Below are 243,793 nucleotides of genomic sequence, written 5' to 3' on the forward strand. Positions count from 1 at the left end.
ACTGGGCGGTAATTGGATAGGTCTAAGGGATCTAATTAAGATTTCTTTAAGAGTGGACACACCACTGCTTCCTTCAGTTCCGCTGGGAATGTCCCCATGTCAAGGGAAAAATTGATAATTTCAACCAGGGGGGTCCGCGCGACATCTGGACACTCCCTAATCAGCCAAGACGGGCACGGATTGAGGAGGCAGGTGGTGGGCCTACCAACCTGGAGGAATCTATCCACATCAGCAGGGAGTATCCGATCGAAATGGTCCAACATAGGGATGTCTTAAGGAAAAGTGGGGCATTCCAGGATCAAATCAGGATCAAACTGGGATGTCTTCTGCAAATCCAGGACTGTCCCTGGAAAACAGGGACACTTGGAGGGTCTGTTATAAAAAATCAAGAGACATTGCCTTACCTTTCCCAGCCTTTTCTCTCCCACAGAATACAGAGGCAATTAACACCAGGCAACAACTACTTGCCATATCAATGTAAGAGGTATTGACCTCAACTGGGACTCAAGTCAAATAACATGTCTTTTATTTTGACTGTAATTCGTTCAGCTAAGCACGCTTAGAGCTTGTAAAGCCTACATTGCAACTGATTATCATTCACCCCAAAGAGAGGGATATGGATTCTTTTCCTTGCACTGCAGAGAAGATGCGCACAAACATAGTAATACCCCTGTAAAGTAATACCCCAGTAAAGGACCCCTGGACATTTAAGTCCAGTCAAAGGGGACTAGGGTTGCAGCACTCAGAAGAAGAGTTTGGATTTGATATCCCACTTTATCACTAACTGAAGGAGTTTCAAAGCGGCTAACATTCTCCTTTCCCTTCCTTCCCCACAACAAACACTCTGTGAGGTGAGTGGGGCTGAGAGACTTCAGAGAAGTGTGACTGGCCCAAGGTCACCCAGCAGCTGCATGTGGAGGAGCGGGGAAGCAAACCCGGTTCACCATATTACAAGTCTACCGCTCTTAACCACTACACCACACTGACTCTCATCTCGTTTCAGGCTGAGGAAGCCGGCGTTTGTCCACAGACAGCTTACCAGATCGTGTGGGCAGCAGGACTAAACCGCTTCTGGCACAACAGGACACCATGATGGAAACCGAAGCACACAGAAACGCCATCTACCTTCCCGCCACAGTGGTACCTATTTATCTACTTGTACTGGTGTGCTTTCGAACTGCTATGTTGGCAGGAGCTGCAATCCGAAGAGTTTGTATAATTAAACGCTCCTCATTATTCCTCACCTCAACCTCTTTGAGGGACAATTCATCCAGGAGTTGAGGATAGGTAGAATTACCTGTCCAAGGTTTACCAACACCAACACCTTCCAAGGCGCCCCTAGCGGCCCCCCCTGATCCTCTTTCATTTTCAATGAGTCTACCTTCAACATTCTTAAATGAACATGCAACAGAACCAATAAAGTTGTTTCAGAAATAAGGGTTATACAAATAAAACTTGCTCCGCCAGCCTAGATGAAACAGAAGAAGGATGGTCGGGGTGGGGGTAGTTTGACCTCTCTGTTTTTGTTTTTATATATATATAAATTTTATTAATAATTTTCCAATACATATTTTTACATTCTAGTCAATACAACGAAACAATAATCAATGACTTCCCTTTCCCGCTGCCAATACTAAGGCATATTTTTTTAAATTCAGATCCCCCCACCTTCTCATTATTTCTTCATATAAACTGCTGTATTTACTTCTGTTAACAGTTTAGTTAATTTACCATGATTCTTCAAATATTTTACAAACATTTTCCATTCTTCCTTAATATCTCCTTCTTGTTGTTCTATTATTATATTTGTTAAATTTGCTAACTCTACCTATTCCATCAATTTCATCTGCCATTCCTCCTTTGTTAGTATTGTTCTCTCTTTCCATTTCTCGGCATATAACACCTGGGCTTCTGTAATTGCATAAAGGAATAAAATCCTTTGATCAGTGGGGACAGCTAGTCCTAAAATACCTAAGAGAAAGCTTTCCGGTCTTTTTATAAAAATCTTTCTAAACGTTTTTTTCCCATTTCATTTTATGTCATCTCCTGGCCACTCTTTGACCAGTCTCTGTCTCGCATCTTCTCACTTCCTGATCTCTGAATATCACATGCAAATTACAGTGGAGAAAAGAACAATGGTAATCGTTATAAACCCACCATCATGATGGTAGACAATACCAGTGAACAAAACTCAGACTCCGGTCTTGCTCAACATGTGAAATAGATATGCTAATCTTGGTCTTACCAGAATTACTACATGCATTAAGAGGGTGATTGTGTTTTAAAAAAACTATTGGGTTTGATTGGGAAGGAGATTCTTGAAGCTTGTTGAAAGGGAGTTGTGTTGACTATATCCTGTACTCTGACACCCAAATGCCTTGCTAAGGATGGTGGTGATCACTGCTGCCTGTAATCGCCCCTCCACTTACCTGGGAGTAAGGTGTATTGAGCTACTTCCTGAACTGAACAGGGAAACAAGCCACAAAGTGTCTGACTTGGCTGAGAAAACCATTTTTTGGTTTGCTGTTTTCAGCCCCCATTCCTGCAGACTCCGGATTTTCATTCCTCCTTTTGAAAAATGAAGAGACCTCGTAACTTGGAAGCAGTGGTCTACATAAGCTCAGCAGGGTGCTCTGGACTCTGGTCTCTCTTTGCAGCCGAGTCCTTGCTGGGTCATGGAGCAATCCAAAGTGGAGCATCCTGATCTGGCTGCGGTTACAATGGGACCATTCCTTCTCCAACCCTTTGAGGAGTTTCTGTGCTCCTGCTGGCGAAGGCAGTGCTCTTCCTCTTCCTCTGCTATATTGAGTCAGCATTTCGGGAAAGAACACAGCTCAGTTGCAGAACATCTGCTTGGGATTCAGATGGCCCCAGGTTCAGTCTTCAAGGATATCTCCAGCTGGGGCTGGAAGGAGAGACCTGCTGCTTGAAACCAAAGCCATTGCTGCCAGTCAGTGTAGACAATACAGTACTGAGCTGCATGGACCAAAGTACAGACCCAGTATAAGGCAGCTTCTTATGAGCAATCCACAGCAACCCTTCCTGGTCAGTCATTGCCACATATGCCATAAATGCATGAGTGAAATTAATATTTTTTTTTACCCAACCTGCATAAGATCACAATTGTTTACAATGAAGTGCACTTGTCATTTTACTGCCCACCCACTCAATTAGGAGGGGTCCCTTGGGAGCACTTTGCACCCCTTCTTTGTTTCAGCAACCCTGTAATATTGTTTCATGCACACCCCATTCTTCAAGCAGTGCGAGATTCCAGGGGTCCAAGCACCTACCCAGGCCCTTGTTTCATTTTGTAAATGAGGCACGGCAGAGACTGTGGTCTTATATATATATATATATATATATATATATATATATATGGATTATTTACACATATGTACAACCTGATCCTATGATGAAAGAACTCACATCACTGACACCCCGAAAGGGTCTAGCTTCTTCCATAGCCACAGCCTTGGATTCCAACAGAGACCCACTACTGAGACCTACGGGTATGGAGCAGTGTTTAAATTCAATAAAACAAATAAAGGCCTGAAGCAAGGAAGACAAAGCTTCTCTGCTCAACAGTTTCTCCTCAAATTGTTTTACAAACATGTGCATATTAGGTACTAGGAGGAATGCCGACTAAATTATTGATGAATTTTCACAAGAACTTTTTTTAAATGCAAACTGTTTCAACATGGATAAGTAAGCAGACAGTACCCCCAAGTGGGACATTTAGCAAATGTCAAGACAAAGCGGTTGCAAAGTTCCCTTTCCACCATAATCGAGAGCAAGTGGGAAAGGGAGAAAATACTGTATTTTTCGCCCTATAGGGCGCACTGGCCCATAGGGCGCACCTAGTTTGGGGGGGTGAATAAAGAAAAAAAATTATCCCCCCCCCCCAGGCGCAGGGCTGGGGCAGTGGAAGTCCAAGCTTCCCCCGACCCCAGCCCCCAGAACAGGCTGCTATCCGCAAGCCTTGGGAGCCCGGTGGGAAGTCGCGTCAGGCTCCCAAGGCTTGCGAAGAGCTGTCCAAAGCCCGGGGTGTGCTCCGCTGCGCTCCCCGGGTTTCAGGCTGCAGGCTGCTGTCTGCAAGCCTTGGGAACCCAACAGGAACTCCCGTGGAGCTCCCAAGGCTTGCGGATAGCTTCCTGAAGCCTGCATTCACCCCATAGGATGCACACACATTTCCCCTTCATTTTTGGAGGGGAAAAGTGCGTATTATAGGGCAAAAAATACGGTAGACATCCCAGAGTAATCAGCCTGAAATGAAACTGTTCTTTCCAAGCAGCTTCTCTCTCCCCAGCCTTCCTTTCTGCTCTAAGAATGGCATCTCGGTGGCTGCTCCAGGCAGAGAGCAAGGAGAAGCATCCAGCTTGTTTCTGAAAGTGGAATTTTCCATGGCACCATTAGAAATTGTGATACCTAAAAGAAATAGGCACATCCCACAATTTCTGGACCCTTGGAAGTTATGTTACATCAGCAGTCCTGCCTCCGTCCTACAGCCCGCGTTGCCATGAAAAGGTAGACAAAATCAACAATCCAGAGAAATAAGAATTTTTCCCCAGATGAATCCATCCTCTCCCTCCCCCTCCCCCTCCCCCACCCCCACCCCAAAGATCTTGCGCAAAGGTCAAAAAATGCCAAACTTTGCAAAAGGTTTCTGCTAATGCACACTACTGCTGTTGCATGTGGAAAGGAGTTTTATTAAGTTGTGGGCGGACATAGCAGTCAACACAGAGATTTCTCCAAATGGTTCTTTATAGTAAGCTGGAACTGAACTGAACTGAACAGCTCAGTCGGCCTGCTTTTATAGTTAGCTGTCAACATTGTAACAACAACACCCCAGGGTTTCCCACCGAAATTAACTTATGTGGACCTGAGTGAAAACTACTGGTATATACACAATACCTCTGGTGGCCAGGGTGAGAACTTTAATACATAAGGATTGGAATTGCCCAAAAAAGATGTTAGATTGTTTTTGTATGTCACTACAGCGGCAATAATTTTATTAGCCAAAAATTGGAAATCACAAGAGATACCAACAATAGAATGGCAGATGAAGATGATGGATTTTTTGGAGCTGGCTGACCTGACTGGAAGAATCCGCGACCAGAAAGAAGAGGAGACACAAAAGGACTGGAAGAACTTTAAAGAATATTTGGCTAAATACTGTAATATAAGATAAAGAGAATTTTATTGGAAGTAAAAATTAGGCTTAGGGATAGAATAAGATTAGGTTGTTAATAAATATTAAGGATTGGAATATTAAAAATGGAGAAGAAGTTAGTAAATGAAAGAAGTTAATATTATCAGAAATTTTGAGAACTGCTAATTAGGTGTTAAAATGAAATTCAGTTAGAGGGGACTTGAAGTCAGTCATCAGTGTAATGAAATCAGGATTTGGAAGTTAAAATTTTCTTTTATGTGTTTTTATTTATTTTTGTGTATTGTAATGTTTTTCATTTTTCTTTTTTTCTTGTTTCTTTTGTATGTGATTAATGTGAAAATTAATAAAAAAAATGGGAGTGAGGGAACAGCTGCAGTCGCCTGCGGTTCCTGCGCAATGTTTGCCATCTTGCCAAAGGTTGCAGGCAGCTTTACCTGCAGCAATTGCATGTTGATTGCCCTCTTAGAAGACAAAGTCCAGCAACTGGAGGAACGTGTAGCTACGCTCCAAAGAATTAGAGAGCTGGAGCTCTTCTTGGAAGCAACAGAGCACACCGTCTCCACCAAGGAGGAGACAGGGGACACCCCTGAGAAGGAGGCTAGTTCACCAACACAGGAGCCAGATATATGGAGAAACGTGACTCAAAGAAGTAGGAGGCCCAGGGTTCGCTCTGATTGTTTAGAAATACACAATCGCTTGGAGGTCCTCTCCCCTAGCATGGAAGACGAAGAGCAGACTCCATTTGAGGATCTCTCCCTCATTACAGTCGATCAGGTATATGAAGACGAGCAGCAAAGTCAGTCCTCAGGGAATGTGCAGGCGACCTTGGAATGGACAGCTCACGGAAGAACCCCGACCAAACCTAAGAGGAGGCGTGTAGTGGTGATAGGGGATTCCCTACTGAGGGGAACAGAAGCAGTGATCTGTGGGCCTGACAAGATGTCTCGGGAAGTGTGCTGTCTCCCCTGGGCTAAGATCCAAGATGTACCTGAACGACTGCAAGGAATCAGAAAACCCACTGACAAATACCCCTTCCTCTTGGTTCACGTGGGAACCAATGACACTGCAAGCAATAGCCTCCAGAAGATCAAAAGAGACTACGAGGCTCTGGGCAGGAAATTGAAGCAATTAAATGCACAAATTGTCATCTCATCTGTCCTCCCAGTTGAACGAAGTGGCCCAGGGAGAGAGGGAAAAATAGTGGAAGTGAACAGCTGGCTTCGCAAATGGTGTAAACAGGAACGGTTTGGATTCTTAGATCACGGACTGCAGTTTCTTGAAGATGGACTTCTGGCAAGTGATGGGCTGCACCTCACAACGGTTGGGAGGAATGTTTTTGCCAAAAATCTCAGAAACCTCATCAGGAGGGCTTTACACTGACTAATGTGGGGGAGGGAGACAGTGCTCCTGAAGGTAGGAGTCTATCAATTGATGAAGATGATCATCCAAATGTCATAGACCAAATGGAGCAAACAGCACGCAGACCTAGTGGTGGGAGGAAAAAATCCTTAAATAAGAGACACGGGGGAATGATTAATGGACTTCAATGTCTGTACACTAATGCGCAAAGCATGGGAAATAAACAAGATGAGCTTGAGCTCTTGGTACAGCAAACTAAATATGACATAATAGGCATCACTGAAACCTGGTGGGATAAGTCCCACAACTGGAATGTAATAATGGAGGGATACAATCTATTTCAGAGAAACAGACTAGACAAGAAAGGAGGAGGAGTGGTGTTATATGTCAGGGATGTGTATACCTGTGAAGATATCCAAGATTTAGAGAGTGAGAGCATTTGGGTCAAAATTAAGGGAGAGAAGAATAACAGTGACCTCATTGTGGGAGTTTTCTATAGATCCCCAAGCCAAACGGAGGACATAGATGATGCCTTCCTGGAATAGATGGCCAAGCATGCAAAAGGAAGGGAGATAGTAGTAATGGGGGACTTCAATTACCCGGATATTTGTTGGATGTCAAACTCAGCCAAGAGCATAAGGTCAAACAGATTCCTCACTGGCCTTGCAGACAACTTCATTGTCCAGAAAGTGGGAGAAGCAACAAGAAGAACAGCCATTTTAGATCTGGTCCTAACCAATGTTGATGACCTGGTTAGTGGGGTAGAAATGGAAGGATCATTAGGCACGAGTGATCATGCTCTTCTGAAGTTTACTATACAGCGGAAAGGAGCAGCCAAGCATACTAGGACTCAATTTACTGACTTTAAGAAAGCCGACTTCATAAAACTTAGGGAAGTGCTGGGTGAGATCCCATGGACAGTAATACTAAAAGGAAAGGGAGTTCATGATGGTTGGGAGTTTGTTAAGAGGGAGATAGTAAAAGCACAACTTCAGGCAATACCGATGAGACGGAAATATGGAAGGTGCCTAAAGAAGCCAGGGTGGCTATCTAAAGAACTTTTAACTGAGTTAAGATTAAAAAAGGATGTGTACAAAAAAATGGAAAAGGGGGGAAACCACCAAAGAGGATTTCAAACAAATAGCCAGCACGTGTAGACACAAAGTCAGAAAAGCTAAAGCACAGAATGAACTCAGGCTTGCCAGAGAGGTTAAAAGCAACAAAAAAGGCTTTTATGGGTATGTTCGTAGCAAAAGGAAGAACAAAGAAACAGTGGGGTCACTCAGAGGAGAAGATGGTGAAATGCAAACAGGGGACACAGAAAGGGCTGAACTCCTCAATGCCTTCTTTGCCTCAGTCTTCTCCGATAAAGAAAACAATGCCCGACCTGAAGAATTTGGAGCAAATGATTCAGCAGAGGAAACACAGCCCAGAATAACTAAGGAGATAGTACTAGAAGACTTGGCTAGTTTAGATGTATTCAAGTCTCCAGGGCCAGATGAACTGCATCCAAGAGTATTAAAAGAACTGGCAGATGTGATCTCAGAACCACTGGCAGTCATCTTTGAGAATTCCTGGAGAACAGGCGAAGTCCCGGCAGACTGGAGGAGGGCAAATGTTGTCCCTATTTTCAAAAAGCGGAAAAGAGAGGACCCAAATAATTACCGCCCAGTCAGTCTGACATCAATACCAGGGAAGATTCTGGAGCAGATCATTAAGCAACCAGTCTGTGAGCACCTAGAAAGGAATGCTGTGATCACCAATAGTCAGCATGGATTTCTGAAAAATAAGTCATGTCAGACTAACCTGATCTCGTTTTTTGACAGAATTACAACCCTGGTAGATGAAGGGAATGCAGTGGATGTAGCCTACCTTGATTTCAGCAAGGCATTTGACAAGGTGGCCCATGATATTCTTGTAAAGAAGCTGGTAAAATGCGGTCTTTACTATGCTACCACTCAGTGGATTTGTAACTGGCTGACTGACCGAACCCAAAGGGTTCCTCTTCAATGGTTCCTCTTCATCCTGGAGAAGAGTGACTAGTGTGGTGCCACAGGGTTCTGTCTTGGGCCCGGTCTTATTCAACATCTTTATCAACGACTTGGATGATGGACTCAAGGGCATCCTGATCAAAACGCTTCAAAACGACCTTGACAGATTAGAGAACTGGGCCAAAACAAACAAGATGAATTTTAACAGGGAGAAATGTAAAGTATTGCAGTTGGGCAAAAAAAATGAGAGGCACAAATACAAAATGGGTGACACCTGGCTTGAGAGCAGTACATGTGAAAAGGATCTAGGAGTCTTCGTTGACCACAAACTTGACATGAGCCAACAGTGTGATGTGGCAGCTAAAAAAGCCAATGCAATTCTGGGCTGCATCAAAAGGAGTATAGCATCTAGATCAAGGGAAGTAATAGTGCCACTGTATTCTGCTCTGGTCAGACCTCACCTGGAGTACTGTGTCCAGTTCTGGGCACCACAGTTCAAGAAGGACACTGACAAACTGGAACGTGTCCAGAGGAGGGCAACCAAAATGGTCAAAGGCCTGGAAACGATGCCTTATGAGGAACAGCTAAGGGAGCTGGGCATGTTTAGCCTGGAGAAGAGGAGGTTAAGGGGTGATATGATAGCCATGTTCAAATATCTAAAAGAATGTCACATAGAGGAGGGAGAAAGGTTGTTTTCTGCTGCTCCAGAGAAGCGGACACGGAGCAATGGATCCAAACTACAAGAAAGAAGATTCCACCTAAACATTAGGAAGAACTTCCTGACAGTAAGAGCTGTTTGACAGTGGAATTTGCTGCCAAGGAGTGTGGTGGAGTCTCCTTCTTTGGAGGTCTTTAAGCAGAGGCTTGACAACCATATGTCAGGAGTGCTCTGATGGTGTTTCCTGCTTGTCAGGGGGTTGGACTCGATGGCCCTTGTGGTCTCTTCCAACTCTATGGTTCTATGATTCTCTTTACTCCAGCCACAAGTGCCAGTGTCTCCTTGTCGAGCTGGCTGTAATTCCGTTCGGCCAGAGACAGCGTCCAGGAGAAGAAGGCGAGTGGTGCTTCCCTACCATCTGGAAACTGGTGGCTGAGGACAGCCCCGATGCCAAAGGGCGAGATGTCGCAGGCGAAGACTAGCAGCCTGGCTTCACTGTACTGTACCAGCACACTGTCTGATGAGAGGAGGGCTTTGACTGCGTTGAAGGCCTCTGTTTCCTGATGACCCCAGGACCACAGTATCTTCGTGCTGAGGAGGCAGTGTAGAGGCTTGGCTAGCGTTGCTTTGTTTGGCGGGAACATGTTGTGGCAGCCCCAGGAACGCCTGCAACTCCGTCTTGCTTTTTGGAATCGGGGCCTGCTGAATGGCCTGGATCTTGGATGCAGTTGGGTGAAGACCGGAGGCATCAATAAGGTAACCCGGGAACTCCACCTGCGGAATGGCGATCTGGCACTTTTATTTTTTCACCTTGAGCCCAGCCACCTACCTGGAACCTGGTCAGCACGGTGTGGATGCGCTCAAACAGCTGCTGGTGTGAGTCTGCGGATACCAACACATCATTGAAATACGGCACCATGCCCGGTAGCCCCTGCAGGAGATGCTCCATGAGGCTTTGAAAGATGCCAGGAACCACGCTCATCCCGAACTGTAGCCAGCGGCACTGGAACGCCCCTCGGTGGGTGACGATCGTCTGAGCTTCAGTGGTGGCGTCGTCGACAGGCAGTTGTTGATAGGCTTGGGCAAGGTCCAGTTTAGCGAAGACCTTGCCATCACCCAGAGAATGCTGCAGGTGGTGGATGACAGGAACTGGATAAGCGTGCTGCTGAAGCGCCTTGTTGGTTGTGCACTTGTAGTCTGCGCATATTCTCACTGACCTGTCCAGCTTAACAGGCATGTTATGTACTGATTTGAATAGGATCCAAAATGCAGCAGTCTGATTGGTCCAAGAACAATAGGATTCAGAATGCAGCAGTCTGATTGGTTCGCAGGAGCCACCCAATCCAGCTCCAGGTGGAAGTGAATCTGCAACCTGATTGGCCTACAGGAGAATCCCGGAATTAGCCAATCACGTGCGGCCCATTGTGTAAATAATGTATATAAAGCAGACAGTTTGGGCGAACTTCCATTCCTCGCTACTATAACCTGAATAAAGACCAAGAAATCCACACTCGACTCCAAGTATATTTCACTGGCGACGAAGGTGGGATCCCGCTGAACTGACCGCCACACACAGCAGCACAGCACCGCTACCTGCCGCACCGCTGCCTTGCACCGTGTATCCAGGCTTCGGCTCCGGGACCCAAGGAACTCAGAATGGCAACCAACAGCAGCTTCTCACAGTTCAACCCAGCATCTGGAGACTGGGAAGCATACGCCTCCCGTTTCACCTTCCTCCTAGAAGCCAAAGGGGTCACCAATGACACCAAGAAGAGGGCAACACTCTTCAGCGTCTATGGAGAGGAGACGTTCGAAATCGCCCGGCCTCTCCTTGCACCTGAAGACGTCGCTACTGTTCCTTACAAAATAATAATGGAAGGGGCACTTCTCGCTGCAGCCCTCGGTGGTGGCTCGTTGAAATGCCTTCTACGCAAAGCAGCAAGCCCCTAGGGAAACCATAACTGGGTTTGTGACCTCTCTCCGCCAAGCTGCCCAGTTCTGCAACTTCTCAGAGTTGGAGAACCTGCTTTGTGACCGCCCCATCTGTGGCCTGAAGGATGAGAAGCTGCAACGACGCCTCTACGCCAAGAAGGACCTAACATTTCAGGTCGCTCTGGAGGAGGCCCTGGCAATGGAATCTGCTGAGAGGTCGACGCAAGAGGCACAGCCGAGCCCGTCGTCCCAACTGAGGGTCCACCATGAAGACCTCGCCGATGACGCAGGATCTGACAGGGAGGAGGTGCACCGAGTACAACGGTGCACTCAAGCAGTGCACAGGCCACAGCTGCCTCGACAAGAAGGAGGGAACTGCGAAAGCTGCGGGGAGAGTCACGAGAGGAGGACTGCCGTTTCTGCAATGCAGAGTGCAGGCAGTGAAGAAAATCAGGACACATCGCCCGAGTGTGTCGGGCTCAGCCCACCCGACACTAGGCATCGGATGACCGATCCAAGAGCCCTAGGTCCCGGGGCCCATCGCACCAAGGCAAATTGACGGAGAGCACGGAGTGCCAGGTATACCAGCTGCCCCACCCCAACATAGAGAAAAATTATGTAGAGGTACAGAGGGGGCCTCGTGCCGCATGGAGCTTGACACGGGTTCAACTCTATCCATAATCTCAGCAAGGACCTTAAGGAAACTGTGTCCTAGGGGGGTCCCAAACTCAGGCCGGCCCCATTTACTATTCGGGACTTCCATAAACGTAAGGTCTCCACAATGGGGGTGGGGACATTCAGGGTGCAATATCGAGGGCGGACGTGGCAAATGGACTTGCTTGTGGTCTAGGGCCCCTACGTTAGCCTACTGGGATTGGCATGGTTTGGACCACTGGAGCTAGCCATCACCAGGGTAAATCGCACTAACTTACAAGTGGACGTGGACACTACATGCAAGGAATTTCTGGGGGGGTTTGATGGGAAATTGGGACAGTATTCGCCCCCCCCATTGCCCTACAGCTTGACCCCGCAGTACAACCTGTCAGGATCAAGGCCCGCCGGCTCCCATCCACCCTGAAACCCCGTATAGGCGAGGAACTGGACCAGCTTATGGAGCAAGGAGTGCTGGAGCCTGTGCCTAATACCCCCTGGGAAATCCCGATCGTCACACCTGTCAAGCCTAATGGTTCGGTCCGCATCTGCGCAGTCTACAAATGTACCTGTGCTGTTCCCGGGGGGGGGGGTACCATGAGGCGTGGTCCGTGTCCGGTCCAAGGCTGAAGCAGAGTCCAAGGCACGGAGTCGAGCGTGGTCAGGAACTCTGGCAGAAAGCAGGACAGGGTGCCTGCAGGAACAGTTAACCAACGATGTTGCTCCCACAACCTGGGACTGGGTGGGCTGGCCTTTATCTCCTCTGAGGCATAGGGTGGCCCCGGTCCACAGGTGACTCGCCTCACCTGGCCTGGAGGCGAGCACTCCTCCTGAGAGAACTTAGTTCCCTCCGCCCAGTGGCGTAGCGTGGGTTGTTAGCACCCGGGGCAAGGCAAGTAATTTGCGCCCCCTAACCCGTGGATTTGCGCCCCCTAACCCGTGGATTTGCGCCCCCTAACCCTAACCCCCAGATGTTGCGCCCGGTGCGGCCGGCCCCCCTGCACCCCCCACACTACGCCACTGCCTCCGCCTCTCTGCCCTGAGCCTCTGCAGTAGAGGCTGGAGGATTACTGTTGGTAAAGCACTGGATGAATTTGATCCCATGGCAAGGACCCCGTAAGGAGCCTCGCTGCAGCATTCTACACCCGCTGGAGTTTCTGGGTCAGCTTCAAGGGCAGCCCCGCGTAGAGCGAGTTATAATAATCAAGCCTGGAGGTGGCCGTCGCATGGATCACTGTGGCCAAATCAGGGCGAGAATGGTAAGGGACCAACTGCTTAATATGGCGGAGATGGAAAAATGCCACTTTTGCTGTGGGTGCAACCTACGCCTCCATGGAAAGGGAGGCATCGAAGGTTACACCCAAGCTCTTGACAGAAGGCGCTGGCACTAATTGAACCCCCCACAAAAGATGGGAGTTGGCCCTTCAACCCCATGTCATCCGGACCCAGCCAGAGGATCTCTGCCTTCGAAGGATTTAACTTCAACTGGCTCCCACGCAGCCATCCAGCCACAGCTTCCAAGCATCTGGTCAGTGTGTCCGGGGCCGAGTCAGGGCAGCCGTCCATCAACAGATAAAGCTGGGTGTCATCAGCATATTGATGACAACCCAGCCCAAAGCTCTAGACAATCTGGTCAAGGGGGCGCATAAAGATATTAAAAAGTATTGGGGAAAGGATTGCACCCTGCGAGACTCCACACATCAAGGAGTGCCACGGCGACAACTCCCTCCCTAGCACCACCCTCTGTCCCTGACCTGAGATAAAGGAGCGCAGCCATTGTTGAACTGTGCCCTGAATCCCCACGTCGGCAAGGCGGTGGTCCAAAAGTTCGTGATCAACCATGTCGGAGGCTGCTGACAGATCTAAGAGAATCAGCAGTCCCGACCCGCCTCGATCCAGCTGTCTATGGAGATCATCTGTTAGGACGACCAAAGCTGTCTCAGTCCCGTAACCAGGGCAAAAGCCAGACTGAAATGGGTCATCCAGAAACCTACCAAGCTGTTCAGCAACTGCTCTCTCAATTACCTTACCCGGGTATGGAAGATTCAAAACTGGGTGGTAATTGGATAGATTTAAAGGATCTAGAGATGTTTTATTTAAGAGTGGATGCACCACTGCTTCCTTCAACTCCCCTGGGAAAGTCCCCGTGCCAAGGGACTGATTGATGATCTCACCCGGGGGGGGGGGCACCTCATCTGTACACGCTCTAATCAGCCGGGACGGGCACAGGTCAAGTGATGGGCCTTCCAGCTCGGAGGATCTGTCTACTTCGGCAGGGAGTATCTGATTGAAGTGGTCCAATACCAGATCCAAGGACAGTCTGTAAAGGATGACTGTAAAATCATTTTGATTTTGAGGTGTGCCTTAATCTTCATAAAGGTAAAGGGACTCCTGACAGTTAAATCCAGTCGCGAACGACTCTGGAGTTGCGGTGCTCATCTCACTTTACAGGCCGAGGGAGACGGAGTCTGTCTGTTCTGCAAATGGTTTTCCCAGGTCATGTGGCCAGCATGACTAAGCTGCTTCTGGCGCAACGGAACACTGACACCAGAGCAGCGCACGGAAACGCCGTTTACCTTCCCCCCGGAGCAGTACCTATTTATCTACTTGCACTTTTTGTCGTGCTTTCGAACTGCTAGGTTGGCAGGAGCAGGGACCGAGCAACGGGAGCTCACTGATATTGATGTTACCCTTACTCGGTCACTTTTTGCTCCAAAGTGCTTTGTGTTATCTGCAAATAAGAAAACTTTATTGCCGATAATGGCCCTGGCATCCATTTTATTGTTGTTATTCAGCGTGTACATGATTACATAGCATGAACACCTAAATGAATGAGGGGCTCTGGTGGGGACTGTAGTCCTAAGCATCTGGAGGGCATCAGCTGGTGCATCAGAACATCACTCCAAGCACTGAAGACCAGGGAGCCTCAGGACTTCACAAGTGATGGCCTTGGTTGTGCCACTGGCTCACTGTCCCACTAGGGGGTACTTTCTGCTCACTCACCTCTTTCCATGTGAAAACGTATAGAACAGTTTGCATTTTGTTAAAAATATGATAAAGGCCTTGTGAAAATTCATCAGTATTTTAGTCAGCATTCCTCCTAGTACCTAATATGCACATGTTTGCAAAGCAATTTGAGGAGCAAGGAGCAGAGAAGCTTTGTCTTCCTTACTTCAGGCCTTGTACATAGCAGGGAGAAAGTCAGTCAAACCTAGGGATGAATGGTCTTCAGAACTACACAGCCAATCAAAGCACATTCTTCCTCAATGGACATCATACCCAGCCTCCACACCTCCCAGTTGCCCTACACCCTGATAGGATTTGAACTGGAAGATCCTTCTGAGCAGTTGCTGGAGTTTGTTTCTGTGGGCCTGGAGACATTGGGTCCCCTCTGAAGTGGTGATCCATGGTTCAAGCTGCCACTCTGTTGGGTGTGGGGCCAGCTCCCTCGTGAGGTGTAAGGAAACCAAAGGAAGGGCTCTGTGTACAGTGAGGGGGGAAAGTATTTGATCCCCTGCTAAATTTTCCCGTTTGCCGCCTGAGTACCATCCCCAGACTAGATTTGGGTTACTTTTCCCCGTCCGTATATTTGAGGGCTTTGTTTGAAGGAAACTCGGAGCGTTGTAATTAGCCTCAAATAGTTTTAGATAACCTCGAGGAGTTTTGGATGGCTTCAGCGGGATTTCAAAGAGCCTCAAAGGAAGGGAGGATGTTTAAAATGCTGTCCGGCAACTCCCAGAGTCCTTATCTGGCTGCGATATAAGCTTATTTTCCGGGAGTGTGTCTTTTTTCCTTATTATTTTTTTAAAAGCTCCTACTCACTCTGCTGAGGCTCACAGGAGACTTGCTTCAGGTGCCATCTTCGACAGAGTCCTGGTAGGTTTATTGTAGCTGTGAGAGACAGAATAACAACAGGAAAACCCCCAGAAATCCAGAAGACAAAAGTCAGAGATTGATGTGCATTATAATGAGTGAAATAAGCATTTGATCCCTTTGCAAAAGATGACTTAGTACTTGGTGGCAAAACCCCTGTTGGCAATTACAGAGGTTAGACTTTTCTTGTAGGTGGCCACCAGGTTTGCACACATCTCAGGAGGTATTTTGTCCACTCCTCTTTGCAGATCCTCTCCCAGTCAGTAAGATTTTGAGGCTGATGTGTAGCTACTCGAACATTCAGCTCCCTCCACAGATTTTCAATGGGTTTACAGTCTGGAGACTGGCTAGGCCACTCCAGGACCTTAATGTGCTTCTTCCTGAGCCACTCCTTTGTTGCCTTGGCCTTGTGTTTTGGGTCATTGTCATGCTGGAATGCCCATCCTCGACCCATTTTCAATGCCCTGGCTGAGGGAAGGAGGTGCTCACCCAAGATTTGACGATACATGGTCCCGTCCATCATCCCTCCGATGCGGTGAAGGTGTCCTGTCCCCTTAGCAGAAAAACACCCCCAAAGCATAATATGTCCCCCTCCATGTTCCTTCAGATATTCTCTCCCTGCTCTCTTGCTCCTAATTTTTGATTGGATGGCACAAGCACCTTTGTTTATTACGATGCAGCTGAGAAGCGCATTTTAACTTCCAGGGAGTGATGTGAAATTCTCAGATGATGGGCAACATGTTCCTCTCCTATTCATGGTGTGGGGCTTGTTCCACACAGTACTGCATGCTCTGGCATCTTTCAGAGTGATTCCATGATCTGATAGTTATGCTGACGACTATTCTGTTTACTGCAGTTATTTAAAATAAAACTCTGTGCTTTTGTTCTAGGAAAAAAGATGCCGGAACTCACTATGAAGTTGTTAGAGTTAGTGCCACATTTTTAACCAGTGCTTTTCTTTCTAGAAAAGATAGGTGCTGCATAACCTTCAGTACCCTCAGAAAAAAAATAAATCACTGCTTACACTTTGCCTTGGGGAGCTGACAGCAATATGTGGGGGATGGATTAACAGTTAATGTTAATACTGTACATACAAACGAGCAATCCCCTCCTGCCTTGTCTCCCAGAGCCAGAAGAGGCATGAAGAGAAGTTAGAGCTTCATGCAGGCACAGTCTCAGATTGCTGGGGGGAAACCCTGGCGGAGTGGAACCCAGAAGTGTCTCTGCGGCTACCCCTCCAACTCTTCGCTTCCCTCTTCGTAGCTCTGCAGCTTCCCTCCCCTTCTCCCTCCCCCCCCAGCCCTCTCTCGCGAGACTTCGCGCGCGAGGCCCGGCCCGGTTGCTGCCGCTGCCGCCGCCGCCGCCGCCACTTCTGCTCCGGTTTCCCTTGTGGGTCTGTCCGCCGCTTCGTGTCCGCATGGCGTCTGACTCCGACACCGAGGAGCTCTTCTACGACGCGCCCGAGGATGTCGCCCAGCACGGAGGGAGCCCCTCGGCGTGAGTTAGGGAGGGAGGGAGGGAGGCGCCGCCTCGGGAGTACGCACGATCCGGATCGACTCCGGATCAGAGCCTCGATTAAGATGAAGCGCGCTGAAGAAGCTGCCTGCCCCGCCAGAGACCCCCCAGCTCCTTTCTGTCCCTGCTTAATGGGGTTGCGTGGCGGGCGGGTAGCGGAGCAGAAGGGCGCACCTTTAATTCGGATTACGGCGAAGCGTTGCCTCTTCGCCCAGGCAGCTCTCCCATTCTACTGTTCCTGCCTCTCCCGCCCACCTCCCTTTTCCTCCCCCTTGCAGCAGGGAAGGGGGCTGGTGATACTGCGCGCCCCGAAGCAAGCCTAATCCGAATCGAAGCCTTAATTCGGATTGCACCGAGCTGCTGCCCGTGGCCAGCCTGCTCTCCTCTCTTCTCTCACCATCCCCTTCTTTATAGTCTGGCTCTCAAAGGGAGACCAAGGCGTGAACCCCGCAAGCCTAATTCGGATTTAAACTTCAGTGCAGATTGCACTAAACTGCTGCCATTGAGCAGCCAGCTCTCGCCCCCCCCCCCCGCCATTAGGTATTTGCTGCGTTGCTCTCCCTTTTCCTTTTGCAGCCTTCCAGCACCGTGCCTGCCACCTCTCTCCCCTGGTTCTCCTGTTTGCACCTGTCCCTGCAACTGCAGCCCACCAGCACCCGAAAACCCAAATGTAAATAGAAGTGAACTGCAGAGTTGATTTAGGCAGGCAAAAACTTAAGACCAATAGCCCCCCCCCCCAAAAAACTCCCAGCAGCTGGTTCAGCCAGCTCTTCCTCCTGGCTCTCCTCCTTTTTATTTATTTACTGCATCCCACCTTTCCCTCCCAGGAGCTCGATGTAGTGTACATGGTTGTCCTCCTCATTTGATCCCCACAACAGCCCTGCTAGGTAGGCTAGGCGGAGAGGCAGCGACAGCAACAAGGCCACCCAGTGAGCTTCAACGCGACGTTTAAACACTGGTCTCCCACCACTGTCTCTTGGCTTCTTCAAACCTCTTCCTTACCTGCCCCCCAATTCATTGTCCTGCCTCCCTGTCCTTGCTCAATGCAACCTCATGTCACCCCCTTGGCCAGGTGGATCCATGTTCTCTTAGCATCATATTCTGTCCCAGGCATCCTGGGTCCATGGCAACCCCATCTCCCTCCCTTCTGAGCTGCTTTTTTCCTGATTTGTGCCTTTGTGGACATGGCAGTCTAGCTCATGCCCCAGAGCTGGTGCTCCTTTTTCTGCCTTGTCCTTTTTATGAAGCTGCCTCCCTCCTTTTTCAAGCTTCCCTCTGTGTGTTTGGTGTTCTGCTGCACTCTTTGCTGATTTGAGTTCCCAGTTTTTCTATCAAGGGGATGGCTGTGAGCTGGTCCAAGCAAGAAGGTTGCTATCCTTGCTGCATGCTGCCCTTCTGGCACCCAGCTGTCAGGAAAAACAAAACACACAAATCGCTGTCATTCTTCCTCTTCCGTTTTCTTAGCAGCAAGCCAATTGCAAGAGAAGGGTTGGGTCAGAAATCCCCTGTTCCTGAAAGGGGGTGTGATACTTTGGTAGGCAACATGTTAGAGCTGGGTGCTCAGCAGTCTGGCAGGTGGATTGTTTTGTGGGCCTGGTGGTGCTGCTTTTTGCCAGCACCTTCTCTGCCTGCAGATGGTGCAGATTGGGCTGGGTGAGTTTGGTCTCTAGTTGCGGGATGGGTGTTGACACAAATGCAGGTCACGCACACCAGGACTGTCGTGTTGGCAAAGTTTGAAATGTTCCAGGCAGTGTAAACACCACACTTAACTTGGGACTGCTGTTGTCACTGTCATGCTCTCCCTTCTGGTTCCATTTCTGAGGAGGGAGTGTTCACTTCCATGAATCAGATCTCCCTTCTGGGGAAAATCCTGAAGTCAGCAGATTTGTTTGCCAATGAAGGAGTTGTTCTTTAAAAAATAAAAACACAACAACGAATTGCATTTTTCAGTGCAGAACACACCCCTTCCTGCATTCTTTACAAGCCTACTTTTCCTGCAACATTTACTCTGACTATGGGCTCTCTTCCTCTACCCCTCCTCCATCCCAGGCTAGTAACAACCACCAAGATTCAGCTCTGTGAGTTGCAGGTGCTCTGCAACAGGTTGTCTCCTCTGTCCTGCAGAGGTGCAGTTCTGTGGCTCACAGAGTCTGTAACCTGAAGCCTATGTAACCTGAAGCGTATGTAATCCGAGGTACCACCGTATAGGTCTATCTTCAGCTCTTCCCATCTGGAGTTCAAAACATCTAGAGGGCTCCAGGTTGCTGAAGGCTCTGCTTAGGTCTTAGAAGCATCAGTGCAGGAAGTAACAGGTGGACTTAGAATTTCCATTGCTTAAGATTAAAGGAGGGAGCAAACTTTAAAGTGGGCAGTTTCTTGGTGGGTTCAAGGATTTGGAAGTGACCAGTTCCCTCCCCACAATAACATCAGCCTGTTCTACTGCAGCGTGTGAGTGTGTGTCTAAAACGAGTGCAGAATAAAACTTCATAGGTATCAGAAAACTGTCTGTTTTCTGATAAAACACTTGGATGCTTTCATGCTCTGGTGGAGTTTATAATTCTGGGTTTTGAGGAGCAGCCCCCCCCCCCGTAACATAGCATAACATAGCATAGCAGCTATTCTGTGGCTGCTTGTAGTATTCTATCGTTCTGTTTTTCACCAGCTGCAGACCTTAACCTTTCTTCACGTTATATTTCTGCCTCACTTTTCAGCCAAGACTGGTGCTCAAAGCTGCTGACAATTTAAACGTGTGCCCAACACAAAGTATAAGTGAAGATGTTTACAGAAGCCTCTTCTGCTTCCTGGTAGCTGGTGTTATGGTACAATTCTCAGACACTTCTCTCTTGATCAGCTTTCCCTGGCCCATATGTTTTGAACTACAGATCCTATCAGCTGTGTTGGCTGGGGCTGATGGAGTTTGCAAAATTTCTGGAAAGCACCAGGCTGGGAAGTCTGATCCAGAGGAGCGTAAGTTGCTGCAGGAGCTGGTTGATGAAAAAGATACCAGCCGTGGAATCAGCCTTTCCATGGACCCGTGGATCTGCCTTGTACTGAGTCAGGTCATTAATACATCTAGCTCAATATTGTGTTTGCTAACTGGATGTAGTTTTCTAGAGAGGCTGTGAAATGAACACTGCTGCTGTACCACTGATTTGGGGCCTCTTCCTCATGGGCGAGTTCCAAGCTATTCCTCCAGAGGCAGAAGGAACTGTTGATGGACTTTAGTGATTGGTTGGTGACCAGTATGCCAACCCAGATGAGTAGATCTTGTGAGTGATCCACAAAGTCTTCTAGCGGTTGGTGGCATTGTACAAGTTCCAGGAGGTGGAGAATGGCTCAAGGCGAAAGTCCCAGTCCACAGAAACAGTCTTCTTTCTGGTTGTCTTTGGAGTAGACTGTGCTTGTAAAAAGCCATGAACTCTGGGTGATCACGTAAAAAGATTTTGGGTTTGTCTGGTGTGTGTTTCTAAGCAGAAGAAAGTTGGGTGTTCTGCTTTCAGGTTGTCAAATAATCTACAGTAGGTACACATAGACAAATATTCAAATAACAGGTTTTTTTCTGGGATAAAAGTGATTTATGGACCTGTTTGGAGTGCTGGAGTAGTCACGCAGAAATAGTCCATTTGGTGACAAGAGAAAGGCTGCAGGCTTAATTGCCCTCCTTCATCAGTTGATATTTTTTAAGTCAGCCAGTTGCCTAGAAAAAGAGAGAGGGTGGAGGGGCTGTTTCGCTCTTAAATTTCACATTTCATGCTGTGTGTTTAGCAAAGTGCATTAAGGTTTGTTTGTATTGCTGATTAAACACTGCTGTCGCTGCAGTCTTTTTGGAAGGCTCAGGTCTCCCAACTCTTTATTTCAGATTTAAAAAACAAAACAAAACACTGGCAAGCTGTTAATAAGTTCAGGGCAGGGCGAGAGAGGCTGCTTCAGGTCTCTCTCTCCCCCCCCCCCTTTCATGTTGATTATGAATATTGATTAATTTACCATTCCTGTTCTTGATTGCATGACATCAAACAGATACATCAAATACCGCATTTTTCGCTCTATAAGATGCACCAGATCATAAGACGCACCTAGTTTTTGGAGGAGGAAAACAAGAAAAAAAATATTCTGAATCACAGAAGCCAGAACAGCAAGAGGGATCTGGCTTCGGGGATAGCCTCTTGCTGTTTTGGCTTATGGGATAGCCGCCAAAGCCTCCCCCCCCCCCGGGCAGCAGGATGAAGGCTCCCCCTGCCCGGAAAAGGCTGCGCACGGCTATCCCACAAACCAGGACAGCAAGCGCTGTCCCACTTTCTGTCCTGGCTTGTGGGATAGCCGCGCACAGCCTCTCCTGGGCAGCAGGAGGAAAAGCTCCCACAAGAGCCGCACTCCCTTTAAAGAGCGTGCGGAGCGCGTGTGCGGCTCTTTAAAGAGAGCACTGAGCAGAGCCTCCCGCCTGCATTTGCTCCATAAGACGCACACACATTTCCCCTTACTTTTTAGGAGGGGAAAAGTGTGTCTTATAGAGCGAAAAATATGGTAGTTACTGTGGATCCTGAATGGCATTTTGAGAAGGCCTTGAGGTTTTGCATTGTGCATGAGATTTGCTGGTTTTAAGAAAGGAGGGAGCTCCCCCACTATTTGCTCCCCTTAATAATATGTGACAGGAGCAGAGGGTGGAGGAAGATGGAAAGGTAGAGCCCACTGGGCTTACTGGCATAAGAGGTGCGAGAGGTTCATGTCCCTACTCAGTGTGGCCGGGGGACTGTTTCAGCATTAGCTTCCTTGGATTAATGGTTCCATTTATTTGCAGGTTGCCTTTCTATAGTGAACAGTATTCAAGGTGGCTAACAAATGAAGCAGTAGCTTGGAAACGTGTTGGCCTACAAATAGAGTGGCAGTAAGATGGTTTGTAGGAGCACCTGCTCTGCTGCAGGTTCCTCAAAGGCCCCAAGTTTCAATGCTTTTCATCTCCAGTCAAAACATCTTGGTGGCTGGGATGGGCCTCTGTGGAAGAGCTGCTGCCAGTCAGAGTAGTCTTATACTAGGCTAGAGGCACCTGTGGTTTAGATCAGCAGAACAGAACAAAGTACTCGTGGCAAGCCTGCCCAAAGGCCCAGGATCTCTATTTCTAGCCAGCAGCCTATGGGCTGCTGCAGCATTGAGGGCCGTGAACCAGGAAGTCTTCTGCAAAGGAAAGGTTGCAGCATTTAAGGAGTTTTTAGTTTAGAGAGAAGGTGAGTAGGAGGTGACATGATAGAAGCTTACAGAATTATGCATGGCATGGAGAGAATGGATAAAGAATTTTTTTCCTCCCTCTCCCATAGCACTGGAATTCGTGGACATCCAGTGAGGTAGAAAGTTGGAAGATTCAGGACAGATTTTTTTAAAAAATGACTTATTCATGCAGCACATAGTTCAGCCATGGAAGTCTCACAGAAGGCAGTGAGGGCCACCAACCTGGATGGCTTTAAAAGAGGATTGGACAAATTCATGGAGCATGAGGCTGGATCAGTGAGTATGCCTCCACTCCCACAGGAAGGGAGACTTGCTGTCATGGTCAGCCACTGTGAGAACAGGAGGCTGGACTAGATGGGGCATCCATCAGGGCTCCTCTTACACTCTTAGGAGCACGTTTGGCTCTTCAGCCTCAATAGCAGTGCACCACTGAGTGTGGGGTCTTTAGCAAAGCAAGCTGTCCACTTTGGGGGACTTGCATTTTGTCTCTCTCTTTTCCCAGCCTTCCAAGGATGAGTCCCCTTTCCCTTAATTCTTTTAGTTCCAAAAAGCACTCTGCAAAGAACCAGCTATTTAAGCAACTCCTATTCCACCCCCTGTCGAGGTTTGCTGTGCACTACAAACGTCAGAGGCAGTTTTAATTTGGCTATTATGTGTAACATTCCAGACATCAAACAAGGCTTCTGATCAAAAGTTTGCTGTCTAGCTTTGTATCTAAGTCTGGAGAGTGCCTCTGTGTTTGTGTGTGTATGTATGTGGTGCGTCAGCCTCAGTTGCTGAAAGGTGGTCACTGTCTCTAACAAGGCCCCGGGGCTGCCACGTACTGGCTAGAGAGGCACTGTCTGATTAAATTGTTACGTATTTTATAATGTTGCTCACCCTAACAATAATCTCTAAGTAGTTTACCCATGCGGTATTGCAAAATCTTTATTTGTCAATTTACCTTGAAATTAAGATGGGGGGGGCGTGCGTTGCAATGTATAACAACAACAACAACAACAACAACAACAACAACAACAACAGTAATAATTTATTTATAGCCCGCCCATCTGGCTGAGTTTCCCCAGCTACTCTGGGCAGCTCCCAATCGAGTGTTAAAAACAGCACAGCATTAAATATTAAAAACTTCCCTAAACAGGGCTGCCTTCAGATGTCTTTTAAAGATAGGATAGCTGCTTATTTCCTTGACATCTGAAGGGAGGCTGTTCCACAGGATGGCTGCCACTACCGATAAGGCCGTTTGCCTGGTTCCCTGTAACTTGGCTTCTCTCAGGGAGGGAACCACCAGAAGGCCCTTGGTGCTGGACCTCAGTGTCCGGGCAGAACGATGGAGTTGGAGACGCTCCTTCAGGTATACAGGACCGAGGCTGTTTAGGGTTTTAAAGGTCAGCACCAACACTTTGATTTGTGCTTGGAAACGTACTGGGAGCCAATGCAAATCTCTCAGGACTGGTGCTGTGTGGTCCCGGCGGCCACTCCCAGTCACCAGTCTAGCTGCCACATTCTGGATTAATTGCAGTTTCCGGGTCACCTTCAAAGGTAGCCCCACATAGAGTGCATTGCTGTAGTCCAAGCAAGAGATAACTAGAGCATGCACCACTCTGGCGAGACAATCTACAGGCAGGTAGGGTCTTAGCCTATGTACCAGATGGAGCTGGTAGACAGCCGCCCTGAACACAGAATTAACCTGCGCCTCCATGGACAGCTGTGAGTCCAAAATGACTCCCAGGCTGCACACCTGGTCCTTCAGGGGCACAGTTACCCCATTCAGGACCAGGGAATCCCCCACACCCGCCCTCCCCCTGTCCCATATAATACTGTGTTCCATTCCACACATTTTTTTCAAAGTACTCTTTTTAAATGTTCTCAACTTGTGCTCCAGATAAAATTAGATTAAGTAAAGGGGGACATGGTCAGAGAGCAAGGTAGCTATGGATGATAAGCCTTTGCAATTCACTTGCGTAATAAAAAATATTGTTCTTTGGATGATCTGAGTGCTTTCTTCTGAGCATTTTGGGGGGGGGTGCAAAATCTGTCTGCCAGACAAATCAGTTGCTTGAACATTTACCCATGTGCTGTGCTGCTAAGAACACTATTTAGTGTTTGCTGGGCTGTTGCATGTGGTCATTGCTTAAAGCATGATTTGTAAAATTTAAAAATAAGTTAAAGATGGGTGAAAGGAGCCCTACTTCTATGTAGAATGTTCAGGCCTTTGTGGCAAGGGAGAGGGGTGTCTCCACAGCCTCCCTGTGCTCTGTCTTTCCCTCGTGCAAGCATTCTCTCTGCTTCTGCTTGCCAGATCGCTTCAGAGCTGTTCCTTCCTGAATCCTGTCTGACCACCTTGCTGGCTTGCAAACAACCAGTGGGATCTTTGGCTTTCAAGAGGTTGCTGAACTACAGCTCCCATCAGCCAATGGGTGGGAGTTGTAGTTCAGCAACAACTGGAGGGCCAAAGCTTTCCCACACCTGGGCCATAAGCCTGAGAAGAGGCCACCCCGTGAGCACACCCAGTCATGCCTCCCCAGCTTAGGCCATCTCTCTCTCCCCCTCTTTTTGCTTTCTCTTTCTCTCTCAGCTGAGGCAGCCTTGGGAAGTGTTTGTGCATTTGAGGGGGTTGTGAGGGTGGCCTTTGGATTGCTTGTTGGCCCCGATTGGGGCGCTCTCCTTAGACTCCTTAGCTTTTGCTCCGTTTATGCAAACAGGAGATGTAGCTCCTGGTGGTGCCTTCCCATTTTGACCTCAAAACGTTTGCTGATCTTGGTGGAATCAGTGATGCTGGTTGCAAACTGTACCTTTGACAACAGAAGATGGAGAAGGAAGAATGGCAGTGAGTGAGGTCTGCTCTAGAGTGCAACAATAGGTGATCAGCACTACTTCACCCTGCAGGTGGAGAGGCACAGTTTTTGAATGCTCACCCACTGTATGCATGGCGGTGGGGCGGGGAGAGAACGCATCAGGGAGAGAGAGGTTCTAGCTCACCCTGTTTCCTGATGTGTTTTCTACTTGCCGAGAGTGTTTTACATAAGAGAGAATTCAAAAATGTGATTATGTGTACCTGCATTCTGAAGAGGTCTATTCTACTGTATGTGTGGAGCAGACGCAGACTCCTTCCTTCCTTCCTTTCTTTCTCTGTCTTTGGTGTAGCCAATGTGATTCCCTCCAGGTGTTCCTGTCATCCATGCTAGCTGGGACTGGTGGGAACACAGAAAGCTACCTTCTGCTGAGCCGGACCATTGGGGCATCTAGCTCAGCATTGTTGACTCTCAGCAGCTCTCCAGGGTTTCAGGCAGGGCAACTCTCCCAACCCTACTTGGAGATGCTGGGGATTGAACCCACAACCTTCTGCATGCCAAGCAGGTGCTCTACCACTGAACTGTGGCCCTTCCTCTGAACTCCCTATGGGAATTGGAGTCCAACATCTGGAGGGCAACACATTAGCTACCTCTTCTACCTAGGACCCTCGTACCTACGGGACTGCCTCTCCTGGTCTGCCCCACGGAGGACCTTAATGCCCACAAATAACAACACTTTGGAGGTCCCAAGCCACAAGGTGATTAGATTGGTCTCAACTAGGGCCAGGGCCTTTTCAGCACTGGCCCCGACTTGGTGGAACGCTCTGTCACAAGAGACCAGGACCCTGCGGCACTTGACATCTTTCCACAGGGCCTGCAAGACAGAGCTGTTCTGCCTGGCCTTTGGTTTGGACTCAGTCTGACCCTTATGTTTCCCTCCCCTTATGGTTTTGATCTATGGGCTATTATTAAAATGAGGCTGCATTTTAAATTGTATTTTAACCCATATTTTAATAAATTGACCCCCCCCATTATGTTTTATGGTAATTTTATTGGTGTTATCTGCCCTGAGCCCAGGGAGGATGGGGTATAAATAAAAATTATTATTATTCAGCCAATTACCACCATTTAAAATATAATAATAAATAGATGAATATTAGAATAAATAGTGCATAATATTCTCAGGCCAGCTTGAGGAGGTGGTGGCAGGAGCTCCCTGGTCTGCTCAGCTTTGTGACAGCCCCTGTCCAAAGCCAGTTTTCAGTTTCAGTTCTGTGTGATGGTTGTTTTACTTCCACCTTCTCAATTAACATAGAATCATAGAATTGCAGAGTTGGAAGGCAATGCAGGAATCTCAACTAGATCAGACATGCCAAATGCTTAGAGGCTAGGAGAGTCCACTAAGAGTCCATCACCTTTCCATTGTTCAACAACTCTTACTGACAGAAAGGTCTTCCTGATACTCAGTCAGAATCTCCTTCCTTTTAACTTGGTTCGAGTCCAGCCCTCTGGAGCAGGAGAAAACAGGCTTGCTCCATCCTCCGCGTGACAGCCCTTGAGATATTTGAAAATGGCTTGAACTTGATTCCCTCCAGATGTTGTTGGACTCCAGCTGCCATCAGCCCCAGCCAGCATGGTCAAGTGGTCAAGATGATGGGAGAGACTGCAGTCCAGCAAGATCTGCAGGAAACCATCAGCTTTTTTAAAGATTCTCATCTTTCACATCCACCTTGCTGTTCAGAACTGGAATCTCTGCTAATTTTAGCTGCAGTATTGGAGTGCGGTAAACAAAATTGCTGCCCCAAAGCTCTTTAGGGACCCCCCCCCCCTATTTCTTCTTCCCTTCAACTGCTGGCTTTGTGGTGCTGCATAGTCGAACCCTCTTATTACAAGGTTTTTGTGGTGAGTGAGCAGTTCCTTCAGGCCCTCAAATGCAGCCATCTGCTGTTCAAGTCAACCTGCCGGTTCCTAGGACTGCTCAGGAACATCTGCCCCATAGCAGTCTCACTGAGGGTGCCGAGTGTGTGTTTTGTTGTCTTAAATCTGTGTTTTAGACAGAGATACATTATGTAAGATTTTAAACACCTTTGACAAAGCACTTTGACAAAGATAATTTCTTGCCAAATGTAAGGGTTGCCCTTAATACAGTATCGGTGTCGTGGTTAGAGTGTCTGGCTAGGAGCTGGGAGACCAAAGTTCAAACCCCCACTCTGGCACGGAACTCACTGGGTGGCCTTGGGCCAGGCACTGCCTCTCAGTTACTAGCCCACCTCACAAGCTTGTTGTGGGGATTAAATAAGAAAGCAGGAGAGGCATGTACACCACCTCCTCTTTGAAGAAAATTGTATGATATGATTTTCTGTTCCTCTCCAAATGTATTGCTTGCCCATCTTCACATGCACACGCGATTCTATTCATGATAGCCAGGTCCCATAAATTTGATAAACTGTTTTTTTAAATATAAATATTTTCAATATCTTTTTGCAAATTAACATTTTTGCTGCTACACAATAACTACGCCTTTTTCCTTTGAAGCTTGTTGCCTCCAAATATGTTAATAGCCTGTCCTTAGATTGCAAATATGTTGGAAAAGCCTCTCTAAGTTTCAGTGTATTTCTTAATTGTGCACAAGATCTATAACCAGGACTTTCCCCCTCCCTCCAGCCTTCTAATGTAAGTCCACCAGCTGGGAATAAAGCTGCCTGTCTCCTAACTGCACTTCCAACATACTTCAGTGATACTGCTATAAATTAGGCAGAGAGTCTGCTTCCTGTATTTAGACAGAGAAGCAGCAACATAGAGGTGGATGGGGGGAACGCTTTCAAGAAATGACCCTGATGCAGCCTTCCTCAACCTAGTGCCCCCCAGATGTTTGGAGCCTTCAACTCCCCATCAGTCTCACTCAGCACAACCATGGGGAAGACAAGAAAGTGAAACTTTCTTAGGGGATCATTCTGAAGAACAGTCACTCTGCATCATCCACCTTGCCCAGTATTCTATTTCCGTTAGTGCCCATCTCCAAATGCTTTAGAGCAGCCTTCACCAACCCGCGTCCCCTCCAGAGGTTTTGGACTGCAGTGCCCATCAGCCCCTCCCAGCAGTGGCAGTTGTAGTCTGGAGGGTGCTAGATCAGCGAAGGCTGGATCTTCTGCTGTTGGATTCCTGTTGAAAAGGAGCTTGCAGCAGGAGAGATGGGGAGTGGGTTCTAAAGGTTCTCTTAGCTGTTTTCCAGTGAGCTTCCTGCCTCATGTTTTCCAAACATACACAGCATAGGAACATGTCACGTCAGAAGTGACACGTGTGTGCATTTACGCACGCACGCACGCGCGCACACACACACACACACATAGAGAAGGGAGTTGGTCTTTCAAAACTTAGAACATGAGAACATAACCCTTCTTATCAAACAGGTTCCCCTGCCCATCCCCTTCACCCAAACCACAGATTCCTAAGGGAAGACATGGTTCCAGAGTTTCAGATGTGAATCTGGTGGAGGCCAATGTAATTGCAGAAGTGGCCTTTGACAGCCAGGACCACTGACCCTGTGCAAGGTTTGAGTGCCTTGCTGCAGCTTCAGGACTGTGAACTTACCAAGAATTGTCAAATTGTGTGTTCCCACTAATCCCCAAGTCCCCCCAGAACTGAGGGAGGGAGGAAAGTATGGCTGGCTGCAGAAAAAGAAGGAGCTGCAAGGGATTTGGCATATCTGGCATGGGCGGTGACTGCTGCCCTCGATGTTTGTCCAGGGAAGGGCCTTAGCTCTGTGGTAGAGCCCAGGCTTTGCATGCATAAGTCCCCAGATCCGACCCTTGGCATCACCTGCAGCTTAAGAAAAGGAAAGGGTGATGCGCGAGGCTCTGTCTGAAATGAGAGAGGAGCAGATGAGTCTTCTTTCCCATCCAAGTCACTCATGCACATGTTCATTCATCACTCTGTCTCGTCCCACTTCTGTTTCTATTTGAGATTAAAAACAACAACCCCACACCAAAATGGAGAAATGTATGTATGCAGCATACCGTGGTTGCAAGGCATTCCAAGGGCTGCCTTTGAAGTTTCCCAGTCTCTTGCACCCCTCGCCCAAAGGGAATAATTGATCCAAGTGGCTAGAAACCTCCTGCTACACAGGTGTGGGTTCACACAGGTGTGCCCCTACTGGTGATGCAACATGATGACATCACATCCCTTCCTGTGGTACAAGAAGAGGGAAAGATGGGACCAAGGGGGCAGCCATCCTTTCCCTCCCCAATACTGTATTCCTGGAAGGGGCAGTAGACAGGCATTTCTCATCACCCCCCCCCCCAAGGAATTTGTGGCCCAGTTTCGAGCATCTGTGGTGATTGGTGGCAGCAGCAGGGCTCTAGCTGCTTGGACTGTTACCTTTGGTGCAGAGAAAGACTGGAAAACACTGGGCACCTCTCGCTTCACCTCATACTGAAAACATTTTTGCAGACATTTGGAGGAGTGCAAAATCCAGACCATAACTGTTACAACCTGTGCATTATCCCAGGAGGTATAGGTCAGTTAGCTTTATATGATTCCTCAAGAGAAGCCCTGCCAGCCTGAATGCAACAGCACTATGCCACTTGAGCCCGTGTGTGCTGGCTAAAGTCTGCGTATTAGATTATCATGGCCCATTTCTGAGCAGGGGCTCTGGACACCTGCTTCTCTGACCACGCCCTCAGCATGGAGCATAGAACCATTCAGTTTGAGCAGGCCTCTGAGAATAGCTGCTGTGCCTCACTAAAAATAGCATTTTTTCACTCTTGCTGCCACAAAGGAAAACCTGAAATAGTTTGTGTTGTGGGAGACAAAGGAGGGCTGGATGAGAGGGCATGAGCACAATGGCCACCTCATCCTCCCTGGGATCCCCCTGTCTCCTCCATGCACCCCTCTTCCTCTGTGGGCCTCCTTTTGCTCCCATTTTCTTAAGCTACAGAAATCTGTGGTCCCCCAAAGTGTTGCCTTTGTCCAGTAGTCTGGTTTCTAAGCACACCCTACCCCTCCCTCTTGCCTTTCTTTGCAGGCAAGCCTTGTCAAGAGTTCAATATATGTTTCAATCGGCGGGGGGGGGGGGATTCAAGGAGGGTGTGAAGCTGTGGTGGTGAAGGGTGGACCTGGGGGAGGGTCCCATGGGTGAAAGAGAGGGTTTTCTACCGCCAAACCTGAGGTTCCCGCTATCAGGGTGATCGCTTTCCTTGAAGGAGAAACTTATAAAAATATCACCCCAGAGAATGGGGAGAAACCTGCTAGTTAATTTTTAAACTCTGTTAAAAGGTGTTTAAATCCCCCCCCCCCATCTTATCTAAGCTTGTCTCTGGGTGTGTTTCTTTTCTTCTCCCTGACAGGTCGCCAACCAAAGTCGTGCAGCCGGTACCGAAGGTGCGTCTCTTTGTGTAAATGTTTGTCAGATGTGAGCAGCGTCCCTGATCTTAGCAGAGAGCAGCCAGGGTCATCTCATTCTAAAGACGTCAGATCTGCAGTGCCTAGGTAGACGGTGGAAAATGGAGATGGGGGACCATTTTCCCCCCTCCAGAGTTTATCTTCACCTGCAGGACTTTGCTCAAAAGCTTTTGCTCCGGGGAGATTGGATCTCAAAGTGATAAAAGCACAGCAAATTGTTCTGGGTCGCGCTCTGCATTCTCATCCAAGAGCCAGGGAAGCATGGTGTTTTTCTAAATAGGCAGCACCCCATGGTGCTTTTCAATTTCTTTGTTAAACAAGAAGGATATAAACAGTGAATTTATGGGTTTGATTTTTGGGGTGGTGACTGGAATCTCATTCTGCACAATGTGTCCCAGAGGCACAGGTGGCTTTTTGAATGAGGATCTGAATTGGTGGGTGGCACTTGCAACCCACCCACCCTACTCCAGAGACACACCACTGCTGGTACTTAGGTTATCAAAGTGTGGACAACAGGCTAGGGGGCAGGTTTTAGCCCCGCTGCCCTGCCCAATTTGCCACATATTTTGGTCCTTCGGCAGCATAACCAAAGATCACCCAGGATTTAAAAGAGAAAGAGAGAGAAGTTTTTAAAATACAGCTGGGACAGTAGGCTGCAATCCACTACTGGCTAGTTTCCCAAGAGCCACTTAGCCCCTGCTAGTGACTATAAATTTTGGACAGAAGGCTAGACCAGGTAGACCCATGTCTCATCTGTCAAGGAACTTTTTATGTTGTTAAGTAAGAGTGCAGAGCAGACGCACGAGTACAGTGGTGCCTCGCAAGACGAAAAGAATCCGTTCTGCGAGTCTTTTCGTCTTGCGGTTTTTTCGTCTTGCGAAGCAAGCCCATTAGCGGATTAGCGCTATTAGCGCTATTGGCAGTTTAAGGGCTAAAAACTGCTTTTTATGGCTTAAGGGATTAGCGGTTTTGCTGCTAAAAGGCTTTTAGCAGCTTAGCGCTTCAGAAAAAGGGGTTTTGGAGCGGAAAACCCCCCGAAAATTTTCGTCAATTTTCGTCTTGCGAAGCAAGCCCATAGGGAAATTCATCTTGCGAAGCGCCTCTGCAGACGGAAAACCCTTTCGTCTTGCGGGTTTTCCGTCTTGCGAGGCATTCGTCTTGCAGGGCACCACTGTACTTAACACAGACAGCATCAGCTTTCACTAGCCACATTGCTCCAGGTGTTCAGAACTACAACTGTTGCGAGCCCCCGAACAGCATGGCAAGTGGTCAGGGATAATGGGAGTTGTAGCTCAACAACGTTTGGCGGGCACCAAGGTTGGGGGAAGTTGACCTAAATGCACTTTAGTTTTTAAGAGGTCCCAGGTTTTTAAGAGGTCCCTTGTGTTGCATATTTTAGAATGTATGAGTGGAGTTCAGGAATTCTGTTTCAGCAAAAAGAATGCAGGAAAAGCCTGGATCAAACCCAGTCCAGTATTCTCTTTTCTTAGTTGCTAGCTAGATGCCTCTGGGAAGCCCACAACCCACAGCAGCTCTCCCCTCTTGTGATTCCAAGCAACTGGCATGCAGAGGCGTTCTGTCTTCGGCAGTGGAGGTGGAACATAAGCCACTGGTTAGCAGCCTTGTTCTCCTTCAATTTGAGAGTACACCACATAAAGGTTGGGCTTGGTGCATCCATTATAGTGTGGTTGTAATTAAAATTCTGCACCCCTCACAACTGAAGCAGATGACACAAACCAAGCGCACACTAAAAGTGGTGAGAGCCCACGGATGAATGGGCCCAGTTCTTGCATAATGTTCAACCATGGCTCGGGATCCTTTGGACCTCCAGATGTTGGGCTCTGATCAGCAAGCGCTGGTACCACCAAGGGTTCCAGTCCCCAGAGGCCACTTGGGCAGGGTGTCGGGAGATTCAACTTGGAAGGAAAGAATCAGGAACTAATTCTTAAGTGCTCTCTTGATGCTTTTCTTCCTTCCTTTGTTAACGTTGCCTGCAAAGGAACACACACACACACACCCCGTTGGCAGCTGCTATTCAGTCTGTGCCTGTTATAAACATAGAGCTTAGAAATATGTGCTAGAAAACTGGAACTTTGCTGTGCTTTGCTTCCCAAGGTAGCCAGAAGCCAGAGGCTTAACTAAGCTTCTGCAGCCTCGTTAGCTGGGTTCCTTCTCTCTGTTCCTCATCTCCCTTTCTGCTCCCCAACTGCCAGTGTGGTGACAGAAGGGAGTTGAGTGTTCCGGTTTGAAAAGCCTGAGATTATGTGAAAGCAGAACTCTAAACTTAGCGCATGGAGGCAGCACCACTGCTTCCCACACAGGTAATTAGTATGCTGCCTCCAAGTACAGTGACAGCACAGCTGAATCTCTGGCATTTATTAAGCAGCAGTAGTAGTAGTAGAAGTAGAAGAGTTTGGATTTGATATCCCGCTTTATCAGTACCCTAAGGAGTCTCAAAGCAGCTAACAATCTCCTTTCCCTTCCTCCCCCACAACAAACACTCTTCAACAAACTTCAGACTAGCCCAAGGTCACCCAGCAGCTGCAGGTGGAGGAGCAGGGAAGTGAACCCAGTTCACCAGATTACAAGTCTACCACTCCTAACCACTACACCACACCAGCTCTCACAGTAGGCCAGGAGTTAGTACACATTTGGAGTGGGGAGGGGGGAGAGGAGAGAAGAGAGAAAATCCTAAAGTGTCTCTGGTTAGATGGGCTGAAGGTGATGCTGTGCAGTTTTCTGGGGAATAAGGACAGTGTTGTCCCAAACTAGCCTTATGCTGCTGCTGTGCAGGGCCAGCAATGGAAGGTACATCTTGGTGTATACTGGGGTGTTTTATGCTCACCCCTCAGGTGCTGCTTGTAAAATAAATGTTGAAGCATAAAGTACTTCCTGAAATAACTTCCATTGATGCCAGAGTGTTGCAGGAGCAGAAATAAAAATCCAGACGACCTCTCTACCCCTTGAAACCTGGATAGTAAAAGACAGGAGCCTTGAAATACCATAAAATGGCTGAGCTGGAAAAACAAAAGGCATTTTAAACTGGCCCTGAAAGGAGACAAGGACATAGGTAGCTACATAGAGCAGCAGAGCAGCTCCCCTAATGATAGAGGCCATGTCATTGGTCCTCTGTGAAGAGTGACCAGGTTAATTATGCCCTTATCAGGGTTTATTCGTGCTCTGTTTGCCTTGGGACTGCCTTTGGATTATAGGGCGCCCATTTGCAAAGTGCCCTGTGGTGTGTTCCACCCCTTAGCTTGCCTCGCTGCTTGCTTCCTTGGCTATGGCAGCATATGGTCCTGCGAAACTGCCAGCTGCTCCAATCTTTCTACCCAGCTCTGGAACGACACTGTTTGGCAGTCTGAGGCATTGTGGGAACATAAAAATAGTGGGCAGCTTAACGGCTACTTGCAACAGAAACCTCCATAGCCAAGGGACTGGGCATATTGGTGGGCCCCATGGCAGGGCTGATGGGTCTTGCTGGGATAGCGCCTGGCTGCTGAGGATGCTGACTACCGTTTCCACAAGGCTGTTAGAGCCACCTGTTTTTTGAAATGGACAGTGGATGCAATACAACTCTTTCATCAGCATTTGCACAGGGAAAATAGGGCTTTTTAAAACAAGGTTAGACAAATTCACGAAGCAGGTATATCCACACTTGATTGTTAACTAGAGCCTCCATTAGCAGAAGTAGTCTACCTGGGAATGTCGGCCTCTGGGAACAAGCTATGACAGAGTTGTTGCTTTCATGTCCTCCTTGTAGACTCGGTGGCCAGTCGCACATGGGAAAAGGCTGGCAGATTACATACATACATACATACCGTGTTTTTCCGTGTATTGGACGAGGTTTTTTGACTCAAAAATCATGTCAAAAAACTGGGGTCATCCAATACACAGATGGTGGCATGGCGGGGAGTGGCGCGGTGCCAGCCATTTGATTGGCGGGAGTGTGGCTTCCCCCAATGCCGCAGGGGGCAACCTGGGGGGTGTTTCCTGCCCGCAGCTGCGTGGTGGGGAGAAGCTGCACGCCGCCAGCCAGCTCTTTGGAATGCAAATTCACCTGATGCCGCTGCGCATGGGAAGCACTCCCTGGATCGTTTCCCGTGTGCGGCGGCATCGGGGGAGGTTGCGTTCCTGCAAACCGGATGGCTGGAGGGAGCGCAAATTCACCCGCTGCTGCTGCACATGGGAAACGATCTAGGGAGTGTTTTCTGCCCGCAGCTGCATGGGGGGAGAGGCTCAACAACGTTTGGCCATCTCCCTTCATTTTCTTAAAATTTAGTGCCCCAAAATTGGGGGGGGGGTGTTCCTTATACAAGGGGGCATCTTATAGACAGAAAAGTATGGTACATACATGCATACATAATTTTATTTGGATGCTGCCTTTCCATATTTCAAACCATGCTCAGGGTGTTACGTAAAAAATGCATAATTACAAACATAACATACAAACTCCTCTTCTGCTCCTGCAGTGCTGCTCTTAGCTTGCATAAAATAATCATTGTTTGCTCATGTGAATGTATCCTGAGCTAATACGAAGCATCCCTTTGCCCTGTACATTCTGTGGCCAGTCTGTTTCTGCATCACCATGATGTGCAGTTTCTTGCTGCCTTCTGGATTATTTGGGATTTGACCCTTTTTATAACAAGTCCTTTCTTACGCTTTATTTTTCAGGAGCTGACCAGTGGTCAACAGAAAGCAGAATGTGAAGCAGGAGCTTTGGAAGTCAAGCAAGAGGACCCTAAAGAGGTGTGTTAGGTTGTTGATGGAAATCCTGAAGTACAGATTTTTAAAGAGTCACATAACAAATCTTTTGAGCAGTGCACTGAAAGGCCATTTAATTTAATTTTGGGAGCCTATTAATCCTCACAGTTCTCAGCTGTGGGAATTCGTGGGGAAAGTTAGAGGCAGCAAGTATTCCAAAGCGGCAGAGTTTGTAAAAACTAAATTACTTCTTAGTTTGGGGTGTCTTAATTTGGTAGTAAAGAGGAAATCATTAAGCAGTTAACTGTTATGTGTTCAATATGTGCAGATTTTTAATAAAAGTTTAAAAGTAAAGTCACCAGTTCACTGTGATTTGTCTAATAGATGTTGTAGATAAATGTTATTTATTGTCATTTGGATTGCATATTGTCGTTTGAAGCTTGAAAGACAATGATCCTGCCTCCGCAACTGTCTGTGTTTGCCAAGTTCTTCCTTCCTTCTTTTTTTTAAAAGTTGTTTTGAATCATTATTCTCTGCAAAGACCAGTGTCTCCCAAAATTTTGATACTTGGGATTCCGGGATCCCCTCCCCCCATTAAAATAAGGATGCTGTGAATCAGGGATAGGGAGCCTGTGGCATTCCAGGTGCTAGACTCCATCTCCCATCAGCCCCACCTAATGCGGCCAGCGGACAAGGATGATGGGAGTTGTAGTCCAACAACATATGGAGGGCATAGACACAACATCCCTGCTGTGTTCCCCTCTGAAAACAGGGTGGGCATTCTGGACCCTGGGTGGGTTTAGAATATGGTTCTGTCAGTAGGCTGAGTGGGGAATCTTTGTTTGCCCACACAAGGGATGATCTCACTGTCTATATATTCACAGGGATTGAGAGCAGGGGCACAATTATAGGATTCTGTTGCCCAGAACAGCCAGCGTGGTGTAGTGGTTGGTGGACTCATAATCTGGTGAACCGGGTTCGCTTCCCTGCTCCTCCACATGCAGCTGCTGGGTGACCTTGGGCCAGTCACACTTCTCTGAAGTCTCTCAGCCTCACTCACCTCACAGAGTGTTTGTTGTGGGAGAGGAAGGGAAAGGTGATTGTTAGCCACTTTGAGACTCCTTAAGGGGAGTGAAGGGCGGGATATCAAGTCCAAACTCCTCCTCCTCCTCCTCCTCCTCCAGAAAAACACCCCTGCTGTGGACACACAGGAGTGAGTGCATTCAGTGCGGTGGCTTAGCTAGCTCAGTTCCTTTCGCAGCATTGCAAGACATGCCACTGCCACAACCAGGCCACAGTCTCTATAGGTTACAGCGACAACTGCCTGCCAGCTCCTGCATGTGACACTTTTGTTTGTTTAGATAATTGACAATATAATTGAAGAAAGCCAGAAGGTACATCAACTTGACTATGATCCATTGGGCTCATCAGAAAAGGAGCTGTCCGATTCCCCGTCACATGCGAACACTTGGATTTCTGGAGCTGATGTTCTCCAGCACATTCCCGAACTCTTGTTTGCAGAAGCAGGGTTGCTACAAGGCCACGATGAAGAGCCCCCCTGCCAGGGCCCCCAGGCTGTGGCAAATGGAATGGAGCCCAGGCAGGCTTTGCAGACCCATGAGGGGGCATTGGAGCATCGGCAGGGGGAAGGTGATGCTCGATCAGTGGAAACCGCAAGCGAGATCCCACTGTGGCAAGCAGGAGAAGGCGACAAGGAATTGAAAAGTGAGGAGGCAGCTGACTCAAGGCCGGCGGATGGCTTGGAGGCACCTGTGGATTTCCTTCCTGCCAGAGATTCATCCGTGGCTGATGAGATGCCTCCTGTGAAACCACCGCGGCAGCTCAACATAGAGCCAGACATTGTGGCCAGCACAAAGAAGTCTGGCCCTGCCCGGCCTCCCCCGCCAGCAGGCCTCCCTCCCCCAAGGCCCCCACCCCCTGCTCGGCCTGCCCCACCGCCAAGGAAGAAGAAGAGCGACTTGGAAATCGAGACACACAAAACACCTGGTCTGGAAGGTAAGTTTTAGTTTTGTACCAGACTAAGGGTGGGCTACTTGTTTCCCTAGACATTGCTGGTTTCCAGCTCTCTCCAACTCTGAGTATTTGCCATCCTGGCTTTCGGGATGGGTGAGAACTGGAGTCACATGATGGAGGAGTAAATCTGATTTAATTGGTAGAAACTCCTCACCTCTTTAATGTCTTGCTGTAGTTCCCAGGGAGACTTTTTCATCTGGTGGCCTCTTACCTCCCAATGTGTTGATGGAGTCCATAGCCAAAGATTCTCAGCCTTCCTTGGATCTGGCCAGCGCAACAAGCGGGGACAAAATCGTCACTGCACAGGTAAAATGGAACTTGAAATGTCCAATTTCCCACTGGAAGTAATGATTGATGCCCAGGGCGACGTGGGAGGGAAAAGGACCCCAAAGCATGGATGCATGATTGATCCACATGCTCCGGAAGAGGATGGTGGAGTGTATCTGTTTGGGGGACTGTGGCAATTCTGAATGTGAGTGCTGGGTTGTTTCTGGGAATGCTCCCTGCAAACTAAAAAAATCCAGTATGCAAAAACCCAGCGAGTTGTGGGGGGTGGGGTCTAGGCTTGATTTTTTCCCTGTCTAATAATCTACGTATTTTTCGCTCTATAAGACGCACCAGACCACAAGACGCACCTAGTTTTTGGAGGAGGAAAAAAAGGAAAAAAATATTCTGAATCTCAGAAGCCAGGACAGCAAAAGGGATCACTGCACAGTGAAAGCAGCTATCCCTCTTGCTCTTCTGGCTTCTGGGATAGCTGCGCAGCCTGCATTCGCTCCATAAGACGCACACACATTTCCCCTTACTTTTTAGAGGGGAAAAGTGAGTCTTATAGAGCAAAAAAATACGGTACTTTTCACTGAGCATGGTATGAGGGAGCATTCCGAGGCATGATTCCCCATCTGCATTTGGATGTGGTGCTGGGTGCTGTTTCTGAATGGGTCCTTAAATATCCATCTATGTGAGACACAAGGTGGTTTTTTTGTGAGCTTTTTAGCCAGCTGCTGATCTTTCAAACTAGTTCTTACCCTCACCATACATTTAAACCACAGGGCTCCTCCAAAGAATCCTGGGAACTCTAGTTTTTCCCTTATAAACCTACAATTCCCAGCACTATTAGCAAACCACAGTTCTCCGGATTCTCCAAGGGAAACTATGTGCCGTAAATAAGTTGTCGTCAACATTTTTAGACCCAGGACCCACTTTTAACCCAAGCATGCGTTTGGGGACCGATTTCTTAATCTTTTCCATACATTTGAATGATGGTTATGACCCATCTTGGATCAGGCCACAACCTATGAATTGGTCCTGGCCCACCAGTTGAAGACCAAGGCTTTAAATGAATGGTACAAATGTGACCCCAGTTCACATAATGGCAGGAGAGAGGGAGTCTGTGGGGATTCACAGCAAGAATCACACTTTGCTCCTCCTCTGGTCCTGTGTCTGCGAATGCTAAGCCCAGGGTTGACAGTGCCGTGTGCAAACCTAGGCTCATGGTTTGTTTCTGCTGGATAAGCTGTGAGTTATGAGCCAAGAACAACCTGAGGCTGGTGGCTTGTCTGGACTGAAGCAAACAATGAGCCTCGGGTTCAGATGTAACAGGAAGACAAATCATGGCTTAGCTCTAGGCAGCACTATGGCAGCAGCAGGACCAGCAGAGAAGCGGAGAAACTGCCGATTTCGCAGAGAGTATTTGCATGCTTGCTCATTCACACTTAGCCATTTTTTTAGCTTAGCGTTACGTGCAAATGAGTCAAATATTCTCTGTAGAACAGTGTTCTTCAGCCTTTATCCCCAGCCAGTTTAGCCAGTGGTCAGGGACGATGGGAACTCAACAACATCTGGGGACCTAAGGTTGAGCAACATTGTGTAACAGATACCAGGGAGCTACCATTGGCACCACCAGGGTTTGTTCTTTGCAGGCTGTGCTGAGTCTAGAGTTGAAGCCCACTTGCAAATCCTACCTTATGGCTTGGGGACCTTTACTTCTAATGAATGATTGCAGTTAGGAACTAAAGAGGTGACCAGTTCTCCCCACCCCCATTTGTATATGTGGGAAGAAAGTGCACCTGCTTCCTGCCCTCTGTCCATTTGCCAGGCTCATTTGTGTGTGCGCGCGTGTGCACACGTGTTACTAGCAACTAGTGGTAAAGTTTAGAAAAAGATTTGCCACCTTACAATGCATTGTGTGTTTACTCAGAAGTAAATTCCATTGTGTTCAGTGGTGCATCCTGTCTAGTGTGTGAGTTTAGAATCACAGCATCTGCATATAGATTGGCTGCAGTTCTTAAAAGCAGGCTACATGTTTTACTGATCTTGCTTACGATGTTGCTCTGCAGAAAGCCTGTTATAGTCTGGGATGTGCTTTGGCCCATTTTCCTGCCCTGAAATGCTCATGAAACAGTATGTGTTCTTTCGTTTTTTGCATGTAAGCAAATGCCCTTGTGTAATTGCAGGAAAATGGAAAGTCGGCGGATGGACAAACGATCTCGAGTGAAGTGATTGGGCCTCAGAGACCCAGGTCTAATTCCGGCAGGGAGCTCACAGATGAGGTATCCAGGAGGGGGTCTGGTGTCAAAACTGTTACTGTCTGCCTATTTAAACGACTTTCAGGAACTGTGTATTAAAATAAATACATACGTGCACAGATCCAAGAGGCCAAAAAGCCATGAGAAGATGCTGTCTACCAAGTCCATTGCGGCAACTAGTTTGGTGTTGCCTGGTGCTCTCCAGATGTTTTGGACTCCCATCTTGGACAGGGAGTACTCAAGACACCCTAGGAGGGAAAATACGGAGCTACAGAGCACCTGGGAGAAGAGAGGAAGGGAGGAAGGAAGGAAGGAGAGTGCCCCCAAATGGCTTGCAGTTCAATTTTCTGTTGGCAAAGCACATGCTTAATGTTGGCTCCTAAGGAGCAGAGCACGTACTCACTTCTGGTGACTGAGTAGCTAGCATCCCCTCCCCAGGCTAGTGCTCCATGCACAGTTGGAGCAGCAGCATGACCTCGCCTCCACCCAAACTTAAGTACCTTTGTCTGACAATGCACATGCAGGCAATCTGCGACTTCTCCCACAGAGAGATTGCCTCTGTGCCTGTTTCTTCAAGCCTGGTCCTGGGGGACAGTGGAGGAGGGGGCAGAGGGGATTCTTCTGGGCCCCCTCTGCTCCTGGCACATCCAGCCCAGGCTCTTCCTCCTCAGGCTCTTCCGCTGCCTTGTGGGTGGCACATAAATCAGCGCCTACTTTCCCTGGCTCAGCCTCTGGCCCCATAGCCCCCCCCCCCCAGCTCCTCAGTCCCTGCCAGTCCCTGACATAGTGGAAGGATCCCTTTATACTAAAAACATAAAAAAAAAAAAAATGCTTCCAGGATCTCTTCCCTCCCGTTCCGCTCTCCACATCCCTCTGCTGTCTCAGTCTTCACTGGGTCTTCCCTCCAGGTCTACAGGCCTAGACTGTCAGTGGGGCATGTGGGGAGCTGAATCTTGATTCTTCTTACTCCGCCTGAGGAGGGATGGCAGAGAGGGGAGGGAGTGATGTGGAAGAAGCCTTCAGGCGCATGCAGCGCCATCAGAATGCTACCAAAACATCCTGGTAGCTTGGTATAAGTATTCTGTGTGCCTGTTTTGTGTTTTTTATGCTGTGAACTGCCCCAAGACCTTTGGATGAAGGGCAGCACACACATTTAATTGATGATGATAAAATGATAGGCATAGGCATGAGGTTGTTTCATCTCCAGTGCTGGTATCCAGCTATCAACTAAGATCCTTCATTGAAGGGGTGTTCATGTGTGTTACATTGGGGTCCAACGTGCTTAACAGCAATTTCTAAGAACTCCAGAGTCTGCTGCTGACGCCAACCTCGTAAAGGGATTTTACCTCAGGTCACGTTCCCTAAGCCCTCCACTTCAGCCAGATTCACTCCAGTTACTGGGGGCAATTGGTCTCTGGTCCCAAAACTTTTCTGGCTGCTTGTACATTTTAACTAATTTTCCTTTTGTTAAAAAACCAAAACAACAACAACGCAAAACCACCCTTGTGTGGCCTTCTTCTTGGGAGACTTCTGTATAGGCCAGTCCCGTAGCCTAACCCAGCCATCTGCTCTCTTCTCCCGAGCCTCCCTGTTTTGCACTGGGGAAGAGACATCTCGCTATCTGGGCCTCAAGCTCTCCACTTTCCTCTCAGCCTCCCTCACCAACTGTCTTTCCCAGCGGACAGTTATTTTTCGCAACGGACAGTTAACTGCTCCTTCTCCACTGACAAGAACCTGTAGCCAATGAGGGGCCTGCTGTTTCACAGACCAATCGGAGTGAACCCGCCTGATCCAGGCCCCACCTATAAGTATTAAAAGCGACTGTTGCCCTTTTGGCGCTCTCTCCCTTTTCAGAGACCATCAACAAGGAGCTGCTGCTAAGCAGGCCCTGAAGCACAGACGCCGTTTTCCAAAGCACGTACACAGACTGCCTTATGCACAGCATTTCTCCTCACAAGGTCACACCAGAGGTCTGTCCAGGGCAGCCTTTGGCCCCAGCCAGCAGGGCCAGTGGTCAGGGATGGTGGGTGCTCAAGGCCAAAGCTGGAGGACAATCCTAATGCCCAGGTGTCTGGATTTCAAGTGCTGCTTGGGTGCATTGATAGCAGACCATATATCGCAATCAACCCCAGATTTTTTTTGTAGCTGTCTTATTTGTCTTGATGAGTACAACGCCAGCACTGGGTTCAGTCAACTGTTTTTGCTGCTACCTTCTGTGGTTCCTCTCATCACGTGCACAAGCCTTGTCCATTGACCCTTGCTTCTGTCCTGTCTTCCTTTGCAGGAAATCCTGGCAAGCGTCATGATCAAGAATCTTGACACAGGAGAGGAGATACCCCTGAGTTTGGCTGAGGAGAAGCTGCCCACGGGCATCAACCCCCTGACGCTGCACATCATGAGGCGGACCAAGGAATATGTCAGGTAGGAGGAATTGAGGGCGGCACCTGGATGGTGGTGCCTCTTCTGCCTGCCTGCATTTCTTTATCAATGTCTCTTCTACGTATGGGCACAAGTGTTGTTGGAGCCAGTATCACTAGCAGTCAAGGATGATAGGGGTTGTAGTCCAGCAACATCCGCAGGCCCCCGAGGTTCTCTCTCATGCTTTCTGTTGGGTTTGCCTTTGGGGGGAAAACAGTCCAGAAACTTTAGCTGGTCCAGAACTCAGCTTCAAAACGATTAACTGTCACACACAGATATAAATGTATCGTTCCAGTCCTTCTCAAGAGCTTCACTGGTTTGTTTCCAGGCACAATTCACACAGTGGACTACTAAATGTACCTTAATGCATTAAGTGGCCTGGAACCCCTTTGTTTCTGAAGAACTACCAGCTCCCATGTGATCCTGCCTAGTTAACGTATTGTTTGCTCTATAAGACACACTTTTCCCTTCCTAAAAAGTAAGGGGAAATGTGTGTGTGTCTTATGGAGCAAATGCAGGTGGGAGGCTCTGCTCAGCGTTCCCTTTAAAGAGTCGCGTGGAGTGTGTGTGTGGCTCTTTGAGGCTTTTCCCTGAGGACGGAGAAGAGCTGCCCTTCTCCCTCCTTGGGGAAAAGCCCCCACACACTCTACGCCCTCTTTAAAGGGAGTGCGGCTCTTGGGGGAGCCTTAACTGCGCGCAGCCTCTCCTGGGCAAGGGGGTGAAGGCTCCCCTTGCTCGGGAGAGGCTGCGCATGGCCAAGCAAGAAGCCAGGACAGCCAGCAGGATCGCTGCGCTGTGATCCAGCTGGCTGTTCTACCTTCTGTCTTCATCACGCTGCCCTGCGAAGGCTACACGCGGCTATCCCTGGCTTTTGCGGGAGGTGGGGGAAGGGACAGAGTGCACAGCTCTGTCCCTTCCCCCGCCTCCCATAAAAGCCCCCAAGAGCCGCTCTCCCTTTAAAGAGCGCACGGCTCTTGCGGAAGGTGGGGGAAGCCACTAGGCTTGCTTTCGCTGGTCAGGAGGGCAAGAGGAATCGGTGCACACCGATCCCGCTTGCTCTCCTGGCTTCAGGGATAGCCTCGCAAAGCCTCCTGAGCGAAGATGGAGGCGCGCTCCCTCTTAGCTCAGGATGCTTTGCGTTGCTTTCTTATTTCTTGTTTTCCTCCCCTAAAAACTAGGCGCGTCTTATGGTCTGGTGCGTCTAATAGAGCGAAAAATACGTAAGTTTGGCACTGGAGGATCAAAACTGGCTTGCCCCACTTTCTGAGAGGGTAGGGGGTAGCTGCCAGGAATCGGTCCTAGTTCAGGGGTGGTCCTGTAGCTAGCCATGGAACTCCTCCCTCCTTTTGTCATTTCACTTTCTTCTCCTTTTTTTATTTCACTTTTAATTTGTATACCACCTTTCTATATTACTATACCCAAGGCGGTTTACAAGCTGAAGAAGCAGCAAAATAGACAGCAAAGGCCACACAGGGAGTATCAATCCGATCCAATACATAAATGTCACAATAGCTTTCAAATAAACAGCTTATATCAAATAAAGCAATATTAAATAATCCATTAGAATGTAATAGCAAACAGTACAATGAAATATCAGCAAATAATAATTGAAGTTTACACTAAACAAGTAAAGAATTTCTAAACTATAATTGATAAAAATAACGGCAAGTCACAATACATAAAATACCACATAACATTCATAACCATGTAAAAGGGTCAAAATGAGAAACAAAGACATACAACTTTTTAAATGGTTTCTTAAAAAATATCCCCAAACTCCTATCTTCCCAGTTGCTCATCAAAGTCATGGTCTGGGAAAGGCTCCTCGGGTTGGAGTGTGGTCCATTGCCTGATGGACAGCAGAAAGTCTCTCTCTCTCCTCACAGCTCTCCCACAGTTCTTTATCATTACAGAAGGTGCCAAATTCAGTGGTCTATAGGTGGGGGGGTGGGGAAGCCGGTGCCCTTCAGATAAGTAGCATAGCACATAGGATAAAGCTGCAGTTACTTCATTTTGGGGTTCGATTCCATTGAGAAATGTGGATACTTGGCATGTAAGATTCAAACCCATTTTGCTTCTCCACAGTAACGATGGGGCACAGTCAGACGATGAGGACAAAATGCAGCCACAGCAAAGTGATACAGATGGAGGACGCTTGAAGCAGAAGACGTAAGGCCACAACTAACTTCTTATGGGGTTTGGTGGGTTTTAAAATTTTTGTTTTTATTATACAGTCCCATTGCATTTTCCTACTTTACTTTTATTTGTTTTTATGGAACAGCAGGGTCTAAATATTAAACTAAAAGTAGCAAAAAAGCAAATGGATGTTTGTATTTCAAATCGTGGCCCTATTACAAATTGTGTGTGCCATCTCCTAAATGGATTTGCTATCTGACATGTTTGCTCATGGCAACTTTCTTTTCTCTCTCTCCCTCCGCCCCCAGGACTCAGCTGAAGAAGTTCTTGGGCAAATCAGTCAAGAGGGCAAGGCACCTGGCTGAGGAATATGGAGAGCGGGCCGTCAACAAAGTCAAGAGTGTTCGAGATGAAGGTTGGAGAAAGACGGATCTTTTGGGGTTGGGAAGCATCAAATGGGCAATATACCCAGAAAGAAGGGGGGACATTTCATTCATTACCCTTATTGTGATTGGGGTTTGTGATTCAGATCTTGCCTTCCACTTTCTGACCAAGACTAGGTTCACATCATACATTTAAAGCAGTTTGATATCACTTAAAACAGTCATGGATTCCTCCAAAGAATCCTGGGAGCTGTAGTTCGTTAAGCACAGTGGGACCTTTTAGGAGACCCCCCCCCCATTCCTTTCACAGAGCTCTGATTCTCAGAGTAGCCTAACAATCTATCCCTCTTCCCAGGGAACCTGTGAGAATTGTCGCTCTGGGAGAGGGAATAGAGGTCTCTAAAAAACCATTCTTCCCAGGATTCTCTGGGGGAAGTAATGATTGTTTAAAGTGGTATCATGGTGCTTTAAATGTTTGGTGTGACTGTGGCCCAGGTTGCTGGTTCCCAGGATCAGTCCCTCCCCTCCGCTGCAATATAAAGCAGACACTAAATGCGGGGCAGGTGCTGTTGCTCAGAGATGGAACACCTGCTTCACATGCAGAAGGCTCCGGGTTCAGTTCCCAGTGGCATCTCCAGCTTTGTTTTTGGTTTTTTTAAGGATCACGTTTCAGCTGATGGGAAGGAGGCCAGCCCATCAGAGGAGACAGCCCTGAGCTAAATGAGTCAGTCACCTGACTCTGCATGGGGCAGCTGTCTGTATATCTGCAATCTCAGTTAGTGGAGCTGGGAAAAAGACTCCTGCCTGAAGCCCCAGAGAGCTGCTGCTGGTCAATGCAGACAATACTAGGCAAGAAGGACCACTGGCCTGACTTGGCATAAGTCAGCTTTGTTTGTCCATATGTAAATTTCTACGTCCATTTGACATAGTTCTACATTTAAAATCATACAACACATGCACAGGGTTCAAGGTTCTCCAGGTAGGGCTGGGAGTGACTCCTGTCTTAAGACTCGGGAGAGCTGCTGCCAGGAAGTGTAGACAAAACTAAGCTAGATAGACCAATAATGACCTGATTCCATATAGCGGAGTTTCCTATGTTCCAAACACACCATCTATCTGTCTCTCTGTCTATATCCACTGCTGTTGCCTCATTTGCTTTGAGCCAGTTGGAGTTTTGCAGAAGGTAATAGGCTTTCATTCCAGGCACTCGTTTTCTTCCTAGTATTCCACACTGATCAAGATGACCCATCCTCAAGCGATGATGAAGGCATGCCGTATACCAGGCCAGTGAAATTCAAGGCGGCGCATGGCTTCAAGGGGCCGTTTGATTTTGAGCAAATTAAAGTTGTCCAGGATCTCAGTGGAGAGCATATGGTAGGTTGCGGTTTTCGCTTCCACTCACAAACCATTCCGCTCCCACCTGGCGGTATCAATCTGCCATTGGGATCCCACAGAAGCCATTACATTCCTCATTAGGCTTTCAGGAATCTCTGGAAGAGAAAATGGCAGAGAAACAGTGAATGACTCGTACCAGAAGGAAAGAAACAGGTTGGAATATGCCTAGGCAAAATACCGGGAATATAGTAGGCACCCCTCCCCCCGAAGAACATTATAAATACCGTATTTTTCGCCCCATAGGACGCACTGGCCCATAGGACGCACCTAGATTTGGGGGGGGGGGGGAATAAAGAAAAAAAATTATTTCCCCCCCAGGCCCGAGCTTCCCCCGACCCCAGAACAGGCTGCCGCCCCAAGCCTTGCACGCCCAGCAGAACCTCCCGCCGGGGGCGCGAGGCTTGCGGATGGCTTCCTGAAGCCTGGAGAGCGAGAGGGGTCAGTGCGCACCGACGCCTCTCGCTCTCCAGGCTTCAGCGAAAGCCTGCATTCGCCCCATAGGACGCACACACATTTCCCCTTCATTTTTGGAGGGGAAAAAGTGCGTCCTATAGGGCGAAAAATACGGTAAGCAATAAGTACTACAATCTTGCAGTAGAAGAGCGTTAACTCCTGTATCAAGATAAGACTAACATGGAGCAGAATGAACACCTAGGACAAAATTTACTCTTGAGGAGGTCTAGCAGGCCCTTGCTCTTGTAATGGGCATTTTTGTACTAGTGGATGGCTAGGGAAGGGGGGCCACAAGGGGGGGGGGAATACCACCTCAAGAGCACTGGGTTACAGCATCTTATTGTAAGTTAAATAAACTTATAATGGGTTAAAGCATCTTATTATAAGTTGTATAAAAATAAAAAATTGAACTGTGTTGTGTTTTTTTAAGCAGCCACTAAAATTCATTCACAAGAGACACTCCTCTCACTTATTTTACTCCCTAATGTCCTGCTTTGTACACCTGTGGGAGTGGGGTCTGTGTTGTATGCTAATCTCTGCACCTCTCCGTGTGTCAGGCCAGGATTGAGAAAGCCCTGGTAGATATCCTCACTGAGCCATGCAGCTTGTTAGATGATGTTAGCTGGTCACACAGATGCACACTCAGCTCAGCATACTTCATAGGGCTGTTGGGGGGGGGCGGAGAACCCATATGCCTCACAGGGGAGCTTTTGGATGAAAGGCAGGTTAACAATTAAATAATGGGCATTTTAACACTGTTTGTATGTGACCAGTCTCTGGTTTGAAGCATGGGCTTGATGGTAGAAGTGCCAGGGTTCCTAGCCTGACAGGTGTTGCTTTTCTCAACAGGGCGCCGTTTGGACAATGAAGTTCTCACACTGTGGCCGTTTGCTTGCGTCAGCGGGTCAGGACAATGTGGTGAGGATCTGGGTGCTGAAGAATGCTTTCGACTACTTCAATAACATGCGGATGAAGTACAACACAGAAGGTACAGCCTGCTCCTTCCTTGGAAGGTAGAAAGCCAAGTAAACAATTGCTTGTTTGAAAGGAAGCTGTAATCCCCCCCCCCCCCGTTGTGTTTCAGGTCGCGTGTCTCCCTCCCCATCTCAAGAGAGTTTGAATTCTTCAAAGTCAGATAACGATATGGGGGTAAGTTGGACCTTGGTTTTTTTGTTTGTTTTTTACCATTAAATAATTGATATTTTTATTTAAGGGGAAGAACCAAGAAAAACGATGGGAAAAACATTTTCCTGCCACACACAAATAATGCAAACAGACATGTTAAACAGCTCATCATCTCAAAAGAGAATACAGTTATTCTCTAGAATGCATGATCACTCTTATGTTCAGGGCAAGTTTCTATTTTGGAAGTTCTAAAGTAATAAAGAAGATTGGCAATATGAGCTGTGGTCCATGTTATCTTCTATAAGATAAGTATACTGAAATATGTCCTCAGGGGGTCTGACACAATAGTCCAGTAGCTTCCCATGACTTACGGACCCTTCCCCTTCCACTCCATCACCCTGTGGTTTGCTCTTTGGAGACCTTCACTGTAAGGGGCACAGGTCTCCTGGTTTAAATCTCATTCAGGCACAAATGACCAGAGGTAGAAATCATTCAACATGGGAGGGAGGGGCTGTAGAATACCCAGAGCTAACTTGATAGTAGGTTATTAAGGACATCACATCTTTCTCCTGACATCTGCATAATTAAGGCTGCTTTCTTAGCATGACTTTGGATTTGAATGCTGGAGGTAATTAAGTGCTCCACTTGCTGTCTGAGTTTCCTAACCTAACAATTACCTTCCACAAGCTTATTTAAAGGTGAGGCTGATAGTGCACATTATCTCACTGAAGAGATACAGCAGGCAAGGAGGAAAAGCAGGGATGCAAAAGCTTGCAGCAAGAGTGTAGAGAGAGCTCCATTCTGCATGCAGAGTCACTGGGCTTGCTTTCTTGATAAGTACATATCTACATCTGGGCAACCTGTCTCCAGTGTTGTCAGAGTTTTCACAAGCATTTTTCATGTTGTGGCAGAGGACAGTGACTAGTCCAAAATCATCACTCCACCTGCCTTTTATTTAAAGCAAGTTCCTAGTCCTCACGGTTTGCAGGGATAGAGGTTTTAAAAACATGCTGGCATTCACTTCCCCAATTCAGGAACAGGAGCTGTAGTGTGCTAATGGAGCTCCAGAACACCTTTCCTTTCAGTGGGAATGTAACTCCTGCTATTAACAGGATCCCTAATTGCGGATTCTCAATGCACTTGGGACTCTCTGTTCCTCCTGCTTCTCACAGTTCTTGTATATCTGTTTGTTAGGTTTGCAGTGGGGCCGACGAGGACCCTGATGATAAAAACACACCATTTCGCCAGCGGCCATTCTGCAAATACAAAGGTCACACGGCAGATCTCCTGGACTTGTCCTGGTCTAAAGTAAGACATATTGGACTTCTCATAAATAGGAGCAGCAATATATTGCTTGTTTTCAAGTTGTGTTTAGGTTTTCCCGGGGTTTCAAAGAGGAGGCGTTTCCAGGGCTCCCTGGAAATGCTGGAGGTTGAACCTGGCACCTTCTGAATTCAGATCACGTGCTCTGCCACGTGGCAGCTGTGGTCCACCTGGGATCATTCCACAATGGGACAGTACAGTGGATAAGGCACCTAACTCTATAGGACAGGAGGGTGCAGCCAGAGAAGCAGACCTTACATCGGCCTTCGCCAACCTGGTGCCCTCCAGGTGCTTTGGCCTGCAGCTCCCTTAGCCCCCCAACCAGTGTGGCCAGTAATCAAAGCTGATGGGGGTTGTAGTTGAGTATGCCTGGAGGGCTCCAGGTTGGGGGAAGCAGCCTTAAGGAGAAGAAATACCAGCCCATCACTTTATTGTACTGTAAGCCCACAACTTACACATGTGGCAGAAATGGAGGGGTTCTGGGGAAAATGACATTGGCATTGGCTTTTGATGGTAGGCAATTTTGGCTTCAGTTGTGATCCACAGAACATAAGTTGCAGGCTTATTGTAGTGATAACAATTTCCCATCCACATCGTGAGAAACAGTGAAATCAGTTTTTCATGTCCTTGTTTTTTTCTTAATTTTTCATAGACATCTGAAGGCAGCCCTGTTTCGGCAAGCTTTTAATGTTTGATGTTTTGTTGTGTTCCTTTATATTTCGTTGGAAGATGCCCAGAGTGGCTGGGGCAACCCACTCAAATGGGTGGGGTACAAGAAATAAATCATCGTCATCATTATCAACCTATAGTTTATCTGCCCAGATAGGGGTACATTGCTGTTCTCTCCATGGGCCAGTAACACACCCACTCCGCAGCTGTCGGCCATGATGAAAGATCAGGAAAGGCAGACAAACTCTTTCCACCATTCCTGATCTCCTGGAGGAACCTCTCTGGTCCTGTAACCAGAGTTTGTTTGCCGCTGCTGCACTTACTAGTTGAAGTGAACTCGCATCATTAGCACGCATGAAGGCTTGATCTTTTCCCCAATCCTTTTTTGCTGAACTGCAAGCAATGAGAGAGATCTCTTCCATGCTGAATAGATGAAACTTAACAGTAGATTGCATCAGGGCTCTGCACTCTCTTTATATTTTATACGTCTCAGAAATAATTCATGCCATTTTGATCCCCCCCAGAATTACTTTCTACTCTCTTCTTCTATGGATAAGACCGTCAGGCTCTGGCACATATCCAGGCGGGAGTGCCTCTGCTGTTTCCAGCACATTGACTTCGTCACTGCTATAGCCTTCCATCCACGGGTAAGGGAGATGGCCTCGTTTCTAACCCAGTTTTGAATTTTAAATATGAATAGAGGATTGAGTTTGTGTGTCAAGCTGGAAGTTGTGGAGAGGAGAGGGGGCCAGGATGATAAGGTGTTTGCAATAGGCTTTATTAAGCACCAAAACTAGCACCATAGACGATAAAACACACTTCAGAAATACATTCCAAACCACACTGTGCCACCAGGATAAACATGGACATCCCTGCACACCCCACCCTCTCTCTCCATGCTCTGTACAATCCTACCCCCTCTCCACAGCCTTACCATAACTGTCTCAAGGATGGGCCCTCCCTCTCCCCACCCACCCCTGTGTCCCTGCAGGTCAGTCCACTAAAACCATGCACTAAAACCAGGCCCATCTCCACCCTACCCCCCAAAGTCCATGGTGGACACTGGTGCTGCTGTTGCCTCCTCTCCCTCCTCTGTGGGCTTGCACAAAACCTCCAGCGTCTCCCCAGTCGTCTCCACCACCTCCTCTTTCCTGTGAAGCAGCACCTCCTGATTGCCAGCTCAACCTCTCCCATGTGTCCGAGGAAATGAAAGAAGAAAGAAACAGATCAGAGGCTGGGGGTCATCAGGTATCCCCTCCTGCTCCCCTCTTTTCCCCAGGCTCCATGGAAATCTAAAACCCACCGGAACCACGCGGCGCCCAGTCACCCCACACCAAGGCAGCCTCAGAGCTTCAACCAGGGTCTCTCCCCCCTGCCACCTCTGGTTGGACACCTTTTGCCTTGAGGCCTGGCAGCACTGTTGCTCCTTCTGTGCTACCTGGACCCGAGCACTGGCGCCTCTGCTTCCCATTTCTTCTGCCGCTCCTCTTGACCCATAACTTGCTCTGGTTGCAGCCGCTGTTGCTGCTTCTCTGCATTCCTCCTCCTCTTAGTGACCCCCCCCCCCAACTTACCAGCTGCAGGGTGCTCCTGGAGCATCCCACTCCCCCTTCAGCTCCACTTTCCTCCTCACAGGCGAACCTACACACCAACTGCAGCACCAGCTGAGGCTTCTGGACCACCCTTGTCCGCACTTCTTGGGTGAGCTGCAGGTGTGCAGGAAGTACCGCAGTATTTAGGCCCTGCGCTGTGCTGCAGTTTCTGGCAAGAGGCATCCTCCTCGGTCTGCCTCTTGTCACTCCTAGCTCGCCCTTTCTTCATTGGAACGGTGTTCTCCTTCCCTCTCTTACTGCACTTTCAATGGACAACCTGGAAGCTATCCTCTTCTCCATGCTTCCTGCTCTTTGTTTAGCCTGGAGAAGAGAACACAGAGAGGTGATAAGATAGCCATCCTCAAATACCATAAGGGCTGTCTCATGGAAGATGGAGCAAGCTTGTTTTCTGCTGCTCCAGAGGGCGGGACCCAAACCAATGGATTCAAATGCCAAGGAAGGAGATTCCTGCTGGAACATCAGGAGGAACTTTCTGATGGTAAGATGTATTCAACAGTGGAACGGACTACCTCACAAGGCGGTGGGCTGTCCTTCATTGGAGGTTTGTAAGCAGAGGTTGGATGGGCATCTGTCAGAGATCATTTATCTGTCATTCCTGAATTGCAGGGGGTTGGACTGGATGACCCTTGGTGTTCCTTCCAACTCTACAATTCTGTGCTTCTATGAGTAAGGGTACATGAAAGAGTTAGAATCATAGAATCATAGAATCATAGAGTTGGAAGAGACCACAAGGGCCATCGATTCCAACCCCCTGCCAAGCAGGAAACACCATCAGAGCACTCCTGACATATGGTTGTCAAGCCTCTGCTTAAAGACCTCCAAAGAAGGAGACTCCACCACACTCCTTGGCAGCAAATTCCACTGTCGAACAGCTCTTACTGTCAGGAAGTTCTTCCTCATGTTTAGGTGGAATCTTCTTTCTTGTAGTTTGGATCCATTGCTCCGTGTCCGCTTCTCTGGAGCAGCAGAAAACAACCTTTCTCCCTCCTCGATGTGACATCCTTTTATATATTTGAACATGGCTATCATATCCCCCCTTAACCTCCTCTTCTCCAGGCTAAACATGCCCAGCTCCCTTAGCCGTTCCTCATAAGGCATCGTTTCCAGGCCTTTGACCATTTTGGTTGCCCTCCTCTGGACACGTTCCAGTTTGTCAGTGTCCTTCTTGAACTGTGGTGCCCAGAACTGGACACAGTACTCCAGGTGAGGTCTGACCAGAGCAGAATACAGTGGCACTATTAAGATACACATTGTACCTATCTTAAGATGATGCCTGTGGGACCCCTACCAACCTCAGTTTGCATGTTTGAGAACGTGTGATGTACAACAAGCCCATGAATTTGCACTCATGCAGACACCACAGTTTACCTGAATGTCAGGAATGGTGAGATTCTAATAGAGCAAAGTTGGCCCTGTACCTGTGTGTCCATTTTCAGTGGGGTGAAGACAACATATTAGAAGGCCTCAAAGAAGTTGCCACCAGTAACACATTTCTTGTGGCATCTATCCTCTTTTAGGATGACAGATACTTCTTAAGTGGCTCGCTGGATGGAAAGCTGCGACTTTGGAACATTCCTGACAAAAAAGTGGCCCTCTGGAATGAAGTAGATGGGCAGACCAAGCTGATCACAGCAGCCAACTTTTGCCAGAATGGCAAATACGCTGTTATTGGCACCTATGATGGCCGGTGTATCTTCTACGACACAGAGGTAAGCCCTGCTACCACAATTGATGCCACCTGGTTCATTCAAGGGAGACAACCAGTAAGTAGGATTGTTGCTGTGGTTCAAAACATTCAGAAAGAAGCCCCATTTTATGGAACTAATAGTGTCTCAAGTACCCACTGCCAACACCAACTGTTTTCCCTTGAGCTGCTTCCGGGTTCCAATCCAGTTTTGGCCACTTCAGGATGCAGAGCAGAGCTCAGTGAACCCTGTGTATGTTCCAATGAATTTATTCTTGTTTTATTTATCTTTAGCACTTAAAGTATCATACACAGATCCACGTGCGGTCAACTAGAGGGCGGAATCGAGTTGGGAGGAAAATCACTGGAATTGAGCCACTGCCAGGAGAAAACAAGGTAGCTCCTCTTACTTTGAAGACACTCGCACTCTTTGATCATTGTGTACAATTCCACAAGTCCATTTAATGTTACCTACATTGCATAGTTTCACAAACCTGGAGTGATGGTGTGGAAGCCGCAGCTAGTCCAGAGTGCAGCCTCCAGAGATGCACCTGGTGCTTCTGTTTGAACCCGTGTAACACAGCCCTGCACAAACAATGCTGACTGCTGTTTTGCTTCTGGGCCCAATGCATGGTTTTGTTGCAAACTTAGAAAGCCCTGAATGACTGCCAGTTCCCATGCCTTGAGATCTGCTGGGCTGGCCCTCCGTTGTGATCCTACTGCCAAGCCGTGTGTGCAGTGGCGCATGGAAGTGCCTGCTCAGGTTGGTGTGCCCATCTGTGTAGATGTATAGCTGGCAACTTTGTTTTCTGAATTTTTGTGGATGAGCTTTCAGAAGGTGCACATATTTAACCAGGTCTATGGTGCACAATGATGCTGTCTGTCCTATGATCTTTGTTTTTGAAAATGTGTTTTTAATGTTTGCATTGATAATGTTGTTACAGTATTACAGTAACAAATGAAATAAAAAATATAATACAGCATGCACAAACCAACAATTAACAATTAATTTGCCATATGTCAACATTACAGTGAGCATGAACTCAGAATACCCTGAAAAGTAGTGCCAAAGCTGATGGTAGTATGTAGCAACCCCCACCCCCCACTCTTTGTGCCTCAACTCAAAAGGCTGGAAGGAGATTCAGAGGCCGGCTAATGCTCAGGGTGTCAACCCACGGAAGAAGCCCTTCTGTTTCTCCAATGAGAAGATTTAGAAACTGTCTCAACTTTGGTTCTGCTCAGCAAGCTAGATCAGTAATGGAGAGCATTTAAGCATGTACAGAGTGCTCTTCCCTCACTGCCAGCAGATCCCACACATTTTCCACTTGGTGGAGAAATGCTTCTGTGGGAACAGAGTTTGACATCTGGATAGGTCTGAGCTCTGGTCATTTCTGAAGCTCAGTGCAGAAATGGCAGGCCAGTCTAGCTTCTACTTCTCAACTCATTCCGCTGATGGATTTTTTTTTATTATATTTTTTACTTTTCTTGCCAGATCCTGGTGACGTCAAACGACTCCCGAATCCGACTCTATGACCTGAGAGATTTGTCTCTGTCTATGAAATACAAGGGCTATGTCAACAGCAGCAGCCAGATCAAAGCCAGCTTCAGGTAAAGAAAGAAATGGCTCATAGCCAGGACTTCCTAGACTCCCTCCGCCCTGCAACCCTTTCTGGGAAGAAGAATGCAATGCACGCCTTGACTTCATCATGCAGATTTAAGTTGCTCTTTGCATATTTGTAGAGATGGATGAACATACATGAACAGACCATGTTTTCTGCTTCTGAAATTAAGCGTTTCAGAATTTTTGTTTTTTGTGTGCTTTTCGTGGTCTCTTCTGTAGTGTAGCAGATGGAATCTCAAGCTAGCACTGGGGAGATCTGGGTTGAAATATCCACTAGTCAATCCACTATCCAAACATCCACTAGATGGTGAACCAGTCACCATCTTCCAACTCATCAAACCCAAAGAGTAGCTAAGGTCATTATGGGATATGGGAGGAGAGAACCCTGTGCACCCCCCTGAGCTCTTGGCAGAATAAGAAAGTAATAAACAAAGTAACATTGACACACAGCGTACCCTTTGACTTTGTTTTAAGCCATGAATTTCCTGTCTTATGGGAGGAAGCAATGGGAACAAGAAAAGATGAACTGAAAGTAATTGGGAATTGTTTTTCTTCTCTCATTCCTCAGCCACGACTTCACATACATCGTGAGTGGTTCTGAAGATAAATACGTTTACATCTGGAGCACCTACCATGATTTAAGCAAGTTTACTTCCGTCAGGAGGGACCGCAACGACTTCTGGGAGGGTGTCAAAGGTGAAGCCCCACTGCCACCTCAGTGTTTGAGCTGAAGCTGCTGCCTTTCAGTTGCAAGAACTTTAATTTAAGCCATGCATGTGGCGGGGACTTGTGTATCCCAAGGGAAAAGCGGGCCCCCTGTGAGTGACCGAGTGCTTGTGTCCCAAGAATGGCCAGCCTCTTGGTGATGGGTTCTGACCTCAGTGCTAGTCAGGTGGCCTCCCAGAATGCTTTGGGCCTCTGCGCAGATCCAGCCTCCTCCCTTTCCCTCTCCAGCAGTGTAACCAGTAAACCCCACTGGAACAATCCAGTTAAGGATGGAGCTGTTTGGGATAAATGAAAATGGGGCAACAGAGTCGCTGAACAGGAAGAGCAGAGCCAAAAGGGGGTGCCCCTGCAGTACATCTGCAAAAACCTCTTGCTTGCTGCCCAGCCGTACAAACGTACTTATGTAAAAAGCGATCTGATCCGCATGTCTCAGAAAGAGCAGACTGCAACAGGTATGGAGGTTGACATTTCAGAAGCTCCCCACCCTTCTGCATTTTAAAACAAAACAAAATTCCCCCCGTTTAGAAATGTAGCGCAGTCCTCTTCCCTGCTGCTCTTCACAAATATTGTATAAACCTGAGCTGGGGAACTTTGCGCCCTCCAGATGCTGCTGGGGTAGCACTTGCATCCTCTGACTGGGGCTGATGGGAGCTGGAGTCCAACAGCATTTCGAGGGCGACTGGTGCCCCCCCCCCCCCGCCCTTATAAGAAAACACTGCCTGCCTGGGAGTGTTACAGCTCCTGAAGTGGCTAGAAGAAGTCTTCTCCAAATATGAATGGCTGATGACAAAACCACACCACTTATTCTTCCCCTGTGAAGCACTTAGCTTGATTAGGGCTTCTTGTGCTATTCAAAGGAGTGGGTTTAAGTCTTGGCACAGTTGTTTTCTATCAAATCCAATTTTGGTAACAGCATATTCTACATGATCAGGAAGGCTACGTGCATGGTACAGTCCTCTGTAGGACTAGACTAGGATGGGGTGGTGGTGCTTGTGAAGGCATCCAGGCAGTAGGTGAAAAGGTTAAGGGTGACCAGGAGCTTATGAGGCATGAACCGTGTTCCCTTCTGGCATCTTTGAATTGGCTCTTATGTGGTCTCTGAGTTGGGCAGATGGTTAGCTGTCCTGGGTGAATTGAGTAGCGCCTGGCAGACCTGTGAATTGCGACTGAACACATTCCATGTCAGTAACAAAAAAGGTCGCAAGAGTGTGTTCGAGGATCAGAAGCAAACCAGGTTTTTGTGTGGGTATTCATGTAGTGTATTCCCCCTGTTCTGACCAATTCCTTGTGAGTGAATTGGAGCTTTAATACTTCCTATCAGAGCCATCCCTAAAAATCACCATTGCATCTGCCAGTTACCTACAATTAACCTCCGTACTCCAAGGAACTCCTTGTTTTCCCTGCGTTTTTTTCCAAAGGGTGGGTCCTGATTGCTTTTCTTCTCTTTGTAGCACATAACGCAGTGGTCACATCTGCCATTTTTGCCCCAAATCCCAGCTTGATGGTATCATTGGATACACCTGAAAAGCAGGAGCCCGAAAACAAAAATGAAGATTCTGAATCAACTGATCCCATTCCTTCTGGTAGGTGCCCTATCACCTCAGGGTGAGGTTTTGAGAAGTAATGCACTCTGTGGCAGGCCCTGGGTCACCCTTAACCTTGAGCAGGGAAATGCTCTTGAAGTAGCGCATCCATTAGGTAGGTAATCCCAACTGATTTCACCTATAAGCTACTTCAGAGAGCTCAGTGTTGTGTGAATACTAGGACTGAATAAGATGAGAAGGGAGAACAGGAGTCAATGGGAAATGAAGGATTCTAAATTGAACTTAGTGGATTTCTCTTGCTGCTGGGGATTTCAAGCAGCTCCTTTTGAGTCCTGAGAGGGCTGCTCTCAGGCCTGGCCCTTCATCTCTCTCTCTCCCTGCCTCCCCTGTTCTGTTATCCTGAGTGATTTCTCCTCTCCCACACTCCCACACTGCACAAGTAACTTCTCCATCTGTTAAACAATGGGAAGGTGAATGATTGAGTGAAGGACTAGAAGACCCTTGAAAAGATGTCAGTGGAGGGCTGTAAATGATGCTTCTGTGCTATTGAGCAGATGACACAAGTCATGCTTATTTCTAGGGAATTGCTTTCAACTCTGCTTTCAACCATCAAGGAAGGGACACAGTGCTTGGGCTTTTTCCACAATTACCTCTTGAGTATGAAGGCCAGGTGCTGGGCTGCCTAATACTGGAGAAGACAGTCTTCCAATCTGTCCATCAGTTTTGGGAGGCTGCCCTTGGGGCTTAGGCAGATGACTGTTGGAGTGGTGACATCTGGACGCTGGATTGCCCACTCTCAGCCTGATGACCTTCGTTGTTCTGTTTCAGACACAGGAGTAGTCCATTGTCTTCTCTTGGAGCCTTAACTGGATTTGGCCTTCCAGGCTGCTTCCAGTTGCCCCCTTTTAATTGGAGTTTAGATTTCTTCTTATTGTGTGCTTTTATTTTACCAGCTGCCTTGAGGCATATGCAGAAAGCAGGGTTAAGTGAACGACTAGTGTTTTCCTAGTCTCTGATGAATGTGGCCTATCTTGTGCAGTGCTGTCTACTCTGGCTGGCAGTAGCTCTCCAGGGTCTTTCCCATCACCCATTGCAGATGCCAGGGATGGGATGTTGGACCCCTGTGCATGCAGAGCTGAGCTTCCCTCCCCTAACCTGTGTGCTGCGTGCTACCTCATGCCTGGTGCCATTTCCTAAACCAGCTTCTTCTGCCCTTTTAAGGAGCTTTGAAGACAGATCACACAGAAGTGCTTCTGTCGGCTGACTTTACCGGAGCCATCAAAGTCTTCATCAACAAGAAGAAAAACACATCTTGAAATCATTGGTAACTCGACAGCATCATGATGGATGGTACCTGGGTATGAATCATGTGATCAGAGAAGCAAAGTATAATATAGAGTTCGAGGGTTGGCTTATCTGTTGAACTCTCACTTAAAGCTGCTCCATCAGACCTCCTGGGGAAGCAGCATCCCAACTATTAACTCCCCCCGGCTTTTAGAATAGAAAGAGAGGCCCATAAATGACGTGGTCAAAACAGCAACTCAGCGTTGCATTTCTCTGAAAAATTATTTTGCTAAGCAACTGTTTGCCATGCACAGGATTCTGCATGAAAAGGGCAATGAGATATTCACTTGCCCTTTGGGGGGTGACACATACCAAACCGAGCTTAACTGAATATTTAATTTAATTTATTGGTTCCCAGGGTGGGGTGGGGTGGGGATTTTTATTTTTATTATTTGCAAAGATGTCATGCAGTCTCTCTCTCCAGATTCCTGTTTCCAGCAAAGCTGATCTATTTCTAAATCTGTGTTAACAAAGCTGAATTTGTGGCCGGATCCTGTAATGTTCTGTGAGGTCTTTTCTGCCCTTCCTCCATCCCTTGGCCTGGGTGGGTTAGCAGCAACCATGTATCAATGTTTTCTAAAGTGGATTTCTCTTGTCTTCTAATTGTTGTGCACTCTAGATTCCTTTCTTAATATATACCTTTTCCTTTCTCTTTCCGTTGCACACTGGAGCACAATATTTCTATGAAAGAGTCTCTCATTCCTTATTCATGGGCACTGGGCTATGCTCACCTTAAACAAAAAAATTAAGCTGCATTAGGAACAATTCTTGTATTTTACAACAGTGTAAAATAAAATTGTTTACATATTTTTTAAAGCATTGTAGTTTAAAAAAAATGTTGGTTTTTTGTTTGTTTAGAGCTAACTGAATTTAAAGGTATTTGTAAATATTCATAAGATATACCAATGAAATAACATTTTGGGGCCTTGCAACCCATAAAATGTTGTTGATGGTTCCTGTTTCAGAGGAGAAAGAAAAGATGTATCATTAAAACTGCACATGTTGAAAGAGAAGTTGCTTTTTGTCCTTTTATTGCATCATCATTTTTTGCATGGCTCAGAGATGGTGGTTGCATCTGATTTCAACTGGTGAAGTGTCACCAATATGCAGATGACACTTAGCTCTGTGCCTCTGTTCCATCTGAATCTAGAGATTCAGCTGAGGTGTTACACAGGTGTTCCCAGGTAGTGATGGACTGGTTATGGGCCCAAAAAGGTAAACTCAGTCCTAAAAGCACAGAGGTGGTTTGTGTTCCAAGTTCTTGAGTCCAGAAGGAGCCTGTCCTAGATGGGGCTGCAGAGTAGGTTTGTACCCTGGGCAGACTCTGGACCCAGCATTGTCACTTCGAGCCTCAGGTGGCTAGGAGGAATGCCTGTTTCTAGCCACAGCCATGTTTAGACAGAGATGACTTGGCCACAGGACTGGTAAGTGGATTATTACACTGCCCTCTATGTGAGGCTGCACTTGAAAGTGACTTGGAAACTTAAGTTGCCAAATTACTGACTGGAGTTGCTTTTAGAACTCATATAACTCCTGTTCTGAGAGCCAGTGGTTAAGAGCGGTGGACTCGTAATCTGGGGAACCGGGTTTGATTCCCCGCTCCTCCACCTGCAGCTGCTGGGTGACCTTGGGCTAGTCACACTTCTTTGAAGTCTCTCAGCCCCACTCACCTCACAGAGTGTTTGTTGTGGGGAAGGGAGGGAAAGGAGAATGTGAGCCGCTTTGAGACTCCTTCGGGTAGTGATAAAGCGGGATATCAAATCCAAACTCTTCTTCTTCTTGTTCTAAAAAACAGCTACATTGGTTCCCAATTCATTTTGGGGCCCAACTCAAGGTGATCACGCTAGTGATATAAGTGGTAAACAATTTAGACACCAAATATCTGAGAGACTGTCTCCTTCCCTACAGACCCCCACAGGTGTTAGGATTGGCAGAGGGGGCCTTCTTTGGTGGCCCCTTGCCCTCAAAATTCTCTGTGGCAGCCCCTACGTTGTGGAACTCCCTCCCCTCAGAGATCAATGTCACACTTTAACGATATGACTTTTGGCGAATACTGAAGACACATCTCTTTACCTTGGCCTGTAATACTTGAGATGATTCAGTGTCTGTTGTGGGGAAAAGGCAGAAAGGGATGGGGTTTCCTGAAAGACAGTACAGCTTGCTGGCTGAAACCCTGAACCCTCTTAAGCTGCAACATTTTGTTACGGATCTCACATGTTCTTCATAAACTCTAAACACAGAGGGCCATCTAGTGGAGACAGGCACTGGTTCTAGAACTGAGAGGCGTAAAATACAAACGAGATAATCTGTACCATGCTGGTTTAAGTTCAAACTTCTTTGAGTTCACAGAAAATATCAGACAGGAACCAAAAAGGGTCTGAAATTCAGAATGGTCTGAAGGAGGGCTGGGGAACCTGGTTGTCCATGGCGGGTGGGAGGTGAGTCCAGCAACATCTGGAAGGCGAAAGGTTTTCCAGCCCTCGTCTAAATTAGGTACAGTGGTACTTCAGGTTACAGACTCTGCTAACCCAGAAATAGTACCTTGGGTTAAGAACTTTGCTTCAGGATGAGAACAGAAATTGTGCAGCGGCGGCGGCAGGAGGCCCTGTTAGCTAAAGTGGTGCTTCAGGTTAAGAACAGTTTCAGGTTAAGAACGGACCTCCGGAACGAATTAAGTACTTAACCTGAGGTGCCACTGTATTCCAATTTGGTGCCCTGCAGATACTTGCACTGCATTCCCCATCAACCTCAGCCAGCACAGCTGTTGGGGCGCCAGTTGGGGGAAGCCTGTTGTAAAGCAATTAGAAGACCATTTGCATTGCTGGACTATTTATAAAGCCTGGGGTGGGGAGTGCCATTTCTGTTTGTGGAAGGATAGTATGGGGACTATTTAGTTATTTGTTTGCTTGTTTATTAAATCCAATACTCTCCTTTCACCATGTCACAGAGCATCTTGCAACAATTTAAAATTCAGAAATCAAAAACAGGTCAAACAAATTACAGTGGGTGGATACCGAGAACACACCAAAGCAGCGCACGGAAACACCGTTTACCTTCCCGCTACTTATCTACTTGCACTTTTGTGCTTTCGAACTGCTAGGTGGGCAGGAGCAGGGACTGAGCAATGGGAGCTCACCCCGTCGCGGGGATTCGAACTGCCGACCTTCTGATCGGCAAGCCCTAGGCTCTGTGGTTTAGACCACAGCACCACCCGTGTCCCTCCTTGTTCTTAGGGACCTGCTTTTGAGGGCTTCACCCCCCCCCTTTAAGATATTTTTGTACTTCACCCCCCCCCCAAGCTTTCCAATAACCTCTCTGGTCTGTGGATGGTTCACAAGAGCCATCAGTTGGATCATGAGTTTGCTAGTGTGGAAGACATATGGGGGATTTCATGGGTGATTCCCTTCCTTGAAATCCTTTTCACTTTCAATAGAACACTAATTATCCAAACACTTTTGGAGCTGTTTAAATGCGGTGGTGCTAATTACAAAGCCCCCGTACGTGGAATATTCAGCAGTGGAGGTAGAGACCTTTGACAACACTTTTCAACACATAGCTAAAAGTCCCGGGAATTCCCTGAAGAAAGCCTTTTAACAGCTTAAGCTTCTCAATATTTCTACCATAGACATGCTGTAAAGATGTGCCCGTGTGCAGCAATTTGAATATACCACTGGTTTCATTAAGTATATTTGAATACTGCTTTCTTCATCTTGCTTAAACTTAACTACTTAGGCTAATGAAGAAAAGCTGCACAATTTTGGGAATTTTTAGTTTAGAGAAAAGATGAGTAAGAGGGGACACGATAGAAACTTATAAAATTATTCATGATTTGGAGAAAGTGAATAGTTTTTCTCTCACATGACACCAGAACTCCTGGACATCAATGGAGCTGAACATTGGAAGATCTAGTAAAGATAAAAGACTTCATGTGGTGCATAAACTATGAAACACACTCTCTTGGGAGGCCAGCAACCTACAGGGCTTTAAAAGAGGATTGGACAAATTCATGGAGAAGGAAGCAATCAATGGCTGCCAGCCAGAATGGCTCCGCTCTGCCTTCACAGTTGGAAACAGCAATGCTCCTCAGTCCCAGTTGCTGGAAGCCCCACAAGGGGAGAGGCTGCTCTGCTTCCATGTTTCCCACAATGTGCACCTGGTTGGCCCCTGTGAGAACAGGATGCTGGACTTGTTGGGCCATTGGCCTCATCCAGCAGGCTCTTCTTAGGTTCTTATGCTATGTTCTTTACTGAAGTGGTTTACAAGCAGTAAGTTGTACATGTGAGCAGAAATGAAGTCATCAAAGTGGGAAATGAATAAAACTAGTAATGAAGGTGCTGTTCTGGTCAATGCACTCGCCTACTCATTTCACTCAGTCAAGTTTATTGCTTATAGCCAAAGGCTGCTGCAATGTATACAGTGTCATTCAATAAAAAATATACTAATTTGATACAAAAACTTAAAACATTTGTATTGTCAAAGCATGACCTAATCTGCACAACACTACAAAAAGGTAAAGGTAAAGGACCCCTGACAGTTAAGTCCAGTCATGGACAACTGTGGGATTGCGGTGCTCATCTCACTTTACTGGCCGAGGGAGCCAACATTTGTCCGTAGACAGGTTTTCCGGGTCATGTGGCTAGCATGACTAAGCCACTTTTGATGAACCAGAGCAGCGCACGGAAACGCTGTTTATCTTCCTGCTGGAGCAGTACCTATTTATCTACTTGCACTTTGACGTGCTTTCGAACTGCTAGGTTGTCAGGAACAGAGACCAAGCAATGGGAGCTCACCCCGTCCCGGGGATTCGAACCGCCCACCTTCAGATTGGCAAGTCCTAGGCTCTGTGGTTTAGACCACAGTGCCACTCGCATCCCTGCCAGCACAAAGCTATAGAAACTCCTTAATATACAAATTGAAACATTAGACAATAAAATTTATAAGCTAAAATTACCGCGGGTCCACTAATATATTAAAAGTAATATTAAATAATACAATAGACAATTATGTACAAAGTTTAGTGAGAAAGATACAGCTTGGTGTAGATGAGGTCAAATAAATTTGTCTCCTTTACAGTTGATAGCTATCTCGGCTATATATTTTTTTCTATGTTTCCTGGCAGCAGTTGCAAAAAGGGCTATATATTCTTGTAAAATATGTCACCCAATCCTTTCCTTGGACAGATGCTTCTAACGAGTAGCCCAGCCCATTTGTGCCTTGGGCAACCAGATGCCAAAATTTCTGTGAGTCTTTTTGAAGTTCTACATCTCCCAGTGCTTTCCACTGTTGCTCATAATATACGGTATTTGTTTCTTACTTTTAATAAATAGTTTATAATTGTATCGTAATTGAGCTACCTCAGCTTGCAGAGCAAGATTGTGCTTATCATGTTTTAACTTTGATTTTCTAAGTTCCCTAGACAGACTTTTTTACTATTCTGACTTACCTTATCGAACCATGTCTGTCTTTTGAACTTTTTATTTTTGATCACACTGGTTGTGGTCATCAGTGGGCGCATTCGGTTAATTATATTCTCACAGAGTCAGATTACATTTCCTGTTTCTAACAACATTTCCCCCTTTAATAAAGCAAACTCATGAGAATCCAGGATCTGGATCATTTTTTCCTGGAACTGTGCATTCCATTTTAACCTTCTATCTCCAAGTATCAGATATTCCGTTTCATCCAATATTTTAGGGAAAGAGGGAGAAACAAATGATGCAAGAGATAACTCAAGTGGAAAGTGGTCACTTTCAGCTCTGGGGATTATCCTAGGGGTGTCTCGAATAACTGGCACATTATTAGATGTTAGGATATAATGTATGGTGCTAGTAAATCCACTGGGGGAAATAAAAGTAAAATACTCCTCCTGATCCCCTTGTCTGTGCCCATTACATAACAAAAGATTGTGCTTAATTATAAGTTCACAGAGTTATTTCCCAGCGCGGTTAGAGGTGGTGTCCATTGCTGCCCTCTGGCAGATTTCGGGTTCGTCCTCCAAGTTTAGTCCAAATAATATTATATTTTGTGGGGAGACAAGGCCAATCCGGGCATTGAAGTCGTCCCCCGATAAAATATTTGGGAATTACTATGACTGCTAAAAATGGGAACTTATATAAAGATAACTATGATAAATGTTGGTCGGAGATAAAGAAAGATCTAGAAATATGGTCTAATTTGAAACTCTCGCTAATGGGTCGCATTGCTGTGATAAAGATGAATGTATTGCCAAGAATGTTGTTTTTATTTCAGACGTTGCAGATTATAGACAAAACTGACTGTTTCAAGAAGTGGCAAAAAGGCATATCTAGATTCGTCTGGCAGGGCAAAAGGCCAAGGATAAAATTTAAAATATTAACTGATGTTAAAGAAAGAGGGGGCTTTGCCCTGCCAGACCTGAAACTTTACTATGAAGCAGCAGCTTTTTGCTGGTTAAAAGAATGGCTACTTCTGGAAAACACTGACATACTGGATTTAGAAGGATTTAATAATGCTTTTGGTTGGCATGCATATCTATGGTATGACAAGGTCAAAGTGCATAAAATGTTTAAAATTCACATTGTTAGAAATGCATTGTTTAAAGTTTGGATGAGGTATAAAGATTTGCTTGAAAACAAGACTCCAAGGTGGGTGTCTCCAATGGAAGCAAAAGCACTAAAAAAAACTCAATATGGAGGCCAACTGGCCAAAATATTGGGAGATTTTAGAGCAAGACGGTGATAAATTGAAACTACAGAGTTTTGATAAATTAAAAAGCAAGATCCGAGATTGGCTTCATTATCATCAAATAATGGAGGCTTTTAAAATGGATAGAAAAATTGGCTTCCATATGGAAAAATCAAAATTGGAAACAGAACTGTTAGAACCCAAAACTAAGATTTTGTCAAGAATGTATAACTTGCTGTTAAAATGGAATACACAAGATGAGGAAGTGAAATCAGTGATGGTTAAGTGGGCCCAAGACTTGGGTCATAACATAATGTTCGCTGACTGGGAAAGGTTATGGACCACTGGTATGAAATTTACGGCATCTAATGCTTTAAGAGAGAATATTATGAAAATGATATACAGGTGGTACATGACACCAGTCAAGCTTGCAAAAATCTATCACTTACCTGATAATAAATGCTGGAAATGTCAAGAGGTTGAAGGTACATTCTTTCACCTTTGGTGGACATGCCCAAGGATAAAGGCATTCTGGGAGATGATTTATAATGAGCTGAAAAAAGTGTTCAAATACACATTCCCGAAGAAACCAGAAGCCTTTCTCCTGGGTATGGTTAGCCAACAGGTGCACAAGAAGGACAGGATATTTTTCATGTATGCTACAGCAGCAGCAAGGATACTCATCGCACAGTATTGGAAAACTCAACAGCTACCCACACTGGAAGAATGGCAGATGAAAGTTATTGACTATATGGAGTTGGCAGAAATGACCGGCAGAATCAGAGACCAGGGAGAAGAGACGGTGAAGGAAGACTGGAGAAAATTTAAGGACTATTTACAGAAACATTATAAGATAATGAATGTTTGATGACATCGGATTGAGGGTGAATGGGTATTTGGGAAAAAGTGATTAGAGAAAGATTCAATATTTTGTCAGACTTAAGGAAATGCAACTATCTACTAGACTTTAAGAGTATCAGAAAATCAAAATATGATAGAGGGAAAGAATTTGCAGACAGAATATTTGATTTGGAATACAGAGAAGGAAGGTCTGGGGAAGTCGGAGAAACAAGTTAATGTAAAGAATACAAGGAGACAAAAATTGTTTTTAAAATGTTTATTTTCTTTGTTGTATTTTGCTGTTTTGTGTTTGTGTGTTGTAGTATCTATTTTTCTGTTGTATTTTCTTTTTTGTTGTGAGGTGTTTGTTTATTGTTGTTTTATGCTTATTTGTAAAACTTAATAAAATATTATTATTATAAAAAAAAAGAAGTCGTCCCCCGAGACAAACCGAGGGTTGGGCGACAAAGAGTCTATACTTTTGAGTAGTTGGTCAAGTCTTTCCCAATATGAACTCAGTTTCCCACAGGACTTTACTGGTGGAAAGGTAAAGGTAAAGGTACCCCTGCCCGTACGGGCCAGTCTTGACAGACTAGGGTTGTGCGCCCATCTCACTTAAGAGGCCGGGGACCAGCGCTGTCCGGAGACACTTCCGGGTCACGTGGCCAGCATGACATCGCTGCTCTGGTGAGCCAGAGCCGCACACGGAAACGCCGTTTACCTTCCCGCTAGTAAGCGGTCCCTATTTATCTACTTGCACCCAAGAGTGCTTTCGAACTTCTAGGTTGGCAGGCGCTGGGACCGAACAGCGGGAGCACACCCCGCCGCGGGGATTCGAACCGCCGACCTTTCGATCGGCAAGCCCTAGGCGCTGAGGCTTTAACCCACAGCGCCACCCGCTGGTGGAATATACACGCAAATACATTAAGTATTTCTCAGAAGACTATTGGAGAGGGACAATGCTAAAAAATTAGGGGTGGTCAGTGAGGGGTACAGTTGAATTGTTACATTAAGAGATGTTGACACCAGCCCCCCCCCCAGACCCCCGCTAGGCCTTCCGTACTTTGCAGTTTTAAGTGCTGGTTGGGTTTAACTTGTAAAACCCTGTAATTCAACCATAGTACCGTCTTTTGCCCAGGTTTCTTCCAGGAAAATGATATCATGTGTTTGTAAATAGGAACAGAAATTGCTGTCTTGAATCTTGTTCAGCCACCCTGTTACATTCCATGATAGAAGTTTGATTGTTTTATAGTGATTTCCTCTCAGTAAATTGCTGGTCATTGTGCTTTTAGAGTTCGCCAATTTTTGAGGCAACAGGGTATCATTTATACTAGAAGTGTGATCCAGATGTTCAATAATTTCAGTTGTTGGGCATAAAGTGCTCACATTTGTGTTCACTGGACCTTTACTTTGCAAATTACTCACCAGCGGAGATTCCTTAAGTGTAGTTCCTAACTCCTCCTCATCTAAATGTCTCATCTTTGTCCAGAACTCCGGTGGTTCCGTAGATATCAAGCAGTTATGGACACTGGGTCTGTTGTCAGTCTCTACCTCCGATTCTTTGTTCTCTTTCAATGTCTGGCTCATAAGGCCAAGCCTCTTGATAACTGTTTGTTGCTTTTCCTGAGAGAGGTTCCTAAAGGAGCTGAGGAAATCATTTCCCAAGGGATAGTACTGATGCTGAGCATGATTCTGTGGATTCAACTCGGGCATGTCTGTTTCCTCCCGGTTTATCAAGTTTGTTTGCGATGTCATTACTACCATTGGAGATCCAGGCTTTGGTTTTGTGGGTCGCTCTGTAGCCCTAGTCCTCATCTTACATAAGGGCACGACAATAGAATTGTGAAATACCCTGGTTGGAAAAACTCCTCTGCTTGACAATCTGGGTTTCAATTTGTGGATCAGTAAAGGCAGTCTTTATATAATCATAACATGATTTTTGGGAATTGGTTTGTGATATTTAAGCAGTGGTGTGTCCACTCTTAAAGAAAACTTCATTAGATCCCTTAGACCTATCCAATTACCGCCCAGTTTCAAATCTTCCATACCTGGGTAAGGTAATTGAGAGAGCGGTTGCTGAACAGCTTGGTAGGTTTCTGGAGGAAACATCGACATTAGATCCATTTCAGTCCGGTTTTCGTCCTGGTTTTGGGACGGAGACGGCTCTGGTTGCCCTAACAGATGATCTCCATAGACAACTAGATCGAGGCAGGTCAGGACTGCTGATCCTTTTAGATTTGTCAGCAGCCTTTGACATGGTCGATCATGATCTTCTGGACCACCGCCTCGCAGACGTGGGGATACAGGGCATAGCCCGTAACTGGTTGTGCTCTTTTATCTCTGGTCGGGGACAGAGGGTGGCACTAGGGAGGGAAATGTCGTCGCGCCACTCCTTGGTGTGTGGAGTGCCGCAGGGCGCAATTCTCTCCCCGATGCTTTTTAACATCTTTATGCGCCACCTTGCCCAGATTATCCGGAGCTTTGGGCTGGGCTGTCACCAATATGCTGATGATACTCAGCTCTATCTGTTGATGGATGGCCACACCGACTCGGCCCCGAACACACTGACCAAATGCTTGGAAGCTGTAGCTGGATGGTTTCGTGGGAGCCGATTGAAACTAAATCCTTCGAAGACAGAGGTCCTATGGCTGGGTCGGGATGGCATGGGGATGAGGGACCAACTCCCTTCTCTTGCGGGGGCCCAATTAGTGCCATTGCCTTCCGTTAAGAGTTTGGGTGTAATCCTTGACGCCTCCCTTTCCATGGAGGCGCAAGTTACAGCAACAGCCAAGGCGACATTTTTCCACCTTCGCTGCATCAGGCAGTTGGTCCCTTACCTTTCCTGCCCCGATCTGGCCACAGTGATCCATGCGACAGTCACCTCCAGGCTTGACTATTGTAATTTGTTCTACGCGGGGCTGCCCTTGATGCTGTCCCAGAAACTCCAGCGGGTGCAGAATGCTGCAGCGAGGCTCCTCACGGGGTCTCTGCCATGGGAGCATATTCACCCAGTGCTTTTCAAGCTGCACTGGCTCCCGGTGGAGTACAGGGTCAGGTTTAAGGTGCTGCTTTTGACCTTTAAAGCCCTTCACGGCCTAGGACCCTCGTACCTACGGGACCGCCTCTCTCGGTATGCCCCGTGGAGAGCCTCAAGGTCCATAAATAGCAAGACCCTAGAGGTCCCGGGCCCTAAGGAAGTTAGATTGGCTTCAACCAGAGCCAGGGCCTTTTCAACTCTGGCCCCGGCCTGGTGGAACGCTCTGCCTCATGAGACCAGGGCCCTGCAGGATCTGATTTCTTTTCGCAAGGCCTGTAAGACAGAGTTGTTCCGCCTGGCCTTTGGCTTGGAGCCAATCTGATTCCCTCCCTCCCTCTCTTTCTTTTTTCTTTTCCTTCTCCTCCTGCGATGAGGCTACATTTTAATATTTTAATGTTCCATTATTTTAATGTTGTATTTTACTTTTGTTTTTAAGTTGTAATCATTCATCTTGTTTTTATTATTGCTTGTAAGCCGCTCTGAGCCCGGCCTTGGCTTGGCTGGGGAGGGCGGGGTATAAATAAATTATTATTATTATTATTATTATTATTATTATTATTATTATTATTATTATTATTTTCAGGGATTCAGTCCCAACTAGATCGATCTCTGTAAGTCCAATTCCAAGTAAGTCTGATAGATGTCGTTTGGCATGCTGGGCGCCTTTCCAGTTAGGAGTTTGATCTGAACTTCCACAGATTGTCATGCAGATCTTTTTTGGTTGAAAGATTAGATGAATTGGTTTTAAGTACCTCTACACATTCTGTGTTGAGCTTAGGGTTCTGCTCTTGTTGACGCCATTTCACTTTGGTGCTTTGGTGGTCTAGTGGTACCTGCTTATTATTAACAGATAATCTATGGACCTCTTTGGATAATTGAGCTATTTGGGAGGTGATACCTCAAATTTGTTGGAAGATGTGTTCAACTGTTCTTGCAATTAAAGTTAATTGGGTGCTCTCCCTACTTGTTACTTCTTCCTCTATTTGAATAGAGTTAGCTTGCCCCATCGCTGAATCTAGTTCTGCACCCCCACTCCGAGCATTCTCCTCACATTCACAATCAACTTCAAGAGGGGAAAACTGGCTTTTTGTTGAAACTGTAAAAACAGATTTGTTAAAGAAGTCCTCCATTTTTGATTGTTTGGGAGCTGGTGAAAGGACTGCCTCTTCTGTATCCCTGTAGCGTTTACAAGCAGGCATAATAATGCGGTGAGGAGTAAACAAGGAGAGGATTCCTTAGCAGGAAAGGAAAGGAAGAAAGTGTGCAGTTTATTCTGTTGAAGAGCTTCTCTGTGTAATGACTGCCAGGAAGTCAAAAAACAAGGGGAGCTGGCAATTAACAGCTAGCAGCTAACGGCCTGCCCAGGATGCTTCTCATAGTGCTTGCCCAGAGTGTTTCGTATAACATAGATAAGAAAGTGCTGATAACTTCTCAGTGAATTGGTAAGTTTAAAAGTGGAGAAAGGAAAATCACTTTCCTGAGCAGCAATTAAAGTCAATTAGAGTGCTGCGGTGCTCATATTCTGCTTTTGGGCTTCCTGTGGATATAAGGTTGGCTGCTATGGCAGGATGCTGGCCTGGTTTGGCTTCTGATCCAGCAGCTCTTAGATATTTAGGACATTGGAAAACCATCTTCCAGGGTAGTTCAGTGAAAGAGCATCTGCTTTGCATGCAAAGGTTCCAGGTCCAATCACTGGTGTTTCCTTGGGAAAGTCTCCTGTCCAAATCCTGGAAAACAAATCAGTAATGAACCAATCATGTGACTTGGTATATGGCACCATGCTATGGGAAATGATGCTTCAAAAGAAAGAGTGAAACAGCAAAGGACCTGGGCAGAACATTTGGTGCTGGGGCTACCACAAAGAGAGCCCTGCACTTGAGAGGTGGCAGCCAAGCTTCCATTAGGTGCTGCCACTAACATTTCCTTTTTTGCCACTCCCTACCATGAAGACTTTGGCCACCTCATGAGAAGAGAAGACTCTCTGGAAAAGACCCTGATGTTGGGAAAGATGGAGGGCACAAGGAGAAGGGGACAACAGAGGACGAGATGGTTGGACAACGTTCTCGAAGCTACCAACATGAGTTTGACCAAACTGCGCGAGGCAGTGGAAGACAGGAGTGCCTGGCATGCTCTGGTCCATGGGGTCACGAAGAGTTGGACATGACTAAACGACTAAACAACAACAACAAGTATGAGGAAATAGCAAGGCTAACTGGGAAGAATCCAACAGCAGGACGATGAGAAATTCCAAAGAGAATGGTCCAAATTTATGGTATACTTAAAGAAAACTGTACATAAATAAAGACACTCACAGGACTGAAATAAAACTCATAATGTTTATTGTAAACATTTGGTTAGGCCACAAGATGTAATGCTGTAATAAGGAATGTATGTGTAAAGTGTAATACAAAAATTTATTAAGGAATTATAGACATTTATAGAATGTTTATATAGTAATCATGCTTAAGTAAGAGCAATGTAGAAAAGCCAGAAGAGGGAAGTTAATTCGGATAAGATATAGATTGAAAGGAGAATAATATTGTTAAGCTGTACAGTGGTACCTCGGGTTACATACGCTTCAGGTTACAGACTCCGCTAACCCAGAAATAGTACCTCGGGTTAAGAACTTTGCTTCAGGATGAGAACAGAAATTGTGTTCCAGCAGCGCGGCAGCAGCAGGAGGCCCCATTAGCTAAAGTGGTGCTTCGGGTTAAGAACAGTTTCAGGTTAAGTACAGACCTCCGGAATGAATTAAGTACTTAACCCGAGGTACCACTGTATTGTGTTTAAGACATTGGGGGAAAAATAATAAAAAATTATTGGGGGAAAAAACAACAACAACAAAGCGTGAAGACAAATAGGGAAGTGAACTGAAATCTGAACTGGTACGTAAATGTGAGCAGGAAATTCAGTCTGTACCACATCACTTCCTTGTCATATAAGCACTGATGATGGGTAGTGGTTTATTAGTGGGTGGGGGAAGAGAAGCTGCACGGTCCAAAATCTGGGGGAAATGAAACAGAGCTTTTGGAACAATGTACAGTCTCTTATGCTCAAATCACAGGGTGCTTCTGCCATAGCTACAACTTTAGGAGAGTTTGGTGGAAAGTCATGATTTGGTTAATGTTTGGAGGAAGCTTTGTTTTTTAAGGCGCCCTGAAGAGCACAGGAAGAGTCACACTCACCATTAGTCCATATAGCCCAGCATTATCCACACTGGCAGGCAGAGGCTCATTAAAGTTTCAGGCGGGTCTACCCCAGTCCCACTGGGAGATGCCAGGAATTGAACCTGGGGCAATTAAGCTGCAGCCCTTTCCCTCTTGCGTTCCATAACCCAAGCACTGGTACAAAGTGAATTTGCTGCCATGGAGTGTGGTGGAGTCTCCTTCTTTGGAGGTCTTTAAGCAGAGGCTTGACAGCCATATGTCAGGAGTGCTCTGATGGTGTTTCCTGCTTGGCAGGGGGTTGGACTCGATGGCCCTTGTGGTCTCTTCCAACTCTAGGATTCTATGATTCTATTCTAAGTACATACTGTATTACACTTCTGGAGGCCAGTTTCTCACTCGGACTGCTGGGGGGAGGGAGGGAGGCCCTCTTGTACAGCCTTACCTGGATCCAGCCCTCTGCTTTCTGTTGCAGCTCAACAGCGTCAGGTTGGTCCTTGTATTAGCATTAACACGATACATTATTATCATATTATTAAGAATTAAATTTCTATACTGCCCTTTTACAAAGTGCTGTGATAGGAAAGAGGCTTGCTGTGACAGGCAGAAGTCACTTCCTTCCAGGGGTGCATTTTGGGGGCAAGTCTCTTGCAGGGGCAGGAAACTGAACCCTCCCCTTCTGGAGGGAAGGGCTGTGGCTTAGGTAAAGGTAAAGGGACTCCTGATCGTTAGGTCCAGTCGTGGCCAACTCTGGGGTTGTGGCGCTCATCTTGCTTTATTGGCCAAGGGAGCTGGTGGACAGTTTTTCTGGTTTTCCGGGTCATATGGCCAGCATGACTAAGCCGCTTCTGGTGAACCAGAGCAGCGCACGGAAACACCGTTTACCTTCCCGCCAGAGTGGTACCTATTTATCTACTTGCACTTTGACATGCTTTTGAACTGCTAGGTGGGCAGGAGCATTGACCGAGCAATGGGAGCTCACCCCGTCGCGGGGATTCGAACCGCCGACCTTCTGATTGGCAAGCCCTAGGCTCTGTGGTTTAGACCACAGCAGCATCCGCGTCCATCCCTTTTGCTGAAGAAGCCCCATCTTCCGCCCACAGCAGGGCCGCTAAAGACTCCCTGCCTGAAATCCTAGAGAATCTTGGTGGCTGGTCATTGTAGAGTAGGGTTTCCCAGACTTGAGTCTCCAACTTGTTTTGGACTACAACTTCCATCATGCTTAGCTACCAGGATCAGTGGCAAGGGATGATGGGGGTTGTAGTCGAAAAACAGCGGGAGATCCAAGTTTGGGAAACCCTGGCATAAATAATACTGAACAAGATGCATTCCCGTTCTGACTCAAGTCTGAGACAGCTCCCGTGTGTTCTTAAAGGATCCCAGCTCAGCGGAAGATGTTCAGTTCCCCAGCGACATGCTGGGAATGCCTGAAAGCCCCGGAGAACGACTGCCAGCCAGGGTCTGCGATACTGTGCTGACCCGGTCTAAGAGGAGGAAAAGCCGGTCCTGTGGAAGATGCGAGGAAGACCCGGAACTGGGCTTCGCCAGACCCTCTGTGCTGCTCCCTGCCGGCCCCGGCTCGCGTCTGCCACGCTCTCCTCCTCGCCCCCCGCCTTCCTTCCTTTGTCTCCAGCCGGGGAGGGCTGCTCTGGTCCAGCCCCTCGCTCCTCCTTCGCCTGGGCGGGAGGGAGGCGAGCCGGACCCTCTGGCGGGTTCGGACTCAGGGCTATCCTTGCAACTGTTTCTGCTGCTCCGGCTGTCGGGAGCGATGGCCGAGGTGCGCAAATTCACGAAGCGGCTGAGCAAGCCGGGCACGGCAGCAGAGCTGCGGCAGAGCGTCTCGGAGGCGGTGCGCGCCTCGCCGGGGCTGGTAAGGAGCCGGGCTTTAATTCCGGGGCGCGCCGGGCAACGCGGGGGCGCGTGGCGGCGGCGGTGCCGGGTAGCTTCCAGCCTGCGGCGTGCGCTCACACCTCTTTCCTGCGAGCCGCCGGCTCGCTCTCTGTGCATGCTCAGAGGCGGCCTTCTTCTTCTGCTGCTGCTGGGCCTCGGGAGGTAGCTGGTGGGGAAAGGAGGAACGGGGTGTGAAGCGCGCGGCGGGAAGGGGTCTGGGTGCTTTGGGGTGAAGCGAGGATGGAGAGCTGGTGTCAGCGAGGGGGCGTGGCTGCGCGCAGCTGGGCAGGACGGAGGGACCAGCTGCGTCTGTGGTGGGCTCCCGCGGTGGGCTGGGAGAGAGGCCCCCTCTCTCGGAACAGCTCTAAGCCGCTCCTCCGCCTCAGAAGGGGAAGGAAGGCTCCACCCAGCACCCAGAAGAGGAGCGGGAGGAGGTTTCCTGGGGCGGGGAAGAGAAGGAGGCTTAGCGTGTTAGTTGCCCGTCCAGCCCTAAGGACCAAATACTTGCGGCATAGGAACCCAGAGCCCAGCTGCGCCCCATAGGGAGATGCCAGCTTGTTCCCTTTGCAGGCTGTGTCGGCCAGAGAGAAGGAAGCCAAGCTAGAGTTTGGATGGTTTGAAGTGGTGGTTTGAGGGTGATGAGGCCTTCAGCAGCTCCTAGGACTAGCCCCTATCTCTGTGTTATTCCCCCTCCGCTGTCCAGGCAGAGTGTCTGGGCTGCGTTCACACACACTGTACATTTAGAGCACATTTCTCTGCTCCAACCAAAAACAGAATCCTGGTGTGTTAAGGGTGTTGGGAATTGTAGCTCTGTGGGCAAGCTACAGTTCCCGGGATTCTTTCGGAGATGTCTTGCGTGCGCGGGTGGGAAGAGCGGTTTTGCACTCAGGTCCTGCATTGGGCTTCTTGTCATTGGGCCAGCTGGTTGTCCACGGTGAGAACAGGATGCTGGGCTAGATGGGGCCCCCTGGGCCTGATCCTGTAGTGAGGCTTTCCTTAGGTTGTGTTCCTATAGTGCAAACAGACCCTTGCCATGTTGGCTTCCTAAAACAGCACACCTGCCAACCATCCTGAGGGCTTATGCCAACATCCAGGAGCAACAGAGATGGTTTGAGCTGTGCCTAGGAAGTGCAGTAGGAGCCAGCCAGGGTTGTCTGGAGATTTGCTTTGATTTGAGGAAAGCACCCAAACAGATCCTCTTAGAGTTATGATTGAGCTGCCCCAGTGTCTAGTGGCCACAGCTGGCAAGATCAGTGTAGCCTATGCAGTCCGTGTCTCCTGTGCTCACCATGTGGATGCACTATGGTCAAAATTGCCACCCTCTCCTCCCATGATGCACCAGTCCAAGTCACGTCATTCAACTGCCGGTTCTTCTAACTATCTGACGCTTCCTGCCCCTTTTCAAGCAGGAGGGCTAGAAGAGTACTTTTTGAAAAGAGCAAGCTGCAGCTTTTAAAAGAGCGCTTTTTAAAAAGAAAAAAACACGAGGGCTAGAAGCTTTATATACCTGCTTAGGGAAGTTTTTAATGTTTGAAGTTCTATTTTGTTTTAATGTTCTGTTGAAAGCTGCCCGGAGTGTCTGGGGAAACCCAGCCAGATGGGCGGGGTAGAAATAATAAATTATTATTATTATATTATTGAAAATTATTGGCTCTCTTTGCAAAGTCCAGACCTGCACATACTGCACATATTTCCGTGACAGTATGTTCCTGGCTAGTTTTGGCCAGGAACAAAGTGGCAAAGAAATGTTTGGGTCTTACATATTACAGCCTCAAGCTTTAGCTGGGAGAGATTTTTTTTTTAATGGCATTGTAAATAAAAGGTGTATTGTGACATGCCTTGGTGGCACAGGGCCTCAGAGTTATGAGGTTTTTAGTTAATGCTGAGTCTACCTCACAGGGCTAGATTGGTTTTTGCCTTTGTGGAAGCTGAACACCCTTTTTCTCTCTCTGCTATGGAACTGAGTTTTGTTCCGCTGGCAGACGCAGGACGTTTTCAGAAGCAGCCAGGGGCAGCTTGTGAGTCTTTGGTAGAGCTGGATGCTCCGAGGTCTGCCTTCTGAAGTGTGTGCAAAGTATCACTGAGATTTGTTTTCCAAGCTGTTCCCTCGCCATATGGATTTGTGCTCTATGGGAAGAAATATTCTCAGAAAGCAGAAATATGAGGAGCTGAAGAGGCGGCAAATGGTTTCCTAGGGGCCTGCCAGGAGGCGGGGAGGGCTGGTGCTTTAGGTGTGGCTTCAGCTACAGAAACCTTTCTCCACAAAAAAGGAGCTCAAGCAGCCTATTTTACTATATCAATGTTGTTATAATTTATTTCCCACCTTTATCCCAGAGTCCCAGGGTGGAACACAGTGTTTAAAGTGGGGGGTGGGGGGACACTTGCAATCACAAAAATTAAGTGAGTCCTAAAAATAAACGGTAAAGAGATGCGTCTTCATAATTCACCAGGAGCTGTCTAATGAAGGTGCCAGGCACATCTCTGAGGGGAGAAACTCAGGAGCTGCCACCATGTTCAAAATTAGCCAGGTGTGTTTTGCAACTGGCGCGGGTCCAACTGTAATCCCATGGAGACCTCTGGATGCCAGGTTGATGACTGACATCTCCATCTGGCTGGCCCCTCCGGCTTTCTTAAGCAGATAAGCAGAAGAGCTTATTTATTAAATACATAACCCACTTTTTTATTCAAGGAGTCCATGGTTCACCCTCTCCCCAGTTGATCCCTATGGTGACTGTGAGGCAGGTGAAGAGGCTGTGCCTGACTGCAAAGTCACCCAGTGAGCTTCATGACTATGTGGGGATTTGAACCCTGATCTCCCAGGTCCTGGTCTGACACTCTTACCGCCATGCCACACTTACATGAGCACCTTGAATTGGACCTGGAAACAAAATGGCAAAACAGTGCAGCTGTTTCAAAATGGGGGTCGCTTGATATCTAACTGGAACCCAGCCACTGCATTGTGAGCCCAACTGAAGTTTCTTTAGCAAATGAAAATGTAATCCGACTCAAGTTTCTGAGCCATCTTCAAGCACAGCCCCACAAAGAGTGCATTCCAGCACTCTTGCAGCCTGGAGGTTACCAGAGCATGGAGTCCAGTGGCCAAGCCATCTCTGCCCAAGAGGAGCAATGTCATTAACAGTTGTAACAATTAGGCCCATTTGGAGAAATTTCCCAGAAGACAGGCTGAAGTATTTTTAGATCTATGGTCTTGTAGTGACCCCAGGGGTTAGGGTTGTTTAAACGCATAACCAACCACACACAAAAATCCAGTAACTGAAAACAGCTGAAATCAAGTGATTAAATTGTTTACAAAAGAGCATAAACCCTGATCTGGTGTCTTGGCTTATTTATTTATCTCCTGCCTTTTTTGCAGCCGTATAACAAGATTGCTTACATAAAATCAAAGCTCGAGCAAACTTCAGCCTAAAATATAACGTGTGTGCCAAAAACCACCAGCAGATCCATGATAAATCAAGTTCCTTGGTAGGCAGACCAAAATAAAATGGTCTTCACAGCCCACAGGGCGTAGTGCAGCAGAGTACATTTTTCAGGAGTCGGTTACAAATCCTTGGTGCTACGAATGAACAGGCCAGCAGCAAGACCTGCAGATGGGCACATGTAGTGGGACGGAGGTCAAACCTTAAATTGAACCCAGAATCAAACCGGCAACCAGTGAAGCAGATGGTGTATTGGTGTAGCTTGATCAGGCAGCTCCTTGTCAGAGCCCTTGTCACCCTTCAAGCGTTTCCCCATGAAAAGAGCACTGCAGTCTTCAAACCTGGAAGTGGCAAGTACACAAATATAATGGAAGCCAGGCCTACTTACCTCAGAGACCCATGTCAGAATGTAACCCTGCACATCCAATACTGGAAATCTTTGGGTTGTGTAGGGTGACTCGATCGGGGTGGGGTATCAGCTGCTGCAATGCTCAGCCTAGATTTTGGGAGCAACCATTGTTTATAGCATTATACTTTCTTGGCTGATCTCTCTGCTCATTATCCATAAACAATCCAGTTGGTTTGCAAAGGAAGTGACCTCTAATCAGCAAAGGGCATTAGAAATAAGGGGACTTGCTGCTGCTGATACAGTGTGCGAACTAGGAAGCTGGCTGAGGCCGTCAAAACCCAAACAGTTATCTGCCTGTCCATCAAAACCACATAGCAGAGTCTTCTGGGGATGTACCACTCCAGGCTGCAACTTGGAGGGAGGGGGCTGGACTGTTGAATCAACCCCCATGTAACCAAGGCTCCTTATACGTTGACCCCCCAGGCACATACGGGATGGAGTTTAGCCAGGAACACCTCCGTGTAATGTACTAGAGCTCTACATTCAAAAGAGTTCTGTATATTTATTTCTGCATAGAATGGCTTTTTAAAAAGTGATTCCCACCCTCCCCCATGCACTACCCCCAGTCCCAAACAGCACAGTTCAGGAAGGATTCTTTCAGTAAATCATTTCATTATGTGTGTTGCTGTTGCTTAATGCAAGAAATCCAGAATATCACCCAACTGCCATTTGCCTCCTATGCTGCAGACAGCATGCCTCTGGGTACCAGGGAATCACAAATGAGAAGAGATCTGCTGCACTCAGGCCTGGTTTGCAGGCTTCCCACTGGGGCATCTGGTTGGCCAGGGTGCAAACAGGGTGCTTGACTTCGAAGGCCTGATCCAGCAGGCTGACTCCTCTGCTCTAATTCCCTAAAGGTCTGGATCACCCCCAGCACCTGTGTCCCATTGAGTCAGACCTCACAAACATCCCATGGTGAAGGCAACACAGAAAGTGAGCTGTTTTGTCAGCTGGGTGGGCAGGTGGAGGCATGATCCTAGGTCATTTAGGGATTTCAGGCTGGCTTGCTTCTTTCCTCCCTGCTGTGCAACTTGTGTTTCCAGCAAAGCAGATGAGAACAACCGGAACAGATTCCCCGTTTCGTCTTGGGGAGGGTCATGCACTCTGTATCGCTCAGCAGCAACCAAAACAAGAGTGTGGCTTCCTTTTCAGCCTGGTGGTGCTGCCTGGAAACAGAGAGGCGGCAACGGTGGGTGCAGAGTCAGCAGCCAAAGCAGCCTTCGGTAGCAGAGTCAAGGAGCTTTGCAGTTCTTGTGGTCAGAAAGAACAAATCCAGAATAGCGGCAGTTGGATGGAGGAGGAATGCCTGGCTTGGCTGTTGGAGCGCTGCTCAGCAAGCTTTCGCGTCTTACTTTTCATGAGCCTTATTATCGTTCATCTTCGTTAGAGTGACTCGGCAAGGTTCCCCGTCTCTGGCTTCCTTCCTGCTCACTGTGGCTCCGGAACAGCCTCCCTTAAAATGGTTCCCTCCAGCGAGAGGGGCAGTGGTGGTGTAATGGTTAGAGTGTCAGACTAGGACTGGGAGACCAGGGTTCAAATCTGCACTCAGCCATGAAGCTCACTGCCAGAGGGCTGATCACTGCCTCACAGGGCTGTTGTGAGGATTAAATTGTGCTGAGTGGGGAAGAATCACGTTTTTCACTTTGAGCTCCTTGGAGGAAAAGTTGGGCTATGAATACATGCAATCATAGAATCTTAGATTTGTAGAGTTGGAAGGGTCCCCAAGGGTCATCTAGTCCAACCCCATGCAATGCAGGGATAAAAAAATGAGGTAAAATAAAAGTTTTGGACTACAACTCCCATCATCCCTGAATGTTAGCCACAACAGGCTGGGGCAGATGAGAGTCGCCATCCAAAATATCTGGAGGGCACCAGGAGAGCAAAGACTGTTCTGGAGGCTGGAGAGGAGGATCAGTTGGGTTTTGCTCAGCGTTGAAAGTGTTATAGTGCAGGTACCGTTGCCTCTGTTGCCCACACGGGTTTCCCTTGTCATCTCTGATCCAACAAGTGTGGCAGGCTTTTTTTTTCTATTACAGCAACCTCAAAGCCTGCACAACCTGTGTGACCAGAAGCAGGAGAGGGATATCTGCAGGCCTTGACACCTTCTTTCAAAGTGCCTTGATCCCTGGAGGAGGAAAAAGCAAACCGCTGTAGCCATGCAGCCAGTCTGTTGCTGGACTACAACTCCCATCAGCCCTGAGCAGCAGGGGCCAATGGGAATTGGAGTCCCTGGAGAGGCAACACATTGGCTAGTCCTGCACGCTCGTCTCTGAAATGCCACACAAATCCCTGCGTGCCCCCCTATGCCGTTTTCCTAATGGGGGCTGCCCTACATTCCCCCCTTCTCTTCGGCTTGGTTGCTTCTCTGCCTTGGGGTGCAATGCAGGAGACAGCTGCAATGATTTCTCTGGGGATTCAAATCCAGAGAGAGGCAAAAGCTGCATTCTTCCTGATGTGGGGCAGCTGAGGCTAATTCGCCATCCTCCTCTGAAAACAACTGACTAGCACGAGCCTTTCCAGATACCAAAAGGGCTCAGATCCAGCTGGTTCTGGCGTGGTTTTCTGTAAACAGACTTCCCGGAGCCACTCCTGATCCATCGCTTGTTGGCTGCAGCCCAGAATGTTGCACTCCAGAGAGCAGGGCAAAGAAGTTCATGCTGTATTCGCAACAGAGCTTTAGTAGCAGGAGAAGGAGCTGTGCAGAGGCTGTTAAAAGGTGCCTCTGTCCTCGCATCAGGTAGCTGTGAAACTGCCTTGGAGTGTTGTCATCACCATTGCCATCATGATTATGTGATGCAGGAATCTGCTTATAGGATGGAATACAACAGATAAAAATAAACAAAACTAGAAAATTTAAAACAATGTGCAGTACAAAATCCCTGCAGTGCCCAGCCAATAAAATATTAATAAGGCAACCACAACACCCCGCCCAGTGTGGTGTAGTGGTTAGAGCAGTCTTTCTCAACCTTTCGTCCCTAGCTGTGGTTGGCCAACAACTCCCACCATCCCTAGTAGGCAAGACCAGTGATCCAGGATGCTGGGAATTGGAGTCCAACAACAGCGGGGGACTCAAGTTTGAAAAATGACCTGGAAGCTCAGGGTTCAAATCCCCACTCTGCTGTCAAGTTCACGGGGTCACTTTGGGCCATTTGCCGCATCCCTGCCTTGCCTACCTCACAGGGTTGTTGTTGGGGTTAAGTGAGGAGGGGGGGAGCATGTATGCTGCCTTGCGCTCCTTGTAGGAATGTTGGGATATAAATGCTAATAATTGTAATTAATAATTAATTAATAGTAATAGATGGGCACCACAGGCACCAGCTCAATTACAAACTGCCTGAGTGAACAAGAAGACCTCAGATCCAGCACCTAAACAGGGGGATGCAGAGTGGCCATTGCTAGTTATTGTGATATTCAAAAGCAGATATTGTGCACTGTGCAAGAATGAACACATGGGGAAAGCTAGTTTTGATGGCAAAACACACAGCTTTCATGCTCTGGAAGACCCAAAGAGCCATTGTTCTTGCGATGGGAAACACACCTGGTAGCATTGCAGGTGGCGGGTGGTGGAAGACTTCTGGCTGCACTGGGAAGTCGTTGGATCAAGGTGGTGATTGAGGCACAGGGCCAAGTGTGGCCCTCCAAGCCTTTCTCTCTGGCCCTTGGAGCTCTCCCCGAGCCACAACCTTCACCAACTCTACTTTGCATCCTCCCTGAGCACCTTCACCTGGCTGGAATGTGCCCATAAACTCTGGTTGGATGGGGGGGGGGGAGGGTTGAGTGTGTGCATAGCAATTGCTGCCCTGCCCACTGTTGCTTCTGGCCTCACCCACCACTGACACACAGGCCACAAAAAGCTGCCTAGAAGCAAATGCAACCATTGAACTGAAAAGAGTTCCCCATCCTTGAGCTTGGGTGCTGGGCTTTGTCTAGGCTGGCCAGCTGCCCCATTGCTCTCCTTTGAGCAGCTGACTTTGCTGGTTGCTTTGAGAATGACACAGGTTGCTTCTGTCCTGAGAGTCTTGCATTGGCCTGAAATTAATGGCAGCAGTCAGTTTCATTGGCACATCACTGGTTTCCCCTGTGGCAACAGGCTATGTTTGGAGGGCTTAGATGCCCCTGGGCTGTGTGTGGAGTGAAACCCATTGTCGGCTAATAACTTAATTGCCTTAGTCCAATTCCTTCTTCACTTTCAGTTAAATCTCTTGGTGCCATCTGGTAAGGTGGCAGCAAAAATAGAGATAACCAGGGACAGAGCACATTTAAAGTTGAGTTTGATGTGCCCTTTGCACAGCACAGGAGGCTAAGACATCAGAATCTTGTTTCAGAGTCTTAACCTTGAGGCCCTTTCAGTTGCGATAGTGTTCAGGTGCAGAGCAAGCATTAGAGGGGAAAACCTCATGAGAGCTTAATTTTCAATGAAGCTCTTCTAATCAGCCAGTGTGTTTGTTTCTCTTGGGGAAAATGCTTTCACTGGGATTCCCTGGAGAAGTGCTTCCCTTTGGCTCCCCGCTCCTGTTTGTTTACAGCAGCTTGACCTTTCAGTTTCCTTTTCAGGCTGTGGCCTGGGAGTCACCTGGTGGCAGCTCCTCATAGGGACAGCCTTGCCATGTGGTGGTGGATTTTTAATAAAAAACTGGGGTGATTTGGCTTCTTTTCTGCCTGGAGAACAGAGTAAGCAATGAATTCCACGTAAAGGAGTAAATGCTTGCCCATCTCTTGGTAGCAATTTTTTTTGCCAGGGGGAGGAGGGTTGTTGAGCTTCTCCTTTCATAGAATTGTAGAGTTGAAGGGATCACAAGGGTCTTCTAGTTCAACCCCCTGCAATGCAGGAATCTTTTGCCCAGTGTGGGGCTCGTACCCACAACCCTGAGCTTAGGAGTCTCATGCTCTACCGACTGAGCTATCCAGTTGTGCATTCACGATTTCGAACAGCTTCAAGTGTTGATTGAACCTTAATTTATTTTTTAACAACTTTCTAGCTCTTCTGAACTGTCAAAAGGAGGGGAAACCATCTGAGTCCAGGCTGGGGAACTTGTGGCCTTTCAGCTGTTGTTGGACTACAGCTCCCATCATCCCTGACCACTGACCATACTGGAGGGGGCTAATGGGAATTGTAGTCCCAATGACACCTAGAGGTGTGCAGGTTCCATACACGTGCTTGGAGAGGTTGCCTCTGGGGATTTCGTTGTATCTTATAAACTCAGGGCAGCTTGCTTGGGTCTGGTGGCACCACTGTGGCCTGGGTTTTGTGCTTCTGATATGGGGCAGAGAATGCTTCTTGGGGCCTAGCCCTCCCCTAGACACAGCAAATCCCTGCAAGGCGTTTTGAAGGAGTGCTACAGATCCAGAACTGGCAAGCGTCGGCTGAGGCCCTTGGAAAAGTTCTCTCTTTTGTCACAGAAAGCAACCTCTTAGCTCTGTGCTTTTTTTCTTTTCCACATTCACTAGATGGAAAGCTATGAGCTCTGGGAAAACTGCCTGCTGGGATGCTTCTGCTAGTCATTAGTGAGAGTCTGGTAGGTTTTTTTCGGCATTGGCTGTGTTTGCTCCAAACGATGGAGCTAGTCCTGAGGCAGAAAACATTAACCAGAAGGCCAAAATCAAGGGGCTAAAGAGAAAGGGGTCATCTCTCCCTGCTTTCTATGGGTCTGGACAGTGCTAGCCATCCTTGGATGTTGGCAAGATTCGTCTTCAGCCATAAGTGGGCATAGGGGAAGAAATTTGGTTCGGTTTGCATTTTAATGTGGCTCTCCTTAATTTGCACTTCCTGAAAGAATATGCAAACTGAATAGACCAGGGCTAGGCAACCTTTTTCAGACATGGGCCAGTCCACCATCCCTCAGACCATGTGGTGGGCCGGACTATACTTTTGGGGGGGAAATGAATAAATTCCTATGCCCCACAAGTAACCCAGAGATGCATTTTAAATAAAAACACACATTCTACTCATGTAAAAACACACTGATTTCCGGACTGTCTGTGGGCCAGATTGAGAAAGCAATTTGGCTGCATCCGTCCCCCGGGCCTTAGGTTGCCTATCCTGGAATAGACCCTATCACCTGGGATTCTTCGGATTTTGCAGCAAAGTTCTGTTAAAAAATGCATCTATTAGGTAGAAAGTATGCTTAAAAAGGCATAGTTAAAATAATATGCAAAAGTGTATTATCATATCTTCACTTATACATAAAAATGTAGTGTGTTGTCACGCTGCTCGCCTGGCTGCCTCTCGCTGCAGTGTGAGGAAAGGCCTGCTGGCCTAAGTGAGCTGTTTGACGCAGAGGGGATGGGGAAATTAAAAGAAGCAGGCTTGGAGCAAACTGTAGGGGAGAAGTGGGGCAAGCTGTGGGGGGGGGGGATAGGTGACGGGTAGTGTGAGGTGTAAAGGGAGGGGGCGCATAAGGTTTGGGGGAGGGCAAAGGGGTAGACTGGTGGATGAGCACAGCCTGCAGGGGTGCCAGTCTCTACTTAATTATACAGTGGTACCTCGGGTTACATACGCTTCAGGTTACAGACTCCGCTAACCCAGAAATTGTACCTCAGGTTAAGAACTTTGCTTCAGGATGAGAACAGAAATCGTACTCTGGCGGTGGGGCAGCAGCAGGACGCCCCATTAGCTAAAGTGGTGCTTCAGGTTAAGAACAGTTTCAGGTTAAGAACGGACCTCCGGAATGAATTAAGTACTTAACCTGAGGTACCACTGTATTACAGAAACTGTATCCCTGTCTATACATGGATAAGCCACAGTTTTCGGGTTTCAGGCAGGAAAATTCCTAGCCCTACTTGGAGAGGGTGGGGATTCAACCAGGGACCTTCTGCATGCAAAACAGCTGCTCTAGCGCTGAGCTACTGGCTAGTCCATGTTCAGTAGCTCTTCTTTAAGAGACCAGTAAGGGCCTGTCACCCTTGCAGCCCTTTCAGCTGCCTGGTCATAGAATGATGGAAGGAATCCTGAGGATCTTGTCCAGCTCTCCCTGCAGTGCAGGAATGTGCAGCTGGCCCATATGGGGGTTGAACCTGCAACCTTGGCCTTAATCAGCACCACGCTCTAAGCAGCTGGTCCTTGGCCACTTAGCCCCTCCTTCACCATTGGAGCACCCAAAGTAGTCCACGGGCCCATAATGGCTTCAGGACAGTTCAGCAAAAGGCGTCCAGAGATGGGAGTCAGGCTGAGAGCTCAGAGTCTGAGAAAGAGATTTTGCAGCAGAATGAGGCACTGTCACAACTTCTGCCCGTTGCTGTGTAAGGAGTCATCTGCAGTGCATATCTGGCTTTGGAGAAGCACCTGAGAGAAGCACCAGAAGTTCAGGAACGTTTGATCTTCCATCCTGCCTCTTTCCTGAAGGTGACCACTAACAGCGCCTTACCTGAGAGCTACAAATTTGGTTCTTGGACCTCTCCACTCTTCTACCCAGTGCTGCAAACTCACTCTCCAAGAATCGAGTTCCCACAGGTGTCCTATTCTCTCTGGTGACGGAGGTCTGGGAGCCTCGCCATGCCAGGCCTGACCCCTTTATTGCTGCCCACCCATGTGCACAACTTGAAGCTTTCTCCAAATTCTTTGCTCACAAAGGGGTTGCCCGGAGATGTGGTGGCAGATGCGTTTCCCAGGCTGCCTGTGCGATGGAAGCCTTCCAGCTGTTCCAGTGAATCCATTGAGTGGGGAGTGAGTGGGGGCTGGTATTTTGTCTCCTAGTGCATTGAGAGCCAGGAATAAATTGCTTTTCAGTTAGAACTAAAAGCTTGCAATTGAGATGACTGCTCTGTCTGAGAGCAGGGTTCTGTACCCTTTTGCCAGAGAAGGACCAGCTTTTACAATGAGGGTTGCAACCTGTGTGTCTTTTGGAGGCAGGGTCCACAGGGAAGCTGTTAATTGCCTGCCTCTGTAGCAAAGCTTTTTGTGGGGCAGCAGTATACCTGAAGTTCCACTTAAGATGTGCCGTGTTTGATGGTTGTTCTATTTGGTTTGCGTTCATTTGCCTCATCCCCATAACTATATGTGGACTGAATCATAGAGTTGGAAGAGACCACAAGGGCCATCGAGTCCAACCCCCTGCCAAGCAGGAAACACCATCAGAGCACTCCTGACATATGGTTGTCAAGCCTCTGCTTAAAGACCTCCAAAGAAGGAGACTCCACCACACTCCTTGGCAGCAAATTCCACTGTCGAACAGCTCTTACTGTCAGGAAGTTCTTCCTGATGTTTAGGTGGAATCTTCTTTCTTGTAGTTTGGATCCATTGCTCCATGTCCGCTTCTCTGGAGCAGCAGAAAACAACCTTTCTCCCTCCTCTATGTGACATCCTTTTATATATTTGAACATGGCTATCATATCACCCCTTAACCTCCTCTTCTCCAGGCTAAATATGCCCAGCTCCCTTAGCCGTTCCTCATAAGGCATCGTTTCCAGGCCTTTGACCATTTTGGTTGCCCTCCTCTGGACACGTTCCAGTTTGTCAGTGTCCTTCTTGAACTGTGGTGCCCAGAACTGGACACAGTACTCCAGGTGAGGTCTGACCAGAGCAGAATACAGTGGCACTATTACTTCCCTTGATCTAGATGCTATACTCCTATTGATGCAGCCCAGAATTGCATTGGCTTTTTTAGCTGCCGCGTCACACTGTTGGCTCATGTCAAGTTTGTGGTCAACCAAGACTCCTAGATCCTTTTCACATGTACTGCTCTCAAGCCAGGTGTCACCCATCTTGTATTTGTACCTCTCATTTTTTTTTTTTTTGCCCAAGTGCAATACTTTACATTTCTCCCTGTTAAAATTCATCTTGTTTGTTTTGGCCCAGTTCTCTAATCTGTCAAGGTCGTTTTGAAGTGTGATCCTGTCCTCTGGGGTGTTAGCCACCCCTCCCAGTTTGGTGTCATCTGCAAATTTGATCAGGATGCCCTTGAGTCCATCATCCAAGTCGTTGATAAAGATGTTGAATAAGACCGGGCCCAAGACAGAACCCTGTGGCACCCCACTAGTCACTCTTCTCCAGGTTGAAGAGGAACCATTGATGAGCACCCTTTGGGTTCTTTACAAGAATATCATGGGGCACCTTGTCAAATGCCTTGCTGAAATCATGGTAGGCTACATCCACTGCGTTCCCTTCATCTACCAGGCTTGTAATTCTGTCAAAAAACGAGATCAGGTTAGTCTTACATGACTTATTTTTCAGAAATCCATGCTGACTATTGGTGATCACAGCATTCCTTTCTAGGTGCTCACAGACTGCTTAATGATCTGCTCCAGAATCTTCCATGCTATTGATGTCAGACTGACTGATTTGGGTCCTCTCTTTCCCCCTTTTTGAAAATAGGGACAACATTTGCCCTCCTCCAGTCTGCCGGGACTTCACCTGTTCTGCAGGAATTCTCAAAGATGACTGCCAGTGGTTCTGAGATCACATCTGCCAGTTCTTTTAATACTCTTGGATGCAGTTCATCTGGCGCTGGAGACTTGAATACATCTAAACTAGCCAAGTCTTGTACTATCTCCTTAGTTATTCTGGGCTGTGTTTCCTCTGCTGAATCATTTGCTCCAAATTCTTCAGGTCGGGCATTGTTTTCTTTATCGGAGAAGACTGAGGCAAAGAAGGCATTGAGTAGTTCAGCGCTTTCTGTGTCCCCTGTTTGCATTTCACCATCTTCTCCTCTGAGTGACCCCACTGTTTCTTTGTTCTTCCTTTTGCTACAAACATACCCATAAAAGCCTTTTTTGTTGCTTTTAACCTCTCTAGCAAGCCTGAGTTCATTCTGTGCTTTAGCTTTTCTGACTTTGTGTCTACATGTGCTGGCTATTTGTTTGAATTCCTCTTTGGTGGTTTCCCCCCTTTTCCATTTTTTGTACACATCCTTTTTTAATCTTAACTCAGTTAAAAGTTCTTTAGATAGCCACCCTGGCTTCTTTAGGCACCTTCTATGTTTCCGTCTCATTGGTATTGCCTGAAGTTGTGCTTTTACTATCTCCCTCTTAACAAACTCCCAGCCATCATGAACTCCCTTTCCTTTTAGTATTACTATCCATGGGATCTCCCCTAGCACTTCCCTAAGTTTTATGAAGTCGGCTTTCTTAAAGTCAAGAAATTGAGTCCTAGTATGCTTGGCTGCTCCTTTCCGCTGCATAGTAAACTTCAGAAGAGCATGATCACTCACGCCTAATGATCCTTCCACTTCTACCCCACTAACCAGGTCATCAACATTGGTTAGGACCAGATCTAAAATGGCTGTTCCTCTTGTTGCTTCTCCCACTTTCTGGACAATGAAGTTGTCTGCAAGGCCAGTGAGGAATCTGTTTGACCTTATGCTCTTGACTGAGTTTGACATCCAACAAATATCCGGGTAATTGAAGTCCCCCATTACTACTATCTCCCTTCCTTTTGCATGCTTGGCCATCTGTTCCAGGAAGGCATCATCTATGTCCTCCGTTTGGCTTGGGGATCTATAGTAAACTCCCACAATGAGGTCACTGTTATTCTTCTCTCCCTTAATTTTGACCCAAATGCTCTCACTTTGGCTTTGAGGTTCTAAATCTTGGATCTATTCACAGGTATACACATCCCTGACATATAACGCCACTCCTCCTCCTTTCTTGTCTGGTCTGTTTCTCTGAAATAGATTGTATCCCTCCATTATTACATTCCAATCGTGGGACTTATCCCACCAGGTTTCAGTGATGCTTATTATGTCATATTTAGTTTGCTGTACCAAGAGCTCAAGCTCATCTTGTTTATTTCCCATGCTTTGCGCATTAGTGTACAGACATTGAAGTCCATTAATCATTCCCCCGTGTCTCTTATTTAAGGGTTTTTTCCTCCCACCACTAGGTCTGCGTGCTGTTTGCTCCATTTGGTCTATGACATTTGGATGATCATCTTCATCAATTGATAGACTCCTACCTTCAGGAGCACTGTCTCCCTCCCCCACATTAGTCAGTTTAAAGCCCTCCTGATGAGGATTCTGAGATTTTTGGCAAAAACATTCCTCCCAATCGTTGTGAGGTGCAGCCCATCACTTGCCAGAAGTCCATCTTCAAGAAACTGCAGTCCGTGATCTAAGAATCCAAACCGTTCCTGTTTACACCATTTGCAAAGCCAGCTGTTCACTTCCACTATTTCCCCCTCTCTCCCTGGGCCACGTCGTTCAACTGGGAGGACAGATGAGATGACAATTTGTGCATTTATTTGCTTCAATTTCCTGCCCAGAGCCTCGTAGTCTCTTTTGATCTTCTGGAGGCTATTGCTTGCAGTGTCATTGGTTCCCACATGAACCAAGAGGAAGGGGTATTTGTCAGTGGGTTTTATGATTCCTTGCAGTTGTTCAGTTACATCTTGGATCTTAGCCCCGGGGAGACAGCACACTTCCCGAGACATCTTGTCAGGCCCACAGATCACTGCTTCTGTTCCCCTCAGTAGGGAATCCCCTATCACCACTACACACCTCCTCTTAGGTTTGGTCGGGGTTCTTCCATGAGCTGTCCGTTCCAAGGTCGCCTGCACATTCCCTGAGGACTGACTTTGCTGCTCGTCTTCATATACCTGATCGACTGTAATGAGGGAGAGATCCTCAAATGGAGTCTGCTCTTCGTCTTCCATGCTAGGGGAGATGACCTCAAAGTGATTGTGTATTTCTAAACAATCAGAGCGAACCCTGGGCCTCCTACTTCATTGAGTCATGTTTCTCCATATATCTGGCTCCTGTGTTGGTGAACTAGCCTCCTTCTCAGGGGAGTCCCCTGTCTCCTCCTTGGTGGAGACAGTGTGCTCTGTTGCTTCCAAGAAGAGCTCCAGCTCTCTAATTCTTTGGAGTGTAAGGAGCGTAAACTGATTAAGGAGATCAGTTTCCATGCCTGAGCCTTCTAGTAACAGAGAGATAAAATCACCTTTATTTAAGGGGGGGGGGGACAAACTCTGTTTCACCCATGTGTTCAGGGTGGTGATGTTCTTCCCCTTGATTTTTTTGCAATCCATGAAAGCCACAGTTATGTTCGAAGCCTGCTATTTGATCTTCCATTAGCATCCTAATAAGGAATCCAATTCGCTAGAAAGCTTTTGTGAAGAGCTAAAAGATTGGGTGGAGTTTTTTGGGTTCTTTTAAGCACACTCTCCAAGGCTTGAATTAGAGTGGCTCTGGTATGGAAATACTTGGCACATGGTTTTGAAATCCGTCCACAAACCGAACATTGCAGGGTCCATCACTTCTTCTTTCCTATGTTAATGTGGAGGCTTGCACCTCCTGCTTCACCCATATGGTGTAGTCTAGGAATATCCAAAGTCTGTTTTGGGGGCCGAATTCGGCCTGCTGGTCAGTTTAATCCGGCCCCTGTGGCAGTTTATTTCTTGGGGTAAAAATCCTTAAAAAAAAGCTCAACAGCTTCAATCCTAAACAAAGGTCAGTAACTTTGGTCGGACCTTTGGTTCACTTCATCAAACCTGGCCCTCTTTGGAAAATAGACACCCCTGGTGTAGTCCATGGGTAGGCAAACTAAGGCCTGGGGGCCAAAGCCAGCCCAATCGCCTTCTCAATCCGGCCCACGAACAGTCTGAAAATCAGCGTGTTTTTACATGAGTAGAATCTGTCCTTTTATTTAAAATGCATCTCTGGGTTACTTGTGGGGCATAGGAATTCGTTCATTCCCCCCCCCCCCAAATATATAGTCTGGCCCCCCACAAGGTCTGAGGGACAGTGGACTGGCTCCCTGCTGAAAAAAATTGCTGACCCCGGTGTAGTCTTCTCTCTCTCTCCCTCCCTCCCTCCCTTTGTGTTAGGTTTTTTTGAGCTTCTTTTTAGGTGCCATAATGAGCTTGATTGGCTGTGCCCGGATGACACGGCTGCAAAAGATGTGCTGTCAGTCCCCCAGATGGCACGGGGAGCACCTGCAGCTGCGAATGAGCAGAAGCTGCAGGAATTTGCCCTTTTCTAAGCTGCCTTAGGAATGGCTTAGAACAAGGCTAGGTCAACGGGGGGGGGGGGCTTCAAATGCCTTTGGACTGCTGACCTATTTGAAGTTTGGTTTGCATATGTTCAGGACTTAATCCTGGTGGAGAAATGGACCAGCAAAATCCGAGAAAGAAGATAACATAATAAATCCAATTATTTTTTACCATGGCTGGTTCTACTTCAGTTCATATGCCTCAAATAAGGAGCATAAGTACAGGCCACCCAAATGGGGATGTTTGGAAGGATGTTTTCGTATAATTGAAATGTGTCATTTAACAATATATATATGCACCTATTGTGACAAGTTCTGTTAAGTTTGTGTGGGAGTGGGAAGAAGGAGTGGAGAGGAGGAGAAAACCTAAGTTTTGTTGAAATATGATGTGTTAATGTTTTCTTGAAAAATCATTAAAATTATAATACCTTTGGACTGCAACTCCCATCATCTCTGGCTGTTGGCTGCATTGGGTAGTGGGGCTGCTAGAAGTTGGTGTCTGAAATATCTGGAAAGCACCACATTGACTTTTACTGCATTAGAAAGTGGATGTACATCTTTAAATAAATGCATTTTTAGTTCAAGAGAAAGGCAGGTAAGAGGTGACATGTTTATCAGATTATGCCTGGCATGGAGAAAGTGGATAGAGGGAAGTTTCTCTCTGTTTTAACCCTAGAACTGTTGCAGGAACCACTCAGGGGCATTCAATGAAGCTGAATGTTGGCAGATTCAAGAGAGAAGAAAATCCTTCCTCATGCAGTGCATAGTTAACCTGTGGAACTCACTTCCACAGGAGGCAGGCATGGCCACACCCTTGGGTGGCTTTAAAAGAGGATTGGGCAAATTCACGGAGGAGGTGAGGGGCTATTGATGGCTGCCAGCCAGGGTGACTCTGCTCAGCCTCCACAGTCAACGGCAGCAATGCTGCTGAATAGCAGTTGCTGGAAAACACAGGAGGGGAAGTGGCTATTGTGCCCCAAACCTACTTGCAGGCATCCAGCAAGCATCTGGTTGACCATTGTGAGAACAGGATGCCGGACTAGACAGGCCATTGGCCTGATCCAACAGGCTCTTGCTGTGTTTAGACTCTGCCAGGAGTAAATCTCCAGCATTTTAGCGATAATGTACTATCCTTCTTGGCTATTTCATTTTACTCTTTAGAAACCTTGCTTAACATTTCTCTGCCCTAACCCAGATATAAATGCATCTGGCTAAAGGAGAATCAGGAGCTGAAAGGGCCAGGAGGTGAACCCAGCCAGTCCTTCTGTAGTTCTCCTTTTGCAGAAGGATCAAAAAAACCGGGTCAGAGTCGCTGCCTCAGCTCAGGAGGGTGTTGAAAACGCAATCGTGGCAGAGCTTTTAACTGGACTCATAAATCTGTTCCTTTTTGCAGATTAACCACCCCTAAGAATTCTAAGAATGCCCAAGGAAGGGAGAGAGCAGCTACGGTTTAAATGCATCGCCTTGGCTTCTGCTGCAGTTGAATCAAAGCTCCCTCTGATATCAGAGTCAGAACCACTCAAAGGACACACAAGAGTTATTAATAACTTTATTTTATAGCAAAAGAATCCAAGCACATTTGCAGAGTGCAGGAGCGATTTGCACTGCTTTTAATGTATGTGCACGTAGTGGCTATTTATGTCGTGTCATCAGTGTACGCTGGTGTTTCACAAAGCATAGGTGAGGTCTCTGCCCCAAGTGGCTTCCAGTATTAAGAGTCAAGATGATGCCCAAGTGATCACTGTGCTCTGCAGATGAGAGCATCCCCCAGATGCCATCTTATCAAGAGCTCTCTTCCTCAAATGTAGGAACTGGGCCTTCAATCTTGTGGCATCTGTTGACAACCTTTCCCCCTTTGCAAGGCTGACCTTGATTGCGATAAACAAATCTGTATTAGAACTGCTTTTAGATGTTTTCAGTTGTTTCATCTCTCTCCGAGGGATAGCTCAGTTGGTAGAGCAGGAGACCTGCTCTAATCTCAGGACGGTGGGTTTGAGCCCCACTTTGGGCAAAGGATTCCTGCATTTCAGGGGATTTGGACTAGATGATCATTGTGGTCCCTTCCAGCTCTAGGATTCAAGTGTTTGCTGCCCTGGGCTCCTCTGGGAGGAAGGAGCAGGGTGTGAATTAATTAAATAAATAAAAACGGAGGCAGGGTGTATATGGTAGAGAGTGTTTCATTTTTGCACACTTAACTGAAAACGGGGGGAACTCGCCAGTTTCTGTGCGTGTACTTGTTTTGTTAAGCATTTTTGTTGCAAAGTTGCAGGTGAGCTGCTGTTCATTCAGCAGAAGAGCTCTGCCCATCACAGGGCACTGGCTGGAGACCAAGTCATAGGACCCTTTTTTGGCCAAACCCCCATAAGGCTGCTCATGAACATCTTTCCCACAGCTTAAGCTTTATTCTTACACACACACACACACACACACACACACACACAGCCCCCAGGGAGAGCTTGCCACTTCCCAGCCCAGAAATGTGCAGATTTCTTCAAATGATCTGATGCACAAATATATTTTGGGGCAGTTGTATAACTGGATGGATATACTGATTGACGCTGCTCACACTTTTGCTTCCTCACTTTAGTTCTTTTGTATGGCGCTTCCCACAGTGAGCTGTGCCCAAAGTGGTTTTACAACAACTTTTGGAATATCAAAATACAAAAGCATTTGGGAGTGGAGAGAAGAAGCCAGCGTGCAAAACATACCAGTTACCGAGGTGTACAGTAAGGGGGTTGTTCCAGGATATGGCATAGCCTGGCTTGCATAATTCCATCCCAAAAACACCTTAGTTCTCCCTCTAGAAGGTGCAGAGAAGTTATAATGTTTTCAGTCATAGTTTAACAATGCAGGGCCTGGGAAGTTGTAAACCTTGGTTTGTTGGAAGATATGCCATGGTCTCATCACTCAGTTTGCTGCTGCTGCTGCTGCTGCTGCTAGTACCCTAACTCACCCTGCCACACCAAAAGATTGAATACTTATAAATGCAGAACGAGTACTAGATGGCACTTGTAGCAGTGCTGGTTCTGTGAGTCAAAGTGCTGTCGTGGATGCCTATGGAGTGAGGCAATCACGGTTAATGGGGCGTTATGCAGAACCTGACTGTGTGTTGTCTTGTCTCCTGCCAGGAAAAGACGAAGGTGATTGAGCCCTTGGACTACGAGAATGTCGTCTCCCAAAAGAAAGCGCAGATCTACAGCGACCCTCTCCGGGACTTGCTTATGTTCCCCATGGAAGACGCCTCTGTGAGTTGCTGCTGCTGCTGCTGCTCCTCCTTGGCATTTGGGTCTCAGCTGCAAGCTGGTCACCTCATTTCGTTTTTGCTTGTTCGAATAATTATAAATACCTTTTCATACTGCCACTTCTGAGCAGCACACAATAGGAACACAGCCTTGGAAACTGATGAATGCACCTGCCTGCATCTTTATTGTTGAAAGAGGGTTGGACAAATTCATAGACTTAATAGAATCCTAGAATTGTAGAGCTGGAAGGGATCATCTAGTCCAACCCCCTGCAGTGCAGGAATATGAAGCTGTCCCATACGGGGATTGAACCTGCAGCCTTAGTGCTATCAGCACTCCACCGCTCCAAACAGCTGGAGGAGAAAGCTATCAGTGACTGCTAGTTGAGGCAGCAGCAATGCTTCTGAATACCAGTTGCTGAGAATTGCAGGACAGGAGAGGGCTCTTGGGCTCCTGCAAACTCCTTTTGTATTCACACCGGATATGCTGCCCTTTTGCCATGCAGAATTGTTACTTTGGAACTTTGACCCTCTAGATGTATATACAGTGGTGCCCCGCAAGACGAATGCCTCGCAAGATGGAAAACCCGCTAGACGAAAGGGTTTTCCGTTTTTCGATGCGCTTCGCAGGACGAATTTCTCTATGGGCTTGCTTCGCAAGACGAAAATGTCTTGCGATTCTTGCGATTTTTTCCCGCTCCCCACCCCCTTTTTCTAAGGCACTAAGCTGCTAATAGCCTTTTAGCAGCTAATCCGCTAATCCCTTAAGCCTTTAATAGCCGCTAATAGCCGCTAAACCGCTAATAGCGCTAATCCGCTAATAGGGTTGCTTTGCAAGACGAAAAAACTGCTAGACGAAGAGACTCGCGGAACGGATTATTTTCGTCTTGCGAGGCAACACTGTATATTGATTGATTGATTGCACTTATATACCACTTTGCAGGCAGATCTTGCAGTGTGGATTTGCATAAGATTATTGCAGCAATAAGCACAATTTTTTTAAAAATGTTACAAAAGAATAAGAAAAACAACTTGTTTGTATAGGGGGTGAAAACTGTTTCTTCTTTGCCTTCCCTCCCTTCAGGGCAGGGTGGTCCTTCAGATGCCCATGTTGTGGCCAAACTTGCTGGAGTTGTGGATGAGCAGCATCTGGGATGAACAAAAGTTCCCATGCCTGCTGTAGACACTTCTGCAATGTAGCTCATAAGAACCTACAAGCGCTAGGAATCAGGCCATTGGTCTGCCTGGTCCAGCATCCTGTTCTCACAGGGGCCAACCAGGGGTCTCAGTGGGAAGCCTGGAGGCAGGACCAGGACACAAGAGCAGTGCTCCTCCCTCTTCCATCCATCTGCAAAGCCCCCTTACAACTCTAGTCATTCTGCAGCCTCTGACTGCTTTTACTCCCCTTCCAGGTCTCTGTTGTCGGGCGCCAGAGGAGGACTGTTCAGTCTACAGTGCCAGAAGATGCTCTGAAGAAGGCTCAGAGTCTCTTTGTCCAGGAGGTAAGGGTCCTGAAGGCTGTGATACTGACGGGGTGCGCGTCCATAATAGGTCTTGCTCCTTTCCCCCTTTAGGTAAAGGAAAAGAGAGAGACCTGGGTGAATAGTCCTTTCTGCATGCTCCAAAAGCACATAGAAAGCCTGCAGTGACGCCAGAGAGTTCTAGGGCACAGTCCCAGTTTTTGGAGGCAGGATGGGGCAGCTGGGCAGCTGCACACGCACACACACACACACACGCACACACACACACACACACACTTTGCTATAGTCAATTTATCTATGTACCACATTTTCCACAACTCCCAGGTGAACTGTAGTTTCATTAGGAGAACCGTAAACTGCTGCTTCAGATTTAGGTGCAAATCCAGCAGGCTTGGGAAGATTTGGGCCCTTTTTGAAAGAGTTGGTGCATTTGGAACTTAAGCTTCCTGTGTTGTGTTGCTCAAAAATGAAGGGTATTTCTTCTTTGTTGAACTCTGCATTACAAAAAAGTAACTGAGGAAATTGATGTTTGTTTATTTATTTTTTGAAAACCAAACGTGTGACTTGCTTCCTCTTTTTAATTATGAAAGCATGACAATAACTGCTGAGGACAGACAAGCATAGAACTGAAAAGACACTCATGAGGTTGCCTGTGAAGGGCTTTCTTTAAATTATTTCTTTAAAATAATTTTCTTTAATAATTATTTCTTTAAAATTATTTCTTTAAAATAATTTTGCAAATTAAGACAGGGAAACAAGATAAGAGTCAGACCTCTGGCCGATGTATCTCAGAAGTGCAGAACAATTTTAAGTGCAAAGCAATTGATAATATTTAGCTCAGTACTATCTGTAGAAGTGGTGCGGAACCCTTAACTTCCAGCATCTGCATGGCTTTTGGTCAGAGGTGGTGGGAGTTGTAGCTCAACACTATCTTGAGGGCCACTGATTCCCCATTCCTGATCTACCCTGACTCTCCAGAGTTTCAGACAAGGAGTCACCCCTGGCCCTACCAAGGAGCATGCAAGGCAGAAGCTCTGCCACCAAGTGTGAGTCTATGTAGTAGCTCTGTATACAGGAACATAGAAGCTGTTTTACACCAGGCCAGGACTTTAGTTCCTCTTCCCCAGTATTGTCTACCCTGGAAGCTGCTATCCAGAGTTTCAGCCAAGTGTATCCCAGGCCTTCCTGGGAAGGATGCATGCTGTTCCACTGAGCTAAACTGAAAGAATGGGTGAAGATTAAATTGTGCAAAACATGAGTTTGAGGCAGTTGAGTTCTGCAGGAAGCAAAGCACCCACGTGAATCTTTCCTGTATCTAATTTTGTAGTTCCTCATATATGAATTAGCAACCCTGGAGTACCGAAGTTTATAATCCTGGTTTTTGTTGCAGTCTTTAGCAGCAAAGGCAGCTATGAACTTTAACCGCCTTGCATTCAATTTCCTTCACAGTGCATTAAAACCTACAGCTCAGACTGGCACACAGTGAACTACAAATATGAGGACTACTCGGGGGATTTCCGAATGCTGCCATGGTAAGCATTTCCCCAGGGGAAATCAGCCTCTTCACAGCCTTTCCTTTCAGTAGGATGTCGAAACCCAGATGTTCAGAAGTTCCTTAAACATCCTTCTAGCCGCCTCCCCTTCACACAGGCAACCCAGGTCACGGTAGTGTTTCTGTTTCATTGATTTCATTTCAGAGGTGTCTCTGCTGCCTTTCGGCTAACACTAATGATATATATATATATTTTTTGGCAAGTTTTATATACCTCTTAATCAGCAAAATCCTTGAAGCCTAAAACCTAAAACAGTATTTACTATTTATTCCATAAGATTTGATTGTAAAAAGAATCCCTTGAATACAGAAATAAAAGAATGAAATTATCAGTTTAAAAAAAACAGATACAAGAAATAATTAACATCACTGTTCAGCTAAACATCTGATTCAAACACATGTAAGCTTGGTACGCATCCGGATTCAGCTTGCATACGCAAAAATGTTTCCAGCAGGTGCTGTGAAGAGTGCAGTGAAGGTGCCTGCCTCACATCAAGTGGCAAGGAGTTCCAAAGTGCAGATGCTGCACAATATAAAATACTCCTTTAAAAATACTGATCAGACATGAAAAACAAGTTGGCATACAATTTATCAAAATCCAACTAAAAGCAGCAGTTTAAAAACAATTACCCACACTAAAATTACTTGTCTGGGTAGAGCTGCCTAAACAAAAAGTTTTGCTTATCTCACCTTCCTTGGAAGTTGCTCCATCCCCCGAGAGAGCAGGTCCTCTCTGCCCATATGCCTTTCTGGAAGCTCCATCTATGGATTCATTTGTTATTCAGCCATGTTGGGCAAAACATTAATGAATGCTTCTTTTAAAAATAAAATAAATGTGTGTTTGTGTGTGTTTTCTCTTAGCAAATCCTTCAGCCCCGACAAGATTCCAAACCACGTGTTTGAAATTGATGAAGACTTTGAAAAAGATGAGGTGAGGAGAAAAGGGTCAGCCCTTTGTCTGGTAGCCGATGAAGTGCTCTGTGTAACTCAAAAGCTTTCCTAATCACATACCAAGGGAAGCTTGTTTGCTAAAAGTTCCAATTGTTACAGAACAACAATGGCAACTTTTAGTATTTGTGTGGTGTTTCCAACTGCTCAAAGCCATTGTCCAGCAACAAAGAACATAATTTTAAGAAGGGCTTTGCAGCCAGTTCAGGCCAATTCAGCATCCTGCTTTCCAAGTTACCAACCAGACGCCTGTATACACTCCCAGAAGTAAATAAGCAAAGGAACCATCCTTTATACAGGGCCCAGGAGTGGATGCTTAGCTAATCAACCTACCAGTTCTTTCCTGGAAAACACCAGTTCTCTCCCTAGCCAGGCTCTAAACCTGGACATCTTTATTTTTATTATATTTGCATCCCCGCTTTGCCTCCAAGTTGCTAAAGGTGGTGTACATGGCTCTCCTTCTCCCCCACTGTATCCTCACGTCAGCCCTGTGAGAGGCAGGTTAGGCAGGCAGTGATTGACTGGCCCCCAAGGTCACCCACCTAAGTGGGGAACGGAACCTGTGTCTCTGTCATCTTAAGTCCAGCATTCTCACTTCTGCACCACGCTGGCTGCAATTGGAAGTAGCCCCATTTGGGGAAACAGCTGCATCTGTGGGTGTAGGAGGGACTGAGCCTGGTGGTTTATCTCCTGGGAAGGGTTTCCTACGTCCTTGCCTCCACATCACAGAAGCAAATTGTTTTGGGGAAACAATTGTTTGCCGAATTAACGTCTAGCTCCTGCCAGATTGCAGAGGTGGTGTGAAAGAGAGAGAGAATGAGAAGCAGCTTGCCACATCTGAGAATAGTTCTATTACCTTATTTTAGAAGCTGTAACAGGCATCCCGGATAGATTAATCTAAAGCTAATCTGGAATCTCCCCCTTTGCAGTGGGACACTTATTCCCAAGCAGTTCCTCCTGTAGCCGCTGCTCCTAATTCTAGCCCAACGGTTGCCATGAATTTGATTTCAACTGATTTTATAATGAATTGATTTTAGAATGCTGTATTATTTTATTGTTGTCAGCCGCTCTGAGCCCATCTCCAGCTGGGGAGGGCGGGATATAAATAAAAAATTGTTATTATTTTTATTAGCCTTCATGCTGTCCCACGTCTGCTCATCTCAGACAGAGGTGTGCAAACAGCCCAGTGTAAAAGCAAACAGGGCATTCCCCTCCCAACCTCTTTTCATTTTCATTTTTAAATTAAAATTTTCCCAGAGAGCCTCCAAAATGCATACCTGTATTCCCATGCATACAACACAATTTGTGGCACTTTGCACCTGTAAAACACACCCTTATAAAGTGATCCACAAGTTAGTATAAACCTTTGGAACTGGCTTTTGGTTTCCTGGAGAATTTGTAAATGAAATTAAGCTCCGCCATTCTCCCACAAAGGTATATTTGCACCTTGTTCCTCTTGCCAATCTTAATTGGTATTAATTGGTGAGCCTTAATTGGTCAATCAATTTTTCTGTAAGGGGGAATACGTTCTATTCCCATACATTCTTTAAACTGTTCTGGAATGTTACACTAAGAAAAATTCAATTAGGGTTTATCCAGCAAGTCCTGATTCCCATTTAAATGCAGACTCATCCCCCCCCCCCACTTTTTACCATGGAGTTGTTGAAAGTATTATTGTTGTTGTTGTTGTTGTTGTTATACCCTGCCCATCTGGCTGGGTTTTTCCCAGCCACTCTGGACGGCTTCCAACAAAATACACTAAAACATCCGACATAAAGAACTTCCCGATGCAGGGCTGCCTTCAGGCATCTTCTAAAAGTCAGATAGTTGTTTATTTCCTTGACATCTGACAGGAGGGTGTTCCACAGGGCAGGCGCCACCGCCAAGAAGACCCTTTGCCTGGTTCCCTGTAATTTTGCTTCTCGCAGTGAGGGAACCACCAGAAGGCCCTTGGAGCTGGACCTCAGTTTGGCTCCTTTTCCTTGTGTAACTGTAAATTCAGAAGGCATTCAGAGAGCGGCTTCCTTTGTAGGCTTTTGATTCCACATACCTCCTTTCACATGTGTGACCAAATGCTGATTTGTACACTTTGAAACTCCCTTGGTGGAGCAGCAGAACAAGGTCATACAATGCACACACACACACAGAAATGAACCACCGGGTGGGTGTTTGTGTGGAGACATGCAACTCAAAGGTATCTGAGGTGGCTAGATTTTAAACACTAGTTCCTAATACAAGAGCAACCTCTATTATTATTTTTACTGCCATCATTGTTTATTAAATTTCTTACCTGCCCTTCACCAGCAGGTCACAGGGCAGACGACAGCAATTTAAAATTCAGAATTGAAAGCAGTTAAAACATTTTACATTTGCCATAATAGGGTGGGTCCTGAAAAAAACAACTCCGAGGTGTTGCAGACCAGGGTAAAGAAGCAAGTCTTCAGCATTTGCTGAGAGCTTTATAGCGAAGGAACCAGGTGCCCCCTGTGAGAAGGGAATCCCATAACATAGGGGCTGCCGCAGAGAATGTGGGGTATGCCACACCCACACCCACCCACACGCCCAAACTTCTCAGGGAGGTGGAACTACTAAGAGGCAGCTCTTTCCCGTTGCACCTCTTCCGTTGCTTGCCAGACCCTTTTCTCATGGTCCAAAACGTCTGGAGGGCACCAGCTCAAGGAAGGCAAGGGTGGAAAAGCAGTGCCTGGTCTGATTTAGTGCAGCTCCTTCTTTGAATTGCAGTAACTCTTTTGTTTTTGCTCTTCCAGGATTCCTCGTCACTATGCTCGCAAAAGGGTGGCGTGATAAAACAAGGCTGGTTGTACAAGGCCAATGTCAACAGCACTATTACGGTCACCATGAAGGTGAGAGGTGTTGTATGTGCTTGCACCTTGCACAAGAGTCTGATTTTCATTTTCCTGGGGAAACAGTTTCAAAGGACCCAGGCCTGTAAGTCTGGGGGTTCTATCAGTGGTTTAGTGGCACGGGGTCAAGGGGTGCGTGGGTGTGAAAGACTTGCTACTGTTTCTGCAGCAGATACCCCTTCCACAGCACCCAGCACCCTAGAGCTGCTCAACCAACAGGAAGGTGGAGCTTTTAAACCCCCAAGGAAAAGGTCTTCTTGCCCTTTGGAGCCAGTCAAGAGTGAGAGGAAGTGAACCAACCCTCTGAGGACTGGCTCCTAGGGTCACTCTGGAAAAGGGGCATGGGAGGAAGAACACTGGTGGGGGAGTTTTTCACTTATTCGTTTGCAATATTTATATCTCGCTCTTCATTGAACGAAGTAATAAAAGCAGAAAGAGGAACGCGCACACACACACGCATTATGAAATTGTATAAACAGGAGGACCAATAAACAGCAATTCCGTCAGCAGGTATACAAGCATAATTATGAAACAAAAACCAGTATTTCCTGGATATGAAATACCTGGATAAAAACAGTCAAAACATTCAAGCAAATTGAACAACTAATGATTTTTTCAGCAGCCCAGCCCCTCCCCCCTCTCTCTCACTCACACAAAGAGTGTGCCAACAGATGCTCACTCTGTGACTCTTGAGTAACTTAACACCTTTCAGCCCCACACTCCCCAGACCATCCATGTGCTCACCTTGAGTGGTATTAATTGTTGTCGTCAAGCACCTGCAGCAAAAATCCCTCCCATGCCTTATCCACAGTAGCATCAGGACAAAACACACAATGGAGAAAAGGGGGTGGCAGTAGAGCACAGCAGACTCTCCTTTTCCCAGTTCTGAGGAAACTTGTAGGCACCAAGATCAGTGGGGTTGCCAGGCAGTGGGGAACATGTGGGATTTGCTGGCCTCCCCCATCTCTCACCCACTGCTCTGCATCCTGGAAACCGTATTTCCATAGGTATGCGTCAGAGGTTACCAGCATGACATCCTTGAGGTTTTCTTCTGGCGCCCATGAACCCCCGAAACCCTCTACCATCCACCACCCCTTTGATCAGGAGGTGGTGAGGTATGCGTACTTTCCCTCCCCCCAAAATAGGTGCCAGAAGTCACCATGAAGTTGTTACATTAAGTCACCAGGCTAATCGGGGCAGCCCTGAACAGATGCCGCTTTGACAACACCCACATGTTAAAACCTACATCAGGCTTCCTCCCCACCTTGTTTGGGGGGTCACTCCTAGTCCTGGTGGAGGTCAGGTAAATGCACCCCCATCTCCCTTGTTCCTTAGATCCTGGTGATGGTGGCCAGCGCAGCTCAGAAAGGCCCTTGCTCAAACATGCCTGTTCAACGGAAGGCCTGGTTAGAAAGCTTAAAGCCCGCCACTGCTAAACAGGAGATGGATTGGAGAAAGGGGAATACGAATTGGCCCCGTTCCCGTAGCTTGACCAACTATGGCTAGGAGCAAGGCAGAGTCGTGGATCTTTATAAAGGGGTAGACTCACGCACACTGGCCAGCTTCTGTTTTGACTTGAAATGTTCATTTGGGCTTTTCAGAAGTACACAAAGGCAAGACGCAGGTACGGGAGCATTTGCCTGTAATGGCACCAACCTGAGGGGTGCTGGAACTGTGCTTTGGTGCTCCCCAGCTGAAAAACAGCACGGGTGCTTGTGATGAGGGCATACCTTTTTCTCCCTATAGCTGAAGTTGGAAGGGTGAAGCTCTTTCCTGCTTCCTCTTTCAGCTCTATGTATTTTTTGAGGCACAGATTGATTCTCCTGGCTCTGACCAAATTGCTTGAAAAAGTGTTCTCATGCTCTTTCTGTGTCTCAGTGGAGCAGGGTAGTTGGTCTGGCAGGGGCAGAGCGTGTGTTGCACCCACAGTACGAGCTCAAGAACCGAACTGTGCACACAGGCCTGGAAGGCAGGAGATCTGTGACTAACATCGGGCTCGGCTCTTGAATCTTTGGACTGCAGGCACAATGGTCCTGTCATGTGGCAGGTGTTCCATTCAACCTCCCTAGCTAGTAGCACACATTTTGCTGCAGAGCTGCTGAGGTTGCTAATTTAAAAAATAAAATAAAACCAATGTAGTCACTTCCAGCCATCAGCAAATGAAGCTGCAGGTTTGGCTAGCAAGCAATTCCCTTCTAGGAGAACTGCACAACCTCCTCCAGTTTTAGCACTCCTCTCCAAAGTCCTGAGCCATCCAGCACAGTATTTTTCCATTTAGGAAGTGGATGGCGCTCACCCCCCACCTTGCAGCTCTTGTAAAGAGACACCCGCCTGATCCTGAAGGGGGTGTCTTGCTTCCACGGGTGGCATGGAACTCCAGTGGCCCCACGGCAGTGGTGGATGGGACCAGAATCAAAAGCGGAATGCGTAATACATATATTTTACTTCTGTACATTATGCTAGTTTCTACACGCTCAACAAGCCTCTGCCCTCCATCCAAGCAAGTGGAAGGAATTGTGAGAGTTCAAGGCTGGATAGGTCTGAAGGGCTGCATTAGACCCCCCCCCCCAGCTCTAAGGTGTGTCCCATCCAACTATAGAGAGACATGGCACCCAAGCTCTCCTTCTGGTGCTGAGGCCTGTGATGCCACAGGAAAGTTGCAGATTGTCAGTGCTGGAGAGCAAATTTCAGCATGCAGGCTGCAGGCCAGTGCAAAGCTGTTGCCCAGTTGCAGGAAATGCAAGAGCTGGTTTAAGTGTCAGGACTGGCCCTGCCTTCCAAAGCTAAGCAGCAGATCAAAGCTCTCAAGTCTGTGTTGTTCATTAAAACAAGGGGTGCTGGTAGGGAAACAACAGCTCAGCTTTACAGAATCTGTTGTGATTGCGACAATAGTGCTAAAGAAATTGATCTTGCACTGTGCCAGTGAAGCAGAAATATAATTTCTTGGTTCTTCTCCCCTCCCCTTCTTTTGCAACGGTGAGCAGGTGTTCAAGAGAAGGTACTTCTACCTGACACAACTTTCTGATGGCTCCTACATCCTAAACTCCTACAAGGATGAAAAGGTCTCCAAGGAATCCAAAGGCTGCATCTTTCTGGATTCATGCATTGATGTCGTGCAGGTAAACGCTTGCAAAGCATGGGGAAATGTTCCAACCTGTGAATCCTCCCCACACACAGTTTTGAGTGGTACAGGCCAAATAAAGGTTGACCACCTCAGTGGAAACCACAGTCCAGAAAAGGGGAGTCTGTTGCCCTCCGGCTGCCAGTCAGCATGGCCAGTGGTCAGGGCAAGGGATGGAAGGAACTGTCAGTGGCTGTTCTCTCCATTCCTCATTTTTTTCAATCTTAAGTTGCCCAGGTTTCTGTAGCAAATTGCATTTAAAAGAAGCACCTCATGAATGTTTTTCAGCATTTCTCCAGATCAACACATTTTTGTCAGCAGTTTTGTCAGCAGTACCCATTTATGCAAGCGGTTTCTACAATGTATTTTTGTATGCTATTTTCACTGCTATATTCATTTTTTATACACATCTTCCCCACCAATATATGGGCATTTTTGTAAATGTTGTTTGGTTCGAAAACTGCAAGATTCAGATAAGTGTGAACTGCAAAGGTAGGCTGTGCTTCCGTTCCCATACAGTTCCTGAAAGTGCAGTTTTGATAAATTCGACTTCAAATGCAAACTGAATTGAACTTGTACCCGCCTCCGTAGTCGAGACTGACAGGAGCTTGTAACCCGACTCCCAATCTGGGCTCTGGAAGGTGCTTCTAATTAAACAGCCACCTACCTATAGACAGTCTCTATCCCTCCCATAGACAGCAAAAGGAGTTCAGCACCTCCTACTGACTTAAAAGCACACTAAGTTCTGCCCATCTTCCGGCAGTGCCCCAAAATGCGGCGCCACGCGTTTGAGCTCAAGATGCTGGACAAGTACAGCCACTACTTGGCAGCTGAAAGCGAGCCGGAGATGGAGGAGTGGCTGGTCACCTTGAGGAAGATCATCCAAGTCAACGCGGAGAGCCTGGTGCAAGAGAAGAAGGAGGCTGTGGAATCCATTCCAGGTTTGTTGGTGATAGAGATGGCGCCTACGTGCAGTGGGGTGGGGGAGAGCCTCGGATCTGGTGGGCAAATGTGGCCCTTGGGGCCTCCCTGCCTGGCGCTTGTGACCACTCAGAGGTTGCACCCTTCACTGGCCCTGTAGCTCCATCTGTAGAGCATGAGACTCGTAACCTCAGGGTCATGAGTTTGAATCCCACGTCCGGCAAAATATTCCTGCATTTGCAAGGATTGGACTAGATGGCTGTCATGGTCCCTTCCAATTCTATGATTCTTTCCCGTTTGGCTGGGTGCAGGACAGAGGGGTGTGTAGAATCATAGAACTGTAGAGTTGTGAGGAACCCCAAGGGCCATCTAGTTTTGCAAAGCAGGAAACTAGCCTACTGTGCAAATGTAAAAATTACATTTGTTGCCCCGCCCACCTTTGCTTCTGGCCATGGCCACCACCAGCTAGTTGCCCCCTGGAAAGTTAGTTACTCTTCTTATTCTGAAGAAACCTCTCCCTCCCTTCTTTGAGGTATTTTCCCAGAGTTGTTTTTTTTTTAATGGGATTCTGATACATAGCTGATTTCTCTATAGTTTGCAAAAGCTGTGACTTTAGTCTGTGCCAGGCTCCCAGCTGTTTCCTCTGCAGAGTGCCATTTGGCCTTTAAGTCAATGGTTATTGGGAGGTATTTTACTTTCTGAAGATAGATGGAGGCATGCTTTAGGAAGAGAAAGCTTTGCTTTCACTTTCGTCTCTTGGAGAGAGCTCACTGCCTTCTCTCTACCCACCCATCCCTTCCGCAGCAGCTATCCTTATCAACAAATCTTGGGGGAGAACATCTGCCCTACATGCAGAAGGTCTAAAGTTAAATTCCCAGCATCTCCAGGCATGGTTGGGAGAGGCTTCCTGCCAGAAACCCTGAAGAGCTTCTGCCAGTCAGTGCAGACTGAGCTAGGTAGACTCCATGTCTGCCTTGCTCCCTCCCCACAATAAATCCAAGTGCCCTATATACATTAAGGCCATCAACTCTTCATTCATGCCTCGCGCCGAGGAAGTAGAGGACTCCCATTTTAAAATGGTGACTGTTTCATTGTAAGCAGCTTCATGATGGCACAGGTACAAGCCCATAAGGGCTGTGCGTAATCAACTTTTGCTGCACATGAGCAGAACAAGTTCCCCTGCCATCCCTCATTTCAGCCCAGGAGACAAGTCAACTGCCTGTGATGAGAATGTGCTGGGAACATCTCAAGAGCACAGGAAATAATATTTTGATGTATGACTCTGCTCACCCAGTGTTGAACGATTTGTTGTATCCTGGCAGGGCAGGGGTTTCCATAGCTTCTAATTAGAGAAAATATGCTTAATGTGGCTCTGCTTCCTTCTGCGAGACTAGATGTGCCTCTGAGCTACTCCTGCAGCCCATGTCATCGGGGCCATTTCTCCCATTTCCCCTTTGTCAAGTGTTCCTCTGCTTGCCAAACCAGCTTCCATCAATTGTGTCAATTACCAAGGTATAATACAAGCAATCAAGATAGGTATGCCATGTAATTATAGACTCGGCCAAAGAGCCTTGGATCTAAAGACACACACACACACACGGCCCTTAGAAGTCTGCCCTTGTAAAACAAAATTTAAAAGCTCCTTGTGTCGTGCAAAGATTGTAAAATGCATGCCCTCCCCTCTTCCTGCCTGGTTCTGCATTGCACAACCAGCTGTGCACTCTTTTCTGCACTCAAAACAACTCCTTGAGCAGAGATGAGCACCGCTGACAGATGAGCGGAGGTGGTGTCTCCATAACCTGAGCATTTTGTGTACAAGAGAGATTTCCTGGAACATGACCTCTTTTCTTGGATCAGAATCCCCTGGCTGGGTTCCAATCGCCCCCGTCCAATTTCCCAGCATTGTAATTGTGGCGGAGCCCCCATGGGAATGGCTGCACATGAGTGGGCTGGCCGGGCGCCTTTGCTGTCACTTGCAACATCTGCTTTTCGTGACTTTACAGATGATGAGTTGAGCAGCCAAGGAAAGTCAGAGAACATCCTGGAGAGCTTGGAGAGGAGCATGCACCCAGAGCTGATGAAGGTAGTCTTGGCATCTGCATTATCTGCAAATCACGGGGAAAGGGAGAAAGCAACGGCAGGCAAGCTTTGCAGCACCCCTGGCCCATAGCAGGAAAAAGCATATGGAAATACACTATATATATATATATATATATATATATATATGCTTTCGTAGATTTTCACGGGTACAGGAATGCAGGTTTTGGTGTCCTCGGGTGTCTTCCCGTGTAAAAGTTGGGGTGTCTAGGCGACGTTTCGACGAGGTCTCACTCGTCATCTTCAGGCTGGTGCTTTCGGCTTCTTGTTACTGGAACAGAGCAGGATCTCAGTGTTTGAGTTCCTATAAATACTGTTGAGGAGGTGTGGTGTATAGCCTCCAATGTTCTGGGCAGAGAGGAGGTTCTCTGCCCAGAACATTGGAGGCTATACACCACACCTCCTCAACAGTATTTATAGGAACTCAAACACTGAGATCCTGCTCTGTTCCAGTAACAAGAAGCCGAAAGCACCAGCCTGAAGATGACGAGTGAGACCTCGTCGAAACGTCGCCTAGACACCCCAACTTTTACACGGGAAGACACCCGAGGACACCAAAACCTGCATATATATATATATATATATATATATTATACACACACACACACACACACATATATATATATAAATTATATAATATATATATAATTTATTTATAACCCCCCCCCCAGCCAAGACTGGGCTCAAGGCAGCTAACACCAGGTATAAAAACAATTGATTAAAATACAACTTAAAAACAAGATTAAAATATAACATTAAAATGCAGCCTCGTTTCAGTAGAAGCTCAAATAAAAAACTTTTTGGGGGATGAAAACGTCAAGTCCTCATCAAGGCCAACTATCCAAACTGGTCCTACATGGGCCAGAAAAAAACCAGGGAAGTCCCCAAATAGGAGTTCCATCACAGAAGGAGAAAGGAAATAGGAAAGAGGGGAAGGGGATCAAATTGATTCCAAGACAGAGGCCAGGCGGAACAACTGTGTTTTACAGGCCCTGCGGAAAGAAATCAGATCCCGCAGGGCCCTGGTCTCATGAGACAGAGCGATCCACCAGGCCGGAGCCAGTGTTGAAAAGGCCCTGGCTCTGGTTGAGGCTAATCTAACTTCCTTAGGGCCTGGGACCACTAGGGTGTTGCTATATATGGACTTTAAGGTCCTCTGTGGGGCATACCTGGAGAGGCGGTCCCGTAGGTACGAGGGTCCTAGGCCGTGAAGGGCTTTAAAGGTCAAAAGCAGCACCTTAAATCTGACCCTGTACTCCACCGGGAGCCAGTGCAGCTTCAAAAGCACTGGGTGAATATGCTCCCATGGCAGAGACCCCGTAAGGAGCCTCGCCACGGCATTCTGCACCTGCTGGAGTTTCTGGGACAGCTTCAAGGGCAGCCCCACGTAGAGCAAATTACAGTAGTCAAGCCTGGAGGTGACCATTGCATGGATCACTGTGGCCAAGTTGGGGTGGGAAAGGTACACAAGGGTAGCAAAATGCCTCAACAGCCAGCAGACAAATCATTCATAAAAAGTATTGTGGAATTACGGTAAATACAATATGTTGCTCTGAATTTCTCAGACCCAGGCAACTCCAATCACCTGCATGTTTTTCCCACCCAGAAAATGAGAAGCAACTCTGTTCTGTCCCTGTACTGTTCACCAAAAGCCACCTCTGAATGGTGACACTTTCTCTCCTGATGGAGACCCTGTCCTTCCTCTGACCTTTCTGCTGATGCATGTCTTTTCTGTTTCAGTATGGCAGGGAAACTGAGCAGCTGAACAAGCTCAGCCGGCATGATGGGAGACAGAACCTCTTCTCCTTTGATCCAGAAGTTCAGGTAACCCCTTCAGCAGCTGTGACAGCACCTTGCAGGAGGCCCTGAGGTGTTTCGCTCAGTGGAAAACTGCACCTCCTGTCTGTCGTGTGTCTTGAAAAGCCTTTGGTTCTTCTCCAGTGGGAGGAATTAAAATGTACTCCCAGGGATAGCTACCTTCCACCCGGCTCTCACATTCACAGAATTGCTGCCTTCATTTGTTTTAATTAAATCAATTTACAGTGCAATCCATTGCATGTTTACTCTGAGGGAAGTCATGCTGCTTCCTGAGGAACCTGCTCCCTAGTGAGTTTGTGTGTAATAGTCGTGATTAGGGATACTGGAGAAATTCACTCCTCATTTTGAGACAGACATGGGTAACTTCTCAAAATGCAGCCATCTTTCAGGAATCGACCTTCTCCTAAATGGTTTGAGAAAGTTGTGAGCAAAATGCAAATACGATATTCTTCTTTCCTTAGAGGTTAGATTTCTCTGGAATTGAACCGGACGTGAAACCTTTCGAGGAGAAATGCAGCCGCCGTTTCCTGGTGACTTGCCACGCCCTGACCTTCAACCTTCTTGCCCACCTGAGCGACCAGTCCGAGGGCCCGCCCACAAATGTACGCATAGGCTGTCATCCTCCAGGGATCAAGTTCTTTTATACATTGTCGGAGAACCTCCAGAAATTATCTGCTGAAGTCTTCCATGTAGTCAGCTATATTAATTTCAACCAGGGGTTGTTAAACTGTGGCCCTTACACATCTCCATCTCCCTCCAGACCCAGGCAGCATGGCCGACAGTCAGGAATGATGGGTGTTGTAGTCCGACAGCATGAGGAGGGCACCCGCCGGGTCACTCAGTTAAGACAGGTAGTCCCTGATCTTCAATGTTGCAGCGCACAGAACAGGCTGCGAAAATAGCTAGAATGTGTGTAACAATAGAAACAACCTACTAAACAATTCAAGAGATAGCTAAAGCAAGCAATCAAATTAATTTTGTTAAGCTGGTGTGAAAATAATCAGCATTCACCAAAAAGATACGATTGGGCAGCAAGCAAGAAGCATTTCAAAGCCAGAAGGTCCCAATTGTGGGCTTCTCATAATGAGCATGTGGTTGGCCCCTGAGAAAAAAGGACGCTGGATGAATAATGGGTCCTTGGCCTGATCCAGCAGCCAGGCTCTTCTTGTAGTCATATGGGAGGGGTCTTTTTCTGCTTTTTAAAAACAGGCAGGGAGGGATGTGGGGAGGCAATGTCTTCCTTGCCACCACTAATGCTATCCATTATCCCCACCTGCCATATTTGTACAATTCCCCCTGTTCAGCGAATTGGTATTTATTGGTGATGGGGAGGGGTAGTACCTCTGCTGGGGGCCACATCCTTTTCCTTCTGGGGTAGTTTGGCCATCTTTGGTCCCCACCCTGCATGTGACAATGGTCACAACCGGGGAACAACTTCAACTAGCTGGCTAAATCAGGTGAGGGGAGCCTATTGGTCTCCAACCCTCAATGAGTTAGGGACTTCCTTGCATGCGAAGGCAGGCTCTGGAAGATTGAATGGACAAGTGGGTCCAACAGTCAAGAAGGTGGTTTGTGCATGTGCTGTAGAGGGAAGTGAGAGGCAGATGGGGCTCATCCACCTGGGAAGGGAGCCCATCTAGGAGACGGGAAACTCTGGTCCAACATAAATGTCTGCTGCCTTGTGGGATATCTTTGGGAAAAGAAAAGGCTAAGGAGAGAACAAATCCAGAGTGGCGTCCCAGCAACGGTTGGGTGGTACCTGGTACACCTCCTTCCGGCTACTCCAGAGCCAAAGGTATTGCTCTTCTTCCTTTTGGACCACATCAGTGAGACTGTGAGGGGGGTCTTGTCGTCTGGGCAACCCAGGACCTCTATACACACTTCCCAGGCTTGCACCCTAGGGAGGTCACTTTGGTGCTGCTCACACAGTGGTTTGACTTCAGCCCCAGAGGTGCACTCCATTGTCTTTCAACACAGACAGATGCCAACAAAAATTATTGTGATGCTGTAGGGGAGTTTCAGTGAGAGTTTAGCACCACCTTGTGATCAAAGGCAAGAATTGGGGGAGCTCTTCACTTGAGGAAAGCGAAGAGCTCCCCCAATTCAGCTTTCTTCTCTCTCTTCGTCAAAGTGCTTGTTTGTCCTCAAGTTCCTTTCTCACTTTCATAGGAATCTATGGCCACCAACTTGGATGGCTTTAAAAGAGGGCTGGACAAATTCACAGAGGCTAAGGCTGTGAATGGTTTCTTACACGGAGGGCTCTGCTCTGCTTTTGGGGTCTTCTGAATCCTGAAAATTGCAGGAGAGGGGAGTGGGTGCTCTGGCATTTAGTTTCTGCTTGCTGGTTTCCTACAGGCATCCTATGTCGCCACAGTGGGAGCAGGATGTTGGATGAGATGAGCCTTTTCCCCTTCTTATGCTCTTTCTTCCATTGCTAACCCCCAACCTCCAAAGGCACCCAGAAAATAGCCTTAGTCCCTCAATTTAATCAACAACTTTGTATAGGAGATTGCAGTTCTTTAGAAGTTGTAGATGCATAAATAACGTAAATAAATGTAAATAAATGTGGCTGTTTCCTTTCCAATATCCAGGTGGAGCCATTCTTTCTCAGCCTTGCCCTGTTTGATTTGAAAAGCTGTTGCAAGATTTCAGCTGATTTCCATGTGGACCTGAACCCCTTGCCTGTACGGGAGATGCTGCCCAATGCTTCTGCCCAGGACTCCAAGAACAACAGTGCTAGCAGCCACTTTCTTCATGGAATACCTGAATCCTGCTTGCGCTATGTAAAGCAAGTAAGGAACTCACTGTTTTATGCATGTCAGAGGATGGATAAAAACAATATGGCTATGAACAAATGCACATTGGAGCTTCAGGATGGTGATGCTGAACTTTTTAGGGCTGGGCTGGTTTCAGCAAGGGGGGTGGGCACCTCCCGACACCAGATTGGCCTCCAGGAAGGTGGATGTGTGTTCATTCCTGGCTACTTTATGGAAGAAACGTTTGGTGTAATGCACAACCTGAGTTGTTGTTGTTGTTGTTGTTGTTGTTAATATGCTGTCTGTCTGACTGGGTTGCCCCAGCCACTCTGGGCGGCTTCCAACAAATTAAATCATAGTAAAAACTTCCCCAAAGAGGGCTGCCTGCCTTCAGATGTCTTCTAAAAGTCAGATAGTTGATTATTTCCTTGACGTTTGACCGGAGGGCCTTGCACATTGCAGGCACCACCACTGAGAACTGAATACCACCATTGGCCACAATTCCCTGGTCAAATAGAGAAGTGTTGCTGTGTCTTTTCAGGCAATCATAGAACCAGCCTCCTTTTTTTCTGGTGGGCTTAAGCACTCCAGCCTAGTCATCCCACTTCCTTTCTCCTTCCTCTTTGGGCACTGGGCTGCACCTCCCTGAAATATCTCACTCTACCGCCCAGCATATGTAGCTGTGCTCTGTTGAGTTGCCAGGTGGCTCCTCCCCAACGGAGCAGATCTGCGCAGCCTGTTTTGTGCCTTTGTCCACAGAACTGTGTTGCTTCTAGGACCTCACACTCTGCTCCTTTTTTGTATGTCAAGGGGATCTTCTCTGTGACAAACCCACACCCAGAGATTTTCCTTGTTGCTCGGGTGGAGAAGGTGCTCCAGGGAAGCATCACACACTCTGTGGACCCCTACATCAAGACCTCCGATCCCACAAAGGTACGTTGAGCCACAACTAGGTGAAATCGTAATGCTGTAGGACTCAAAAGAGCTTCAATCTTTTATTACTTTGGGGTTTTCAAGACTTTGTTTTTGTTTTGACTTAAATCCACACCTCTGCCTTGTTCCTTGCCTTACAGACTGCTCAGAAGGTCCACAAGGTGGCAAAACTGGTGTGCAGCCGCCTTGGCCAATACAGGATGCCCTTTGCTTGGGCTGCCAGGTCAGTCTGTGTGTTTGCTTGACTTTGCTGCCTCTGGTTTCTGCATTTTAGGGTTGGGAAACCCCAGGCCTGCAGAACAAATGCAGCCCTTGAGCCCTTCCAGTCTGGCTGTCGAAACACTCTCCCTAGTCTCACTTCACATCCTTCTTGCTGGCTGGAATATCTCACTGGACTCTGATAATGCATCCTGCTTGCCTGGATAAGAATAAAGAGGGGTGCTTGAGTGAATGTAGAAACTAGACAAGGGTAAAATGCATATCCATTGCTCTGACCACTTTAAACTCTAGCCCTGCCAAACCCGGACAGTTGCCCCAAGGGGAATGTGGGCTATGAAAGATTGCACGCCCCAGTGCATATCCTAGCAAGTGGAAAGCGTAGGGTTCAAGCAATGTTGTTGTGCCACAGAGAGGGTTTGCTGCAGAGGATTTGAAGGGCTTGGGCAGGGTTGGCTGAAACTGCAGCTGGGATTGCACCCATACTTCAGATTGGGGTGGGGAACCTCTGGCCTGCAAGCCAGACTTGGCCCACCAGGGGGTCCAACTTGGTTCAGGAGGCCTTTTCCCTGGGACCACACTCCCCTGCCCACCAGCTGACAGGATGCAGAATGTCATGGGATGGGTGGGGTTGGTTATTGCGTTGGCAGTACCTGCATCTCTTCCCTTCAGGGAACAGGGGCACACCTAGCTGAAGCAGCAGAATCCTTTTCTTCAGGAAGGGGTTTGCATCAGAATCCCCTGCTGGAATGAAGGGGCGCGAGAAAGCGTTGTTTCAGTAGCATCTTGCAATGTGCTTTGAAGCCCTGACTTCAGACCTTCTTCGAAGCACCTTGTGCCTGATGTTATGTGACACCGAGTTATTGACAGGCGGGCGGCTCCACCCACCTGTCAAATTTGGCCCATGAGGCCGATCCTGACAAGAATCTGGCTCATGGAGCCAAAATGGTTCTCCACCTCTTCCTCAAACTGTGTTGCACCAGATGTTTGGTTCTGGGAGCATCTCTTCTCCCTACCCAAGAATTCTCCTGATAACGTTCTTTCTCTCAGAAGTCTGCTTCCTCAGGCAGCACCCAGTATTACCTGCTGAGTCTGGAATAAGGCCAAAGGAATATCTTTCCATATCCTCATTTGTTCAGTGTTTTAAAGGAGTCTTCTAGAAGACTCCCAAGCAGAATGCTGCCTGCTCAAGTCCCAATCAGTTGAACTTCCTCCTGAAAGACTCTGCCTGGTGCTTCCTTGACCTTCTTCTTCACGGCCACACGCCCAGCTTCATCTGTGCCACAGTTCTCACAGCAGCTGTTTGTAAAATATGCTGAATATTGAATGCCTGCAAGTCTTATAATTTAATTGCAATTTGATCTTTTGGCCTGAAAAAAGAAAAGAATTGGGGGCAGGCAGGGAGCACACCTGACCAATTAATAGTGAAGTCTGGAAAAATGCCAGGCTCAGAGCTGTAATGACAAACTGACATCCTGAATATACTTGGACGCATGGATTTCCATGGGGCATTTAAATTTCTGTGGCCAAACAAGGTGCCTCTCTTCCCAGAGGGCAGGGTGTTGTCGTTGCTACCTTTTCCCAGACTGGGACTCAAGGCAGCTTACACAAATTAAAAAAAACACTAATAAAACACTAAAAGCATATAAAATATAATAATTAAAAAGTAATTAAATCCTAATAGAATTAAGACAGTATTAAAAACATCTATTTAAAAACTGATAGTAAAAACAGCACAGCACTCTTAAAAGCCCTTTCCTCAAAACTCCCCCCAAAAACCACCAAATGCAGTCAGTTCCCAAGAGCCTGACAGAATGAAACAGGCTTTACCTGTCAGCAGAAGGACAAGAAGGAGGGAGCCAGTCTAAGCTTCTCCAGGAATGGAGCTGAGAAGTCTGGGAGCAGCCACCAAGAAGGCCCTCCGTCACGTCCTTACCAAGCGTTCATGGGAGAGGGTGGAACCGTAAGATGGGCCTCCCCTGAAGATCTCAGAGCATGGACAGTTTTACATGGGAGAATACGGTCTTTCAGATAGCCTGGGCCTAAGCTGCATGGGGCTTTACTGTTTTAATTGTTCTAGAGTTTGAGCTCATTGCAGGTCTCAGAGTGGGGAATAGGGAGGTTCCTGCCTTTATAGTGCTGGAGGTGTAGAAATTCAGAAAATGATCTTGGGGGCTGCTCTTACAAGGTGGCCCTTACACATCAGCTTTCCCCAACCTGGTCTAGTCTACATGTTTTGGACTCCCAGCTCCCATCAGCTGTCCTGGATGGGGGAAGATGGAGCCCTCAAGGTAGAGGGCACCAGGTTGATGAAAGTGTGAGGAGGTCATGGAATGGAAATCCAGCTGAGAGGCACGTTGGCTGCAGGAAAGGTGAATGAACACAGGAACATAGGGAGCTTACACTGAGTGGGACCCTTGACCCATCAAGCTCGTTTGCCTGCACTGACCAACAGCAGCTCTCCAGATTTTCCAGTTATGCTGTGGATTTTATCTGGGCCCTTCTACATGCAAAGCAGCTGCTCCACTATTGAACTTCGGCCCTAGAGGAGCGGCTTGAACATACGCTTAAATTTTCAGTGTTTCTTCCCGATCTCTGTATTTCCTTAGTAAAAACCCATTTCTAAGTTTGTGCCCCTTAATCATGAGGACTGGCACCTTCTACCTTTAGTGGCCCTGACGATTAAGCCCAGATGTGGGGAACTTCTGGCTGCCCAGGTATTTCTGGGCTACAGCTGGGCTATCTGGGACTGCCGTGAAATGCAGCCCATAACATCTGGCAGCTACCAGCTCAGCTCCAGCTGAGCAGAATTGCTCTAGGCATCTTCAGAGGTGGATATTTTTGCTTTCTTTGAGCACAAAGAACTATCAGGACTTTCCAGCCGATGATAGCGGTTTCTTTGGGGGCACATTCGCCAAGACACAGCAGAGCATGAACAAGGTATTTAGGTAGTGCAGCCCTGTATGCAAAGCCCTTTAGGTCTCGAAAGACCTACAGTGGCTCCCAGTACATTTCTGAGCACAATTTAAAGTGTTGGTGCTGACCTTTAAAGCCCTAAACGGCCTCGGTCCAGTATACCTGAAGGAGCGTTTCCACCCCCATCGTTCTGCCTGGACACTGAGGTCCAGCACCAAGGGCCTTCTGGCAGTTCCCTCCCTGCAAGAAGCCAAGTTACAGGGAGCCAGGCAAAGGGCCTTCTTGGTAGTGGCACCCGCCCTGAGGAACACCCTCCCACCAGATGTCAAAGATAAAAACAACTAGCAGACTTTTAGAAGACATCTGAAGGCAGCCCTGTTTAGGGAAGCTTTTAATATTTGAAGTTTTATTTTGTTTTTAATGTTCTGTTGAAAGCTGCCCAGAGTGGCTGGGGAAACCCAGCCAGATGGGCAGGGTAGAAATAATAATAATAATAATAATAATAATAATTTAGTTTATTAGTAAACCAAGTGTAGCCTAGCCGAGGGTACTTTTAGGAAGAGCCTGACCCCTAGTGGCTTGAAAGCAAAAATTTCACCCAAAGCAACAGGACTCTAGTTGGTATCCATCTGTCTCAAAAAAAGAACAGAGTTCAGCTCCAGTGGCAAAGTTAAACCAGTGGAGAATTGGAACACCAGCTGTGGCTGCAGAGATTGGTAACTCATAATGCCTCCCCCCCCCCCGCCCCCTGCCCTGAGTTGTTTTTGCTGTGTTAGCAGCACCAAAGTGACCTCCCTGGGCTCAAGCCTAGGCTGAGTGTATGGAGGTCTCTGGCAGAGCCAGATACACTCTGCCTGAAAAGTACAGTCGAATGATCACAAAAGGATGGGGAACCTGGGCCCCCCTAGATGTTTCTGGGCTTTGCCAATGGCTCTGCAGTCTGCGACTCATGGGAGTTGGAGTCCAGCAAGATCTGAAGGGGTTTTTTGCAAGTTCCCCATGTCTGTTCTATTATTATTACTATTATTGAGACTTTTAAATAGCTTCTCAACCTAAAGGTCTTCAAGCAACTTGCATGTTTTAAAGCATCAACATAAACACATCATGTCATTAAAACAACCCCTCTAAAAGCCACAGGAGGCTTTGGCAGCACACTAGTAACAAAACAACATCATCTCTGTCTGCCAAAAGCCTGATAGGAAAAGGTAATTCTTTTCCTGGTGCTGAAAATATGTCCACAAAAAGGCACCCGGTGGACCTCGCTAGGGAGAAGATCCACAGATGGGGAGCCACCCTTCAAAGGCCCTGCGCCATTGTCTCCTCCCTCTGATCTCCCAGCATGTTCTCTTTTAAGCCGTATTTTCCCAGAAACGGGAAGCCTCAAAAGCATTGCTCAGATCTCACAGGAAAGGCATTGTTGGGAATATTAAGGGAGGGCAAAATATCAATGCGTTGTGAGCCTCACACGCCTCCTGCTTTCCTTTTGCCATTCCCCAGACCTGTCTTCAAAGACTCCCAGGGCACCTTGGACCTTGAAGGGAAGTTCTCCCCCATCTATAAGCAAGACAGCAGCAAACTCTCTGCTGAAGATCTCATGAAGTTGTTGGCAGAGTACAAGAAGTAAGTGTCAGCTGCCAGATGGGCAAGGATCTGTAAACCCTTGTAAAGGGGAGCTGGGTCTGGAGAGGATGTTCATATCTTTGAATCTAGGCATTGCCAGATTTGGTTGTGTTGTCTAATGGAAGAGGGAGGAGTGCAGAATTTCAGAATCGGGTTGGAACACTTTATTTATTTAATAAATAAATTTATCTCTCCCTCCATCCTAAAGGAACCCAGGGTGGCAAACATATCAGCATTAAAGCAGTACAGGGTAAAGGTAAAGGGAGCAGGTGGCACTGTGGCCTAAACCACTGAGCCTCTTGGGCTTGCTGATCAGAAGGTTGGCAGTTCAAATCCGCACGACGGGGTGAGCTCCTGCTGCTTTGTACCAGCTCCTGCCATCCTGGAAGTTCAATAGCATACCAATGTGAGTAGATAAATAGGTACTGCTGTGGCAGAAGGGTAAATTTATGGAAACGAGTGCCAGAGGGCACAGTGTTTTACATGCACTACCACTCATCGCAGTGTCCCGTTGCACCAGAAATGGTTTAGTCCTGCTGGCCACATGACACGGAAAGCTGTCTGTGGACAAACGGCGGCTCCCTTGGCCTGAACGTGGAGATGAGCACTGCACCCCATAGTCGAATTTGACTAGACTTCGCTGCCCAGGGGTCCTTTAGTTTACAGTTAAAAATAAAATATCAACATATTTAAAGCAGCTGAAAATGTTCACATACTCTCAAAGTTGTGAATTTCCTGGCTGCTAGGAAGCAGTGTCTTCCAGCCACCAAATGCCTGGATTTGGGACGTTTTTAAATTCCTCCTGAAAGTTAATAAAGAGGGACAGGTTCACTTTGCTGGGCAGGGCAAAGTGGGGAACCATCACCAGGCAGAACCCACTTGGCCATGGACTCAGTGCCAATTGGGCATCACCCAGCAACAGGCTCACCTTCAGAAATCCAAAGCTGATCCCCACACCATTCACAGGTCACACATCCAATGCTGGCCTAGCCCTCCCTGGGATACAGTGGTACCTTGGGTTACAGACGCTTCAGGTTACAGACGCTTCAAGTTACAGACTCCGCTAACCCAGAAATAGTACCTCGGGTTAAGAACTTTGCTTCAGGATGAGAACAGAAATCTTGCAGCGGTGGCACAGCGGCGGCAGGAGGCACCGTTAGCTAAAGTGGTGCTTCAGGTTAAGAACAGTTTCAGGTTAAGAATGGGTCTCCGGAACGAATTAAGTACGTAACCAGAGGTACCACTGTACTCATGTGACAGGATACTCCTCCTCCCTACCAGAAAAAGCCCTGCACATAGAAAGCCAGAGTGCCAGGGAAATAAGGTGTGAGTAAAGCCATGACCCCTTCATGGATCACTGCCTTGCCGTGGCGAAGGGGCTTGAAGAACTCAGAGAAGCTATGAACTATGCCGAGCAGGGCACCCAAGATGAACAGGTCATAGTGGAGAGTTTTGACCAAACGTGATCCACCTGGAGTAGGAATCGGCAAGCCACTCCAGTATCCCTGCCAAGAAAACTCCATGGACAAAGACAACAGGTATATAAAAGTTATGACGCTGGAAGATGAGCCCCTCAGGTCGGAAGGCGTCCAACATGCTACTGGGGAAGAGCGGAGGACAAGTACAAGTAGATCCAGAGCTGATGAAGCGGCTGGGCCAAAGCCGAAAGGACGCTCAGTTGCGGATATGCATGGAAGCGAAAGGAAAGTCCAATGCTGTAAAGAAAAATATTGCATAGGAACCTGGAATGTAAGAACCATGAACCTGGGTAAGTTGGATGTGGTCAAAAATGAGATGGCAAGAATAAACATTGACATCTTGGGCATCAGTGAACTAAAATGGACGGGAATGGGCAAATTCAGTTCGGATGACTATCATATCTACTACTGTGGGCAAGAAACCCGTAAAAGAAATGGAGTGGCCCTCATAGTCAACAAAAGAGTGGCAAAAGCTGTACTGGGATGCAATCTCAAAAATGATAGAATGATCTCGATACGAATCCAAGGCAGACCTTTTAACATCACAGTAATCCAAGTTTATGCACCAACTACTGGTGCTGAAGAAACTGAAATTGACCAATTCTATGAAGACTTACAACAGTTTATAGAAGTGACACCAAAGAAGGATGTTCTTCTCATTATAGGGGATTGGAATGCTAAAGTAGGGAATCAAGAGATAAAAGGAACAACTGGCAAATTTGGTCTTGGAATTCAAAACGAAGCAGGGCAAAGGCTAATAGAGTTCTGTCAAGAGAACAAGCTGGTCATCACAAACACTCTTTTCCAACAACACAAGAGACGACTCTACACATGGACATCACCAGATGGGCAGCATCGAAATCAGATTGATTATATTCTCTGCAGCCAAAGATGGAGAAGCTCTATACAGTCAGCAAAAACAAGACCTGGAGCTGACTGTGGCTCAGATCATCAGCTTCTTATAGCAAAATTCAAGCTCAAACTGAAGAAAGTAGGAAAAACCACTGGGCCGGTAAGATACAATCTAAACCAAATCCCTTATGAATACACAGTGGAAGTGAGGAACAGGTTTAAGGATTTAGAATTGCTGGACAGAGTGCCTGAAGAACTATGGATGGAGGCTCGAAACATTATACAGGAGGCAGCAACGAAAACCATCCCAGTGAAAAGGAAATGCAAGAAAGCAAAGTGGCTGTCCAATGAGGCCTTACAAATAGCGGAGGAGAGAAGGCAAGCAAAATGCGAGGGAGATAGAGAAAGATACAGGAAATTGAATGCAGAATTCCAAAAAATAGCAAGGAGAGACAAGAAGGCCTTCTTAAATGAGCAATGCAAAGAAATAGAGGAAAACAACAGAATGGGAAGAACCAGAGATCTGTTCAAGAAAATTGGAGATATGAAAGGAACATTTCGTTCAAAGATTACCATAATAAAGGACAAAAGTGGTAAGGACCTAACAGAAGCAGAAGACATCAAGAAGAGGTGGCAAGAATACACAGAAGAATTATACCAGAAAGATATGGATGTCTCGTACACCCCAGGTAGTGTGGTTGCTGACCTTGAGCCAGACATCCTGGAGAGTGAAGTCAAATGGGCCTTAGAAAGCATTGCAAATAACAAGGCCAGTGGAAGTGATGGTATTCCAGCTGAACTATTTAAAATGTTAAAAGATGATGCTGTTAAGGTGCTACACTCAATATGCCAGCAAGTTTGGAAAACTCAGCAGTGGCCAGAAGATTGGAGAAGGTCAGTCTACATCCCAATCCCAAAGAAGGGCAGTGCTAAAGAATGCTCCAACTACCGCACAATTGCACTCATTTCACACGCTAGCAAGGTTATGCTTAAAATTCTTCAAGGAAGGCTCAAGCAGTATGTGGACCGAGAACTCCCAGAAGTGCAAGCTGGATTTAGAAGAGGCAGGGGAACCAGAGACCAAATTGCAAACATGCGCTGGATTATGGAGAAAGCTAGAGAGTTCCAGAAAGACATCTACTTCTGCTTCATTGACTATGCAAAAGCCTTTGACTGTGTCGATCACAGCAAACTATGGCAAGTTCTTAAAGAAATGGGAGTGCCTGATCACCTCATCTGTCTCCTGAGAAATCTCTATGTGGGACAAGAAGCTACAGTTAGAACTGGATATGGAACAACTGATTGGTTCAAAATTGGGAAAGGAGTACGACAAGGCTGTATTTTGTCTCCCTCCTTATTTAACTTATATGCAGAATTCATCATGCGAAAGGCTGGGCTGGATGAATCCCTAGCCGGAATTAAGATTGCTGGAAGAAATATCAACAACCTCAGATATGCAGATGACACAACCTTGATGGCAGAAAGTGAGGAGGAATTAAAAAACCTTTTATTGAGGGTGAAAGAGGAGAGCACAAAATATGGTCTGAAGCTCAACATCAAAAAAACGAAGATCATGGCCACTGGTCCCATCACCTCCTGGCAAATAGAAGGGGAGGAAATGGAGGCAGTGAGAGATTTTACTTTCTTGGGTTCCATGATCACTGCAGATGGTGACAGCAGCCACGAAATTAAGAGACGCCTGCTTCTAGGGAGGAAAGCAATGGCAAACCTAGATAGCATTCTAAAAAGTAGAGACATCACCTTGCCAACAAAGGTCCGTATAGTAAAAGCTATGGTTTTCCCAGTAGTGATGTATGGAAGTGAGAGCTGGACCATAAAGAAGGCTGATCGCCGAAGAATTGACGCTTTTGAATTATGGTGCTGGAGGAGACTCTTGAGAGTCCCATGGACTGCAAGAAGATCAAACGCATCCATTCTTAAGGAAATCAGCCCTGAGTGCTCACTGGAAGGACAGATCGTGAAGCTGAGGCTCCAATACTTTGGCCACCTCATGAGAAGAGAAGACTCACTGGAAAAGACCTTGATGTTGGGAAAGATGGAGGGCACAAGGAGAAGGGGACGACAGAGGACGAGATGGTTAGACAGTGTTCTCGAAGCTACAAACATGAATCTGACCAAACTGCGGGTGGCAGTGGAAGACAGAAGTGCCTGGCGTGCTCTGGTCCATGGGGTCACGAAGAGTCGGACACGACTGAACGACTAAACAACAACAACAACAAAGCCTGACAAGCTCCTGCGATAAGGCAGTGACAGTTTCATCACAGGATCCTCAGCCTGCAGTGACCCAGCCCAGGCACAGCTTGACCCCCTCAGCCAGAAATGGGTCTTCTTTACTACAGATTCATTAGGCAGGAGGCCAGGGTATTCCCCCCCCCAGTTGTTTTTGTTTTCATCCACCTGACCCAAGAGCTGGACTCTTAGAAAAGTCAGTTTGAACATTTCCCCCTCCAGATGCACTACAACTGTTGGACTACAACTCCCATCAGCGCGAGCCAACATAACCAGTGGTCAGGGATGATGGGAGGGATACATATTTGCTACTTCTAATTGAGAACAAACTATTGGTGCCATTATAGGCACAAAATAGGAAGCAACTAATTGAACCAGAGTTCTCAAAGGGAGGGGTGAGGGAGCACGTCAGCCGCAGGCTCATTCATAAAATGCCAAAACATGATTTGGAAGATGGGGAGCATTGGGGTCTGAACCCGCTCTTTTGGGATTCTGCTTGTGCGATTAGAGGGATCACTGTACTCTGGGCTCGTCGATGTAAGACAACGTTTTTGAATGTTCTTTTTGGGGGACTCGGTTAATTTGGTCCTCTGGCTAAAGAATCACCTGAATTATTTCCAGCTGTCTTGTGCTGTTTCTGTCCTGACTTTTTGATTTCCTTGCCTCTTTATCATGCAGACCAGAAAAGACAAAACTCCAAGTGATACCCGGCCAATTGAATATTACACTAGAGTGCATTCCACTGGAATTTGCAAGTAAGGAACTAATTTTTAATAATAATTGCCTTAAGGCCTTAGTACACACAGTCCCAGTCCACTAGGCTGGGTCCCATTCTCAGGCATGATATTTCTAGTCCAAGTCTCAGAATCCCTGACACACCACAGGTTCCTGCAGGTTCTCCCAAAATTCTCACAGTTTCATCACAAATATTACTAGGGGTTCCAGGTGAAGATGGCAACAAGTAAGTCTGCTTGTCTTTGAGCTCTGCGGTCTGTTCTAGTTTTAATTTGTTTTTATTTTGAATAATTTTAAAGTCATTTGGCTCAGCAGTGTTAATTGCAATATACAGGCAAGGAGGATATTTGTTTTTATCTCTTTTACATTTATGTGGGCTTAAAAGCCGTACAATTTAACTGGGCAGGCACTGAGATATCAGCTGTTTTGGCTTAGCATTTAGCTGATAAGGAATGGTTGGTCACTTCATCTAGCCCAAGGGGAAGTCTGCAGTTTTAACAATTTTAGCATAATTACCACATGATGTTGTTGTTGTTGTTGTTGTTGTTGATGATGATGATGATAATGATAATAATAATCATGATGGTGATGGTGATGATTAATAATAATAATAATACCCTGCCCTTGAGGCTGGGTTTCCCCAGCCACTCTGGGTGGCTTCCAGCAAAATATTAAAATACAATAATTCATCAAATATTAAAAGCTTAACTAAGCAGGGCTGCCTTCAGATGTCTTCTAAAAGTCAGATAGTTGTTTATTTCTTTGACATCTGGTGGGAGGGTGTTCCACAGGGTGGGTGCCACTACTGAGAAGGCCCTTTGCCTGGTTCCCTGTAACTTTGCTTCTCACAGTGAGGGAACTGCCAGAAGGCCCTCTGAGCTGGACCTCGGTGTCCAGGCTGAACGATGGGGGTGGAGATGCTGCTTCAGGTATACTGGGCCAAGGCATAGACCTGCAGTTCTTCAGATAAATGGTCCAGAACTCCATTGCCAAATTTAGCCCAAATTTGCTGGACTATTGTGACTCAGCAACTGGAGAAGGGAACTTCCACACGACCAAGGTCTCTTGTCTAAACAAACAGTGGAGGGAATCTTTCACAGAATGAACACATTGGAAGAGGAAGTTTCTGGCTGTGAATACAATAATCAGCACACTAGTCAAGTTAATGGAGAGAGGAATTCTGATTGTAGCCCCACAGATACGAACCACCAGCAAAGAAACTGAAGCTAGTGGTGGTTTGAAGGTACATCAGGACTAGAATAGTTCTGAGCTTGATAAGTCCCTATTGGATTCAGCAACTACACAATTAAGGAGCAGCTATCAAGGTTGGAACTTGAGTTTGGAAACTTGCTTTTACAGCAATACGAATGCTAAAGAAATGGGCTTGGAAGAGTAGTTTTCTTTTCTTAGACAAACCCCTTCAGGACCAAGACCATAGCTAGTGGGAGACACTAGCTCACTGCCTTCCAAGGGAATGATTTTTGTGGGGATGATTAGGGAGGGATGAGAGGCTATATTATTTAATGATATCCTTCCTAACTTGCACTAGCAAGTTCCGTATTCTAGCAAGTTCCAAACATTCCCCTTTTAATATTACGCAGCGATCAGCTTGTTGCTGACTCATCTGAGTCTTACTATTTCAGATTCCTTCCTGGTAAAATCCCTTCTAATCCCTCTTAAAAAGAAGAAACACTAGACTCTGATTCACGTTAATATAAAGGTAGTTTACTCACAGATTCATTCAGGTTCACAGACCTATCCCTGAAGGCAGGCCTGGGTTACATAACAACTAGAACTATTCCATAAAGAAGTGAGTCCCAAGCAACTGCGACTAAGCAGTCACCTCTTCAAACACACACTGATTCGAACATGGAGGCCGTGGGCTCCTCCATGCCAGTACAACAGACCGCACCTTCTTCAAGTCTGTCCAGCTCAGGAGTAAACAGGAAGTCTTCTCCTGAGTGGGACAAAACATCCCCTAGCATGTCCACTGTAGGAATCTTGTACTTGACAGAAGTTTTACATCCCACAATTTTGGCCCTTCACCTAATCTATTTTGTTCAAGTGTCTTTTCTTTTGTATTTTATTTTATTTTGCTTCAGTGTTGGCACTTCACATTTCCTTCCCTACAGCACAGATAAGGGGAAAAGGCAGTGAATGGTGGAAAGGGGAACAAGGGGGAAAGTCCAAATTCCAATGATGATTCTTCTAGGAAGAGGTGCCCAGATGATCTGTGGCTGGTCACTCGTAACTGGCCAGCCGAATAATGTAAATAGCACTTGAGTTTCAGGCAGGAATTCCAGCCATTGTAGGGGCTTCCCCGGATCTAGGAAATGCCAGTCTAGTTGTGACCAGAGCTACCGTATTGAACTAACATCAGGATCCTGATGCATGGGATAAATTTTAGTCTTTATCATAGAGTCATAGAATTGTAGAGTTGGAAGGGACCCCAAGTGTAATATACTCCAACCCCCTGCAATACATATTAATACATATGTTTGCTGACAGAGAGCTGCTATTTGAATTAAAATGTTGTCTAAATACCTCCCTCCCCCACACCCAAATGGCAAGTTTGATATCCATTCCTCATACTTGCTTATAGGGTTATAACTCTTTTCATCCAGGCCTCGTCTTCCTGGGCCAGATAGAAGCGCCTGCCTGCCAGGCAAGGGGCAAGTCCAATAATAATCACAGCCGCTGGTCTCAGGTTCTGAGCAGCCTTGGATTATAAATACATTTATAATAAGCAGTGAGTCTCCTGCTTTGATTTTGTTTTTACCAGCACAAATAGGATTGCCTTGGGTTACCTTTCCTTCCTTTTCTTCTGAGCCTCCAGAGGGCATATATATATTCAGTTAATAATAATAATAATAATAATAATAATAATAATAATAATAATATAGAGACACACCAGCTAGTCCCCACAAGTTATTCTGTAAGCAGAGAGGGAATCTGCTTTAACCATTGTTTGCTAGTATGGTGACTTCAGCCATGAAAGGGAAATTAAGCTACCAGACAGCTGTGATAACTTTTATTGCTGTGGCTGTCTGATGCAGAGCTAGCAGGGGAAGAAATCCACAGAAATATGGTGTCCCTGATGTCCTCCTGTGCTTTGCTCTCCAGAGGGCTGAGCACAGTTCAGCAACATAAGCTGTGGTTTTGCTCTTGGTTTGGGCTATGAACATAATTAGGGTTAAGGCAGCAACTATGCTTGTTGCTGATTCTGGTTAAGCATCATATACATGCTAAGTAAACTGTGGTTAGAGCTATCTCCCTGCTTTCAGGGTGACAAGTAGTTATTGTGAATGTCTCCTTATACAAGTCCTAAGAAGTGGGGAGGCTGAGATGCTGAGTCACCATAGGTTTGCAATCTTAATCAGGGTTAAGGTAACAAACCATGCCTGGAGCTAACCATGGTTAAATGTTGCATCTTCACAAGGCCTATATGACCCAAGTTAAAGGTACCTTTTCTTTTGCTGTTGCATTATATGAAAACAAGATACCAACCTGCGGCCTTTGCTTCCCCTCTAGACTGTGTCACGGCCTCTTACATTCCCATCAAGCCCTTTGAGATGCAGGGTCAGGATGACAGCATTACGGTCGAAGTGGAAGAGTTTATCCCTGAGATCGCCAAGTACTGCTACCCTTTCACCATCTACAAAAACCAGCTCTACGTCTATCCATTGCATTTGAAGTATGACAGCCAGAAAACATTTGCCAAGGTAAGCTTGAAAACAACAGAGCCAGGCCCACAGATTTATTTATTTATTTATATTTGCAAGTTTGAAATGTAGCTGAAGAACAATTCAGTAGCATTGAGCAGGGAGTGGAACCGCATTGTGGAATGGATGGTCGTATTGGACCGTGCTGTTCTGGTGCCATAGCAAGGCAGGTCAGGACTTGCAGCACCATGGATAGCTCCAAGTGAGCGACTTGTTTTGAAAGAGGCCCAAAGCAACATTTCTAGCCTTTGCTGCCAGATTACCTCTCCCAGGCAAAGTCCCTTACGGGAAAACTTGATTTCTTCAAGGGACAACCCTCTGACCTGAAGATGAGACTTTTTCCAAAGCTCTGTGTGGGACATCCGCCACATGTGATCCAGAAGCTGCAGTTAGTGCAGAATGCTGTGCCACAATTAGTGACAGGAGTGAGACTGTCAGCATATGAAACCTTTGCTGGGAGATCTCCACTGGTTGCTGATTTGCTGCCAAACCTAGTTCAGGGTGAATCTGTTAGAATATAAGGCCCTTGACAACCTGAGATATTGCCACGGACTGGTTGCAGAAGAATGTTGGGAACCCTCAAGGGAAGAAACCTCAGAGCTTGTGGAGTGGTAGTGGGAGAACAATGAGTGGTCACAGGGAGAAGAAGCAGAAGATGGGGAAGAGAAGGTGTCAGAAGCTGAAGAGGTAACAGGGTTTAGTGAGCAGTGAGAATCTGTGGCAGATAGAAGTCCAGAATCAGAGGCAGAAGCTGAAGCAGGAGAGGAGGGAGGCCAAGAGGCAGAGAGGAGTCTGGCTGGTGAAGAGTCATGAGTATCTCCCCCTCCTGCTGAAACAAGCTCCCCTCTTCCCTGGTCTCCCAGAACCAGGAGAGGCATGAAGAGGGCAGAAGAGAAGCTAGCTTCACGCAGGTGCAATCTCAGATTGAATGGAGAAAACCCTGGAGAGAAAGGGACTTAAACATCTGTTGGAAGGTGGGGACCTTCAGTCTCAGCAACTGCTGCATGGGGTCAAGACCAGCAGATATGGGTTGCTGGGCTCAGACCTGACACTCCTTTGCAGATCATGTTTTTGCTAAGAAACAGTTAACTCCAGCTTGCTCTGTGTAGTTTCCTTCTGGCTTGCTCCTGTAAGATAATCACCCTACTCCAAATATGCTCACTCAACCAATCAATCTGCAAAACTGGCACTGTTACAAGTGCCACACTTCAATATTTTTGAATGGCAGCATCCACACTTTGGAACTCCCTGCTTATTGACATCATAAAGGCACCAAAAACAATCATTAAAAAAATTCAAAAAACCACCAGCCCCAGATGGCATGACCAATGGTCAGGGTTGATGGGAACTGTAGTCTAGCAACACCAGGAGGGTACCAGGTTTGGGGGTGGTTGTCATATACCCTTGGAAGCAGAGACAGGATTAGCAGATTTTACAAAATCTATTATTAAACAAATAATTTAAAAATGGGTTCAGCCTGTTAAATTTGCAATAGTGGAGCTAGAATCTTGTGGAGCAGAAATGTATATGTATGTGTTTGAGTGTGTGCACACAATCCCAAAATCAGTTTTGGTTTGGGGGAAGGGTAGGGAAAGATGGATCTGTGCAAGAAAACATTTTCTCTGAATCCAACCATTCTCCCAACTACATGTAGGCAAGGAACATTGCTGTCCGCATGGAATTCAAAGACTCTGATGAAGGGGACGCCAGAGCTTTAAAGGTAAATTTCCAGTTGCTCTTCACTCAGGTCCTGCTTGTGGTCTTCCCATTGGTGCCCCTGGTTGGCCCCTGTGAGAACAGGATGCTGGACTAGATGGGGCTCCTTTGGCCTGACCCACCAGCCAGGCTCTTTTTACATGCTTATGCTCAGAGCATGTGAGGGGCAGTGAGGTTGGCAAACCTAGATTGCAACCTTTGGCCATGCCGTTACATCACTGCTAAGCATGTATGAAGTTACCTTTGTGGCCAATTCATTGCATGACCAAACAATGCCCTTTTAGGTGGGTTCCTCTTACCACCCCTATATTTCTGTCATCTCTTGCAGTGCTTCTATGGCAAGCCTGGGGGCCCCCTCCTGACATCAAGCACCTACACTTGTGTGTTGCATCATAACCAGAATCCAGAGTTCTATGATGAGGTAAGAGAAAAACCCAACGCATCTTCTCTGAGGCATTTAAGCATGAGAAAAGGGGCTTGAGTGACTTGGCAGAGTTTTCTGGAAGCGCAGGGAAGTCATAACAAAATGTGGTATTCGCTAGGGAGTCGACATTCACGGTTTGCATTCTAAGTTGGGTCAACTTTCAAATGCTTATATGTGAATTCTTTATTTGTTAGATAAATGTGCTGTAATGGTTCTAGGGGTTGCTCTTGCGTAAGCCGGTGCCGACACCTGGCTGGGTTGCCTGAGTGAACCTTTTCTGTCCGGACAGCCACTCACCCGTGGCTGTCTCAATCGCTGGCAGAATCCGTCAGTGGGCGTTTCTTAAACTTCTTCCAGCAAAGAAGCTCTTTGACGCCTAGTCTCCTCCTACTCTCTCTGCGCGGAAGCCTTCTGCGCAAGGAGGGCGTAGGCAGAGGAGGACCCTTACTCTCCCCGCTGGTCCCCGGCAAGGAGTCATGGGACCGCCTTGCCGCTTCCCCCATCTGCCCCCCCTCTTTTCCACTGGTGCTACGCTGATTCTCTTCCCCAGAAGATGGGCTGCCTCTCCCAATCCCGGGACGCTCTCTGGAATCCCTCTGACATGTATAACCTGCTCTTTGTTTAAAAACAAACCCCAGATCAGGTTACAGTTCAAGAAGGACACTGACAAACTGGAACGTGTCCAGAGGAGGGCAACCAAAATGGTCAAAGGCCTGGAAACGATGCCTTATGAGGAACGGCTAAGGGAGCTGGGCATGTTTAGCCTGGAGAAGAGGAGGTTAAGGGGGGATATGATAGCCATGTTCAAATATATAAAAGGATGTCACATAGAGGAGGGAGAAAGGTTGTTTTCTGCTGCTCCAGAGAAGCGGACACGGAGCAATGGATCCAAACTACAAGAAAGAAGATTCCACCTAAACATTAGGAAGAACTTCCTGACAGTAAGAGCTGTTCGACAGTGGAATTTGCTGCCAAGGAGTGTGGTGGAGTCTCCTTCTTTGGAGGTCTTTAAGCAGAGGCTTGACAACCATATGTCAGGAGTGCTCTGATGGTGTTTCCTGCTTGGCAGGGGGTTGGACTCGATGGCCCTTGTGATCTCTTCCAACTCTATGATTCTATGATACAGTAGAGACAGTATAATAGCATATTGCATCTAAAGTGTGTTCAGAGGTGACCCATTAAAATCACTGGGTCTAGGTTAATGGCATTAGGATCATTGGGTCTGTTCCAGAAGATAAATTCGATTCAGTTAGCTGCTGAAATTTGGCTTACTGAAGTTGCTCTTTCCACGAGAATACGAGGGCTGAAATGCAGCCACTGTCCTAGCTCCCCACTGCTCTGAATTTTGCAGTGCACACCTGCAGCCAAGCGGTGTGTCTGGAAATGCAAAATGTGCTGTAATGGTTCTAGGTGTTGCTTGTGCGTAAGCCGGTGCCGACACCTGGCTGGGTTGCCTGAGTGAACCTTTTCTGTCCAGACAGCCACTCACCTTGTGTGAAGGGTGCATATGGATTGTTGGGTCAGATTAGCCATATTGATTTGTATGCTGTTGGGGGGATAGATCACTGTATTGTGCCGTATGTATGATAAAAGGGAGACACACCTGGGTGAAGGTGTCCTCCTTTGCTTGTCCCTGTGCTGGTTTAAGTGTGTTGGTTAACTTTTCTAATAGGGCAGTTTCCCATACGTTTTGGTACCAGCGTCCAGTGTCTAGTTATGATGTTTCTAGCTGCTGAGAGTAAGTGACTTGTTATGTGAATGTGCATTGTTGTCTTGGAATATATTTAACAGGGAAAATTCTGGAGTTGCTTCTATTACTTGTTTTGTTATTTTGCAGATTTCCTGCACCAATGATATAAAAAAGGATTGAATTTTGTGGCATTCCCACCACATGTGGAAGCATGTGCGTGTGGAGGTGCAGCCTCTGTAGCATTCAGATGAGGTTCCCGAGTGTGTTGGCACCAGCGTCTGTTGTGTTAGCTATCGTCTGCACAGCAAGTTCTCTTCTTTTGCCTGAGATGGATTTAAATGGTGGTTTAGACCACATTTTTGACCATTGGCTGGAGTTTATTTCATATCCTATGTCATGCTGCCATTGATCTTTTATTGTGGTGAAGGGGTTTGTAGTGTCTTGGAGTAGTATTTTATATATTGTAGATGCCACCCTTTTGCTGCGACCTTCTGTTCTTAGGAAGAGTTTGTCAAAGTTAGTCAGCTTCCTGGTGGCTGCTGCTTCCATTGCTGGGTTGTTCAAGAAGGTGTGTAGTTGGTGATGGGTCAACCAGAGTATTAAAGTATCCCTTAGTTTGCCTTGTATTCCCCGTGTTGATATGGGGTTGTCATTTTTGTAAAAATTGGTTAGGCAGTATAAGCCTCTAGCTTGCCAGGTCTTTATTTGGATGCTTTGGGACGCCTGGTGCAAGAGTGGGCAATGGGCCTGGGGAATTAGTGGGGGGTGGGAATGGGGCCAGTTTTCCTGCTTTCTCCTTGCATGCTTTAAACATAGACAGTGTGAACCTGTTTAGTGTTGTGGGAATTTTCCTTCATTTGTTTTGCAGGAATGAATACTCTGCAGTGGAGGCCATTTTTTGTTGTTTCTATCTCCATGTGCACCCATTGTTTTGTTTCACCCTCTAGGAAGTATGGGGTTATATGTTGCACTTGGTAAGTGATGTGGTATAATTCTGTGTTGGGGATTCGCCATCCTCCTTCTGAGAAGGGGAGGTGCAGAGATTTGGAGTTTGTTCATGGCTTCTTGTGTGAGAAGATAAATGGGTGTAGTTTTTCTGCTACTTACAGACTTGGGTTGGAGGAATCCAGATTGGAAGGGTTTGCAAAATTAATGAATGTTAGAAGAATGCTGGAATGAAGTTACATGGTTTTAGCAGAAATGTTATAAAGAATTAAGCAAAAACTGATTGTTAATGGGCTAAAGTGGAAAACGTAAAGTTAGATTGTGTTAAGATAAATTATAGAACAAAAAAAGATTGAGAAAGATGGAAAGGATTTGCTGAAATAGCTAAATTGAACTAGAATACAAAAAAGGGAGGTGTGAGGAGGTCGATGAAACAAGTAAATGAAAGGTAAAGATATGGAAATTGGATGTGTTTTTAAATATTTTTGTTTTTCTTGTTGTTTTGATGTATTGTTTTTCATGTTTTTCTTTTTATTTTTGATGTATTGTTTGTTACTTTTTATTTTTTTTGTTCCTTTTTTCTTTCTGTAACTACTAAACTTTTAATAAATATTATTTTTTAAAAAATGGAAGGGTTTGGAAAAGGTAGCTTAGCTTCAGGAGGGTTTTCATTTTAATCATGCCTATTTTGTCTGGGAGGGTAAAGTTGGTTTTACTCCATCTCTTCAGGCCTTTGTTGATTTTCTTTCAGAGATTGATTGTTTTGAGGGTATAGTTTGTTGAAGTTTCTAGTTATTTGTACCCTACGGTATCTAAATTTGGTGTGGCAGAGTGTTATTTTTGTGATGTCAGGCTATGTTGAAGTGCATAGCCTCAGATTTTGTGAAGTTCTCCTGTAGACCTGATATCATTGCGGAGGTGTCAATATCTTTGGTTAATGTGGTTGGTGTGTTTATGGGGTCTGGGGTTGTGACCAACAAGTCATCTGCAAAGAGCCCGAATTTGTAGGTTTTGCCTTTTGTTTCCACCCCCTTGATATCAGGGGTTGTTCAGATTTGGATTGCTTAGGGTTCAAGGGTCAAGATGAATAAAAAGAGGGACAATGAACATCTTTGTTTTGTGCCTCTTCGCATTTCTACGTTGTTGGTATCCAGATTGTTGATTCTGATTTTCACTGAAGCCTTAGAGTAAATTAAAGGATTTGTAGGAAGTTATGGCTGAATTTCAAGCTGGTTAATACTTCTATTAATTATTTCCATTCAAGACAATCAAAGACTTTAAGGATGTCTAGAGACATGACCATCAGTTGGAGTTTGGTTGTTTTGCTGTGTTCTGTCAAGTTTAGTGGCCTAAGACCATCAGCTATGAGTCTTGCTGGACCTGTACTCTGCCTGGTAGGCTGGCCACTTCTACCTGGCCCAGGCGGGCAGGGACCAAAGACTGTGTCCAAGGCTGCTCAGTGCCTGAGGCCATCGGCTCCTGGGTGCCACCTACTTTCTGCCTCTCTCATGTCCTCGGGTGCCTCCACTGTTGCTTTTGGAGACTAAAGCTATTGTTGACAAATGTGACACCTAGGGCCATGCAATGTATTGCTCATCCAAAACTGGGTTGAAGTCCACGTCGTGGCAACAGTTTCATATTTGATGTTGCGATATATCGTGAATCATGATATGTATGCTCGATGTGGGGAAAACCATGAGGCTGGTTCTCACTTCTCTCGTGATTCCTGCCGCCCCTGTGGCTCTCAGCCTTTCCCTCACTTCTGCAGGGGGTAGCGAAACACAAGAGCTAGAGCTGACGGAAACAGCCTATCCAAGAATTTTCCTCAGCAAAATAGATACCATGGGCTTCTTGTTTTAAGCGTAGACTCCAGGCTGGTATGTGGTTGAGGGAGGCACCGGTCTGAACCAGTTATTTACTTCTGAGTTAACAACAACAATAACAATAACAACAACAACCATGCCCTGTTGTTTAAGCCTTTTTCCTCCCTTCTCCCCTTCTTTCTCTCCGTGTCTGTTTCCCCCATGTGTCTATTAGGGAACATTCTCTCACCTTGCCTCTGATACCTATGCTACTAATTACTTCTACAGGTCTAATTTTAGAGAACGCACGCTAATTTTAAATTTATCTGTATCTAAAGTAACAGTTGTAACCAGTGATGCAGCCTGGGTTTCTGGCATCTGGGGTGGACCAAGTGTTGTGCCCTCTTTGTGGACGGGGAACTTGGAGTGGAGACGCACGCTGGGAGGGCGCGCATGGAGCCCTCACGGAGGGTGAACAGAGCCTACGGGGATCTGGCCATAAGCTTTTCTCGGAGACCGCCCCTTGCAGCACAGACAGGAGCATTAAAATAAGCTGCTTTCAAAAGTTTGGGGTGGAAGAGGGTTGCTGGTGGCCTCTAGCTTGTCTGCCTTCTCTTCCTTCCCTATCCAGAGACATTATGGGAAAACTCATTGGGTGTCTGCATGTCCTTTCCAGTTACTCAGCAATTATTAAAAAAAAACACATTAAAAATGGGAGGGCAAATGGTCTGGGCATGCACCTAGGAGTTGCATGAGGTTGCCATGGTGTCCAGAATATACACATAGCCAAGTGTTGGCTGTGTCCCTAATATGGTTCTCTTGCATTTGCAGGCGGAATGCAGATAAACAATGAGAGAAATGTCCTTGTATAAGAATGCTGTTTGAATGTGCACAACACAGTGTGACTTAAAATGGCACAATGGGTGAAGCATCAGGGCTTAGATTGAAATATTTTGAAAGTAGGCCATGCTGGAAATAGATGCCCATTGGTACTGAGTAAATGCCAATATTCCCCCAGGTTGCAGAATAGAAAGAGAGAGAAAGGAAGCAGGGTTATTCTATCACTGCTCCTCAGAGCTGCTTTTGGGTTTCCCGCATCTGTCACCTAGCGGCAGTCGTTCCATCAAGCTCCCTGCACTTTTTTCACTCCAACTGGTCATTATAACCTTAAGAACTAGTGCCTGAGCCTATTGCTTTCCTCCTTCCTCCTCATTCCCTTTTCCTTTTATGTCCTGTCTTTCAGATTTTTTTTCATTGATCTGTAAAACTGTTTTGGAAGCCCTTTGGCTCCCATACGTCCATGCTGGAAGTGTATATTTTGCCGAATTTCCTTTAAAATAGCTCAAAAACTTTATTTATTTAGCCCAAAACCAAAAAAAGTTAAATAACTTTGCCAAAAAAACTCAACTTTTGTGTCCAGACTTCCACTTTTTGAAATATGGCAACCCAACTAAAGGCTGGGATAAAACAATTCATAAATAAATAAGTCAATGTACTGCACATATCCCTAATATATTCTGGCCAAGTCTTCACCTCCACTTTTAGAAACGTCACCAGCTGAAAGTGGAAACACCCAAAGAATTAAATAAAGGTAAAGGTACCCCTGCCCGTACGGGCCAGTCTTGCCAGACTCTAGGGTTGTGCGCTCATCTCACTCTATAGGCCGGGGCCAGCGCTGTCTGCAGACACTTCCCGGTCACGTGGCCAGCGTGACAAGCTGCATCTGGCGAGCCAGCGCAGCACACAGAACGCTGTTTACCTTCCTGCTGGTAAGTGGTCCCTATTTATCTACTTGCACCCGGAGGTGCTTTCGAACTGCTAGGTGGGCAGGCACTGGGTCCGAACGATTGGAGCGCACGGGGTCGAACCGCTGACCATGCAATCGGCAAGTCCTAGGCGCTGAGGTTTTACCCACAGTGCCACCCGCGTCCCTCAAAAATTAAATAGACAATAAATAAACTTCCCCCCATTTATTTCAGTTGCCTATTTCCTCGTAAATAAAATTCAGCAAATAAAATTCAACACCAGTCCATAACAATGTGGATATATACATGTGCAAAACATTTCGTACACAACAGTGTATATTTAAATGATTTATTACACAGAATGTCCCAATGAACTCAGGCAAAGAGACAATCCTACCACCCATAGCTAGGAATTGGGAATTTGCCAGGATTGGCAGCCCACGGCCAACAGTTCTTTTCTAAATCATTTTTAGTGGAGACAGTTGTGGAGGAGCAGTTTTGTGCTCTATTAAAAATCTTAATCTCTGATTGAGATACGTGGTGAAAGTATTGCCTTCATTATAAAAAGAGGCAGTGTGAATTAACTGAGGAAGATCCTCGCCTGCATCGGAGTCTCAGTTCCTTCCTGCTTTGCCCTGGCTGGAGGCAGTCCTATCCTAATACATCTACCTTCATTATCTGGAGATCGGACTATACCAAATAAGTTTAACTAGGAGGGGTGGGGGTGGCCCAAATTGGGGGGGGGGGAGCATTGCATTACACCCTGGAGCAGACAATACTAGGACAGATGCAGAAATAACCTGACTTGGTACAAGGCAGTTTTGCACATTAACAACAACAACCAAAACATCTGTTCCCCTCACCCCCTGCCCTCACACAGGGCAAGATCTGCTCAGGAAAGGAAGTCACTCATCCACAGAAACAAAACCTGGGGGACAATAGCCTGTACCTGCAATCTGCTTACCTTTCCTTCCCTCACTCTTCTTGGCTCAAGGAGGGACCTATATACCCTCCAACATTTCTTTGATGAAAATAGGGACGTCCCATTCTATAATGATAATTTTACCATTTATACCCCACACATCTTCCTTCCTGCCCCAGCAACTCTGGGCGGCTTCCAACATAAATAAAAACATAAGAAAACATTAAGAAAACTTCCCTATGCAGGATTGCCTTCACACAGCTTTGGAGTTGGATAACTCCATATCCTCTAACATTTCTCCAATGAGAACAGGGCCGTCCTAAGGAAAAGCAGGACATTCCGGGATCAAATCAGAAACCAGAACGGCTTCTCTAAATCAGGGTCATCCTTGGAAAATGGGGGCACTTGGAGGGTCTGGACCTACTGTGTGTGCAGGTCACTCCACATAGCCCAGGGCCAGCTAATGGCACCAGGAGGGACTTGGAGGGCTGAGCATGGAAGGGGCATGCAGAGGCTAACACCCTTCCCCTCTGCCTTGGACCATGCCATTCTATGCACTATGGTGGGGATGAGGAAGGGAAGCAGCAAAGTTTTGACTGCTAGCCATGCAACATTTTCTTTCTTTCCATAGATTTATGCTTAAGTAGGGTTGCCAACCCAAAAGGTGTGGAGCCTTCCCCCCCCAAAAAATAATTTTTTTATTGACTTGCCTAGGATCCAGGACAAAGCGCCGCCTTTTGGAAATTCCCCCCCTGAAATCCAACAGCCCTACTCTATTCCCCTCCTCCTTGTCTCTTGTGTTTGTGTGTGTGTGTGCGTGTGTGTGCTTGTCTTTGGGAGTGAGAATGAGGGCTCTGGGATGGAGCCAGAGCCCTGGCACCACCTTCCCAAAATCAGGTCTGCCTTAAGTGACTGTATATTTGTGAAAGGGTGTAGCCTCTCCCTCATGTCTACTAGGGAACCTTCTCTCACCATATCTATGCTTCTAATTACTTCTATGGGTTTGATTTCAGAGAAAGTGTGCTAATTAAAAAACGATCTGTATTCAACAGTTGTAGCAATATGTCAACAAAGCACCGGCAGAATTCAGGCGTATAGCAGCCCTAAGGATTTGCTACGGTTAGGTTTCTTTAAAACAAACAGCAAAAGCAAATGTGCTTGCTGTTTCAGAAATGGATTTCAACTGAAGACAGGCAGGACTGTCCCATGAGTTTCATTAGGTTAGTGAATGGCTTCTCATTCATTCATTCAAGCTGCTGCGGAAATGGGAGTGTGAACAGAAGACCTTGAGAAGAGCCTGTAGGATCAGGGGGGAGATCGTTCAGTGCAGGACGCCAGCGTCTCCTGCCTGCCACCTACTTCCCCTCCCAGGAGCAGAAAACATTTCTTCCCATGCTTTTTATTTGCCCAGCCAGCGCCTTAGCTCTTTTACTGCAGGAACTCCAGGCAGAAAGCGAGGAGAGGCACAAGGGACACTTGTGGGGTGTGCATTCGATGAGGGAGTCTGTGGTCTTCTCCTCCTGTGCTGTCCTGCACCACCAGCCCCTACCTCGTTCTGCAGAGCCCCGGCACCACCTTCCCCAAACAAAAATAAACCTTATGTATTGACCTTGGCACAGGTGGTAGCGGGAAATAAATAAATGGAGAATGAAGTGTATGGAGGTTCAATCATGACTGAGGCAGAGATTCAGGGCATGTATACAGCATGGGCCTGGCCCACAGTTTCTGCACACCTAACAGAGAATGAGTTTCCTCTGCTCTCCATTAATAGATTTCCTTCCTCAGGAAACCCTTTTCCACCCAGCCTCCCCACGTTGCTGCCCAATCCTTTCCTTTTGAATGGTTGTTGCTCTCACCCAAGTCTTGCTGCTATTGACTTATGAGTTTAAAAGATTAAAATGAATGTTGCCCTGTTGTTTAAGTCCTGTAATAAACAAAAATCTGCCCTTATTCCCTTATGGGGAACACAAGAGCCCTTATAGAGTCCTTTGTAGGTTCTCCATCGGTCGGAGAAAATAACAGGTCAACCAGAGAATATTGAGAAACAAAGCAGCTCGTAAGCCTGAACTGTCGCAACAGGGTGCTCCCCTCACACACAGGAAAGGAGGAGGACCCAGAACCAAAGTGTACCTGCCCTTATATAGACATTTTAAATTGCTCGCCCTGCAGTCCAAGACCACTCCCAGAAATATCATACATACATCACAGAGAAGGCTGGGTGGAAATCTGAGTGCCTTCTTTATCTCCTGTCTGGCAGGTTACCTATTAATGTTCACTTGATTGGATACCCTGGAGAGCCCGGCCAGTCTTTTGTAATGATATATACTTAGTTCCTGAGCCAGGTCACAGGCTCACCCTATTCATACACAGACATACCCTTAAGACAGGATTTGTGAACAAAAAGACAATGGGGAGGCTTTTCCATTTTCCTTCGACCTTGCAGAGAAATACTTGAGGTCAATTTGGGAGGGACAAAATGGTCTCAGGACTTTTCTGTGGGGTTTCAGACATGTGGTTTATATATGCAGTTATGAACATTTATCTTTTATATAAACATATAAGACCTTAAATTTTTTATTTCAGTCCCTTTCCTCCTTTCTTCTGTTCTGTGAGTGTGTGTCTCAGTTTCTCCCCCAAAGGTTTGATTTCAGAGAAAGGGTGCTGATTTATAAATGATCTGTATATAAAGTAACAGTTGTAACAAGATCAAGAAAATCATAGAAATCATAGATATGTTAAAGATACATTTAAAAAGTATATGTTGCACACCCCTTAGTAGCAGCAGTTGCCTGGACTTCCTCTCTATAAACTTCCATCCTTATTTCAGACATTGCCTTATATCTTCCTTATATCTTATTCACATGTTCATCTCCATGCCTGTTTGAGTAGCAGAACCTCATATGTGATAGAATACATCACCTGTAGGACATACTTTTCTTGTAGGGAATATTCCTCCTGCAATACTTAATGCTATTCACAATCCATTATTTCTACTCTCATTGCTACATAGTGCAATGATATTTCACACATCCTAGAATATCAGGTGTTGCAAAATTCAGAAGCTCCACCTGAGGGCACCAAACATTGGACTTGCAAGGCACAATTTTATGAAAGTTTACAAAGCCGTCCATTTTGTGTGGCTTTTGGAGGGCGGGCTCTGGGATGCCCAGGCACCGCCTTCCCAAATCCGGAGGCCTCGTAAGCACTTGCCCAACTTTACCACAGCAGCTATGGCTCCTATTCATACAGGATTGCAACTTTGTGCAGGTGTACTGGGTGAAATAAATAAATGGAAAATGAGTTTCCTCTGCTCTCCATTTATTTATTTATTTACTTCCTATGTATGTCCTAACACCCAGGAGCAAGAAGACCTTTCTGTCTAGCCTCCTAAAGCCCCCCGTGTTTCCACCCATCCCACCCTTTCAGATGGCTGTTTCTCACAGCTGAGGGTATTTATTGCTGAGTTGAAGAAATAAAAACAGAGGTTGCCCTATTCTTTAAGCCTCCTTTCTTCATTCACCTGGGGCATCTGTCTGTTTTGCGTTTGTCTGTGCAGATTTTGGAGGGTTTCCCACAGCCAAAGTGGTGCCAGCAATAGGCACACAACCAAAGTGGTGCAAAATTGAGAACATGATTTTGAAGATTCATTGGGGTCCCAGAATATTGGCCTCTTTAAGATTAGCAAAGGCCAAAAATTGTCCATTTTATCCATTTTTGGGAGGGCAACCTGAGGGCTTCCAGAACCCTGGCATCACCATCCCGAAGATGTCACCCTCGTGAAACCACAAGAGCAGGAAGCCCCTTTCAACTCCCCCCATGTTGCTGCCCAGCATAGGCATTGAGTGGAGGGGGGACACAGCCCCCAATATTTCTGATGAATGGACCCCACCCCGGAAAAAGATTAGCACACCCCAGGACAAGTGAGGCAAGACGACAGCCCTGCTGTCCATCCCTTGCTTTGGAATGCTTGCTGTCCCCAGCTGGATCTTGCTTGGACAATATAGTGGGATTATTGCTAGTTTTAAAATAAAAATGAACATTGCCCTGTTGTTTAACCCTCTTTCCTCCCTTGTCTTCTGTATGTTCGCCTTGCATCCATTAGGGAACAATCTCTCATGTTACATTTGATTTCTAAGCTAATAATCATCTCTACAGGTTAGATTTTTGGGGAAATGTGCTAATTTAAAATAGATCTGCATTTAAAATAGCAGTTGTAACAATACGTTAAAGATAAGAAGACATTAATATGTTTTGGATGCCTGGGTAGTAGTAGTTGCGCAGATGTTATTCCGTTCGCCTCTACATAGTTCCGTCATTATTTCCAACCTTGTTTCATCTCCGTGTATTGCGATGTTTAGCAGCTGACATATCACGATGTCAGACATCGTCCAGCAAAACTGGACCTGCACAGGCGCCATTTTGTGAAAGATTACAAACAGCATCCATTTTGTGTGGCTTTTGGAAAGCGGGCGCTGGAATGCTGCCAAAACCTGGCACCGCCTTCCCAAAGCCGGAAGCCTGGAAAGCGGTTGCCTTGGCAGCAGTTTTGCTACATGGGGCGCTGAGCCGAGAGGTGGTACAAAAATGAGACAAGCCGTCATCTGAAATATCCATTTGAGTGCCCCAAATATTGAGATTTCCGAACTCAGTTCGTTTTATGCATCATTTGCAGGGCAGCATGAAAGCACCGCCTTCCCCGAAGCCGCAAGCTTAGGGCTCTAGGACCCCGCCAGAGCCTGGGAGCTTGACTTTGTCCAGCTTTGGGAGGGCGGCATGAGAACTCCGGCATGATGCCAGACTCCGGGCCCTGCTTTCCCACTTTCCTTTATGCAATTGCTTCTTTGAACAGGGGGGAGGGAATATTGCCATGGTGGAGGAGAGTGTGTTTGCTCTCCTTTCATTTATTTGCTCCCCACTTTTTGTCTCCTAAAGCCCCCCTCCTCATGATGCTGCCCAGCTCTTCCTTTGGAGCAGCTGCTGCCCCCACCTGGGATGTGCTTGGAAGCGCAGTTAGTAGAAAAAGAAAGGGGGTTATTTACTTCTGAATTAAAAACAAAAACAAAATTAACGTTGCTCTGTTGTGTAAGCATCTCTCCTCCCTTGTCTCCTCTGTGCGCGTTTGTGTGTTGGTTTCTCCCTCGTGTCTATACGCAAACACTCACTTTTCGTTTAATATAGATGCTACTGATTACTTCTATAAGTTTAATTTCAGAGGAAGCATGGGAATTTGAACATTATCTGTACAAAAAATTGCACTTGTAACAAAATGTTAAATATATATTTAAAAATTACGCATTTTACAGCCCTAAGTAGAAGCAGTTGCCAGGACATCACCCTGTTCGCCTCTGCAGAGTTCCATCCTTATTGCAAGGTTCAGCTAGTGACATATAGCCTGATGCTGGAAACCAGACATTGCCCAGTTGTAGTTGCAGCCCTTTTCGTTTCTGACCTATGTATATGCAGGATACTCATTTCGGTCTGTTCATCTCCATTTCTTTGAAGTAGAAAAATATCAAATATGATATTATACAGGGTCAGTAGCACCTGCTTTTCTTGTAGGGAATATTCCTTCTGATGTACTTATAGGTGTTTCTAGACCATTATTCCTGTTCCCGTTGTTACATAGTTTGATACATTAAAATATCAGAGCTGGTGCAAAACAGAGAAGATCCACTTGAGGGCACCAAACATTAGACTCGCGCAGGGCGCCATATTGTGAAAGATTACAAAAGCCCTTCATTTTGTGTGGCTTTTGAAGGGTAGGCTCTAGGACGTCAGAGCCCTGGCACTGCCTCCCCCCCCCCCAAGCCGGAAGCCAAGTAAAGGCTTGCCCAACTTTGGGAAGAATGGTGAGCTCTTGGACCCTGCGAGTCTGGTGCAGACAATTTTTGCTGCTGAGGCACTGAGCCCAGCTTGTAGTTTTCCTGCACAGGGCACTGAGCTCATGCATTTGGGGATGCCAAATATCGGTTGGTTTAAGTTTACAACAGTCTTTCCGTTTTATCCCTATTCAGCTTTGGGAGGCTGGTGCAAGGCAGAGCCATAGTTGGGTGGGAAGGGGGGCTAGCCAAGTCTATCCTGGGTGAATTTTCTGGAGCAGCACCATTGAGGTTCCCAGCCTTTGTGTGTTTATGCCTTCTGGAAGCCAGGTAAACCTTACAGGACTACAGCTTTGTGTAGGTGTGTGGAGAATGGAGGGGAATAAATAAATGGGGGTGGGTGGGTTTCCTTTGCTCTCCATTTATTTATCTGCTTCCTCTGTACCTCCTAGTACCACAAGAGCAAGTCTGTTTTTCTGTTCCCATTCTTACATATCATTATGCTATTTCAGACATCTAAAAATTTGAGTTGGTGCAAAACAACTTGGGGGTGGCAGACATTGGACTCGCACAGGGTGCCATTTCATGAAAGATTAAAAAACGGCGTCCATTTTGTGTGGCTTTTGGATAGTGGGCTCCGTGAAGCCAGAATCCTAGTAAATGCTTGCCCAACTTTGGGAAGGAGAGAAGGGCTCTAGGACCCAGGAGCTTCCTTCCCATAGCTAGAATGGTGCTGTCAGTTTTCCAGCACAGGGCACTGAGCAGATGTGGCACAGAACTGAGAAGATCCATAATTGAAAGGATTCATTTCAGGGAGACAAAACATTTTGTCTGGTTTGGGGAGGGCAGCACAGGGGCTGTGAGATTCCATCAGAGTCCTCACACTACCTTCCTAAAGCTGGAAGCCTAATAAGTGTTTGCTAGCGCCACAGTTCCAAGGGACACGGGTGGCGCTGTGGGTAAAACCTCAGCCCCTAGGACTTGCCGATTGTCAGGTTTGAATCCCCGCGGTGGGGTGCGCTCCCGTCGTTCGGTCCCAGCGCCTGCCAACCTAGCAGTTCGAAAGCACCTCCGGGTGCAAGTAGATAAATAGGGACCACTTTATAGCGGGAAGGTTATCGGCGTTTCCGAGTGCTGCGCTGGCTCGCCAGATGCAGCTTGTCACGCTGGCCACATGACCCGGAAGTGTCTGCGGACAGCGCTGGCCCCGGCCTCTTAAGCGAGATGGGTGCGCAACCCCAGAGTCGGACACGACTGGCCCGTACGGGCAGGGGTACCTTTACCTTTAGTGCCACAGTTTTCATGCAGTTTTTATGCACTGGGTGTTGAGCTGCGGTGGTGCCAAATTGAGAAGATTCACAGTTAAGAAGATTCATTTGGGGGTGCCAAATATTAGGACCCTGCCAGAGCCCTGATACTGCCTTTCCAAAGCCTAGCAAACCTTATGGGATTGCAGATTTGCCCAGCTGTGGGAGAGGGGAATAAATAAATGGAAAGTGGGGTCTCCTCTGCTCTCCATTTATTTACTTCCTCTGTACCTCCTAATGAGCAGGAAGCACTTTCCATCTCGCCTCCCAACCCCCCCCCCCCCAAGTTGGTCTCCAGCCCTTCCTTTTGAGCCGCTACTGCCCCCAGCTGGGCCTTGCTTGGAAGTGCCGCTAGTGGAAAAAATATACTGGGATTTTTTTTTATTTCTGAGTTTAAAAAATTGCTCTGTTTAAACCTCTTTCCTCCCTTCTCCCATTTTGTTTGTTGGTGTGCTCTCTTTCTCCCTCATGTCTATAAGGGAACATTCTCTCATCTAACTTTTAATTCCTATGCTACTAACAACATCTAAAAGTTTAGTTTTAGTTGAAAATGTGCTAATATAAAAATTATCTGTATTTAATATACCAGTTGTAACAATATTTAAAAGACACATAAAAAATTATACTTTTTAAATCCCAAAGTTGTAGCCGTTGTGCAGACATTATTCCATTCACCTCTAAATAGTTCCATCCTTATTTCAGGCATTTTCTTATATTGGAATACAGTGGTACCTCGGGTTACATACGCTTCAGGTTACATACACTTCAAGTTACAGACTCCACTAATCCAGAAATATTAGCTCAGGTTAAGAACTTTGCTTCAGGATAAGAACAGAAATCGTGCTCCGGCAGCGCAGCAGCAGCAGGAGGCCCCATTAGCTAAAGTGGTGCTTCAGGTTAAGAACAGTTTCAGGCTAAGAATGGACCTCCGGAATGAATTAAGTACATAAGCAGAGGTACCACTGTATACTGTGATGCTTTGCTGGTGTCAGGCATAAGTTGGAAGCCAGACATCACCCTGCCCTGGTTGGAAGCCTTTTCTTTTTTGACCTATGTTTATGCAGGTTGAACATTTCAGCCTGTCAACTCCATGCCTTTTGAAGTAGCAGAACCTCATATATGATATAATACATGGCCTGTAGGACTTGCTTTTCCTGTAAGATATATTCCTCCTGAGATACTTAATGCTGTTCCATTATTCCTGTTCTCATTATTACATAGCGCAATGATATTTCACACATCTAAAATCTGAGGGGGTGTAAGATCCAGAAGATCCACTTGGGGGCACCAAACATGGGACTTACACAGGGCGCCATTTTGTAAAAGATTACAGATGGGGTCCATTTTGTGTGGCTTTTGGAAGGGTGGTGCCAGGGCTCTGGGATGTCAGAGCCCTGGTACCACCTTCCTGAAGCCAGAAACCGAGCAGGTGCTTGCCAGTGCCAGCAGTTCTCCTCAGCGCCTTTGTGAAGCCTTGCAAGTGCTTGCCCAACTTTGCGAAGAGCTCTAGGACCCTGGGCATGAGATCTTTGTGCAGGTGGGTGGGGAGAGGGAAGTAAATAAATGAAGAGTGGGTGTTCTCTGCTCGTCATTTTCTTATTTAACCCCCCCCACCTGACACCACAAGAACAAGAAGCCCTTTTCGCCTTGCCTCCAAAAACATGTCTTATTAGGGAATATTCTCTCATATTACCTTTGGTATATACGCTACTAATTAGTTCTAAAAGCTTAATTTTATAGAAAGCATGCTAATTTAAAAATGATCTGTATATAAAATAGCAATATGTTAAAGGTAAGGAGAAATTAATATATTTTAGATGCCTAAGTAGTAGCGGTTATGCAGATGTTATTCTGTTTGCCTCTACATAGTTCAATCATTATTTCAGACTTTGTTTTATCTTGGTGCATCGCGATGTTCAGCAGGTGACATCACGATGTCAGACATCGCCCAGCAAAATTGAGAAGATCCACTTGGGGGCGCCAAACACTGGACTCACACGGGCGCCATTTTGTGAAAGATTTCAAAAGACATCCATTTTGTATGGCTTTTGGAGAGAAGGGCTCTAGGACCCGCCAGAGCCTTGCAGCTTTCCTCCCACAGCCAGAGTGGTGCAGGAAAATCCTTCTTTGGTAGGGGGCGCAAGGGCAGAGCCCTAGCTAAGCCTTTCCGAAATCAGGTAAACCTTATGGGATTACAACTTTGTGCAGGTGTGTGTGTGTGTGTGTGTGTAGGTGGGAATAAATCAATGGGGTTTCCTCTGATCTCCATTTATTTATTTACTCCCCCTCCCTTTTGAACGGCTGCTGTTCCCAACTGGGGGCACCAGCTTAGCTGGTGGAAAAATAAACTGGGGTTATTTACTTCCTAGTTGTTTAAGTTGTTATTTACTTCCTTGTTGTTTAAGTCTCTTTACTCTATTCTTGCCTTCTCTATGTGCTGTGCTCCTCTGTCTGTGTCTCCCACCTTGTGTCTATTTGATTTTCTCTCGGGGAGGGTGGTGTGAGTGCTCTGGGATCCTGCCAGAGTCCTGCCTCCACCTTCCTGAAATTGGAAGCCTAGTAAGTGATTGCAGTTTTCCTGCACTGGGTGCTGAGACGAGTTGACATAAAATTGAGAAGATCCATAATTGAAAAGATCCACTTTGGGGGCCACAAAAATTAAGATTACTGAAAAGGACAAAAACTTGGGGTACACTTCTTGAAGCATTTCTCAACTTGAGTCTAGCCCTGCAGATAGGTCAGGAAATGAGAGACTCAAGCCTAGCATTGAAGAAGCAAATTAACAGCCGACAGACCTGATCTTTATTTGTTGCAACAAAGGTTCCAACCTCTAAGAAAGCAAAGAAGAAGCTCGGAACAAAGGTTATCTGAGTTTACAAAATTCTCACATTTCCCCATAATACGTTTCCCACATTATGGGATCCAAAACATCACAGATTTGTCACAGAAAAGGAGGTGTGTCAGGCTTAAGTCTAAGATCCATTCTCTTGTCAATCACATCTTATCTTCCCACCTCTCTCACACAGAATAAAGGAAGTACAGTGGTACCTTGGGTTACATACGCTTCAGGTTACAGACTCCCCTAACCCAGAAATAGTACCTCAGGTTAAGAACTTTGCTTCAGGATGAGAACAGAAATCATGCTCCGGTGGCGCAGCAGCAGCAGGAGGCCCCATTAGCTAAAGTGGTACTTCAGGTTAAGAACAGTTTCAGATTAAGTACGGACCTCCGGAACAAATTAAGTACTTAATCCAAGGTACCACTGTATATATCCCATTGTCATGAAAACATGGCTTTGTTGAGGTTTGGCTGCATTCCACTTAGGAGATGGGTTTTCCCTTCTGGAGTTTTGCGATCCTCATAACAACCTCTCCACCCTACCTGGCCCCTTTGTTAGGACTGGTAACACCTGGTTTGACAGCTAGGAGGGGTACCTTGAATACACAATGACTGGTCTGAAGGATTATGACAGACTGAGGGTTGCCTGCATTGTGGTTCCTCTCTCCTCCCCTCCCCTTCTCCAAGAGGAGCAAAACCCCATTGAACAAAGATAATAGGTTAAATGGCTGATTTTGTTGAGTTTTCCCATAGGCCAGTGGTTTTCAAGCAGGGTGCTGTGGCCCCCTGGGGTGCCCCCTGGGGTTGTCAGGAGTCAGGACAACCCTGGCCTCTGCCTCTCTTCCCTCCCTCCTCTGATGCCCTCTCTCATGCTCTCTGCCTCCCAAAGGCTTGCCCAGCTGTTTGTTGCAGCAGCCCTGGCTAGAAGCTCCGCAGGCCAATGGTGCCTCTGGGAGGCGCAGTTCAGTGACCAGGGGCTGCTGCTAGAGGACTCCCAAGGAGAGCGGAAAGGAGAGGCGGCTGACGGAACACTCCGCAAGGGAGGGTTTTCAAAAAGGGACGAGGGGCTGCTGGCTCTGCAGGCAAGGGGGGGGGGGACATTACTGAGCTCCTGAGCCCCACAGGGGTGCTGTAGCTCTGCCGGCCTGCTTTGATAGGAGCCGGCTGTCAACACTGTAGCAACAACAACCGAGGGTTTCCCGCCTAAAATAACTGACCTGAGTGAAAACTGAGTGAAAACTATCTACAGTATCCCCCTGCTGGCCCAGGGTGAGAACATCAGCCGTCAAGGTAGTCCGTCAAGGAAGCCATGGACTCAAAATACAGGTTAAATATACAGGTTAAATTGCCGTGTTGGCACTTTGCGATAAGTAAGTGGGTTTTGGGTTGCAGTTTAGGCACTTGGTTTCTAAAAGGTTCACCATCACCTCTAAAAGGTTCACCTAGGCAGAGGTTTTCAACCTTTTTGAGTCCATGGCTTCCTTGACGGACTACCTTGACGGCTGATGTTCTCACCCTGGGCCAGCAGGGGGATACTGTAGATAGTTTTCACTCAGTTTTCACTCAGGTCAGTTATTTTAGGTGGGAAACCCTCGGTTGTTGTTGCTACAGTGTTGACAGCCGGCTCCTATCAAAGCAGGCCGGCTGAGCTGTTTGCTGTTCAGTCTGTCCATCTTACAATAAAGAGCTGCTCTGGAGAAATCACTGTGTCGTCTACTATGTTCACCCACAACTTAACAATCAGCTCAGCAGGGAGTCAATTAGCTGAGGTTTGCTAGATGCAATGGTTGCAGAGGCTGCTAATGTTATTTTTCTTCAGCAGGGGTCACTGTTTTCCAGTGTAGATCTTGAATGTGATTGGCTAGCTGTCAAAAAGAGCAGCCTCTGATTGGTCAGCTGTTGTTTAGTAGGAGAGAATGGGGCCGGCTGAAGTCTCTTTCCCTTGTAATGGCTCTGGAGCCCTGCTTCTGGCCATTTCTTATGGTGGGAAAATGTGGACAATGCATGGTGTACCTGTCTTCTTTTACCTGTGCAGCAAAGCCTTTGCTGAGAACCACCGCTGAGCGCAGCACTCAGGCTCAGCTGCTGTCACTTTGATAGTGGAAGAAAGGCACCTCGGGCATCCCTTTTCCATAACAATTATCAGTGCTTTTTTTCTTTAAAAATATTTATGGGTACTCTCATTTTGGCTGCTCCCCCTTCATCCTCTTCCTCCCCCCCAACCCCCGGATGAGGGACTCAAGGTGGAGGTGGCAGCGCTGAGTGGACAGGAAGATCCCTGGCAGACTCCCCTCACTGGGCACCAGCGGGGAGAACAACCGAGCTCCAGTCTGCGCTGCTACTGCAGAGGCAGTTGGCATGTCGGTTGGTTGGGGCAACACAAAATGTTTAGGGGTATGCGTACCCCTGCGTCCCCCCATAAAAAAGCACCGACAATTACCAAAGTATGTCCATTTTCTCTGGCTTTGCGAGGGTGGTGTAAGGGCTCTGGGTGCTTCCTTCCCCAAACCGGGTAAACCTCAGTGGATTGCAATTTTGTGCAGGTGAGTGGGGGAATAAATCAATGGAGAGTTGGCTCTGTGTGGATTTATTTACTTCCCCACCCCCTGACACCTCAAGAGCTGGAAGCTATTTCCACCTCACCTCCAAAAGCCCTTCATTTTGAAAGGCTGCTCTACCGAGCTGGGTCTTGCTTGAAAGCGCAGCTAGTGGAATATAAACTGGGCTTATTCTTACTTTAAAAAATAGAAATGAATGTCCTGTTGTTTAAGCCTCTTTCCCCCCTTGCCACTTTTGTGTGTGCATGTGTGTATGTCTGAGTCTCCCTGCTACTACAGTAAATACTTCTACAGGTTTATTTTTGGAGAAAGCATGCTAGTCTAAAATTTATTTTACACAAAATTATAGTTGTAACAATATGTTAAAGATAAGTAACTAGTAGATGCCTAACTAGTAGAAGTTGTGCAGACATCATTCTGTTTGCCTCTACATAGTTCGATCCTTATTCCAGACATTGTGTTATATTGGTATATCACAATGTTTAGCTGATGACATAAGTTGTTGTCAAAAACCAGACATTGTCAACCCAATTTTGGACCTATGTTTATGGAAGATGCTCATTTTGGTCTGTCCATCTCCATACCTTTTCAAGTAGCAAAACTTCATATACAACAACAACAACAACAACAGCAACAACAACAACAACAACAACAATAATAATACAACAACAATAACAATAATTTATTATTTGTACCCTGCCCATAGAATATATGACTTGTTGAATTTCTCCAAATCCCCAGATGGGGTGAGCTCCCGTGAGCGCCACACCCCTATATAGCCTCGGACTGGACTTAACTGTCCGGGGATCCTGTACCTTTTACTGTACTGTATCCTGAGGTACTTAAAGCTCTTACCACCCCATTATTCCTGCTTTCATTCTTACACAGTGCAATGCTATTTCACACACCCAAAACGTTTTACATGCTTTTAGACCCATCAGTACTAAAAAATTGTGCAGACATAATTCAGTTCACCTCTGCATAGTTCCAGTGCTTTTTTCTATTTAAAAAAAAATGTTTAGGGGTTCCGTTAATTTGGACTCAAGAAAATCACCGTTTTATAGTTCAGATTGGGGAAAATAAATACAGTAAATGGACAAAAGTACAAAGAACATGCAAATTGTTTAGGGGTAGGCATACCCCTGCATCCCCCCCCCCCCGAAAAAAGGACTGCAGAGTTCCAACCTTATTTCAGACATGGAGCCACAACAGTATATCACGATGTTGGGCTGGTGACATATCACAATGTTGGAAGCCGGACATCACCCAGCCCTCTTGGTTGCAGCTCTAATCATTTCAGACCTTTGTTTATGTAGGTTGTCCTTTCTGTCTGTCCATCTCCACGCCTTTTCAAGTAGCAGAACCTCACATATGAAATAACACATGGCCAGTAGAAAGTGTTATTTCTTGTAAGGTAAAAATCCCAGGTGCTGTAAAACGGAGAAGATCCACGTGGGGGCATCTAACATTGACTTGCACAGGCACCATTTTGTGAAAGATTACAAATGGGCATCCATTTTGTATGGCTTTTGGAGGGCGGGTTCTGGAACGCTGCCAAAGCCCCGATATTGCCCCCCTCAATGTGGAAACCTAGTCAGTGCTTGCTGCTCCATGCAGTTTTCCTGCACTAGCGGCATGAAATTGAGACTATTCATAACTGATAAAACAATTTGGGGACTCAGACATGGTATTATATCAGTATATTGCAATGTTTAGTTGGTGACATAGCACAATGTTGGAAACCAGACCTCACCAGCCCTCCTAGTTCCAGCCCTTTACATTTCTGATCTGTTTATGTAGGATGCACATTTCAGTCTGACCTTCTCCATGCCTGTTCCCTCCTGTTCTCATTGTTACTTAGTGTGAGGCTATTTCACACATCCCAAAATCTGAGGAAAGCCACTTGGGCGGCGCCAAACATTGACTCACACCAGCACCAATTTATGAAGAACTACAAACACCCTCCATCTTGTGTGGCTTTTGGAGGGTGGGCTCTGGGATGCAGGCGCAGCCCAGGCACCGCCTTCCTGAAGCCAGAATACCAGTATGCAAATGTTTGCCCAAATTTGGGAAGGTGGGAAGGGCTCTAGGACCCTGCCAAAGCCCGGGAGATTCCTTCCTGCCGTCAGAGTGGTGCATGCAGTTTTCCAGCACGGCACTGAACAGAGGTGACACAAAATTGAAAAGATGAATTTTTTTTCAATTATGGAACTTGGGGGGTGCAAACCAAAGTCCTTCCATTTTGTCTGGTTTGGGGAGGGCAGCAAAAGGGTTGGGAGATGCTACCAGAACCCTGGCACATCTTTCTGAAGCCTAGTAAGTGCTTGCCCAGCTTTGAGAAGGTAGGAAGGGCTCTAGGACCCTGGGCACAGGGGCTCTGGGGTGCCGCAATAGCCCTAGCACCTTTGTGCTTCTTGGTGCAGGCACTTTTCCTGCACAGGGTGCTGAATGGAGGTGGCTTGGGCCAGTGCCATAGCTAAGAGGGGGTGAGGAAGGCCCCCACCAGGGTCACAGATGGGGGGGCGCAAAATCGTCTGCCCCTTCCACTGCCCCCTCTGCCCTCTCACTCACTCGCTTCCACTGCCGCAGCAACCACATCCTAACCCCACTGCCTCTCATTCACTCACTCACATACACACACACACACACACAATGATAAGGCAAACACATGTACTCCCCTCCCCCCCCCACTTCTCATGGGAGTGGTGGCCCCTAAGAGTCCTCAAGGGGTAGGAAAGCAACCTTGACTGAGCAGCGAGGGGGGAGACCTTGCATGTTGGTGGCTGGCATGGGCAACTCTCAGCTAAGGAGGGAGGGCCAAAGCCTTGGCACCGCCTTCCCAAATCTAGAAGCATTGTAAAGGCTTGCCCAGCAAGAAAGGCTGCTCAGGGATTCTGCCAAGTCATGATGACGTAATGTAAAACTGAGAAGATCCACTTGGGGGCGCCAAACATTGATTTGCATGGGCGCCATTTTGTGAAAGATTAAAACGGCCTCCATTTTGTGTGGCTTTTGGAGGGCAAAGCCATGCTAGGGTGAAAGCTAGGCTTCCGGCTTCAGGAAGGCAGTGCCAGGGCTTTGACAAAAAACCCAGTGTCCGTCCTCCAAAAGCCACACAAAATGGACGCCATTTATAATTTTTCATAAAATGGCGCCCGGGCCAATGGCACCCCCAAGTGGATCTTCTCAGTTTTACATCATGGTCCAGTGTTTGGCGCCCCCAAGTGGATCTTCTCAGTTTTACATCACGGTTCAGTGTTTGGCGCCCCCAAGTGGATCTTCTCAGTTTTACATCACGGTTCAGTGTTTGGCGCCCCCAAGTGGATCTTCTCAGTTTTAGATTACAGTTCAGTGTTTGGCACCCCCAAGTGGATCTTCTCAGTTTTTTACATCACGGTTCATTGTTTGGCGCTCCCAAGTGGATCTTGTCAGTTTTACAGCACCTCAGATTTTTGGATGTGTGAAATCCTATCATACCATGTAAAAATAAAAGCAAAGTAAATTAGTCATGCCGGCCACATGACCAGGAAAAACTGAGGGCAAACACAGGCTCCTACAGCCTGTAAAGCAAGATGAACGCCGCAACCCCAGAGTCGTCTGTGACTGGACTTAACTATCAGGGGTCCTTTACCTTTACCTTTTACCTGATATTTGGAGTTCTGAAATGGCCTCGAACTATGTAACAGCAAGAACAGGAATAATGGTCTAGAAACACCTATAAGTACATCAGAAGGAATATTCTCTACAAGAAAAGCAGGTGCTACTGACCCTGTATAATATCATATTTGATATTTTTATAGTTCAAAGAAATGGAGATGAACAGACCGAAATGAGTATCCTGCATATACATAGGTCAGAAACGAAAAGGGCTGCAACTACAACTGGGCAATGTCTGGTTTCCAGCATCAGGCTATATGTCACTAGCTGAACCTTGCAATAAGGATGGAACTCTGCAGAGGTGAACAGGGTGATGTCCTGGCAACTGCTTCTACTTAGGGCTGTAAAATACGTAATTTTTAAATATATATTTAACATTTTGTTACAAGTGCAATTTTTTGTACAGATAATGTTCAAATTCCCATGCTTCCTCTGAAATTAAACTTATAGAAGTAATCAGTAGCATCTATATTAAACGAAAAGTGAGTGTTTGCGTATAGACACGAGGGAGAAACCAACACACAAACGCGCACAGAGGAGACAAGGGAGGAGAGATGCTTACACAACAGAGCAACGTTAATTTTGTTTTTGTTTTTAATTCAGAAGTAAATAACCCCCTTTCTTTTTCTACTAACTGCGCTTCCAAGCACATCCCAGGTGGGGGCAGCAGCTGCTCCAAAGGAAGAGCTGGGCAGCATCATGAGGAGGGGGGCTTTAGGAGACAAAAAGTGGGGAGCAAATAAATGAAAGGAGAGCAAACACACTCTCCTCCACCATGGCAATATTCCCTCCCCCCTGTTCAAAGAAGCAATTGCATAAAGGAAAGTGGGAAAGCAGGGCCCGGAGTCTGGCATCATGCCGGAGTTCTCATGCCGCCCTCCCAAAGCTGGACAAAGTCAAGCTCCCAGGCTCTGGCGGGGTCCTAGAGCCCTAAGCTTGCGGCTTCGGGGAAGGCGGTGCTTTCATGCTGCCCTGCAAATGATGCATAAAACGAACTGAGTTCGGAAATCTCAATATTTGGGGCACTCAAATGGATATTTCAGATGACGGCTTGTCTCATTTTTGTACCACCTCTCGGCTCAGCGCCCCATGTAGCAAAACTGCTGCCAAGGCAACCGCTTTCCAGGCTTCCGGCTTTGGGAAGGCGGTGCCAGGTTTTGGCAGCATTCCAGCGCCCGCTTTCCAAAAGCCACACAAAATGGATGCTGTTTGTAATCTTTCACAAAATGGCGCCTGTGCAGGTCCAGTTTTGCTGGACGATGTCTGACATCGTGATATGTCAGCTGCTAAACATCGCAATGCACGGAGATGAAACAAGGTTGGAAATAATGACGGAACTATGTAGAGGCGAACGGAATAACATCTGCGCAACTACTACTACCCAGGCATCCAAAACATATTAATGTCTTCTTATCTTTAACGTATTGTTACAACTGCTATTTTAAATGCAGATCTATTTTAAATTAGCACATTTCCCCAAAAATCTAACCTGTAGAGATGATTATTAGCTTAGAAATCAAATGTAACATGAGAGATTGTTCCCTAATGGATGCAAGGCGAACATACAGAAGGCAAGGGAGGAAAGAGGGTTAAACAACAGGGCAATGTTCATTTTTATTTTAAAACTAGCAATAATCCCACTATATTGTCCAAGCAAGATCCAGCTGGGGACAGCAAGCATTCCAAAGCAAGGGATGGACAGCAGGGCTGTCGTCTTGCCTCACTTGTCCTGGGGTGTGCTAATCTTTTTCCGGGGTGGGGTCCATTCATCAGAAATATTGGGGGCTGTGTCCCCCCTCCACTCAATGCCTATGCTGGGCAGCAACATGGGGGGAGTTGAAAGGGGCTTCCTGCTCTTGTGGTTTCACGAGGGTGACATCTTCGGGATGGTGATGCCAGGGTTCTGGAAGCCCTCAGGTTGCCCTCCCAAAAATGGATAAAATGGACAATTTTTGGCCTTTGCTAATCTTAAAGAGGCCAATATTATGGGACCCCAATGAATCTTCAAAATCATGTTCTCAATTTTGCACCCTGTGCAGGAAAAGTGCCTGCACCAAGAAGCACAAAGGTGCTAGGGCTATTGCGGCACCCCAGAGCCCCTGTGCCCAGGGTCCTAGAGCCCTTCCTACCTTCTCAAAGCTGGGCAAGCACTTACTAGGCTTCAGAAAGATGTGCCAGGGTTCTGGTAGCATCTCCCAACCCTTTTGCTGCCCTCCCCAAACCAGACAAAATGGAAGGACTTTGGTTTGCACCCCCCAAGTTCCATAATTGAAAAAAAATTCATCTTTTCAATTTTGTGTCACCTCTGTTCAGTGCCGTGCTGGAAAACTGCATGCACCACTCTGACGGCAGGAAGGAATCTCCCGGGCTTTGGCAGGGTCCTAGAGCCCTTCCCACCTTCCCAAATTTGGGCAAACATTTGCATACTGGTATTCTGGCTTCAGGAAGGCGGTGCCTGGGCTGCGCCTGCATCCCAGAGCCCACCCTCCAAAAGCCACACAAGATGGAGGGTGTTTGTAGTTCTTCATAAATTGGTGCTGGTGTGAGTCAATGTTTGGCGCCGCCCAAGTGGCTTTCCTCAGATTTTGGGATGTGTGAAATAGCCTCACACTAAGTAACAATGAGAACAGGAGGGAACAGGCATGGAGAAGGTCAGACTGAAACGTGCAACCTACATAAACAGATCAGAAATGTAAAGGGCTGGAACTAGGAGGGCTGGTGAGGTCTGGTTTCCAACATTGTGCTATGTCACCAACTAAACATTGCAATATACTGATATAATACCATGTCTGAGTCCCCAAATTGTTTTATCAGTTATGAATAGTCTCAATTTCATGCCGCTAGTGCAGGAAAACTGCATGGAGCAGCAAGCACTGACTAGGTTTCCACATTGAGGGGGGCAATATCGGGGCTTTGGCAGCGTTCCAGAACCCGCCCTCCAAAAGCCATACAAAATGGATGCCCATTTGTAATCTTTCACAAAATGGTGCCTGTGCAAGTCAATGTTAGATGCCCCCACGTGGATCTTCTCCGTTTTACAGCACCTGGGATTTTTACCTTACAAGAAATAACACTTTCTACTGGCCATGTGTTATTTCATATGTGAGGTTCTGCTACTTGAAAAGGCGTGGAGATGGACAGACAGAAAGGACAACCTACATAAACAAAGGTCTGAAATGATTAGAGCTGCAACCAAGAGGGCTGGGTGATGTCCGGCTTCCAACATTGTGATATGTCACCAGCCCAACATCGTGATATACTGTTGTGGCTCCATGTCTGAAATAAGGTTGGAACTCTGCAGTCCTTTTTTCGGGGGGGGGGGGGATGCAGGGGTATGCCTACCCCTAAACAATTTGCATGTTCTTTGTACTTTTGTCCATTTACTGTATTTATTTTCCCCAATCTGAACTATAAAACGGTGATTTTCTTGAGTCCAAATTAACGGAACCCCTAAACATTTTTTTTTAAAATAGAAAAAAGCACTGGAACTATGCAGAGGTGAACTGAATTATGTCTGCACAATTTTTTAGTACTGATGGGTCTAAAAGCATGTAAAACGTTTTGGGTGTGTGAAATAGCATTGCACTGTGTAAGAATGAAAGCAGGAATAATGGGGTGGTAAGAGCTTTAAGTACCTCAGGATACAGTACAGTAAAAGGTACAAGATCCCCGGACAGTTAAGTCCAGTCCGAGGCTATATAGGGGTGTGGCGCTCACGGGAGCTCACCCCATCTGGGGATTTGAAGAAATTCAACAAGTCATATATTCTATGGGCAGGGTACAAATAATAAATTATTGTTATTGTTGTTGTATTATTATTATTATTATTGTTGTTGTTGTTGTTGCTGTTGTTGTTGTTGTTGTATATGAAGTTTTGCTACTTGAAAAGGTATGGAGATGGACAGACCAAAATGAGCATCTTCCATAAACATAGGTCCAAAATTGGGTTGACAATGTCTGGTTTTTGACAACAACTTATGTCATCAGCTAAACATTGTGATATACCAATATAACACAATGTCTGGAATAAGGATCGAACTATGTAGAGGCAAACAGAATGATGTCTGCACAACTTCTACTAGTTAGGCATCTACTAGTTACTTATCTTTAACATATTGTTACAACTATAATTTTGTGTAAAATAAATTTTAGACTAGCATGCTTTCTCCAAAAATAAACCTGTAGAAGTATTTACTGTAGTAGCAGGGAGACTCAGACATACACACATGCACACACAAAAGTGGCAAGGGGGGAAAGAGGCTTAAACAACAGGACATTCATTTCTATTTTTTAAAGTAAGAATAAGCCCAGTTTATTTTCCACTAGCTGCGCTTTCAAGCAAGACAGCAGCTGAGCCTGAGTGCTGCGCTCAGCGGTGGTTCTCAGCCAAGGCTGAAAGCAGGAATAATGGGGTGGTAAGAGCTTTAAGTACCTCCGGAGGAATACAGTAAAAGGTATAGGATCCCTGGACAGTTAAGTCCAGTCCAAGGTGACTGGAACTATGCAGAAGTGAACTGAATAATGTCTGCACAATTTTTTAATACTGATGGGTCTAAAAGCATGTAAAACTTTACTTATCTTTTAACATATTGTCACAACTCTTATTTTATATATAGATTTTTTTTTATTAACATGCTTTTTCTAAAATCAAATCTGGAGAAGTAATTAGTAGTATAGATAAAACTACTAGCTGTGCGGGAAAATTGTTCACAGCACTCTGGCTGCGGTAGGGAACCTATATGGCTCTGGTAGGGTCCTAGAGCCCTTCCCACCTCCCCAAAATTGGGCAAGCACATACAAGGCTTTAGGCTTCAAGGTGCCAGGGCTCTGACCGCATCTTACAGCCTTTGCACCACCCTCCAAAAGCCACACAAAATGGACACCCGGTTGTAATCTTTCATAAAATGGTGCCTGTGCGAGTCCAATGTTTGTCGCCCCTAGGTGGAGCTTTTCAGTTTTGCAGGGGGGGCTGAGGGACGTGAGTTGAGAAGCACTCCCTGCTCTTATGGGGTGACGCCCACGCGTTAACTTGAGCTCTGAGTCAGTGCATAAACAAAAACCCGGCTGTGCTCAAAGCTCTCTCCCTTATCAGTCCGTGGCGGCAATGAGTGACCTTGCTAAGTTCAAGTAGAGTTGGGATGATGCGTGTGTGCCTTATCTTATGTGCTGACCACAAAGACGCGCAGACCCACGTCTGGGAATAACGCCAGAGTGTGTTCTCGGAAATGGTGACCTCTGCCTCCCAGATAAGAGTAGGAAGAGGAAGATACTTTTATGGTCAGAAGTACAGGAAGGAAGATCGTTTTATGGTTGAGAGTGCCGGAGCAGGAACATATGTGATGTCAACCTGCGCACATAGGCTAACGTGGTTGGATTTATATGGGAAGGAGGGAGAGGGTGCCTGGAGGATATATATACTGCATGAAACTTGTCATTTCTTTGGAATTGCTGTGCACTTGATCACGCAAGTGCCTTCTGGTATCCGGAGAGCAGAATAAACTCTTTCTTTTAACCAAGTCGGTGTCATTTGACTTCCTTCCTCCTGTCCCGGAGCAATGCAGACCCAATCGGTGAACTCCAATAAGGCTACATTAGGATTCTGGCTTCAGGTAGGTGGTGCCAGGGCTCTGGCAGCATCCCGGAGCCTTTACACTGCCCTCCCAAAGGTGGAGAAATGGGATGGAATTTTTATATTTGGGCCCCAAATAGATTTTGTCAATTGTGTACCTTCTCAATTTTGTGCCACCTCAGCTCAACACCCAGTTTAGGAAAACTGCTAGCAAGCACTTTCTTGGATTCTGGCTTTAGGGAAGGAGGTGCCCTCCAAAAGCCACACAAAATGGGCGCCGTTTTCTAATCTTTCATAAAATGGTGCCCTGTGTGAGTCCAATGTTTGGCGCCCCCACGTGGATCACTTTCCCACCATTTCAATATTGTGATAAGTCACCAGCTAAACATTGTGATATACCGATATAATACAATGTCTGAAATAATTTTGAAAAGACGTATAGACAAACAGAATAACGTTTGCAGAACTATTACTACTTGCAGGTCTAAAACATATTAAATTGCATATCTTTAACATATCATTGCCATATAAATTTAAAATTGCATCTGGGGGCAGCATCCGTTCAAAGGGAAGAGCTGGCGAGCCTGCGACTGGGGGAGCCTTTACACACTCTCCATCCCCCCCCTTACACTTGCTCGAAAGTGGGAAAGCAGTTCAAGGACCCTGGCAAGCCAATATTTTGGGCCCCCAAATTAATATTCTCAGAGAACAACGTTTCCAAATAGACAGGAGCGATACACAGGTGGACATACAAACACTCCACAGAGGAAACAAGGAGGCTTACAATCCAGCTTTGGGAAGATGGTGCCAGGGCTCTGGCTCCATCCCAGAGCCCTCCCTCTGCCCAGCAAAAGCCACACAAAATGGATTTTGTCTTTAGGACTTTTGCACAAAATGGCGCCTTGTTCAAGTCCAGTGTTTGGCACCCTCATGCGGATCTTCTCAGGTTTGCACCCCCTCAGATTTTTGATGTCTGAAATAGTATTGCAGTATGTTACCATCAGAACTGGAATAATGAACTGGAAGTACCTCAGGACAAATATCTTTAACTTATTGTTACAAGTGTTGTTTTCTATATGGATGATTTTTAAATTAGCATGCTTTCTTTGAAATTAAATCTGTAGTAATAATTAGCAACATAGGTATCAAAGAAAAGGCAAGGATGTTCCCTCATAGACACAAGAGAGAGGAAGCGGACAAGGAAGGAAAGATACTTACACAACATTCATTTTTTTTCTTACCCAGAAGTAAATAACCAGTTTATTTTTCCACTAGCTGCACTTCCAAGCAAACTCCACCTGGGGGTAGCAGCCATTCAAAAAGAAGGACTAAGCAGAAACTTGGTGGTTTTTTTATGCAAGTGGAAATGGACTTCCTTTCTTGGTATAGTGTTTACCTGACTTAGGGAAGGTGTTCGTGAGGGCTCCAGTAGCATCCAGAGCCTTCACACTGGCCTCCCAAAAATGGAGAACATAGACGACTTTGGTCTTTGCTAATCTTAACACCTCCAATATTTGAGGTGCCCAAAAGAATCTTCTTAGTTATGGACCTTCTGAAGTTTTCACCGAATTGGCTCAGGGCCCCATGCAGAAAAAGTGCCAGTGGCTTCGGGCTTCAGCCTGGGCTCTGGCAGCATCCCAGAGATCCAAAAGCATCCAAAAGCCACAGAAAATGGAGGGCATTTGTAGTATTTCACAACATGGCGCCGGGGTACTAGTGCAATGTTTATTATTTAGGGCTCCTAAATGAATCTTCTCAATTGTGGATTTGCTCGGTGCCCTGTGGAGGAAAACTAGACTCTGGTGTCATGGCTCTGGCAGCATCCTAGAGCCCGTCCTCCAAAAGCCACACAAAATGTAGGGCATTTGGAGTATTTCACAACATGGCGCCTGGGTACTAGTGCAAAGTTTGGCGCCCTCAGGTGGATCTTCTGAATCTTGCAGCAACTCAGATTTTTTGATAGCATTGCACTAAGTAACAATGAGAGCAGGAATAATGGACTGGAAATGGCATTGAGTACCTCAGGAGAAATATACCCTACAAGAAACATAGGTCTTATATTCTCCGGGCGGGAGAACGTGGATTCCCAGCCAATACACCAAGAAATGTAGCCTTATTGGAGTTCACTGATTGGGTCTGCGTTGCTCCGGGACAGGAGGAAGGAAGCCAAATGACACTGAGGTTGATTCAAAGATTCAAAGAATAAAGAGTTTATTCTGCTCTCCGGATAGCAGAAGGCACTTGCATGATCAAGTCCACAGCAAGTCCAAAGAAATGACGAAGTTTCATGCAGTATATATATCCTCCAGGCACCCTCTCCCTCCTTCCCATGTAAACCCAACCACATCAGCCTATGTATGCAGGTTGACATCACATATCTTCTTGCTCTGCTATTCTTAACCATAAAAGGGAATTCCTTCCTGTACGTCTGACCATAAAAGGATCTTGCTCTTCCTACTCTTATCTTGGGGGGGAGAGGTTATGCGGCAGGGTTGTGGTAAGATAAGACCTAGAGTGTCATCTCTGTTCCACTTTAGAGTGAACAAGGCCACTCTTATCGTCACAAGCTGATAAAGGAGAGAGCCTTGTTTATGCAGCTGTGTTCTTGCTATGTCTTTGTTCAGCAGCTCAAGTTTTACACATTTTAGAGTGCTCTCTTGGAGAAAGAAAGAAATGGGGGGCTTGAGTCAGTTTTAAAATTACTGCACAGAAACCCGTTCCTTCACTGCAGGCCATGTATTATATCATGTATGAGGTTCTGCTACTTGAACAGGCGTGGAAAGGGACAGACTGAAATGAGCATCCTCCATAAACACAGGTCAGAAATGAAAAGAGCACACAAAAGGGGAGAAGGGAGGAAAGTGGCTTACACAATTTTTATGGGCTGGGCAGCAACATGGGAAGTTTTGGGAGGTGAGACGAAAAGAGCTTCCTGCTCTTGCAGTGTTAGGTGGGATATGAAGTAAATAAATAAATTTTAGAAAAAGCACCCTTTTTCTAAAATTAAACCAGTTTAAGTAATTAATAGCATAGACATCAAAGGTTAGGTGAGATAATGTTCTCTTATAGACATGAGTGAGACACAGAGGGAGGAAATAAGCTTAAACTGCAGGGCAACGTTTATTTTTATTAACTCAGAAGTACCTGGGGGCAGCGTTAAGGATGATGGTATGATGATCTGACATGGGAATGTTTGTTTATGTTGAATGGCTGTGTATTTTTAGCATGGGGTTTTTCCTTTGGCAATAGCACGTATATGGGTGGCTGACTGTGAGCCACATGAGAGAGGTATTGCAGATCCTGTTGTGACTGTGATTCAATTTAACTGGTGTTTTTAGCTGCTGCAAAGAGAGACTCCTCAGTGTGATCTGTCTGAAGTGTGATCCGCCTGAAGTGAGACCCCTAAAGATTAATAGGGAGAAACTGGAGGATGAGATTGTAAATATATTCTTCTGAATTACATGTTTATGAAAGTAAAGTTGGGGGGTTAACAAAAAGATTTTGGACGTTGTGTATCATCAAAAATTATTCTTTATATATATACACAACAGGCAGCAGCCCTTCAGAAGGAGGGGTTGGGGTCTTCAGGATGCAAGTTGAAATGGATATCCTGCTCTTGCAGTGCTTGGAGGTGTGAAATAAATAAATAAGTGGAGAGCAGAGGAAACCCATCCTCTGTTCATTTATCCCATGCACAAACACACCTGCTCCCAGAGCCCTCATGCTGCCCTCCCATGAAATCAAGGGACTGTGGTGATCTTAATATACCCTGGCTCTAGGGAAGCTACAGGGCTCTGGCAGGGGCCTTGAGCCCTCCTGCCCAGCGTCCTGTAGCCTTCTGTCTTTGGGCAGGTGTGCCACAGCTCCAGCTGCTCCCAGAGCTCTTCAACCACCCAAAAAATGGAGAAATGGGGAAGCACTTTTGTCTTTGTAATCTTAACAAGATTAATATTTGGGAATCCTAAACAAATCTCAATTGTGGATTTGCTCGATGCCCTGCGGAGGAAAACTAGACTCTGGTGCCAGGGCTCTGGTAGCATCCTAGAGCCCGCCCTCCAAAAGCCACACAAAATGTAGGGCATTTGTAATATTTCACAACATGGCGCCAGGTACTAGTGCAATGTTTGGTGCCCTCAGGTGGACCTTCTTAGTTTTGCAACACCTCAGATTTTTGGATGTGTGAAATGGCATTGCCTATATAACCATGAGAACTGCAATAATGGACTGGGAACAGTGTTAAGTACCTCAGGAGGAATACACCCTACAAGAAATGCAGGCCCTTCTGACCATGTATTATATAATGAGGTTCTTCTAATTGAACAGGCATGGAGATGAGCATCCTACATGAACAAAGGTCCAAAACTCATCAAGCTGCAACTAGGGCTGGGCGATGTCTGGCTTCCGACATCGTGATATGTTTCCAGCTAAACATTGCGATATACTGATATAACACCATGTCTGAAATAAGGATGGAACAATGTAGAGGCGAATGGAATAATGTCTGCAACTATTACGGCTTAGGGGTTGAAAACATATACATTATTATATATATTGAACGTATTATTACGCTGTTATTTTATATACAGATAATTTTAAAATTAGCATGCTTTCTCTAGAATTCAGCCTGCAGAAGTAATTAGTAGCATAGATGCCAAAGGTAAGGTGAGAGATGGCTCCCTTAATAACAGGACACAGGCAGACAGAAGGGGAGAAGGGAGGAAAGAGGCTTAAACAGCAGGGCAAATTTTTAATTATTATTATTATTTAACTCAGAAGCAAATAACCCCACTTCATTTTTCCAGTAGCTGTTCTTTCAAGCAAGTCCCAGCATAGTCGGCTTGGCATGTGATGCAGAGGAGGACATGGGTGTAGCCAGGAATTATTTTATAGTGGTCAAGTTTTATGTTGGAAGGGCAACCGAGTTATCTGCGATGCAATTGGTCAGTTAGTTAAGTATTTGTATTTATTTACTTGATTTAGAGGGGGAGGCTTCCCTTCGCCCATGGAGGAGTGTGTGTAAATAAATAAATGGAGAGCAAAGGAAACAAAGTCTCCATTTATTTATCCCCCCCCAAACATAAATACAGACACCTGCACAAAGATGCAATGACATAAGGTTAACCTGGCTTTAGGATGGCAGACAAAATGGACAGACTTTGGTTTGCGTCCACCAAATGAATCTTCTCATTCATGGACCTTCTCAATTTTTTGCCGCTGCAGTGCCCAGTGCCCTGAGTAGGAAAACTGCGCAACACCACTTTGGCTGTGGGAAGGAAGCTCCCTGGCTCTGGCAGGGTCCTAGAGCCCTTCCCGCCTTCCCAAAGCTGGACAAGCTTGCTAGACTTCCAGCTTAAGGAAGGCGGGGCCTGGGCACTGGCATCATTCCAGAGCCCGCCCTCCAAAAGCCACACAAAATGGACACAGTTTGTAATCTTTCACAAAATGGCACCAGGTGCTAGTTCAGTGTTTGGTGCCCCCATGTGGATCATCTCAGTTTTGCAGCACTTCAGATTTTTGTATATGTGAAATAGCATTGCACTATTACAATGAGAATAGGAAAAATGGATTGGGAACAACATTAGGTACCTCAGGAGGAATGTACCTTAGAAGAAAAACATGTCCTACAGGCCATGTATTCTATCATATATGAGGTTCTGCTGTTTCAAAAGACATGGAGATGGACCAACTGCAATGAGCATCCTACATAAACCCTTGTGCCCAGAGTCCTAGAGCCCTTTCCTCCTCCTGGCTTTGTGAGGGCGCGCTATGTGAGGCTGTCAGAGCCTTAGCACTGCCTTCCCCACACCAGGTAAAGGTATGCTGAAGGAATGGGTTTCCCAAAACCCAAAAACTGACTGTGCAGGTAGTTTTAAACTGCACCAAAATCCCTATTTTTCCTTAGCTAAAATGCATAAACTTTTTTAAAAATATATTTATTTCATTTTTCACAAATACAAAAAATTAAAAAAGACAAAATACAATGGAATAGAAGAAAAAAAGAAAAAAAACAAGAATAAAAAAATACATAGAAAACCTCCCCACCACCCCACCAACAAGAAAAAAGCAAAAAACAAAGACATTTAAAAAAGAAAACACTTCCATTTTTCAAAATTCCATCGTTCTGTACCTTATTTCCTCGACCTCCTCCCACCTCCCTTTTTGTATTCCAATTATTAATTAGATCAGCAAATTCTTTCCATCTTTCACTGTTTACTCACTTATTTATCTTAATCCATTTGAACCTTATCCTCCCATCAACCATCTAGAAAATTATCTATACTCCAATCTAATAAAGAGAGAAAAGAAAAAACCTGTCAGGGAACTGCCATCGGCAGGACAGGAGGTGCAAAGGCTCTCTGAGGTGGAGAGAGACGTAACAGCTGAAGAGGGAACCAGTAGGGGGCGAACAGGAACGTCAAGGGAAGGAGAGTCGGAGGAATGGCTCAGAGACGCTTCCAGCGAAAACAGTGGGGAGGTCTCAGGACCTCCTATAGGGACACCCGTTCCTCGCCGGAAACTGTCACGCCGAGAGTCCAGAAGACGTGTTTCCGTTAAGGAGCTTTTATGTTGGAAACGTTTCCGAAAGCAGCCACTTTCGGATTCTGCTAGCGATTGACGCAGCCATGCTGGAGGGGCTCCGTCACAGGCAGAGGTTTGAGAACTTGTTCAAACTCTGAGGGACTTGCAGTTTACGCACAAGCAGCTCTTCATCCCATCACAGCAATCCGAAAGTCACCGAAAGCTAGCTTGTGCCAGGGAGAGGCATCATGAGCGAACCAGCAGGAACCGGAGGAGCAGGAGCAGCTGGAGGAGGTCCAAGCCTGGAGGAAAGGTACAGGACGTTGGAGATCCAGCTTGCCTTGCAAACGGCGAGGCTGGAGGAGAGGAGGGCTCAGGATGCAGAAAGGGGGAAGGAGAAAACCACCCCGCTCACCAGAAAGATGCCAGCATTGGTGCAGAAATTTGGGGGGGACCCCAGAAACTATCATGCCTTTAGGACAGAGATGCAATACGCTCTCAATCTGCAATTTGATGACTTCCCTGATGAGGAATCGCGAGTGGCTTTTGTAATTAGCCATCTCGAATCAGGGGCGAAGGACTGGGTTAGACCCTTGATGGCAGCAAATAATGAGATCCTGAAGGACACGATGAAGTTTTTTCGTGCCATGGACCTGATGTTTTCCAGCGATATTGAGCAGGGAGGGGTGCGAAGGCAGTTAATGGCTTGCAAACAGGGGAACCGGTCTGTCCGTGAGTACTGGACTGAGTTCACTATGTTGATTCATAGATTGGGGTGGGACTTATCGTCGGAGCCCATCCAGATGCTTTTCGAAGAAGGGCTTTCTTCGTCCTTAAAAGATGAACTTTCCCGGGCCCCCAGAGCGGAGTCTATGGACCAGCTGACTAAATCCGCACTGGCCATAGGAGCGCGCCAGGAAGCGAGGGCTTTGGAGAAGCGGGAGGGGAAAGGAGAACGTTGGAGGGAGCTCCGCATTCCAGACATTCCAGAGCAGCCTTTCCCGCCGGCAGAGCCGATGGAAGTTGGAACAGCGCGGGCGCGCGCAGTTTCAAACCTCGGTGAAGGGCGGAAGAAGGAGGGAAAGAGCGCCAAGAAATGTTATCTATGCCAACAGCCAGGACACTTTGCCAGAGTCTGTCCACGAAGAAAGGAATGGCAAGGCATGGCAGGAGCTGTTGGGGGAGAGGAGGAGGAAAGCAAGGAGCAAGTAAAAGCCAACGCCTGGCTGCCACCGTCGGGGCACAGCAGCCAGGCCCAAAAGCAGTGAAAGTGCCCTCACCAGAACCTCCCAGACCTGCTCTAGTGATAGAGGTGTTGCTAGAGCTGCCAAACGGACACCCCCTACAGATCAAGGCCCTTCTGGATTCAGGCAGCTCCTGTAATTTCATGAGTAAGGAGTTCGCAGCTGAGCACCAGATACAAACCCTCCCCTTAAGTAAACCCCTGCAGGTGACCACAATTGACGGCAGAGAGCTGTTGGGAGGAGAAGTGAACCAACAGACAGTCCCTATGATAATGAGGGTGGCAAGGCACACCGAGAGGATAGCGTTTAATGTGGCCACCTTGGGAGGAGCTCCCATCATTTTGGGGATGAGCTGGCCGGCACTACACGATCCTCTAGTGGGCTGGCATCAGAGGGTGGTCTCCTTTGGGTCAGCGCATTGCCTAGAACACTGCAAGCAGGGGAAGGATCCAGGGGGAGCCAGGCTCACCCTAGCTGGGATGGAGGTAATGAATAAAGGGGAGGTGCCTCCGCAATATGCAGATCTGAGCAACGTATTTAGTGAAAGGGAAGCGGACAAACTGCCGCCGCATAGACCCTTTGACTGTCAAATCAACCTACTCCCTGGGGCTCAACTCCCAGTGGGCAAGCTGTACGCCATGTCAGACAGGGAGATGCAGGAGCTGAGGGAGTTCATTGACAAAAACCTGAAGCGAGGTTTCATCAGAGAGTCCCGAGCGGTGGGGGGCAGCCCAGTGTTTTTTGTGGACAAAAAAACCACAGATAAGCCGAGACTTGTAGTGGACTTCAGGGCCCTAAATGCCGTGTCGGAACCCCTGGCTTTTCCTATGCCCCGAATTGATGACATTCTGACCAGGGTGAGGAAGGGGAAGATTTTTACAAAACTGGACCTGCGGGGGGCGTACAATCTGATACGCATAAGGAAGGGGGATGAATGGAAGACCACCATGTTCACCCCTTTGGGAGCATTTGAATACCTCGTAATGCCCTTCGGTCTCCAAGCCGGCTCCGCATGTTTTCAAAGTTTTATCAACCACGTCTTGGGACCTTTGCTCTACAAGAATTGTGTGGCCTTTTTAGATGACGTGTTGGTGTATTCGGAAGATGAAGAGCAGCATGTGAGGGATGTGAGAGAAGTGTTGGGCCGGCTGCAAGCCAATCAGCTGTGGGTGAAACTGGAGAAGTGCCAGTTTCATGCCAAGGAGGTGGAATTCCTGGGGTACCGCTTATCAGACAAAAGATTGGCCATGGATCCAGGCAAGGTCCAGGCGGTGCTGGAATGGAAGACACCGAAGACCAAGAAGGATGTGCAGATTCCTGGGGTTTGGGAACTTTTATCGGAAGTTCATCAAGAACTTTGCACACTTGACGGCGCCCATCACCGACTGCCTCTGTAGCAAGAAGAAATTTGTTTGGACGGCGGAGGCGGAGCGAGCTTTTGAAGAACTGAAAAGGGCTTTCGCCTCGGAAGAACAACTTCTGCATGTGGACCTACAGAAGCCCATGAGAGTGGAAACAGACGCGTCAGACCGAGCGGTAGGGGCGGTACTTCTTCAGCCGGGAAGGAATACGTCGGAGTGGAGACCGTGTGCCTTCTTCTCGAGGAAGCTGAATAAGTCCGAGCGGAACTACACGGTGTATGACAGGGAACTACTCGCCATTCACGAAGCGTTCCGGAGGTGGAGACATTTATTGATTGGGGCACAACACAAGGTGCAAGTGTGCACCGACCACAAGAATTTGGAGTATTGGAGAACAGCTCGAGTACTCAACCAACGACAAGTGAGATGGGCACAGGAATTTTCCAAATTCCACTTTGAGATTTGTTATGTACCAGGCCCAGAGAACGTCAGGGCGGACGCTCTCTCATGCAAACCAGAGTATTTGGAGGGGGAGGGGGCAATCGAAGAAAGACATGTCATTCCTGAGGACCGCTGGGTGTGTGGGGCGGCGCTGGTGGGGAGACGAGAACTGGTAGAGGAAACGGAAAATGACGAATATGCCCAAAATAAGCTCAGAGGTCTCAGGGGAGAGGGTGAGAGCCCGGAGGGTTTTGAGGAAAGAAACGGGGCATTGTATTACAAAGGGGCACTGTATATACCAGAAGGTGAATTGAGAGGGAGGGTACTCAAGCAGTTGCACGATAGTCCCACGGCGGGACATTTTGGACAACACAAGACCATGTGGATGGTCACCAGGGAATTTTGGTGGCCCAAGGTGAGGGAAGATGTAAAGGAGTATGTAAGAGGGTGTGACCAATGCCAGAGGGCCAAGGGGGAAAGAAGGGCGCCGGCAGGGTTATTAGAACCATTACCCACGCCAGAACGGCCTTGGGAGGCGGTATCAATAGATTTTATGACGGATCTGCCCAAATCCAAGGGGAAAACGGCCATCATGGTAGTAGTGGACCTGTTAACTAAGATGTGCCACTTTGTAGCATGTTCACATGCAGTCACAGCGGAAGAAACGGCGAAGTTGTTTGTAGAACACATCTTCAGGCTGCACGGCGCCCCCTTGAGGGTGATCTCAGACCGCGGCAAACAATTTACTTCCAGGTTCTGGAGGAAGCTCATGAGCTTGCTGCACGTGGAAGTCAATTTTTCGACTGCCCGGCACCCTGAAACCAACGGGCAGGCGGAAAGAGCAAATGGCATCCTCCAACAATATCTGAGGTGTTATGTCAATGACAGAGAGAATGATTGGGTCGAAAAGCTGGCGCTGGCAGAATTTGCCTACAACAATGCGGAGAATGTGTCCACAGGGATGAGCCCCTTTTTGGCTAATTACGGGTGTCACCCCAGGGCATTCCCAGGGGAGGGAGGCGAGAGATGGAGCGTCCCAGCGGCCGAACATTTTGTAGAAGAGATGGAAGCGATCCATCGTCAGCTTCAGCTCAACTTAGAAAGGGCCAAGGCACAATATAAGAAGCAGGCAGACAAGAACAGAAGGGAAGGTGAAACAATAAGGGTGGGGGATCAGGTGTGGCTGTCTACCCAAGGGTTGCCGTTCAAAGGGGGTTGTAAAAAATTAAGACCCAAGAGATTGGGACCCTTTGAGGTCATTCAGCAGGTCAACCCAGTGGCTTTCAAACTCCGGTTACCCAGCCATATGAAATTGCACCCAGTGTTCCACAGGTCGTTACTGTCACCGTACAAGGGGGGAGGTGAAGGGGAGTACACCAGGGGACCAGTCTTGGAAGAGAGGGAAAGCAGTAACCATGTAGCGGAAATCCTCGATTCCAGGTGGAAGGGCAATCAGGTGGAGTATTTGGTGGCGTGGGAAGGGGAACCGGAGTCAGAAAACACCTGGGTGACTGCAGAGGAGGTCAATGACGGGGTTTTAACAGAAACGTTCCACCAAAGATTCCCGAGGAAACCACAGCCGGTAGCAAGGTTTAGGAGGGAGTATTTCGGCACCACAGACGAGGAAGAGGAACTGGAAGGATTCGCAGAGTCGGAGTTGGAAGAAGGAACGGACTCAGATGACGAGGAGTACCGAGAGACTAGGAACAACAACAAGTGGAGAAAGGTGTTCGAAACTTCAGACGATGAGGAAGGTTCTTTCCGGGGTTTTACCTCCTCCCAACCCGTAGGGGAGGAGACGGGAGGGGGTGAAGGGGGCCCTGGAGGGGAGGTGGATGTCAGGGAACTGCCATCGGCAGGACAGGAGGTGCAAAGGCTCTCTGAGGTGGAGAGAGACGTAACAGCTGAAGAGGGAACCAGTAGGGGGCGAACAGGAACGTCAAGGGAAGGAGAGTCGGAGGAATGGCTCAGAGACGCTTCCAGCGAAAACAGTGGGGAGGTCTCAGGACCTCCTATAGGGACACCCGTTCCTCGCCGGAAACTGTCACGCCGAGAGTCCAGAAGACGTGTTTCCGTTAAGGAGCTTTTATGTTGGAAACGTTTCCGAAAGCAGCCACTTTCGGATTCTGCTAGCGATTGACGCAGCCATGCTGGAGGGGCTCCGTCACAGGCAGAGGTTTGAGAACTTGTTCAAACTCTGAGGGACTTGCAGTTTACGCACAAGCAGCTCTTCATCCCATCACAAAACCCTTAAGTCTTATACCCTTAAATCCTAATGTCACAAATCCTTATCATATTTCCACTAAAGTCCAATAAATTCATTCCACCATCTCCCAACATTCCTTAATTATGCAATTTTATACTAAATGCTGTTTTAGAAAATTCCCAATTTTCCCCCACCATCTCTTCCCCCTGGTTTCGGATTTTATCAGTCTTTTCTACTAATTATTAGTCTTTTCTGTCATTTCCATTAATTCCCTCAACCCGGTGCTCTTATGTCCGAGGCTCTTAACTCTTCTCCCTGGTCTGCCTGGAAGTTTCTTTTAAAACCTAAAATTAAATCCCAAAGGGCTTTTTTCTCAGTGGCTCCTTTATTCAATTTCAACATGCTTGCCCAAACTCCATGTTCAAATTTATAATCCAGAAGGTATTCCAAGGCATACTCCACAGTCTCTTTGAGGTTACGGAAATCCATTTTTCCAAGCTTTCCCGCAGTGCCACCCTCCAACAAAAAAAACATCCATCTTGCCTTACTCAGTCCAAGTGGGGCACTGCCTCTCCAGATCTGACTTTCAACGTTCATAACCTCGAACTTCTATTTATGTCCATCAATTTGAAACACTGATGTTAAGGCTTCCACATGAATTTCGTCTTGCAAAGACAAAACAGGTTGTTTTGGTTGTCCCATCCTCTTCTCCAATACTTGCCCTTTCGAAGTTAGTTCCACATCCCGAGCAGCACCTGTTGAATTGTTCACTTTCTGTTCCAAAGCAGAAACATTTTGTTCCATGCCAGAGACACTTTTTTCAAGAGTGCCCACTGTCTTTATCACTTGTTCCAACAGAGCAGTTATTTTATCAGCCATGTTCCCAGGAGCTTCTTGTTTTTCCAGTGTTATCTTAAAGTTCTTCAAGGCCACTTATTTCACAGCCTCCATGTAATGGAATTTTCCGCCTCAGAAATGTAACAGTTGCAACAGTTTCTGAAGCTTCCTCTATCGGCAACAGTTTCTATTTTTTGTTATTTTCAGGTCAGAATTCAGTTACAAGATTACAAATCAGTTCCTCTTCCTTCCAAATCAATACGAAAAAATATATATCTCTGTTCAACCCTCCTTCAAGATGTGCTTCATTCCCCGTAATTTTTTTTTTTTAAATCATAAAGCCTTTTGACCGCCCGATCCCAGGCTCGAGACAGTGGTAAATTAGGTAGTCTTCTTTACTGTCCTGCAGGTTTCAATCGTCCACAAAAGAATTCCCCCCTCTTCCCCTGCTTCCGAGGGGGTGTTCAATATCTTAAATGGTGAAAATTAATACTTTACAGAGTACTTTTCGTAGGCTTCAGCTTACAGCGGCTTTGCTTTAATCTTTTTACAAAATGGAAGGTGGACTTTCTGTTTAGACCTTCACGTTCAAGTGCCAAATCCAAATATTTGGTAATCCAATTCAATTTACTTACGAAAATTTACTTAAAGTCCAAATGTCCGCAGGAAAAGTCGGCGCTTTCTGGCACAGCTGTGCGGCTTCACTCCCTGAAAGTAGCGGTCAATTCTATGTACCACGCCACTCACCCCACGTCGCTCCGGAGCCCCGAAACTGGGTCTCCCCGCGAGTAGGGGAGGCACAAAAGGTACGTGCCGAATCCCAAGCCCACGGTCTTCTTCCGCCCGTGGTTTTTCATGGGTCTCCGCCTCGCCGTGGCGGTCAGACCCTTGTTTCCAGGGAGCGGATTCCTCCGAGACGGAGGAAATCCACCATTATCCAGAAGCGCCAACCGGGAAGTCGCTAAAATGCATAAACTTGAGCCTTGAGCAAATCCATAACAAGAACAAAGCTCTCTCCCTTATCAGTCCGTGGCGGCAATGAGTGATGAGTGACCTTGCCAAGTTCCAGTACAGCAGGGATGATACGTGTGTGCCTTATCTTATGTGCTGACCACAAAGATGTGCAGACCCACGTCTGGGAATAATGCCAGAGTGTGTTCTCGGAAATGGTGACCTCTGCCTCCAAGATAAGTGTAAGAACAGGAATATCCTTTTATGGTCAGGAGTGCAGGAAGGAAATCCATTTTATGGTTAAGAGTGCCGGAGCAGGAACATCTGTGATGTCAACCTGCGTGTACAAGCTGACGTGCCTGGGGAAGGGGGAGAGGTGCCTGGAGGATATATATACTGCATGAAACTTGTCATTTCTTTGGACTTGCTGTGGACTTGATCTGCTATCCGGAGAGCAGAATAAACTCTTTCTTTGAACCAACTCGGTGTCATTTGACTTCCTTCCTCCTGTCCCAGAGCAACGCAGACCCAATCGGTGAACTCCAATAAGGCTACAATGCTTATACTACATTTTTTCAATTTGCCTTGAGAAAGTCTTTAAACCTCTTTTGTTGACCACCAGCATTACGCTTTCCATGTTCAAGTTCAGAATATAGTAGTCACTTTGGAAGACAATAATCAGGCATCCGAACAACATGACCAGTCCAATGAAGCTGATGTTGAAGAATCATTGCTTCTTGTGGATCCAGAATTGGCCTCCACAGTCACCTATTACTGTGGATCATGTTCATGGAAGACAATTTTACTAAGAGTGATCATCAAAGAAGAGGAAGAAACCTTATGCAATTGCATGTTTGCACACGTGTGGGAAAGTGGGTTTCCTCTGCTCTCCATTTATTTATTTACTCCCCTCCCTCCTGGCAACACAAAAGCAGGAAGTCCTTTCTGCACTGCCTCCAAAAACCCAAGTTGCTCTCCAGCCCTGGCTTTTGAACGGCTGCTGCCCCCAGCTGAAACTTGCTTGGAAGTGCAGCTGGTGGAAAAAATATACTGGGATTTATTTTTTTAATCTCTGAGTTAAAAAATTAAAAAACCCTGTTGCCTACACTGCATCCCCCTCATGTCTATTTATTCCCTGACCTTTGATATCTATTCAACCAATTACTTCTACAGGTTTTGTTTTAGAGAAAGCATGCTAATTTAAAAATCATCTGTATATAATAAAACTCTGAACAATATTTTGTAGATAAGTAAGAATTTATATGACTTAGGCCTCTAAGTTATAGCAGTTGCCCGGACATTACCCAAGGTGACATAAAATTGAGAAGATCCATAACTGAGAAAATGAAAGGGGGGCGCAAGGGGTCTGGGATGACGCCGGAGCCCTGGCACTGTCCAGCTTTGGGAAGGAGTGAAGGGCTCTAGGACCCTGCCAGAGCCAGGGAGCTTCCGTCCCACAGCCAGTGTGTTAACAGCTTTCCTTCACAGGGTGCTGAGCCGAGGTAGAGCAAAACTGAGAAGAATTGAAAATATTCATTTGAGAGTGCCAAACAGTGGCCTTGTTAAAATTACCAAAGTTTGGACTTCCGGGTTGGCGCTTCTGGTTAATGGCGGATTTCCTCCATCTCGGAGGAATCCGCTCCTTGGAAACTAGGGTCTGACCTCCATGGCGAGGCGGAGACCCGCTAGAAACCACGGGCGGAAGAAGCCCGTAGACTTGGGATTCGGCAGGTACCTTTTGCGCCTCCCCTACTCACGGGGAGACCCGGTTCGGGGCTCCGGAGCGACGTGGGGTGAGTGGTGCGGTACATCGAATCAACCGCTACTTTCAAGGAGTGAAGCCGCATTGCTGTTGCCAGAAAGCACCGACTTCTCCTGTGGACATTTGGACTCTAAGTAAATATTCATAAGTAAACAGAAAATTGGACTACCAAATATTTGAATTTGGCATTTGAACGTGAAGGCCTAAACAGGAAGTCCGCCTTCCGTTTTGTAAAAAGATCAAAGCAAAGACGTCGCAAGCTAAAGCCTGGGAAAAGTACTTTGTAAAGTACTAAACTTTCACCATTTAAGATACTGAATACCCCCTTGGAAGCAGGGGAAGAGGGGGGAATCTTTTGTGAATGATTCAAACCTGCAGGAGAGTGAGGGAGACGAGTTAATTTAACACTGTCTCGAGCTTGGGATCGGGCTGTCAAAAAGTTTTACGATCGAAAAAAAACTAATAACGGGGAATGGAATACATCTGGACGGCTGAATAGAGATATATACTTTTTTGCATTGTTCTTGTGGTACTTAAAAAGAAAAAAAGCTGAATAGTAATTTTGTTATTGGATCTTGATTTGGAATAACAAAAAATTGAAACTGTTGCCTGTAGAGGGAGCTTCTGAAACTGTTGCAACTGTTATAACTGAGAGGTGGAATTTTCTACTGAAAAGACAAAGGCTGAGAAATAAGCGACCTTGAAAAGTCTTGGGATAAGAATGGAAAAACAAGAAGCTCTAGGAAACATATTGGACAAAATAAATGCTTGGTTGGAGCAATTACAGGAAAAGATGGACTTGACGATAAAGAAATTGGACACCTGCGGACAAAGTGTTGCTGACTTGGAACAAAGTGTATCTGACTTGGATCAAAAAGTGAGTAATTTGACAGGAACTGTTCGGGATGTGAAGGAACCAACTTTGAAATGGCAAGTTTGGGAGAAGAAGATGGAACAAACTGTTTCTGCTCCTCAAGAAGAAATTCAAGTGGAGGCCCTGGCCCCATTGAATCAAATTGATGGACATAAGTTGAATGCTGAGGTGATGGAGTTTGAGAGCCAGAATTGGAGAGACAGTGCCCCGCTTGGACTGAATAAGGCAAGATGGGTAGATTTTCTGTTGGAGGGAGGCACTGTGGGAAAGATTGGAAAAGTGGAGTTCTTTAACCTCAAAGGGCCTGTGGAGTATGCCTTGGAACATCTCTTGGATTACAACTTTGAATATGGAGCATGGGCAAACATGCTGAGATGGGATAAAGGAGCTGTTGAGAAGAAAGCCTTTTGGGACTTAATCCTTGGCATTAAAAGAAACTTGCAGGCAGGGCAGGGAGAAGAGTTAAGAGCCTTGGACACAAGAACACCAGGTTGATGAACTATATTGAATTGACAGAAAAGACTGACAAAATCCGACACCAGGGAGAGGAGACGGTGGAAGAAGATTGGAAATTTTTAAAACATTATTTAGTATAATATTGTATAATTAAGGAATGTTGGGAGATGGTGGAATGAATTCATATGATTTTAGTTGAAATATGATAAGGATTTAAGATTTTAAGATTTAAGGGTTTAAGATTTAAGGGTCTTTTTTCCTTTTTTTCCTTATTAGATTGAAGTGTAGATAATCTTTAAGATGTTGATGGGAAGATAAGGTTAAAACGAAGTAGTGAAAGATGGAAAGAATTTGCTGACTTAATTATTAACTGGAATACAAAAAAGGGAGGTTGGAGGAAGTCGAGGGAATAAGTCATTGAAGGATAGAATTGTGAAAAAATGGAAGGGTTTTAAAATGTTTCTGTTCTTTTTTTTTCTAGTGGGGTGGAGCTGTTGTTTTATGTATTTTTTAATTTTTTAATTTTTTTCTATTTTTCTATTTTTATTTTTTATTGTACCTTTTTTCTTCTTTCTTTCTTCTGTAATTATTAAACTTATAATAAATATTATTTTAAAAAAAATTACCAAAGTCCGGTCATTTTATCCATATCCGTCTTTGGGAGCAAGGAGCAAGGGTTCTGGGATGCTGCTTTTGAGTTAAAAGAATTAAACTGTTGTCCTGTTATTTAAGTCTCTTTCCTCCCTTCTCCCCTGCATCTGTCTGTTTCTCCTTCATGTCTGTTAGGAGACTTTCTCTCATCTTTGCCTTCGATATCTGTGCTACAGGTTTTAGAGTTTTAGGAAAGCTGTGATACTTTAAACAATATCTGAATATAGCTGAAGAATCTTGTTAAACAGGTTAAAACGTTAGCAGGGTTGGAGTAAATTCAGCAGTTTAAAGTATATAAAGATATGATGAGGAGGGAGGAGAACAAAACCTATAGAGTAATCACAATATGCAGCCATAGTGGGTAAATATAGAGAACCACGGAAGTGGGGGGGGGGGGGAGGAAGTCAATGATCATGATTGCATGGGCAAAAATGTTCCTCTTTAACCAGATCTTTGGCTGATTGATATCCAATGCCCTTTTAAAATGTGTTTGGGGAGGGTGGGTTTATTGGGTTGCTTTATTTTGTGCTTTTATATTTTGGGTTTGTGTTGTAACTACCCTGAGACCTTGCAGGTATAGGGCAGTAAACAGATTTTAACAACAACAACAATGGCAGCCTGGTTCATCACTGTGAGAACAGGATGCTGGACAAGATCGGTCCTTTGACCTTGTCCAGCATGACACTTCTAATGATGGGAAGACCATTGAAGGCTTTGCAGGATAAGAAATTTGGGCGGGAAGTCAGTTTAGGAGGGATTTCCAGATTAACAAGAGAGATGATGAATGCAATGCCATGTTGGTCCTTCCCCCTCCCCCCATTTTTTCTGGTTTCTTAAAGAGTAGTTTAAACTGCATCTCAGCACTCACGAATGCAGCATCACTCTCATTGTGTCATTTTAGATTAAAATTGAACTCCCAATCCACCTCCATCAAAAGCATCACCTGCTTTTCACCTTCTATCATGTCAGCTGCGAAATTAACACAAAGGGGACAGCAAAAAAGCAGGATGCCGTGGAGACAACAGGTAGGCTCACAACCTGAACCCACGCCTTTGTTCTCCCCACCTCCCACACAAGCAGTCTGTGTTTGGTAGATCCAGGAAGCATGAGGTGTGTCAGAAAGGAGTTGTCCTATCCATTCCATGGACCACCACCCCCATTGTCAAGTGCCCGTCTCTTTGTTTCAGTTTCACATACTACAAGACTGGATACCTGCCCTCCTGTTCCTCACCTGTCTTTCTAGTGTGCAGGTGGTTAGCTTAAAACTGGGCCATGTATTTTAGGCATTGGGAAAAGTAAAATGTGAAATGATTCTTAGAAATAGCTGTGTCTTGCCAAGCAAAAATGTGTTAGTTACCCTATTATTGCCTCCCCTCACCTTACAAGATGACATTTTTTGACAGAGTATCTCACCAAAGACTGTGTAAGCATAGCAGTCATGGGATAAGAGGAGAGGTCGTCCTGTGTATCAGGAACCGATCACGAAACAGCAAGCTGAGAGGGGGAATGAGTGAATAGTTCATGTAGAAAGTGGAGCCCCCCCACAGACAGATACTTTCCAAGCATTCATAAATGATCCAGTTAGAGGTGAACAGTGAGGTAGCCAAGTTTGCTGATGACACCCAGTTGTTGAGGGTGGTTAAAACAAACAGAGATCTCTAGGAGCTCAAAAAGGACCCTCTCCAAGCTAAGTGAATGGGTGATGAAAGGGCAAATGCAATTCCATTTTAGCAAATTAAGAGAAGGGGAAAAATGGGTTTGTTTCCAGTAACATATAAGTGATTCCCAAAGCAAGTTCATGATCATGATTCTACCTACATGCTAAAAAGGATGCTTACACAGCTGTGTGCATTGCTGTCTCTGCAGTTGGGTTTACTTGGCTGCCTTTGCTGAAGGATGGCCGGATCATCACCTCTGAGCAGCACTTGCCTGTTTCAGCCAATCTGCCAGCAGGCTACCTGAGTGTCGGGGATTCTGAGGCTCGAAAGGTAGGGAGACCTAATAAGTGAATCTGAGGGCGTGGACTGTATTTTACCTGTGCTGATACGCTGTGTGTCTTCCATGCACCTAAGAAGGTACACCAAATGAGCTTGCAAATGATGCGGTGTGCAATTCATCATCTGAGGACATCACCATTCCTTTTTAAAGCAAGATTCAAACACTCTGTGTCCTGCTCATTAGGATCCCATCCCCTCAGACACTCCCCCCCACAGTCAACTGACAATTTGCGCAAGCAGAATGCATTAGGTAAAGCCAAGGCAAAAACTTAATTTGCATAATTATTCTGACCAGAAATCATTCAGACTTCTTAACTGCAGGATTAAGGGTGCTGGGTTTTTGTTGTTGTTCAAAACACACGTTATAACATGATGGTCCAAGTCAGCGGCACCTCAATCATTAATACAATTTGATGTCTGCCTTTGTGAATGGATCTGCAGTGGAGGAGCTCACTGGGAGGTTCAGTCATTGCAACAACCGGGACCCTAAACTTATAGTAGTATTAGTAGTATGAATAATATTGTAATGCCAAGTTACCGTATTTTTCGCCCTATAGGACACACTTTTCCCCCTCCAAAAATGAAGGGGAAATGTGTGTGCGTCCTATGGGGTGAATGCAGGCTTTCGCTGAAGCCTGGAGAGCGAGAGGGGTCGGGACGCACCGACCCCTTTTGCTCTCCAGGCTTCGCGCACCTCTACGCAAGCCGTGGGAGCCCGGCTCCCGACTCCCACGGCTTGCGGAGAGTTGCCTGCATGCTGAAGCCTGGGCACACTGAGCTCAGCGTGTCCAGGTTTCGCACAGCTCTCCGCAAGCCGCAGGAGCCCGGTGCCAGGCTCCCACGGCTTACGGAGAGCTGCCTGTTCTGGGTGCTGGGGTCGGGGGAAGCTCGGGCTTCCCCAGCCCTGTGCCTGGGGGGGAAATAATTCCCCCCCCCTTTATTTCCCCCCCAAAAAACTAGGTGTGCCTTATGGGACGGTGCGTCCTATAGGGCGAAAAATACGGTACTCACTTAGCAGTATACTCAATCCACTGGCAAAATGCTTTGCGCCAGCCAGGAGAAGTGGCTTGCCCCCACTATTGAGGGGGCTGACATCTGATGTCACACATCATGTCACAGAATGCACTGATGTAGCACACATCATGTTGTGCAACACACTGATGTGGTATGCCACATCGCCGCTCAATATTGACGGGGCCTGGCGCCCTCCTAGGAACCTCGGGTGGCGGGGGGGTGCTTCAGCCCTCCCTAGCTGGCACAGCTGGTGCCCGCTGACAATAATTTCGCAAGAGAATGCATGAGCAAGTTGCTAATAACTTCGTGGTGCAATAGACAGCAGAATCTCTCATGCAACAAGTGCAGCAGCTGCATTGGAGCCCACTGTTGCATAGTATTAAAACTTGCCCATCTGCTAGCACTAACAGGCAGAGATGGATGGATACAAGCAAACAGGAGGCTCGTCTCAGCTCCCCTATGTCCTACCCCTTTTGTGGGAAACTGCAATCTCTGAAGAGGCCAGCCCTCCGGCCTGAAGAGTGAAGGCAGTAATTCTGTACCCCATGGACTACCCACAGATTTTTGGATCCAAAATCTACTGAAAAAGATTGAGATACCAAACTACAGTTTGAGGATTGCGTCAAATTATCCCCACCACCAACACTTTCTTTCAATCTTCTTTCTGAATTTTGTGCATGAAGATTACTTTTTTATACTTTTTCATGCCGGGCTGAGCAAAGCTGCCTTGCGAGGTGAACTGAACCTCTTTAGCCAAATTCAAACGTGACACTTTCTCCTCTTCTCTCTCCTGCCCTCACTTTTGTTGCAGCCAAGTATTGATGTTAAATGGGTTGATGGGGCAAAGGCTCTCTTCAAGATCAAGCTCCATTTGGAGTCAACCATTTACACCCAAGTAAGTGCAACTCAGCCTTTGCTTGATGGGTTCTTTAAAAAAAAATAAAAAATGAAGGATCCATAACCATTCTAAGGGTAACTATTGAAAATGAAGTGGCATTTTTTCCATCTTATAAGGCTTGGGTGGGAAAATTCCACATTTGGCCCTTGGGGTGCTCTGGAGGCCACAGCTCCACAAGCCACCTCTCCTCCACAGGCCATGCCCCTTCCCTCAGCCTTGGCAGGAACGACAACAATAGTTCCTCTTGCCTGCCTGCCTAGAGAGATGTATGCCATCTTGTGTGCTTAGGAGCCTCCAAACCTTTGTGAGGCTGGACTGCATTCCATCTGAATAGCCTTCTCTGCATTCCTTCAGGGTGGTTTAATCATATTAGTCCATTTCTGTAGACCAATAAAATGCCAAGTACACTGTAGTTGGTTGGAGGCAGTCATGCTTCTGTGCACCAGTTGCTGGGAATCACAGGTGGGCAGGGTACGTTTGGGTTTCCCATAGTCATCTTGGCTGTCCAAGATGTTCTGAGATGTTTCCTTCAAAGCATAGGAACATAGGAAGCTGAGTCACTGGTCTATCTAGCTCAATGCTGTCTACTCTGACTGGCAGTGGCTTCCTAGGGTTTCAGGCAGGGGACATTCCCAGTCCTCCCTGGAGATGCCACTGGGGATTAAACCCAGAGGCCTTCTACAGGCAAAGCACATGCTCTACCATTGAACTATGGCCCTTCCTCTGCAGAGGAACACAGGAAGCTCCCTTATACTGAGTCACAAGATTCACCCATCTAGATCTGTGCCATCCACACTGGCTGGCAGTGGCTTTTCAGAGTTTCAGGCAGGGGACATTCTCAGCCCTACCTAGAGATGTCACTGGGGATTGAACCCGGTACCTTTGGCATGCAAGGCGGATGCTCTACTACTGAGCCACGGCCCTTCCCTTGGGCAATTGCCACTTTGAGGTGGCATGGGAGATGCCACTGTGTGCCCTGTAGGCTCCGTCAAGAACCATCTGCCATGTCTGAAGGCTGCTGGTCTTGGGTGAAAATCAGTGGGATGAATAAGGCACAAGAGAAGGCTGTGAACTGAGCTTCTCTGTTCCTTTCAGGATCTCCACCTCCATAAATTCTTCCAGTATTGCCAGATGATTCAAGCAGGTGCCAAAGAAGTCCCAGGAGAACTTGTTAAATATCTCAAGGTGAGCTGGAACGGTTCCTCTGGCCCGTCCATGAGCACCCAACACTAATGGGGTCCCCCTCCTGCAGAATGTGGATGTGCGCTTCAATCTGGGTTCTAGTTGATTTTAATTATTTTTGAATTTTTTTAATAGTCCAGCTCTTTTTTCCTGGCAATTTCATTTTTTCCCCATATACCGCTTTGTGGTTTGTTTGTTTGTTTGTTTGTTTGTTTGCTTGCTTGCTTGCTTGTTCACTGTCAAGTGGTACATAACTTTTGTGAAATAAAAATAAAGTATCTATTTTATTATATTCATTTGCCCAGGCTTTCCCTGGCCCCTTATTACTGTACTCTGCCGCTGCTGAATTTCTGTTTTTATCTGTTTTCATAATACTAGTTTTACTGGTTTATTAATGTTGTGAACCTGTGTGTATGACACTGGCTTTCATGTTGTGTCTTTGTATACTGCCTAGAGGATTTAAAATACAAATTTTACACTTTACAAATGCTTTAAAAATAAACACGTGTGTTTCAGTGCCTACATGCCATGGATATCCAAGTGATGATACAGTTTCTGCCTGTGGTCCTTACGCAACTCTTTAGAGTCCTCACCACCCGGACACAAGAGGAAGAAATTGCTGTCAACTGTACCATGTAAGTTTTTTGTGATAGTATACTGTTTGTCATAGATCAGTGAAGCCACAATCCCAAGCTTTGAGAAACCCACATTGTTAGAGTCGGCAGCAGAGTCAGTGGGTGGGGCTTGCTGCCTTTCACGTCTCCCTCGAATTGCAACCCCATGGATTGGCAACTGATGGGGACATTTTTGTGGTGGGGGTGGGAGGAGGCGTCTTGGCTGATGGAGGTGGTCTTGCTGCCTCACCTCCCCCCAGGAGAGTGTACTTACCCAATAAGTAGGTGAAGCTGCTTTTCCACAAGGAACATGCAGAAGCGGCCCTCCTTCGCAGATCCTGCCTCACATTCAAACTTGCTGTTCTTCCTCAGGGTTCTCCTCCATATTGTGTCCAGATGCCATGAGGAAGGCCTTGACCATTACTTGAGGGCTTTCATAAAGGTAAGTGCTGGCTGCGGTTCTTAGCTTCTTATAAGAGGATTAAACAAATTTGTGGAGGACAGCACCATCAATGACTGCTCTCTGCCTCCACAGTTGGGAGCAGTAGTGCTTCTGAATGGCAGTTTCTGGAAGACACAGGAGCAGAGAGGGCTCTTGTGCTCAAGTTCTGCTTTTGGGTTTCCCATTGGGGCTTCTGGGTGGCCACTGTGAGAATAGGATGCTGGACTGGTTGGAATGCAGTCCATTCTTAGGTCCGTGTGTTCTGCCCCATCACCCTCTCCTTTGTGACTGGGGAGCCCTCTTTGATGATGTGTGACACACACTCTTTTTCAGTATTGCTTTCGGCCCGAGAAGCCTGTTGTGCCTCACTCAAAGACTACACACGAAATCTTGGCTGTCGCGATGGCAACAATTTTGAAGCAGTCGGCAGATTTCTTGGCCATCAATAAGATGCTGAAGGTGAGACAAGACAAGGCAGGATTTTATTTGCACCCACTCAGTGGAAGCTGGTTCATTAGTGTGAATGGGGCATTGCCCCACTAACCTCAGCCTGAGGGGGCACTGACTGTTAGCTCCCTCTCCCTTAGTGTTGCCACTGTAGAACTCTGCAGAGCAGAGGCAGTTTTACGGTGGCACAACTGGTGTGGTCACACTGCAGGCACACCAAAACATTGCTATAGAAGGGAGCATGAGAGGTGGGGGAGCACTGAATTTTAGCATTGCACAGGGCTCTGCTGAGATTTGAGAGCTCAAAGGCCGCCATGGTGCAGAGAGGAAGTGGAGGAGGAGAATGGCAAAATCAGAATGGGTTAGCTCTGCTTTTCACTGGATTTGGCGCCACCTACTGTTGGCCTCCCTGTCTTCCACCCTACCAGCTCCAATGGGCACATCCTGCCAGCGTAACAGCCTAAGGCCAGTCTGGCCAAGGGTGCTGGGCTTGATCATGAAAGATGCATCCCAGCACTCATTGTGTGGCCATTGCCAATCCAGATTCTTCCAGGCTGAGAATCACTGTGATTTGCTCTTGCTTAGTGAATGTATCTCTGTGTTTCTCCTGGTTTATTCCAGTATTCGTGGTTTTTCTTTGAAGCTCTGGCCAAGTCAATGGCTATGTACCTCCTGGATGAGAACAAGATTAAGGTAAAGACAAAAGCAGCCGCTTCAGGGCTAGCAGGAGGTGCTCAGCAAACGTAGTGCAAGTATGCTTCCTCTGGCTCCACATCACAAATCTTCCTCCCAACATAAATGACAACTAGAAATATTGGGGAGAGGTGGAGAGCTGTGTATGCTGCCTTGAGCTCTTTCGAGGAAAGGGGGGGGGATAAATGCAGTAAGTAATGCATCTTATCCTGCAAATGATAAAATGGCGCTCCCAGCCTTTTCCCAATCTTTTTCTTGTTCTCATTCACATTGTGCCGCTTCAGCTCCCCAGGGTCCAGCGGTTCCCAGAGTCCTACAACCACGCCTTGCACTCTCTGCTCCTCGCCATCATCCCTCATGTGAACATTCGCTACAGTGAGATTACAGAGGAGTCCAGAAATGTCAATTTCAGCTTGGCCAACTTCCTGAAGGTTGGTAGTTTCTTTTGCTCTTTCCGTCCCCCTCAAATCCATACACACACACACACACACACACACACTATGAAAACAAGAACTAAGAATAACATCTTTGACCATGTCTGAGGTGCAATCAAATCTGGAATACTGTGTTCAGCTTTTGGGCATCCCTGCTCATAAAAAAGAAAATGGTTGTAGCAGACTAAATTCTACTCAAGTGAAGACTCATTGAAATTAATCAGCCTAGGTTAGTTATGGTCATTAGTTTCAATGGGTCTGCACTAATTATTGTTGGATACGAACCAGAAATTTTTGAATTGGAAAAGGTGCAGAAAAAGGGCAACCCAAACTGATGAAAGGGTTCAAACAAGTTCCTTATGGAGAGAAGCTCTAAGCCTTGGGGGTTTTAGTTTGTGGGGAACAATTCATGAAGGAGTCAGGGATCAGCTTTGCCCAGGCTTGGAATCGGGTCTCTTTAGAGGAGGAGCAAAGGGAGCAGGATCATGTAACAGAGGCCCACAACACCAGTAACCCCTGAGTAGTTGTCAGAAGGACCCCCCCCCCCATTCCAGCAACTGGTCTCTGCACCAGTTCCCTGGGTCCTTGGCTTGCTGTTGAGCACCACACCCACCCACCCACCCACCCACCCACCCACCCACTCACTCCAGGGACTCGAGAGAGACTGTGTGCCAAGCAGGATCTTCAGGGCATGCAAAACTAGCCTCACATGAGTCTAGTTGGAAGGAGAGGAAGCACATGTGATAACCTCCTGGGCCCAGCTGAAGGGCCGGGAAGAGGTGGATCCTCTAGATCTCACATATCTGAATGGAATAACTGCTGAAGCAATAGCTTGTTTAGAGTTCCACAGTGTAGCCTTTCCTTAATAGCCAGGGTATGTGTGGCAGATGTGTATTAAATTATGGCCAGGGCTGTAGCAAGGGGGTGGTGAGGTGGGCCCCCGCCAGGGGTTCAGGCAATGCAGGGGGGGGGGCGGCCAAAATTGGCTAAAAATATCTCCATATCGATTATTGCCTCATAAGGAAGTTTTTAAATGAGGGTGAATTGAGTGGGTGCGGGGGTGGAGGAGAGGCAGAAAGAAGAGCCAATTTGTCTGTGGCTAGGGGGCGCAATCTGGACGGTTCTGCCAGGGGCATAAGATCGCCCAGCTATGGCTCTGATTGTGGACATTGTTGGACCTGCAGATAGGGTGAAAATTTCCTCTCTCATTATACTAGAACTCGAGTCATGCAGCAACACTTAATGTTGAGTGTGAGGGCGGTCATGGCAGGCAGAAGAAAGCAACTGTGTGTTGCTTTGCAAAACATTTGCAAAGGATACTGAGAAGCTGCATAGGACGACAATATGATAAAGGGTCTGGAAGCCAAGCCTTATGAAGAATTTTTAAGGGAGTTGGGGGTGTTTAGCTTGGTGAAGAAAGGACAGAGAGGCAATAGGATAGCCATCTTCCCAACCACTTCCAAAGGTGGTCCTGTGACAGAGCACATTCTTTTCTTTTCTTTTTATCTTCTGCAGCGATGCTTGACATTCATGGACCGGGGATTTATTTTCAACTTGATCAATGACTACATTTCTGGATTCAGCCCCAAAGACCCAAAGGTAACATGGCCAGACTTGTGGAGGCAAGAAGATGATTAGTGTCACAGATTAGTGTGCATTAATACTATGTTTGTGGTTTTTGTTTTTTTCCTCCTCCGCATCTAGCTGTTGCTGGAATACAAGTTTGAATTCCTGCAGACAATCTGTAACCATGAGCACTACATTCCATTAAATTTGCCAATGACCTTTGCCAAACCAAAACTTCAGAGAGGCCAAGGTAAGTCTTCAGCTGAGTGGCTTAAAAGGCTGATATTTAGTTATTATTGATCCATCATAACTTTTGTGCATTCTGCAACTCCTAAGCACTCAGGGAGGGGGCAGACATCATTTTAACACTTCCATCAGAGGAAGGCTTCAAACACCAAAAATAATATTGTGGTTCTTTAAAAGACTAACACAATTATTACAGCATGAGCATCTGTGGGCTACAGTCCTCTTCGTCAAAAGCAAAGCATGGAATTAACTCCAAAACACAGTTTTACTAACCCTAATACCAACTAACCTTTTGAAACCCACTAAAACCCTTTGCCGCACCTCACATTCCTAAAGAGTTTAGAATGCATAGACACTTGCACACTCAACTCATTTGCAAAAGTTTCCTTCATTGCGTTGTACAGAAACATGGTCCTTGGTGCATCAGAAGCGGTTCAGTCATGCTGGCCACATGACCCGGAAAGCTGTCTGGAGAAATGCCAGGTCCTTCGGCCTGAAAAGCGAGATGAGTGCCACAACCCCATAGCCACCTTTGACGGGCTTAACCATCCAGGGGTCCTTTACCTTTACAGAAACACAAGGCATTGCCTGCCTGTTTTTCACCAGAAAGCTCTGAGGCACCTGAGCTGACCCACAGGCCTGTAGGTCTCATTTTGAGGTTGCTTCTTCAAGGTCCTTTGGGATTCAGCTTACTTCAAAAACCTCCTGTGTCCGTTTGTGTTGCACGGTATATGTACCGTGTTAATTGAAAACTGACTATATATATTATTGATTCCTTTTTGTTTCCCTTTTACACATTAATTAGATTTCTTTTCCATGGTTCTGGAACGGTTCACTTCAGTAGGTACGTCTGGGGTAGGGCTGGGTTTGGGAAATCCCTGCTGGGAAGCTTCATGACAAATCAACTGCAACTTCAAATCAGCTGGTACATTCTGTACCCGGTAAATTTTTTGACAAACACTGCCATGCAGCCAATGCTTCTTAAACTGATCAGCTTGTTTTTCGCACCCAATGCATTTCAGTTAAAAGCATGCAGGATTGATTCTTAAGCCAACTAACTCAGTTTCTGACAACTGCTTTCTGCTTTTGCTGAATCCAAGATAATGCTGAGCTGGCCCATCTGGGGCAGCAAGTTTCCCCTCTCTGTAAACGGCACCCTGTAGAGCTTCAGGATTTCAGGGTTATGAGGGTGCACATCTAGGTCACAAAAGCACAGAACGGATAGCAACATTAACTTTTCGTGGACTAACTTCTGTGTTCCAAAAGAGTTGCCATAAACATCCAAACTGCTCATGGATCACCATGCAACTTTTATGCTTGGCCTCAGGCCTTGGCCATAGAGGTTGGATTAGACACAGGGTTGTATGCTCCAGTTCGCTCTTGCTCAGGAGATAATGATAAATAATAATAATAATAATAATAATAATAATAATAATAATAATAATAATAATATATTTAGTAAATTATTTATTTAATAAATTAATAAATTATTTATTTAATAAATTAATAAATTATTTATTTAATAAATTAATAAATTATTTATTTAATAAATTAATAAATTATTTAATTTATTATTTATACCCTGCCCATTCTGGGTGGCTTCCAACAAAAGATTAAAAATACATTAAAACATCAGTCATTAAAAACTTCCCTGAACAGGGCTGCCTTCAGATGACTTCTAAATGTCATATAGTTGTTTATTTCTTTGACATCTGATGGGACGGCATTCCACAGGGCGGGCGCCACTACCGGGAAGTATTCAGGAAGAAGGAATGGACTGAACTGCAGTTCACGTAGGCCAAGCCATCAAATAGAGTGACCATTTTTCAACCCATTAAGGACAATATAATTGCTGCTGGTTCTTGTGGGAGGGTTTGTACCCCACTACTAGAGCATGTGCTTTGCATCTAGAACAGGGGTCAGCAACCTTTTCCAGCTGTGGGCTGGTCCATCGTCCCTCAGACCATGTGGTGGGCCACACTATATTTGGGGGGGCGCAGATGAATGAATTCCTATGCCCCACAAATAACCCAGAGATGCATTTTAAATAAAAGCACACATTCTACTCATGTAAAAACACGTGGATTCCTGGACCATCCGTGGGCCGGACTGAGAAGGCGATTGGGCCGCATCCGGCCCACGGACCTTAGGTTGCCTACCCCTAATGTAGAAGGTCCCAGGTTCAGTCCCCAGCATTAAAGGGAGCAACTTGCAGAGGCTTGAGGGAAACGCTGCACCAAACCCTAGAGAGAAAATAATGAGCTAGGTGCACTTAGCATAAGGCAGATTCAACATGACGGGAAGGACATTGTCTCAGTAGTGTTTCTGGTACTGGAAGTCAGGTTCCGAGGTCTTGCGAGGCACCAGAAGTTGCACTGGGGGCCCTGCAGTGTGGGTGCTGAGCACCTACAAGAAAAATTTGGCAGGTGCTTGGACCCCCAGGGCCCACTATAGTTTGGCACACGTGCACACGCACATAATGATTCACAGTATATTGCCATGTCAAGTACTGTGAAACCAATATTGTAATATGGACTTCAAACTGGTTTTGGACAGTATATCGTCCAGCCCTAATCATTGCCACCAGGCACAAATAAACCTGAGCAGTAGAGAAATAAAACTAAAAGAGGAAAGCTAGGATAAACATATGTTCTTAAGAGGCTCTTAATGGTTATTAATGTTGCTGCCTTGCTAATGGCCCAAGGGAGGGCATTCCTGATGCGGCTGCTCTCTCCAAGAAGGCCGGCTTCCAGATAATTCACTGAAATCCACTTGTCATGAAACAACTAGCAGGATCTCCTCAGATGATCTTCAAGACCTCCCACAGGAGGCAGGGATGTCATTAAAAGGGGATTAGACAATTCATGGAAGACAAGGCTATTGATGGTTAATAGCCATGATGCCTATGCTCTGCCTCCACACTGGGAGGCAGTGATGCTTCTGAAGACCGGTTGCTGGAAACCACAGAAGCTGCTCTTGTGCTCGAATCCTTTTTGCAGGTTTTCCCACTGGGGCACCTGGTTGGCCACTATGAGAACACGGTTGTTGTTAATTACTATTTATGTACTTACTTACTTACTGCCCTTCAACTCAAGATCCCAGGGCAGATTACAACATTTGACCACTGTGAGAATAGGATGCTGGACTTGATGGGTTATTATCCTGATTGAGCAATTCTGGGCTGCATCAATAGGAGTATAGCATCTAGATCAAGGGAAGTTATAGTGCCACTGTATTCTGCTCTGGTCAGACCTCACCTGGAGTACTGTGTCCAGTTCTGGGCACCACAGTTCAAGAAGGACACTGACAAACTAGAACGTGTACAGAGGAGGGCAACCAAAATGGTCAAAGGCCTGGAAACAATGCCTTATGAGGATCGGCTAAGGGAGCTGGGCATGTTTAGCCTGGAGAAGAGGAGGTTAAGGGGTGATATGATAGCCATGTTCAAATATATAAAAGGATGTCACATAGAGGAGGGAGAAAGGTTGTTTTCTGCTGCTCCAGAGAAGCGGACACGGAGCAATGGATACAAACTACAAGAAAGAAGATTCCACCTAAACATTAGGAAGAACTTCCTGACAGTAAGAGCTGTTCGACAGTGGAATTTGCTGCCAAGGAGTGTGGTGGAGTCTCCTTCTTTGGAGGTCTTTAAGCAGAGGCTTGACAACCATATGTCAGGAGTGCTCTGATGGTGTTTCCTGCTTGGCAGGGGGTTGGACTCGATGACCCTTGTGGTCTCTTCCAACTCTATGATTCTATGATTCTATGATTCTATGATTGAGCAGGCTCTTCTTAATTTTTTAAGTTCTCATGTTCCTACCATGCCAACTCATGGTGCTGTCTCCATCACCCACTCACCTTCACTTGACTTGCTAACTTCCTAGGCCCCTTCATCTTTCCTTGGGCCTTTCTGCCTGTCATAACGAGATCCGCACAAACTAGCCAACAACAGCCAGAGTCCCTCCTGCTTGCCTTATTCCCCTGTGTGACCCACATGGCAGCTCAGCCCATTGCTTTGAGAGGCTGCATTGCCATCGCTGCCACCCAAGCCCTTAACGCACTGCAGTCACAGAAAGTGAAACATGGCCCTTGTTTTTCATTTCCACGGCAGATGCAAACCTTGAATACAGCTTGTCTGATGAATATTGCCGCCACCACTACTTAGTGGGCTTGCTCCTGAGAGAGACATCTATGGCTCTGCATGACAACTACGACATCAGATCCATGGCCATCAGCATCTTGAAGAGCCTTCTGATAAAACATGCTTTTGACAACAGATACCAGCATAAGGTATAGTGATATTGAGTGATGGTGTATTCCAGTGGTGGGAAAACTCGGGCCCTCAAGGCTTCTCTCTCCAGCCCTCAAAACTCTCTCCAGCCCTCAAAACTCTCATGCTCCTTGAGTGTTTTTGCCAGGCTGGGAAGGGTCCTTGGGCTACAATTATGTCTCTTGCTTGCCTGAATGAAGGGGTGTGTGAGCGTGTGTGTTTAGAAACTAGCCACTGGCACAAAGGAAACATTTGCCTCTGTGGCTGTGCCCACTTTGGCTTTTGGTTTCTGCCCACTCCTACCATGTGGCCCTTGGAAGGTTTCCAGGAAGGGAATGTGATCCTAGGGCCAAAAAAGGATCCCCATGCCTAGTGAAGCCAGCTCTATTTGTCCACTGCAGAAGCTGCCTCTGAACCCATTTTAGTGCATAACCAGGTTCTTGGTCGCATTTGCGAGAAGGGAAGAGGAAAGGAAGAGTTTTCTTGGAAGGCAGAGACCTGGCCTGGCTTCCACTATCAGGCATCATATCCACTTTCCCTGCCTCTAGGTCAGCAAGGTTTACCTTGCCTGGGCCAGTTCATTGCAGCAGAGATCCCTCTGTGGGCCAGATCACACACATGCGTGATTTCTGACATCTGCATCCACGCAGATGTGATTTCCGATGCCGCGGAAGTGAGTCCCTGCACCGCACTTCGCCAGTTTAGCACAGCGCACGGGGACTTGCTGAGTGGGCAACTCGGTTCAGGGGCGGCTCATGGGCCAGTTAAATGACCCCCGGCCAATGGGCCTTAGGTTGCCGACCCCTGCTCTAGGTGTCCCAGGTTCCATCGCTGGGGGAAAACAAGGTCTGATGGAGGCCGCCTGTCACCAGAGCATAACTCCTGTACTCAAAAGTTACCACTAGCTACCAGGCCAGGCTTAAGGTTCTTTTATTAATTTACAAGGCCTTGACAGTCTGGGTCCAGGATGCTTCAAGGACTGCTTGATTCATAATATCCCTGCCTGAGGCTTTTGGGGGAGTCACTGTTAATGGTCCCCCATGGCTCAGATACCCAGTTGAGCAGTCAGTCCCTGGTGAAAATGGACTTGGGGTCAGCACTGAATTAAAGTTTGTCCCCAACTGCAACCCTGACGGAAAATCAGCTCTACTCAGGAACTCCCAGGCAGTTTTGGGGTAGCACAACCAGTGTGGTTGGGCTGGGTGCCCCCCTGCAGGGGTGTAGGAGACTGGTGGGCCCTGAATTTTAGCATCACACAGAGTGCCACTGAAATTTGAGAGCCCAAAGTCAAACCCTGCTTATTTCTTTAAAAAGTGGGGCATGTGGTCAGCCCTGAATTTAAATTCAGCACCAAGTGGGGTCCTACTTTTGGCAGGAATTTTCAGTTCAACCACAACTGCAGAAAATCCTTCCTTTGCAGTCCCAGCTTAAATTCAGGCCAGGTCTGCAAAGGAAAAACAGGTTTATCTTTTGAAGTTTGAATCACCTGATGTTATGCAGTATGAGGTGATCAGTGCCGCCCCCCTGCCCGCTTGATGGTGCTAAGCCAGGAGAAGCCTCTTTACAATCCTTGTGGAAATGACTAGAGTTGTCAAGCGTGCTCAAATTGCCCACTTGATTGCACTCCCAGATATGGACTTCTTATTGTTTCATAAGGCTCTTGGGCTTATGTTTTCTCTCTAGACAGGACCCAGCAGCTTTCATTGCAAGTGCTGACAGTGTCACTTTCAGCTTTTCCAGTCCTCACCAGCTGGGAGCCCATGTTGCTGGCAAATGTGGGACCAGGCATAGGACTGGCTTCCCACACCGAGTCCCAGGAAGGCATGGTGGTGGTAGGAAATTTCCAGGGAATGGGGGAGACCTTGGGGGTGGGGAATCACACTTCCCATGCTAGCAATGTGTTAGGGTTGAAAATCTTTCAGGCGCTGCTGTCTGTTCTGTAGAGAAAGCCCACCATGGCAAACTACCCAAGATGGTCTTTGCAAGAAGATTTGCAGCCTTGAGTATCTGGGGAGCTTAACCCCTTCCTACTCTGGAGTCCAGGGGTATCTAGAGCTGCTTCTTGACCACTTGGAGCACGTTTATCTTCTCCCCGGTTCCAGCTTCAGAAGTAATTGCTACCAGGACTGTCCATCATCAAACCCTCAGTCGCTGCTGTCATGATCTCCCTTGAGGGCTGTCTGGCTTCCTCCAGTTCTGCACGTACCAAATTCAGTGTCCTGCATAGAAATTGGACTCGTGGGAAACCTTTTTCTGGTTTCTTTTTAGAAGTTGGGCTCATGGGAACCTGCTTTTATTTTCCTTCAAGAAAAAAGCTTATTCCCAGGTCTTGCAGTTGCAGAGTTAGTATTGGAAAATGCAAACACCCCCAAAGTGGTTTTTTCTTTCTCTTTCTTTCTTTCTTTCTTTACATACATTTTTGTATTGAGTTTCCACTTAAGAACACAGTTTCCCTAATAAAAGGCAATTCAGTGTTCTCACTAATATATTCATCTTTATACACAATTTCCCCTAATTTATGCATTTTTGTAAACACTGCTTGTTTGGAGAACCACATTGAGAAATTCAAATAAGTGCAAATTCTGAAGGACAGCCATACCTCAATTTGCATATTGTTTTGAGAAGTGCAGCTTTAGCAGATCTGCCTTTGGATGGGAGCTGAATTGGACGGCTCCCACATTTCAATTCCCCACCCTACCTTGCCAATACATTTTTTAAAACCTGCATGTCAGATGACAAGACCCATTGAAACACCAGGCAAAAACAGTCCTGTACAAGCAGCCCTTTGGCTCTCAACTATCTGCGCCTTTTAGAAGTGTGTGTGTGATGTTTATGATGTATTTCTTCCTCCCCCACCCCTTGGTTTTAATGTCTCTGTGGTGGGGAGGGGTGTTTTCTGCCTGGTTGTAAGTCGCTTTGGGTTTCGCTGGGCAAGATAATAGAATCAAAGGAATGTGGACCTGGAAAGTACCCCCAAGGGCCATCTGGTCCAACCCCCTTGCAATGCAAGAATCACAGCTAATGATGGTGAAGGGATAAAATAAATAAATGAATACAACTACAGGTGGAGACACTTCTCCCCAAACCTCCCGCCAGCCGGGTAGCTTAGTCAGTAGAGCATGAGACTCTGAATCCATGGATCCAGGATCCATGGTCCTGGATCCATGCCCCATATTGGACAAAGATATTATTGCATTTGCAAGGATTGGATTAGATGACCCTTGCCGTCCCTTCCAGCTCTCTTATTCTATGATTCTGTGGTCCCACTCCTGTATCTTTAACAGCAACAATGACATGCAGAAGTTAAACAGGTGAAGCTGCTCATGGCTTGGCTCCATCAATAAAGTGACTAACAAATGTTATAAATAAATAAAACAAGGAAATATACGTCACAGCTAGCTTGGCCCTTAGTTATCGTTTCTCTCTTGCAGAACCAGCAGGCCAAAATAGCTCTGCTGTACTTGCCCTTGGCTGGACTTCTTCTGGAGAACATCCAGCGGCTGGCCGGCCGGGACACCCTGTACTCTGGCAGCACCATGTCAAATTCTGTGAGTAATTTTGTAGTAAAAATGACTTGCATTTCCCTCAAGCTAATGGAGAATGTCTGTTTTTAGCTCTGTTTACAAACAGTACAGTTGCTTTGTAAGGGTGCATGAGAAGGCCAGTGGTGAACATGCTTTCCTGCAAGAACCTCCTTGAATGACCTTCCCCTCTAGAGGTTGCACATCCATTGTGGGAGTGCTCGTTGGCCTGGCAGGGCTGCAGCCACCCTTCATGCTCCTGCTGAGTGCAAAGTTCTGCAAGTTATTTCTAAGTGCATCTGGGGGTCTCTTTGAGACCAGGAACCCTTCATTACAGAAGGGCTAGGGTTCAGTGGCCTTGCCTGCAGAAGGTCCCAGGCTGGCATTTCCCAAGCAGGGCTGGTGTTTGTCCCCTGCCTGAAACCCAGGAGAGCCACTGCCAGTCAGCATAGACCAATGGTCTGACTCAGTGCTAGGCTGTGTTATCAGGGTTCCCACTGGCAAGGAGGTGTCTAGAAACCCTGTTCAGACCTTTCCTATTCAACATGGAAGGTCAGAGGGTGGAGCGGTTGTAGCCGACGTTCCTGGGGATAGTGGAGGAGTGGCATTTGCATGTGACTCTGGCCCCTGGACTCATGTGGCCCTTCTGTCTTCAGGCACAACTTCTGAACAGGGCTTGAGAGCCAAGCAAATGTCACCCAGAGCAGCATGAGCAAGAAACTGGGCTCAGAGTGGAGCTATTACACCAACAACAGCTGTGTTATTCAGAATTGCCTGGGGCTATGCACTCCAGCTCTGCCAATTTACAAGAGAAATAGAAGCAGCCCAAAAAGCTCCTGGGTTAAAAGTTGTCGTTGTTGTCAAAACAACGTAGGAAGAGTTCACTTTATCATCTTCCAGCACCAGCAATGTGGGAAGTGTGCACATTAATTGGAAGGGAGGCAGAACATCAGAAGAGCTTTGCTGGCCATCTGGCCCATCATGCTGCAGTGACCTAGTTCCCTTTGGGAAGGTTAAAGGCAGAGGCAAAAGCCTTCTTCTGCTCTTATCACTCAGCAATCCAGTCAGTCTGTGTGGTTTCCATTTCTCTGTCATGACTAATAACCCAAGATTGATGGGGTGGCGGGTTTTCTTTTGACTCTCTTCATGCTTTGGACTTGAACATGAGCCAACATCTCCTCCTCCTCCTCCTCCTCCTCCAAAACCTTTCCATCTTTTCATTTCCCCTCCAGGCATCCAGAGATGAGTTTATGTGCAATTTCACATTGCCTTCCAACAGGTCAAGCCTAATCGTCGACAAAGATTCACGTAAGCAAGAGAGTACCGGTCTGTGGCAGTCATCCTGGGGATATAGAATTACATTTTTGTCCACCAGAGGTGGCTCCTGAGTTTGGGAAAAGGGACTGGTGTACATTGCTGTAGATACGAGCATTGGCTTCCAGATGTCAAATCCCACTTATGCTGTACATCCAGTGAATGGTCTTGAACAGCTTAAGTACTTGGCCATGCTTGGTCAGTGGCCACAGAATACTGAGTGCTTGCAAGGGGACTGACCATGTGCCCAGAGAATGGGCCACTTCACAGATGTGTAAATGTGGACTTTTTCCAACTCAGAAAGAATCTTGTTTCATTTCTGGACTGAGCTGGGACGAGGCACTGCCCTGCAAACTGACTTGCAACCACCTTCTCCTCTCTTTACAGTTTATGGCACGGCTCTCCAGAATGGGCTTGCCCTGAAGAGGGAAGACTCCAAAGAATCCCTCAGCAGTGAAGGGGCAGCTGGCTCTCCGGAGCAATGCAGCACCAGTGAAAATGTAATGCCAATATTCCAGAACTATTTTAAGTAAACACACAGGAGCTCAGGCTGCAGGCTTTCCCCAGCATTGATAGAGCTATGCTGTGAATAGCTTTACCTGCTTAATTTCTGCATGCTGTTAAAGGTGCAGGAGGGGGACCAGTAGAAAATGTGGGAGTGGGGATACAGGGAGAAGTGTCTCCATCTAGAGCTGGCTCCTATTATTGTTGTTATTATTATTACTACTTATTACTACTTCCAACTCTATAATTCTATGATTCATCACCATCTATTTATTTATTAATTAATCACCTTCTAAACCACCATTATCAAGATGATTTACACATGATGATTAGAAACAGATAAAAACACAAAATCAGCAAGGACATTTAAAACAAGGCTAAAACCCTAACAAGTGGATACTCGTGGCAACAACTCCGTTATCCATCTCGGAAAGCCTGTCAGAACACAGAACCAACTTCAGTTGCTCCCATAAAGTACAGGTAGTCTGTTGCATCTCAGGAAGAATGCTATTCTGCAGAACAGGGCCAGCCACACTCCCCCTGCTCCGAGTCTGTTGTGAACCTTGGTTCCACCTACTGTTCTCTGCTCTGCCCTTCACCCCTCCAGGCCCAATTGGGGACCAGCCACCAAAGCTGTAGAGAATGCAGACAGTGGCTGCTGCTTCTTCTGCAGTGGCTCTTGAAATTTGTAAACAACACTGCTTCCTAGTCTCCAGATGTTGCTCTGGAGCAGAGCTCCATGTTGAGCTGCAATTCTTCTGTTTTCCTTTTGTGCAACGCAGCTGCTGAGTCTGAAGCTTGAAGGGGAAGCATGTCATGAGGGGATGAGAGGGGCTTATCCCTCCTTTCCCCCTCAGCTAGGCATCACCAGAGCAGTGTCGGGGTCAGCCCTTATCAGGACTGGCTGGGGCCTGAATTGAGAGCTGGAGGGAATGTTCTCCATGGGAGTATCTCTGAGGCCACTTGGTGGAGCTTGAGCCAAAGATGAAAGGCCCCAGGTGGGAGCCTGAGGGGAGCCTAGGCACACCAAAGGGCCCTCTCTGTAGAAGGACAGGCCCCTTGTATTTATACCAAGCCTGGCCAGTCCACTGGCTCCATATTGTCCTCTAAACAATAACAGGGGCCCATGTTGCCATGCTTACCCCCTTCAAAGGGGTTTGGGCCTTGAATGCACACCACCCCAAGTAGCTCACTAGACTAGGACTCTGCCTCAGCCCTTGAGTCCATTTCAAGCCCTAAGATCTAAACAATGTGACAGATCCGTGTGGCTAGTCTTCTGAGACTTCATTACTAACAACCTTTTTTCTTTTCTTTCTGTCTTTCTTGTTCCAATTTTGGCATGTGATGATTAAAACAGATGCGGAGAAGTTCTACACGCAGCAGCATCTCCCAGTTCGGGCGGCTGGACCAGTACGAGATCCGGAGCCTCCTGATCTGCTACCTTTACATCATTAAAATGGTTTCTGAAGGTCAGTTGCTCTGCTGTGTCCAAGAAGGGTATCTTGGCCTTTCCCACTGTCACTGCAACACGGGTGGGCCACTTAGTGATTTTTCTGCCTATTGCAGCAAATGTAATATGTTGTGCTGGGAGGTTTTTAATTATATTCAATTGCTTCTTTTATTTATTACATTGTATTTTATTGCATTTCAGTTTGAATTCCATAAAATTCAAGCGATGATGCGATCAAACACAGTGAAATTTAAAAAGCACTTAAAATGCAATTTAAAAATCAGTAAGAATATTTAATGCAGAGACACTGCAGACTACATGAATGAATCTCATTGATCACTGGTAGTCCATGGATCACGGTTTGGGAACCCCTCCTCTAAGCCAAACCATGAGTTAACTCAGCGCACCAGCAGCATGACAGGAAGTAGACCAAAGTGACCATGATCTACTTTCCTGGGATCCATACATTTGCTCATTTGCGTTTAGAGTCATTACAGGGCTCTGATATGTGAGTTGGCTGGAAAATAACATTGAAGGTGACTCCTGGTTGTCGCTAGGCAAAGAACTTCAACTCAGATTGCAGTTTTGGCCAGAAAATTTAATAAAGCTCAAAGCAGTTAAAGTCACAACAAGCTAAGCAGGCTAAGATGCTCCTCCAACAGTTGACCTCCCCCCAGAATTCCTGTCGTAAAGGAGCAGGGCAAGCACAGCATTGGTGTAGCAAGCAAGAAGCGCCTTTGCACTAGCCAAGCAGATCAGATTGCCTTCTAGTGTGTTGGGCCTGGGACATCTCTCTGCACTGGTGTCTCCACATCCTGGACAGTGGGAAGGGAAACAGCACCTGCTCAAAGTCTGTCTTGTCTTCTGACTTGCCCTCTGCAGATGGAGAATCACTGAGAGGAGCACCCAGCAGGGGAGGGAGTTATAGAGGCAAGAAAGGAACATGAGGCAACATTGGACCAGGCTTCTCTTCAGACACCTCTCTGGGTCCCTCTCTGGGGTCCAAGTCAATGCTTGTGGCATCCTTTCAAGGAAGCTCAGAGGAAGCTCAGAGGTCCAACGGACCAGACGCATTCTGTCCCCACCCTGCTCGTTGCCTCCCCTAGATCATTCGGTTTGAGCTCCTCCTCGTCCTAATCCAACTAGCCTCCCTAAGATGTCCCCATGGGGCTCATGAGTATTTCCATGTTTGAAGGCCTTACTCCTCTGGCTTATGCAGGGGTGGTCACACCCCTCCACCACTCATGATAATTTCCGTTTCATGGAGGGCTCCCAGTAATTGGTACTCTGGGCTTGAAGGAGGGCACCAGACGCCTTGAGCTGTGTTTCCTTTCTATTTCAGATACCTTGTTATCTTACTGGAACAAAATATCCCCCCAGGAACTGATGAACGTCCTCGTTCTTCTTGAGTAAGTTTTTATTTATTCATTGTTTGAGAGTCTTCATCTTAAAAAGGGAAAGGAAAAGTCGTTGGGTGCGAGAAAGTTGATATTTCCAAGTGGAAGAATTCCACCCAGACTACAAATCTCGGGGATTCCACTGGGAAATCAATGACTTGTGTCATTCCCAGTCTGGAAATCAGAGGTCTAAGTTCAACAGTACACATGGGAGGAGGCATCAACCGATAACAGGAATAACGATGGATCAGACTCTAATACCACCTTATTGGGAAAGGAGGAGGGGGAGGGCTGTGGTGGGGCAGCTGCAGGCATATTTAGATGACACAAACTATTGAGATCTGCTCCCATCTGAGCTCAGGCCTGTGCCCAGGACTGAGTTGACCTTGGATAGATGTCCTTTACAGGGTGAGAGGGACTTTGCTCCTGCTTCTCTGTTGCTTTTGATACCATTGGCCATTGTATCCTCCTGGAGAGCTCCATTGAATGAAAGCTGGTGCAATTGTGATACAGTGGTTCAAGCCCTTCCTACAGGACCAAGTCCACGGAGTAGCGGGACTTTTCGCCCCATGACGGTTTTGTTGTGGGGTGCCTCAGGGCGCTATTTTATCCTCAGTGCTATTTAATATCTACATGAAGCACTGGGAGAGGCTATTATAAGTGTTGGGGGCAAGGAGACACTCAGTTCTATTTCTCCATAACGTTTGAATCAGGAGAGGCTGTGCAGGGCCTGGACTGAGTAGTGGGATGGATGAGAGAAAGTAATCTGAGCTTGAATCCTGGCAATCCAGTGGTACTGTGGGTGAGTGGTTTCTGTGTCCAGGAAGTTGGTCAGTTGCCTGCCCTGGACAGGATTGCACTCTTCCTGAGGGAAAGCCACACAGATTGGGGGTGTTCCTGGATTCAGTAATGTGCTGGAGACGCTTGTAGCCTCAGTGACCAGAAGCGTGGTAGAGCTTAACCACAGTTTGTTCTGGCACCGGTGGCTCTTCCCTTGCAATTCGTGCAGAATTCTGCAGCAGGGTTGCCAGCAGGACCTGCCAATACATAACACCTCTGCTCAGAGCTCTGCACTGGCTGCTAATTGGTACCAGGCCAAGTTCAACATGTCACTACTAGTATGTAAAGCCCTTAATGGCTTTGGATTAGTTTACCAGTAGGGTTGCTTTACCCACACATGTGCCCACTCAACTGCTTCAATCTGCAGAAATCAATCTTTCAGAGTGGCAGCACCCACTGTTGACATCAGGCAGCTGCCTTCGCCCTACACCTCATGAAACACTTGTTTAAGCAAGGCTGTCCAGACATCTAGTAGTTACACCTGCCTTATTTCTTTTTAGCTACCATTGATTCTAATAATCTTTTGAATATTTTTCATACTTGTTTTTCAACAGCTTTTTATTGATAATTTCAACGTTTTATTTTATACTATTGTAAACCATGTCAAGGTGGTTGTTTTTACAGTCAAGTGGTTTATAAATTTTGTTAAATATTTTTTTCCTTTTTTAAAAATAGCAGCACTGTAAAGCAGTTGTGGGAGGCTACCAATTTAGCAGAGGCACAGCAAGGGGGAAGGGAGGGAGGAACTGCTGACAACCTCTCCCTGCTCTTTGCCTGCTCAAAACCCACCTGCCAGCTTCTTCTTTTCTTGCCCTTAGGGGAAGTGATGCCGGGCCTATGTGTTGTTTGCAACTTCATTTAGGCAAGCTTCATTCCTGGATGCATCCATGTAAACCTGGTCCCTTTCTGTGGCCTTCAGAGGTCAATGTAAATTGGGCTGTGGAAACGTGCTGCAATCTGGCTCTGTGTGTGTTTAGTTTCTCCTGTTCTTGTGCTGTGTTTCTTTTTTTAAAAAGCAACAACAGTAGTATGGAATTGATATTTTAAATGGTTTAAAGCTATATTTCCTTGTTGTGTTTTGCTACGCATTTTTATAAGCAGTGTTGTAAAAATACCTTTCTTAAAAAGCAGGTTGTAAGTATGTTACATACAACAATAAATTAATAGGCAGGTAGAAGGGGGGGGAGCGCTAAGCACCCTCCCCTGCTGAGGTTTCAGCTTTCCATCACCTGGGAAACTGCTCAGGTAGCCTCCTGGATATCCTTTAGTGGTGCCTAATGGGTGCGGAAAGAAGGAAAGTGTCCTAGTTAGGGAAGTGGGAGAAATTTGATTCAGTTCACATTTAAAAGCAAATTTACTTAATTTCTGCTTTCTGAAACAATACATGCAAACAGAAATGCAGCTGTCTTTTGAAATCTGCACTTCTCCAATGTTTGCAATGTAGTTCTCCAGCCAAATAATGTGTACAAGAATGCACCTACTGGGGTAAAATGTGCATAAAACTGCATATATTAAATTGCATTATATTAGGGGAAATTGCATTAAATGCATATGTTAAGAGCGATCAGCACTAAAATGATGGTGAATTTTTATGTGGGCCTTTTTAAAAAAATCATAAACTCTTGTGAAAATATGGGGAACTGAACTTAAGACTGGGAAAAATGGGTACTGAGAAAACAAAGATTGACAGAATTGTCCATTCCTAATCCTAATAAATGAAAATTAAAAGAGAACAAATGGGGGAAATAGAAGAGTGTCCTCATCAATCAGCATAAAGTGCTTTAACCTCTTTACAAAAGAGCTCATATATATAATTAATTTGTATAGCTCAATGGTAGACCCACCTGCTTTGCATGTACAATTTTCCTGTTTCAATTCCCTCCAGACAGGGCTGGGGAAATCCTGGAGTGCTGCTGCAGTAGGTGATACCAAGGCAAATAGATCAATGATCTGACTCAGAGCGGATGGGGAGCAAGCAGATCATCCTTCCTTTATGTTTGCTTCTTGCACATGACATTTACATGGATTTTTTTCTCCTCTCTTTAGAGTGTGTTTATTTCACTTCAGATATGTGGGGAAAAGAAACATTGCAAGGTATGATTTGCGTGATGATCTGCAGAGTTGGGGAAGTGAACCATTTCTCTTCTTCCTTCCTTTGTAATGGATAAAGCAAACTGGAAAAGCAACATTAAAATACTAAAATCCTAGAATTGTCTCAGCAAAAGACTTGCCCCATAGAGCAGGATGCAAGATGTGGCATGGTCTCAACAAGCCAAGGTCCTTCTCAAGGAACTGGACTGGGTCCAAAATGTGACCCGGAGGCTGGGTCAAGCAACAGCTCAAGGCCGAAAGCACAGGCAAGGCACAAACACGGCACAGAGGGGGAACCAGAACCAGATGCAAGGAACAAGGAGCCGGTGGCTATTGAGCAACTGGAAGGCTCAAGAGGGAGACCTCATATACTGCAGCCCCTTAGAGCACCCCCTATGACTAGCCCCAAATGCTAGTCATAAAGGAGCTCCACTGATTGCTTACACAGAAGCTACACATTGACTCCGGGTCCATAAGCAAATGCTGCTCCATTGCATTTCGGCCAGGACCTTTTGGTACTGGCAGGCACCACCTGCTCCTCTGACAGCTCCAGGGGTTGTCCAGCAGGTCTCTCCCCATGTGCTTGCCTCCCAGGGTTCCTCAGCACTGGTTCAATCACTGCCTGCTACTCAAGGGCATGCCTGGTTTGTCCTCTGGGGACTCTGTGTTTGGCACCAGGTAGGCATGACACGACGCAGCAAAAATCCCTCTCTCCTTTTTCAGGGTCAACGATGCTTGGCTGTCAAAGCACATGGGCACTGACCGGAAATCCCAGACGATGCCAGCCCTCCGCAGCAGAGCTGGGGCCATGCAAACCCGGCTCCAGCACTTGAGCAGCCTGGACAGCTCCTTCACCCTTAACCACAGTAGGTGTTGAGAAGATGCTGAGGGGCAAGCAGTGTGGCCACTAGCTGGACTGCAGCATCATCCTGGGAGCTTCTGTGGCTGCTTTGTGAATCACAGGAAAGAGGGGGCCCTGAATTCCCACCACATGTTTGGCAGCATCTTAGCTGAGCTACAGTTCCCAAAACCCTTAACAAAGACCCCTGCCTTAGACTATTTGTGTGTTTGAGAAACAACAACAGGGCAAATGCACCTAGGAGACTCCGCCTCCAGGCTCTGACTTCCATGTTACAGTTGGGAGCCCAAGTCAGGACCTTGATTCATCTGTGGATGTGCTGGGACTTGAACCCAGTTCCCACATATAGTAGCTTCAAGACATTCTCCTTTCAAACCACCAATAGCCCTTACTAAAGCTCTCCAGAAAGCCTGGATTTAAACCCTGCCTGCAAATCCATTTCTGCTGTCTTCTACAATGAAAAAAGGCTGGAGAGCAACACCTGTCAATGCCACTTGCAGCATCCCGTTTTTCCTTCTTTGCAGGTGCTGGCACATCAGAGGCGGACATTGTGCACCAGGCTTTGCTGGAGGGCAACACAGCGACAGAGGTTGCTCTCACTGTCCTGGACACCATTTCATTCTTCTCCCATTGCTTCAAGGTAAGCGTTGGGCTCTGTGCAAAGAGTTCCCTTTGCTGGCCACCCCTACTCTTGCTGCTGGGCAGGCTTCTGGTGATGTTTTAGGAAGAGCCTGTCTCTTGGATGAGGCCAAAGAGGAGCACATCTTGCCATCACTTTGTTAGCACAGGGATGTCTTGTCTTCCATCCTCCTGTGTTACTATCTTTTAGCATGATGCACAGGGACCATGCTGTCAGAAAGACTTCCTGCCCTCACTGAGGCTTCCTGTGGTGATAGAACGGTGCCTGATTGCCTTCTGTAGCAGAGAAAGTGGCTTGCCAGCCAACGGTGCCCTGTGCAACTGGAGCATCCCCTCCCACCCGGGGTGTTTAATATTTCCCTTTGTGTTTTTGTTTTTAATGTGCTTTTTATTGAGGAGAAGAACAGGCGGTGCTTGCCTGGCATTCCTTTGCAGTTAGCCAAGGAGTCTAATGCCCTTATAAAAATGGATAAAACAAGAGAGGAAGATTTAATTTGTGCACTAGAGGTGACTTACTGGAGGGCAAGTGGCAAGGGTCTTGTGCTCCTTGTTCAGGGCACCGTTTGCTCAAGGCAGGTCAAGAGCGCCAAAGGGGCTCTGTCCAGCCCAGCCTCCTGTTCTCAAAGTGGCCACAAAGGCCCCCCAGCAGGACCTGAGAGCAAGAGCAGGACTCTCCCCTCTTGCAGCTTCTGGCGACTGCTGCTCAGTAAGCACTACTGCCACCAACCGTGGAGGCAGAGCATGGCCATCAGGACTAATAGCTACTGATAGCCTTATCTTCCATGGATTTGTGCAACCCTCTTTTAAAGCCATTCAAGTTGGTGGCTATCATTGTCTTGGTTGACCACAAACTTGACATGAGCCAACAGTGTGAGGCGGCAGCTAAAAAAGCCAATGCAATGCTGGGCTGCATCAATAGGAGTATAACATCTAGATCAAGGGAAGTAATAGTGCCACTGTATTCTGCTCTGGTCAGACCTCACCTGGAGTACTGTGTCCAGTTCTGGGCACCACAGTTCAAGAAGGACACTGACAAACTGGAACGTGTCCAGAGGAGGGCAACCAAAATGGTCAAAGGCCTGGAAACGATGCCTTATGAGGAACGGCTAAGGGAGCTGGGCATGTTTAGCCTGGAGAAGAGGAGGTTAAGGGGGGATATGATAGCCATGTTCAAATATATAAAAGGATGTCACATAGAGGAGGGAGAAAGGTTGTTTTCTGCTGCTCCAGAGAAGCGGACACGGAGCAATGGATCCAAACTACAAGAAAGAAGATTCCACCTAAACATTAGGAAGAACTTCCTGACAGTAAGAGCTGTTTGACAGTGGAATTTGCTGCCAAGGAGTGTGGTGGAGTCTCCTTCTTTGGAGGTCTTTAAGCAGAGGCTTGACAACCATATGTCAGGAGTGCTCTGATGGTGTTTCCTGCTTGTCAGGGGGTTGGACTCGATGACCCTTGTGGTCTCTTCCAACTCTATGATTCTATGATTCTATGATTACATTTGGTGAGAATGAATTCTATACACGCAAAGAAGGTATTTCTTTCATCTATCCCAAATCTTCCAGCGTTCAGCTTATTTGGATGTCCATGAGTTCTGCGTAACGAGAGGGGAGAAAAAACCTCTCTCTATCCACTTTCCCCATTTTATGCACCTGGATCATGTCCCCCACCCACCAGTCTTACTAGCCATTCCTCCAGACAACAAAGCCACTCCTTAATCATTTTGGTTGCCCATTTTCTCAGCCTTCTCTAGTTCTCCAGTATCTTTTTTGAGGTCCAGCGACTTTCTTTCCAAATTGTTACAAGTGGCATCTTCACAGCTTTCTTCTGACCTATTAGAAACCCATGGAGTCCACTGCTCTGGGTCCTCTAACCAAACCCGTGCCAGCCTTCTAAAAGTGAGCATTGGTGGCTGGTCTAGTATTCTTTTGCTGCTGTTCAGATTTTAAGTTACATTTTTGTGATGTAGCAGTACCACCTTGGTTCCAGAAAATGCTGCGCCCCCCCTCAAAAAAACAGATTATATTTTCTGTTACCATTTGTGGCCCCTACTCTTGTGTACTCGTTCAGCACTAATTTGGTGCAGGGGTGTGTTATTTGCCAGGGTCAAGTGCCAATAAGCTGTTTTCTGGAAACATGTGCTTGCTGTGCCAGCCCACCAAAATGAACCCTCACCCATTTTTTCCAGAACCAGCTCTTAAACAACGATGGGCACAACCCACTGATGAAAAAGGTGTTCGATATTCATATTGCCTTCCTCAAAAACGGGCAGTCAGAAGCAGCCCTTAAGCATGTCTTTGCCTCTCTGAGAGCTTTCATCAACAAGGTAGGTGAAGGAGAGTGATTCTTGATTATTGTTATTTATTTTATTTATGGACTGCTTCCCAAGAGATATCCTGAAGCAATTCACTAGATAGATGCGGACTAGCCTCTATTTACCACAGCTGATTCACCAGCTTTGTGGAGGGGTTCCTATTTTACTCCCACATTGAGAAGTTTTGACCTATAAAGCCTTAAACAGCTCAGGACTGAAATACCTCAAGGACCGCCTCTCCCCATCTGAGCCTCCCCGGACCCTGTGATCATCCTCTGAGGCCCTTCTTTGTGTGCCTCCTCCACAAGAGGCTCAGAGGGTGGCAACAGGGCCTTTTCTGCAGGGACTTCCCATTTCTGGAATGCTCTCCCCAAGGAGGCTTACCTGGCAACATCCTTGCATATATTTAGGCGCCAGGCAAAAAACCCCGTTTATTTTCCACCCGGCCATTGGCTTTTAGCTGCCTGTGGCTTCCATCAGTGAGTGGGATATTTTAGTCCTGCCCTTTAAAACTATGAACAAGTTTGGGGTATTTCTTTATGATGGTTTTAGTGCTGTTCATTTACTGTTGTTAAGCTGCTTTGAGCTACTTTTGTCTAAAAATAAAAAGTGATTGATCAGACTAATTCATTAACAATATCTTATAACCACTTCCACCATGATGGGCACATGATCGGCTGAAACTTGTCATGCTTTTTAAGGAGGGAACGTTGTTCTTCTTGCTGCCCCACCTTTGCCCTGCCTTTAACCTCTGCCTGACCTTCCATCCCATCCAGTTCCCCTCGGCCTTCTTCAAGGGGAGAGTCAACATGTGTGCTGCCTTCTGCTACGAGGTCCTCAAGTGCTGCACATCCAAGCTCAGCTCAACCCGTAATGAGGCCTCTGCCCTCCTCTACCTCCTCATGAGAAATAACTTTGAGTTCACTAAGCGGAAAACTTTTCTAAGAACCCACCTCCAGGTTAGTGAAAGGGGAAGTCTTGGCAGGGCGTGGGTGGAGGGGGTGTTGAGGGGGCGAAGGCAGGCGAGCTGAGCTGAATGCAGGATCTGGCACACGGGGCCAGCATTGCATGCAAAGAGCTCAGCTCCCTTCCAGGTTTGCTTACGCGACTTTTATGTTAACTGTTTCGCTCCCACAGAGGCACATGGAGGTTTCATATATATTTCCCCTGTGTGTGGTGAGTTCTTCAAAAAACGAAAAGGCAGGGTATGGAATAGGTTCATGTGAAATATTTTAATGCAGTTCAAACACATGAATCATTCTGCTGTTCTTGTAAATTAAATCTCCAGAGTAAAAAGTTGTGAATGTGCTAGAAGGGTGTTCTGGGAGTGGGCACATTTGTTTATTATTCCATCCCCTCCGAGGAATTCTGAGCAATGTAGATCATTTGACAGGCCCCTCCCACCTTTGCTGCTCAACACTGCCAGGAAGGCTGAGAGAGAGTGATGGCACAAGCCCACCCACAACCTTCATGCCTGAGTGGGGATTTGAGGCCAGGTCTTCTCCCCGCTAATCCAGAACTCTAGCCAGTAAATCACACTGGCTCCCAGCTGCACAAGGCACCATTTTTGCAATGTCCCTTGATCAGAAGGAGGCCAATCTAAAATGATGATACACCAGAGGTAGTAACAAGCAGCCTTCTCCAAGAGCAGATGTGCCCCCTCCCCCGCATCTGGAATTATTCATGCCTGAAACAGAAACCCAGTGGAACCATCTGCCCCTACCAGGCACAAATTGGAAGGAGCTTGTCTCAGAGCATCATCCTGTGCAGAGCTCCAGCGGGCACCCTCCCCTATGTGAGCAGCCAGTTTGCTCACAGGAGGTTCTCATTTAAGTGGTCATTTTCTTGCAATGTTCGGTTTAGGGACTACCATCCTGGGGGAAACCTGGTTGTGTGTGCGCAAAATTGGCATTCCTTTGATTTCCGGTTGACTGATGTGGGTTTTCCAGCCTGTATAAATTTGAAAACAAAGCCTTCTGCTTCTTCAATAGATCATTATTGCGGTAAGCCAGCTGATAGCTGATGTGGCACTTAGCGGAGGGTCGAGGTTCCAAGAATCGCTCTCAATTATCAATAACTTTGCCAACAGTGACCGGCCAGTGAAGGTAAGTTTGATTCAACGAATCAAAAAGAAGAGAGAGGCCAGGCCAATAGGAACATAAAAAGCTATATGCCAAGTCAGACAAGTGGCCTATCAAGTTCCATACCCTGACTGGCAGCCGCTCTCCAGGGTTTCAGGCAGGGGACATTCCCAACCCTACCTTAGAATGCATTGGGGACCTTCGGCATGCAAAGCAGAAGCATATTTATCCTGCTTATGAATGGTTGGAAAGAACCTCAGCTGAAGTCCACGGCGTGAAGGAACAGATCCAGGAGTACAAGTCCAGCAAAGGATGGGACAGGGTTGTAATAGGTGAGGGGGTAACAGTGGCACAGGAAACTCAACCCCCTGACTGACAGCTTTCCATGCATTTGCCTCTGCAACCAAACATACTGCGGATACTTTGTCAAGTTCTCCTTTCTCTGGACTTTTTTAAATGGCACTGCAAAATATCACATCTGGATCTCATCTAAAACAGAGCCATAATTTTTTATTTTTTTATTTTTTGAAAGTTGTGGCTCAGGGTTGGGGGTATGGACAGATTCATGAAACCTACAACCACACCTCACCTTCTTCATCCCCACACCAATTGATGACATCAGTCATCTTATTTTGTTGGGGAGGGGAGGTGTCCCTAGTTGCTGACAGACATCATTTTCTTCATTGCCACCAACACCACACAAAACTCTAGAGTGGGGGTGGGAAGCACTGCCTTCACTCTGAGTTGGCTTTGTGACAATTCTGTTTAGTCATGAAGCCAAATCAGAGTGAGGGCCAAGGTTTTCAGTCTGGGGTGGTGGGCAAGAATGACACTGATTACCAACCACCAGCAGCATATCAACTGCAAGTAAGTTCACCCCACAATTCACCCCTGTTTATGCCTCCCCAGGTTGCCAAAACAGCCTCCTAGCTTTGCACCCTGCACACAGGTAGTGAAACTGGCAGGGTGGTGAGGTGCTTTTGGCTCATCCCTGAAAACGTGTATAATTTAAAACATCCAAAAGCAGTTACCTTTAAAAGCATGCTAAAAGCAATTACAATTAAAAGCATTCTTCCATCCAGTGATTTTGAGGTTGCTAGGAAAAGTGTTCTTCAGCCACGAAGTGCTTTGAAGTTTGTTAACAGTGGAGGCAGGCTCACCTCACTAGGGTGGCATTTCACAACCGGGGAGCCATCACCTTTTGAAGAACAGGTGTGGGGGCTTCCCATTTTGATGGGTCTGGTTAATTTTCCTCAGCCCTGCGGTCACCTCTCCCTCCCCTGCAAAAAACTCTGCTGTTAGTTCCACATAATGGGGGGTGGGGGTGCAAGTAGGTAGACTAATACCAGCTTGGGAGGAGGGGTGCAGTTTAGATGAGGAAACTGCAAAGAGGGGTAAACATCTCCCTGTTGTGCAGATCTGGCATGAGGCGGCGGGGGGGGGGGGAGATGGCACTGCTGCTTTTACATTGAGATAAACTCTTCTGGAAGTTGGGAGATCTCTTGTTTGGGGCAGCAGTGCTTCCAAATACCAGCCGCTGAAAACAGCAGAAGGGGAGAAGGCACTTGTGCTTGAATCCTGCGACTGGCCTGATCCAGCAGGCTCTTCTTATGTTCTTATCTGACCCTAGAGGCTTCTCCAGACACCCTATTTAGAGTTCAATTACCCTGATTCGCTTGTGCAGCTGATTAGGGAGGGGAGCCGTACCTCTGTGCTAGAGCATCTGCTTTGCATGCAGAAGATTCCAGGTTCAATCCTTGATGACATCTCCAGGTAGGGATGTGAGAGACTTCTGCCTGAAACCCTGGACTGCTGCTGCCAGTCTGTGCAGACGATACTGAGCTAGCTGGATCCAGGGTCTGATTCAGCATGAAGCAGCTTCCTGTATTCTTAAACCATGCACTTTATTGAGCACTAATTCTTAATGGTTTATGAGGCGATTATGACCACAAGTATTCATTGTGCATTCATCCTGATCTGCTTGTGAGGAGTTTACACATCTTCCTGTTAGGAATTAATTTAGCTCAAGCTTTTATATCATAGAATTGTAGGGTTGGAAGGGACTCCAAAGGTCTTCTAGTCCACCCCCTGCAATTGAGGAATCTCAGCTCAAGCATCCATGCCAGATGGCCATCCAGTCTCTGCTTAGAAACCTCCAGGGAAGGAGAACCCACAGCTGCACAAAGGAGACTGTTCTTTGTATTTCCCCATCACTTTCCAAACTGCAAAATGTCTCTGTGTTTTGGGTTTTTTTAAGTGAGAGTGTTGTGCTCAGGAGCCATTCATCCATTTCAAATGCACAAACAAAAGTTAATAAGAGCCTCTGCTGTGCCTGGCCATTGGCCAATCTAGTCCAGCACCTGATTTTCACAGTGGCCAACAAGAAGTTCCAGAATGTGCTTGAATCCCACAAACACGGTAAAGAGGCACCCCCAGCCCCCCGCTTCACATCTGCCTTCACCCTGACTCTTGGCTTTTTCATGTCAGTCGACGTCTTTTCCGTCTGAAGTGAAAGACCTGACCAAGAGGATCCGGACAGTGCTGATGGCCACAGCTCAGATGAAGGAGCATGAGAAGGACCCTGAGATGCTGGTTGACCTGCAATACAGTTTGGCCAAGTCCTACGCCAGCACACCAGAGCTGAGGAAGACCTGGCTGGACAGCATGGCCAAGATCCACTTCAAGAACGGAGATTTCTCCGAGGTAATTCATTGCTTTGCCTGGCCCTGGGCTGCCTGGATGAGACACGTGGGGCTGGGGGTTATTCATGGCACTAAACTCTGCCCTTGTTTTGCAGGCAGCCATGTGTTACATTCACATTGCAGCTTTGGTGGCAGAGTTCCTTCATCGAAAAAGTAAGTGATTTTGAAGAAGTTTCAAGTGTGCAGAACTTCGGAAGGTTTGTTTCGTGCTGCAGGGCAATTGCAGTTGCGCTGTGGAGTGTGGGCTCGTTTCTGCAGTTCTTGCATCATCTTGAAGCTGGCACACCATCCCGTGTTTTCTTTGCTTTGTAATGGATTGCTTTTGGATTCTCCTGGCTTCGAGCCAGAGTCATTCCCACAATGGAGGAAGTTAGAGCCCAGGGGGATCTGGACCTGCCTGAGGGACGGAGCAAAGTGGCAGCAGAGGCTGAGCTGAACCTTGGGTGGGTGAGGTTATGACACTGTAGCTGCATAGTCTTATAGCCTGGGTAGCCATCCATCAGGGATTGTTTGATTCCTGCATGGCAGGGGGTTGGACTAGGTGTGTCCCTTCCAACTCTACAATTATATTCTTCTATCCTCCACCCCTAACCTTATAGGGCTGCAGCACCAGCCCCTTGGCAGTAGAAATTCAGCAATTTAGCAACTGCTAAATTGTAACGTCACTTCTTGCAGGGAGGGAACCAGGCAGAGGGCCTTCTTGGTAGTGCCGCCTGCCCTGTGGAACACCCTCCCATCAGATGTCAAAGAGATGAACAACTACCTGACATTTAGAAGACATCTGAAGGCAGCCCTCTTTAGGGAAGCTTTTAATGTTTAATAGGTTATTGTATTTTAGTGTTCTGTTGGAAGCCGCCCAGAGGGGCTGGGGAAACCCAGCCAGATGGGCGGGGTACAAATTATTATTATTATTATTATTATTATTATTATTATTATTATTATTTCAGTCCCATGATGTGGCCTGAATCCTGATTGGAAGGTATCCAAATGGTTCGCATTCTCCAGGCATGCTTGGAGTTGTTCAGCAACGTAGTGGGTGGTACTGAGTTAGGTTTTCCTCAGAATAGACCCACTGAAATTAATGAAGTTAGGTTCATTAATTTCAATGGGTCTACAATGAAGCAAAGTGAGTTGACTAAGACCCAGTATTTTTTGGAAAATGTACATGACATTTCTGTCATCACCTGATGCCTTCACTTTGTGAATACAGGTCTCTGTCCTCACACAAACTTGTATTGGAGAAATGCATAAGTATGTGCCATTTATTTATTGTTAAAAAGAGAAGTGGGAGCCTTGCCAACCTTGTTGTGGATTTGGACTAGAATCAGGAACAAGCGCATGTGGTTTGCGGTTCATTGCTGCACTGGATTAAAATGGACTTTCCAGGGACCATTCCACCTCGCAATGTCAGAAATTAAATTCATGACTGTAGTACTTCATAGAAGGCAAACAATGGTTTCTGCAAAACTGAACCTGACTCTTTAGTCCAGGGCGTGAGGAGGGAGAAAGGGGCTTGTACAGGCATAATAATAATAATAATAGTAAACAACTTTTATTTATATCCCACCCTCCCCGGCCGAAGTCAGGCTCAGGGCAGTTAACATCAAATATATAACATCAGTATAAAATCAAACAATATTTAAATGACAGGTCAAAATCAAATCAAAGTGTAATTAGATGGCTTTCCGCAGGGTTAGGGTTGGGAACAGTAAGTGCTCATTGGCCCAACTGTTTACGCTGGTCTTATATGGGCCTGTGAGAATGCTGGGAGGCCCCTTTCATATTAGTTCTTACAAAAAAAGGAAAGGGGAGTCAGGCTGAGCCCTGACCAAAGGCCAGGCGGAACAACCCCATCTTGCAGGCCCTGCGGAAAGATGTCAAATCCCACAGGGCCCTGATCTCTTGTGGCAGAGCGTTCCACCAGGCCAGGGCCAAGGCCGAAAAGCCCTTGGCCCTGGTTGAGGCCAGCCTAATCTCTCTGAGCCCTGGGATCTTCAAGGTGTTATTATTTGTAGACCGTAAGGTCCTCCATGGGACATACCAGGAGAGGTGGTCCCGTAGGTACGAGGGTCCTAGGCCGTGAAGGGCTTTAAAGGTCAAAACCAGCACCTTAAACCTGACCCTGTACTCCACCGGGAGCCAGCGCAGCTTGAAAAGCACTGGATGAATGTGAGCCCACGGCGAGGACCCCGAAAGGAGTCTCGCCGTGGCATTCTGCACCTGCCGGAGTTTCTGGGTCAGCTTCAAGGCAGCTCCACATAGAGTGAGTTACAGTAATCAAGCCTGGAGGTGACCATCGCATGGATCACAGTGGTGAGATCAGGGCAAAAGAGGTAAGGGACCAACTGCTTAGCATGGCGGAGATGGAAAAATGCCGCCTTTGTTGTGGCTGCAACCTGCACCTCCATGGAAAGGGAGGCGTCGAGGATTACACCCAAACTCTTGACAAAAGACGCTAGCACTAATTGTGTCCCCGCAAGAGATGGGAGTTGGCCCCATCGTCCCGTCCCAGCCAGAGGACCTCTGTCTTCGAAGGATTTAGTTTCAACCAGCTTCCACGTAACCATCCAGCCGCAGCTTCCAGACATCTGACCAGTGTGTCTGGGGCCGAGTCAGGTCAGCCGTCCAGGTCAGATAGAGTTGGGTGCCATCAGCATACTGATGGCAGCCCAGACCAAAGCTCCGGACAAGCTGGGTGAGGAGGTTCATAAAGATATTAAAAAGCATCAGGGAGAGAATTGCACCCTGCGGGACTCCACACACCAAGGAGTGGTGCAACAACAGCTCCTCCCCTAACACCACCCTCTGTCCCCGACCAGAAAGGAAAGAGCGCAGCCATTGTAAGACTGTGCCCTGAATCCCCATGTTGGCAAGGCGGTGGTCCAGGAGTTTGTGGTCGACCATGTCGAAGGCTGATGACAAGTCTAAAAGGATCAGCAGCCCTGACTCGCCTCAAACCAACTGCCTACGGAGATCATCTGTTAGGACGACCAAAGCTGTCTTGGTCCCATGACCAGCACGGAAGCCGGACTGGAATGGATCCAAGGCTGATTTTTCATCCAGAAATCCACCAAGCTGTTCAGCATCCACTCTCTCAATCACCTTACCCAGATATGGAAGATTCGAAACTGGGCGGTAATAGGATAGATCTAAAGGATCTAATGATGTTTTCTTTAAGAGCGGACGCACCACTGCCTCCTTCAGCTCCCCTGGGAATGTCCCCATGCCAAGGGACAAATTAATGATGTCACCCAGGGGGGCCTGCACCTCATCTGGACACGCTCTAATCAGCCAGGATGGGCACAGGTCAAGAGGACAGGTGGTGGGCTTTCCAGCTCGGAGGAGTCTGTCCACATTGGCTGGGAGTATTCGATATGGACGTGGTCCAATACTGGCTCCGAAACAGTCGAGGGGCCTCCAGTTCTGTTATTGTATCCAAATTGGCAGGGAGGTCATGGAGGAGCAACAAAACTTTCTCCGCGAAAAAGCTCGCAAATGCCTCACAGCTGTGTGTCAAATTCATATTTAAATCTGGCCTTCCAGATACCCAATTATACTAGAGACCCAATTATACTAAAAGGTTGTGCCGGGCGAGAGCTAGCGGATGCAATGGAAGCTGCGACGTAAGATTTCTTAGCAGCTTTCATAGCCATCTCATAGGCTTTCAAGGGACGTGGGTGGCGCTGTGGGTTAAACCACAGAGCCTAGGACCTTGCTGATCAGAAGGTCAGTGGTTTGAATCCCTGCAACGGGGTGAGCTCCGGTTGCTTGGTCCCAGCTCCTGCCCACCTAGCAGTTCGAAAGCACATCAAACTGCAAGTAGATAAATAGGAACCGCTCCAGCGGGAAGGTTTCCGTGCGCTGCTCTGGTTCGCCAGAAGCGGCTTAGTCCTGCTGGCCACATGACCCGGAAGCTGTACGCCGGCTCCCTCAGCCAATAAAGCGAGATGAGCGCCGCAACCCCAGAGTCGGTCACGACTGGACCTAATGGTCAGGCCTCCCTTTACCTTTACCATAGGCTTTCATAAGCGTCCTATATGATGTTCTTGACACTCTGTCGCAGGCTCCCTGTCGTACTCACTCTAGCCGTCTGAGGTCCTGCTTCATTTTCCGGAGCTCCTCGGTGAACCAGGGGGCCCAGTTTCTGCAGGGTCGCAGAGGGCGTCTAGGTGCGATCTCATTGATGGCTGCCAAGAGCCGGGTATTCCAACCCTCAACAAGCTCACCCAATGAGCCGCCAGGGGGAGCAGGGTCCCACAAGGCCTGATGGAATCCATCAGGGTCCCTCAGCCTCTGTGGGCAAGCCCAATAGGCTCACCACCTAAGCAGGGTGGGGGTGGAAAGTCAATCCTGGCTTTCAGAGCATAGTGATCAGACAATGGCACCTCCACGAAGGGGGCCACGATCACTTCTACACCCGCTCCAAGCACCAAATCCAGCATGTGGCCTGCTTGATGTGTGGGGCCCGAAACAAACTGGGAGAGCCCTAGTGTCGCCATGGAAGACACCAGGTCCAGAGCCAGTGAGGAGGGGGCGGCATCAGCATGGACGTTGAAGTCTCCCAATACCAGCAGGTTAGGGAACTCCAAGGCCCAGCCGGCAATCACCTCCAGCAGGCCTGACAGGGTGGCTGCCAGTGCACTAGGTGGCCGGTACACCAGCCAGACAGCCAAGCTCACCTCGGAGCCCCACACCAGGCCAACACATTCAATGCCAGGGATTGATGGTGCTGGCAGAGCCCTGAAAGAGCAATCTTCCTGGATTAACAATGCCACCCCTCCCCCCCGGCCCACAGTCCGCAACTGGTGGAGGACGGAGAAACACTAGGGGTAGGGATGAGGCCTGGGTTCCAAATGCACCCCTCTAGTCTTGCCCTCCTCAGCCTTCACCAGCCTTACTTCATATGCAGTCCCATGCAAAATTGGGTGTATTTGCCAGGCTGAGATGTGCCCTTGGGTAAGGTGATTGAGAGAGTGGTTGCTGAACAGCTTGGTGGATTTCTGGATGAAAAATCGGCCTTGGTCATGGGAACAAGACAGCTTTGGTCGCCCTAACAAATGATCTCCGTACGCAGTTGGACTGAGGCGGGTCGGGGCTGCTGATCCTTTTAGACTTGCCAGGAGCCTTCGACATGGTCAGTCACGAACTTTTGGACCTCCACCTTGCCAACATGGGGATTCAGGACACTGTCTTACAATGCCTGCGCCCTTTCCTTTCTGGTTGGGGACAGAGGGTGGTGTTAGGGGAGGAGCTGCTGTTGCGCCACTCCTTGGTGGGAAAAAATGTTTAAATTTACCTCCCCCCCCCCAAAAAAAACCCCAGAGTCCTTTTTGTTGGGAATAACCCAGAGAGAATCCCCAGGTGCCAGAAAAGTTTATTTATGTATGCAACAACAACAGCCCATGTTCCAAAATGGAAAGTGAGCAAGGTCCCTTGTCAAGAGGACTGGCAATTTAAGATGTTAGAATATTCAGAACTTGCAGGCTTAACACACAGAATAAGGGAGCAAGAAGAACCTATATTTAAAGGAGAGAGGTAAATATTTATTGAATATATGGAAAATTATTGTACACTGCTGAAAACTCTGGCACCATTGAGATAAATTCAACAGAGTAAACAATATTGGATTGATGTAAAAGTGGGGAATTGATTTGAATGGCTATACAGTAGTAAAATATGCAGGGATGTACTATATGTAATATGAATCATGGAAGCAGAAGAAGGGAAGTCATTGTATATTTTAAAGTTTGTAAAATGTTTATTTTGAAATGTAGAAAAGAGATTTTTGCAGGATTTCATATGGTTGTAAATTGTACTTCATTGTTCCTGGCTTGTATGCTGCTTTAAGAGGCATTTTTTCTTGAAAAGCGGTGGGCATATTTATGAAAGTAAATAAATGAAACAATGAGCAAATCATGCACGAGACAGCTAGATTCCATGCCCTGCAATGCAAACACACAGACAGCAGTCAATGCTAGTGACGCCAGGGGCAGGTAAAATGTGAGATGCATAATCTCCATGTGGTTTGTTCCCTTCCCACTGATCTTTCTCCTTCTGACTGTAGAACTATTTCCAGCTGGATGCTCAGCTTTCAAGAAAATTACACCCAATATTGATGAAGAGGGGGCGATGAAAGAAGACGCGGGGATGATGGACGTTCATTACAGTGAGGTAAGGCAGGCTATTGTACACTGGCAGCAGAGTGTGTGTGCAGTTTTCATGAAGACTCCAGCATGCAGGGTGAGAGGTTTATATTTGTCCTAGTGAGAGACCCCCCGACCTGCCCCCACCTCCGATGATAATTGTAAGATTGGAGGGAGGCTGTTATTGGGTTAAGGTTAAGGTTTACAAACACACCACACATTTACTGTGGTCTCAGTGAAAATTGTCATTATCTGCCTGCTATTTTTTTAATAGTAAAAAACAACAACTGGATGTGCTGGGTGGTGATCGCACTATCCGAATAACATCTGGTTGTGCTCTTAGGATGGAACCGTTCCAAACAGTCATCTGATCTTGTTCTGCATTTTCTGCTGTGTTGATTTCTGTCCCTTCAGAAAAAGCACGATGATCCCAGCAACTTTCCCCTTGTTTAATCTTTTTTTTTTAAAAAAAAAAAATTCTTCCTTCAGGAGGTCCTGGTAGAGCTATTGGAGCAGTGCGTTGATGGCTTGTGGAAAGCAGAGCGTTATGAAACCATCTCGGAGATTTCGAAGCTGATCATTCCAATCTATGAGAAACGACGCGAGTTTGAGGTACTGGCTCACAACACAATCCTATATGCACATCTGTTGAGAAGTAAGCTCCATTAAGTTCAGCAGAAATTTGCCTCAGGTCAGTGGACAGCCTTCACCAATCAGGTGCCCACCAGATGTTTGATGGGCTGCAGTTCCCATTCGCTCTGGCCACTGGCCACAGAGGTTGTTGGCTGGGGTTGGAGGGAGTTGTCCCCTTGGAACATCTGGACAGCATCAGGAGGGAAGGCATGGAATCCAAATCAGCCTTTCATTATAGCAGCCCTCCATACAGGGGATGGCCACCAAAACTGTGACTTAAGGCTCATAGCTAACTTCATGGGGACTGATAAGCTTAACATGTGACAGCATCCCTGCTGCACCCTGGAACCTGTGCCATGTGGGGAGGAGAGTTCCTGGCCAAGCAGAGTGTACCCCATGCCCATGTTTAGACCCTGCTGCAGTCACCAGGTGAAATAGATATTTTATCCCAGCTGCCTTTCATCAAATAGCCTAAAAAGTCCCTTAGTGCCTCCTGACATCTCTCAAGGAAGTACAGAACTTGGCACTAGACATAGCATGGTATGTTAAAGGAGACTCCAAGGTTTTAAATTAAGATTTAAAAGTTCATTAAAAAGATAAAAAGTGGTTCTTAGGAAAAATGTTTAGATGCAAGAAACCTTACGGGCACGCTAAAACATCCTCTCCACTTGAAGCAGAAGCAGAAATAAGGAAATAGTTAAATTCCGTCCACTCTGCTTGAAAATAAAAAGGTCCCTTACCTTTTATACTAAGCTTGTACTGAGCAAGCTTTCAGGTCTTCAAGACCTGATCTTCAGGCTCAGTAATAACAACACTTAACATTTGTGTTGTGCTTCCAACTGCAAAAAGCACATCAAATGCAATATCTTGTAATCCTCACAACAACCCTGTGTCAGGCTTCCTCAACCTCGGCCCTCCAGATGTTTTGAAACTACAATTCCTATCATCCCTGACCACTGGTCCTGCTAGCTTGGGATCATGGGAGTTGTAGGCCAAAAACATCTGGAGGGCCGAGGTTGAGGAAGCCTGCTGTAAGTGGTACTATCCCCTCTATTGCAAAGCAAAGTTGTGGGAGATTGAGGGTAAGGAAGGGCAGCATGCCCAAGGCTACCTGATGAGTTCATGGCAGAGGTGAAATCTGAGCTAAGAAGGGAGGAACAAAGAAGTTCAAAATTTTGGCAGCTTTTAGGCTTGCCTTTACATTGAAGAGTGCAGGAGAAGAGCCCTTCTGGATCAGACCATGGCATATCTAGTCCAGCATCCTGTTCTCACAGTGGCCAGCCAGATCCCTGTGGGAAACCAGCAAGCCGGACCCGAGTGCAGGAGCATCTGATACTCAGAGGCACAAAGGCCTCTGACAGTGAAGGGAGAGCTTAGCCACCAAGGCTAGTAGCTGCTAATAGCCTATTCCTCCATGAATCTGTCTGGTCCTCTTTTATAGCCATCCCAATGGGTAGCCATCCCTGCCTCCTGTGGCAGCTGTGTGAAGGCTTGCCTTTGCAATATTCAACTGCTTAGTAATATTCAACTGCTTGCTACCTTTATTTGGGTGGTTTTTTTAAATGAACCTCTTTGTGTTTTTAATATCAATTCAGAGACAAAAACGAGAAGCTATAGCAACAACACGAAAAGAATCAGCAGTGAAAGATGGTTCTTTTCCTTAAAAAAATAAAAATAAATAAATGACTTTTCTTGATATATATTTTAGCTTAACAACAACAACAACAAACAAGACACATATAACATAACTCGACTATAAATTTAATTCCAGTGCTGCTTGGGGATGCACAAAAAAAGGAAAGTCCCAAACAATCATGGAGAAGATGCAGAAACAGCAATATGGAAGGCCCGCAGAGATAATTTATGAAATTTAATTTATAGGTCAAAATGTTTAAGCATAATACCTGTCCATAAAGGGCAATGAAAATCTGGGGGAAGGGCTATTGCCTGTTGTCACAAAACAAATTCAGCAAACAAATCCAGACATTCTAAAAACAATAATAATTAAACCATCTCAAACAAATTCAAGCTTAAAAGATCCTAGAAGCTGTTGAAGTTAAAAACATTCTTCCATCCCATGATCTTGGGGTTGCCATGTATGTTATTATTCAGCCTCCACAATATCTAAGTAAACAGGGATGTAGTCAAAATCCTCATGAAAGTTACTAATGATGGTGACAGGTGCACCTCACTACGGAGGGCATTCCACAACTGTGGAACCACCACAGAAAAGGCCCTGTCATGGATCAGTGCCAACCGGGCAGTCCCCCGTGTCCAAGAATGATAAAATCAATGCTGGAGACCAAACGCTGAAGACCAGGAGTGGGTGAGGGTGTTCAGGGGTAAACAGCCAAGCAATTGCTTCAGGGTTTGTGCAGTGTGTGTGTGTGCACACTTACTCATTCTTCCCCATTTGTCAAACAACTGGGAGAAAGGTCAAATCCTGAGCTCTGCTCATGATGCAGAAACAGCCCCAACTCTGAGCCAGTGGTGCACAGCCATCCTCAACTCTCCAGTGAGAGTATCACAAGTAAATCTTTGGCGGCAAAGCACAGCTCCTTGGGTTGGTTCTCAGCCCCACAACAAAGTTTGCAGATGGTGATAAGCAGGCTTTGAGCTTCAGCAGGGCTTGAACCATTTGGCCAATTCTGTTTTTGCTTCGTCTCCAGAAACTTACGCAAGTGTACAGAACACTTCACAGCGCTTACACTAAAATCCTGGAAGTGATGCAGACTAAAAAAAGGCTGTTGGGCACTTATTTCCGAGTTGCTTTTTATGGACAGGTAAGTGTCTCAGTCGCTTGGGGAGTCGCTCAGTGGCAGAGCATCTGCTTTGGTAGCAGAAGGTCCCAGGTCCAGTCCCCAACCACATCTCCACAGAGGGCTTGCTGCTGGAGAGCTGCTGCCTGTCAATGCAGAGATGGACCCTTGGTCTGACTGGTATAAAGCAGCTGCCTCCTATGTTCCCCAGACTGACAGCTGACGTGAACAGCACCAAAAGCCTTGATCTTGAGTGGCCTTTGCAAACTAGTCTTTTTTCCCTCTGCATTAGAAATCGCAAAAATTATTTTTAGAAATTACCTTGCTGTCCACAGGCACAAGTGAGTGATGTAGCTATGCTTGGCAAAGGAAATTAAAACCTGTGTTCAGAATGCAACATTTACATATGGACAAGCTGCTTTCTATAACCTTTATAAATCATGTGGATTGGGGAAATTTGCACCACTTTTGCACTCTTTTGCTTGCTGCTTTGCATAATTTATTCTGGTTTTGTCTAGTGATAAGATGGGAAAGGGAGCTAAATCCTCTCTTATTTTCCCACTCACTCTTACTAATCTACTCCTTTAACATCTGTTATTCCAGTAGGCATTGGCCGTGCACTTGCAAGCATGCATCTTTACAGCCATGAGGACTAGGAACTTATTTTAGGAAAGGAGAATCTAGGAAAGCTAAATTCTGCACCCAGCACTACATTCATCACTTGCTATGCACTCCCATGGAATGCAATTCTGAGCACAGGGTAGATGTTTGATTTGTAGTCACTGCAACCATTTTTAAATTCCTTCCAATCATGTTGTTTGTTGTGCATTTCTGATCAACAAAGGCTTTCTTTGAAGAAGAGGATGGCAAAGAATACATCTACAAAGAGCCTAAGCTAACAGGTCTATCAGAGATCTCCTTCCGCCTGCTGAAACTTTATGGGGACAAATTTGGAGCAGAGAATGTCAAAATCATCCAGGACTCAAATAAGGTGACACAGAAATGCTTGCACTCCTCCCTTCTCTTGGCAGCGCCCACCCTCAGACAATGTAAAAATAAAGGTACCCCTGACCATTAAGTCCAGTCGCAGATGACTCTGGGATTGCGGTGCTCATCTCGCTTTATTGGCTGAGGGAGCTGGTGTACAGCTTCTGGGTCATGTGGCCAGCAGGACTAAGCCGCTTCTGGAGAACCAGAGCAGCGCACGGAAACACTGTTTACCTTCCCGCTGGAGCGGTACCTATTTATCTACTTGCACTTTGACGTGCTTTCGAACTTCTATGCTGGCAGGAGCAGGGACCGAGCAACGGGAGCTCACCCCATCGTGGGCATTCGAACCGCCGACCTTCTGATCAGCAAGCCCTAGGCTCTGTGGTATAGACCACAGCGCCACCCGCCACCAATGTAGGAGCAGGCATTGCAGGAAGGAATAGAGATGTTGTTCTGAGATCTGCCTCTCACTTGTGATCATGGGAGATCACAAACCGTGATCCATTTTTGTCAGGGAAAGGGTCTGCCCGTGGAAAATTAATCAGAGAGGTTGAGGTAGGCAGCTCTTGCCATGCTGGCTGCCTTGGAAGCATTTCTATACAGCTCTTGGCCGACTGGAAGGCTGGGCTAGGAAAAGCCAATTTTAGCCAGGGATGTCATCCAATAGTGGTGCAAGAATAAACCTCCTAAGATTGGGTACAATTTATTCTGTTTGCACATTTCCCCAACAGTTGACTTCTGTCAGCATTATAATTCAGATTTCACATGACATAAAAGCCACTTCCAGAAATATACTGGAAGGCAGCATTCACAAGAGAGTTTATTCCCTTTCCATGACATTTCCCAAATGGTTAAGTTCCACATGTTTGAGCTTTCACATGACATAAGTCACTTCTAGAAAAAAAGTGGGATATAGTGCAAATTTAGTACTCATTTTCTGCCACTGGAAGAAAAGCAGCAGGAGAGCAGCAGGTCATGTGGTTCTTAGATTCTTGGTCCACGATCCCTGATTGTGGTGCAGAGCTAGGCTGGGCCTCTTTCCTTACTCGTTTTCTCGCTTTCTTCAGGTGAATGCCAAAGACCTGGACTCCAAGTATGCGCACATTCAAGTGACTTACCTGAAGCCCTACTTTGATGAGAAGGAGCTCTCAGAGAGGAAGACAGATTTTGAAAGGAACCACAACATCAACCGATTTGTGTTCGAGACACCATATACTTTGTCTGGGAAAAAACATGGGAGTGTGGAAGAGCAGTGCAAGAGGCGGACGATCCTTACCAGTGAGATTCGTCTTCTAAGATGCTGGGAAAGGGTACAGGCAGCAGGGAGAGAGGGCCATGCTATGTATGTCAACAAAATGTGTTTTGATGGTGATTTATGCAGTCAGCTGCTTTTAATTCCCCATCATGAGAAGGAATGTGGGATCAAAAGTTAACGCCCATCTGAGTTTGCTTTTTTTCCTCCTCCTTCTTAATCCATTTTCCTTTCATGCCATGTGTTTGTAGATCACAAGCATGAGGCAGGGACTGCCTTACCAGTGCACTTGTGAGTTGCCCTGGGAGGGAGCCTGGGGGGGGGTTGTTTGTTTTTTTGCACAAGAGCAGGAAAAAAAATGTTTTAGATAGATAAAAGAGGTTTTGAAAAGAATCTAATTAATTAGAACCTTGTGGGGCCATTCATGCAAGGAGTGTTTATCTAAAGTTAATGTCACAAGTGGCTCTACCCACACAGGACTCCTTGTGCACATGCCACCATTTTTGTTTACTCTCCCCTTCCAGCATCCAACTCCTTCCCCTATGTAAAAAAGAGGATTCCCGTCAGTCACGAGCACCAAGTCAATCTGAAGCCTATCGATGTGGCAACTGATGAAATCAAGGCAAAGACGGCCGAGCTGCAGCAACTGTGTACTTCAGCAGATGCTGACATGATCCAACTGCAGCTGAAGCTTCAAGGCTCCGTTTCAGTGCAGGTTGGTGGCTGGGCACACTATAAATCACCCCCACCACCATCATCATCAATTTATTCATCACCTTCAAACAACTTTCACATCAGGGGTTGCTTTGCCACATGACTGTTGTAAGTCATTCTGAATTGCTTTTTGCTGGGGGGAGGGGGGAGTGACTGATAAATTTAATAATAAAATAGTTAAACACACACATAAAAGAAACCCCAGCAAATTCATTTAAAATGAGACTGGAACCCTCATGCCCTTGATAGAAACAGTGTGCTGGCTAGAGGCCAGTTTGCTTTTTCAGAAACCGTCAACTGACATCAGTTCCCAGCAACCTCGAGATCATTGGATGGAAGGTTTTTGAATTGCAATTGTTTTTAGAATGTTTTTAACTGTGATGGCATTTACAGATTTGTAAATTGCAATTGTTTTAAGAATGTCTTGATCTGTTTCAGAATGCTTTTGCTTTTCCGTTTGTTTCAACTTAGGTATCTGTTTGCAGCCCTGGGCCTTCTGTGCCAGTTGTAGGACCGGAGAAGGTTGATACTGTGGGAGGCAATCTTTTGGGTATTTGGGTGCTAGGCTGCTTAGGGCTTTGTACTAACATGGTGGATTGATCCCAGTAGCTCACTGGCAGCCAGTGCCGTGCTCTCAAGATTCATGACATGTGGTCCTCTCTCCAGCCTAGCTGCCACATTCTGCACTAGCTGCAGCCTCTGAAGTTTCCTTAGTGCACTATGTTCCTACAACAAACAGGCCTTTCCTGCTGTGAGAGGCGCACCTGTCACTGACAGCTTGTTGCTGCCAAAGAGCACCTGGTCTGCCCAGGCATTTTAGACTTTATGATTATTTATATTTTTCTAGTTTGCTGCTCCATTGTTTTCAGTTTTAATTTGTTTTGTCTGCTTTCTCATTATAATCATTTATCATAATCATCATCATTATTGCATATTTATTTATACCCTACCTTTTTCCCTGACAGGGACTCAAGGCAGCTTACAGATAAAATAAGAACAGCTAAAAACATATTGGGGAGGGGAATCATTAAAAAACAATTAAACATTAATAGAGTTAAAACTATATAAAAAGATCTATATATAAAAAGAAAAGAGCCATTAAAAACATCCAGATAATTGCAATAAAAACAGCATGGCACCAACCCTTTCATTAAAACCAGACAGTTCCCAAAAGCCAGCGGAAGGACAACAAGGAGGGAGCCAGTCTAACTTCTCTAGGGAGGACTTACCAAAGTCTGGGAGCAGCCACCGAGAAGGCCCTCTCCCGCGTTCTTACCAAAGGGTCCCTTTTTACTGTTTTTAAATTACAGTTATCATGGTGCGAATTAAGCATTATTCACACCTTTGTATGTCGCCCTGGACTCTAGCGACAAAGAGTGGCTAACAAACATTTAAAATAAATAAATGGCGCTTCCCTTGTTTTCCTGGGTTCTTCTTTCCCACTATTGCAATTTTCTTTCTAAACTGCATGAGACAACAACCAGTTTTCCTGGCAAATGTTGCTCGATAAGCTGCTGTGTACCATAATAGCACCACATAAATAATGGTTTTCCTGGTAATAGACAAGGCACCCAGCCACTTTGGCATGATTGGGGCTGTGAGTATTTATGCACTGTTTGTGTTTGACTACCATTAGTGGCTTGGAAACATGGACATTTAAGTTAAGAGGTATAAAAGGAGTGAAGCTGTTATGTATGTTCTTTAGGAATGGTAAGGATGGACACTGCAATGGGAGTGACAGAAATACTGAGCAACAAGATTCCACTAGCACAACAGTTGTGTAATATTAAAACTCAATCGTCCACTAGCTCAAGAGCCCTTGCACTAGTAGACAATGTTGGATCCCACCCAGCCGCAATAAAAATGGGCCTCTATCCAGTGTATAAAATTTCTTTAGTCCAAGTGTCGCTTATTATTGTAAACAGCCTGGCAGAAAAGATAGGTTCTCAGTTGATTCTATGTTGATTCCAACCAAAGCTTCAAGGGGAGCGTCCCTTCCTCCACTATGAGTCTATGACTCCAAGCCATACCTGAACAGTGGAATTCCAAGGCTCAGCTGGCTAGACCTGACAATCTTGTGCTCCACATCTTTGTTGTTGGCATCCGTCTGTCTCAAGAGACAATGGAGGGCACCTCCAGGGGTGAAGTCAAACCACTGTATTAGCAACACCAAAGTGACCTCCCCAGGATGCAAGCTTGGGCTGTGTGTCTGGAGGTCCTAGTCTGCCCAGATGGCAAGACCCCTCCCTCTCAGCCTCACTGATATGGTCCAAAGGGAAGCAGAGCAATACTTTTGGCACCAGCTTGGCTGCAGGAGTTGCCGGAAGGAGGTATACAAGGCTCCATCCGACCCTCTTAGGGACTCCACTCTGGGTTTGTGTAGGCTATTAGCTATTTATTCTCCTGAAGATATCCTGCAGGGCAATAGAGGTTTAGGATCAGAGTTTTCCTTCTCCTAGATGGGATACTTCCCTGTCTTCACATGCATGGGAAGTTACTAATTCACTGGGGGTTTGAGACCCCTTGCTACCCTCACCTGGTTTAGCCAGCCAGTCAAAGCCATTTCCCAGGGTGTGGTCGCTGTCTCATGCTGACAGCTTCTATGAGCCACAGGTGAGAGCTGAGTGCAGGGTGGGGACCAAAGGTGGCAAACCTCCCAAGGAGTATGACATGTCCTCCACCAGAGGTACTACCCCATCCCTTAATACCCCATACACCCCACAAAAAATCTTTGTACCTTGTAGATTTTGCATTTATTATACAGCACTCACCTCTTATTTTCATCTGTCAAACTGGTCTGGTTTTCATCACTTGATCTAAGAGAGGGGCTGACAATAAGCAGGTGTCCATGCCTCAGAGCAAGAGGGTTAGGCTCTGTGATCTCCTTACTCCCATCCAGACTTGAGTCTCTGTAGTTTGGAATTCTTGCATTTCTTGTCTTCCTCTGCTAGGGGTGCCTTCACACAAGTTCGTGTTCCCAAATTACTTTTTGATGATGCCAGTTCATGTATTCAGCTGCTAGCTGGGATGCATTGTTTTCCATTCCACCCTGGATTTGTCATATGCAGCCCTTTTTCCGTTCCACTGCAATTCATTTTCCACCCAAAACTACAATCTTGCCGTCTGCTGCAGGGAAATTGTGCACTCTGCCCCGTTCACTTGAATGCAGAGGAGAAGCAAGGCAAAGAGCATTGGCAATATAATCAATTGCATATCATTTCTGAGCTAAAAGCAACAACAGCAGTGAATACTAATCATATTCACTGGATTAAGTTCTGTCCCAGACATGCAACATATGAGCAAACATTGGCAATTTCTGCTCCCTTTTCTGCCTTCCAACATCCCTAGGTGCCAGGCACCAATGGCTGGTTGATACAGGCACAGCCCCCAAGAATCATCAAGGTCAACCCCCTGCAGTGCAAGAATCTCAACCAAAGCATCCATGACAGATGGCCATCTAACCTCTGCTGAAAAACCTCCAAGGAAGGAGAGTCCACAAGGGAGTCTGTTCCACTGCCAAGAAGCTCTTATTGTCAGAAAGTTCTTTCTGATGTTTAACCAGAATCTCCTTTCTTGTAACTTGAAGCCATTGGTTCAAGTCCCACTTTCTGGAGCAGGAGAAAAGCTTGCTCCATCTTGCATAGGACAATCCTTGAGATCACTGGAGATGGCTCTCATGTCTCCTCTTAGTCTTCTCTTTTCCAGGCTAAATAGACCCAGCTCCCTCAATCGTTCTCCATAAGTCTTGGTTTCCTGACCCTTGATCATCTTTGTCGCCCTCCTCTGCACACGTTCCAGCTTGTCAATATCCTTCTTAAATTGTGGTGCACAGAACTGGACATAATAGCATCCAGGGATGATGTTCCCTTCTGTGGGTGAATAACCTGTTGCAGATCTAGTAGCGTGGATAGAACTTCCCTGTTACCTTGCATTGCCTTACAGTAAGTACAAATGCTTTTCTGGATGGAATCAGTTTCCACATTCAGTGCCCAGGCACCAAGGATACATGCATGAGTGATTGTACTTGGCATATGTGAATCAGAACAAGAGGCCATGAAAGTTTGGGAATCAATTTGTGAAGCATTCCATGCTTTTAACATGCATGGGGTGGAGGGCATTTCTCTCATACCCTCCCACAATCATCACTGGAATTCTTAAGTATTCTGATTGACAGGTGGAGGAGGATAGATAAAAGACGGTACTTGTTTACACAATGTGTAATAATTTATGGAAAGCAGTGTTACAAGATGTGTTGATGACCTCTCTTAGATTACATTAAAGGGGGAAGTAGACAAATATGGAGGAAGACGAGGGGGTTTTATTTATTAGTGGTGATGGCAAAATGGAACCTCTGAATAACAGTGACAGAAGGAGGAAATGGCTGTTGCTGGCCACTGTGGGAGGAAGGAAGGCTGGACCAGAAGAACTTTTCAACGCAGAAGGGGTCCTCCTAGAATCTTCTCTGCTTTTTCTCTGAAATTTCTGATTTTTGTTTGAAATCTGTAGGAATTTAATTCTGTGTTTTAACTTTCCTTAGGTCAATGCTGGCCCTCTAGCCTATGCACGGGCTTTCCTAGATGACAAGCACTCCAGCAAATATCCCAGCAAGAAGGTGAACGAACTGAAAGAAATGTTCAGGTAGTTATGTTTTATTTTAATTTATTATGTTTATTTCTCATCTGCGATGGGACCCAAGGCAGTGTGTAGGAGGGACCTCAAGCGCACTCCCATCCAAGCACTGTCCAGACCCACATAGCTGGAGTGAGGTGACTGTCCCCTGTGCCTTCAAATGATACTTTGGGTGCCCACCTAACAGACTTCCTATGAAACTGCAGGGGACAGAGTCCTTCCCACTACGCTGCTGGGAAGGGGGCATAATTCCAACATGCCAAGGGCCTTCTGCACTCTTTACACACAAAACAGAACCAAATCAAATGCAGGAACATGTACTTGCCTCTTCTGTTTTTGTGTGGAGAAGGGTGTAGAGGAAAGTGGTGTTCCAAATCCCCCCCCCCCCCGGAACATCCCCATAACCTCCTGGGCTTCCTAGGATCCGAGGCTAATCTTTACACATTATGGAATGTGTAATTAGTTTTGTAAAATATAACAACAATGCAAAGATTCTCAGGATGTGGAATTTGTCCAAATGTCAGCACCATTGAGACACATTGTCCTGCATATCAATGCTTATTTCACTGCTTATTTGTCAACCTGGTGCCCTCCATATGTTTTGGAGTATAATCCCCATCAGCCCCAGCCAATGCATCCATAGTAAAAAAACCAACAACATCCGGAGCGCACCAGGTTTGGAGAGGCTGACTTTGAACAGTATAACAGGCTACAGTATAAGAGGCTAGATCTGGGGTCAGCAAACATTTTCATCAGGGGGGTTGGTCCACTGTCCCTCAGACCTTGTGGGGGGCTGGACTATATTTTGAAAAATATAAATACCTTGCAAGCCAGTCCCACAGCTGCCACTGGACCTGGAGGAGGAACACACTCTGCACACACTCAGGAGCGCATCTCAGCACTGCCCGCTCACCAGCGTTGATGACGAGAAGCAGCCAATCCATCAGCCCATCCCTGCAGAGCTCCCAGGCGGCGTGCACCACACACTGTGGCCCATTGCCCAAGGCCAGGTTGGCAGGCAGGCCGCACATGCGGAGTGCCGGGCAGGTGGAGCACAACTCACCCTCCAGCTGCCCCAGTGCGGCTGCCGAGTGCGCCACCAGCAGCAGCGACAAGCCGGGCGCCAGGCGCGACAAGCTCCAGCTGAAGCCCCGCGACGCACCTCTCACAATGCCGCCCGCCTGCCGGCCTCTCTGTCCTCGCACAGTCAGTGAGGCTTCGGATTGCCAATCGGAAGCCTTGCCAGCATCGCCGCCTGAGGAGTCTGCGGCTTCGGATTGACTGCAGGAGCTTCCTACAGCCAATCCCAAGCTGTGCCATCATCACGGAAGTCAGTCCCCAGGTGGTGAGGCGTCTGTGGCTTCTTTTCACGGAAATGATGCGCTGCGCCGCTTTAGCTCAGTCCGGGCACTGACTGAGTGGGCGGCAGGGTCCGCGGGCCAGATTTACGAGCCTGGTGGGCCTCATCCAGCCCACTGCCCTTAGTTTGCCGACCCCTGGGCTAGATTTACATAATTGACTCCAATGCAGTTTTCCTGAGAGCTGTGGGGAAGCAGTCTTTCTCCCTGAATTAAAGTGGTGAGACATTTCAGTCACACAACTCAGAATTATTATCATTATATTTAATAATAATAATAGTTACATTTTTAAGTCGCTCTATATGAAAGAAAAAGTCTCAAAGCCACCTAACAAAATAAAATACAATAAATAGTAGCAATTTAAAAACAGAAAAAAATTAAGCAGTGGACAATACAAAATACATAAAATGCTCATCCAAAACCATATTAAGAGCTGATTACATATTTTAACTTTTTACATGGTTTTTATTGTGTGGTTTTATATTATAATTGTGGCAAACCACTTTTTATATATAATTAGCAATATATAAATATTTTAATAAAATAATAAGGGCAAATCCTACCCACTTAAAGACTGACAACAATGGTGCCAGGTTTATCATGTATGCTATTTTATTTTAGCATTAGATGTCTCTGTTATGTACTGATGTTCTCACCCTGGGCCAGCAGGGGGATACTGTAGATAGTTTCCACTCAGTTTTCACTAAGGTCCACAACAGTTATTTTAGGCGGGAAACCCTGGGTTGTTGTTGATACATTGTTGACAGCCGGCTCCTATAAAAACAGGCCGGCTGAGCTGTTTGCTGATCAGTTCTGTCCAGCTACAATAAAGAGCTGCTCTGGAGAAATCACTGTGTCATCTACTATGTTCGCCCACAACTTAACACTGGCGACGACGGTGGGATCGGTGGACATCAGAGCACAGCCAGATGCAGCCACCCTCTGAGCAGAGCTGAATCACTGAGCTGAATCACTGAGCGAAATCACTGAACAGAACCAATTCAGAGCTGACTGTTCTGGCTAGAGCTCGGTGTTCCATCCATCGCCCTTCACGCCAGCATCGGAACCATGGCTTCACTTGTGCCTCTACCGCCATTTGCGCCAGCCTCTGAATCATGGGACTCCTACCTCGCTCGGTTCGACTGCTACCTCCAAGCCAACGAGCTGACGCAAGTATCACAGGAGCATAAGCGGGGCCTATTCCTCAGCCTCTGTGGGCCTGAGGTGTTTGAGACGGCCCGAGCATTGGTTGCGCCTGAAGCAGTCCAGGCAACACCGTGGGACACGATCCAAGAGAAGCTCCGCAACCACTATGCACCAAAGCCATCCAAGATTGCTGCCCGCCATGCGTTCTACCACCGGAACCAGGCAGAGGGGGAGTCAATCAACAACTACACCACCGCCCTGCGACAGGCTGCAATGCACTGCAAGTTCCGAGACTTAGACGATGCCCTGATGGATCGAATCGTCTGCGGGTTCCGGGACATCCATCTGCAACGGCGTCTCCTCGCCAAGCCAGACCTCACGCTACAGAAAGCCATTGAGGAGGCTGTGGCCTCAGAAGCTGCTGAACGCTCCGCCCAGGAGATCCGTAAGTCCAGCAGCCCGCGTCTTGCTAGGAAGCCAGTTCCAGTGCATCACTAAGAGGCCTCCAGTGAAGACGATGACGTGCACCAGACAAAGCGGGAGCGCAGGAAGTTCCAACAGAAGTCCAAGGGCCAACCGGAATGTGCTGGCTGCGGAGGCAACCATTCCCGTGCCAAGTGTCGATTCAGAGACGCCATCTGTAGGAAGTGTTCCAGAAGGGGCCACATCGCTAAGGTCTGCCGATCGGCTCCGTCTGACACCCCCCCTTCACCAACTCGCAAGTCCAAGTCTTCACTCCAGTCTGCCAAGGAAAGCTGTTTCGCTCTCACCAACTGCCGCTGCCCGTCTGGAACCACGATTGGCCAAACCTACTCGCCTACGCGACGCAAGCTGAACGTCACGGTGCTCATTGAAGGAGCTCCATGTGACATGGAGATCGACACCGGGTCTGCCCTGTCCATCGTGTCTTGGAGCACCATCAAAAGACTGGTACCCAGAGTGTCCAAAAGGCAACTTGACTCTCACCGCGTACACCTGAGAGACTACCAGGGAAACGACATTCCTGTGGTAGGCGTTGGCCGGTTCCGGATCGCATTCAAGGATTTTTCGGGCCTGCTCCGGTTGGTGGTGGTCGAAGGCCAGCGGCCAAGCCTCCTAGGGCTAGACTGGTTTGATGCCCTCGGCCTGGAAGTCACCGGCATCAACTGCATCTCTAACGCAGAGACTGAGGGTCTGATCAAAGACTTTGCCGAGGTTTTTGACGGCACTTTGGGGCAATATACTGGTACGCCCATCTCCTTTAGCCTTGATCCACAAGTCGCCCCCATCAAGCTAAAGCCACGCCGGGTTCCCTTTGCTCTCAAGGCTAAGGTGGACGAAAAACTGGACAAGCTGATCGCCCAAGGAGTTTTGGAGCCGGTTGACCACGCCAAGTGGGAAACCCCCATCGTCACGCCTGTCAAGCCAGACGGGTCGGTGAGAATCTGCGCTGACTACAAGTGCACGATCAACAAGGCACTTCAGCAGCACGCTTATCCGGTTCCTGTTGTCCAACACCTGCTGCATTCCCTGGGTGAAGGTAAGGTCTTCGCTAAGCTGGACCTTGCCCAAGCCTATCAACAACTGCCCGTCGATGATGCCACTGCTGAAGCCCAGACGATCGTCACCCACCGAGGGGCATTCCGTTGCCGCCGGTTGCAGTTCGGGATGAGTGTGGCTCCTGGCATCTTCCAAAGCCTTATGGAGCGTCTCCTGCAAGGGCTTCCGGGCGTGGTACCATATTTTGATGACGTCTTGGTGTCCGCAGACTCACACCAGCAGCTGTTCGAGCGCCTCCGTGCCGTGCTGACCAGGTTCCAAGAGGCTGGGCTCAAGGTAAAGAGGGAGAAGTGCCAGATCGCCGTTCCACAGGTGGAGTTCCTGGGCTATCTTATCGACGCTTCCGGACTTCACACGACCACATCCAAGATCCGCGCTATCCAGCAGGCCCCCATCCCAAAGAACAAGACGGAGTTGCAGGCGTTCCTGGGGCTGCTGAACTTTTATAACATGTTCCTGCCCCACAAAGCCACGGTGGCTGAGCCTCTTCACCGACTCCTCAGCACAAAGACGCCTTGGTCCTGGGGTCATCGGGAGATGGCGGCCTTCAACGCGGTCAAGGCTCTCCTTTCATCGGACAGTGTGCTGGTACAGCACAGTGAATCCAGGCCGCTGGTCCTTGCCTGCGATGCCTCACCTTTTGGCATCGGCGCTGTCCTTAGTCACCGTTTTCCAGACGGAAGAGAAGCACCGCTCGCCTACTTTTCCAGGACACTATCTCAGACGGAACGGAATTACAGCCAGCTCGACAAGGAGGCACTGGCACTTGTGGCTGGAGTGAAGAGGTTCCATGAATACCTCTATGGCAGGACTTTTGACCTCATCACTGACCACAAGCCGCTCCTGGGCCTCCTCGCCGGTGATCGTCCAACTCCACCGGTCCTCTCGCCGCGCATGCTGCGATGGACTGTTTTCCTGGCTGCCTACCACTACCGGCTCGTCCATCGCCCGGGGAAATCGATGGGCCATGCTGATGCCCTCAGCCGTTGCCCTCTTCCAGCAATTGTGGAAGACCCGGCTCCAGCTTCATCACTCCTCCTGATTGAGGATCTTCCGGAAGCGCCTGTATCGGCTGCCACTGTGGCCTCCGCATCTGCCCAGGATCGCACCATCAGCCGTGTGCTCAACTGGGTGTGGAGGGGGTGGCCACAAGGGCCTTTTGCATCGGAGTTCCAGCCCTTCACAACCAGACAACATGAACTCTCGGCTCATCGCGGCTGTCTGCTGTGGGGAGACCGCGTCGTAATTCCCCAAAGACTCCGTCAACGCGTCCTGGAGGCTCTGCACGTTGGCCACCCGGGAATTGTCAAAATGAAGGCGTTGGCTCGGTGTTACGTCTGGTGGCCTAACATGGACGATGCCATCACTGCCTGGGTGTCCGCCTGTCAAGCGTGCCAAGAATCAAGGCCTGCACCACCGGCAGCTAAGGGACACACCTGGGAGACGCCAAAGACACCCTGGTCGAGGGTGCACATCGATCTGGCTGGCCCCTTTCACGGCCGGACCTTTATGGTAGTGGTAGACGCCTATTCCAAATGGCTGGAGGTGGCCCTGATGCCCTCCACCACTACTGAGGCCGTCATCCGGGTGCTGCGAGGACTCTTTGCGACGCATGGGTGTCCTGATGTCCTTGTCTCCGACAACGGACCGCAGTTCACGTCAGGCACTTTTGAGCGGTATCTTTTGGGACTGGGCATCCGCCATGCCCTAACGGCACCATTTCATCCATCCAGCAACGGGCAAGCAGAGAGAATGGTGCGCTCGGCAAAAGAGGCACTGGCGCGCCTGGACCGGGGAGACTGGCACGAGCGGGTCGCCGAATACTTGTTCGTGCAACACATCACCCCTCATGCGGCCACAGGGCGGAGTCCTGCTGAACTGCTTATGGGCAGCCGCCTCAGGTCACCGCTCGACCGGCTGCACCCGGACTTTGCCGTGGCTGAACCCCCAGGCTGTGCCAACGCGCCACGGTCTTTTGTTCCAGGAAACCAGGTCTTTGCCCGGAACTATGTGGGGGACATTCCTTGGGTGCCAGCCACAGTAGTGGGAGTCACTGGACCTCGCTCGTACCAGGTGGCACTCGAAGACGGATGCTTGTGGCGCCGACACATAGACCAGCTTAGGCGCAGGGTTGGGGACTTGGACACTACCGTGGTGCCCCCAACTGCGCTCGTGGCTCCAGAAGAGAAACTTACAGATGGCGAGACTCCACCTACACCTCCCTCGCAAACTGCCAGCGTGGAGCCGAACCAAGCCGCTTCAGAGGGTCTGCCAGACTTACCACAGACTCAGACCACTCCACTTGCGGAGGCTCCATCCACAGCAGTGGATCCAGGGGATTTGGGTTCAACGCCACCTAGGGTCGCACCACAGCCTCAGCAAGAATTGGGTGGCCCTCCGGACTTGGCTACCAGTCCCCGGCGGTCTGGCAGAGTTTCCAAGCGCCCAACTTATTTAAAGGACTATGTTGTTGGACATGTATCACTGTTGGTTTAAGTATGGGAAATGTAACCGATATGCTTTTTGTGCCTAATTGAACCACGTGTAGTGCTGTATATAAGGAAACCATTACGATTGTAACTAACGCCTTATCTCGGTGGGGAGGGGTGTTATGTACTGATGTTCTCCCCCTGGGCCAACAGGGGGATACTGTAGATAGTTTTCACTCAGGTCCACGTCAGTTATTTTAGGCGGGAAACCCTGGGTTGTTGTTGATACATTGTTGACAGCCGGCTCCTATAAAAGCAGGCCGGCTGAGCTGTTTGCTGTTCAGTTCTGTCCAGCTACAATAAAGAGCTGCTCTGGAGAAATCACTGTGTCATCTACTATGTTCGCCCACAACTTAACAGTCTCCTTGTGGGGCATTACAAAAGACAGGATATAAATGTTTTAAGAATATGACGCATATTCCTTTGCCTAGACAAAGATACAGTACTAGAAAAGGTTGTTAGCTGCCAGAATCCAGGTCTTCATCAGTCACCGTGCACTAGGCCGTCTCAGTATCGCAAGTGCCAAAGTCAATGCACACGCCTATTTGTTTTGCAGCTTCACTGCCTACATGAGTCAGCCGGGGTCCCATAAATTCTGTTTTCTCTCAACAGGAAGTTTATTCAGGCCTGTGGAATTGCCCTTGAGCTCAACGAGCGCCTAATCAAGGAGGACCAGGCAGAATACCATGAAGAGCTGAAGTCCAACTTCAGGGACATGGTGAAAGAGCTTTCAGACATCATCCATGAACAGGTAGAGAGTCCAGGCGGGCTGCTCTGAAAGTAAATGTACACAGAGCCTCTCCCAGCCAAGACATCAAGATATGTGGCTATTGATTTTCATTATTATGATTATTATTACGCTGATGATTAACAAGAATCCTTATACTTATATCAGTCTCCTTGGCACCTTGGCAACATTAACAAGTCCCTGTTCCACAAAATTAATATATGAAATATACAGTTGGGAAACAACAGAAGGAGAAAAAAGAGGAGCAAGGATATGAGCAAATGCCATTTACACAAGTTTATTAAGCTTGGTTAAAGCTGTAATCTAGGGAAAGGGTCAAAGGTTCCTTGGATTGTCATTGTGTAGCAAAAGTCAATACCAGGTTTGAGCGGGTCCTGGGCACCCTAATCTCTGTTGCTGCTCCTCCTTATGTCAGTGGGCCCTGGTCAGTGGGCAGGAGTCCAGCCGATGGCTCTAGCCATCATTTTAAATTACCATAATCCCCTAGAATGTTGATGCCATATCAGTGTTGTGGGAAACTTAAAATGACAGCTTGATCCAGCTACCTGGCACTGCTCATAGTGCAGGACCAGGCCTTTGAAAAGAAAAGAAACCACAGGAGAGTCCTAAGCCATGGACCCTGGCAAAGTGTGATGTTCCTGACAGCTGGCAACACTGAGCAGCTGTGATGCCAACACTAGGCCAAGTTTTTAATGGGGTGTGCTTGTGTAAATTGGATATCCTTTCAGGATCAGAGCAGCACAGCAATCATCATCACCCTCCATACTCTGCAATGTGGTAATCCAGAATCTGCAGTTAGAATAAAACAGTGCACACAAACAGTGACTGAAGGTTATGATGATGTGACCTCCTACATGCCCTGTTGAGGCAGTTGTTAGGCTGGGCTGAAATGTCTCCCCCTGACTTTGGCCTCTCCAGTTTCACTCCCCACATTCACAGGAGGCATTATGCTGCGGGGATGAAATATGGGGGTCTAGGAACAGCACCTCATCATCATGCAGTGCCTTTATTGGGGGGGGGGTTACAGACATCACCAGTCAAGTGAAATGCAAAATGACAATGAGAAAAAGGTATGTTCAGAGGGTGATTTTAGGACAACTGCGCACTTACTGTACCTCCTTGCTGAATTTTGGCTCAACTTTGGATCTGACATACTTGGTTCCTCTGCTGTTTGAAAGCTGAGAGTTCTTCAGAGAAAGCAAACCATGATAGGAATAACAGCAAAACAAAATGCAAAACGGGCACCCACATTCAATAAATAGCTGGAGGCTGGACAGGAGTGCAGAACTGGGGCACATGTTTGGCATGTGAACACCAGCCACTGTCAGTTTGGGGCCCTGGCCTTTCTTCTGGCCTGCTTGACTGACAGTCAGCTTTCACTTTCCCCCCTCCCCTGAAATCCCTGAAGAGGGCCTGCCTGCCTGCCTGGGAATCTATAACCCTGCCCTTCTGTACATAGCCTCCAGGGCACATTATAAACAAAATTGAAACAATGCAAATTGGCTTCTCAGTACTGAAAGTGTTTAGAGGTTGAACATATCCCCAGAGACACACTGTGATAACGCACCCACAATTCCCTCCCAGTTTTCTGCTGTTTTATTTGCATGTGGATGACGGAACAGCTTCTGCATTCCGTTAATATTCAAATAGGGAAAACAAACTTCTAAGAAAGCTCTCTCAAGTAATGGGGTCATTAGGAGTCAGTTTGGAGCAGGCTGTCATTTTTGATGCACTCCAGATTGTTATTCAAAAAAGCTTCCCATAGTTTGCCTGTCTTGGGTGTTTGGAGGAAACTGCAGATGATCTGATTCAGCCTATCCTAGTAGTTACAGACTTAAAGAGGATGCTCAAGAAGCTTCAAAGATCCACAGAGTTCTTTTGAACACTAAGGAACAACATTAGAGAAAATGAAAAAGCTAACAGCATTTGGGCAAATAGCCAATTGCAGTTTTAAGTCTTAAAAATGAAGGTGGTTGTGATGGGTGCTGTACAGGGCATATCCCCTGTACAGATCCAACGCAAGATACCAAAGGAACTTTAAAAAAGCAAGTATATTTCTATTCCTCCTCCTGGATTTGAAAAGTTTGGAAATCGTGTGAGCAGTGTCTGCTTCAAGCTCCAAACCAAAAGTGCTGGATTTTCTTGCTTCCAGCATTCACAGACTGTGTAACATTCAGCATGGAAGATCGCCTACCCTCCTAGAGTTGATGGGGAGTTGGTGTCCCTCCAGATATTGTAGGGTTCATGAGAGTTGAAAGACCCACCATCTCTGAAGGCCACAGTCTTCTCATTTATACCCTATAAGCCTCTCTCGTTCTGTTCCCCTAATACAAATCATCCACTCAGGTATTTCCCAAACCCCACTCAGGTCTTACTTTGATTTAAAACAAAAAACCCAAATCCTGCAAAGCCCAGATTTGAGCATCTGTTGTCATTTAGGAGAACTCTTGAACCACACTTGCAAAACAGGAAGTGGGGCTGCAAGTTCTTGGAGCAGGCTGTGACTCCAAGACAGGGTTATAGAAAAAGCCACACAAGGACTTACCAGAAATAAAGGTTTGGGGCTTTAAAAATTCAGTCAGTTGGCTGGCTGTTAGTTACCCCGAAGTTTCTTAAAACTATACTTGGTTTTAAAAATTATTAGTAGGGTGGGGAAAACCCCTCAAGAGGTCACCTACTGGCAAAAACACAATGACTAGGTCTGGGGTACAAGTCTTGCACCGTTTTGGACAGGTTCCTTGATTTGGCAATCAAGCCCAGCAGATGGGTGACCACACTGTGTCTCAACTTGAAAGATGTGGCATTCTGAAGAAAAGCAGGGAGTCCACCATTTGCCTTCACCACTCCTGGTGTGGTGTGGGGCCGGTTGCTCTTTTACTGCTCTGAACTTTGGACTGGTGTTCCTTTGTACAACACCTCTCAGCATATCTGGAACATTGTCACCAGAAGCCAGCAGGAGTGCGGCAGATAGAGCAGCTTTCCCCAACCTGGTGTCCTCCTGATGCTTTAGACTACAATGCCCGTCTGCCCCAGCCAGCATGGCCCACAGGATTATGATGATTAGAGTTGCAGTTCAAAGCATTTGAAAGGCACCAGGATGGAGGGAGATGGGTGAGCATGTTGGACTAGGACGAGGGAGACCCAGGGTGAGCCTGGGCCAGTCATAATCTTCCAGCCCAGCCCACCATGCAGGGTTGCTGTGAGGCCAAAACTGGGCAGAGGGGGAGCCATGTACTTTGCTCTGTCCTTTGAGGAAAGAAGAGGGAGAACCATAAAGAAATGATAAATATCACAACAACAGCAGCACTGGTAGCATCTCCAGTGGAAATATAACTCTCTAGCAGAAAGTCTAGCTTCCTTAATCTCTGGTTGCACTGCTTCTGTACTCTGTAAAGAAATGCCAGACTGTTCTTTTCCTCAACTACAGCAAATCTTGACATGAACCAGAGCACTAAAGAATCTTTCTGGTGTTTTTGATTAATGGAAGTGTGTTGAACAGGAAAGTTAATGGCTCACAATATTAACACCCAGGTAACTTAAAGAGTAAGCTCCACTTATCCCAGTTGACCTGTTTATTAAGCATTTGTCCTGATTTGTTTGAAGGGACAACGTTGATTATTTATTGAGCATTCATTCTGTGTTTGCAGAGAAGTTAGGTGACATTTATGTCCAGTGCATTTCCCCTGCTCCCCACTTTCCTTATTGCAGAAAGTCTGCAAGACCTCTCAATCTACTATAACTGTGTGATTAGAATTTGCCACGTATTATTCATTTCCACCTGAAAACAGCTGGATATGCCCCACTTTTAAAAAGGTATCCCAGTTTTTAATTAGTTAATTCAAGATGTGAATAATTTGTTACACCCACTACAGAGGGGGAAGATAATTTAAATCAAAAAGGATATATTTTATTTGCCTTTTCTTCTCTTCCATCTGGTTGTTAATATTAGAAGGTTCCTTCTAACTTCTGTTCTTCATGTATCTGTTATTCTAAAAGACCAAAATTTCACTTCTCTTCCTCTGCTAGTTGTAAGGGTTAGTAGGGACACACAGTGCTTGCCCTACAGGGGGGCAGAGAGACCCCCTTAAATGACTTTTTTTGGAGGCCAATAGTTAGCAAAAATTGGCCAGGAGGAGGTGGACTCCCTCTACCTCCCCTACACCATCTTGAACACTAGTAAGACAGGAGGTGCTTGGTTAAGACTGGCTGGGGAACATGTGGTCTTTCAGATGTTGTTAAACTCCAAACTCCCATCAGCCCACATGGCTAATGGTCAGAAATGGTGGGAGTTTTATTTCAGCAACATCTGGAGGGCCACAGATTATGCGCCCATGGGGCTATGAACTATCTTATACATAACTACTCCTGACAGACAGAAAAGGAATTAGTGACTTTGTAGACACGAGTAGACATTTTCTGTTTCCATGCCATTCCTACCTGTGGCTATGCCCATGCATGGATGCCAAACTCAGCAGTCTGACAGGGAAATATTTCAGGGGGCTGAGTGTGGGTGTCAGTACTGGGTTTGTGTTTGCTTTGATCTGCCCTGCAGACCTCTTTGCTTTTAACCAGGAGTCCAAGTGCCACGCTCGGATAAGGCATTCCAAAATGGCTCCCAGAGATGATCTAGCCTGCCATGAATCTTTGAAACAGGGTGCGATAGAAACTTGTGAAGAATAAAGGCACTGAGCATGATCCAATTTGGTGGTGGGGCGACTTCCTACACAGAACCTCATTGGAAACAATGCAAGCAGAAAGTTCTAGATTCAGCCTCCGGTGTCTCCTGCTGAAACAGGAAGAGACTCCTGTCTGAAACCCTGGAGAGCCACTTGCATGCAATGCAGACACTTCTGAGCTAATGAATCAATGGTCTGACTCAGTAGATGGGAATTCCTTTGTTACTAAATAAAAGAAAGTGGTTTTTACCACTTCCAGAGCAATCTCTTGGTTCTGGAATGCTCCATTGACCCTTTAGGTGTGACCCTGTACAATTCTAAGGTAGAATTCACAAGAACCCAAACCTAATTATTAGGAAACTCCTTCTAGGGTTTTGATAACTAGAAGTGGAACAAGCTATTTAGAGCACTTATGGGATTTTCTTTCTTGGAAGCTTTCAGGACAATTAATAACGTCTTAATCTTACAAGTATTTGATCAGATGATCTTCTGAACCCCTTCTAGCTCTGGGGTTATTTTGAGAGCATAGTAGACATAATTGCTAAATAACTTCTCTTTCCTATTCTCTTTTGTTTTCTTTTAATGCTGCCTTTGCAATAACAGCTTTGAAGACCAGGTTGGGTAACACCATTCTACATTTCCTTTTGTGTTGTTGAAACAATTTTTGTTGCTGTTAGGAACAGATAAGGTTTTTGCTTAATTTGCTAACTCAGCTTTGGGGTTTTTTTAGATGTACCAAGAAGATACCATTCAGTCCTCATGGATGCACAACACCTTACATGTGTTCTGTGCAATAAGTGGAACTTCAGGCAATGGCTATGGCTCACTTAGATCTACGTTCGACGTTTAAAAAGAAACTTGGGAGTGACTCTTGACATTCTACAGATCTTTCTCAGGAATACTTGGGACTGTTGCCTGAAAGATGTTAACCTCCAGACACGTGAACAAAATGATCTCAATATTTTTCTTTGTTTAAGCAGAATCAACTGGCTTTCAAACAGGGTACTTGCTTAATTCAGAGACAGTGAAAGTGCCTCTGTGATATGCTTTCCTTCTTGTATCTTTTGTTGTGGTTGTTGTTGCATTCTTAAAACCTATGGAAGACACCAAAAGGCATTTATCAAATCACCTTGTACTGAAAAGAATGAACTTGAATATGGTACCATGTAAAGTTGTACAATGGAATATAATAAAATGTAAAACTGCTTTGTAAATAAGGTGGTTGTGTGAACATGTCTTTTGTGCTCAGTATAAAAAGCAGAAGCCAGAAAGAATGCCCTGCAGCCTCTATGCCAAAATACAGGTATTTTACAGAGAGAGAGTGCAAGGTTGGGGAACCTTTTTCAGCCTGAGGGTCACATTCCCTTCTGGGCACCCATTTGGGGGGCTACACACCGGCGGGGGGGGGGGGGGCAGAGCCAGAGGTTGAAAGAGACTAAATTAATTAATGTATATTTTTCCTTTGCACAGCGGGCCAGGTTCTACAATAAATTCTCTCACCTGTTTTTCTATCCAAAACCCAGGTGAGCCAGAGTCAGCAATGAGAGTTCAAAGTGCCATCTAGCCAAGCAAAGACACTGAAGTAAGATATGAAGCAGGGACAGTGATGAGGGGTGACTGAAGATGGGGTTGGCCCACATGGAGTTCCATGACCTGGGCTGCATTTGGACCTCAGGTTGTTGGCATTCTTCTGTCAAGAGACAATGGAGTGTGCCTCTGGGTGTGGAATCAAAATGCTGCCTTAGCAGCACCAAAGTGACCTCCCTGGGGCAGTGGCAGAGCTTCATGCTCTGACACCGGGGGGTGTGTGGCAGAGAGCAGCTGGCACGTGGGGCTGGCACGTGTCCTGGGGGCATGGTGCGTTGCCTGCAGGGGCGTGGCACCCAGTGTGGGTGGGGAGGCAGCTGTGATGGCACCCCACTGGGATCACGCTGCTGGTGGTGGTGTGCTCCCCCCACACTCCTCTTCCTCCACCAGTTCCCTGGGGTACAAGCCTAGGCAGTGTGCATGGAGGTCCTGGGCTCATCTTTTGGATGTAGTCCAAAACAAAGCAGAGTACAGTGGTGCCTCGCAAGATGAAATTAATCCGTTCCGTGAGTCTCTTCGTCTAGCGGTTTTTTCATCTTGCGAAGCAACCCTATTAGCGGATTAGCGCTATTAGCGGTTTAGCGGCTATTAGCAGCTATTAAAGGCTTAAGGGATTAGAGGATTAGATGCTAAAAGGCTATTAGCAGCTTAGCGCCTTAGAAAAAGGGGGTGGGGAGCGAAAAAAACCCTCAAGAATCGCAAGGCATTTTCGTCTTGCGAAGCAAGCCCATAGAGAATTTCATCCTGCGAAGCGCATTGAAAAACGGAAAACCCTTTCGTCTAGCAGGTTTTCCGTCTTGCGAGGCATTCGTCTTGCGGGGCACCACTGTAATTAGTTTGGCACCCACTTGGCTGCAGGAGTTGCTGGAAGGAGGCATGCCAGGCACCATCCAACTGTTGAAGGAACTCCACTCTGGATTGTAGAGTTCACTCCTTAGCCATTTCTTCTCCTGAAGATATCCCACAAGGCAATAGAGATTTAGGATCAGAATTTTCCTTCTTCTAGATGAGCTACTTCCCAGGCTGATGAGCTCCATCAGCACCTCTTCCCTCTACAGCATGTGCAGCAGCCACCTTCTTGACCATTGGACCCACAATTGATCTTGTGCATTTAATACACCGGAGCCTGTCTTCACATGCAGGGGAAGTCCATAACTCACAGAGGGTTTGAGATCCGTTGGCTACCCTTGCCTAGTTTAGCTGGCCAGTTGAAGCCATTTATGGTGGGTGGCCACATCCTGGCAACTTTTAGGAGCCACAGCTGAGAGCTGAGTTCAGAGTGGGGACCAAAGGTGACAAACAACCCCAGAAGGAAATGTCCCCCATCAGAGGTACTACCCCTCCCTTAAGGTACTCCATCTCATACTCCCTCAAGAAAGGTAAAAAAGTCTCATTTAAGATTCTCAGACTTGCTTGCTTTTACTCATTCTGCACAGTTTGACTTCTGCTGGCTGTGGAGGAATGACAAAGAAATAACCAGTGCACTGACTCAACTTACCCTGCAACTGCTGGAGGATGGGGTTGACTCCCTAAGTACCATAGGCTGCCGCCTACTCTCTCCTCTGTTGCCTTTGAATTATTTAAACCCAGGCCAAAGACGAAAAGCCCTATAGTCAAACCCTGTATCTTTAGTTTTCCCTGGCTTTGGAAACGCTTTAGTCATTTTGTCATGTTTACTGGGAGCTGACTCACGCAAGCGTTACGCATTCTTGCACAACAGTGTGACAGAGAGGGAAGTGCTGAGGGGATCCTGCCCCTTTTCTCCTTTGACTGGGCATGTGGGCCTGAGAATTTCTTCTTGTGAGCATGGAGGAGTTCCTGTTTAATATAGGCATGATAAGGTGTCACATCTTCAGGGGGAGAAAGTGGGAGAGAACATGGAAAGAAAGAAAGGAACAAGTTCTTTGTTTTACTTATGCTATATTGAGTGAGGATTAAGACACAGCAGACACATATAAGATCTCCAGAAAAGCTGCCAATTGTTTCAGCAATGCCCACATCCCACCCCAGCCAGATCATTTGTACTTCAGCTTTTGGTAAAGCTTCCTTCTCCTTACATGAACAATGCTTTGCAGAGGACATACCTTATGAACAGCTTGAAACTTGAGGGCAGGGGACAAAAATATGACTTTCTAGTTCACTGTATGAATAAATGAAGTTGCCTTATCTTGCACCAAAGCACATCCCAGTGCACCCTAGTCGCATGGGCACTTGCTCTCTAAGGCATCAGGCAGAAAAAGGTCTTGTCAGTCTTGTTGCTGCAGAATGACCCTTTAACTAGAGTACGTAGAATCATAGAAGTGTAGAGTTGAAAGTGGCCACAGTGATAATCTAGTCCAACCCGCAGGAATATTTTGCCTAATCTGGGGCTCAAACCCACAACCCTGAGATTAAGTCTCATGCTCTATGAACTGAGCTATCAGTTTAAATGATAGGTAAAGGTGAAGGACCCCATTATTGTTTTTATACTGTAAACTGTCCTGTGATCCTCGAGTGAAGGGCAGTATTGAAAATAAATAAATAAATAAATAACCTTTCCACCAGGTTGCTCAGGGGCTGTAAGTGGTTCTCTGCCCATGCCCACAATTTTTCATAACAACAACCCTATATGGAAACTTCATCCGACTTCAAGTGCACATGGCCTGAGTTTACCAAATGAACTGGAATTTTAAACCAAAAGTAAAATGAAGCTGCCGTATTTTAAGACAGATTGCTAGCTATCTTGCCCAGTCTGCTCTGACTGACGGTGATTCTCTATGGCTTCAGGAATAGGTTTTTCCTGGAGATACTGGGGGTTGAACCTGCAATCTTGTAAACGGAAAGCTTACAACTGACAATTCACCCACCCCAACAATTGCCACAGAGGAATTTATTTTTATTGTTTTGCCATAAATTGCACATCCTTGTCCACCTGCAACAGTTACAACCCCACCCAATGCCTTTACTTACATAATCATCCATGTGCCAATAGATCATTGCCCAACTAAATTAGTCCATTCACCCCAGAAGACATCCATCACTGAAGTAAGAGGTTTGGGCATGGAAGTTAAGCATCCCTATTATGACACCATCAGGTGCTAGAAGGGATAGAAACTGCTTTCTGAAATCTGACAGGATTCTAGCCTGTTCCAGACTATCTCCATTTTTGGGTGGGATTTAATTGTATACAGTACAAGCAAACTCAGGTTGCACAATTGAAGTTGACTTGGTGCTCTTGCTCAACAAACCTGTTCCAAAGAAGAACATATTTTTCACAATACAGAAGGTGGGGGATGATATTTGCTTGGTGCAATATCATCTAACCTCCCCACAAAGAGATCAAACAAAATTAATGCTCAATAGATGGCTAATGCCTAACCTCCCTGAACACTTTGTGAGCGAATCAGGGTGAATTTTTAATAAACAGGTTATCTGGAAGCAGTGTGTGTGTGTGTGTGTGTGTGTAGGAGAGAGAGGGAGAGAGAATGTTCCCCAAAGAAAGAGCTTGCATAGCTCTCTCCCAAAGCAGGCTGGCACAAGCTGCTTTTGCAATGTTATGGGAAAATATGCAAAACTGGCAGGCAGCAGTACTCATCTGATCTTTCTGTTTCCATCTTTCTTAAATGTTGCAGAAGCAGGCTCAGGCAACCCTCCTCTCCTGTCCCAAAACAGGGATGTAATCGGTGCTTTTTTTTCTAAAAAAATGTTTAGGGATACTCTCTTTTTGACTCAAGAAAATCACCATTTTATAGTTCAAATCAGGAAAAATAATTAGAGTGAATGGACAAAAGTACAAAGATTCACAAAATGTTTAGGGGTATACGTACTCCTGCGTAACCCCAGAAAAAAAGCAGTGGATGTAGTCATGCGAAAGAATGGTGATGATTCTCGTAATGATTTGCTGCATTTCACATAGCTTATTATATATGCAGAGACTACCTGAAAAAATCAAAACCTCACACACACCTTTGTTTAAGCATTTTACTGTATTGGCCCAATATAAGCCACACCTTTAAAATTGGAGGGGGGGGAGAGAGAAAAAAGACCCAAATATAAGCTGCTCCATTTCTTGCTGCTGGGGGGGGGGCGCTGTGTTGCCGGTGGCCTTTCCCCTTCCTCACTCTCTCCCTTCTCGGCCTTGGGGAAGAGGGGGGTGGGCGTCGCTTTGCTGTGCTCCTGGCACTGTTTGCCCCATGCTCCTGGCTACAAACCATAAGGTCGCGAATATAAGCCACACTTTAACTTTTCACGGTCGTACTTTTGGGGGAAAGTGAGGCTTATATTCAGGCCAATATAGTAAATCATTCACATGGGGTACACCCTTTCACCTCCCGCCCCCCCAAAAAGGCATCACTCCTGCTCCAACTAGTTCCTGCCAGAATGCCCAATAGCCAGGGATCATCCTGAGATCACAGGTTTGCCATCCCCAACTTAAACAGAGCTACAGTCTAGACACAGAAGATTATTCACAGGTGACTTGTGCCCTAAGTTCACCTGCTGTTCAGGTGCCAACTGTTGATGGACCAGACTCAGCTAGCCCGGTAAAGAAAAAGTGATTTGTATGTGTTGTATGTGTGATATAACATTGTGCCACCAGCTGGCGATGTAGAGTCCCATTTTTCTCTACCTGTTTTCCCTGTTTTAATTTACAACACTTTAAACTGAAACGCTAGAAGCATATAAATTGCTTTTTCTTTACCAGTCTAGCTGAGTCCTAAATCCAGTGTAATAAATGAAAATCTGCCCTTATTCCCTTATGGGGGACACAAGAGCCATTATAGAGTCCTTTGCAAGTTCTCCATCGGTCGGAGAAAATAAGAGAGACCAACCAGAGAATATTGAGAAGCAAAGCAGCTAGTAAGCCTGATCTTTATTGAACTGTTGCAACAGGATGTCCCCTTCACACGCAGGAAAGGAGGAGGACTCTGAACCAAGATGTGCCCGCCCTTATATAGACATTTTAAATTGCCCGCCCTGGAGTCGAAGACCACTCCCAGAAACATCATACATACATCACAGAATGGGTATAGCTCAAGACCACCACCCCCCCAGACACATCATACCTACATAACAGATGTTACCTACAACAGAAATCTGAGTGCGTTGTTTACCTCCTGTCTGGCAGGTTACCTGTTAATGCTTACTTGATTGGATACCCTGGGGAGCCTGGCCAGTCTTTTGTGATGATAAATACTTATT

At 46.7% G+C, this 243,793-nt stretch overlaps 2 protein-coding genes across 6 annotated transcripts; both read left to right on the forward strand.

Moving 5' to 3' along the window:
• Positions 1 to 16,937: 16,937 nt before the first annotated feature.
• On the forward strand, positions 16,938 to 59,274 carry WDR44 (WD repeat domain 44). Of its 2 annotated transcripts, XM_083422580.1 has the most exons (20): positions 16,938 to 17,131; positions 30,507 to 30,540; positions 35,236 to 35,310; positions 36,627 to 37,281; positions 37,475 to 37,605; positions 39,756 to 39,851; positions 42,112 to 42,248; positions 44,331 to 44,414; positions 44,690 to 44,796; positions 45,987 to 46,138; positions 47,462 to 47,600; positions 47,697 to 47,761; positions 48,932 to 49,045; positions 50,254 to 50,376; positions 52,860 to 53,051; positions 53,321 to 53,422; positions 54,519 to 54,634; positions 55,216 to 55,343; positions 56,825 to 56,956; positions 58,139 to 59,274. In XM_083422580.1, exons 1-20 carry the CDS (start codon positions 17,052 to 17,054, stop codon positions 58,231 to 58,233), a joined length of 2,757 nt encoding a protein of 918 aa, XP_083278706.1. In that variant the 5' UTR covers positions 16,938 to 17,051; the 3' UTR covers positions 58,234 to 59,274. The 2 variants fall into 2 exon arrangements, with proteins under 2 accessions (XP_083278706.1, XP_083278707.1); XM_083422581.1 differs by lacking the exon at positions 30,507 to 30,540 and having other exon boundaries at positions 16,970 to 17,131.
• Positions 59,275 to 73,615: 14,341 nt separating this feature from the next.
• DOCK11 (dedicator of cytokinesis 11) lies at positions 73,616 to 238,245 on the forward strand. 4 transcript variants are annotated; one of them, XM_083422553.1, is made up of 54 exons: positions 73,616 to 73,835; positions 93,751 to 93,867; positions 95,276 to 95,365; positions 96,794 to 96,876; positions 97,758 to 97,827; positions 100,613 to 100,708; positions 103,693 to 103,827; positions 104,593 to 104,770; positions 106,754 to 106,833; positions 108,588 to 108,671; positions 109,127 to 109,267; positions 111,257 to 111,457; positions 112,232 to 112,354; positions 112,495 to 112,577; positions 116,984 to 117,106; positions 122,365 to 122,441; positions 125,953 to 126,143; positions 127,798 to 127,863; positions 128,188 to 128,280; positions 175,339 to 175,462; positions 176,304 to 176,425; positions 178,260 to 178,343; positions 179,442 to 179,531; positions 180,045 to 180,163; positions 180,515 to 180,584; positions 180,918 to 181,043; positions 181,653 to 181,724; positions 182,009 to 182,155; positions 183,674 to 183,757; positions 183,863 to 183,974; positions 188,082 to 188,260; positions 191,672 to 191,788; positions 192,994 to 193,069; positions 193,463 to 193,575; positions 194,937 to 195,048; positions 196,372 to 196,438; positions 199,313 to 199,360; positions 200,081 to 200,223; positions 200,741 to 200,856; positions 203,044 to 203,181; positions 203,946 to 204,128; positions 205,161 to 205,274; positions 207,738 to 207,953; positions 208,048 to 208,105; positions 214,017 to 214,123; positions 214,585 to 214,707; positions 217,398 to 217,511; positions 218,332 to 218,478; positions 219,545 to 219,755; positions 220,254 to 220,444; positions 224,981 to 225,081; positions 232,217 to 232,355; positions 237,632 to 237,644; positions 237,759 to 237,865. In XM_083422553.1, exons 1-53 carry the CDS (start codon positions 73,734 to 73,736, stop codon positions 237,635 to 237,637), a joined length of 6,102 nt encoding a protein of 2,033 aa, XP_083278679.1. In that variant the 5' UTR covers positions 73,616 to 73,733; the 3' UTR covers positions 237,638 to 237,644; positions 237,759 to 237,865. The 4 variants fall into 4 exon arrangements, with proteins under 4 accessions (XP_083278679.1, XP_083278680.1, XP_083278678.1 ...); XM_083422554.1 differs by having other exon boundaries at positions 237,632 to 237,649; positions 237,759 to 237,847; XM_083422552.1 differs by lacking the exon at positions 237,632 to 237,644 and having other exon boundaries at positions 237,759 to 238,245.
• Positions 238,246 to 243,793: the final 5,548 nt, after the last annotated feature.

Source organism: Podarcis tiliguerta (assembly GCF_965153285.1).
Source record: "Podarcis tiliguerta genome assembly, chromosome: Z".
Classification (NCBI taxonomy): domain Eukaryota; kingdom Metazoa; phylum Chordata; class Lepidosauria; order Squamata; family Lacertidae; genus Podarcis; species Podarcis tiliguerta.

Bases quoted from the DNA above. Each gene is read 5' to 3' on its own strand.
- WDR44 (XM_083422580.1), top strand. From the start codon at position 17,052: ATGGCGTCTGACTCCGACACCGAGGAGCTCTTCTACGACGCGCCCGAG. The intron at 17,132-30,506 runs GTGAGTTAGGGA...TCTCCCTGACAG, and splicing joins CACGGAGGGAGCCCCTCGGC to GTCGCCAACCAAAGTCGTGC. The intron at 55,344-56,824 runs GTGAAGCCCCAC...TTCTCTTTGTAG, and splicing joins CTTCTGGGAGGGTGTCAAAG to CACATAACGCAGTGGTCACA.
- DOCK11 (XM_083422552.1), top strand. From the start codon at position 73,734: ATGGCCGAGGTGCGCAAATTCACGAAGCGGCTGAGCAAGCCGGGCACG. The intron at 179,532-180,044 runs GTGAGCTGGAAC...CGTGTGTTTCAG, and splicing joins AACTTGTTAAATATCTCAAG to TGCCTACATGCCATGGATAT. The intron at 220,445-224,980 runs GTTGGTGGCTGG...AACTTTCCTTAG, and splicing joins AAGGCTCCGTTTCAGTGCAG to GTCAATGCTGGCCCTCTAGC.